This window comes from Rhinolophus sinicus, linkage group LG06, assembly GCF_036562045.2.
Source record: "Rhinolophus sinicus isolate RSC01 linkage group LG06, ASM3656204v1, whole genome shotgun sequence".
NCBI classification, from domain to species: domain Eukaryota; kingdom Metazoa; phylum Chordata; class Mammalia; order Chiroptera; family Rhinolophidae; genus Rhinolophus; species Rhinolophus sinicus.
In genome coordinates, this window is record NC_133756.1 from 70682629 (window position 1) to 70970986 (window position 288358).

Consider the following 288358-nt stretch of genomic DNA (forward strand, 5'->3'; position numbering starts at 1 on the left):
TCTGTGTAATACACGTATTCATGTTATAGGTGATGTGTCAGTGCTGCGTTTCCAACCCAAGTGGGTGTCCTGCACCACAATTCTGCCACCAGCTTCCTGGAGTTAACCTCACACTCCACAGGGGTAAGAGTTCAGTCTTACAAGACTGCTCGCACTTCAGACACCAGCCAAAAGCCTCAGGGCCACTCACATTTCTGACTGACTGACTATAAATTTAAGGATTCCCATGACCCTCTCAGGTTTGATAACTTGCTACAGTAACTCATAGAACTCAGGAAAGCACTGTACTTATGATTAGAATTTTATTACGATGGATGCATCATGACTAACCAAATAAGAGGAACACACAAGGCAAGGTCTAGGAAGGTTCTGGACACAGAGCTTCCATGTCTCCCTTTGTGGGTTCTGGGTGTGGAATCCCCCAGCACATCAATGTGTTCACCAACCAGGAAGCTTCATTGGTCCTCAGTGTCCAGAGTTTTTACTGTGGGTTCATGGCTACTTATGATTGATTAAATCATTGCCCCCCATGATTCAACTCAATCTCCAGTCACACTCCCTGGAGCTGGGCCTGGTCCAAAATTCCAACCCTCTAATCACGTGGTTGGTCTTTCTGGTGACCAGCCCCCATTCTGAAGCTATCTGGGGGCACACCATGAGTCATCTCATTAGTATAGCAAAGACACACCTGTCACTCTAGAAGTCCCAAGGGTTTTTGAAGCTCTGTGTCAAGAAGTGGAGACAAAGACCAAATATACATTGTCCATTATATCGCAGGATACAATCCAGATTTTGTGTAAGGTTTTTATTTGTGTCTAATGCGTACCTTTCTGCTGGCTTACTTACAGGCTGCTGCAGTCTCTGCAAAATGTCTTGCTGCCATCTGCAGTTCGGCAAATTCAAAATTACACTTAGCTTCATTCCCCCAAATTAGCTTGTCCTAAATTGTCCATAATGGTTCATAGAAACCACTATCCTCCTGGACATTAAAGCTCTAAATTTCAGAGGCATCCTTGATTTTTTCCTGTTATTAAGATTTGCTATAAATCTTGTCTGATCAGATTATTTAGATCACTTCCCAGCCTTTTTGAACCTAGGCCCCTGGATAATAAATGTTGAAAATCCAAAAGCAGTTAAAATCTAGTCCATGTTAAATTCACACATCTTCATTTTGTCCTTCCTCCCAGAGATTCCCTGTGTGTTCCCTCTGGTCGAGAATTTCTGGGCTCGATCCTAGTTGAGTCATAAATACGATTTGCGTCATCCTGAGTCCTTCTGAGTCAACGGATCATCAGTATTTCAAGGGAAGCTGCTCCCTGTGCCCTTGAACTCACTGTTACCAGATATCTTGCAAAGCAGGTTTGGGGATTTAAACCTGGGGTCGGGCTGGGTCGAATGAGCGTGGCAGGAGAACTGGCAGACAATAGCTGATTTCAGGTTGCAGACAAGCTAATCTCCTTTTTCCTTCTCTTTCCTTTTCCTTGATATTCTATTCTATACATCCCACAAATCAAAATTCTCTAACCCACTTCTTTAGTGTATCCATTCACTCACTTGACCCTTCATTTATTCATTCAATATCCTCGAGCACCTCCCCTAGGCCAGACACTGTTCCAACACCACCATAGAGCAGTGTTTAACAAAACACAATCCCTGCCCCCTGGGAGATCCCAGTCTAGTGGCAGGGGCGACAGATATACAGGAAAACTTCAGATTGTGATAAGTGCTATGAAAATAATATGGAAATAGACTAAGGTGACAGAGAGTGATGGGGTTAGTGTGTAGTTTAGGTTGGGTGGTGAGGGAAGGCCTTTCCTCAGAAACAGCATTTGAGCCAAAACCTGAACGATCAGAGTCTTGTCGCTCTCCTGTTTCCCAGAGGCAGCCAGAGGTTTCACCTCCATCCCCAGGTTAAGGGGAAGCGGAAGAGACGATTCTAGGACCACCCTGCATGGAGGAAGCTAGGGATATGTCGTAGCTGAGAGCATGGAATTTAGAGACAAATAGACCCGACTGAGGACTACAAAGGACTATTTGAACTTAATTCTGAAATTAGAGAAATTGGGCCAAAGTTTGTTCAGCTTGAGTCTGTTCTTAGTTCACATCAGGGAAACCCTCTCCTCTGAGAGAGCCCTAGCACCCTTTTCTGGAAGTTCAGTGTGATAAAGCCACATGATCACGTTGCTGTGTCCTCCTGCATTGCTTCCCTTACTGTCCCCAAAAGAGCCTCCAGGGGTCCAGATTGGTTTCCTGCTAAAGTGAGAGCTCAGGAATGAACCGCTCTGCTTCTGCTCTTTTAGATTCCACGGTTCCCTCTCTCTCCCTGTTCTCCCTCCTCTCTGTCCATAAATAAACCTTCCTTCTGTTTAGTTAGGGTAGTGAGTGAGTCTCTATTTTCAGGGTCACAGTAAGCCTAACGGCCCTCCTTCAGTGTCCTGCATTCAGGAGCGTGTGGCGGGGAGTGTACCTATAGGGATTAATGTGAACAGGCAGGGCAGTGACAGTGAAATGTGTAGCATGTTTGGGGGTTGGGGGCACTCAGCAGGCGTGTGTTGCCTTTTCATAGGCAAGCCGTCCTTAGGTGACTGAATGCCTTAAGTCATGCAGGGAGAAAAAAAAAATCACTTTTGGACTGAAACCAAACATGGGAACTTTCAACACCAAAGACACCTTTCTCAGAATATTTCATAAGGAGCTCTGTTTTAAGTTTCAAGTCAATATAATGTCGGGTTTAAAGATACACTTTTGTTGTAGTTCTTAATTGTAACTCGTTTGAGATACAGGTACACCAATTTCCAGGCATCTGCTTTGATTCATCAGAGCAATGAAACGTTTAATCCAAATTAATGTCATAGATTATAAAATACTTTTTGTACATATTTCTGTCTAGAAGGCCTAGAAATTCATTCTGGGTTCCTATTCTTTTCCCTCTACCCAACTCATGCTCACTCTGCTCTCACACCACACTGGGCCATCAGCCCGTATGGCCTGGTAAGAATATCCCTCGCTTCTCCCATCTGACTCTCTTTTTTGAGGAATACAAGTGGGGAAAAAAAAAAACAGAAGGGAAAAGAGCTTTCTCTCTGGTGTTGCCTCCAGATGAGCTGGGGTTCTTTTCAGATGTTTTACCTGCTAGCTACTGCTTACCTAAGGGCTCCACCCAGTGTGAATCCACTGAGAAACATAGAAAGTCAGCAGCACACTGCCTGAGCTGTACTACAACACTTTGTAAAGACATCATTAAATATCAGGAGTAGCCTGCTCATGGATAATTAAATTAAAGTGGCCCGCAGAGAGCATACTGCATGCAAGAGAATAGTCAGTATCAGTATAATAAGTGGAAGCAAACAAGCCAGCAATTCCCAAGGCCTCTCTATCAACAAACAGCACCTGAAGCCTCCGAGAACCGAGAACCGGGAGGCCCCTGGGGTTCGTTAGCTCCGGACGCACTGATCCAGTGGTGCACAGCTACTATGAGCCAGTCTTTCTTTCATTGAGCTGAAATCCCCCTTTACCCCCTGGGAATAGCTCTGCATTGAGTAGGGGCATACGGAGTCAGCCCAATTTTTCTTCTGATTGAAAACACCATCCTGTCTTATCTCTGGGTTACACCCATTGCTTTACGTGAATAATTTTCATAGGAAGCTTTTTCAGTCCCCTCACCAACCTGCTTTCTCTCCTCCTGAATTCTTTCTTATTAGTCTCTGTCTCTCTTGCACTGTTGTGGTTCCTTCAGTGCCTCTCACTTCTTGCTTTCATGTCCCTCTTCCCAATTCTTTTGGCCCCCTTTCCTCTGATGAAACACTGGGATGATATCCACTAGATGCTACCCCACTTGTTAAGTTTGGTTTTATGGCTCTACTCCTTTTAAAAATAACTACTTATATTCCTAAAAACACTGATGTATAGTGTGAATTCGAGTAGATATTCTTGGTGTAATTGGTAATTCCTATGCATCACTCTCCGTGTTTGTATCCCCAGGAAAAGCAGACTACAGGATAGTCTGTCCTTCCAGACAGAACTCATCCAGGTGACTCTGATACTCACAATAGCATTATGTATTTCTGTTGCATGCACTTGATAACAGCCACTGCTCTGAAAGCAGCTCATGGATATTCTCATCTAAATTAACCCTCACAAATTTGCAAGGTAGAGAAGGCTAAAGCTCAGAAGGAACCGCTTGCCCAAGGCTCCCCAGCTAGTGTGGCAGAGCCAGGATTAGAAACCCACTTTCATAGTCACTGTGATATCCTGCAGCCACCTCTGTGCCCTTTGCCATGGTGTCTAATACAAATACTTGTTGATTTCCTAATTATCAAATTAATCAAAAGCTAACCTGGCTTCCAATCTTTCCGATTTTGAGTGTTCTTCTGAACAGCGTTAAGCAAAGTGTTCTTGAAGTCAATTCCCTGGGTAAAGATCCAAGGATTTGGCTCCATGAGGACATGTCTTTATTTCTTCGTGCTTGTTCTCTTAACAAGGTTTACAGTGTAATTATCACAAAAACATCAAAATTGTGTAACTGTTTTTCCTACTAGATGAACTGTAACAGAGTGACTGCTTTTTGTGGTGTTTTTTTTTTAATAAAGTTTATTGGGGTATAATTAACATATAATAAACTGTGTACACTTAACCGTTTGAAGACTATTGACAACTATATAAATTTATGTTAACACCACCCCAGTCAAGGTACATAATATTTCCATTAAACCGTAAAGGCAACCAATAATTTAATATTATCACTAGATCTGATTTCTATCACTAGAATCATATACACATATGGGATCTTTTATAACTGGCTTTTTTCACTCAACCTACTGTTTTTGAGAGCCATTTATATTGGTCTGTGTGACAGTAGTTCATTTCTTTTTATCATTGACTAGCAATTTATGTATGAACATACTACGATGTTAATGCATTCACTCATTGATAGACATTTGAGTTGTTTCTACTTTTTGGCTAATATTAATAAAGTTGTATAGATATTCATAGACAGTCTTTTTTGGGCATATAATTTTATTTCCCTTTTGTAAAAACCTAGGTTACATATGAAGTGTATGTTTAATTGCCAAACTTCAAAAGTGGTTGTATTATTTTCTAATCCCACCAGCAGTATATGAGAATTTCAGTTTCTCCACATCTTTACCAACACTTGGTATTGGTAGATGTTTTATTTTTAGCCTTTCTAGGGGGTGGGTAATGGTATCTCTGTGGTTTTAGGTTGTGTTTCCCAGATGACTACAGATGCTGAATATCTTTTCATGTTATTTTTGGCCATTTTGGTAGGAAGTAGCTGTGCTTCAGTTTTAGCCCCCTCACCCTTTTTTGGTATTGTTTGTCTCATTAGTGAGTAGTAAGAGTTCTATATTTATTCTAGATATAAGTGCTTTGTCTGATTAATTTGTTACAAATGTTTTCTTCTGGTTTGTGGTTTGCCTTTTTATTTTCTCAACAATGTGTTTTTATTTCATTTTATTTTTGCATTAACATGTTTTTATTTGAATTGAAAAAAGTCATACTTTTCAAAGCAAAATAAGTCTTATTTGACATTTATTTTATTTTATTATTTTATTTTTTGATGAATAGGACTGACTCTGACAATTAAATTACGTGGTGGGCATTTTCCATAAATTGAGTAAACTTGTATCAGCAGCTGAAAAGGTCTTTTTCCAGCTTATTGAGATTTAACTGGCACATAACATGGTGTAAGTTTAAGGTGTACAAAGTGTTAATTTGATACATTTATAAATTGGGGAATGACCATCACTGTAGTATTAAGTACCACCTTCACCCCATCACATAGTAACCATTTGCTTTTTTATGATGAGAACATTTAAGATCTCTTCTCTTAGCAACATTGAGAGGTATATGATACAGTATTATTAGCTATAATCACTATGCTGTACATTAGATTCCCAAACTTGTTAATCTTATAACTAGAAATTTGTACCCTTTTGACCAATATCTCCCCATCTCTCCCAACCCCTAACCCTTGGTAACCACTACTCTGACTTTGTTTCTCTGACTTTGTCTTTGTTAGATTCCACATATAAGTGATATCATAGAGTATTTGTCTTTCTTTGTGTGACTTATTTAATTTAGCATAACGCCTTCAAGGTCTATTCAAGTTGTCGCAAATGGCAGGATTTCCTTCATTCTTGTGGCTGAATAATATTCCAGTGTATATCCAGTCATCCATACCTTGACTATTGCGAATAATGGTGCAATGAACATGGGAGTACAGATGTCTCTACGAGATCCTTATTTCAAATTCTTTGGCTCTATACCCAGAAATTAAATTCCTGGATCATAAAGTAGTGCTATTTTTAACTTTCTGAAGAACCTTCATTCTGTTTTCAATAGTGGCTGTACCAATTTGCATTCCCACCAACAGTCTTAGGGTTCCCTTTTTTTCACATTCTTGCCAACACTTGTTATCTCATGTCTTGTTGATGATAGCCATTCTAACAGGTGTGAAATGATCACTCACTGTGGTTTTGATTTGCATTTCCCTGATGATTAGTGATGTTGAGCCCTTGTTTGTGTACCTGTTGGCCATCTGTGTACCTACTTTGGAAAACTCTGTTCAGTTCCTCTTCCCATTATTTAATTGAGTGGTTACTATTTTTGCTGTTGAACTGTATGAGTGCTTTACATATTTTGGATATTCCCTTCTTATCAGATATATAATTTGCAATTATTTTCTCCCATTCCGTAGGCTGTCTTTTCATTTTGTTGATTATTTTTTGTGCTATGCAGAAGCACAAAAGCATTAGTTTGATGTAGTCCCACTTACTTATTTTTGCTTTTGCTGTCATATCCAGGAAATTGCTGCCAAGACCAATGTGAAGGAGCTTTTTCTCTGTGTTTTCTTCTAGGAATTTTACGGCTTCAGGTCTTAAATTTAAGTCTTTAATCCATTTTTTAGTTTATTTTTGTGAGGGATGTAAGCTAGGGCCTGAAGTATAATTGACATTAAATAAACTGCATGTGTTTAAAGTATACAATTTGATGAGTTTTGACATATATACGCCACTGAAACCATCAGCACAATTAAGATAATAAACATTTCCATCAGCTCCCCCAAAAGAATAGTTACTTTTGAAGAACAATATTTTTTTTAATTTTAAAGTTCAAATTTATCAAATTTTTCTCTTCTGATAAGTGATTTTTATGGGGTTTTTGTGTTTTATAAATCTGTGAAAATTTTTGCCTAAGAGAACAAAACTTTTCTCCTGTTTTCTTCTGAATATTTTGTATTTTCAGCCTGTACACTTAGTTCAAAGAACCATCTTAAACTAATTTTTGTGACTAGAGAAGTAGGATTCAAGTACGTTTTTTTTTTTTACCTACATGGATATCTAGTTCAAACACCATTTGTTGAAAATGCTGTCTTTCCCCACATTGAAGTGCCTTTGCGACTTTGTCAAAAATTGATCATATACATATATATATATATATATATATATATATATATATATATATATATGAATCTATTTCTGGACTCTCTATTTTATTCCATTGATCTACTTGTCTATCCTTATAGCAAATACCACACTGTCTTAATTACTGTGGTGTTAAACTAAGTCTCAAATCAGATAGTATAAGGTCTCCAATTTTTTCAAAATTATCTTAGCTCTTCTTTGTTTTTTTATTTCTATGTAAATTTTACAATTGGTTCATTAATTTCTCAGAAAAAAAAGTCTTCTAGAATTTTGGGGGGGATTGTGTTGACCCTATAGATCAATTTGGAAAGGATCTACATCATAACAATATTCTATGAGCGTGGTATATTTCTTTTACTTCAACCTTCTCATTTATTTATTTAAATCTTTTATTTCTCCTAGTAATAGTTTTTTGTGGGTCTTAGTGCAGAGATCTTGCATATCTTTTGTTAACTTTATTTATTCCTGTTTTATGGTTTTTTATGCTATTTTAAATGGTATTGTTTAAAAATTCACTTTCTAACTGTTTGTAGCTAGGGAGAGAATTCATTTTTGTACATTGACTTTGTATCCATGCTAAATTTACTTATTAGTTTTTCAGAATTGTTAGGATTTTAAAATTTTCATCATCTGCAAATACAGATAGTTTTACTTCTTCCTTTCCAATCTGCTTTTTATTTCTACTTTTTTGCCTTATTCAGTTGGCTAGGACCTCCTTTACAATATTGGAAAGAAGTAGTGAAAGCGGGCATGCTTACTTAGTTACTGATCTATGGAGAAATGTATTCCATATACCATTATTAAATATGATGATTTCTCTAGGTTTTTCATTGATGCATTTTGTAACAATGAGGCAGTTTCTTTAGGTTCTCATTTGCTTACTTTGTGTGTGTTGTTTTAATCATTAATGGATGTTGATTTTTGTAAATGCCTTTTCTGCATCTCTTGAGATCATATGATTTTTCTCCTTTATTCCATACTATGTTGAATTGCACTTACTGAGTTTTGAATGTAAAATCTTGCCTCCCTGGGAAAACCCTCACTTAGTCATAATGCATTACCCTTTTTATTTTATTATTTTTATTTTTTTTAAAGATTTTGTTGGGGAAGGGGAACAGGACTTTATTGGGGAACAGTATGTACTTCCAGGTCTTTTTCCAGGTCAAGTTGTTGTCCTTTCAGTCTTAGTTGTGGAGGGCGCAGCTCAGCTCCAGGTCCAGTTGCCGTTGTTAGTTGCAGGGGGCACAGCCCACCATCCCTTGGAGTTGAATCGGCAACCTTGTGGTTGAGAGCCCACCCTCCAACCAACTGAGCCATTCAGGAGCTCAGTAGCAGCTCAGCTCAAGGTGCCGTTTCAATCTTAGTTGCACTGGGCCGAACCTACCATCCCTTGCAGGAGTCGAGGAATTGAACCAGCAACCTTGTGCTTGAGAGCCCACTGGTCTAAGTGGGAATCGAACCAGCAGCCTTCAAAGTTAGGAGCACGGAGCTCCAACTGCCTAAGCCACCAGGCCTGCCCTGCATTACCCTTTTCATATACTTCTGGAATGATTTGTTAATGTTTTGTTAAGAATTTGTTCATCTATGTTTATGAGTGATATTTTGTTTTATAGTCCTTCTGTATTCTCCTTGTTTGAATTAGGAAACTTTTCTTCTTATATTTTCTGAAAAAAGTTTGTTGAAGTTTATTATTATTTCTCCCTTAAATGTTTGCCAGAATCCACCAGAAACATGTAGGCCTGGCATTGTCTTTATGGGAAGAAGAAGAAGAAGATGATGATGATGATGATTCCATTTCTTTACAGATATAGGATTATTTAGAGTTTCTACTTCTCTGTGAGTCAGTTTTAGTAAGTTTGTGTTGTTCAACTATATAACAGCTATTCACCAGTAAGTCTTGTGTAGTATGACCCAGTACATGTACAGGCTAGCCTTTAGCATAGTACTTGCAGGGAACTATCACTCAGATTTTTACCCACATACTTTCCCCAACTCCTGAGCAGCTCGCTCTTCTCTTGTGCCCTTCCCCCCATAGATTCCAGCAACTTTGACAGCTCTAAACTCTAAACTCTGTCTTCTCAGCTCAGGGGAACTACCATGCAATGTTTGGGCTCCAGCTCTCTGCACCATGATCAGGAAATTGTCCCTGAAAAACAGCCAGAGCAATCAAAGGACAACCCATGTATTTCTCTTCTTTCAGGGATTACAGTTTGTACTACCTTGTGTCCAATGCCAGAAAACATTTGTTTCCTATATTTTGCCCAGTTTTATAATTGTCTACAGTAAAAAGGCTAGTCTGATCCTAGGTACTCTATTATGGCCAGAGGTAGAAATCACTTTTTGTGTTTATAAAAATGAAAATTATTAGTGAGGATGTCCAAACTTCTATACATAGAATATGTGGCCTCTCATGACCCGGCTTGTCTACTCCGTCTATTCCTCTAATCTTTTCTCTTGCCACACTGCCAAGCACTTTATGCTTCAGAAAAACTACACTACTTAGTGTTATTTCTTTGCCAAACATACCCACAAATGAGGCTTGCTCCTCTGGGTTCTTGGGTATTTGGTATATTCTGTCATTATTTTATTCTAATTTTTTTGCCTCAAATATTCACTTCTAGTTATCTCATGCTTTTCCTTCAGAACTTGTGGTGACCCCTATGGCTGGATCACGTGGCCCTCTTCCTTTGCTTCTCTATGCTTACTCCCATCACAGTACTCAGTATAACAAATTAGATTTGTCTATTCATTCTTGTTTTTGCTTCTTCCACTTGTTGGTAGCAACTATTACTTATTTATCTATAAACAAATAAACACATAGAAGGTCCTTAATAAATACTTGCAGAATGGCTAATGTAATACCAGTAACAGGTACTTTAACTTAAGAAATATTTTTTAGTGTTTTCCTGTTTAAAATAATTAGCTTTATTAATCTATTTCAGTGTGCCAGACTATAGAAGTAAACTAGCGTCCTTCAAGCCCCGCTCCTGCCCTTCATCCTCAGGGAGGCAGCATCTTGAAGGAGTCGGGGAACAGGAGTAATGGTGATGTCCTGTAGACCAGACTCCATAGCAGCCTGGAGCAAGACATTTCATGACCTTTTACTTTTATGCTCTTGATTCATTTGACATTTTGACTCATGATCTTGGGGCAAGTTTTTCTTTGCTCTGACGGGTCACCTGAGAATGTGGCCGCAATGATACTTCTGCAGGACTGCTGGTGCCCCATGTCACAAGGCCGCCAGACACTGCCTCCTCCATTGCTTTAAGCTTTCTGAAGTGGCTGGTTTTCCTTGTTAGAGAGCAGGCATCTGGAATCTGAACATTGGGGTATAATAGTCTAGGCACATTAGGTTTTCAGGGTCTAGGAACGCCTTCTGTTTGCATTTAATTTTAGTGTCCCTAATTTTTCCTTGCTCTTCCATCTAAGAGGAGATGATTTCTTCCTTGGGTGACTTACTTTCTCATTTACATGAGCATTCTACAAAGGACATTTGTATGACATTCTGAAATATAGACTATGATACCGAGACTAAAGCTTTCTTAGGATTGTGACATCTCCCTGGAAAGAATGATGTATTGGTCCAAGCCTCTGCTTGCTGCGAGATCTTGACTCTCTAGAGCCTTAAAGTTGGGTACTATTACTTAACAGCAACTTTAACCAGCTGCTGCCTTTCTTCTAAGGACCATGATGCCTCCTTTTGTACCTTAAAACCACCAGCATTTATATGGGTGAACACAACTCTCTGGGGAAGAACCCACAGCTTCAACTAATACTTAAGACTAAACTTCATGGAAATTGAAGTTAATTCCATTAACAATATATAGATAAGTCTGTTTTTTTACTATCTATTTTACAATAATAAAATAATTTTATATTTGCTTTATAGACATGAATAAAAGCTTTCTATCTTCCTCTATATTCAGGAACTTTCTATACTAAAGAATTTTTTTTTTTTTTATGAGTTGGATAAAATTCACCAGTAGAAATATCAGAGCCTATTGGGAATATTCTTTGATGACTTTCTGAATTTCTTTCTTGATATTTAGTTTGTTTAAATTTTATTGCTTTGGATCACCATTTCTTTCAGAAATGTTTTCCATTTCAAATTTATTGAACATGTAAGCATGCAGTTATATAGACACTCCTCTTACAATTTTGGTGAATTTTCTTATTATTTTTAGAAATTGAGAAAAGATCAGGGAGTTGGTTTTTATGATTGCTTTAATATATTATTTGGATAGGAAACCTAGAAATCTCCAGCCAGTCCGCTTTTCTGAAGGATTTCCAAGGGAAATTTAAGAACAGGGAACAATAGCAAAGTAAAATAATGGAAAGCAAAGTTTTATTGCAGCTGGGACTTTACCTTGGCACCGCAGGGTCGAATGGCAACAGACTGGGCTGGGTCTGGATTGCACAGCCATCTTCTGGAAAATTGAGAATGGGTAGAATCAGAGCAAGTGTCTCATCAGCCCACTCTCATGATCCAGAAGGAAAGGAGATAGAAGACAAAGCAATTTGCCCCAGTGAGTACCACTGAGCTGGCCGAGGCTGTCTGCCCAGGGACATTTCTGACAGCCCAATAGTTTCTTGCCCAGTTGCCACAGTGGAGAAAAGATAGAGGAAAAGAAGAGAGGACCAGTACTTCCTGACACAGCTACAGAAAGTAGGGACTGGCGTATTGGAGGAGGGGGAGAGGACATTGAAAGAATGCACAAATAATAAATTGGGGGAAATGAGAATCCCTGAATTGTACATTTTGTTTTAGTATTGTCAATTAGTACAACTTTATTATTATACATTTTAGTGTTGACAAATTTTAATGATAACATTATAGTGGAAGCATAATCACTTCTCAGCCCTGTCAACTACTGGTTTGCTCCTGAGTCACTGTCATGCATATTTGTGTTACAAAATGGGCACTCACTGTCAAATGAGGCCAGCAAAGGGATAGAGATTTGGGGGTTACATCATTTTGCTCTAACACATTCTTCTTTTCTTCATTTTTTCATATTCTTTGTTATACGTTGTTCAAATATAATTTATCAATGGAGGGTATTATACATGATTTAGGTGTCTTTCCACCTACTGCAATTCTGAGGTAACAAAGTGGACATTCTGCTTTTCATTCTTCATAAGATGCGAAGAATTGCCAAATAAGATTTTCTCTTGACTTATGGTCTACATGGAATTTACATGAATGAATAAATTTTAAATATTATAAATATTGTACAACAAACAATGCTACAATAAATAGGCTTGTGATCTAATCTCCATTATTCTGCTTTATACTATTATTAAAAATTTTATAAAGTGGGTTGGCTGAAAAAAGGATCAGTGTTTTTCCTAAAGTTATGTACCTACTACACTTTCTTACACAACTGTTTCAATTGCCAGGCTTGTTCTTATTTAATTATTTGAGAGTTCTTTTATACTTGTACATAAATTGATAGTTTTCAGACATCATTCATTATAGCATTTGACTCTTGGATAGCAAGTATACATTTATACTTTAACTGTCCGATAGAATTTCAACCTGTAAAGTATATGAAAAGTATCATTAAGCGAGTATTCAGATATTAACAATACATTAGACTGGCCTGTCTTATTGTAAATTAGTGTCATGCTAATTAGAAATTGGGTCACATGGTCATTGATCATTCTCAAATTAAGGAAGACTAAAAATGAGTAGAATTCAGCTATCTGGCCTTCCCTACGCCCATAGGCAAAGCTGAAGCAGAATAGCAGATCTGTGCCACATTGAAAGCTGTAGCTGAAATTTGGTGCATCATAATATTTACTTACATTTTTTCTTATTTCTTTCTAAATAATTATAATTATGATGTTATATTCCATTTTACCATTTTATTTAGAAGAATGTTCTTTGGAATTTCTAAATAGTGGTTTTTTAACCAAAATTTTCTTACTACTTTTTTTTTTACTAGTTTCAGGTGTACAAAACAATGCAATAGTTAGACATTTCACCCCTCACAAAGTGATAACACCCCTTCCTCAATCTATTGCCCCTCTGACATCGTACATATCTATTACAATTCCATTGACTCTATGCCTTATGCTGTACTCCACATCCCGTGACTATATGTATATTAAATCATAGTTGACATTCAGTATTATTCAGCTTCAGCTTCAGGTGTACAGTGCTTTAATTTTATCACATATGATCAAATAATGCATACTTTTACCTATATGATCAATTTTTATATTTTGTGTATTTCTTATGGACTTGATCTGTTTTTCTTTTATAAATTGAGCGATCAAGGCTAATATAAGTATGTTAAAATGTCTTACAGCGATAGGTTTTGTCAGATTTTCCGTGTATTTTTTAAAACAATTTTCCTATGCATGTTTCGATACTGTGTTATTCATGTATAAAAAGTTTATCCGACTGTTTTCTATACCATGGCAAGTTGCTTGAATTCTCTGAGCTTCAGTTCCCTCTGTTATAACCTGGGGTGGTAAGACTCACTTTTCTGTAGTATGTATTGGATGATTAATTGAAATAATTTATGTTAAAAAAGTGCAGTTAGTAGTAATTACATCTTCTTTGTATATTATGCATTTTGTCAATGGAATTTTTTGTTTGATGAATTTTGAATTTACCTGCTGTCAAATTAGTATCATTGTCCCTGCTTTATTTTGGTTTAAAAGCACCTGAAGTATCATCCCCTATTGTTTTGTTTTGTTTTTTGTTTTTATTCTGGTAAGATATGTATAACATAAAAGTTACCATTTTAAACATTTTTAAGTGTATAAATCATTGGTATTAATACCTTCACATTGTTGTGCAACCATCACCACCATCCATTTCCAGAACTTTTCCATAATCCTAAACTGAAACTCTGTACCTCTTAAACGCTTAACTCCCCGTTCTCCTCTCCATCCAGCCCCTGGGAACCTTTATTCTATCTACTTTCTGTATTTATGAATTTGCCTTTTCTGGGTATCTCTTACGAGTGGAATCGTACGATATTTGTCTTTTTGTGTCTATTTCATTTAGCATAATGTTTTCAGGGGTCATCCATGATGTAGCATATATCAAAATTTCATTCCTTTTTATGGACGAATTATATTCTATTGTATGTATATTTATACTTTGTTTATCCATTCATCTGTCAATGTACACTTAGGTTGCTTTTACTTTTTGTCAATTGTGAATTATGCTATGAACATGGGTGTACAACTATCTGTTTGAGTCCCTGCTTTCAATTTTTGGGTTATATACCTAGAAATGGAATTGCTGGATCATATGGAACATATAAAGTTTTATGTTTAACTTTTCAGGGACCTGCCAAACTGTTTTCCACAGCGGCTGCTCCATCCTTTAATAGTTCTGTGTGGATCTGTTTTGGTTGTAAGTCTTATAAGTAGTATATAGTTGGCTTTTATTTTTTTTAACCCAAAACTTTCTTTGACTTTAACTATACCAGTAATTTGGCAGCTGTATACTCTTTATTTTATTAGGACTTGCTTTTAATGTTTTTTAAAAAATATTCTCCAATCTCTATTTTCTGACTCTAAAGTTAAAACATTTGACCTACCCTCCTGCCTACAACTTCTATGTAAGATCTGAAGTTTAAATTATTTTTGCTTCTTCATCGTTAGTCTGTGTACTTTCACCTCAAATCCCTTTAATATAATCAGGAGTTTGAAGCTGAGATTGTTGTTATTTATAGTTTTTATAAGTATATACGTGTTAATTTTCAAATGCTGTGTTTCACATTTGCCTTGAGTTTAGCAACCAAATTTCCGAGTGTGACTGTTTTCTACAACTCTATCTTTAACTGCCTTTAGTGCTTACAACTAATGTTTTTAGTCTCTAGTTTTCATCTTTTTGTTTGTTTATTTCATCTCTTAGCCAACTAAATGGACTATAGTTCCAAGTAATTGTTTCAAGAAGGAGTGAGTGCAATGCATCAAATCAGAGGTAGCTTTACCAGGACGCTCCAAAGTTTAAACTTCATGTCTTTTCATTGTAATGCCCCTGCCAATACCCCGTCCCTAAAGTTGAATTTGTAATGCTACATATACAAAAAAGTTCCTCAAATTGTTTTAGTTTTAGACTTCACAAAGCCTGGACCTGTCCCTGATTCTTATTCATTAATCTCTGAGAATATGCATCTGTTGTTTTCACATGGGAAAGACTTATAGAGTGAAAGTAAAAAAACAATCAGATTTTTAAATCTTTCTAGGGAACATCTTTTTCCTATATGGAACTCATGTGAGATTTTTTTTTTTTTTAATTCTTGTAATTCAGAAATGTTGCTAAACTATGTCACCTCCACCCACCACCAATCCCTGCCCTGGGTTTTTCTTCCAGTTGTTATTGTCTCTCAATGATGGTAGAAAGAGAGCAATGGGATGCGAATGGGGGACTTTATTCTGGTGTCTGAAGTAGAATAACCAAAGAGCATTTGGCCAGTTTTTAGAGTCCAGATTTCTGTTCCAGGTTTCAGACAGTGGAAAAGGGATGACATTCTGGCCTATCTTCTTCCAAATTTGGTAGACCTGCCATCATTTATAAGAAGCATGAATAATGTTTCTCAGTCCCATTCAACTAGGCTTGTAATTTGTTGCAGGATCAGCCAGACTATTTTCTAACAGTTTTATTGACATATAATTCATATACCATATGAATTTTTAGTGTAAAATTCAATGTTTTTTTGTATATTCACAGATATGTGCAACCATCACCACAATCAATTTTAGATCATTTTCGTTGCCTAAAAAGAAAAACTGTACCCACTAGTTATCACTCCCCCATCCATTCATACCTCCCATTTCTAAGCAACCACTTAGCTACTTTCTGTATCTATAGATTTGCCTACTTTGAACATTTTTTATAAATGATATCATATAACACGCACTCTTTTTTGACTACCTCCTTTCCTGTAGTGTAATGTTTTCAAGAGTCACCCATGTTGTAGCTTATATCAGTACTTCATTACTTTTTTGGTCAAATAACATTCTATTATATGAATATTACCACATTTTGTTTATTGATTCTTCAGTTGATGGACTTTTGGGTTGTTTGCACCTTTGGGCTATTATACATAATGCTGATATATGCATTTATGTAAATACTTTTGTGGACATATGTTTTCATTTCTCTTGGGTAGACTCCTAGGAATGGGATTTCTGAGTTTTATTCTAAATCTATTTTTAACCATTTGAGGACCTACCACACTATTTTCCAAAGTGACTGAACCATTTACATTTATACCATCAATTTAGAAATTTTCTGATTTCTCTACATCCTTGGCAACACTTGTTATTAGCTGGCTTTTATTTATGGAGATTCTTGTGAGTGTAAAGTAGTATCTCACTGTGCTTTTGGTTTACATTTCCCTGATGATTAGTGATGTTCAGCATCTTTATTTGTGTTTAGTAGCCATTAGTACATCTTTGGAGAAATGTCTATTCACATACTTTGCCCATTCTTAAACAGGATTATTTGTCTTTTTATTATTGAGTTGTAAGTGTTCTTTACATATGGCTGGTACTAGTCCCTTCCCAAATATGTGATTGGAAAATATTTTCTCCCACTCTGTGTGTCAGATTTATAATCTCTTGATATTGTCCTTTGAATGCTTTTTTATTTCGATGAAGTCCTATTTATCTTTTTTCTTTTGTTGCTTGTGCTCTTGGTGTCATATCTAAGAACTGTTGCCTAATTCAAGGTCAAGAAGATTTATGCCTATGCTTTCTTCTAAGAATTTTATAGTTTTACCTCATATATTTAGGTCTGATCCATTTTGCATTCATATTTTTATATGATGTGAAGTAAGGATCCAACCTCCTTCTTTTGCATGTGGAAATACAGCTGTCCTGGTACCATTTATTGAAAACACTAGTCTTTTCCTACTGAATTATCTTGGAACCCTTGTCAAAAATCAATTGACCTTAAATATAAGGGTGTTTCTAAATGCTCTATTCTGTTTAATTGATTCATATATATGATATTATGCCAGTACCACACAGTCTTAATTTCTGTAGCTTTGTAATATTTTTGGAATCAGGAAGTGTTAGCCTTCTAACTTTATTCTTCTTTTTCAAGATATTCTGGATATTTGGGGTCCCTTGCAATTTCATATGAGCTTAAGGATTAGCTTGTCTATTTCTGCAGAAAAGTCAGCTAAAATTTTAATAGGGATTACATTCAATTTGTAGATAATTTGAGGAGTATTGCCATTTTACCAATATTAAGATTTCTAATCCATTGAAATAGATGTCTTTCTGTGCATTTAGGTCTTTTTAAATTTCTTTCGGCAATATTTTGTAGTTCTCAGTGTATGAGTCTTATATTTCTCTTGTTAAGTTACTATTGTTACTATTTTATTCTTTTTTTGCTATTGTAAATGTAATCGTTTTCTTAATTTTATTTTCAGATTGGTCTTTGGCAGTATGGAAATACAATTGATTTTTGTATATTGATTGTGTATTCTGCAACCTTGTTAAATTTGTTAATAGAATCTTTTTAAAGATTCTTTAGCATTTTCTATATGCAAGATCATATAATATGCAAAGAGAGTTAATTTTACTTCTTCTTTTCTATCTGGATACCTATTATTTCTTTTCTTTGTCTAATCGCCATGGCTAGAACATCCAGTTCAATATTGAATACAAGTGGTGAGAGCAGACATCCTTTTCTTGTTCCTGATCTCAGGGAGGTTTTCAGTCTTTCACCATTAAGTGTGATGATTGCTGTGGGTTTTTCATAGATGCCCTTTATTGGATTTTTAGAAATTCCCATCTATTTTTAGTTTGTTGAATGTTATTATCATGAAAAGATGTTGGAATTTGTCAAATGATTTTTCTGGATCTATTGAGATGATTATGTGGTTTTGTTCTGTTAATATTTTGTTCTGTTAATATGGTGCATTACATTGATTTTCTATATTGAATCCATCTTTCATTACTGGGATAAATCTCACTTTGTCATGGTATATAATATAATTTATATGTTGCTGGATTTGGTATGCTATTTGGTATTTTCTTGAGTATTGTTGCATCCATAGTCATAAAAGATATTAGTCTATAGTTTTCTTTTCTTGTGGGATGTTTTTCTGGTTTTACAATCAGTGTAATACTGGCCTTTGAGAATCAACTGAGAAGTGTTCTCTCATCTTCTGTTTTTTAAAAGTGTTTGTGAAGGATTGATGTTAATTCTTTAGGGATTTGGCTGAATGCATCTGTGAAGACATATCATCCTGAGCTTTTCTTTGTGGGTAGTTTTTGATTACTAATTCAATCATTTTATTTGTTATAAGCCTATTCAAATTTTCTATTTTTTTTAGTCAGTTTCAATAGTTTGTCTTTCTAGGAATTTATGCATTTTACCTAGGCATACAATTGTTTATAGTATTCCATTATAATCCTTTTTATTTCTGTAAGCCCAGTACTAATGTCTCCTCTTTCATTTCTGATTTAATAATTTCAATCTTCTTACTCTTTTTTTCTTGGTCAGTCTTTCTAAAGGATTCTCAATTTAGTCGATCTTTACAATGAACCAATTTTTGGTTTTAAAAGTTCTTTCTGTTGTTTTTCTATTCTCTATTTCATTAATCTCTGCTTGTATTTTTATTATTTCCCTCCTACTAGTTGTCTTTGTTAGATTTCAATCCTTTTAAATTTATTGAGACTTGTCTTATTATGAATGTATTATTTATCACCGATAATGTTCCATGTGCACTTAAGAAGAATGTGTTTTCTGCTGTTATTATGTGGAGTATTCCACAGATATCTGTTAGGTTTAGTTGGTTAATATTGTTGTTCAAATCTTCTGTTTCCTTGTTGATCTTCTGTCTTGTTGTTTTATTTATCATTTAAAGGGTATTGAATTCTTCAACTATTAATTGTTGGAATGTCTATTTCTTTCTTCAGTTTTGTCAGGGTTTTTTTTTTCATGCATTTGGGTCTCTGTTATAAGGTACATACATTTTGATAATTATTATATCTTTTGGATACCTTGACCCATTTATCTTATTAAATGTCCTTCTTTGTCTCTGGTCTTACATCTATTTTGTGTGAATAGAATACCCACACCAGTTCTTTTGTGTTTACTACTTGCATAATAGATCTTTTTCCACCCTTTGGCTTTCAACAGATTTGTATCTTTCAGTCTAAAGGGTGTCTCTGTTAGACGGCATATATTTGTGTCATTTTTTAAAAATTTCTTATCTATTCTGTCAGTCTTTACATTTTGATTGAAGTGTTTAATCCATTTACATTTAATATTATTACTTGTTAGTTGAAACTTAGATATGCCATTTTCTATTTGTTTTTATATACTTTACATCATTTTTGTTTGTTTATTCCTCCATTACTACCTCCTTTTGTGTTAAATAGGTATTTTCTAGTTTACCATTTTCACTCCTTTAGCTTGTCTGTTATTATATATACATATATTTTAGTCATTTCCTTAGTTGTTGTTCTGGCTACAAGTTACATCTTAATTTATAACAACCTTATTCAAATTAATAACAATTGAATTTTTTTTTTAACAGGACTTTATTGGGGAGCAGTGTGTACTTCCAGGACTTTTTTCCAAGTCAAGTTGTTGTCCTTTCAATCTTAGTTGTGCAGGGTGCCATTCAGCTTCAAGTTGTTGTCCTTTCAGTCTTAGTTGTGGAGGGCACAGCTCAGCTCCAGGTCCAGTTGCCGTTGCTAGTTGCAAGGGTGCAGCCCACCATCCCCTGCGGGAGTCGAACCCAGCAACCTTGTGGTTGAGAGAATGCACTCCAACCAACTGAGCCATCCAGGAGGTCAGTGGCAGCTCAGCTCAAGGTGCCGGGTTCAATCTTAGTTGCAGGGAGCAGAGCCCACCATCCCTTGTGGGACTCAAAGAATTGAACCGGCAACCTTGTGGTTGAGAGCCCACTGACCCATGTGTGAATCGAACCGGCAGCCTTCGGAGTTAGGAGCATGGAGCTCTAACCACCTGAGCCACCGGGCTGACCCACCAATTGAATTTTAATAGTATTTCTTGTGGTATTATTTTTGGTTTTACAAAACTTTTCTCCTTCATAACTTCATTACTTCCTTCCTCCTTTGTGCTATTATTTTCATATACATTACATCTTTATACATTGTATGCCCATCCACACAGAGATATAATTACTGCTCTATTCAGTTATCTTTTAAATTAGATAGGAGAAAAAAGTGTTACAGAAATACATTTATACTGTCTTTTATATTTACCTATGTAGTTACCTTTACGGATACTCTTTATTTCTCCATATGCAACCAAGTTACTGTCTATTGTCCTTTCAGCCTGAAAGACTCCAATGTATTTATCTAATGTATTTCTTGTAGAGCAATTCTGCTAGTGACAATTGTCTCAGTTTTTGTTTATCTGGAAGTGTCTTAACTTCTCCTTCATTTTGAATGATAGTTTTGCTAGATACAGAATTCCTTAACAGTCTGTTTTTCTTCAGCCCATTGAAATGGCATCCCACTGCCTTCTGGTCTCCATAATTTCTGAAGAAAAATCAGCTCTTCATCTTATTGCGGATCACTTGTACATAATGACTCATTTCTTTCTCGGTACTTTCAAAAGTCTTTCTTTGGCTTTGATTTCAGCAGTTTGATTATGATGCTTGTCGGTGTTTATCCTACTTGCTCTTTGTTAAACTTCTTGGTTGTGTATATTAATGTTTTTTTCCATCAAATTTGGGAAGTTTGGGGATAATATTTCTTTAATTATTCTTTCTGCCACTTTCTCTCTCTCCTTTCCTTCTAGGAATCCCATTATGTATATATTGATGTATTTATGGTGTCCTAGAGGTCTCTGAGGTCTGTTTTTTTTCATTCTTTTTCCTTCTGTTGCTCAGACTGGAAAATATCAATTGATCTAACTTCAAGTTTACTAATTCTTTCTTCTGCTAGCTCAAATCTCCTTCTGAACACTTTAAACATTTTAAAATTTTAGTTAATGTACTATTCAGCTCCAGAATTTCTATTTGGTTCTGTCGCTCAGGGCGGCCTGCAGGGTCTCTGCTCCCGCTCCCACTTAAGAACGCAGGATGTGGCCAGGCCAAAAAGGAACATCCACGGAGCCATAAGTAGGGGAGTCATACCACCACAGTCTCACTGGAGGCTGGATTCACATGACGTGCAACCTGCTATCCGCTTTTCTGCCAACCGATCAATGACTCTCCTCGACTCCCTCTCAACTCACCAACCAGCACAGCCGCGGCAGCTATATCGGGGGCCAATTGTCTAACTGGCTACAGCAGACGGCCAACTAGCCACAACCGATCGCCATCTCCTACCCGAGTCAGCAACCCCCCCACGTGAGGCCAAGAGCTGGAAACTGCTTTCTGGGGCTCTGTCCCTACAGGTTCTTTTTATAATTTCTATGTTTTTATTGGTACTCTCCATTTGATGAGACAGTGAGACATAATTCTCATACTTTTGTTCAGTTTTTAGACATGATTTTCTTCTTTGAACATCTTTAAAAGAACTGACTTAAAGTCTTTGTCAGGTAAGTCCAAATCTAGGCTTCTTTAAAGACAGGTTCTATTGTTTGTTTGTTTTTCCGCCTGTCTATGGGTACTTTCTTGCTTCTTTTTATGTCTTATAATTTTTGTTTTAAAATGTGGCTCTTTAAATAGTATAATATTGCAACTTTGGAAAACCAGTTTTCCTCCTTTCCTTTAAAGACAGGTTCTATTGTTTGTTGTTGTTTATTTAGTGACTTTTCTGAACTAATTCTATAAAGTCTATATCCTTTGTTATGTGTGGTCGCTAAGTCTCTTTTCAGTTAGTTTAGTGGTCAACTCATAATTGGTCAGATATTTTCTTAAACATCTGAAACCAGTAAGTCTCTCATGCTTTGCTGAGAGTCTGTGTGAGTGTTGGGCATGCCTTCAACATTCAGCCTGGTAGTTGACAGTTCTGCCTTAGCCTTCATGTTTTGCTTCACAAGTCTTCAGAGTTATCCAGAGTGAGAGCTCAGTTCTTTTCTGAGCATGCACACAGTCTTCTAGAGTCCCAGGAATTTGTTGGAGATTTTCAAAACCTGCTCTGGACTTCTTATTCTCCAGCTTTTCATTCTTAAGTGTTTATGTCAACCTGCTTTCCCCCCCAACTGTTATCACCACCTGAAGCAGCTGTGATATTAAATAACAGCCACTGATTTTTCTTTTTTCAACAAATGCCCTCAGGGGAGAAAGCTGTTTCTACTTGGTGAGCTCTGAGTCAGAGTAATGAAGGCAAGTTCTCTGAGTGAGGTTTTCCAAGGAACTTCCAGGTAGGTCAAATAATGACCATTCTCTAAGAATGAGGCTTTGGAGGAGCTCCAACCCCACCTGTTTCCTCCAGTGACTGCAGGCTTCTGATTTTCACTGCGATTGTGGGGTTGTTCACTTACAAAGCCACTGCAGAGGCTGGTAGAGAGGGATGGGTATGTGGCAAGTTCACGTGCCTCAAAATTTACTATTATAGCCAAGAATTGAGATTTTTTTTGGGTCTTTTTCTTTAACAAATGTTGCCCAGATTGTTGCAAGCCTTTAGTTAACTTCCATAGTTTGGTAAAAATGGATTTGGACAAATTTGGGGTGTTCTCATTGATTTTATGGAGGAAAATGGTTTTCACTCCACCACTCCCACCCATGTCACCCCCTTTGAAATCTTTAATCAGATTATATCACAACCTCCTTAAAATCCTTCTAGAGGCTTCTCTTACAGTGAAAATGCCAATCCCTTAGCAGGGCCTATCAGGTTCTGCATGATTTTGCCTCTGATACCCCTCTCATCTCACAGCCTGTTGCTCTCACTTCTCTCACAATACAGCCTCGCGGTCAATTTCTCCATTCCTTGAATACACCCATCTGGTTCCTTGGTCATTCATGTCTCAGCTTATTGTCATTTTCTCACCGAGCTGATGCCTTCCCCACCCCACTCTCAGTCTCTTTATTACATTACCCTGCTTTATTTTATTTATAACACTTAGCACTATCTGAAAAGACGTTGTACTTTATTTTTTAATTATATATTAATTCTCTCCCTCACGAGACTATAAGCCCTAAGAGAGCCAAAGTTCTTGTCTTTCTTCTCTGCTACACCCCACTGCTTAGAAAACTTTTTAGCAGTATGTATTCATTGTTGAATAAATTAAAAGCTAAGTTTACAGTTTATATACAAGAAAAAGAGACCCACTGCACTTCTTAAAGAGGAATAGAATTTTGTTTTGTTTTTTTCTAAAATTTCTCAAATTTGTGTTCTGTCTGTTAAAATGAAGTTAATAAACTTTTTCTTTAAAGAAATTTTTTACAATTATTTTATGAAACTAGTTATAGTCACATTAATTATGCCCAATATACATCAATATGCATTCTTAATTCCTTTATACCTGCCCTCATATCTTAAGACCTCTGCTTATGTTAGAATTCAACATTGTATGTTATATAACCCCAAAGATCATTTTCCTTTCCTTAACACTAGAAGGGAAAAAAATCACAGGAAATTCTGAAGAATTTCAGTCCCTAAAGTGGAAGACCATAAGATATGAAAGGAAATTGAACTATAATAAGATATAAGACCTGTGGAAGTTTGGGTTGTAAATTAGGCTCTCCAGCATATGAATTTATTCTTCATGTTATGACTTAATAAACTTAATGCTAAGTTATTCCCACAGAGTAACAGAACCAAATCGGTATTTAATATAAGAAAACTTTCCAACTTTCCCTGCCATTCTTATGTTTAAGAACCATTTTTCCTCTTACGGAGCTCCTTGCAGAGATGAAATCTGTCAAATTATTGTGAGTCCTTTATTAGTGTCCTAGTGGTGAGTACACTGAGGTGTGGCCTGATGACTCATTCTGTGTAACTAACTCCACTCTACCCAGGAACTGAGCTGTAGCCATAAATGTGAGAGATCCAACACCAGATGTCAAAAAGTCAATGTTTATTTAGGAAAAGAAATATGTCATTGAGTAATTAACTCCTAGAAGCAATAATTAAACTTTTGAATCATCTGAATTTATTTTAAAGTGCCACTTTTCTTCTTTGTAATTGGGATTATTTACCAGACTTTTCAATAACAAAACAACATGGATACTGTTAATATCAAGAGTTTCCCTTTTATGGTTAGTCTGTTAAATTAGCTTCGGAAGTTCAGCGGTTAATAGTTTCCTGCTCCGAGAGGAGCTTTTGAACCTTACCAGGATTGTACCTGGGTGATTCAACTCAGGTATATATGTAGTCTGACAATTAAGTTCACGAACTCATCCTAAAACAAGTGCTGCATACCTCATTGGTGAATATCACTACAGTCACCTTCAAAGAACTCCCCTTGGGAAGCTGTGCACCGATGCCAGTGCCTAGTCCATGCTTCAAAGCAATTTTGGAACTCTTTTTCTGGAATGGCCATCAGAGCTGTCGTAGTATTACCCTTGATGTCCTGAATGTCATCAAAATGTCTTCCTTTCAATATTTCCTTTGTCTTCAGATAAAGAAAGAAGTCATTGGGGGCCAGATAGGGTGAGTAGGGAGGGTGTTCCAATACAGTTATTTGTTTACTGGCTAAAAACTCCCTCACAGACAGTGCTGTGTGAGCTGGTGCATTGTTGTGATGCAAGAGCCATGAATTGTTGGCGAAAAGTTCAGGTCATCTAACTTTTTGATGCAGCCTTTTCAGCACTTCCCAATAGTAAACTTGATAAATTGTTTGTCCAGTTGGTACAAATTCATAATGAATAATCCCTCTGATATCAAAAAAATGTTAGCAACATTGTTGCAACAAGTTCGCAAACTTAATTGTCAGACCTCATACTCCTGGAAGCAGGAAGTAGCCTGCACACATGGAAGTGTATTGGAAACCAGAACCACGTGGCAGTGAATGGCATAGACAGGTTATAAGAAAACTTTCATTGAAGGAACATGTGCCCCCGCCCCCAAATCTTTATTATTTATGAAGGAGAGCAAAAGGTAACCCTATCCTTCCACTGTAGATGAATTGCAGTGTGTCTCATTGACTTGGCACACACCAAGCTGAGAGGTCGTGATAGACTTGCTTGGTTGGTTATAGCATGATGCTAATAAGGTCCATGGATGCCACCTGATTCTTTTCAGGTAAGTTTCCTTGGTTCAGGGGAAGAGAGTCAAATCCAAAGCCACAGCATTACCTTTGGCCATTCACCTAAACCCAAACCATTTAAAATTCTGTTACACAATTATGTTCTTGATTCCATAGAAGGAGATAATAGTAAACAGCACATAAAAGTCACTTTCTAAATGCTATCCTCTTGGGTTGTCCAAGCTCCAGTTTATTTCTACAGAGAAATGTTTCTTAATGTGGATGAGAGTATATTGATAGTTGCATAAACGGCGAATTATAGAGACTGTATAAAACATATTTAAACATTTGTTAGCCTGTTCATTTAACCAATATAGAGTATGTGTTTGGGGTCAGGTTCTAAGACTACAAGAGCCAGTAAGAAATAATTCCTACCATCAAAAAACTTGCAATGTAATTAATACCCAGTTTTGTTATTTGGAATATACAAACTTTTTGGGAGGAAAACAATAATATGAGATCACATGAAAGTCATTTTGACACAGTTCTACACGTAAGATTTTTATTTTTTTCTTCTTATCAAAAATATCAAACCTACTTCTCTTGATGTTGCAAAATAAAGAGTAAATTTTTTAAAACTTTATTTCTGATAAACATAATCTATACACGTATATTATACATATCGCCACGCGGCGCATAACATTTCAGCCAATGATGGAGCACATATAAGATGGTGGTCCCATAAGATTATAATGAAACTGAAAAATTCCTATCATCTTGTGACATAGCCATCCTCACATCGTCGTGCAATGCATTACACACACGTTTGTTATGATGCTGGTGTAAACACACTTACCGCACTGCCAGTCCGATAAAAGTGTAGCACATCCGACTATGTACAGTACATGATACGTGATAATGATAATAAATGACTGTGTTACTGGTTTATGTATTTACTATGTTATACTTTTTATCGTTATTTTGGAGTGTAGTCTTTCTACTTATAAAAGGAAAATTTTGCTGTTAGTATGCCATGTTACGCTGGCAGTAGCTTACACATCTGTGTTTACTGCATGTCTTGATTGCATCATTTTCTCTTGTGCTTGATTTAATCTCATGTTGTTTTATGTAGTGCAGCCTAAGTGTGCAGTGTTTATAAGGTCTACAGCAGTGTGCAGTTATGTCCTAGTCTTCACATTCACTCCCCACTCACTCACTGACTCACCCAGAACAACTTCCAGTCCTGCAGGCTCCATTCGTGGTAAGTACCCTGCACGGGTGTGCCATTTTTTATCTTTTATTCCATATTCTTACTGCACATTTTCTGTTTAGTTATGTTTGAATACACAAATACACACTGTGTCACACTTGCCTGCAGTATTCAGTGCAGTAACATGCTGTACAGGCCTGCAGCCCAGGAGCAGCCGACTACACCATAAGCCTGGGTGTGGAGTGGGCTGTCCATTGAGGTTTGTGTAAGTGCCTCTATGATGCGTTCGCACAATGAGGAAATCACCAAAGGGTGCATTTCTCAAAAGAGTATCCCTATCATTAAGTGGCACATGGAGTTTATACAAATTAGTTCCAGGTACTTTTAAAAAGGAATTTAAATCGAGTACCCTATTTAAGAATGTAGTTGTGAGGAGCAGTAATTTTCATTAGTTTTTCATTCTTACATATTCATTGTAGAAAATTTAGAATACAGAAACCAGAAAGAAGAAAATAAGATTATCCATAATCCTATCACACAGATACCAGATACCACTCAGATATATGTTTCAGAATATGTATTTCAGTCTTTTATTATGTAGATAATAGCATTTATTGTGCATATAACAATAATTAAAATCTTAACATGCTGCTAAGCCTATCACATGCAGGACCTCATTGAATAAATGGGCTCGGTGTTTTGTGGCAGTTTTTAATTTAATGTATTATGTGATACTTTCCTTTTCACTAAATATTCTACTAAGGCATCATTTTAAGTGGCTGCATGGTGTTTTAACCATAGATGTATTTAATCAAAAATTTTAACTTTTTTGCTGTTGTAATAAATACTAGTGATGAACATGTATTATTTATAACAGCAAACAAAACCCACAAGGAAGAAAATATTTTGTAACCTCCAAGATTATTTCCTTAGGATGAATTCTTAGAAATGGTTCTGAAAATAAGTGCCTGAACAATTTTTAATAGATATTGCCAAGAGAATATTCTTTTTGCATTCAATATCTATATTTCCAGAACATTATGGACTTAGTGATGATCTGATATTTTTCCATAGTGTAAACAATCATTCATCTAAGACACAGAGAAAACTGTGTTACTCCTCCTGGGCTGTCCCTTCAGCAGCTGCAGGTTTGACTTACAAAATCTTGGGACACTTTATTGGGCTCATGGTACCTACTTACAACACTGGGAGAAGCGATGCAATTGCTTTTCAGCTCAAAGAAATGAATTCAAGTAAGTTTGTGTAAGTTTAAATGCCCAAATGAGGTTTTTATAGATTAAAACTTACACTGCAGCTTCGTTTTATAGCCCCCTCCTATCACTATAACGTCCAAGTTCTAAGACATGTGGCTGAGGAAATAGCAAAAAAGATTAGAAGGAGGGGTAAGTCTAGCTCTGCAATGTGGACATATTTGAACCTGGAGATTATGTCTGAGGATCTTACACCCTTCTAGGCTCTGCAGATTTGGGGATGTACAGCATCTACCATCAGCCCTGGAAAAGTCCCCAGAGATCTAAAAGCTCTCAGCATTGCCACCAAAGAGATTGCTTAGGGTCTCTATATGTCTTTGTCAGTGTCCTGCAACAATTGATAAGATAAATACAAAGATCACAGGTATGTGCATGTCAAATAGTGGGGACGTTAAGAGGTCAACTCTAATGTACCCTTAACGCAAAAGGAGAGTCTATTCATCATTTAAGACCAAAGAAAATGCCAGTCTTGGCTAAATTTTGGAGAACTGTGACAATTCCTTCTAGGGAGACAAAAAAAATAATAGTGGTCAAGGCAAATTTGACCCCAAACCTCTCCCCAACCTCACATGCTTTCCAGTACCCTCATTGGTTTGAATTTTATGCTGAAACTTTTTCTCTGTATCATTTGGTACTGTATCTGTGACTTCATTTTGTCCCTTAGAGGAAATGGTGTAATGTAATTGGAAACTTTAAAAAAACATTTTCTCGCATAGAAGTTAAAAAACAAAACAAAACCCTAATTATGTGTGTTTACCCCACCCCCCACCCCACACACCCAATAAACAATTAGACTCGTGTGTGGTTTCTACAAAAAGGAATTAACTGGTAAAGGACTGGTAACAGTAGTTCCTTCTTTGCAAAATCAAACTTTAAAAAAATAGTTAAATATTACCGGCATACCAGTGGGCATATCACTATTTTGAAATATTCAAACATATTTCCTTTGTTAGTTTAGAAGGTGGGGAAATAGTCACATATTTACTTTGGTCTGCTGTGGGTGCTAGTTGAGAGTTCTATTTTGTTCCACATTATATTACTTACAAGTCATTTATAATGGGTTTCCTGAGTTCATACTCTACCTACACATTTCAAAGAAGCAGAGTCAGTCCAGAGTAGTTTCTTAGGTAAAAGCATTTATAAGGCTAAAAAAAACCTTCTTGTGCCATCAATGGTACCTTCAATAAATGTCATTTGACAAGTGTGTGGTTTTAAAAAATGAATTTTTCACCTTGAGGTAGAAATAAAATCACGAATTTAATTTAAAGAAAGACACATTTGTGGTTTCTGTAGAGTTAGTGAGGCCCAGGGGAATATAATTCCCAGTATAATATTTTAAGCCTCAGTATTATACATTGAGTTATAAATATTGATGTTGCTTTTCAAGTAAGTTTTCCATTAAAAGTATGACTTTTTCTAATCTGCCTACTCCTTCACTATGATTTTTATTGCTTGCATTGTATCGTGTGTTGGAATATACCTTCAATTTTATAAGTAAAGTTAATGATGATAAAATAAGCATAAACTTATTTTCTCACTAACTTTCAAAAAAAGAGCTGTATTCCACAAAATGAGATGTGACTTATCTAATATGAAACCTATCAAAATGTAATGTAGGTTAAACGACTGTATTTCGTATTTAGCAATATCTTTTACTGGATTCAATGGTCTTAAACTTGTCATTTATAGCATGTATGTATATACACGTATGAGTGGGTAATACACACATATATCTCTATATATGCATATATAAAATTATTCTTAAAGTTGGGAACTTTTTAAAAAAACCTGACTCTTACATATTCAACAAGAACATTTATTACTCATGTAACAAACACTTACTATTTGCCACCTTCTTACAAATAATTGTTATCTGTTAGAAATGATTATAACTTTAAAAAAAGTCTTCATTATGCCCTTTCAAGGGCTATTAGCTTTGAACTATAAAATGACACTTAAAAAGTGGCTTTCATTATTTATGGATGCTTTCATTCTTTGAAACATCTTACTAACAGTTTTCATGATACATGGAAATGCTTAATATAGAATTTCCAAATTCTTAATGATGCCCTCTGATTATTTTGGCTCTGTGTGTGTGTGTGTGTGTGTGTGTGTGTGTGTGTGTGTGTGTCTTGCCTTTCCTTCAGTTCTTTCATTTCCCCCACAAGTTCCCATTGTGTAGCTGGATTGTGAGAAATTATATGCCTTTGAGTATACCCAGTGGTGTTGCAAAATGCTTCTTCATGACAGTTCTTCCTTCTCTGATGGATTTTCCTTTCAGAGTCACTCCGTAAAAGATGCCCATACTTGGCTATAGTACAACTAGGACTTCCCAGAAACATTTGGGTAATTGAAAGATAAGAACTTAAAAATGGAGGCGGGGTGATCAGTTTCCTGGAATCTGGCTCTCCCTTAAGTGTATCTCTTAAACGTTTGTAGCACTTTCGTGTGAAAGCTGCTCATTCTCCCCTGAGACATTCCACAGGCACAGGAGGTGGGGTGGGTGTCCTGCCTGCCCCTCAGTGCTGCTTCTCACAAGGAAAAGGATAAGCAAACTAGAAAGAGCGTTTTCACCATGCAAAAGCCCTTTTCTCCTTTGAAATGGGAGAAATGCCACCTTTGTCGTTAATTCACAAATCTCTATGAAGGGTACCAGAATTGTGAAATGAAGAAAATACAAACTATGACATCTCTTTGTAGGGAGGGAGATAGACAATCAACAGCTAACAATTGGTGAACACTCTCTGAGAAGTGTGAGAGGTAGCATGAGAGAACAGAGACGTTTCTGCTTGACTAGGAAGGGCAGAAAATCAAGGAATGTGTGTGGAGGGAGTCAACCTCTGAGTCTCACCGAAGGAGCTAGCCATACAAAAAGAGGGATTGTAGACACAGCACCCAGGCTGGGCAGAGACTGGAGAGAGAGAGAGAGAGAGCATCTGCCAGCGCTTCAGTTTCTCGGGAGTAAGGGTGTGAGGCTGGGAGTGATAAGAGATGACTAAAGCCGAGGTTGGAGATTAGAAATTGGGATTTTATCCTGGCAAAGTGGGAAGCCTTGATCAGTTTTTAGCAAGACTGATGCAACGCAGTTTGTATTTAAATTGGAAGGATTGGCAGTGAGCAAGACTCAATGGTGGGAGTTTGGTTAGAGGAAGCATGCAACCAGTAAAATCAAGCCAAAGAGGCTGAAGGGCCCCAGTAAGGTAATGGGTCCATAGCCTGGAGAAAAAAGAAGCAGCGATGAGCTGTAGTGAGGAGGTTGGATGGGTGAGCCCGGAGCTCACTGGGTGAGAGGGTTCACAGAGTTCTCTGCTGTGGAGTACTGGTGACTCCCCGAGTCAGACAGCCCTCCCTCCCTCTCTCAGTCGCACAGCTCAGGCCTCACAGACAGCTTCTCTACCCTCTTGCCCTTTTTCCTTCTCTCTGTTTCCCACATCCCAGAGTAAAGCCACGTGTTCTCTCAAAGTGGTTTCCAATCTAGAAACTTCAGAATGCTGCTTAACTTCTCCCTCTCCCTCAGCCCCACTCCCTCCTAGTCACAAACTGTGTTGATGATACTGACAGTTTCCCAAATCTGGCTCCTCTCTCTCAAGCCCCTGTCACTGCTCTGACTCAGGCCTTCGTTTAGTTCTTTAGACCTCCATTATTCCTACCCTCCACCATTGAAATCCTCATTTGCACTGATTAGTACTAAGAATGATTAGAGATGAGAGAAAGTAAAACTCATTCCACCTAGCTAATTTCAATTATTTGAAGATATGATTTAAGCAAAGGACTAATGACATTTGGGGAGACATTTTTTTAAATTCATTTTTAAATTATAGTTGAAAGGGGGAGATATTTTTTCAATAACAATTAAATCTGCCATTTTCATTTTAATAGTAGTGGATCAAATAACATAATTATAACAACTTTTTCTAAAACGCACTGAATTAGATAAACAGAAGGTCTTCCTCTAAAATTACAAATGAAGAAACTAAACTACCTGTCCCCCTTTTCCCCAAGAAAAAGTTAACATATTTCAATGAGTAACTAAAGATTTTTAAAAATTTACTCCCGTTGTATAGAAAAGTGATTATATATTCTGGGGAGAAAAAAAAAAAAGCAATGGCAAGTGATTACTCTTGATTATGGCAAATATCTAATTCAAATGCTCTATACCATTTCATTTATTCTAAAATGTGAAACAATTTCTTATGAGCACTATGACTAACTCTACTCTCCGTTGTTTTCCTGTTGTTAGGACAAGTTCCTTAAGAACTGATGCCAAGTAATGTGGCCTATTTAGAGCAGCCACTGATAGTTGATCTATTTAATAAGCACTAATAGCCATTTAACAGACTGCATTTGATACCAGATTAGGAAAATAAACTCTCGTCTTTCATTGGTAACCCTTTGTCCCTGAGAACCTTCTCTACTTGCCTCCAGGATGTTATGCTTAAAAATTTTTATTCAGAATCTCTCTAGAAATCTCCTTTGAATGAGAAAGGCTTTCTCCGTTGCTGAACAGATGTGTTTCTAGAATGGGAAGGCACAGACTAAGCCATAGAAGCCGTCCATGACAGAGAAAAAGAAAACCCATTCCTTCTTCTTACAGACAAACAAATAGACAGTACATGAAGTTATTTGTACTCCTTGTTGAAAGTTATGATACAAATATGATCATGGGAAACGTGATTTTAGAGGACTAAAAATGGTGAATTGCACACATTTATAAAAAAACAGTAGTAATTTTAGAGCAAATGAAATGGCAAATTAAGGAGCTGCTGTAGAGATAGGAGGGGACATTACTGCAATTGGTAAGTCTATGTTGTGATGTGCCACACAATTCCCAGGAATTTGTGAAGCTCCCAGGCTAAACCGGATCTGTGTGGGGAGATGGGGGGTGGTCCTCAGCAACCTGGGAGACAGCCTACCTTGTTCCAAGGAGACCCACTTTTAGATAAAAGCACATTTACCCACCCATGACCCCTGGCCCCGGACACGGTGTTAGGAATCCACACAGTGATGGAAACTGTGGTGATGGCAGAAAACACAAAGAACATTGACGGTCAGAACATTTGGTTTCCATTCTCATCTTTTCCACTTGTTGGCTCTCTATCACAAGCAACAAAAATCTTAATGTTCTTAAATTAACTCTGATGTTTCTCATCTCTACACATGGGATACGATATAATTTTCCTTCTATACCTCTAAGGGTGTGGTAAGGAAGGGTCAAAGGAGAAGGTGGAGGTGAGGACAGCTTGCCAGAGCACTTTAAAGACACGGTGCTGCTCTGTGCTCTGCTGTGGGCCTGTGGGGTTTCCAGAAGGCCGGGGAGTCCTGTGAAAAGAAAACTGACGTGAGAAGGGAAGACATTTAAGAGGTCTTTGGCTTTATCTCTATTGTTGGAATTTTAAGTAATGAGCTTGCATTAATAGGTTACTTGTAACATTTTAAAAACTGAAAGAGTACAGAAATAAACTATAGTGTTTATTAAAAGGAGTATTTTATTAGTTATAGAAATATAGTGTAAAAGAAGTATTTTTCTTTTTGAATATTGTCCAGAATCCTTCATTGTTCTAAAATTTAAAGCACTGAAAACAAAGAGTGTTTTACATAAGTGTTCACCAAATTTATTTGATGGTAAACTATAACCTGAACTAGTGTTAGGCTAGTCCTGATTGATTCCCTTTACGTTTTTGTCAATATACACACCGATAATGTGCAACATAATGCAAGAACCATTTTTAGTTTTGAAAATCTGAAAAATTCTGATATATCTTGACCCCAGAGGTTTCATATAGGAATGGTGTACTGAATTTGCATATTAAATTCATGAATAAAACAAATACTCAGGGCAGCCAGTTGACTCAGTGGTTAGAGCCCAGTGCTCCTAACACCAAGGTCGCAGGTTCGATTCCCACATAGGCCAGTGAGCTGTGCCCTCCAAAACTAGGTTGAAAACAATGACTTGACATGGAGCTGATGGGTCCTGGAAAAACACACTGTTCCCCAATAAAAATTTTTTAAAAATACTCTAGTGGCTCTTTCTAGAGATTTTTGTCAGTATAACCCCAAGTGCCTCAGATCTAGTAACTTTTTTGAGGGCATAATTCAATACAACAAATGTTTACTGAATCGGTACATTGAAGGGACTATCAAGATTAACAAGAGGTGATTGCTGCACCTAAGGAACTAGCATTATAGTGGGAAATGCACTTTCACTTAAATTTAACACAAATTACATTGAAATCAATGCTGTAACAGGATTATAATCAGAGAACAGAGATGGATGAGAGCCCAGGACCCCTGTGGGAGGCTATTTGGGGGAGGGTGAGAAAGAAGACTGTCTAAAGTCCTGATATTTTCATTCCTCTTTCTGTCCAAGTAATACTTTGTGCTGTTGACACCCTTTCTGTGAGACCTAAAGGGCCCTATGGAATCAGCTTTCCCAAAACGTTCCCCAGGGTTATGAGACACACTGAAAGGGTAAACACGGGGAAATAGCAAACGGGTCCTTTAAAATTATTATGAAAAGTATAGTCAAGAGTCTTCCTAACCAGAGGGGGCACTGTTGCAGAGTGCTGTCTCACCCAGATCTGGACTTGAGGAATTACAGTTGTCCTGAAAGAGCAATGTTAAAGCCTCACTTTTTTGATTGTTGGTATTGAAACACATTGATTGTAAAGCCCTCCAACGAGTAGTGGATAGTGAAGAAACTGATGATTAAAACATGACCAAAACATAATTTAAACCAGCTTTCCCACTAAATCCTCAATGTACAAGACCAAGCCCTGAGAGTGAGTAAATGAGAGACAGGGAGTTTTTTCCCCCCAAAGCCTCATTTGTATCAAGGGTGCCTTATGGTTTTGGTGCCATTTGTTCCTTTGAAATTGCCCCCTTTTCTTTCCACTTTTATGATTACCAGCATATGTAGTTCCCTAGTATGAATATAATAGCATATCCAAAATGACAGTGACACTAGAGCTGCAGATAGAAGCAGCTCTAGGTCGTGTAATGAAGGTGTGTCCTTTAATGGAAGAGAATTTAATCTCTTCCATCAAACACATCAGAGTAGCTTCAGGATGAGCAAGGAGGAAACACTGTCTTTCTGACCTATGACCACTTCAGCACCTCTGTGGCACGTACGAGCTCTGGTGGACGGACCAGAAAGTGTCAGTGACGAGCACCATAACAGGGAAAGTTTCAGAAGGACTAATAGCATATGTAGTCGTTTAAATCTCAACCTCCAGAGCCCCGAGCTGTGGAAGCTCTAATGGGAAAGGGCTCTAAAATGTACACATTTCCACGCAGAGGGAGCTGTTGATCATGGCTCTGGGGGAAAGGTAATGGCTTGTTGTTATGGTCATAATTTCATTGTAGTGGCGGTTGCCAAACCAAAAAAGAAAATGGAGAAGAGAAGAGTTTTTATGAAAATATTTTCTCTCAAACACACAAAACTTTTCAACTTACTTGGCGTTGTATTCCTCCCAGTGTATGCCATCTTCCGGGCTGTCAAACTCATAAGATTTGTGGGTGGCAAGATGATGTCATCTGTATTCAGCAGCTTGTAGTAATTTCCACTCCCAGCCCTGCTCAAAGGTGGGGATTATTGCAGTAAATGGGATCTGAGCTTACAGATGAAAGCCTCACTTTTCTTTTCCATTGAGATCACAATACTCTTTTTTTTAGCAGGATGACAATTGTGCTGTCACCAACATGACATCATGCTATCTCCCTTGAAATGGCATCATCTGAGCGTGTGAGCACAGCTGTGAAAACAAAACATATTTTACTGTGAGCTTTGTAAATCCTCAAGGCACATATTAATTAGTTTGCCTTTTTTAAATATCACAAATGTAATGTAAGAGGAGTGACAGCAGTGAGTGAGTCACGAGCAAGATTCAAGAGCTTAGAAGGCGCCGAGAGATCAGGCCTGGGCGCAGTGACTGGGACCGTTACATGGAGGCCCTGACATGGGCCTTCCTCATGCATGGAAGCCTGGGTTCCACTGCAAGTTTGGGAAACATGCTCCTGAACAGCCCAGCGGGAAACTGCCTATCTGCCCTGCTAATTCACCCCTAGACCACAAGATGGGGAGCCACTTACGTCACCAGATGATAACCAAACAGGAGACCATGTGATTATTTCATATTCTGGAGACATCTACCATACAGCTATTGAGATCTGAAAGGTTGAGTACCTTTCTCAACTAGTGATCCTAAATCTGGAGAAGCATCAACACATAAATGGAGCAAATGTACAACGATGGGATATTGTCACCCAGCAGTGCAAAGTGAAAAGCGTTCCTGGGGTTGGAAATAAACTTCCGCGGACAAGATGTTTATGTTGATGGATGGGAGAGGAGTATAAATGACTGGACGTGAATTGAAATGTGAACCAAAGGAAGGTTACTTCCTTTATTCCACAAATGGCAAAAACTGCCTAACTCACAGAAAATGCCTATCTCGTGCTTCCTAGCAACGTCTTCAGCTATACTTTCTGTAAGAAGTACCCTTCCTGAGAACCCCAGACACACACCCCTGCAGTCACAGATGGCACGGGTTGTGAGCAGTGTGGGGCTGCATGGTGTCCCCTGGAGCTTTCTCAGTAACTTTACTTGGTGTCTTGCTCATCGGTCCGGTCATCTTTTGCTATGTTAAAAAGTACAGAGAGGAAACTAAGAAAAGGAAGTCCCGCATAATGGCAGAGCAGGGATCCTCCTTCAGTGAGCTGTGTAAGGAAAGGCAGAGCTCTGTCATCAGCAGTCATCTATTTCTGGGACGCACACCTCCTTCCCAAATGGAAGGATATTCTGAGGCTCCGTCTCACCAAGTGAGTGGAAGACTTGGATTGTGTGTTACTTTGCTAGAGCTACCACAGGCTGGAGGGCTTACACAACAGAAATGTATATTCTGACAGTTCCGATTTTTGAAGTCCTAGATCAAGGTGCTGGCAGGATTGGTTCCTTCTGAGGCCTCTCTCCTGGGCTTGCAGGCGGCCGCCTTCTCCCTGTGTCTTCACATGGTCTTTCCTCTATGTGCGTCTGTGTCCTAATCTCATCTTCTTGTAAGGACACCAGTCTTGTTTGATTAGGGCCCAGCCCAATGACCTCATTTTAACTTAATTACCACTTTAAAGTTCTTATTAACTTAAATAGTCACATTCTGAGGTACTGGGGATTAGGACTTCAACATACGAGTTTTGGGGGGACACAATTCAGCTCATGGATAACAGCACCCTCTGAGTCTGCATCTCCCACCAGCTAACCCCAGGCATGCTTGCTGTCCTGATTGGATGGGATTGGAGTGGTGTAACTAGCAAGGACCTCTCAAGAACCTCAAAGATGGGACCCTTCGGACTTGGCTTTAGCTCTCTAGTGGAAAATTCCATCCCTAGCCCATTTTTGCATTTAAAAAACAGTTCTTATTGTCTTACACAAGAGGCAAAGTTTAGGTCTGCTGTGGGAACCTTTTTTTGGATTTCTTTCTTCACTTCTTCCAGAAGAAGTTTCCAGGGTGTAGGGCATTTCTTAAAATCTATTTGCGGTCCTCATTATTGTGTCTGTTTTGCAGACAAAACACTTTGCCAGGAAGTCTTTGGCACAGACAGCCACATAACTCAGAAATTCCAGACTCCTTAAGCCTCAGTGACACAGATGTAAGCAGTTACCACTGCCTAACTGCACGTAGCAACACTACACAGCTAAGAATGCCCTGGGTTTCTTCCTTTGATAGGAAAGGGAGGATGCCACTGCGTGTGTTGGGACTTGGCTAGAACAACAGGAATAACACCACTATGTTTATGAAAAATGCAGAGATTTTTAATGGAGCAGAAAAGTTAGTTACATCACTGGGGTTTGCCCATCATTAAATGCATTTAGTTTATTTTATATTTTGTCTGACCCACATGTGTGAGACCGTAGAGTCTTCCATGTTTAGTAAAACACTGAGCAAGAAGGCATAACTGACTAAATACTAGACATTCAAGACCTAATTTTTAATGTTGGTCAAAAAGTACATGCCTTCACAGTTCTTCCATTATTTGAAAACATGAAGACTGAAGGCCTGATTTTGTTGCCTTAATGCAATCAGTTATTAAAGTGTTTTAAACTTTGATCTTCTTTACACACATAGATTTCAAAACGAGGAAAAAATAGACTATAATAACATCTCCAGAAGAAATTAAAATTGGACTAAAATTCTTTAAAATGACATATTTATTTCTATGGAGATATAATTTACTAAAAATTTAAAAAGAGAGTAGGTGAAAATGTACATGTGTACTTTTTAGAAAACATTTCTCAAAGTTTGCCATAAGAGTCTCTGTTTATAAACAAATTTAAAATTAATTTTATTGCCTTAGATACCAGAAAATTTGACTCAAACATAGGAAATTTCAATATGCTCATTAAAATAGATATATTAAGTGAAGAATCATTCTTTGGAAATTAGGAGGACTAAACTGATATTTCTTTAGACACAAATATAGCAGCACTGAGTTTTGTTGTGTGTTTTTTTTTCACAGATGGCTGCTAATCCACTCTGAATTGGTGTACATGTAATAAGTGTTACAATATTACTAAATCAGCTGCTTATAAAATAAAATAGGGGCTCAAGAGTCTGTCATTGGAAGGTCAGGGCATTAACTTTCACTTTTCAAGTCAAAGCAAATTCATAACTAGATTCTCTTTAATTATGAAGGCAATGTTTAATTTAAAGTCTATTTAATCTACAATGCAAAAAGAGAATGCCAGTTCTAATTTTTCAAGTTTAAGATATACTATGTAAGAAAGGCCACGTTGTTTAAAAGCAAAGGAAGAGGAAGAAAATCCTGCTTTAATCACTACACCTATGATAATTATAATTTCATTCAAAAAAGTGTTCTGGAACTGCTACAGACTAAATATTCATATCCTCCCAAATTTCATTTGTTGAAATTCTACCCCCCAATATGATTGTGTTAGGAATGTGCCTTTGGAAGACGATTGTGTCATGAGGGTAGAGCCCTCATGAATGGGATTAGTGCTCTTATCAAAGAGACCCGAGACAGCTTCCTAGCCCCTTCTGCCATGTGAGGATACAGTGAGAAGACTGCCATCTGTGAACCGGGAATCAAGCTCTCACCAGAAACTGGATGTGCCAGCACCTTGATCTTGGAGTTCCTAGCATCCAGAAATGTGAGAAATAAATTTTTGTTGTTTAAGCTACTCGGTCTATGGTATTCTGTCACAGTAGCCTGGATGGACTAAGACAGAGACTTTCAGATAAAGAGGCTTGGCTTTTGCATGCAGTTTATTTCTAAACACTAATCCCCAACCAATTCCTAAATAAATAATCTAAGACATATAAAATTGGGAAAAGCATCCATTTACACAGAACGCTAAGAAAGCAAATCATCAAAATGGCAGAAATAAACCCATCCCCGAAGGCATGGCCTCCGGGGAAGTAAATAGGTGAAGTCTTGGCCCCCATGGAGTCTCTGGGCTTGAGGGTCTGCTGACTTCAGGAGAAAAGAGTGGGCTCTGAGGCTAACTAGAAAGTGTCCTGTGAAGTCTGGCTCGATGTGTGGGCTGTCGGCATCCCCCGTTAACAGTTTCAGCACAAGACTCAGAGATCCAGGCTGCTGTAATAAGTGAAGAACTGTGGTTTCATCTCTGGAGGGGAAGTTTCCCAAAGTGTAAAGGTGGGTGTACTTGGGATAAGCAGCCTGGTGAAATTGGGCTGGAGGCCCCAGAGAAGGGACCAGTTCCCTGAACAAAAGGCTGCTGGTGGTGGTGGGAGCAGCATCCCTGGATGGTGGCCAATCTTTCTTGACACAATAACAACTGTGTACGAAAGCTGGGCTGAAGAGGCAGATATTCATGTGCCAGGTCAGAGGCCGAGCCAGAAGCCTGGTGCCAGCAGAGTGGCTAGATCAAGGAGAAATTACAGAGACCAAATTCCCTAGTCAGCATAGCCTGTGGCTCTCTTTGCTACCTACCCTCAGACTGAATCACTGGATGATCAACAATCACTAAGAAAGAATCCAACTAATACAAACAAAAAAATTCTTTATTGTGAAATCCTACCAGTAAGATTCAGAGAAAGTGTATGTATGTGTATATATATATGTATGGTATGTATGTATGTATGTATGTATGTATGTATGTATGTATATATGTATATATTTAGTTTCAGGTGTACAAAACAATGTAATAGTTAGACATTTATCATTTATACCCCTCACACAGTGATAACCTTCCTCCCCCATCCACTACCCCTCTAACATCGCATACAGCCATTACATTTCCACTGTCTCTATTCCTAATGCTAATGCTGTACTCCACTTCTTGTAACTATATATATAAAATTATAGTTGACATTCATTATTGTCCAGCTTCAGCTTCAGGTGTACAGTGCAGTGATCAGGTATCTACATCATCCCTGAGGTGGTCTCCCTAGTGAGACAAGTGTCCATTGGATATTCTACAAAATCTTTACAACATTATTGATTACATTCCCCAAATTGACTTTCGTATCCCCGTGGCAATCTTGTGTATATTTTTTTAAAGTATTTGTGGCAAAATCAATGAATTTCCAACAACATCTGCTCTTTATTCTCAATAACATTCAAGAAAATATGCTCTCTATAACATTAAATGAACTGTAAGATGAGACGACATTGAGATGGAAGCAGAACCAGAGTTTCAAAATTCATTAGAAGCAGAAAAGAGCAAAATCAACATTACCAAAAATTGTTTCAGTAATACAGAAGCAGGCTAGGAAAAGGAAAAAAAAATACATATGCACATAATATATATAAATGTAAAAAATAATGCAAAGAGGAAAAAACGGGTATGTGGGATGTCATAGTCATACAATGGAGAGCCAATGTGTGGATAGCTGGTATTTCTGAAGAAGACCCCAGAAAAGCAATATTCAAATACATAAAAAACTTCCCAAAGATTGAAATCTCCCAATTAAAATAAGCACTGGGTACTAGGCAAAATAAAGAGTTTCAAACATTTAACATACCCTGGTGAAAGTTCTGAAATTTATGTAAAAATGAAGAACTCTATTAATACCCTGAAAGAAGGTTATATACAAAAGAAAAGAAAAGGGGAGGAGATTAAAAACTGGTCTCAGGATTGTTTTTTTTAAATAATATAGATGCTAAAATCAATGATGCCATCATTGTCTGTAGAGTTTGGAGGCGAGGCTTTGTGGCCCAAAGTTCCTTATGTAGCCAGGCTGTCTTTCACCTGTGAAGAACAGAAAAACATTTTCAGAGATTCAAGGATTCGTACATATACAATCCACATTCTCTTCATAGGGGGGTGGGACCGGGCAGGGGGTAAGGCGGGGTGAATTCTCAGAGAAGCAACCCCTTGCTACTCAAAGTGTGGTCCACAGTCCAGCAGCAGCATGTCAGCTGGTACCTTGTGGAGAATGCAGAATCTCACCTCAGGCCCTTCTTCAGAACTGCTGCATCAGTAACTGCATTTTAGCAAGATCTGCATGTATTTATATGCACATTAAAGTTTGAGAAATACTGCTCTAGTAAATCAAGTAATTAATCAAAATATAGATGCCTCCAAACAGTGGAGTAACACTTGAGGACTGCAATGAACATTTAAATGAAGTACCGTAGAATAAAATCTGAATAAAAGTATATTAAAAGTCAGCATATTCATTTATATAACATAAAACAATAACTTGAAAATAAATGTCTAAACTCTAACATAAATACAGAAGAAGGAGTAGGTGGCAGGAAATAAAATAAACCAACTGTGTCATTAGGTTCAGATACATTAAATAGAATCCTTAATTTTGGGATGTTTTATTCTTGGAATTGGTAGACAAATATGTATACGTTTATATAAGTTCTTGAAACTTTTAAAGACAAATGCCGCCCAAACTGTAAATAGTTATATAACAAACGATTTGAGATGGAAAAAATTCACATAATGTTAAAGAAAAGAAAAACAAAATAAAAACTGAACAAAATGGATCAGAACACATTCTTTGTGAAAATCAATGTAAATGGAATAAACTTCCCAACTCAAAGAAGTAGGCAGATTTTTGTCAATGAAAATAGTTTTTTTGCTTATCTTCAATTCAAAGAAAATAGAAGTACAAAGCGGAAACAAAACTCTCCTGAGCTCCTTTTATACAAAAATAATTATTATAAATGTTCTGATGATTATTTTTCCAGAGAAAAAAATCAATTCACTTTTTTACAAATGGAAACATACTATGCATAGAGTTATTAAACCTACCCATTAAACATGATGTGTCTAGATGTGTTTGTTGTTGTTTGTTTGGTTGGCATTTTCATGCTTGGGGTTTTCTGAGCTTCTTGGATCTGTGATTTGATGTATTTCATTAATTTTGAAAGCTTCGTTTTAGAAATTTTCTTTGTACATAGTTATCTCTCTTTTCTCCTTCTGGGATGCTAATTACCCATTATTATTTCACAGTTTTTGAATGATCTGTTGTTTTATTTCTTTCTCTATTTTTTTCTCATTGTTTTTCTGTTTGGGTAATTTCCATTAACCTATCTTCAAGACTATTGATTGTTTTCTCAGCTCTTTCATAGCTACTGAAGAGCCTATTGAAGGCATTTTTTTTCTACGTTAACATGGTTTTCTTCTCCCTGGTATTTCCATTTGACTTTCTCTTATAGTTCCCATCTCTCTGCTGAAGTTCCCCATCTCTTTATGCATGTTGTACATTTTTCCTGCTTGAGCATCTAATATACAAATTATAGTTATTTTCTTTTTTTTTAGGATTTTTATTAAAATATAGCTAACATACAATATTATATTAGTTTCAGGTATACACCATAGTTATTCAACATTTATACACCTAAAGAAGTGATCACCACGGTAAGTCCAGCAACCACCTGACACTGTACTACACTTTCACAATATTATTGACTATATTCCCTGTGCTGTACATTACATCCCCGTGACTTTTTTGTTTATACATGGAAATTTGGACCTCTTATTCCCCTTCACCTTTGATCTCCCCCCCCCTTTTTAAATTTTTCAATTACAGTTGACATTCAATATTAATTTATATTAATTTCAGGTGTACAGCATAGTGGTTAGACATTTGTATCACTTAAGAAGTGATCCTCCTGACTAGTACCCACATAGCACTATACACAGTAATTGCCGTTTATTGTCTATATTCTCTATGCTTTACTTTAAATCCCTTAGTTACTTTTGTAACTACCAATTTATATTTCTTAATCCCTTCATCTTTTTCACCCTGACCTCAACCCCCCTTCCATCTATCATCTTGATAAATCTAGATGCCATCTGACACCATAAATAGTTAGTACAATATTATTGACTATATTCCTTATGCTATACCCTACATCCTCATGACTACTAGGTAACAACAAATTTGTACTTCTGAATCCCATCACCTTTTTCAACCACCCCTAACTTCCCTTCCATCTGGCAACCATCAAAATGTTCTCTGTATCTATGAGTTTGTTCTTGTTTTGTTTGCTTGTCTATTTTGTTCTTTAGATTCCACATATAAGTGAAATCACATTACATCTATCTTTCTCTGTCAGATATACTCTACTCAGCACAATACCCTCCAGGTCCATCCATGTTGCCACAGAACCCATTCCCTTCCCTGGCTGAGCAATATTTCATTGTATATATGTACCAACTCCTCTTTATCTATTCTTCTATTGACAAACACCCAGGCTGCCTCCACATCGTGGCCAATGTAAACAATGCTTCAATGAACATATGGATGCAGGTGTCTCCTCAAAGTAGAGTTTTGGGCTTCTTTGGATAAATACTCAGACGTGGGTCCTTCATTGTATTTTCTTATAGCCTTTGTTTTAAAGTTTATTTTGTCTGGTATAAGTATTGCTACCCCCTTTTTTTTTTTTTCATTTCCATTTTCATGAAATATCTTTCTTCATCTCTTTATTTTCAGTCTGTGTGTGTCTTTCAATCTGAAGTGAGTCTCTTGTGGGCAGCATGTGTAAGAGTTTTGTTTTCTTATCCATTCAGCCACCCTGTGTCTTTCAATTGGAGCATTTAATCCATTTACATTGAAAGTAATTGTTCAGAGATATGTAGTTATTGCCATTTTATTATTCATACTTTTTATCTTTTCTTTCTTTCTTTTTTTTTTGTCTTAAAGAAGTCCCTTTAAGATTCCTTGTATTACTAGTTTGGTGGTGATGAACTCCTTTAGCTCTTTCCTGTCTAAGCTCTTTATCTGTCCTTTGATTTTAAATGATAGCCTTGGTGGGTAGAGTACTCTTGGTTGTAGGTCCTTGCTTTCATCACTTTGAATATTTTGTGCCAATCCCTTCTGCCTGCAAAGTTGCTGTTGAGAAATCGGCTGACAATCTTATGGGAGCTCCCTTATAAATAACTAGTTGCTGTTCTCTTTCTGTTTTTAGGATTCTCTCTTTATCTTTAACCTTTACCATTTTAATTATAATGTGTCTTTGTGTGGGTCTGTTTGGGTTCATCTTGTTTGGGACTCTGCTCTTCCTGAGCTTGCATGTCTACTTCCTTCTCCAGGTTACAAAAATTTTCAGTCATTATTTCTTCAAATAGGTTCTCAATCCTTTGCTTTCTCTCTTCTCCTTCTGGTACTCCTATGATGAGAATGATTTTACACTTGATGTTGTCCCAGAGGTCTCTTAAACTATCCTCATTTTGGGGGGGAGATTCTTTTTTTCTTTTTGCTGTTCCAGTTGGGTGTTTACTTTGTCTTCCAAACTGTTGATTCAGTCCTCTGCTTCTAGTCTGCTGGTGATTCCTTCTAGTGCATTCTTCATCTCAGTTATTGTATTCTCCACTTCTGACTGGTTCTTTTTTTATGGTTTTGATGTCCTTTTTTATACTTGCTCTCTCTTTGTTGAAGTTCTCACTAAGTCCCTTGAGCATCCTTATAACCATTGTTTTGAACTCTGTGTCTGGTAGGTTGCTTGCCTCCATTTTGTTTAGTTCTTTTTCTGGAGTTTTCTCCTGTTCTTTCATTTAGGCTGTTTTTCTTTGTTTCATCATTTTGCCTGCCTCTCTGTGTTTGTTTCTATGTATTAGGTAGATCTGCTATATTTCCAGTCTTGGTCAGGTGTCCTTATGTAGTAGGTGCCCTGTGGGGCCCAGTGGCATATTCTCCCTGGTCACCTGTGCTGGGTGCTCCAGGAGTGTCCCTTGTGTGGGTTGTGTGTGCCCTCCTATTATAATTGAGCCTTGATTGCTATTGGCACATCGGTGGGTGGGATTGACCCTCAGGCTGACTGGCTGTGGGGTTTGACCACATTCACAGCTTAGGGGCTTCTGTGCAAGGGGTCTTACCCCACTGAGCGAGATTCACCCAGTGGTCTCTGGTGCCTGTTCAGACCACTCTTTGGGTGTGCCATTTGTGGGGCTTTGTGTGGTGCTTTGCTGTGGCCTGAAGCCAACCTCCAAGTTTGTTTGTTCTAGAGCCTCCTGCAAGGGGCTCCTGTACAGGCCCAGGTCACCCACTGCCTGTGAACAGCTGGAGACTACCTGGTAGGAGCTACAAAGAGATCCATGGTTAGTCACTGCCTTTGCTAAACCTGGAGACATATGGGAGAGGCCATGCTGCAAACTGAGGATGGCTGCCACCAGTTCTGGGCCTGGGGTAGCATTGCAAAAAGCCAGGACACCCGAAGGCCTGCTGCCACCTGCCAGCTTCCATAAGGTTCAGCCACTGATACAGCATCGTGTGGTACACAAGTTGGGTGAGGCAGTGTCTCAGGAAGTCACCAAAGTGGAGTGAGTTGTGGTCACCAGGTTAATGTAGATTCTGGTTTCATGCCAGTGCTGATCCTGGAGCTACTCAACAAAAGTTTCAGAGCACACCAAGGCCAGTCGCCACCCGCCTGGGGCTCTTGGACCCCCAAGAATTTTACAAGAAAGAATCAATACGGGTGGGACTAGCTGCTTATGGAGAAAGTGCCTTGGGCATTGGTTGAGTTGGGTGGGGGAAGAGTCTCAGGGAGTAACCAGGGTGGAGTGAGCAGTTCACCAGGCCAATGCAGATTCAGATTTGGCCATGGGCATGGACGGAGGGCTTAACACAGGAAAGATGGTGTCCACCTGCCAGCTGTGTTGGAGATAGACCCTACATAGGGAAAATGGCAACTGTCCCTCTGGTCCTTGCTCTAAAGACACACAACGCAATCTCTCCCCGTATGTCTCTGACATCCCCTGTGTCACTGTTTCTCCACTGGAGGCCAGGGTGAGTGCCTTTGAGTGAGTCTGTGCACAGGCCCTGTAAGAGGACATCTGGGTTTCCTAACAGCCTTCTATCTCACCCTGATAGTCAGAATCCCAACTGTTTTTCACAGCTGATACTGTGGGGGCTCCTCTTCACAGCACCAGTACTCCAGGCCAGGGAGCCCAATATGGGGCTGGGGTCCCTTGCTCCTCCAGAGGGAACCTCCATGGCTGAGATATCACTCCTGATTCTCAACTGCGACACAGAGGTTTGGAGCCAGTCCATTGTGCATATATGTCCCTGCTACCAGTCTGGACGTAGCTTCTTTTTATCTTTAGTTATAAAACTTCTGTTCAGCTAGACTTCAAATAGTTCTCCAGGTTGGTTGTTCTAAATTTAGTTGTAATTTTAATTTGTTCAGAGGAAGAGGCAAGCACAGGGTTTATATTCTCTGCCATCTCGGATCTCTATTTAGTTTTTATACCCAAACTATAGGTATTTTAAAATCCTTGCTAATAGCTTCCAATATATGTGTTAAATCTGAATCTGGTTCTTTTGATTGATTTGTCTTTTGACTTTGGTTGTTTTTATCTTGTTTTGTGTGTCTTGTAATTTTTTATTGAATGTTTAAAATCATGTATAGAACAATCAACACCGAGGTAAATAGTATTTATACCTGTAGATGAACATGCCTCGTCTGTTAGGCCATTAGTGTTGGAGGTAGATCTACTCAGAGGTTCGGGTGGATTGGAGTTTTGTTGTTGTTATGGTTACCTTCACTACACCACTGGCTTCTGTTCTTCCAACATTACCTTGTGTTTAGGTTGGAGGCTGGGATTCCAGAGGATTTTCCTCAATGTTCCTTCTCCACCCACATCTTTCAGTCTTCCTTGTGTGCCAAAGAGAAGGAGGTCTCTATCCATGCTCTTGCCTCCTCCCCAGAAGTAAACTGTGCTTGCTTGTTATTTGGTGCTTGCTAGCCTGGTGGTGGGAAGAGAGAATGGGGGGTTCTCTGTTGTCCTGGTCCAGCTTTAGTCTTAGGCAGATTCACTCCAATTTTGCTCATCTCCTCACAGTTTAATATGTATAGCAGGTTGAGTTTTGAAAAGCAGGAAAGCATGGCATAAGCAAAGGAGGAAAAGAGTTGGAAATGGATATAACATCTGGCAAGGGCAATAAGGAAACAGGCGTGTCAAGCAGAATTAAACAATGTAAGAGACAAGTTTGCAAATGTAGAGGGAGTGACAAAAGCCAGGTAGAGGATTTGTGATGGGATAGGAAATATAGAGCTAGTTTTATCTGGGGGCAAGACAGTGACGTGATACACCTGTTGTCTCAATATGATTTTGCCCACAATAATTGCAGGTTATCTAAATGGGAACACATGGAGCCAGGAGTAATAGCCAAGATGCTGTGGAGATAATCCTGGCAGGAAGTGGTGAAGGCCTGAGCTAAACAAGTTATTAGAACTAGAGGGGAAGCCATAGAGCACTACTTCTCAAAAAAGTAATTGACAGATGACTCACTGGAAATTATTAACATATCAAACTGTGATGAACTTGTGTATTGTATGTATATAAGGCTGAGTGGTCTTACAACTTCTTAAGATAATCATTTTATTAATTTAGATAATCATTTTATTAATTTACCCTGCTTAAATTTCTGGGTCAACTACAATCATTTCCCACCTACATATAAGTACATGCTCACTCTGTTGCCTCTCTCTGCCTTTGCTATTTCACTTGGCTAAATCACAACCCTGGCTAAATCTAATTCTTTGTCTATTTTGTGGCTGCATCACACAGTGGAACATACCAGGAGAAAATCCAAGTATGTCACAGTGACTTCAAGTGGGCCCTCAAAGCCACCAGGCAATCATACCAAACTGCCCCGATGCATTCACGCTCTCCTTCTTTGCTAAACCACTATTTCAGACCTTTTCTTCCCTCCCCAAACCTCCAGTATTTCTTCCCCCATCTTCATTCTTAGGGAAGCAATATCATGAGCTTCGTTCTTAGCTCATGATTGCTTTCCATTACCATGAAAAAATGGAAGCAACCAAAAGAAAAGCACTGCAACCTCCCACCACCAACCACGTCTACCCCCTTCTCTGGATCTATGCTTACCCACTGTGCCCGCCCTTCTCTTATTACAGACAACTGCCTGTGCTCCATCCCCTCCTCCTATGCACCTAGCGACATCCCCCTACACTCACTCAGGGACATCGCCCCAGAAATTCTCTTTTCTCTCTCCTGCTACATCTACGTTTCCTTTTTCTCTGGTTCAGCCTCATCAGCCTAGAAATGTGCTGATTTTTTTAATATTAAAAAAACAAAACCCTCTTCGCCACACTCTCCCCTCTCATTACTGTTGCATTCCTTTATGAGAGAGTTCTTGAACATGTTGTTTATACTCATTGTTTCCAATTCCTCTCTTCCTGCCTTTCTTGAAGCCACTTTAATCAGATTTTTGCTGCCACCTCTCCACCCAAACTACCATGACTAAGGTCACCAGTGACCTATACATTGTTAAATCCAGAGGGAAGTGTTAATGCTCATCACACCTGACCTATCACTAGGATGACTTGTCAATGTATTGTCCACACTAGGACACATTTGAGAGTGAATGGGGTGCTAGTAACGATTAAACTAAGTCCATAGGTGTAAACTGGGATGGTCCAGGCCAAACCAAGACATATCAGCAGATTTGAAAGAGTTGCTCACTCCCTCCTCTTTGAAGCATGGCTACTCTTGGCCTTCGGGGCAACAGTTACCAGGTTGTCCTCCTCCCTTCCTGACTGCTCCTCAGTCTCTTTTTCCTGCTCCTTCTCATCTGCAGGTATTCTAAATAGTGAGGCTCAGCCCTCAAACCTCTTCTCTTCTCTACACTCACTCCCACAGTGATCTCATCCTGTCTACATGCTAATGACCCTCAAATTCATATCTGGACCAAATCTCTGCCCAGAACTCAAATATCCAACTGCCTACTCTCTGTATCTGCAGCCATCTCCAAGTTAATATGTTCAGCATTACAAGACTATTTCCTCCCAAAACCTGTTTCCCATCAAAGTTAATGACATCTCAATCCGTTGCTCTCGCTAAAAAACCTCAAAGCCATCCTTAACTCCTGTCTTGCTCTCACCACCCTCATCTGCACAACCAGCAAAGCCTGTTGGCATTTACACCAAAACAGATCTGGAATCTGACGACTTCTCATCACCCTACTGCCTCCAACCTGATGAGAGTCACCAGCTTCTCCAGCTGGGGTATGGTAATAGCTCGCTAACTGGTCTGTGGAGTTGTTCCCCTGCCCCTCTGTGTTCCTCAATACAGCTTTCAGAGCAATGCTGCAGAAATGGAAGTCAGAGTGTGTCATGTTCCTGTTGAAAACCCTCCATTAATTTCCCTTCTCATTCACAAAAACCAATGTTCTCACCTTGAACTGGCCTCCCTCTGTGCCCATTACCTCTTTGACCACATTTTCTAATTCTCACTCTCTCCCTCACCCATTGCTCTGAGTCCTTTGCAGTTGCTGTCCCTTCAGTTGGGATCCTCTTCCTCCAAATATTATGTATTGCTCCCTCACTTCCCTTCCATCTTTACTCAAAAAGTACCTCCCAATAAGCCCTTCCTACAATTTCAGTCCCATCTAAACCCTGACACTAAATATCCCCTTCCCTGCGTTGTTTTCTCCTTAGCATTTACCACTGACTAATACTACATTAATTAAAATACATCATCTGTATCCTGTTTATTGGCTCTTTATTCAGCTAGCATTGAAGTTCCATTATAGCAGGGTGTGGGGACAGAGCCCCAGAGAGCAGTGTCCAGGCTCTTGGCCTCACGTAGAAAGGTGCTGGCTCAGGTAGTAGATGGTCATCAGCTGTGACTAGTTGGCCATCGGTTGTTACAGGTTAGCCATTAGCCACTGATATAACTGCCGTGGCTACGCTAGCAGCAAATGGGGGCTAGCAAGAAGGTGGTATATTGGCGTGGCGTGGTGGAGTGTGGATTACGGATTGCAGAGAAGCAGACAGCAGGTTGCAGATCGTGTGGCTCCTGCTTCCTGTGTCTCCAACACGGCCACCAGTGAGACTATAGTGGTGTGACTCCCCCATCTATGGCTCCATGGGTGTTCCTTTTGGCCTCACCATATCCTGTGTTCTTATGTGGGGAGCGGGACCAGAGACCCCGCATGACACCTGGCATGACACTGGGGTTCTGTTTGTTTCTTTTGTCTATTTCAGTCACTGCGGAATCCCCACACCTAGCAATGTGCCTGACACGAACTGGACACTGACACGCATTTGAGTGAATGTCTTTGCAGCGAAGTACGCGCACTAGAGGAGGAGCTGCTGCCGCTGTAGAAGGTGAAACCAGACATTCCTCTCTCCACGTGAAATAGTCGCTAACCTTAATGAAGGCTTTCACAGAGAGGTCTTCAAAGCATGAATGACACAAGATATACCTCAAGCAAAAAGGAGTCCATAATCAGAAAAGTTTGGAAAATACCACATATGATGCTTTTAGAGATTCCTAGGGTACCTCACCTAGTAAAATCCATGAGACATCCTTTGGTAAATAAAGGTATCTTTTTCTTTCTCCCCCCATTCCCACTGTATCGGACCGTTCTTTTAGGCTGCCACACGTGCATGGTGCCAGTTCGGTCTGCCTATTTGTGGGGCTTCCCACCTCATACCCCAAGTTAGAACTAGGGTGCAGACCATTCAGTCTTAATGCAGTGAGATTTTCATTGGAAGCTAGTTTTTGAAGAGGCAGGTGTCCTGTAAAATCCACTCTTGCAAGGGTGGTGGCAGGGCAGAGATTGTTGAGATCACATCCAGTGTCCTGTAGCATAGGTGAGATGGGCCAAGTTTGCGCCCAAAGGTGGTAGCAGTGGTGCCTCCATCTGCGCAGTATTGTGGTGGTATAATTTGGGGCATTGTTCCTGGCTGTTTTGTCTCAGTTTAAACCCAGTGTTCTGCAAGCGTGTTTGAGTCTTAAGGGTCTTTTTTTAAGAAAACACCTGCTAACTCCCAGGGACACCAGCATTCCTTTGGTAGTTTGCTCCATTTGTGTGCTCTATGGGCCCACTAATACCCCTCTCCAGGTTATCAGGAGCAGAGCTCCTGACTGTGCACCATCTAATCCCAGCGCTTCTCAACTCTGGGATCCAGGCCAGGGCAGCAGTACTGTCTTCAAGCCCCAGCTGAATATAGCATGCAGTTGGAGTTGACAGCCACTCAGTCAGGGAAACCATTTTCCTGGATTCCGAATTTGCAAGTGTTCTGGGATTCAGGCAGTCATTATGAGGTGGCCTCTCAGCACCATGAGTGAAGTATGTCCCCACGCTCATAGGATCAACACAAACCATGGCCAAGGCCACCAGCACCAGTTAGCACAGCCAAGAGAAGAGTGGAACTGCTTAGTGAGTGGCCATCATACTCCGGGGAGGAGACTGCTCTCCTGTTCTCAGACTTGGGTGTTGATGGGCAAGCTTCTGCATCAGCATCCTGGCTCCATTCCCAGGGGGTCTGTGAGAGGACAGAAGAAGAGCTGCTATACCAGCATCCAGCAAACGAGGCACCTGGAGAAGGACGGGGTGACAAGGAGCAGGAGAGCCAATGTGGCCAAGGACTAAATGAGCCACACTAGAATGCTAGGGCCAGATATTCATGGACTTTGAGAAACAGCACAGTTCTTTCATCTTAGTGGCCACAATTCATTCAACAGAGGAACTCTAATTTTTTCCCTGGCATGGAGCCCACATGGATTTTGAAGATTTGTTTCCCCCAACTGAATCTTGTACGTTGTCATGTGCCTTCCTGTGCTTATTAATTGTTTAGGAGGAGGTGGGCCGTGTTGCCCAAGGAGGTTCTGTGGGTAATGAGGAAATAGCAAATTTCCATTAACCATTTTAAAATACTGGAAATAGTTCTACTGTCCTGGGTGACTCCAAGATGGGAAATTGCTTCAGTCTTTTTCTTTAGGCTTTCCCTGATGAAAGCAGTCCTCTAGTTTTGCCCTCTTTCTCAACCATCACATTTGAACAGTTACAAAACCTCATTGAGAAAAATATGGTTTCTCTTCTTTAGACACACTTTCCAGAATATTCTGACCAACAGAACAACAGGATGTAAATATTTTCAATACCTGCCTAAAAGTAGCATTTTTAGCCCCATAATAACTCAGGATGCACCTGTTAAAGTGGTTCAAATGGTGGCATTTCGGTTTCTGTATTAACAATGTTCTGTGGGGTCCTCTTGCCAAAGTGACAACACATTGGGGGTTCATTGTATCTTCAGGAGGTGGAAAACAAAAGCTGTAGTTTTTCTCGGTCAGTAGCAATTCCTCCTGTTTCAGTTATCGTTGGTTCCCTGGGATGAGGACAACTTTACAAACAAGAGGCTTTGCCACACACCTCTCCGGATGCTGTCAGGGATGAGGGTACAGTTCTTTGAAGGTGACAGGTTTACAATGAGGGGGCAGTGCAGCAACACTGTTTGGTAGTAGTCGTTATGCTGATCTCCATGCCTGTTGCCTTATTTGCTTGGGACCAGGCTGTGATGATCAGGCTTTTTTCTCAGGAAAGCCGGTATCTGAGGGTAAACAAATGTGACTTTTCATTCATTCCTTCATTCAACAAACATATATGCAGTGCCCATAGCAGACATCACATTCAGACCCCTCACCCTGTGGAGTCTAAAGGGGAAGCTTGACACAAAACAGAAATTTACACAAATACTATATTTTGCCGTGTATAATGTGCACTTGCTTGCCCAAATTTGTGAGGGAAAAATAAGGATGCACATTATACATGGGTAGTACTAATTCCATATCTACATAAATGTTTTAAATTCTTTTATTTATGCTTATGAGTTAAAAGTGTAACTCTAGAAATCAATAACAACATCCATATGCAAAATAATTCCCTGGAATATGATAATCAGTTTGGTTGAACTTACGATGAACTTGCAACGAGGAAGAGTTCTTGGCCTTCTATGATGTGTAAATATCGTAAATTTGTTACCAGTGCATAAAATTTCTTGTACCTTGTATCTGTTCTTGTGTTTTGTAATTATTTGTTACATAAAATTTCTTGTACCATAGTATATTAAAAAATAGATGCTACAATTCCTTCATTATACAAAAAACAAGTACCTAAATGTAAACAAATAAAAATTTGAATTAAGAAATTAAAAGATTGTTTCCCCTGAAAGTTTGGATGTACATTATACATGGGAGCACATTATACATGGCAAAATACAGTAATTACTGTTCTGTTCAGGTATGGCGAGAAAGGACAGGTACAACAGCATAGAGCGGTCAGGGGGATAACCTCTGCTGAGGGTCAGAAAAGTCTTTCCTGAGAAAGCTGTATTTACTTCATTGTTGTAAAAATTATGTATTGCTGTCTTCAGGCTTTGTTGAGCTGCAAGTCAGGCTGCCCAGAGGTGGGAATCTAAGCAGAGGCACTCATAGCTGCTGCCATAGAAAGCTGCAAGTACATCACTTGTGAGGGCTGGGGTTCAGAGGAAAGGTGAGCACCACCAGCTGGTGATGCTGAGTGGCTTTGGGGCTGGGGTGTTGATGGGTCACCCAGGAAACACAAGACTGTGATTGTCCCAGAAGAGGGGAAAAGCATTCCCGGCAAAGGGAACAGCTTAAAGTATGTTTGGCAAAGACTAAGTCACTTAGTCTTAGTAGAATCTGGGAAAGAGATTTGGGTAGAGATGGGCTCCTTCACCCAACATTTATTGAGCACTTATTATGTGCCAGGTACTTGGGCTCCAGGGAAAGAGTGGTGAACATGATAGGTATATCTGGCTTTTGTGGGGGCTTACTGATGGAGAAGGCCAATTAGCTAACGTAACATGTAAACCTGCAACAAAATGGCATCAAACTGTGGAAAGGGCCATCCAGTAACTAAACCATGCCATGATGGAGAACACGCAGTAGGCAGAGGGAGGCTGTTGCAGAGAGGTGCTTGGGGAAGGTGTCCCTGAGGAGGTGATGTGGGGGCCGTAGACCCGCGGGCAAAACAAGGCCAGTCACAGGGGAAGACTGGAGAGGGAACAAGCGTGGGGCTCTGTACAGGTGCGAATGAGGGAAACACTTGGCGGGTACTAGGAATCACCCCAAATGGCTAAAACCTAGGGGAGTGGAGGCATAGTGGCATGGAATGAGACTGCATCACCCTTGAAGACCCTTGAAAGCCAAGGCAAAGAGTTGGAATTGTATTCTGTGAAAAGGAAGGCACTGAAGGAAGTTAAGTGAAAGAAGTTGATGATTCAATTCTAGCTGCGGTATGAAGAACAGATTGGAGGGACTCAAGTCTGGTAACATAACCAGGAGACAATTTTGGGTGACAAGGTGAGAAGGGATATGGCAGTAGTGGAAAAGAATAAGTAGGTTGGAGCTGGATTTCAGAAATGGAAATGCTTGAGCTTGCTGATGTGAGGTGGGGACTGAGACATAACAATAAGGAAAGAGGGGAAAGGAGGATGTAGCCTGGGTTTCTGGTTTGTCCAAACAGCAGGGCAGTGCCATTTACAGAGGTGGGGAAACTGAAGGACAGGCAGATTGCTACGGGGAATCACAAGTTTGGCTTTAGCTATATCTGTTAAGATAAAGAAGGGCTGATACCAAGTAGGTAAGAGAGCTCGGAGAAAGGTCTCAGCTGGCAATATAAATTTTGGAGTCATTTGCATATAGACACTGTCTAAAGCCATGGCTATGAAAGAGATCAGCTAGGGAGTGAGTATAGAGAGGAAAAGTCAGTTGGAGACTAAGCTCTGAGAAACTAGCATCTAGAGTTTGGGTTGAGGAGTGAGGAGAAAGTAGGAGGCAAATCAGAGAAGCTGAGGCCAGTGTTGATCCAAATGCAGGTCCATCGCTGGCCAGTGCCGACTGCCAGGGAGCCCAATGGAAGGAGGGGAGCAATGCGTTCCTCTGACTTACCCATGTGGACATCTTCATTATGGTGTCTAGGGAAGCCAGTGTGGCATGGGCTAAAGAATTAATGGAAAGTCGAATGCAGATAATTCTTGAAAGATTTTGCTATGAAGGGGAACTGAAGTATGGGGATAGTAGCTGGAGGGTCATGAGGTTACGGGGCTTTACAAGTTTTTTCTAAGTTAGGACATACTAAAGTATGCTTGTACGTGGACAGCAATGATCCAACAGAGAGGGAGCGGCTAATGATTAATGTAGAGAGACAGTGACCACAGCTGAAGGAGCAAACTCCTTGAGCAGGTGAGCTGGGATGGTGTATCCATGTCCATGCCCCCTCTAACAAACTACCACAAAGTTGGGGGCCTGAAACAACACACGCTTATTCTCTTACAGTTCTGGAGGTCAGAAGTTCAAATTCAGTTTCACTGGACTAAAATGAAATTGTCAGTAGGGCCAGAGTTCCTTCTGGAAGCTCTAGGGGACAATCTGGTTCCTTGCTTTCCCAGCTTCTAAGAGTTGCAGTCCTTGGTTCATTGCCCGTTCCTCCATCTTCAAAGCAAGCAATGGAGTGTTGTCACATGATTCCTTGGTCTGGTCACATTGTCTACTCATCGACAGTCAAATTTCCCTCTGCCGTCTCTTCTAAGGCCACTTATGATTACATTTAGGGCCTACCCAGATATTCCAGCACAATCTCCCAACATCGAGATCTTTAATTTAATCACAGCTGCAAAGTCTGCTTTGTCCTGTAAGGTAACACTCAGAGGTTCCAGGGATTAGGACCCGGAAGGCATTATTCAGCCAGCCATCGATGGGCTCTAGAGCACCTGTGGAGGACTGGCCTGTGCCAGGAGGGGGGATGCTTTGATACTTTCTACCCCCTTGTAACCAGAGGAAGAAGGGGCAGGGGCTCATGCAGGGATGTCAAAATTTGGTGGTGAAAAGATGAGGGAGTTCATGCTTTCTGGCTTCAATTTTCTGAGAGAAGTATGAGGTCCAGTTGACAGAAGGGATGGTGGCTGAAGAACGGTAGAGAGGGGATTGCATTCAGTGGGGAAACAAACTACCTTTCAGGCCTTTCAGCATCACCGTGGGAGAGCATGGCAAGGCAGTAAGTATAAGGATAAGAGCCCATGGGATGTAATTTGGTCGGGAGGCAAGGGAAAACATAGCAGCAGTCTGGTGGATTGTGAGAAGACTGAGTGATGGCATCGGGAGCTCAGGGTCATGATGAGGTGATACTGAGGCAAGTGAACTGTAAGTACATGAGGTTTTGGACAAAAGGGGATGCCTTTAATTCACATTTTGAAAACAATGCAGATTCTGGTGATGCCAAGTTGTAGGGTTTCCCTTTGGGAGGGAGTCACTGAATGACAGATGGATGATCAACCACCTGGATGCTGAAAACACTAGGAATGAAGACAGGTAAGGGGTGGCCAGGAAGCAAAGTCTTCAGTGAATGAGGTTGGGAGGGGGCAGGACTTGGAAGAAGTTAGATGATGGAAGTGAGTGGATGACAGGAACTGGAAGAGCAGTGGATGCCATACCTAACTACCAATTAAATAAGAGCTGTGGTTTTGCCAGAGGAAGGGGGAGAAATGATCTGGAAGGAACAGTGGGGAGCAAGAAAGCCGCTGCTTTACTTCCTGGCTCTAAGGGCCTCAAGGTGTGAAAGAATAATTAATACTTAAGAGGCCTCCTATGTTTCTATGTTTGTACAAAGATAAGGAAAGACGTTGATGCAATAAGTGTGTATGCTAATCCTTTGTTGGAATTTCCCAATACCACAGTGGGAGGGGTTGGGAGGTATGAGGTTTTGGGGGGACTTCTAGTGGTCAGTGAGCTTCACAAGGTCACAAAGCACATGGAACCACATCACAGAGGGCCTTGAGTGGCACACTAAGGAATCTGTGTTTCACTCTGAGGTTGGGGGAGGGGAGGATGTCGAGCAGCAGACTATCATGGTCAGAAGCAAGCTTTAGGAACATTAATTTTCCAGCCATTGAACAAAAGAGATACTTAGAAAGCTACTGCAATAGGCCAGGATTAAGGTCTGATCAGGGTATGAATACTGAGAATGGTGGAAAGAAATGATAGTTCCAAGAAATGTGCTTGGTTTGCATGATAGGAGATAAGGGAAATGAGGAAGCGAGTGGGGAATGATTCCCATGTTTCAAGCATAAGTGTTTGGGAGAATAGGTTTTGAATGGAAATTGGTGGTTTGGGCATTTGGCAAACCATGGTTAAAGGTTCAGTGGTGGCTGAACCTAAGGCTGGAGCCCTGTAATGACAGGTGAATCGCTGGGCGCTTCCCGTTGCCAAGCTAGGATTCACTGCCTTCGGTTTCCCAGATTGAGGATAATCAAGGACCAGTCAAGATCCCAGGAAGCAGCCAGGGATTGTCCCTCATTTAGCTTCAGATCCCCAGGGCAGGGGCTGAACCTTCAGTCACCATATGCAATAAGACCTGTGTGCAGGTGTGAATTGTGAGGTGCCTAAGCCCAGGGGATACCTTTCAGCCCTTCCACAAGGGGCAAGTTCAGCCAGAGTAGGGATGTTGTCACTCATCTTTATAACTCTAATGCAACTTGACTTACGGCACAGTAGGACACACCAGCCAGCCTTGCAAGGAGCCCTCGCAAGAACTTGTCTAAAAGAGGCAGCTTTGACCTTTTCTCTTACTCCCAAGTTAAGGCAGGGCAAGGATAACTGGCAAGGGTTTCATTTGGAACTGCGTGTTTCACACACCTCTGAGCTCAGGCCCAGAATCACAGTTGAGGTCTGGCCAAGAGTTTGACTCATTCAGGTGCAAGCCCCACCCACTTTTGCTCAATTTCCTACGTTCTGCTGACAGCAGCTCTTTTCTTCCTTTTGCCAGAAAGGCCGGGGTCTCTGTGTATGTTAAGATTAACTAAGGCTAACATTCCCTTCTGTGGCTTTCCTGCCTGGCCTTTCCGACCCTCTAATATTCACCCTTGCTCTGAGCTGAGCGGGCACTGCCAGGGTTTGGGGAGGCGCACGGGCCCTGTGGGATTAACCTGAACCGCCCCGGTGAGTGCTGGAGGACTGGCACGCAAGGCTCTCCAGGGCCGGGACCCACTCCCTCCTTCCCCGCCCCGCCCGGCGCTCCGGGAGCGCGCGCTCTCAGCCTCCGCCGGGAGCGGGCGCGCGCCGGGCGGGGCGGGGCGAGGAAGGGGCGCGGCTTGTGCAGGGCGGGGCGCAGGGCGGGGGGCAGGGGGCGGGCGGCAGCGGGCCGGCGCAGCGGAGAGGTCCGGCCGCCGCGGCGAGAGCGCGCCAGCCCCGCTGCGATGCCCGCGCGCCCCGGACGCCTCCTCCCAGCGGCGCGCCGGCCGCTGGACCCGGCCGCGCTGCTACTGCTGCTGCTGCTGGGCCATGGCGGCGGCGGGCGCTGGGGCGCCCTGGCTCAGGAGCCGGGGGCGACGGAGGGGCCCCCTGCGGCCGACGGCGGGGACGGTGAGGATCCGCACGCCAAGCACCTGTACACCGCCGAGATGTTCACGCACGGGATCCAGAGCGCCGCTCACTTCATCATGTTCTTCGCGCCCTGGTAACTGGCCGCGCCGCCTCCTCGGGGCCCCGGCCGGCACAGGTCGGGCCCCCCATCTCCGCATTCGGAGCGCCGGGAGCGGCCCTGGGCCGGGGAACCGCGCTGGGCCGGGGACTGCCGGGCCGGAGGCTGGAGCGGCGCGGGCTCCGGGCCCGAGGTGGGGGCGGCGGGCTGGGGCTCTGGCGGCTGACGTGGCGGGAGACGGCCGGGGCGGTGCAGGAGGGGGCGGTCCCCAGGAGAGAGCCGGGAGTAGGCCGCCCCTCCCCCCCCCGTGCTCCCTCCTCCGGATCCCAGGACTGGGGGAGGGGATCAGGGGTCGTTGCCCTTTTGGGCTGCTGGGATTCTAGATCCCCTGTCCCTCTCCTCAAACTTACTGCGCCAGCTGGAGGCAGCGGACTGCGGGAGCGGCCGGGACCCGGTGGGCCACGTGTGGCGGCCGCTGGCAACCCGGGCCCCAGCCGCGGACACTTAGACGTAGGATTCCGTTCACTCCCCGCAGGGCAAATCCTCAGCATGAGGGTTTAATTGAAAAATAGGAACTCACGAAGGTGTGATATCTCACTTTGTGTGTTCCTGAGTTAAGGATGACCCAGGCAGAAGAAGGTACCTGTGCTACCTCGAGAAACTAGAGAAGTGCGAATAATGGAGACCTCTCCGCAGCTTGGAGTGGATGGTGAGCTGTGCTGTCAGTGGCAGGATCCCACAGGCCCTCACCTCAAGGCTGACCTCCGGCACTTCCTGCCCTCCAATCAGTTGAGACTTGCTCATCTGGAAAGTGAGGTGCAGAAATCACTACGTACCTCCTGCCATGGTTCTGGGGTAGGGGCTTTGGTATGGGCCTCCGGTCCAACCCCAGAGACCCCTACCCTGAGAGTTGTCCTAGTGAAGGACTTCCTGCCATTCACTCTAGCACAGGTAGTGCTTTCCTTCCAGGCCTAGATGCCCCAATGAAGGGAAGTTCTCATGGGACAGTAGAAAGCCAGTGTTAGGGCACCAGGCAGTTTGCAGGCTTATTGCAAAATTTGGCGTCCTTCCCTAGTGCCGGGGAGAGGCTCATTGAGATGTGGGGAAAGGCATGTAGGAAGGAATAGAGAGAAGCTGCCTAAGAAAACGGCCTATTCAGAAAACACGCTGGTGGACGTTGGAGTAACGTTTTTTCTTTCTCCCCATATTCAGACTATTACTGTATTTCAGTTCCTTTGGAGTTACATCAACTTTTTGAGCCTCTTCTGGGTCACGGCTATCATGTAATAACAATGTATGGGATACATTGTGTTTCCAGTTCCCAACAACCAACTAACTTGAATTTTTAGAACTACCAGTGGTATAGAAAATACTTTGTAGCATAAAATAATTATTTAATATTAATAGTTACCCTGGGAAGGAGTATTCTCAGAGTAACTATTCAATAGTGATTAAATACACTCTTTAATTGGAGCCTATTCCAGTGGAATAAATTTGTGGATTTTCTTTTTTCTTTTTCTTTTTTAAAGAACGACTGACATGTAAATGTAGTAAGTCCATGCAGCACCAGTGGAGTTTTAATTTTGGAGTCTCCGTACTACTCACCAGCTGGTCCTAGCTTGAGTGAGGGAGAAGACTGGCATACTTGAGCCCTTGGCATTAAGTTAATTCCTTTTTCATTGTATGTGACTTATGGACTTGTAGGTGGATGCTCCCAGGAAAAGTAACTTTTAAAGTTTTTATTTGTTTGCTTCTGAATAGTCTACTACAAAATATTTAAGTAGAGACGTGTGGGTTTCTCTGATGGCATTTAAAAGTTAGACTTTAACAGCAGAATGGAGCTCAGAATGTGCTGTGGGCTGCCCCCTCCCCCATCTTTTTCCGGTCTCTTGGGAATTTTGGAAGCCCCACATGTGATTTGGATGCAGGGCTATCATGTAACTAAAACATTGATCTATGTATTTTGGGGGTTGTCCTACTGCTGTAGATTTTGTGCCAACATCTCCATGGACAGTTTGCAGGTTCCACTGAACTTGGTGGTGACAGTGAGGTCAAGGTTAGGGCCGCCTCCTTGGGGGGACCAGGTATTTGCTCAATAGAGCAAGAGCTCCTCATGGCCACAGGCTGCCTTCTGAATGCGGCTGCTCTCTCAGAGGTTTGTGCTGTAACCATAAGGTTCCCAAAGCAGAAGTGCCGACAACATGGAACCTATGGATCCATCACTGAGAAATTGCCAAACACTCAATACATGCCAAGCATGTGCTAGATATTGGGGACACAGTTGTGAAAAGGACAGTGCTGTCTTCTTGGCCCTTGTGCCATATGGACTGAAATATAACCCTGGTGTTCGCTCAGAGTTATCTTCCAGAAAAGACGGAATCATACTACATTTGACTGAGTCTTTTAGGAAGCAGGGATTCTCTTAGCTGGCCAAGAAAGCATTGCTTAGGGAAGACATATTCGCTTGAGGCAGACTTTTTCAGTGCTACCTTTAGATGCTTATTATTGATGTCCTCTGTCAGGAAAGAAAAGAGGCAACGAGATTTCATTGAGAAATTATTTTGAAGATGAGCTCACATAAGTGTGGGGTGTTCTTATAAGCAAGCGTGTTAAAGGTCACTTTAAAAAGTAATACAGGAAGTAGTTACATTGTACACATCATGGATACACACCCAGCAGGTGAATGGGGAAAAAACACAACAGAAACAAAACCCCTGTCCCATAATATGTGACTGTATTTGAAGCTTGAGATCAAGTTTCCAGGGTTGGCTCATACAGAATTCAAATATGGCCCTGCAGACAGCTGATCGTTAAAGATAATGATCAGCTATATGAATCAGAAAGTAGATTTAGTTGATGGGAATCATACTGACGCTGTCAAGAAATGTGAGATGTAAGGAGTAGTAAGAAGCAGTAATTCTGATTTAACACACTATTTTTAATAATAGGTGATTTAAAAATATCTGTGTGTAGTTAAATTCATACAATGGCTATTATAAGTATACATTTGGTTATCTCAAATTTAGAAGTTTGAGTGGCCACAAACTTTTTTTAAGCTTCTCAATGGAGAAAATGCAGAATTAATTTAATTTTGAGGTTGGCTTGCATATGCAGATACTTGTTTATATGTATATTACAAGAGACCTGACTAAATAATAAAGGGACAGTTATAGCAAGAAGTGCTAAGCTGCTGCAGTAGAGGGGGAGCCGGATTGCTTTTCAGAAGAAAAGAGAATGGGCACCAAACAGCTTGGGGAGTCAGGGCTGACTCCTTGGAGGAAGTGACACCCAAACTAAACCTGAAGGACAAATAGGAATTAGCCATTTGGGCTTAGGGAAGAAGCATCAGAGAGAGTATGTACTGATTCCCAGGGCAAGCCAAGCTGTGGCCCTTTCAGAAAACCAAATATTGCAGTGTGGCTCACAGGAAGACTGCAAGGGAAGGAGGGCAGCTGGGGCATAGAGGTCAAGTGAGAGGTCACCAGGGGCCAGATCAGGGAGGACCTGGCACAATAGCTTGCTTGCTAATAAGTTTGGATTTCATGCTGAGAACAATGCAGGGGCTTTCTGGAGGTTGTAAGCAGGGCAGTGAGGTTCTGTAGTAATTGTGAGCTAATCCATCTGTGCTGTGGTGTAAAGAAAGAATCAGAGAGCCCTACTGCGCTATGGAAATGGCTGAGGAGGTGGGTCGGGCACTCACTATTGTTGTTCCTCTCACCTTGTTACAGGTGTGGGCACTGCCAGCGGCTGCAGCCTACTTGGAACAACCTGGGAGACAAGTACAACAGCATGGAAGATGCCAAGGTCTACGTGGCTAAAGTGGACTGCACGGCCGACGCCGGCGTGTGCTCTGCCCAGGGGGTGCGAGGATATCCCACGTAAGCGGGAAGGACACATGTCTCCCTTACCCTCCAGGTCTCCCACGAGTTTTTCCAGACAAAGTCCAAGTTACACTTTTGGTGACTTCTGTGTAGTGTGAGGAGTGAGGAGATGCTAAATGTAAGTGGCAGTCGCAGGTGTTAGGGGAAGGTTACATTGAACACTGTTAGATGTCTTTTTCTACCTTGTATAGAGAAACGCTTTAATTAATCAGTATGGGGTTTTCCTGTTTATACGAGCATGTGTTTGCAGGACAAAAATGGTGGTCTTCATGGGATCCTGTCACGTGTGCACAGCGAGCACACACTTTGTCATCAATTTTAGTACAAATAATTTTTGGTCACTGTTACTCCGAAGCATCCTTCCTCGAATAATTTCCAGGTGACTAGCACGCGGCTGTTTCTGTTGGACAGAAAGGTAACAAAATGGAGTACAGCAGTTCTGACAAGTGCTACTACTTACTCCCTTGACAGTTAAAAGAGTTTTGCTTCTAAGAAATTGAAACCGGCTTAACAAACAAAAGAGAGGACTCATTAGTAGGCTGTGGGAAAAGCTCTGAGACTCAGCTCCAACGGTTTCGGGGCCTGTTTTTACTGAGTCTCCCCTAAGAGGACTTCACTTCCTGGCTCTGAGTCTCTCTGTTGCCGTGGTAGATTGGGCCCCCCACCAGCTGGCCCAGCTTGGATGGACGGTCATTCCAGGAATAGTCCTTGTGGTCAGAGACGCAGGGTCTTATAGGAAGACAGCAGCCCCATTCAGACCACATGGCAAGTGCTGGAGTGAAGAGCCCTTCTCCTAAAAAGGGAAGATGCTGTTTCCAGAAGGATGGGGGAGGGGTTAGTCACTGCAATGCCTGAGATATTTGTCAGATTGATGAACTAAGTAAATTCTATACAAAACCTGAGCTTATCTTCAAGCCTGGGAGTCAGCATGGAAAAGTGGAAGGAACTCTGGGCTGGAACCTGGAAGCCAGGATGTGCACCCCAGCTCTAACATCTACTTACCGTGTAGCTCTGGCCACACTATTTAAGCTCTAAGTCTAAGGTAGGATGCTGATCGCTACCCCACCTTCCATAACATTGTTATATGAAAGAACGGTGCAAACACTGATTTGAGCATACCCAGTAAACGTTAGGTTTCCCCTAACATTTGGAAATTTGGTATTTCCATAAAGGACTCTGGAACTCTTGGTCTTTGGTGAATGCTTGCCAATCTAAGTGCCGTAATTGAAGTCTACATCGGGTCAGTATTATCAGGTCAATAGAGATAATATTTCCCACTCTATGTACCTGCCTAAAAGGCATTGCCGTCCTGTGCTTTGTAGCATTGTCTTCAAAGTGAACTCTGCTTGGATGGAGACTATCCCAAAGCAGCGGCCAGTGAGTGGGAGCAGGGCAGGAGATGGATGCTTACCTGTTGAGAGCCTGTTACTTCAAGGCACAGGGGCAACAAAGATGGTTGGGTGGTTGGCTGTGGTGTTTACTCTGGAACAGCTGGCCACCCGTGGCCATGTGGCTGCATACAACACCAACCACGCCACAGAGAAGGTGAAACAATAGACGCTGTAGTAGGGCTGAGAAGGCAGCTGTTGGGGCAACAGAGAGGGGAGTCGAGGGTTCTACCTGGACCTGACCAGATGAGCTATCTGGCTGCAACTCCATAGATGCTACTCACAGATGTGAAAAGATCCATGTTGGATCATGTGTCCTGATTTTTATTTAGAAGCTACGGTCTCCCAAGAAAACCATACACTGGTTTTATGTTGTAAAAACAACCACACTGAATGTGGTGTGGAGAGGAGCCTCCATGACCATGACGGCCCTGCACATGCCCAGCAAGAGGTTGTTTTCATAGAATTCAGGAAGCAGAATGTGCTGCAGGAAATAGTCACATTAGGGCTTTCATAGTTCCCTGTGTGAGCTTGTATTCACTCTAAAACAGTACCCGTCTTACAGAGACGTTGCAAGGCCTGAATCAGATAATGAATGTAAAATGCCTGAGCACAGGGTGTATGTCAGTATGTCCCCTTTTATGTCATTCTTCCCCAGGTGCCTTTACCTGGAGGAGAGGAGTGGGGAGGGAGAGCATTGGGGTTCCCATGCCCCTAGAGATGGTTGACTGCACAGGAAAATGTTTTGAGGTCTTCCCATTGAGCCAGAAAATGATCTTTATCATCTGGGAATGCGTGAGCAGGGGCAGGGCTGAAGGAGCTTTCCTAGGGCTGCCGTAACAAAGTGCCACAAACCGGCTGGCTGAAAAGAACAGAGATTTATTCTTACAGTTACAGTGGCCAGAAGCCCGAAATCAAGGCACCAGGAGGCCGTGCTCCCTCTGAAACCAGCGAGGCCTCCTTCTTTGCCTCTTCCCAGCTTTCTGTGGTCTGCTGACAGGCTTTGGTGTTCCTTGATTTGTAGGTCTTCACAGGGCCCTGCCGCTGTGTGCGTGTCTGTCCCTGTGTCTGAATTTCCCCTTTCTCTAAGGACACCAGTCATATTGACTGAGGGTCTACCCTGTGAACCTCATTTTAACTTGCTTATCTCTATAAAGATCCTGCTGCTAAGCAAGGTCACAGTCGTGGGTACTGTGGGTTAGGACTTCAGTAGAGCTGTTTTGAGGACACAGCTCAACCCATACCATCAGCTTATCTATTGTAGTAGAACTTTCATCACACTGTATTCCAGAGTGACCCATAAGTGGGGGTTTTCTCCCCTGCAGTCTCCTTGAGAAAGAAATAGATCACTTAGAAAACCCAAATGCCCGCCAATGTGGAGGTTTGGTAATAGCAGGAACGTTTGGAGCTGTACTTTGGCCTTCCTCACCTTCACCTCCATCTATAGTGAGAATTGAAGTCAGACGGAAAAGTCTGTGAAGGAAGCTCTGATTCTATCCCTAGGTTCCATGAACTTAAGGAAGAATCGTAGACTTGGGCAGATAGAAAGATTTTCAAGCCAATGAGAAGAGATTTTTAAAACTTATTTTTGTTTTGCTCAAAGCACACCAAATTAGAAAAAAAAAATGTCCCATGTTAGATTTTACTGATTTTTAAAGCTAGCAAAGGAATGGGGAATGAGTTTGACAATGCCTGGTCTTTTCTGATATTTTGAGGATCCGCCTGTTTTCCATCCTGAAGCTCTTTGGGGGAGGGAGACGCTTGAGAGAGCGAAGGGAAATAGAAAAGTATACTAAAGCACCTTCTAGTTCTCTGAGCAAAGCACACATTTCCAGAGCTTTGCAAGGTCCAGGGGTAGGTGCGGGCATTCATAACTGTGAGATCACACTTTGGAGTTGCTTAAAATGTTAAATTTCATGAAGTCACAGTTATAGTGGCCAAATCCAGTCAGAGTTTGGCTTTTTGTTGCGGTTATAAAAGTACAAGCTACTGAGGAAGTGTGACATCCGCGTATATTCTCTGTTGGAGGCACATAAGGACAGCAGCTAAGCCCATCACAGGATCTTAGCTTCTGGGTGAGGCCAGTAAGCCCATTTTAATTTAAGTGCCTGCTCCAGCTAATGTGCTGGTTTTCTCCTATAGCCATGAAACTTCATTTTAAGGCATTACGGGAGTTAGCTTTTCAAACCCCCAGTTCTGATTTCTGCATAGCTTGACTTTTACACTCTGACACTGCATATTGGGCCTCTATTAAGAAACTCCAGGAACATGCTATAGAAGTATTAGAGGTGTTTTGGATAAGTAGGCTTGCCAAAGAAACGCTTGTCTGTGTTTTTTTTCCTTCTGTCAGTAGCCGCATTTCCCCCATCCATCCTTGATACCTTCTGTCAAGTTTTATCACGAGCATGTTTTTCAATCATCAGTGGAATGATACAGGATCTGGAAGCATTACTTTCAGCCTCTGGCTATGTCATTTGCTCACCTTTAAAGGAATGCTCTGTATTCTATCTGTAGATATCTTCAGAGGCTAATACATGTAGAAAAAAAAAGATTCCTTCTCGGTAGGGAAGTGAATAGACTGTATTAACCAATGTCAAGGTCGTTATTAGAATTGAAGACTTGAATTCTCATACTACCTAGATATTCATGCTTTGTAAGAGTCCAATAGCTGACATGGTAGACTGAAAATACATTTATTGCAAAACAATGTTGTTTTTACTAGAGTTCCAATTAAAAACAAGAACATAAAAACTACTGAAGCCTGGGAAGGATGCTAGCAGGGAAAAGCTTCAGAGTTCTACACAACTAAACGCTTGGAGCTTGGGGTTTAAGTCATAGCGTTAGGCTTGATGTGTTCACCTCAGCTTTATTTTTCTTGAATAAAATATGAAATTTTTAAGTTTAGGATTAAGTGAATATGTTATCTCCTAGAATATTATTTTTCTTTCTTTCTCGACTTTTATTAGAGAACTGCAGATAGGTGCCTAGCTGGAGCCCACTGATAACTCATTTTCTGATTGCTTCACTAAATGAGTTTGCTCCCTGATAAGACAGTGCTCTTTACTCAGAGCCGTTAGAAGGGCTTTAAAAATATGCTCTGTCTAATCCTTTGTTACCCTTTCAGCTTGAAGTTTTTCAAGCCTGGCCAAGAAGCTGTGAAGTACCAAGGTCCCCGGGACTTCCAGGCCCTGGAAAACTGGATGCTACAGACGCTGAACGAGGAACCTGCCGTGAGTGCACAGAAAGCTGCCCTCCCTCTCTTTCTTCCTACATTTTTGGGTAATAAAGAGGCCAGTTAAGGTGAAAAATTAAGGCTACCATTTTAAGACTGCTTTTCACTTTTTTAAAACTCATTGATAACGTAAGTAAAGATTAACTTTTTTTTCTTCTCAGCTTTTTTATTGTGGTAAAATGACACATAAAATTTACCATTTTCACCATTTTTAAGTGTACAATTCGGTGGCATTAAATACATTCATGATGTCATGCATCCATCACCACCATCCATGTCCAGAACTCTTTTCATCTCTAAAGCTGAAACTCTGTCCCATTAAACACTAACTCCCCGCTCCTTCTTCCCCCGACGCCCCCCCGCCCCCTGCAACCACCATTCTACTTTCTCTGTCCATAAATTTAGCTACTCTGAGTACCTTATGTAAGTGGGAAAGGATGAACTTTTTATTACGGAAATATTCAAACATACACAAAAGTAGAAAGAAGAGTCTAATGAATGAAGTATGAGTGATGAGAAGGAGTACGATGTGGATGGTGCCATGTGCCCATCCCCCAGCTTCAACAATTATCCCCATTTGCCAACCTTGGTTTGTCTTACCTGCCTCCCTGTCCCTTGTTTGGCTGCAGCGTCAGTCCTTATGCAGTGTCATCTGTAAATATTGGAGTATACATCTCACAGATAAGCACATGGTACTTTTAAACATAACCTCTGTGCCTCTCTGACACGTAATACAATTAACAATCATTCCTTAGCATCAGACATTGACTCTCAGCCACCTGGGGTCAGGGCCAGGCCTAGGCCAGAGTATGCAGTCTGGCCAGCTGAAGCCCTTCCTCCCCATCTCTCACAGCTACCAGCTCGCTCTTGTTCCCGCTCACTATACCCATCGTGTGAATCTCCTTTTCTTCTCAGCCCTCAGTCCCTAAGACCCTAACTGGCTTTGCTGATAACATAACTTAATGCCCTTAAAATTTTAGTGTCTTAACGTTCCTCCCTGCACTAAGGATAATATCAGGAAATGGTGGAAACTGTGATTTCTGAGATATTTTTTAAAGACGTAGCTGTGTATAATGTTACTTACTAAAAATTTATAGTCCTCTCCCTCCCTATTTGACATTGGGAATATTTTCTTATAAACCGTTACGATCGTAAACCATTCATTAAGTGTCTGTCCGTGTGGTGCTTTCGGATTAACGCTGAGTGCTCAGGCCACAGAGCCTCGGTTGCACTTTGAAGGTCTGTGGTGTCGTCCTGGTGAGCGAGTGAAGATGGTCAGTGTTCCCATGCTCTGTGTTTGATGAAATATTAAGAGCATCTGAAGTCTGAATGCAATTTCAATTTAAACACTAAGACTACTTTCTTGTATCGGGTAGGTGTTCCCGGATTTGAAGGTTCTTTGTGCTCATGTGCAGTTGCAGCAGTCTTTTGGGGGCTCCCCTGCTATTGGTGTCATTTTCCAGGGTGTCTGTGTGACAACTCTCCCTCGAGATGTCACAGCTGATCAGAAATCCGGCTGCTTCCTGAGTGCTCCTATACTTCACATTTTAAAGTCTGTAAGGGCATGGTGAAGAATGTTGGAATATGGTGTTGAATAAGCATTGACAAGACTTATCTAATTTTAGATAACGGAAAAGCACAAACCTCTCAGTAAATTTGCATCTCTGTCATGGCAAGAGAGCTGGAGGAGCAGGTGTGACTTTCATACACACTTAAATTTCAGATTGTTTCCTTTGTGAAAATGTTCTCTGATGGGAGGAAGCTGACTTTAAAGAGGAGTTAATAGTCTCAAAAAAACTTCTCAAATAAACTTTCCACCAAAAGAGCCAGTCTTCTGTGATCACTTTATTCAAGAAACCAGCAGCCAGTATCAGGATGGCCAAGCAACTTCATTTCATGGGCCAGCTTCCCTTTAGGGAAGTGACAGCCCGAAGTGCAGGCTGGGAAGGACTGTGAGGCCAGGCCCAGGCTCAGCGCAGGCTTCCTGAGGGGCGGTGTCCTGTCCCTCTGTGTGGAGGGCCATGGCCACATGGACCCCACCCTTCACCACCAGAGAGCCAGTTACCCACCAGCTGTACCTTGGTGTCTTAGAGCAAAAGGTCTCGGATAATTGCTAGAAACAATGACCATGTGCCTTACTGTAGAAAAGTTCAGATATTCAAACTTTATATTGTGAACTGAGAATCCTTTTTAATTTGAACTTTGCTGTTTACTATAAGCAAAAACTTTTTAAAAAACTTCTTCATCTGTATTTATACCCAAATAACTGGATATATACATATTTATATTTAGACAGAATGAATTTAGATTTTTCCCCCTAGTGTTATGACAATATTAAAGAAACACAAAGAAAAGAAAATCTGCCATTTCTTACATTCTACCTCAATTTTTATATGTCTATGTTTGCTATATTTCTATGTTTGTATTTTTTCTTAAACAGTTATAATCATACAAACATAGTTCGATTTATTAATGATCTTTTTATACAGTTATATTGTCTTTATATTGATCTTTTATACCGTCATGTGGATTTGCTATAATTCAGCTTTTCTCTGTCAGTGGATATTTAATTGTTTATAATTATTCTGTCATCAGAAGTGCTATAAGGAACACGTTTATCTTTGTAAGGGACATTTTTACTACTTTTGAGTGACGTTTTTAAAATATATTCCCAGACTTAAAATTGCAAGGCAAAAAAAAAGAAGAAGAAACGTGACCACTTTTATGGCTCTTGAGCAGTACAGGCAGGTTGCTTTCTTAAGAATCTAGAGTGAACCCATTTCTGTGATATACTATGGTGTTCCTGTGATGGTGGGGGCCGCTGTGGTGTCTGCCGCAGAGCACAGGAAGTGAGAGTCCCCTAGGTGCCATAAATGAACATTCTGATACTGAAAGCTCTTTGAATGTCTTATAACACATACAGTGTTTTGTTTCACCTCACTGGAACTCATTGACCACTCACTCAGCCGACATTCTCGTGGGCATCCTTCTGTGGGGTGCTTTGCACTTTGGAAGTTTTGACAAGCCAGCAACAGAAAGGAAAAGCGTATGGTGCTTTATGATTACAACTATACAGCTTGAGCCGTCAGCACTTTTAAAGCTTTTAATGACTTAACTTGGATATGCTTTTTAATAGAAAAATGAACTGCCAGACAGCCGTTGAGTAATACCCGTGTGTGTGTAGCAAAATGGGAATTCAGTGATCTTTTCTTCACCCCAGCTGTACCGGCCTCAGAAATTGAGAAATTTAGAATTGTGTAGGAAGTAGTGGTAACTATAGAGTTATCCACATGGGTGTCTGCTCGGCCACTTGTCACCCCGTCATTGTGTGTTTCTGTCCCAAACTTAGTCATGTGACTTATGTTCGTCCTTAAAAGGACAGCTCATGTCTGCCCTGTTTGTTGCCTTTCATTCATCTGAATTTACCTTCTCATCACCTTCTTTTCTCTATTATCAGTCCTAACGAGTTTTACCTTCCTTCACAGTTTGTGGATTTTGTTTCTTTTTACCATTCGTGGAAATAAAGGATGCCAGGCCCCCCTGTTCTCTCTGGTGGTTTCTCGTTCTAAGTTGTGTACATTTTGCTCCCTCTGTGCCCTTAGGTACAGAGAGCCAAGCCATTAGGAATTTCAGTTCGAATTCTGTGTGAAATCTCAGAACGGGACAGAGTGCTAGTATGGGGTACACCTACCCTTCAGTTTGCTCTGTTTGGTTGAGTTCTGGGGCAGCAAAGGACAGTGAGCTGGGGATGGCTTTCACCTGCTTGCCTCAAATGTCAGTCCTGGAGTATTTGCTGAGGGGGAGGCTGGCAAATGGCTGCTTAGGAAGCATCCAGAAGACCTGACAGAGTCGATTCCTGCCCTGGCCTTCCTCAGCACACCAGCACTCCACACAGCTTCTGGAGAAGGTTCTAGATAGACACAGGTCACCTCCTTGACAGGTTTCACTATGTCTGCACAGACAAACCCAGTGCCTGTTCTTTTGTTTCTTCCTTTTAGACACCAGAGCCAGAAGTGGAACCGCCCAGAGCCCCTGAGCAGAAGCAGGGGCTGTATGAACTCTCAGCGAGCAACTTTGAGCTGCACGTCGCACAAGGTATGGCGATCACAGCGGCGTGCACACCTCTTAGAACCACACCGTTCGTGACTCCTGGGTTGGTTGGGTTTGTCCTTCTGGCCACCCGAGGGCTCGTAGATAATAGCGTCTGTGGCACTGATTATCGAGGGTTTCTCTCTTCAAGACCCATTAACATCACCGTTTAATGCTCCTCCTTTCAGAAATTATTCCTCGTTTTGTCTCTGTCCCTATAGAAATGCCGGTTTTAATGCTAAGTTAAACCTTAGGTGTGAGAATTTGGAGCTCACAAGTCATGAATGGGCACACTTACTTTGTACAGAGTGCATACTGTGTAGCTGTGCTGTGCACCCTTGGATAAGAAAGTGTTTATTTATATTAATGTTAATCATATGTTGTTGACCTGAGGCAGAAACAAAAGTTTCTCTTATCTGTTTAAACTAGAATTTAATGGGACTATTATGACATGTGAACCACAGTATGTGTTCGTTACACTTAAAATATTTTTTTAGACCATATCTCATCTTTTGAAAATGGTCTCCAAAATATCCAAATGATTTATGTACCGTTTCTGATGTTAATAATAAGTCCTCCTTTCTTCACACATTTCAGAAGTGTTGGCTCAGCAGTGAATAACTTGAAAGCAAATTCAGCTTCCTTGCTGACCGCCCATTCTCAGATGCTGCCATGGCGAGAAATCCTCCCATAAGACTGGGTTGGAAATGTTGTGAAAAAAGGCTTAATGTTGTATCTGGCCTTGTAACTTCATGCTGGGAGCCATGACCCCACCCCACTCAATGTCTAAATGAGGCTTCCCCTACCACACTTAAGGTCTAAAATTGTGATGCCTTCAACCATTTTCATTAAAGGTGGTTATTTAATTTGTACCAGTGCTGTGACAGTGGGACTTCAAGGGGTTTTCTCCTGCAGGGGAGTCACTTTAATTTGAGACTGGCTTGGGCTCCCTGCAGGATGTGCTACCGAAATCACCTTGTTATAGACCATTCCCCACAGGCCCAGCCTGGTCCCTCCCTAAGTCAGTCATCTCTGAAGGGCCGTCTTCTGGAGATGCTGCCTCAAAACGGCCCCCTGCCCTTAGAGCATCCCCTGGATACTCTGATGGGCTCCTGGATGTCCCTTCTCCGCCTCACCACACAAGGTTAGCCACAGAGCTGTCTGGAGAGACGTGGTGTCAGCTTTGCAGCTCAGTGGCTAATGTTTTGAAGCAAGTTTTCTGACATTTCCTTGAAACACGTCATTGCTATGGTGCTGAGGTGCCTGCTGTGAGCACTGGCTTGGCAGCGTTCTGCCCCAGCCCAAGTCCCATTTCGGTATCCATTGGCTAGTTCTCGCCCTGGCCACAGCCCGTTTTCAGTTTGGTCTCAGGCTGACATCTTTGAGGCCCCAGGCTCGTCAAGGTAGAACAGCCTAGAAAAAAATCTTTAATGTCCAAATAATGATGTTTGAAGGTTTGGGTTTTTTCCTCCTAGCCAAAAGAGTACTGTTCACTTTTTCAAACCTTTTATTTTATTGTGAAATAAAACACAGATACGGAAAGCAAACGCAGGGCTCAGTGAATTGTTATAAAGCGGTCACCGTGTAACCATTGTCCAGTTCAAGGAAAAAACTGCCAGCATCCCCTCACCCCATCCCAGCCACAGCCTCCGAAGGGGGCGCTGTCCGACTTTTGTGAAAACCACTCCTTGCTTTTCTTTATGGTTTCACCACTCAAGTATGAGTTCCTACACACTGTAGTTTAGTTTGGTCTTTTTTAAATCTCTCTCTCTTATGTCTGTTTTATTTACATGTACCCCCAGCATCTCTTTTCCTCCCTCACATTCTGTTTGCTGACCACGTAGGTTGTTTGACCTGTAGTTTTGCAGTGTGGACTTCGCTGGGTATATCCCCATGGTGTGGTTTCACATGTCCCTGGTTTTTCTCTTCGCTGTGAACTGAATTTGGTTTGAGAGACATTATCGGTTTTTGTTGGATGTTTTTGGGGGGTTTAGGCAAGACTTCATAGCTGTTGAAGTCTCCTTGTGATGCCAGCAGCCACAGCAGTCACTGCCTAGATCCGCTAATTCATTCAGGATGCCAAATGCTGCTATTCTAATTCAAGCATTTTTTTTAGCAAGAGTAACTTGCCCTCGTTTATCACTTGGTTATTCAGTGGTGCAGTTCCTATAGGAAAGACAGGATTAAATGCCTGATTCTTTCCCTTTATTGCCAGTTTTCCAAATAATGAGTTGGTTCCCTGTTGTCCTCCAAAGATGACACATTAGTTTTTGTTTTGGGGGTAGTTATGAACTCATGGATATAGACATTTCTGATGGAGAGTCACTGACCAGTTAAAGGGTTCATACTGAAAACAGCGTTGCAAGAGGACAAAAATCGATGCTTCCATTCACTCTCTAGTAGTTAGGTGTGATGCCAATTAGCCTCCGTTTCCCTCTTGTCTGCCTTGGTTTCCCACGGAAGGCGACCACTTTATCAAGTTCTTCGCTCCATGGTGTGGTCACTGCAAAGCTCTGGCTCCGACCTGGGAGCAGCTGGCTCTGGGCCTTGAACATTCCGGAACTGTCAAGATTGGCAAGGTAAGCGAAAGCCCTTATTAAACTGGAAATAGACTGCCTTTGGCTGGATTAATTAGCAGTGTAGCCCATTATTCATTCTGTGCGCAAAGTCGCAAACTTGATTTATTATTTCCATTTAGTGTGCCACTTGATAATTCATTTCACCTTCACAGATGGCAGCCTGGTTTTGAGTGTGCTGGCTTTTCCACAGCCTCGAGATAAATTATAGCTTTGGCTCCTTTGTTTATTTTGAAGCGATGGCCAATTCTGCATTGGCAGCCCCAGAGCCCTTTCTGCAAAGATAGGAGGCAGAGCCTTAGAGAACGTTCACTGGACATGCTTGGAGACTGTCCACATTTGATCTCACCCAGGAGCTCTTTCCTGAGGGACCCGGCTCCGTGCTCACACAGGCATACAGAAGACCCTCCCGTGGTGAGCTCCCGCTTGCCCTGCTGCCTGGAATTCTTTCCAGCTTTCCCCACTTTATGTAGAGAAGCTGGAAGTAATGTCTGACAACTCCATTGTAACTGGATTTTCTGGAAATATCCAGAGCAGCTTCTGGGCCATCAAACACTTAATCTCATCCATCCTCTGGAACCCACCAGATACCCCTGCCTGGGTGTCCTTTAATAACTATCTAATTTTCTACTTTGCCAGGGGGCTGATTTGTATACAGAGTAATGCCATGTGTCCAGGAACTCTAGCTAATAAGACGATCTGCCCAGCACAGTGAGATAGTCAAAGCATAAATTTGAGAGTCAGATAGACCTGGCTGGCCAACCCAGGGCCACTTCTCCACACCTTATTCTCCCCCTTTGTGAAACTGAGACAAGACCTAACTGGTGGTCAGAGGATAAAATGCTTAGCTCGGTGCTTTGCATGGAGCAAATGGCTAGTACATTGTAATGGTTGTTGTTAAATGGATTTTTCACTGTTGTCTGCTAAACACTTTCAGTGCTGTGTTCTAGTATATGTGTGTTATGGTTGTTAAGATTTTTTTATTTATTGAATATCTCATGGAAGTCATAAAATAATCTTGTCTCGTCTTCCTTACTTTATTTTTTAAACTTTGATGGGTGATTATTTTATTTATTTTTTTAATGCTTTCACCTCTTTAGTGATTTTTTTATATTTTATAAATTTTATTGGGGAATATTGGGGAACAGTGTGTTTTTCCAGGGCCCATCAACTCCCAGTCGTTGTCCTTCATTCTAGTTGTGGAGGGCGGAGCTCAGCTCCAAGTCCAGTCTCCATTTTCAATCTTTAGTTGCAGGAGGCACATCCCACCATCCCATGTGGGAATTGAACCGGCAACCTTGTTGTTAAGAGCTCGCCCTCTAATCAGCTGAGCCATTGGCTGCCCCTCCAGAAGCTCAGCAGAGGCTCATTGTCTTCAATCTAGTTGTGGAGGGCTCAGCTCAGCTCCAAGTCCAGTTGCCGTTTTCAATCTTTAGTTGCAGGGGGCGCAGCCCACCATCCTATGTGGGAATTGAACTGGCAACCCTGTTGTTCAGAGCTCGCGCTCTAACCAACTGAGCCATCAGGCCACCCCTATTTTATTTTTAATTTATGTCAATAGAGGCTTCTAGTAGAACCAGGGACGAGTGGACACAGTCTAAGTAAGTGCACTGTGGCCCTTCATCTCTGGACATCTCTGTGGCTGGGTTAGACTGGATCCTAAAAATGCCCCCCCAACCCCGAATTAGTTTGAGGCTTCCTATGCTTCAGTTTAACACTTGAACTGCTCTCTGACTTCAGGCTTATCTGTTAGAATAACATTTCATCCTATTTTGTTGACATAGTGAAAAATAACTTAGTCGCACATAGCTGATTTTAATACTAATTGAAAAACTCAAACAGGAAGAAGTGACTTAGGATAAAATGTTTCATGAACATGTTGAATAAGCAGAGTCTTATAAAGATTTGAAAGAAATAAAAAATCTGAAGAACTGTGATAGTTGGTAAATTGAATTTATAGAATTAAGACCATACTATAATCTTAATTTGACATCTTTTCAGTTTTCTCTTTATCATATACCAAGTCCTCCTATTTAAAATTGACTGTTTGCTCCTCCTTGATTTTAAAACTCCGTAAGCTTGAACATGAGAATACATTTCTAAGTGGGCATCATGACTGGAGTGGGTGCCCGTCACCCACAGCCAGGCCTGCCTTCTCCGGATTATCAGGCCACCCTTGCCTTCTCCACCTACCCTGATTCCCCGAAAATAAGACCTAGCCGGACCATCAGCTCTAATGTCTCTTTTGGAGCAAAAATTAATATAAGACCTGGTATTATATTATATTATATTATATTATTTTATTTTATTTTATGTTATTTTATATTATTTTATATTATATAAGACCCAGTCTTATATTAATTTTTGCTCCAAAAGACACATTAGAGCTGATGGTCCAGCTAGGTCTTATTTTCGGGGAAACAGTACATTGTTGCTGCTTAAAAATGGGCATGTTAAATGAGCGGAAAGAAATGTCTCTGAAGTAAATCTAGCCAACCTGCTCCCTCAGCTCAGGTGTATTTGGGAGTAGTAGCTTTTTTAGGAAAAGTCTGCAGAAACTGCAGCCTGCTGGCAGAGATACTATCAGGGGCTTCAGAAATTCTCTTTTTTAAAAAAACTACCGCGTGTCCAATAGTCCCTTTCTATCTGGAAGGCTCACAATGAAATGGGGAATGTGATCTTTCTTCATAGGTTGACTGTACACAGCACTATGAACTCTGTTCAGGAAACCAGGTCCGTGGCTATCCTACTCTCCTCTGGTTCCGAGATGGTAAAAAGGTACGTGTTTAGGTTTTAGTATTGAGACAAAATGTTTCTCTGAACCGCAGTGTGCTGAGTTGTCAAGTGGCTTAATAGCTGTGACAAATTGCCAGTATGGATTGTTTGGGCACTGGTTTAAAGGAATACCTATAATGGAACAAAAATATCTTTCTCTTAATTGATGAGACTTGGGTAGTTGAGAAAAATTGTCAAATTGAAACCTTTCATTTGGCTCAAGTTGTCACTAGAACAACCCAAATCTACTGTCCTGGGGTAACTGCTCTGATCACAACCTCTGAGAGAGGTTAATGCTTACTCTTGGTAAGGTTCTCACTCCCTCCCTTCCAGCCCTGGCCGGTGTTCAGCTTCTCAGAATAGCTGAGTCAGCACCCAGGCTTTTGTGACTTGTAGCTCTGCAGAAGGAAGGAGCTGTGAAGTTCTCTCACCAGAGCCAAAACATTCGGTTTGGAATCTCTGCCTTCCCGTTTAAATCTGAGCATGCACACGTTGCACAGATCTCACAACCACGCGGAGACATCTGATGAGTGATGTCTCCTCCTCACGGGAGGAGGTGTGAGTGATTCAGAAAACTTAAGCGTCCTAACTCAGCAGCCTTTCTGTGTGGCCTCTCTCTGGACAGACTGACCAGTACAAGGGAAAGCGGGATCTGGACTCGCTGAGAGAGTATGTGGAGTCGCAGCTGCAGAGTGCGGAGGACAGCACCCCGGAGCCGGCCCAGCCCTCGGAAGCCCCCGTGCTGGCTGCCGAGCCCGAGGCTGAGCAGGTGGGTGCCTGCTGCAGCCGCCCGTGGAACGCATTCTCCTCCAACATTTGGCTACAGCTGACTTTTCAGCACAAAACATTTCCTTCAACTACCTGTACATGCTTGGAAGGGGTAGATGTAAGCAAAAGCTTCCCCGAAATAGGGAAATAGGATGTGAGACAAATCCTCAAGAGTATTTGGTGTCAAAATCTCTGGAAGTTCTTCCCTTTGATTCAGTCAACACCTATACTTGAGGGTATGTGCTATGAAATCTTGTCTGCTGCCTCTTGGGCCCCCATTTCCGTTCCTTTCCGTAACGTGCTGCAATCTTTTTACTTTAACCTGTGGTAAAGACCCCAGAAAGATCTGTAGCAGGCAGGATGTGCACATTGGAACTGAAAGGCAGATGGCTGTGGAATATTTAATTGGCTTAGGCAGTCTCTGGCATACTGAGGTGTCGTCTTCATTCATTCAGTAGTATAAGGTTTTATTATAGGTTCATTTGTTCTGCGATTATCAAGCCCTTGTTATGTTTCAGGCACTGTCCTAGGCCACCAGGAAACAAAAATGAGACCGTTTTCCTGCCTGTGTAGAGTGCTGGGTCCAGTAGGGGAGACAGATGAGAATACCTGCATGCAGATGTCGCAGGGGCTGTGATAAAGAGTGCAGGGCTGGTCACTGTTGCTTAGAGAGGTGGGGGCAGATAGGCAGGAAGTGTCACTGAGGAGCTGGAAGATGAGGTGGTATTTGCTGGGGCGACACGGTGGGGAAGGCTTGCCCCATAGAGAAAGAGCATGAGCCGCTGCTTTTCGGTGCGAACCAGCCAGGCTTGTCCGGGGCAGGGCCAGCCGTCGGCGGGAGGGCATGGGGTGCAGTGCAGGATGCCAGAGAGAAGGAGAGCTGGGTTGTAGAGGACTTTGTCGGTCGCCAGTGGAGGGTTTCAGGCAGATTTGAATTTTAGAAAGATGAGTGGCAGCAGCATGTATGAAACAGATGGAAAACGGGTGTATTAGGTCGTAAAAGATGTTGAGACACCCAAACTAAGGCTGTGACCGTGGGAATGGAGAGAAGGAGAAAGCCAGCAAAGAAGCCCAACTCTATGAGACCAGTTCGGAGGGTGGGCACTGAGGTGGCTCAGATTTGGGGTATATCTGGTGGAGGACGGCACCGAACACGAGATTAGGGCCAGGGAGGTGGGAGGTGATGAGTTCAGTTTGCAAGATGTGGATTTTCATCTGTGGTGGATATTTAGGATTTAGGTGGAGATGTCCGATGGACAGTTAACTAGCAGTTTGCAGCGAAAGCAGGGTGTCCACACTGGATGAGTAGGTTTATGTGTCTGCAGCTTGAGGTGGAAGACAACGCTGAAGCCAGGGGTGAAAATGAGATTTGTATTAAAGTGGAGTCAAAATAATGTTTTCCCAGGAAAACAGTGCTTGGATTTCCTTTCTAAGAACCATAAGGCCTGTTTGTCAGCGTATTTCCAAAGCAGAATACTTACATTGCTGCTTCAGTTCACGCTACACTTCATAGCATGCCAGGTTCTCACCTGGGACACTGGGACATTGGGGGTACCAGGGCGGGCTGCCCCTGTTCCTCGGGGTGAGGGCAGAGAGCCAGGTGTGGCTGAATGCCTCCCAGTCACTCTCCCACCCGCAGCATTTACGGAAGAGGTCATGACTGCGGCAGCCATCACTCCTGGGCTTAGTTGTTTAGAATTGGAAGAACCAGCCAAGCCACCTACCCCATCCACCAGGGTGGGGGAGTAAGGGGTCTCCTCCCCCCACAGCCCATCCCTTAGTGGGACTCGCACAGGTTGGGGACTGCCTGGGTGTTAAAGTTGAAGTTTTGGTTTAAGAAGTAAACAAATGGTTGTGTAGTTGTTACGACCACATGTGTTAGAGGAGTGTGTGTCATGGTGGTTATGAAGGTCATCCCAAATTGAGTATAATTACATGCTATGGATGTTTCCATCAAACGCAGAACGGTTTCTATTTATAATAAGGTTTTCCACCATGAAGCGGGTCTTTCAGTGAGTGTGGCGTCATATTTCTGGACATAAAGAAAGATGGCAGTGTTCTACAATGGCCCCTCGGCACACTGCCTCCCACGCACTGACATACGTCACCTGATGCCAGACTCAGGTGGGGCAGCCCTGCTGTGCTCAGCCACATGATAAATCATCCCGATGCTTGCTCTCATGAGAATCGCAGATGCATTTTTGGAGAAGCACATAGACATAATTCTGTAAAGAACTATCAAGATAGAATCACTTTAGAGCAGACTGCCTGTGGCACCTTTCCCCTGCATTCTCCAGCCAGATCTGAGATGAGCGGTGTTTACATGTACTTTGAATTTAAAAATGGAAAGAAGCCTGTTGTATAGAACATACACATCATTCCCTCTGCTTTTGTAACATCTTGTAAGGTCCTTCTATGACAGAGAAGGTAATTTTTGTGAGTCCATAGGTGAGACTGGTAGTCAGTGAGAGGAGCCCCATACGTACAGACGTCAGGAGGGCCCGTGGTGGGTGTTTGGAGGCACCGGGCCTGGGAGTAGATTTAAGCGCTTCCGCCCACAGCTGTGGTCCACACTTCAGAGCCCTGAAGGTCAGCTGTGCCTGAGCCCCCACCTCCGGGGCAGAACACAGGACTGCATCCTGCCACCTCCTCACAGTATCTCCTGGGCCCAGCACTCATGGGGCCTGTGATGACTGTCTGCCCTTCAGAGGCCACTGCTCTGCCCTGTTGTGTAGCTTGTGAAGTGCAAGTTGTGTAGGTACTTTATGTGACCTGGGGGCATGCGCAACAGCATTTAAAACATTATTGATTCATATTTCTGCAGTCCCAAAGCATGGCCCCACCCACTCTGCTCTAAGTGATGTGTTTGAATTGTGGCTTTTCCCTCCCCTGAAGGGCACTGTGTTGGCACTCACGGAAAGTGACTTCGATGACACCATTGCAGAAGGAATAACTTTCATCAAGTTTTATGCTCCCTGGTAAGTGGCTCTTTAATTAGAAATTACTTTGTCCCAGTGTACTTTAGTCCCATCATATTTCTCAGCTCATTAGCCAAGCCTGCAGGCTCAAGGTTGGGCAGATACTACACTGACACATAGGTTATGTTGTAGGAAATAAGGAAATGTTAGCATTATGCTCACATTTAGATATGGTCAAGTTTGGTGGCATTAATAAACAGTTATAGAGAATGAGGTTAATTTGTTTTAAAGTTCAATCTGCTTTGGAGAAGACTGTGGAGGAGAATTATGATGGCCATGCAAAACTTAAGTTTTGTGATATCTGTGTACTTTTCTGAATAGATTGCCTTTTTGGTGAAACAAACCATGAGCATCATGATGGAGCTTTGCTCCCTAGTCTCATAGATGTTACAGAGAAATCCAGCCGAGCTCTGCTTTGTTAGAGCCCTTCCGTGTATTACCCAGTTACCTGCACCTCCTGCCATGTGGTCTTCAGGGCCCAGAGCAGAGACGGATTGGATGCACATGGTTTGAGACAAGGCAACCTGAAGTGGCAGGAAGACGAGAGGTCCGAGACTTCCCGTGAACTCCTGTAACTCTGGGTGTGCTTTAATTCCTTGGAACCTCTGTTTCCTCAGATGGAAAATTGAAGACCACTTTGTCTCCACAAATGAAACAATCCATTTGGGAAAGCAGAGTGCTGAGGACAGTGATAGATTCTGTTTCTAAATGTGAACAAGGAAGGTTACCACATGTCATTTTTGCTCTTTAATTTGTTGCATTTCAGATATTCCTGAGAAACCATAATAGCAGAGATAAAAAGTTAATGAGCACATGAGTTGTATGAGTTCTGCAGTTCCAATTCTTAAAGAACAGAAACACTAGTAAATAATGCCTTCAGAACTATTTTCTATTTTTATAAAATCCTAACACTGTATAGACCAAGTTTGAAGACAGAAGACCCCTTTTTACTGAAGGGGAGCCGTTCATGTAGTGGGGAGAGTCAGAAAAGGGACACAGTGCCGGGTGGAGGGGATGGTTTGAGTGAAACATAGTCACGGCTTCTTGTTCACACCAAATCACTGGAGCTTCAGGGGGGCTGAGAAATTGTTTTGAAATGTTGAGACCTTGAGCAAGCAGATCTAAAATGTTTCTGGCATTCAAGTGATTTTTTTTTAATGTTCAGTCGATCTGTTTCCTGTTCATGGTGCATTCATAAACCAGTTAGTTATCCCAATTTACCATATCGTGGAAATGGTTTCAAAATCCAAACCTGGTTTCAGACCCAGCTTGTTTCTCTCAGGTTATCTAGAGGGACTTCAGACTGACTTTGACTTCCTTATTTGGGATGGGCGAGGAAGAGAAGCAGGAAAAGTTAGTGCCCCCAGTGGGAGAATTTGATGTTTTAGAAATTTCTAGGCAATTGTTGACTCCTACAGAAAAACAAGACTTGGCAGCGAAATGTAGGTGAGTGAGCGCGGCCCAAGAGTTCAACAAAACTGTCATTGTTCTGTTTCTAGGTGTGGTCATTGTAAGAATCTGGCTCCCACATGGGAAGAACTCTCTAAAAAGGAATTCCCTGGTTTGGCAGAGGTCAAGATCGCTGAAGTGGACTGTACTGCTGAACGGAATATTTGCAGCAAGTACTCGGTGGGTACATGGGATGAAAACATGGGGACTCTAAGTGTTGGGAGCAGATCCGCAGTGAAACTGTAATTTGGCGTTGTGGACGCAACCAGGCTAACTCACACTGCCCTCAGCCCTCGACAAAGCACGTTTTGTGTCCTTTTGAGGTGTTGTGTTTTTTGTTTTGTGTCCTTTTGAGATGTTGTGTTTTTTGTTTTGTGTCCTTTTGAGATGTTGTGTTTTTTGTTTTGTGTCCCTTTGAGGTGTTGTGTTTTTTGTTTTGTGTCCTTTTGAGGTGGTGTGTTTTTTTGTTTTGTTTTTCATTTGAAAAGCGAAAGAGATGCTCTCAAAAAAAGTCTTTGTTCTTCTATCAGTATACACATTTCAGTGGGGGTTTTTAGGCCTTGCCATCTTGGTACAAGGCTGGGCAGTAACTGAGAGTCCCAGATGGAGAATGGGGTGCTACCTGCACGGACGTTCTCATTGACAGAACAGGTAGCTGGCTGTGGCCTTCATCATAGACACCTCGTGGCTTCCTTTTCAGACAGAAGCCAGCGTTCTAAAGTATGATGGCTGAATAAAGGAAACATTGGAACATCAACTTCCTCCTGAGGGGCCCCCCCAACCAGCCAATCTTATGCTCGGATTGTTCACTTAACTCTTGCCTTCTTTCCGTGCTGTTAGCACCATCGGATAACCTATAAGATGTATAATTTATATATTTCTTTTGTGTTATTTTCTTAAAACACTTTTGAGGCTTCTGAAGTTTATTACCTCATCAGATTGAGAGTATATGTAGCACAGATATTTTTTACTTATCATTTTTTTGTGTGTGTGCCTTAAAATTTCTCAAAAGAGAAAAGAGGTGAGTTGTAGCTGGAAAAGTTATCTCCGTGAGGATCTCGCTACTACTCAGTGGGCATCACCAGGGAGCTTGTGAGAAATGCAGAGTCTCAGGCCCCATACTGACCTGCTGAGCTGGAATATGCACCGTCACCAGAGCCCCACGGGGCCGTCTGTACAGGAACGATGAGAAGCTCTGCTTCTGGGTAGGGCATCCCTTGGACCCTAATCTTGAACGGAGTGTTGCGTTGAAAGGTGAATAGCCTCAAGGCTCTGCTTTCTGAACTACGGGGCACTTTTTAAATGCTCTTTGCATTTTAAAATTTTAACCATAGACTTTCCTGGCTGGAACTGTAGGAGTTTTTCTGGTTTTATTTAAGGAGCAATGTGTGTGTGATTCAGACCACTGGTTTTCAAATTTTGAATTTTTTTCTTTAAAGGTACGAGGCTATCCCACGCTGTTGCTTTTCCGCGGAGGGAAGAAAGTCAGTGAGCACAGTGGAGGCAGAGACCTTGAATCACTGCACCACTTCGTTCTGCGCCAGGCAAAGGACGAGCTGTGAAGACGCAGGTGGAGGCCTCCTGCCGGCCGCCTGGGCCCCACGTGCAGGAACCAAGTCCCGCGGGTGTGGCCGAGTGTTCAAGAAGCTGGATGTACTGAACTTGTGGTACCTTCTTGGTATGTGTGTCTTAAGCCAGCACACTCTACAGATTCTTCACTAAGTTTCTTTAAGTAAACATGACCCCTCTGCAAACTAAATATTTTCAGTGGCAATCTATCATCCCCTTTAACCTTCTCTTGATGAAATCTAAATGGTTTCCTTTGAGACTAAAATAGAGTTGAGGAAAATCAAATTGCTGGACTATTTTTGGCTCCTGAGTGATTTTGGTGAAAGCATCATCCAAAGCATAGTTTTTGAACTGCCCATGAGTACTGGAAAGGTGGCCTGTGGCAGTAACGATGTTCCTCTGACCCGAAGGTCACAATTGACTTGTTAATAACGTGGTTGGTCTGGAGCTTGGAGCAGTTTAAACCCCATACCTCTGGAAGATACCGTCATGGCCACCCCTGCATTTTCTGTTCCTGTTAATACTCCTCTCATCGGGAGGTTTGCCATAGAAAGCAGTGGGACTTCTGACACGTGCCTGAGTGAGAGAACACTGATGCCACAATCCTATGTGTGTGTTACTTGTCAAATCAGTTATTACTGTTAAGGGATACTTCTGTTTGTTTCTCATGGATGAAAGATTTCAGTAGTTATGATAACATGAAGTCAGGGTACATGTGAAGATTTTTAAGATTTAAAATCCAGGTTTAAGTCCATGTTTAAGATTTGATGTCTCCCACGGAAAATGTGGGCATGGAAATTTCTACAAGACTTGTCCTAACTATTGTATTGACTCATAGACAGATTCTGGTTGTATTTACCCCTGGGGGCAGGAGGCCTAGGTGAGCTTTCCCTGGTGGGTATGAGGGGCCAGCAGAACCCTGCAGCCCCACTTCGGGGCCCTGACTGGAAGCAGTTCCATGTTCTGCTCCCAGATACTCCTTTTAGAGGCTCACGGTACATCATCGGTCTTCGTGAAGGTTGGCCCTCTGCTGTATGAAGAGTGGGATTAACTTGATCGACCTAAAGACCAAAGAATGAAGTAGCAGGGCTGGATCAGGGCTGCAGTAGGCCATGCCACCATCAGTGCTAGTGGCGTTAGAATCCATGCCATCCTGATTACCAAACCTTTTTACCATCTCCCTTGGAAAGAAGCAACCGCAGGACTGGCTTCCTAAAGGCAGGCACCTGTCTTATGTATGTGCTTTGTCATCGAGTTCCTTCTCATAGTAACCCCTCGGTATCCAGCGCTCCTCATTCCTCCCCCTGTGCTCGGGGAATCTAGTCACTTGGTGGTAAGGACCTTAGAAACAAGACCACTTCTGCTGCCTGCCACAGATGACAACAGCAGGATCTCGACCAGCCTCTGCCTTAAAGGAAATCTTTATTAATCACGTATGGTTCACAGATGTTCTTTTAAAAATCCCAAGTTTCTGGAGAAGCACAATCCTCATGAGTGGCTTCAGCTTTGCATCATGAGTCTTGTCTTGAAAGGAAATCCAAGTGGTACAATTTGTTTACACTATGATACTTTCTAAATAAACTCTTTTTTTTTAAAAAAAAGTCTGGTCTTTCCTTAAATGTTACAGCAAAACAGATATAAAATAGACAATAAATTATAGTTTATATTTACAAGAAAGCTGTAAGTGCAAATAGTTATAGATCATAAATGCATTATTTAATCAGTTTAGTATGAAATTGGTTTCCTAGTACATGATTGTGAGAAAGACATTTTAAAAATATTCTAAGACTTAATCTGAGTCTCACTTTCTACAAGAGAAAACTGATTTCAGTTTATAAACAGCATGGCCATCCAAACCCCTTCCTAAAGGCTGGGAGCCCCTTCCTCATTTTGTTTCCTTGGTTGGTTCTCACCCTGCGACATGATATGCTATATAGTAAACGGGGAAGAACTGTTTTACTGAACTAGATGCAATTAGAGCCAGCGCTCTTGAAGTTAATGTGCTTTTCAGAGAGCCATTCCAAAAAAGAAGAGGCGCAGACTTGCTTTCACATGTTACATGGTTACAATGATGGCTATTAAAAATGCTTCTCGCCCCTTGCAGCCTCACCTCCCAGTATGGGCGGTCTACTTTTGGTCCTAGCAAAGAAAACAGCAAGTGGGGGAGGACGGAGGTGCAGAAGTCACACGGTTTCTTTTAACTGAAATGTATGTTCACACCAACAAGACGCCAGCACATACGCGTAACCGATTACTGAGACAGAAGGCACTTCCACATAGCCCTGCTTACGGCCCAGGCTGTTGCTCCTATATGAAACTGACCTTCCTGGGAATGAAATCTATGAATAGAGGTATTTTCACCCAATTTCTGTTATCTGTAAAATCTACCTTTGAGAAACTACTAAACCGGCTGATACTTTAGCCAAGAATACTTTTACTCCTTTAAGACTATTTTCCCTGTTTACTTAACTAACACCACACACAGCTTGATCTAAAGCGAAAACTAATTTTGGTAGGCTTTTGTGGAGGGGAAGGGGGAAACCCTTCAAAGTTACGTTTCTGCAGTTACTGGACTTCATACAATAGACATTCAAACAGCTTCCTACAGACCAACAACTACTCACGTTATTTACCACATGGGCAAATCATTAACGAGGTCCTTTAACGTCTTCCTTGGGCAATAAGGCACCGACCAGCATGAGATGGCTTTAGAGCATCATCTCAGTTTCACTGTGCTTCTGTGTGTATTAAGGCAGATGGAATCGAGGAATCCAAGGCAGTTTTCGTGTCCCCAGCAACTTGAGTTAGTGGCATCCACAAGCTCTTACAACCATATTCCTGTATTTTTTCAAGATGACATTGGAGTTGTCATCAAAGTAAAGAACCGAGATGGCGTTTAGTTTTGTTGGTGCACAGCATGGTTTGGGGACATACTCAGGATTCATAAGGTGAACCTGTTCCAAGACAGAAGGAGGAAAAGCTTCCATTAGAAGCTATACCTGCCCGTAGCTTATTCCTGCCTATAAAGTGACAGAAATCTCAGAGCTCACCAACGTCTGTACGATCGCGTGGTTTGTCGCATTCATGTGTGCATTGAGTGGGAAGGAGCATTCTCCGTCACAGTAATTGGCAGCATAGCCCTTGGGTGCGATGATCCAGTCCTTAATTTAAAGCAAAAAGAAGCAGTGAAAAGGTGATGAATACACACTTCACATCATCTGCGCTCTCAGTAATCCTGTGAGAAGGATTATGCACATGGACAGGTAAGGAGACAGGTGCAGGAAGGTCAAGTTCATGTGCAAGTGGCAAAGCTAGGGTGTGAACCTAGTTGGTCTGGCTCCTGAGCCCTCGTGCCGTCCACAGGCCCACATGGCGTGCAGGTGCTACCCGCTGCTGGTCTGGGAGCACTGGTTTTATGTACGTGGACCAAACGGAGCCTCTCGAGGAGCCCAATGTCTTCCCTGTCACCATACTGCCACGTGCATATGAAAACTCTATCTTCTATCACTTGTCACTTATAATTTGCTTCTTATAAACTAGTGGTGGCTCTCAGGTGGGGCAAAACATTTGTGCTCTTCTAGATAGTTTGGGTGAGCCAATTTATAGCCGTTGGAGAAGTTAACTAGTGATCCGTTTTTCCAACCCTTTCTCAAAACAATTAAAATGTGTTTAAATGCCCAAATACAAATATATGCCTTGCGGACTTTGAAAGAATGAGGGAAGAGTCCCGGGGAAGGCGGCTATTGATTTTGAGGTACACAGAGCTGGGGAACCCTGGAATCCCTGGAAAGGTGCTAGTGGGCACTGTGTGCCCAAGAAGGCAGGCCTTCTCCCACCTCACTCCAAAGAGCCTGGGCACTTGAAAGGGCTCCTAAGTACCTCCATGGAAGGAACCATCTCAATCCTAAAGGCTTTTGACGTTGGCTGTTGCCATTAAGATGAGAAGAGACTGAAAAGAAGCTGCAAAACTGCTACTCTCCTGAGCATTTGAGATCTTACTCCCCAGCATATGTCTCCGGTTTGGCTCAAATAAACTCATAAAATTAAAACAAATCAAAAAAATAAAAATAAAGAGAAGAGGCAAGAGACTACTGAGAAAAGAACTTTGTCCCCCTTGTTGTCCCGAGAACTCACCTGCCATCCCAGGTCTTGGAAACTCACATAAAGCTCATGTTTCCTACAGGCTGTTTTTAGTTCACTGCTGTTGTAATCTGTTGGAGGAGATCAAAAGAGGCACCCATTAACTCATTCATTCCCTCATGTAGGAACTCAGTGGAGAGTATGCCATCAGCCAGGCACTATACTAGGCTCAGGATAGCAGTGAACAAGGCCCCTACTAGACACAAATGTGGTCACCAAACAACTCCGTCAGGTTCCTGATTGCTTGGGTGTTTCACATACTCTGACGTCCACTTAGGGGTTAGTGCTGGGCACCCAGGCAAATGACACATACTTATTGACTTGAATGGACTCCTTTAAGCAACAGATGTTTGTTCTAAGCCCCTGTTGTGTGCAAGGCCTGTGGCGGGGGTGTGCCAAGATGCCCAAAACATCCCAGGCGCCTGACTTGGAAGACGTCACATTCACAGTAAAAGACGACTGTACCAGGCAAGGGTCGCTCTGTATAAAACAGGAATGGTCTTGAAGCTGCACAGGGGCTTTGAAGGCAGCTGCTGGGCCAGGAAAGCATCCTGAAGGAAGTGCAATGGAGCAGGGCCTAACCAGGAGGCCCAGGAGTTGGGGAGAGATGGAGACACTGCAGGAGGGGCCGTTCTCTCCTGCACGGTCCTCCAGCCTGGCTGCCAGGGTTGAGCCCTTTGACCTGCACTCAAGCAAAGACTCCTAAGCTAGTAGTGCCCCGTGAGAATCTGCTGAAGTGTATGTACCTGCTCTGGGCCATTCAGGAGCCACTAGCCTTGCTGAACCTAATCACTGGCAAAAGGAACGGCAGTACCCTGATTCATTTAGACCATTTGGAGCACCTCTTGGGTGACATGCCCTCTGCTAGGCACCATGGGAAATAGGAAAATACCGGTAGGTTACCCAAGGCTTTCATCCTCTAGGAACTTAGGGAATCAAAGGGGTGGTGTGAGACATGTATACAACTAACTCAAGTACAACACAGAATATGAATGCTATGGGCAGGGCCATAGGGAAATCTCACTGGGAGTATAGAGTGGGAGCAAGAGGAAAAGAGAGCAGTTCTTTTGGAATGACATGTAAAGAGGAGTCAGCTGAGAAAAAGTTGGAGAAATGGCTTAGAATACCAACCAAAATTATTTGGACTTTCTACCAGAGGTATTAAATAAGGCTTTGGAGGTTTTTGGCCAGAGGGTGACATATTCAGAGCTGGGATTCTAAAGAGCTGATCTGGTGGTGGTGTTTGAGAGTTCAAGAGAGGGAAGAGATGAAAGGTACGGAGAAGACTTTGGAGAAAGTGTCTTAATGTAAAATGGACTTTGATGGATATGAGAGTCTAAGCCCATTTGTATCCTTTTTAATCACATGAGCCAATAAGTTACCTGATTGCTTAAAGCCTCTTAGAGTTGGGTTTTCTGTTACTTGCACTCCGGAACCTCCTGGACCTGAAGCAGGACTGAACACGCAGATATGGGTGAGCCAATTTCTAGCCATTGGAGAAGTTAACTAGTGATTTTGTAAGAGAAAGAGACTAAAAGTATCAACTCAGCCCAGTGACCTATCCTGGGAGGAGAGACAGGCTACCTTTTTGAACTGGTTGCCAATTTTAAGTTTATTCATTCTCCCCACATGCCTTCCTCACCTTTCAGAACCACCCTTGCTATAACTTCAAGTACCTGGAAGAAATGAATGTAAAACCTCACTGGAGGGAAATTTTCACAATGCAGGGCACCACAGGTGCTCTCAGTAAAAGCAAACAAGCACCCACCAACACCACAAAACAAAACAAAACCTCCTGCTGAAAATAGCCCCTCAACAAAAAGTATCAACCACACAAAGAAATAAAGTATCCTGAGAAGAGAGTCTGAGTGCAAGACAAAGAAAATATAGGACCCCAGGGACTGCAGGCAAGAATAGTTTCCAAGTGAGGTTATAAAAAGGAATGTCTAAAATAATGGGAGAGAGAAAATAAGGAATATAAACCCTAAAGTAAGAACACTATGGGAAAAGAACATAAAAATGAACAGGTAAATTTGAAAAAGACCAAATAAAACTTTATAAAAACCATAATCATTGAAAATAACAACAAAATGGATGGGTTAAATATCAAATTAGATAGAACTGAAAAGAGAATTAACTGAACAATAGATTTGAAGAAACTTCCCAAAATATAACCCAGAGTAAAATGGCCAGAAACTATGACTATCTGTAAAGATATATGGAAGATAGGATGAAAAGTCCAATGTTATTTCTAATAGGAATCTCTGAAGAGACTAATGGGGGGAGCAGTAATAGTTGAAGACATAAATGCACATTTTCTAGAACTGAAGAAAATCTTTATATTGAAAAGGCACAATGAGTCCTAAGCAGAGTAAATAAATTCCTATCTAGCCATATCTGGTGAGAAACTCTAGTATTTGTAGCCACAGCTGGTGAAACTGTAGTATTATCAAACATATAGAGAAAATTCTTAAAAGCAACCCTGAGATGAAAAAAAAATTACCTCCAAATAAAACAAAGAAAATTGATAACAAACTTCTTAACAAGAAAAACACAAAACATAAAAAATACCAAAAACTTTTGCCATCAACATAGAATTCTATACCCAGCTGTAGCAGACATTTATTGTTTTCCAGGAATACTTCTCATTTGGAAGAATAGGAAGGAATCAAGGTCCCATTTCCCACAACAGATAGGTACTGTCTTTGTCCCCTGGCTGCTAGAATACAGGCTCATGACTTCATTAAAGCCAATCTGATACCCCCACCCTTGAGACAGTGACTCAAGGGGGGAACTAAGAATGGGTGGAATGGTAGCAAATGTTCAGGGTGATGGCCCCAGTGGTAACATTGAAACTACATTGTGCCCATGACCAGGTCTGAGCTAGGTCTTGATTCTGAGTTTAGTTCTCCAAACTTGTTGGTTGGGTCATTTGCCTGATACCCTTAAATTATTTTTCACTTTAAGTAATTAGTCTGCTTCTACTCCATGCAGTCAAGAGCCCTGAGTAGCTAAATTATTATTCAGTTAGAAGACAGGAAGCACAGGTAGAGTGGGTCACTATCTCATATACAGTTGGTAAGACCATTTCTCTGTTAAAGTATCTTCTAAGCATAGACTGAAGGAACTTTGGGAGCAAGGCGTGAGTCTGTCTGGGGGAAGAATAATCCATACAGTAGGAATGAAAAATGCAAAGGCCCTGGGGAAGTAATCTCCTTGGCACACTCTAGGAACAGTCTGATGGGGGCTGCTATGTGTTTATTAAAAACCCGTATCTGGGCACTGAGCTATCTGACATTTCCCACTGCAGTTAGGTGTGGCCACATGCTTGAGTTATGCCCATGAATGTGGGGAGACGGGAGGTGTGCTGCTCTTAGGCCTGGCCTTCCAGAACTCCCTGCAGCCCTGCACTTGTTCTTTCCTCTCCTGCCAGCTGCATGCAAGGGTCACCTTCTGAAAACTCCAAGGCCCTGGTCCCCTTGCACTCTTGAAGGAGTCCTGGGTTAGATAAGTTATATGATCCCCCTACTTATAGTCTCAGTCTGGAATTTTCCCTGCCCAACCTCATTTGGCCTGTGTCCCCCAAAGTAAACTTCCTCCAAAATTCCTTCTCTGTGCTGGGGACCAAGAGCTCCCCAAAATCAAACTTGGAGTTGTTGGCTATGTGAAAGGCAGAGATTTCTAGGACAGCTTTCCTTGCCAGGTTGGTGGACATGGCAGTGTGATATAATGACAAATACGTCTGGTCTTTGTCCTGGTCCTTGGCACAGAGCTACAAAAGCCATGGAATTCCCTAAATGAGAATTCCAACTTACAGTGGGTCCCTAGAAAGCTTCCAGATGGGGGCTGGTCACCAGAAAGACCAAGCATGTGATTAGACACTTGGAATTTGGGGCCAGCCTGACCTCCATGGAGGGAGACTTGAGATTGAGTCCAATCACATGGCCTATGATTTAATCAATCACGAATAGTAGTAGTAGTAACAGTAGTAACGAGACCCGTATGAGAACGGTGGACACTGAGGCTGAGTGAAACGTTTGGGTTGGCAAATGCATTGGTGTGCAAACTGCCCAGATTCCACGAGGAGAGGACATGGAAGCTCTGTGTCCACCCTGCCTCCCCCACCAGACTTTGCCCTATACATCTTTTCCAGGTGGCTGCTCCTCACCTGCATCCTTTATAATACAACTGTGATCCTAAGTATAGTGCCTTCCTGAGTTCTGTGAGCTGTTCTAGTGCATTATCAAACCTGAGAGGGGTCATGGGAACCCCTGAATTGGTAGCCAAGTCGCACATAACTGCAGGTGGGTTGGGGACCCCACTTGCAGCTGGCATCTGAAGTGAGAACAGTCTTGTTAAGGACTGTGCCCTTGAACTTGTGGGGTCTGTGCTAAATCCAGGTGATTAGTGTCAGGACCAAACTGCACTGTAGGACACCCAGTTGGTTTCAGAACACAGACAGGGACACCTTACATACTTAGACTTTCAGTTTCTTCTGCTGGAGGGAACCAAGGGGACAGAGTGAGGGACTTCACTTCTACCTTCACCAACAGTCCTCGTCTGCTTCAAACTTCCTGCTCATTTGACTCTCTCAATGCTTAACAAAGAAAACTTTCTCTGCAAGAACAACTATTTCTTGTAGAGCTAGACACTGGCATTTTTGTCGTTCAGTAAAGATCGGGACCAGAGAGAGGAAAGGGAGGTATTCGGCTCTCTTGTTTTTCTTCCTACAGACATTTTTAGGCCACACTTAAGTTTCCTTATAACTCCATGCTAAGTGCTGGCAAAGAATGTGTAAATATTTGTGAAGGTCAGTGCCCCTCAAAATATTTATGTCTGCTGCTCAGAGAGCTGGTACCCTGGGTTCTGCAGTGGAATTACACTGCCATGCATTGTTTTGTTTTGTTTTTTAGAGATTGACAGATTGCAGAAAAACATTCCCCCCACCTCCCGCCCAATATTTGTTTAGATGAATGGTCTGGATAGAGCCAGTGAAAATTTATACAGCTAAAATCCAACAGGCACATAACCACTCTGGTGGGAGAAAGGAAGGCAACACAGCTTTATCCAGATGGGTTCACCAGTCAAGGGCAGGGCAGAGAAAAGAAGCCACAGAGCTGAAGAGATGCAACAAACAAACAAAGCAGAGCAGCAGACCAGAAGCAGGCAAACCATCCTGTGGGCAGCAGTCCTTGGTTTCACTCATGGGCTCTCTGGACCTGCATTATAACCATCGGGGTGTTTGGGCCGCATCCCAGACCCATGAGTCTGAATGACCAGGAATGGGAGGTCTGCTGTCCAGGTGACTAGCCCTGAGATACTGCCCTTTAGATGAGACGATCACACACAGTTAATAGCATCACCCCCTTCACACACGTCTGTCTTCAGACACCAGCGCTGTCTGCACTTCCCCTTAACGCTATGGGGAAAGCCAGTCTTGTCTTGAGAGAAATTTTCAAGGGATCTGGCTTTTTTGATGTTGAACATAAAAAGTGAAATCTGGCTGTCTAATCATTCCATATGATTGTTTGGCCTAAGAGTGGAGAGCAGGGCAGGTGCCAGTAACCCCACTGGGATTCTGATCCAGCCAGACTAGGCCCAAGGTGGTCATCCAGAGGAAACTGGACAAGCAGGGCCCACATACAAGCAGGTGGGTTTGGGCAAAACACTGTTCAGTGATCAGGGGACAAAATATAAGAGTCATAAAACCCCCCAGGACTAAATTCTTCCATAGCCAGAAGAAGCTATCTCCCTAGTGTTCTCTTAAACAGGAGAGAAACATTCTTCTGATAACTTTCAAGTTATCAGAAGCATATTAATTGCTCTTGGCAACACTGCTTCCCATCCCCCACTTTTATAGACTGCTTCAGTAGAGAGACATTCAGACATGATTGGTTTTAAAAGCACCATTCCTTCCTCTCTTCCCCAAATAAACATTACAAACATTAAAACAGGGATTTTAAATGGAAATTTAAATTGGCTTCATCTTTCTGTGTGGGGCAAGTGGGGACCATCACACAGGAAGCGTCAGAGTCTCCAGCCTGGGGGAAGCGGAGGAACTTTAAAGATCCAAGACAGACCTGCCTGGTTGTCCCTAAGTGAAGATCCTTCAGCAGAAGCTCCATGCGCTGCGGAGGGGAAGGTACAGAGACTGCCGAGCAGAGGAAGGCACCATCCGTCTCGGAAAGTGGGGATAGGGGAACAGAGTTGGAGAGAGGTCCAGGCTGTGGTGCCCAAAGTGTGTTCCATAATAAGTCTTTATCCTTCTGGTACTTTGCCAAGGGAGGTTCGCATCTCATCCAGGCTTTCTGAGTGATTAACCCATGGTACAGAGACACACAAAAGTATCATGTCCACTGCCAATGGCCAAACTGGTGACCAGTACCTTCCATTTTCTCGTGGCTGGTGACAACAGGGGTCCAGTCAATCATTTCTGATGGAATGAAGTGTCAGCTTCACCGGTGGCTGTGGCATCACTCTCCCAAGTCCCAGATGTGTCTTTATTATTTGTGATTTGGGTTCTCTAGGGGCCGGGTACACCTGCGAGGTGTTAGGAGCCAGCGTGAAATGAGCTGTATGGAGGTGCATTTTCCTGGAGTCCAGCTGACGGCAGGAGGAGATGATGACCAGGCCTCTTGTCCTTGCTCAGACGTAACTTAATTCCCACATCTGAGAGTCCTACTTGGAGGGTGCGGATGGGGGCACCAGGCACGTCTGGGCGGACCAACAGGGGCCAAGGCTGCGGCTCCCACAACACAGAACTCTTTACTGACCCCATCTTCGTCCTTGTACTTCTCAGACCCCCTGTCCCTCTGTTTCATTTGTATGTTCCCCGCAGGCTAGGGCTGAACTCCAACCGTCGTCTCAGTTCTGGCTGGGAGGTCTTTCTTCTTGACCACTGGGCCATGACCCTAACACTCACTTTCATTGGTGACAGCCTCTACTCCCTGACCTTATGTTCTGCTCTTCCCTATGATGGGTGTTCCACCTACAGAAGAAAACTAAGGGGAGAAAGGGTCTGGGTGGGCCCACATGACAGTGGGAACCACCCCATGAGCCCCACTTGGCCCGAGGCTAACAGGGCCCTGCAGGGGGCATTTATTTAGTGCACAGAGGACAGCAGCTAGCTGGCCTGCCACCTCATCACGGCATCCCCGTCCCCAGGCAGCGACCATGTACACTGCACATTTCTTTCTCCCCAAACACGGGTCATATCCCACAGCCATCTGGAGGATATCTGGGTTAATTCCACCCAGCATTCCTTGTATCCTGTCCTCCTGAAAAGCCACATACACAGTAAAGCGCAAGGTAGCTGCTCATGGTTTATTTCTGAAGCCGAATTGCTATGTGCAGGGAAAGGCAGGCCTCCCTTGCAGAGCTTCTCAGGGGAATGAGGCCTGGGTGGGGAGGGAAGGGAAGGGCACGGCAATGACCCTGACTTGCAAGGAGTTCTGCTTGGCCAGCTTGAGGGGCACCAACCATCAGGCCTGAGTTGGGGCCACACAGCTAACCTGGGAGCCTCAGGGAGGGGGCTGCACATGAGTCATAGCAGCCCAGGCCCAGCCCACTTTCCTTTCCAACCCCAATAGAGGAGGAGGAGAGCAAAACAACAGTGAAGACATGGAGAAGGAAAAAGGCAGAAAAGAGACAAAGTCAGGGCAATCGTCCAAAACCAGGTGAGAGGGAAGGAGGGAGAGAAGTAGGCAGATGGTGCCCCCGGCTGGGGCTTCGGCAGAGGGGCTACTTGGGCCTGGTGGGCTGAGCCCACAGGCTGTGCCAGCTGCAGGCTGGTGTCCCTGCTCAGCAGGGCACACACTCAGCCAGGAAAATGCTGGCGCGGCAGGAGCTGGGAACAGAGTGGCATGTTCTACGCTGTATTTCCTGGTTGTTTGTGAGCTCAGGCTACAGAGTCTTCCCATAGCAAACTTGTTTTTTAGAGCGAACAATTCACTCCTCCTACTTCCCTTCTCTCCTAGAACGACGAGGGGGGGGATAACAAGCGGCTGTTAAAATGGCACCTCTGTCTTCAGTGGTCTGCCCAGCTCTCTCCGTATCTCCAGGACTTATCATCCCGTCTGATCTAAAACAAGTTTCTGGCTCCCACATACCCCACAGAATCAACACCGTCATTGAGAACACGCTGGAAGAAGCCCAGCTCCTGTGCCACTGACACTACAGGATGCAAGGGGACCACACGGGATCTTGATTTCTGGTGACAGTAATCTGATAAAGTGCTGGGGGTGGGGGCAACAGCTTAGTTTTCAGAGTCTAGATTTTGTTTATAACATGGATGGTTAGCACGAGAGGCAACAGATATTCTATCGTATTCTTCTGTCACCCCAGGAGTTCAAGACCTCACAAGGCTCCATTTAATCTGTGTGGGACTTTGGCCTTTTCTCAGGCTTTGTCTTGATTATAAAAGAATACGGAGCTCTGTACCTTGAAAATAGACAAAGGCTTCCCTTGAAGAATGAGCGTTAAGACCTCCTGTGCTCCAACATCTCTGTCCCCCTGTCACCTCCTTCACCGAGTCTCCTAGCCCCAGGACTTGTCAGGAGTTGGGTAGCTGGCATCGCTCAGGCATCTTGCAGCACCTGTTTATGCCTTGTTGTTATTGCTTTTTAGCATCACTGCCATTAGCACAGTCATAAGGGTGAACCTAGAGATGGGGCAGAAGGTAACTTTCCAGTCTGCTTCACTCCTTGGTAACTTTTATCTGAAAGGCACTAACAGCAAACGAGAGTCAAGTATTATAAATAGGGCATTTGAAATGATTCTAACCTTCGGATCACTAATACTATACCTGTCCTCAATAGCTGTGGAGAATTGTTTGGTTTCACATAGAAAGCCCTGAATAAGCCTCTGTTTCTTCACTGAGACATCTGAAAGCCAAGCTGCAGGCCATAAAATTTTAATTTAAGATCAAAATGACAAATTAAAATTCCCAGCTCCTTTGAAGAACTACCAACAGGCCGTTCTTCCCAAGCTTGGATGTCCATGGTGGGTCGCTCCCCTCAGCTTTGGCACGCCAACCCATGGAAGCAAATGGTGAACTAGTGGGGAACCTGCCGGGAACTAAACGGCCAAATACACAGTGATCTGTAAAAATAAGACCCCCTAGTCTGCGGACTGGAGTTCCCTGAAATCTGTAGCAAAAGATTCCATAGACATAATAAAGTCTCAAAACTGCTGTTTTGCAGGTAATGAAGTCTGGTTACTTTTCTTATCTGGAAGCGTCCTGACTGGTCCTGACTGGTCCTGTTGATGTGAACTATCAACAAGAAGGTAAACAGTATATGCGTGATCTGAAGGAACAGAGCCACATCCCCCACCACCCTGGGTCCTTGAAGATACATGTTTAGGTGGGTTGGAAAGAAAACCGACTAAGAAATGCTAAGGTATTAGGTTGGTGCAAACGCAATTGTGGTTTTTGCAATTATTTTAACCTTTTAGACCACAATTACTTTTGTACCAACCTAATAGCATTTGAAGAGCTCATTCCAAAGGACAAGACAGGGTCTTGAGAAGTTGCTGGTTTATAGATGGTTGGCAGAGCTGGGTGGTGGCAACATAAACATCAAGGATGAAAGGCCTAACGGGCATCTAACCCAATTTTACACGAATTGTTAAAAGTGGCAGAAAATGTCTCCAAACTAGCATCTGCCAAAAGAAACAGCAATTCTAAGTCACAGTATTGACAGCCAGCTGGTTGACATGGCAGAAAATGTCAGACTCACCAGCTGACTTGAAATCACATTAACTACCCTGTCTCCGAAGATGTCTTAGAAAGATCCTGGGACCTGAGCTAGATCGGTGCGAGAATGACCACATGGAAACATCCCTCAAGGCCATTTGTTCACAGCCCTTGTAATGGACTGTCCAGATGGTGTCATAATCTCCCAAAAGACAAAATAATGAATCCCAAGAGAAAGATACTATAAAAGAGGGTGAATGGGAGAAAGAGACTACCAAATGAGAGTTAAAAGTGCAAGGCAGGGTGTCCCAAGACCAGTAGGTTGGTAGACATGGAGGCTGAAAAAGAATTGCCAGGTTCACTGGAATCCCAGCGGGCTGCACAGCACGGCGTGGACCAGGACTAGTAAAGCATGTGTCAAAATGATCAGTGACACTGTCCAGATGATATCCTAGCCCACTGGAGAAGTACAACACAGCTAACACCCATCATTCATTTGGAGCAGACAACTGCAAAGAAGCAAGGGCAAGTGAAAACCATCCAGGGAAACTTCAATCCAAACCCACTGTTTGGTACATGTGCTTGGAAAGTCCAGCTTAAAGGCCAAGGACACATGTTAGAGCAGATTGGGGTGGGCGGTGGGGAGGGTGTGAACAGGGCGCTGGGCCTTTCCCTTGCTGTGGACTGGTCCTGCCGTCTCAGGCATCTGTAGCTCTGTTCCAAAAACAGTCACATACTTCCCTGCCATGTTTCACCCTGATGACAGGCAATTTCATGGATCATGTTAACTTCTTCACCCAGATGCAGGACAGTCTCTAGTGGGTTTCTCCTGGTGGTGGTTGTTTCAGTGGAGAAATTTTAATTCCCTGGGAACACGCTATGGAAGAAGGGGGGCAGCAGAGGCAAAGTAATTTCTTCCTTCAACCTTCCAAAAGATTTACAATGGGAAAGGCCTGCTGGAGTCACACCAGAGACCACAACTTTTTGTCTCTGCAGCATCTGCCTGGGTCACAAAGGCACAGAAACATCTGGCCCCACAGCGGCCTGGAGAGAAAGCACAAACCAGACGGCCCATTTCTTGGGGTAGAAAGCCATCTTTCTGGAAATCTTCTATCTAAGAGCAATCCTCCCTTGCATGTCCACTCCCACTAGCGGCAAGGATAAATAAGGAAGAAAGAGCCAACTATGTAACACAGCACTTCAATGGGACTCATATAAGCAATTTCTCAGACCAGCTTGAGAGGGTCTTTGAAGATAGTGAGAGGCAAGGAGGATCCTTTCTAGTAATACTTTCTTGGGGGCCTGGGCATTTACATAAGTGAGGCCAGAGGTATTTGTAATGAACACTTTTGTCTTAGTACTGCTGAAAAAAACAAAGCAAATTTGAAAGTACTGGAGGGGGGGAGGTTGGGGGTGGGGGGCGGTGGGAAGACCAAGAGAAAGCAAATATACTTGTGTCTAATTACAAATTAGATCAACTTTCATATTCACAATTAATTTATTCACCAAATTGAAAAAAAAAAGTTGAAAGGAACTTAGAAAAGAATAATTGGGTGATACTGCTAAAACCAAAATCAGAGACAACATGTTTTCTCAATTTAGAATAACTCCATGTGTGTGTTGGGGAGGGGAGGGAATGTTGAATAAATCAAGTGAAATTTTAATTTTAAAAGCAATCAACATTTCAAGAGCTGCCTTCATGTCTGAGGTCCCAGTACCAAACTGACCACAATTCGTTAATGAATTGAAGCCTACCACTGGCAGACCTCCCCCATATCGTGCCCTGAGGAAAACGCTGAGTGAGATTATTAACTCTATTCAGCAGGTTTCCTCCGAAGCAAATAAAGGAAAGCACTCATTTCTTCTTCTCCTTCTCCTCCTCCTCCTTCTCCTCTTCCTCCTTCTCCTCCTCCTTCTTCTTTTTTCTTTTCTTTTCTTTTTTTTTTTTTAGAAACAAAACAAAGCCAACCCTGACTATTTCTAGTGGTAAACCCAGGCGCACCCATGCTGTTTAATGCTTCCAAGAAACATCAGGGTGACAAAAAGCAAAATGTCACGTCACGCTGGGTCATGGATCCTCAGGTTTCACATCCAAGTTACTGGTAAAAGAAATGGTTTATTAGGTTAGAACCTAAACTCAAAACCCTTCCTCCCAAAGAAAAACTGGGGACTTTGGGAAGCAGTATGAACTCTTTCAGGCCATGTTTTGGCCTGAAGATGTCATTTTTAAACAGTCACTTGGCAGAATTAATGCATCTTCCAGAAGAAATTTATATGCTTTCCAAGGATTCTAACATACCCTGACAACCTACTTCCAACAACTGGATGCAACTCATTTTTGAGCACTATTATGAGCCAGATCACATGCTCAACGCTTAATACCAACAAATTTACTACGTACTCATCGTCCCCACTGAGCAGACGAGTAAACTGAAGTTGAAATAGATGAGGATTGTCCAAAGTCACAGAGTGACTGAAAATTCCACAATAAGTCTTGAACTTCATGCTAGATTCCCAGGCTATTTAAACAGTCAAAGAAAACCCAGAACTACACCTGGGTTTGAATTCAATACTTACTCTCTATGTGAGCCAGAACACCTCTTTTCACGAGTGACCTCCCATGCCACTTCCTCAAAAGGTGCAGCACAGGAGGGAAAAGTTCTGAACCACTGGATGGACACGCAAGCAGTGGGACCTGTTTCCTCTCTCTCATTCTTTGAACATGCCTGTTCAGGGCAGGATGGTGCTGACCCTATTGCCTACCGTGTTTCCCTGAAAGTAAGGTTGGGTCTTGTACCATATTTCCCGGAAAATAAGACCAGGTCTTATATGAATTTTTGCTCCAAAAGACGCATTAGGGCATATTTTCAGGGGATGTCTTATTTTTTCATGTACAACAATCTACATTTATTCAAATACCGTCATGTCATCTACTTCTGGAACACTGTCATAATGTACTGAAGGCATCCGTCTGGCTGATGATCTTTACTGAGGCTTTTTTGGGGGGGAAATGGTAGCTCCAGAGGTGAGCACAGGGCCCCAGTCTGGCTTTCTACTGAAGCTACCATGAAAGAGACAGTCTTTCTGAAGTTGCGGTTGCCAAGAGTGATAAAATCCTGGAACTGTTGGTTACCTTCCTTATCACCATATAGAGGTAGTCTGTCTGAGAATGCCACCAACCAAGGCAAATAGAAAAAGAGAGGGATTCTTAATATCATCCGAGCCTACGGAGGCAACTACGCCTAAAGCTAGAATCCCTGAACTTCCGAGTTAAAAAACCAATAAAATCTGTCATAGAGGGTTGTTTGAGTTGACTTTCCATCACTTCTAGCCAAGAGCACTGACAAATACAAGTCCATGATACAAATGTATGAAGTTTGTACATCCCAACCTCCGAGGCATAATACAACCAGAAGAAAATCAAGGTGCTCTCAGGATTTTTACGTGAATGAAAAAAAGAGTTGGAGAAATCTTACCAAACAGCAGGATACTTCTCTGGAAAACCAGACACTCAGGATGTCTGCAGCCTGCAGACCCCATCTTTGCATACCACTCTTCCCTGCTGATGGCCCCAGGAACCCATCTGATAATCAGTGACTATGAGGCACCTGCAGACCTGTGCATTTGCCGGGCAGAGGCTGTGCACCATCTGAAACCATCTGCACTCCCTTTGTTCTCACTGAGGCCTGAGCGCCAACAAGGCTTCCTGGAAAAACGGGCTTCACCCAAACCTACCTGAAGCACTGGAGACCCGGGACACGTCCTGGGACTGGGTAGAGCGATTGCGACTCTGCTGGCGGCGCCGACCAGTGGCCGACCTCGTGGTGCGTACGTGGACCTCACTCACTTTGAAGAAGGCCACCATGAATGGCTGCTTGTCATAAGGGCCATCTCTGCCCACCAGGCCTGCGGCTCGGGGGTTAATGCTGAGTCCTGGAATGTAACCCAAAGCACACCTCCCGTTACTCCACGGAAACCTATTCCTGCAGCCACCGTACATAACTCATCCCACCTGGCCTCATTAAGCTGAGCATGAGGGGAAAGCATCATGCCCTCTCAGGTCTCTGATGGCTCTCTTTGGATGGTCAAAAGTCAAACACTCCTTCCAAAGGTCTGTGAATCTAAACAAGGAGGGCTGGCTCTCAGGCTCTGCCATTTCTGCTAGTCTTTTTCTTTCATATTCATTCTTTCTTTCTGATCATATTCATCCCAACCAGCGAGGCAACTGCACAGAGTGTACCCAGTGTGGGGGCTCGTGAGGGGATATCAAGCTGCTGAGCCCTGATGCTGCAGGAGGAGAGGTGCTGGAGGGTTCCCTTGCAAATGTACTCAACAGTCAGAATTTAGACTATGCTCCCATCTTTCTCTTTATCTCAGCATCCCCCACCAGCTTCTGCCTCTGTGACCTGTCCTCCCATTGTTACTCTTGTAACCTTGACCAGCTAACTGTCTCCTAGTCCCTTCAGGAAAAGGTGTGCGTTTCAAACAGCAGTTATGAAGTCAGCCTGGAGCTGAGGATCGCCTGTAAAACCTAGTTCTCCCACACTGTTGTAAGCAAATGAATGACAATGATTGTTTGCCTGACTTTGGCAAACTTACCATCCCGAGTCACCACGCTCAGCTGAAGCCCCATGTTGTGCTGTGGGGTCACGACCCACAGATTGCTCGTGGCTGTGATGTCAAACTCCAGCCAGCCTTCTTCTGAGGCCCACACTATGCGGGTGTCCAATAAAAACAGGTCAGAGTCTCTGAAAGAAAGGAAAGATGGCACCATGAATAGCACGCTGTCCCCTCGGCTCCTTCTCACTCTGTCCAGCCCTTGGTGTTACAATCAAAGATGTCAAAATCAGATCAGATCCACCATAAAGTGCTGTGTACACTGACTTGCCACAGGCCAGGATGGTGTGATACCATGTGGGATACAATCTGGAGAGAAATTAATACATGCCAGGGCACTTCAGAGAAATCAACTTTCTCACAAACGTAGGAGGAACCCTCAGCTTCACCAGAAGCCTTGCTGTGATGTTTAGATCAAATCTTTTGGCATTAGTGTAAATGATAGATAGATAGATAAAGATAGATGATAGATAGACAGATGTCATATTGTTGCTTACTTTGTGGCTAATGACTTCTAAAAAGAGAGAAAGTGGGGGCAAAGAGGGAAAGGATTGAGAATATATTAAAATCAGGATCAACAGAAGGAATTACAAAGTTTTGCTCTGCTCATTTTTTAAATTAGAACCTGACAACCTTCGCATTGTTAGTTCCTGTGGAATAAGGAGAAATAAGAAGCCACATCATATTTCTGAGTAATCATCAGTTCTTTTCTTTTAATGAAGGTTGAATGGTCTATGGTGAGTGTCAAGTCCTTTCTCGTCTGGACTGTGTACCCGTGGGTGTATGGTGAGTGATTTTAAAGTTGATCCCAGTGCAGCTGTGAGCCAGGGCTGGGGTTCTCTGAGGCAAACTCATTGAGTCCATTCCTTCCACTGGGCTCCACAGGGAATATTTTTATATTTTTTTACAGTTTTCAATTAACATAACCCTAGGGGCTGTGAGCGAGGGTCTCTTCATGCTCACCCACACATCAGGGCAGACCAGTGCTAGGGGGTGTCACCTTCATGTTACAAGGACATTCTAAATCTGAGCTGACGTCCCAGGTTCACCGGCATGAAATGGCCTGAAATTCCTATGATAGGGAAGGGGGATATTTGGCCATGGAAAGATTCAAATACCCCAGTGCTGGAAATATTTTGCTGAAATATCTTACAGAATAGAAAAATTACTGGAATTAAATACTAAATTGAAGACTAGCATCTCAATACTAATAAAGTACATTTACATCAGTTATAAAGCTCTTTCCTATACCTTGCTTTACTTGGTCCTCATAACAATCCTGAAAACTCAGTACATCTTTATCCCCATTTTACAGCTGGAGAAACTGAGGCTCAGAAGTGAGGTTACGGTTGTGTGGTCAAGATCAAAAGCTAGAAAGTGAAATAATGAGCTAGTGAAAAGAAAGTAAGAGGATTCAGTTTTCTATAATGACATACTGCCTTTTGAGATTATTATGAAAGACAACCTGTGACAAATGAATACAATTTATCTCTATTCTATCAAATATCTGTGAAACCAGTGAAACATCTGAGTTAAGAATTTGAGATGTCTCAGAGGGGAAACAATTTTTCCTGTTGACATGGCTTAGAGTTAGAAGGAAACTCTATTGTCATCTTTTCCAAGCTTGAAACAGTAGGTACAGCTAAAAGTCGTTTACTCAGCTGCTGAACAGAGCCTGCGGGGGGCACATACAGGCCTGCCATCTTTAAAGCGCTCTCCCACACGTATGTGTCACACCCCCTGTTGACAAATCACCTCCCCGCCCTGTTACTGAGGTAACTGTGAGCAGGAAGACGGGGGTGTTCATGGAAAACAGCAAGAGGGGACTGCAAGTCCAAGGCTTTGAAGTTAAGATGCAAGAAGACATAAATTCTGTTCTGGAAGGTCGGCGAAGACCCTTATCCAGAAACAACACTGACACCACGCACGGTACTGTGGGAAAAGTAGCCCTGGTCCTGAAGGAAGCACAAGACATACGAGTAGTCATGTCAGGGGAGCGCCCTCTAGAACGAAGACACAGTGAGAATCCCAAGGCGTAATACTGTCCCTGAGGCCAAGAGGATCAGTGCATGGCGCTCCTGCCCAGGGTCCCTTTTCACTATTACAGAGCTTCCATGATACACATCAGTTTTAAGGTCTTGTAACAAGGGTGCAGAAAAATACAGTCTAAGATATGAGTGGAGCACAGCTGGTAGAAAGAACTAGAATACGCTCCATGTGAAAGAAATGAAATCTCTAGGGTTAGTGGGGATTAGTGGACATGAGGAGCCTGCCTTTCTATCTTGACTCTGCTCCTAAGTCAGGCTGGGCCCCCAGGAATTCATGTTGTTTCTCTGCCACACTTCCCTGACTCTAACATAAGGATAATTCTGGTCCTCACTGCTTAAGAGACCTGTGCAATACACAAACATGGTCTAACAGCTGAGCCTAGAAAGACGTCAGTGAGCCAGTCTCAAATTTAGACGTTTAAATCCAGGATGCTCAGGTCCCTTGGAAGGGAGATGAGGTATGGTATGGACTTAAAATAATGGACTAAATGGAGAGAGAAAAACAAATATTTACTGTGTGCTTTCAATATGCAGGCATGCTCCAAGAGCCTCTCCTTTATTCCCTGGAGAGGCAAGTGCTATTATTGTGTCTTTTCTATAGTTGATGTCACGGAGCCTAGAGAGTATAAGTGTATTATGGTCACTGGTATTAAGTGGGGTGACCAGAACTTAAAATCAGAGCCCAGGCTCTTAGCTACCACATTTCTAAGAAACAAAGTCAAGAAAAGTCCAGGGCACAGGTTGAAAATGCTGAGCAAGGCCTCAGAGTAAGACAAGGGATCAAAATCTACTGTACATAAATGCCAACATCAGGTGGATACAGAAAACACATTGAGATAGTCAGGGCGGCACAGGATCAGAAATCACAAGCGGATTCTCACATCAGGGTCAGGAGAGGAAGGGGTGAAAGGTTCATGCAGGAAGGGATCCAAGATGGACGGCCCAGTCTTGCCCTCTTCCTCATCCTAAGCAGAATGCTCTCTGTCTAGACTGAGACCACCACTGACACTCAGTCACACAGCCAGGTGAGGACCTTTAAGAATTACAGCTTTAAGGATCTACTTCATCGGTTCGCCCTTTATGGTAAGTCTCTAAAACGGCTCTGGTCTGACCCACATCTATTTACTTTTCTTCAGTAACACATGGCCTCCTTAGTCTATCGTCTTTGTAAAAGCATAGCTTCAAACAAGATGCATCTGAATTCACTGAAAAACAATTCTCTTCTAAATCTCACTGCAGCATGGTTGAGATCTGTTGTTCCCGTCTAAACTATGTGTCTCCACCAGATAAAAAATCCTAGGTTCTGGCCAAAATGGCCACCATGACTGGATTATTTGGACCCTCCTACTGAGATCACTGACACTCAACTGAGCATATAATGAAAAAAAATCCTGAAGCTAGAGAGAGAAAATTTTGAATGAATTTATTGCCTATTTTGTTCTCAACCAACTCATAGACCCATGTTTCATGATGAATACGCGTTCCATCTTCAAGGATAAAATAATGTTATTCTCCATGTTATCCCAACTCGAGGGCATGAGTTTCCTCACATTGTTATCATCGTGAGCCTTCATCGGCTTCTTAGACTTCAGGTGCAAAGCCATCTGCTCTCAAGAATTCTTGCTCCTCTTCCTAAACAGTGCAAAGCAAATGTAGGCTGCTCCACAAGTAAATGTTTGATTGTCTTATGGACTGGCCTTACCCTCAGGGAGTTATCAACCTAGACTAATAATTGGAATCACAGGTAAGACCACCGCCAAAGTAGCAGTATTATTAAAGGCTTGCTCCTACGTGTCCAAGACAGGAAGAGAGGGGAAGGTGGAAGATCACTTACTACAAATTTATGGCTACCTAACAAGCTGTCCTCTTTGGCCGCAGAAGCAAAATAATGTTCCCATACACTGGGATATACTCCAATGTGCCCTAAAGATCAAGTACAGATTAAACAAGAAGTTCTGCCACCTTTTATACATGTTGTGTGCAAATCTTATATGTTTTAGTTCCCATCACCAATCCTACGTTTCCATATCCTTGTCCAATACGGGGAAATAAAACCAAAAATATTGCTAATTTGTGATTTTAAAAAAAAAGATGTTTCACAAAATAATCTTAACCACTACCATATCCTGCCTCCCACAAAGTTGGACATCCTGGTAAGGAGATGAATGCATCACAGCAATCAGTTTCTGGGAATGAATAACACAGAAGACATGGTTTCCAGAAATAAAAACCTATTTCCCTTTCTCTTTCATGTTTACCAAGTAGATAAGCAGTTCCCAGAGAACAGTTTCCTCTGCCCAGCACACCCTGACTTCTCCTCTCCCCCAAATTGAGCATTCTTTTGAGTGTATGCGATTCTTTATGGTAATTTTAATTCCCTTCTGTAATATTCTTTTCTACGCTGTGCCTTTGCAAAGAACAGAACATAAATAGGCTGAGAAACAAGGTTGGGTATCTTCTTGAGCCTTTACTTTTTACAGTTTCAGGTAGATAATTCTAAGTATAAAGAATATGCACTTAACTAAAAAGATAAACAGAACTAGTTACATAACCTGAGCTGTGGGTAAGTTGTATTACCCCCTTTTCAGGGGCAAAGGATCAAATACTGAAAAGTTCAATGCTTGGCTGAGGCACACACTGAGTGTGCCAGAGATTATCAGGTCAGCAGTAAGATTTCAGGAGTCCCTGAGGATCATACCTGTGAAAGCCAGATACAGAAAGAGAAACAGGTGTGGCTGTGCACGGTGATAAGAGGCTTTGATTTTCTTCTACCAGACTATAATAGTGTCCTCCTATTCTGGCTTTCTCAAATTTGCCCTTCTCTTCAAAAAAGAAAATAGCCTCAGATATCTCACTTTTATCTCAGTGATAATAAAAGTTCACTTCAGCAGGCGGCACCGAAAATCCAACAGAATTCATAGAGCAATTAGTCTATTAAAAAAATGCTTTGCCAAGGAAACTGTCCTCTGAGGTCCTGGAACTGGATCAACTATTGGATTTAGGTCTTATCTCCAGAAGTATACCATTTGGTTAATGAATTAAATACCGACAATTGTGGGGATTCATTATAAAGATTTCCAAATAAAAATACAAAGCTTCTGGATGTATGCTTCTGGCTATGATGTATCAAACTAACAATCCCACTAAGACCAAGTTAAAAATAACAAACCTGCTTGAAGATATCTTAGAGCATCCAACACAGGCAACACTTGATGAGTCAAGATCTCAGAAAGAACTGACTCTGGGTGGTGAACACACAATGGGATTTATAGATGATGTAATACAGAATTGTACACCTGAAATCTATGTAACTTTACGAACAATTGTCACCCCAATAAACTTTAATTTAAAAAAAAAAAAGATCTCAGAATGAAGGGAAACGCATTGTGGTGAGCCCTGTATTTGCTGTTTCCTTTGCATCTCAAGGCATTTGTTAATTCCTTGAATGAGGTATAGATGCCAGGAAGAAAGGGGCAGCAGCCTAGAGCTCAGAGCAATATCACTGGCTGGGGCTCACTGGAGTTTAAGGCAGCTAGGACTTGAAGGGCTAAGGTCCCAGAGGAAAGGGGCTGCATAGAAGTGAGCTCATACAAGTGATCTCATAGAAGCTTGGGTTCACTTCCTCTAGGACCTTGGCTCTTCAAGTCCTGGCTGCCTTGAACTCCAGTATTTTGCCAAATATTAAACCCTGTACGCATGGAGTAAGAAGCTGAGAAAACAAGCAGAAAGAAATTGCTTAGAGGATAAAAAGCAAAGCAGACTTTTTGGCAGTCTCACAATGCTGGGGAGTTACAAATTGGAGTTCAGAGTCCAGGAAGATGGGCTCTGGTAAACATCCTAAACCTTCAGCTGAGACCCCTAAAGGGCTCAACTTTGGGAGAAAGGGAAAACCAGAAACAGATGGGCGTTAACACATCCTGAAACCCAGCCTCACTGGAAGATAAAGAACAAGGTAATCTGCCTGCATGTTGTCTGCTTTCTAGAAGAAAATGAAATCCAGTCTGGAAGAAGATAAGAGTGTCTAGAAGAGTTTTTCAAAAATAATGTCCTGAATTTAATTTTTAAAATTATCAGTCATTCCAGGAAATAAAACCAAGAGAGAAAAATCAAGGGAACAAATAGATAATGGAAATAGATCCATAGGTGATCTAGGTAATACGAGTTATCAGACATGATCTTTGAGTCTAGCCTTATACAAAGAGGATAATAAATCACAGGTTGGGTTTGTTTCAGGGATGTGAGGTTGGTTTAACCTTTTACAACCATTTAGTACATCACATTAACACTATAAAAAAGAAAAATCATATAATCATCCTCAAAATTTCAGGAAAAAAATTTGATAAAATTCCACACCAATTTCTAATTAAAAAACAAAAATCTTGTAGCAAACTAGGAATAGAAGAGAATTTTTTTAATCTAATAAAGAGTATCTACAAGAATATTTATAGCAAACATGACCTTTAATGGTAAATTATTAAATCTTTCCCCCCTTATTTTAGAAATCTGACAGGGATTTCTAAACTGAAGTTAGAAATCTGAATGGAATTCAACATTGTATTGAATGTCCAGCTAGCACAACAAAACAAGATGAAAAGAAACAAAAAATATAAGAATTAAAAAGGAAGAAATAAAACTGATATATATAGATGGCATGGTTATATTTATAGAATTTTAAAACTACTGCACAGAAAAAATATTAGAATTTGCAAGGTTGCTAGAGAAAATTTCAATGTACAAAAATCAATTGTATTTCTATATGTGAGCACAAAACAATTAGACACTGAAATTTGTAAAAGCTAATAAAACCATTTACAATATCATAAAAAACTTCAAGATCTGGAATAATTCTAATAAAAATACTCAAGACACAAAAAACTACAAAATATTATTGAGATAAAGAAAGCCTAAATAAATACTATATTCTTGGGTTGGAAAACTCAATATTGTTAAGAGTCAATTATTCCCAAATTGATTTCTAGGTTTAATGACATTCCAATCAGAAGGCCAGCAATTTTCTTTTGTGGAAATTGAAATGCCTACTTTACAAATTATATGGAAATGCAAAGATCCATAAAGAGCCAAGAAAATCTTGAAAAATAAAATTGGAGAACTTACACACCAGACACCAAGCCTTCTTATAAAACTAAGAGAATTAAGAATACACTATTGGTGGAAAAACAGAAAAATTAACCAATGGAACTGAATAAAGATCCCAGAAACAGATCCACACATATGTGATCACCTGATTTAGGACAAAGATGCCATTGGAGTAAACTGAAAATGGAAAATATTTTCAATAAATGGCACTGGGTTAATTAGGTTTTTCTATTCTTACACAGCTGGGATATTTAATCAACTTCAGTAGCTCACATATGATCTTAACTGTCTACTACTATACTTTAGTTCATTCTGCTGAGCTAAACACTTCCATAGCCCACAGCTTCCTGGGTATCCCTACCAGGACTCAAACATGTCCAAACCATCCCTATCTCTGTGAGTGGTTCAAGTAGCATATCAAACTAAAAATTCTAGAAAAATGTGTATTTGCCATTTGACAGTTATTTTCTGTCCTGGGACAATTATATTCTATCTGTAAAATAGGTCAGAATTGGTGAATTTTGTCAAAAATTGAGTTTAAGCAATAATTCCATCTGGGATTTTCCACCGAGGCCCCAATGGCATGGCTTCTGGGCTATCCCTAGGAAATCTTTCTGTTTTGAAAACCAACTCTGCAGCAGCATTGCCCTGTTTCCTTCATTCAGAGGTGCATTTCTTCACATTCTAAGGATTCTGAAGTTAGGATGAAACATATGAACCAAACTTTAAAAAACACACAAATGAAAAAAAAAAACTTTTCCTGTTTGTAAACAGAGGAATAAGTTGCAATAGTGCTTATATTAGGAAGAACTGAATTTTAAATTTGGTAATTATTTCTTACTTTAAATGTCTTCCAAAGGACTTCACCATGATAGAACACACAGAAGAAAAGTCATCATATATATAGAAGATAGGCGATCGCTGCCAGGCCATGCAATCACCAAAACATACAGAGTAGAACATAGAATTTCAAAACTAGCAGAGGCAAGTGTGGTTAATTCATGTACCAAACGGGACCGTCTTCCAGACACTGAGTATGTCCCTCTGTTAAAATTTCTGGCTGGCTTTCAGGAGATGTTCTTTGACTTCTAAGTATACAAAACCAAGTAAGACCAGTCAAAGTATGTCTTTAACCAAATAAGAAATGTAAATGGATGTGATATCCTTTAAAAGCCTCAAAATTGCAGTTAATGTAAATGTACTATAGAAGTATAAAGATCATGAGTACGTGTCATGAAAAGTAACATGCTACCATTATGCTACGATACATGAATATGAAAGGTCAAAAGTTATTCCGAGCAGCCTTTACCGTCCAAGTATGAAGACAACTTAGTGTGTTTGAGCTGCAGAAGAAAACAGTGAAGTAAATGGACAAATGAATAATACTGTGAGTAAGCACAAAACTTCTGTATGAATGTATTCTAGTCTTTCCTCCCCTTCATACCTCTGCTCTAGAAAAGCTGCCAATAGATTAATGTTTAAGCAATAGATCAACAAAGGTTTGCAAAGGTTTTCCATAGGGAGGCCTTGAAAGTCTACGCACCATGGCCTGAATTCTAACAGACACATTTCACCCCCACAGAGCTGTCTCACTTGCCATCCAAACAGAAGCATCCTTGGGATGTCCCCAACCAGTGTAAGGAGATGGTGATATGAGGCATGCCAGAAGGAGACTGCTTACCTCTTTTTGGCATTTCACCTTTATCTCGGGACTGTAGCCATGTCATTGGGGTGACTTTTGGGAAGCTTAACAGACAATAGTGTAGGCATAATTTGGAGTTGGCAACATGCATATGTGCCATGTTTCATTCTCTAACAGGTAATATGCCTCCTTGCTTATCTGATGGGGCCATGGCTAAATCCTAATGAGGGAATATATGAGAAGGTCTTTTCCAAACCCTAAGTACTCTATAAGTGCCAATTTTTACCAGTGTCATCATAAAAACATAATGATTTATAACACCAGATGTTAACACTAAATTCATCTTAAAATATAAACACCACACCATAGCGTAGAGCACATTTTAAAAATAAAGTGCAGAAGGCATGCTGTGCTATTCTGATTTAACTGTGCACACTGCTGGGTGGTTGTTCTACGAGCTGCTCCAGATCTTTTCAGGACTTAAGATTCTATCTCAGGGTTTATTCTCAGGTTTTGAATAAAGTATCAAATGTTTCTCTGTACTCAAAGCACCATCTATTCAAGTAGTGACTTTTCTTTTTTTTTTAACTTACCTGGTCCAGTGATTTCCTATCAGTCCGAGGAATGTGTTTCTGTAGAGTTCACAGCAACGGCCTATCTCCCAAGAATCTGTTTTTGACCCTCTATGGGTCGGGCTTCCCAGCTGCCCTTCATATGAGAAGGCCCCACACATAACTTCTTCTGCCTCAGCTGAGTATATGACAGCATTAAACAACCTGCACTTTTTTATTTGTTTGTTTTTCAAGGAGGCCAAGTATTTTGCAACACAAACATTTGTTAAATAAAGTTAATCCATTAAATACTACAAATTTCACTTAAACACAGATTAGACAAATAAGTTTCTTCACCAGTCTGGAGAATCGTTTTCAGCCAAGACACCCCAAGATAGTACAGATGGGGAGATCAGACCTTCCCCAGAAGTCCTGCAGTTAAATCTGGAGGCCTTTGGGAGGACATTAGGAGACACCAGGAGGCCTGGGCTCCTGGCCCACCGATAAGAAAAGCCCCTCCTGGCTAACCTGGGACCATTCAAAGCATGAAATTCTCCCAATTCTCCCAGGAGTTCCCCTTTCCTATGCACAAAACTTAAACCCATCTAATTGCCACATACTCCCATCCTAGAGGGCAGAGAAATTACAACTCTGCTTTGACAGTCATCAAAGGTTGGGACCGTTTGAGATTTTGTTTTCCAAACTCACTGCTGGCCTTGAGGAAGTATGACAGCACCATCTTAAGCTCAAGGCAGCTGTTCATTTTTGGCTGAAGTTCAACATAAACCTTACAGATGGTCTGCTAGCTCTCTCTTTAAAAAAAAGAAGAACTTGTTTTTTAAATGTATACTCACAAAACCCCCAATCCAGTGTTTTCACTATAAAGCTTCCCCCCACCCCCACCTCCACAGGACAGAGAAAACCATGTATTCTGAACAAAGCTCTGAGCCAAAATGGTGCCAGGAGGTTATATCCACCAGAGAAATATAATGGGACAAATAATTAGGCAGATTGAAAACTCAGTGGCTAAGCAGTTCCAAGGTCTCACCGAATACCAAGTCTCTCTGAAGTACTGAAAGATGAAAATTTAGCAACAAATAATGTGCTTTTCAAAAGAGGCCCTTAACAGTTAAGTCATTGAATATATACTTTCATTGAGGAGTGAAAACGAGACATCAGAAAACTTCCCGTTCATTCCAACATTTTGGTCTGTTATAAAGGTACCACGATGACTCTATTTTACTCACTACGTAACTATTCCAGCTAAGAAGTCACACACAAACCTCAGTGTGTATGTTCAATACCGTGATGTGTCCGCAAAGCCCGACAAGAGTCCTTCCTTCTTCCTTATTTTCCTCATTACAGATTTGAATTGGCATAAGGGCCAAATGTCGGTAGTGCTCGCAAAACTAAAATAAACCTTTTATGGGTCAAGTTAACGTTTGTTATTATTTTAGTGTGCATATTTGTGACAGACCCACACACAGATCCGTAACTTCAGGATAAAGGAAAGTCATTCGGAAATCTTTGGACATTCTTGGGAAGTCAACAGACTTCTAAGACCAAAAGCAAGAATTTGCACTTGGTTCATAAAATCAAAGCTGGCAAATCCCTTATAGAGTTTCTAAATGCGGGATTCCCTCCCGCTCTGCATTCTCTTTCTTTAATTTTATCTTCATATCTACCATCTAATTGCCAGGCTGTCATATCACCTGCTGAGTTTCCACCTCAGCACCCTGAGAACTATGCAACAATGCTAACCTACTACCATCAGGCGCTCCATTCTCCCCTAATTACTAAAGTGACCCTCAATAGTAAGCAAAATTCAAGGTTATTGGCTTGTTTCCTGTGTGCTACAGGTTTGAACGAACGGCTGTAATACTTCATCCTTCAGCCCTTCCTCCAAAAATCACTCCACGGAAGTTTTTCTTTATTGCTAGAAAGTCCCACGAATGCACTTCATTGCAGTTCTTTTCTAAAATGATCTGGCCTCATTTCAGGAAATAAGAATAATACAGACATGAAAAAAAAGCCTATTGTTCCCTTGTATCCAAATAATAAAAAATACATTCAACACACATACATATATATACACACTCACTCAAAGATATATCATATATAATATGTATAACATACGTATATTATATGTACAAATATATAGCCTTGTATTCACCTGAAATCATATCATTTGTAAGCATCCTTACATAATTTTCATGTGTGAATTTATTTTAGCTGCCTTCACTCATCATTCAAAGTAGGGACCAAACAATTGTGGGAAACATTTTGTCCCTAATAAGTCATATATTCTCTGATCGTAAAGGATGCTTAGTAAATACCGTCCACTGGCTTGCTTAGGAAAAGAAAACTATTTGAAAAATCTTCAACTTAACAGCAAAAACTCTTGCTGCTGGCAAACACTACAATTCAGAACACACCCCTCAGGTGCGGCCCTGAACTCCGAATCACCTTCCACAGACATACTTGGGGTTATGTGGTGACAGGGTGAGAAATGGGGGCCAGCCCCACCCTTTGGGGTTCCTTGAGCCCTCATACCTGTGCTGATGCTCCTGTAAGACTTGATAAATGCTGATAAGAAAAGTTTGGTTTTTAAAACTCCCCACAACACAGTCCTTGTAGATTCGGAATTCTGCAGCCGTCACCGCCTCACCCTCAGGAATCTGGGATAAGTTGAACTTGAACTCTTTGTGGTGTCGCTGGCGAGGGGAGAACTCCTTGTCGTACTCCACTATAAGATTAAACAAGAGAGAGTGACAACTATTGTTACTTGACTAAGTGCCACAGGCTCACCTCAAAAGAAAGTCTCCCCATTTTAATTCATAAGTGGATTACCGGTTACCAATGGCTTATTAGAAGGGTAGGATGGTGGGAAGAACACTGGCTAGGCTGTCAGACAGGCTGGGATTAAAATCCTTCGTTTTCCCCAAGATTAAATAAAACTTGGATTTTATTTCATTTAAATACTTAGTTTACTACGTTACATGAAATCAAGTTATTTAAACTCTTGGCTTCAGGTTTCCTCATCTGCAACAACAACAACAACAACAAAAATACAGGAATAGAGTGACTTCACAGGGAAGTTGTGTTTAAGAAAACAATAAGAATGCATGTGGTGATCCTGGCCCCCAGTAAGCCCTCCCAGTCCCCTGCCCTTCCTACTGCGTTGCCCCACCTCAGGTGGGTTCATCAGCAGCTGCCATGGCCAAGGGTAGCCCTGAGCCAACCTTTGGAAGTGCTGGTGGGGAAGGGTGTGAGCAGGGCATTTGGCCTCGGCCTGAAGCTCCCAATTTTGCCTGCTGTTCAGTGCAACTTTTTGTTGACAAGTTTAGGGTAAAGCTTCATAGAAAAGGTTGCTCTCACTAAAGTGTGCTGCCACCCCTCTGCTAGTGGAGCCTGGGGGCTGAAGGACTCTGAGGGGAGGGACCCGCTGCGCTGTGGAGCTGCTGGAGTCCCCATTTGATTTGTGCTTAGAACCCAAATGGAAGAACAGCGATGTGGAAGTAAATCACCAACGAAACTTGCTATTTTCTAATTTTTTTTTTAATTGGGAAAGGATTGAGTCTGAAACCTGGGGTTTTTAAATGAAATATTTTCCCTGCATGAAGACAAATTCTGAAAAACTACAGCTACCAATGATCAATTTTCAGAGTCAGGTTTCAGACGTCTACATAAGTTCTGTGTGAGAGAAATGAGTACCAGTCTCAGATGCTTAACTTATAATCATTGTACAAGAGAAAAAGGAGTGCTCTGCTTCCCACCATAAATCCTCGACTCTTTCCCCCAGAGTTCAGAAACACTTCTGCCCTGCTGTTCCTGTTAGTTTTTTTCTTAATGGCAACCACAGTGAAATCCCATGAGCAAATTAATCCTTTATGGCACAGTTTTCCCAGGGCTTGTGGGTAGAAAAAAAAAATCAAATTATTTGCCACCTCCAACTGCCCACTTTCTCCCACAAGTGTTGTTCTCCATAATCACCAGAGAAAAGCTTTGGAGATTTAGCTCCTTTTAAAAATAAAAAATAAAAATAAATAAAAAAAGCCAATAACTCTTTACAAGAAGCTAAGACCTCAGTGGCATTTGCAGAAACTAAGGAAAGTTAAGCCATCTATAGATATGAGGTTTTAAATAAAGAATTTGTGAAATTGCCATGTGACTATGCAACAAATCTTTTCAATTCAAGTTATCGCTCTTTATTTTATTTTCCATTTTATGGGTTAAAAAAGAACAAACTTTGACTTATGTAAGAGCTTGAATATAAGCAAAAAAAGGTCTAACCAGAAAGTAAACCAACAAGAGAGCAGGTTTTCTAATTAGAGGCTAAGCATGAAAAGCAATATTGTTGGGGAGTTCACCCAAGGCCACCCACACATGATGCTGTATCACTTTTCCCTAAAACTGATCTGCCTTTTACGTTTGATATGTTATCATCAGTAGTTAAAAAGTGAGTCAAATCTGATTTCCCAGAGACTTTCTACAAAATAGTCACATAGCTTTTTCTGTAGGGCCTTTTGTGTGCTTAAATTTTAATATCACTAAATGAAAATATATTCTTAAGATTCATTTCAGAGAATGCTTAAGTATTCAAAAAGTTTTTCAATTGCTCTTAATATAAATATAAATATAAATAATTAGAAAGAAAAAATACAGATGTGAAGCAAGATATAAGATAGTAACTTAAGATATTTCAGTTTTAAGGAGCAGAGAAAGGGACAGAAATTTCAATACATGAGAAATGTGGTAGCTAGTCTTTGGAGAGCTACACCACCCCCAATAAACCATACCTCCCGGTATTCACACCCTTGGGTGGTCTCCCTCCTCTGGGGCGGCTCTGGGCTGGTGCTGAGTGACTTTTGAGGCTAGGTCATAAGTTTTAAACTTCCTTCTACTTAGATTTCTTGGAATGTTTGTTGGGGGGAAAGATGGCTACAATGTAAGAAGTCCACCTACTCTGAAACCTCCATGCCGTGAGGAAGCTCAAGCTAACCATATAGAGAAGTGATGTGGTACATAGAGAGACAGAGGGAGGGAAAGAGGGAAGAAGGAAGGGAAGAGTCTAGTCAGTCCCCAACTGCCTCAGCTGAGGTACCAGACGTATTAATTACATGAGGACTTCAAGAGAGAACCACCAAGTTGAACCTAGTCATTTCACAAGACTCAAAGATAATAACACACTGTTGTTTTTAGGCCACCATGTTTTGGGTGATTTGTTATACAGTAATAGGCAACTGACACAAGAAGATAAGGGAGGACAGGAGAGGGTAAGAGAGGTAAATGAAGAGAAAAGGGAAGTCTGGCCTTGATAGGAAGGAGAGAAATTGCATGCAATTCTTAAGGATAAGGGTTTTGAAATGCTGGAAGGCAGTATGTATGACTAAGGAAGAATCCTGGCAAATGCTCACAGGCAGATGTGGAGAGATAAAGAATCTAAAAATTAGAAAACAGAAGCATCATTTAAAGCCTTCATTTTATTAGAATGTGAATTAGAACTCATTGTCTTATATGTGCATTTTCTCATTTCTCCTCTACCAAGACAACATTATCTTGAAGCACTCTGAACTTTCTTCTGCTATTCCTTTAGCCTTCTCTGGGGAGATTCATAGTCTCCTAAGCCCCACAAGTCTCTGACTGCTGTCCACCTGCTTTTAAGTTCTTTCATCCAAACCCTTTACTGTCTTCTGAACCTCTCCTTATGTCTCTTAGCTGGAAGCTGTACCACCTTCCTCACTCTCCTCATGATACCTCAGCCACCGGTCGCTGGAATTTGCTTGGAACTCCTTTCTTTCCCAATCTTTTGCCCCCAATTGAATTTGCACAATGCATTTTGCTAATGTCTCACAGGGATACAAGAAATAAACACAATTTGGTCACTGACTACACGTGAATTTGAAGACCACAATGGTAAAATAATAATGTTTCCAATGAGCTTAGCATTCCCCCTTGAAGCATTATGATTCTGAACACTTTAAATATAAGAGAGTTTAAGAAATATGAGAGAGGCTGAGTTCTAAATTCAGTGCTCAGTACCTATTTTGTAGCCCTAGCATTTGGCTTTTTCAGTGGTGGTGTCATGTGTGATATACAATTAAGTGGTATCTAACTGCTTAACTGGGTTTTGACACCAGCTCTCTTCTTCTTAACATACGTGATGCTAAGTAAGATATCAAAGTTCCAGTTATCAGATAAAAGGGAATGAGAGCATTTCTGTAGATTAAGTAAGACAATCTATACAAAGTACCATGTTTCCCCGAAAATAAGACCGGGTCTTATATTAAGGTCTGTTCCAAAAGATGCATTAGGGCTTATGTTCAGGGGATGCCAGCCTAAAAAAATCATTCTAGGGCTTATTTTCCAGTTAGGTCTTATTTTTGGGGAAACACGGTAGTCAATGGTAGAGTAAGTGCTTAATAAATGTTAGTTGTAATTATCACGAGCTGATATTTGAGAATGCCCCTCCTCTGGGGTTAGAGTATGTCATTGCTGAGAAATTCAAATTTACTCATGAGTTTTTAGATAGGGCTGATTAACATTTCCACTAAATTAACTTTTTAAATTAGAGAGATTCATTCTGTGAAAGGGGCAGTAAGTGAAATCGCCATATTGAGTATCATCAGCCGTGGTGATTGGCTACTGGATACAGTGCTGTGTTCTCCAAGACAATAATTCCTAGAATTTTCCACTTCAAGGACTAGTGAAAATATTTTTTTTAATGGTAATGACCTTACACAAGGTCATCTACTTTTTTCTGTTTGCCTTTTGTAAGAGCAATAAAACAAACAAGACAACAAACTGCATTCTTTTAACTCTATGATTTCATTGCTAAAGGTCCTTCTAACACTGAAAAAAATGACATACTTGAAGAATATATACAATCCTTGAAATTGAATAAATTTAGCTTTATAAAACTCACGCTACTCTCTTTTTGCTTCAGACCAGCACCAGACCTTTGGCCAACATATAGGGCCACAGCCCTAATGAATAAAAGTTACTGGTTTCAGATTTAAAATGTAAATTATGTAATATTATACAAACAAAAGGATACATATAATTTATAGAGGTAACAAAGCAGAATAATAAAGCACCAAGGAAACCAGCACCCAACTTAAATACCAGAATATGAGCGATACCGTGGTGTTCCCCCCTGATGCCGTCCCCACCTCTGCCCAAGTGGCACCTAGTATCATCAACAGTGTCTAGCAGTCACTTGCCTTTTAAAAATGAAGTTTTACTATATATGTTTCTATCATTAAATCATAGTGTTCAGTTTTTCATTTTTCCCTTAAAGTCTTCCTTTCAGACATGATAGAAGTTTTACATGTGGAAAACACAGGTCACAGTTAAAATTGACGGCAGCCTGGGCTCCTAGCTGCACTACCTCTCAGCTGGTGGGGAACTGAAATTCTATGGGTGGGACATGGCTGCTCTGCAGGCGATGGGTGACTAGTAACTCTTCACCTTCAGCTCTAACTCATATAGATCTATTAAAAACATGGGCATTTTCTCAACCTGTGTTGGTAAGGATGTAGAGAAAGTAGAACCCTTGTGCATTGCTGGTGGAAATGTAAAACGGTGCAGCCACTGTGGAAAACTATGGCGATTCCTCAAAAAATTAAACAGAATTACCATATGATTCAGCAATTCTACTTCTGGATGTTTACCCAAAAGACGTGAAAGCAGGGACTCAAACAGATATTTTCACCCCCATGTTCGTAGCAGCATTATTCACAATAGCCAAAGGTGGAAGCAACTCAAGTATCCATTGGCAGATGAATGGATAAACAAAATGTGATGTATACATACAACGGAATATTATTCAGCCTTAACAAGGAATGAAACTCTGACACATGCTACAACATGGATAAACCTTGAGAACATTATGCTAAGTGAAAAAGGCCATAGAGACAGCATGTAAAATGGTGGTTGCCAGGGGTTGGGAGAGGAAATGGGGAGTGCTTATTTAATGGGTACAGAGTTTCACTTTGGGAAGATGAAAAAGTTCTGGAGATAGGTAGTGGTGATGGTTTCACAACACTGTGAATGTCCTTAATGCGACAGAACTTCTGCACTTACAAATCGCTAAAGTGGTAAATTTTATTATGCAAATTTTACCACAATAAAATACTAACAAAAGATGGAAATTTTCTCACATGATCACAATGCATGATCACACCTAAGTTAAAATAATTATCCATTGTCCTCTAACACTCAATCAATAAACAAATTTCCTCAAATACCTCAAAAAACTGTCTTCCTCCATTTGGTTTATTGGAATCAAGAGCCAAACAGTGTTCATTCATTACATTTGGTTGCTCTGTCTCTTAAGTCTCTTCTAAACTACTAGCAAACTAGGAATAGAAAGAACTCCACTAACCTGATAATGAGTTTATATAAAAAACACCTACAGCTAACGATATTCTTAACGATGATACATTTGAACCACTTCCTTTAAAATCAGGAAGAGGGCGAGATGCCTTTTTTCAGTCTCATATTGGAGTGCAGTTCAGTACCGCTAAGATTAAGTAATAGGAAAGGAAGACACATTACCAATTGTTAGACCTAATAAGCAAGTGCTTCCTTGACTGTCTCAGTGAGTTCAGGTGCTATAACAAAAATACTACAGACTGGGTGGTTTAAACAACATTTTTTTCTCACACTTTTGAAGGTTGGAAGTCCTCTGGGATCAGCGTATTACCACGGTCAAGTTCTTGGTGAGGGCCCACTTCCTTGTTTTGTCCTCACATAGCCTTCCTTGGTGCATGCCCTGAGCTCGTAAATTCTAGTCTCCTTCTCTTCCTAGAAAGATGCTAATCCCACCATGGGAGCTCCACCCTCATGACCTCATCTGGACCTAATTACCTCCCAAAGGCCCCACCTCCTAATACCATGTCACTGGGGAGTAAATTTCCAACAATATGAATTATGGGAGGACACAAACACAGTCCATAACATTGGCCTTAAGGTGTCACAATATTTGTTCTGCTACCTTTCAAATTTATGTTTTGAAATTTTTGCATTTGTGTTTTAAGTGACACTAGTGATGGTCTCATCTCATACAGTGTTATTTGGTCTTAAGTTATACTTGCTCTTGGAATAAGTTGGAGAATGTTACCTCTGTTTCTTGTCTCTTTCTTTTCAAGAAACGATCTCTTTTTTGGAAGTTTGGCAAATTTATCTGTAAAATCATTTGATCCTGGTGTTTTCCTTTGGGGAAAATTTTTAATTATTCATTCATGTTCTGTTAAACATATAGAAATATTTAAGCTATTTCTTTTTAAGTCAGTATGTATTTTCTAGACGTTTGTCAATTTGGGTTAAATTTTCAAATTTATCACCATAAAGTTTTTCAGAGTATTCTCCTATTATTTAATCTCTGCTCTATGTTTTTTAATTCTAATATTGTTTATTTATAGATTCCCTTTTTCTTGATTTATATTACTGCAAGTTATTTTATTTTTTCCCTTTCTACTGCTTAATTTTATAATAAAGATATTTTAATAGAGGTATTTTCTGAACATCATCCCACTAAGTCTGTATTATTTCACTTAAAGTTGTCTAGAGAAAAATAAAGACACCATCTATTTCAACTGCAAATATAAGAGAGAAAAGAGAAAGGGGAGAGAGGGAGGAAAAGAATAGAATAATCTTTCTATTTAATACACTTAAGAGTAGTCACATATGCATTTTTTCCCACTGGACTCACTCAATAGTTAATTCAAATTCTACATTTTCCAAATGCTTCATGTTTCTACTTGCAGTTACACAACAAACTTGAAAAACTTGAAACTCTTTTTTTTTTTAAATTGCCATTCCATTGACTACTGTAAACAAGTTTTCATGCCATGGCACAAGTTTATTTAATTTTAAGCAACAAGGACAGTTCTGGCTAGTCTTCCAAGGGTTGTAACAACAACAGCCTTTCGACTTTTCTGTTGCAAGCATACAACCTTCAGTAGTCATAGAGATACCGAATTGAACTCTCCAACTCACTTTTTAACCACAGTGAGATGACAGACTTTGTCCTCCAGGATTCACCAAATATTTCTAAATGTTTGTGTTAATGTTCTTTGAGAATCACAAATATCAAGAAGAATCTATTTTCCTGGCTGCCATGTTCCAAGTGATTTTTTTCCTAAACTTTTTATTTTAAATAATTATAGACCTACAAGTAGGTCCCCAAATAGTGAAATTGATTAAAAAAATAGTAGAGAGAGCCCATGTAACATCTTACATAACTGCAGAACAATAGCAAAACCAGGAAATTGACATTGGCATTATACCTTAACCAGACTACAGACCCAACACCGATTTTACCAATTTTTACATGTCCTTTGGGGATGTATGTATATACTCCTATGACATTTTATGACATCTATAGATTCCTATAAGCACTACCACAATCCAGGTACAGAACTGTTCTGTCACCACAAAATAACTCCCTTGGCCTACCCTTTTATTCCAAATGGGTTTTTAAGACTAGACCCAGTACATACTCATATATCATAAAGAGCTTTAGGACCAACAATAAGTGTCTACATATCATTGTTAATAGTAACGGTCACCAAGTCATTTTTTTTTAAGAACTTATTTTAGAACCATGTTCACACCCAAATGCAGATGTTAACATCGCTTTAGGGTGGGAAGAAGCTCAACAGCTATAACTATCCACGTCTTACAATGGAAATAAGTCATAGACTGCAGCTAACATGAGAGAATACACTCAGGCACTTAAATCAATAAACATGTGTCACGAGGAATGACTTACACTGAATAACTGCAGCCTTGATAGACTTCCATTAATATCAAATAACCACATTTTGCCTACTTGTAAGGACTGCTATAAAGAAGCAGTCAGACCACATTTAGTAATAATTAGTATCTACAACATGTATTTTTTCACAATTAAGAAAAAGTTTAATATTTTCAGTCAAAACACATAGATGGGAGAGCCCAAAGAGAAAAAGAAAGACTCTCTCACACTCTGATTTCACCTGCATAGCAATCACGGGCAGAATACCCTCAGTGTGACTGAGACAAGAAATATAAGTCTGTATTCGTCATGGCAGACTAATCATTTCTTTTCAGATGACCTTGCTTCTCGCGTTGCTTTTATAATGCAATCGTCCTTCGTATGCTGGGGCTTCCCTGCAATATACCTAGCTGTTTGTGAGGAACGCTACCCTCACTTCCCTGTGAGGGCCCTGGCTTAATTTCGGGACCTTGGGGACAGCTCTCCCACCTTGCCCTGGACCCCAAGCTGGTCTCGTGGTCTGCAGTAGTGCTGGTATTTGCACTCACAGAAACCTGGCTTTTATGTTTGTTTGCTCACAGTAACACCCTCAGGGGAGTCCTCAAAGATGTCCCTGAGTCCCTGACATTCCCGCTGTAGACATATTTGCTCTTGTTTATCCTGGATCTAGTCATATGTTAGCAGGGGGCCTTACAGATGATCTAGTCTGCAATTCTTCCAGAATTTGAAGTCTTTATTTTATCTTGTGTGTTTGGAAAATAACATTTGGGACACATTCCTCTCACTCCTAAAGATATTATAAAACCCGCCGAATGTTTGAAGAGTTTACAAACAATTTCATACACATTATCTCATCTGTTTCTCCAAATAGTCGCAGAAGACAGGCAGAGGAAATATTATCACCATCATATCAATAGGAATCTGAGGCCAAAGGCAGTTAAGGGGCTTCCCTATGCCACTCACTTTTATGATTTCAACTATTATCTCTATGCCTCTCTCTTTCACAATTCCATCTCCAGTTCTTTGCTCTCCTTTAAGGGAAGTGTTTATGTTATTGCTGGGTACACGTCTTCATCCAGATGCCCCTTATGCACTTAAAGCCAACCTGTACAAAATGCAACTCACTATCTCCCCCTTCACTAACCCGCCCCTGTAGGTTTACCTCTGTCCATCTGGTTGCTCCAAACTGGACAATTAGTCAACCAACTCCCATTGATTTTACCCTCTAGAACGACACTATCCAACACAACAGCCACTAGCATGTGCAACTTTTAAATGTAAATTGATTTATATTAAAAATTTAGTTCCTCAGTCACACTAGCCACATTTAAAGTGTTCAGTGGCCACATGTGGCGGGTGGGTACTACATGGATACAATACTGTAAACGCCCATCATCACAGAAAGTTCTATTGGATAGCACTGTTCTGGAAGTTTCTCTAACCCACCTATTCTGCTCCCTCCACAACCACTGCCCTTGTGCAGACCTCTAGTCTGACCCTCATCCATCTGTCTCCACCTTGCAGCTAGTCCCACAGTCCCAACTCTGACCTTGTAACTTGCCTGCTCAGAGCCTTCAGTCTATTCCCCTGATCGCCTTCCAGCCTCAGGCCTCACCTCTCCGCTCTTTGAACGATGCTCTTGGGAGATATTAAACTGTTCTGTTTTTCCAGCCACACTCCCCAGGACCTCATGCCTTTCCCTTACTTATATAATCTCCTTGCCCTTTAAAAGATGTTTCCCTCCCTCACCTTCAGGATGAAGACTTTTCCAGGCCCCAAATTTGGAAAATGCTTTGGTGCTCCTATGTAATTCGAAGTAAAAACAATTTTTTGAAGCCATAAAACAAGGAGAGTACATCAAAGTTCTTATTTCCCCCATAATTATTAATGCTTTGGTGAAAAATATCAAACTGAAACTCTTTAAAATATGTTTCCACTCAGTTTTAAGTATTCCTCTTTTGCTAGAACTCTAACCATTACTTGAAATACTTAATGGGTAATGCAGCAAGATTTTAAATATTCTTCTAAGACTGAACCTCAGGAAGCCTTCCTTAACTGTCTTCCTCCACCCTACCCACCGCCAGTTGGTTTGGGGACCCTCAACTCTAGGTTCCCATAGTGTCCCATGGCAATCCCTATACTAAGATGATCAGTTGTTCATAAATCTACTGCATCTGCCAGACCATAAGGCCCTCAATGGCCGGGTCCATGTCAGGTTCACCTTCATACCCCACAACAGAGAGCTCAAGAATGTTTGCGGAATGAGAGCATGAGCCAGCACTGAGATCTGCTCCCTGCTCTCTCCGGGGCACCACAGGATTCCCAATGAGCAGAAGGAACTAGAATGGGTCAGGCTTCTGACTGCAGCCTCAGTGATGTTTCCTCAAGCCCTAGGGGCATTCTCCAGGACACAAACAGCTAACGGGGGGACTGACTCAATACATCTCTCTGGGTTCATTTATTGAAGCAGCCACCCCACAGGATCAGAATACCAATTTGCACATAGCTTTGCACTCGGAGCTCAGGATGCAAACTCCAAGCAGGTTAAATTTTTAAAAGCAAAGCAGAGAAATTAATCCATTCAAATTACTTCAATTATACTCAAGCCATATCACAAGGTTGTCACGCACAAGAAAGATGGAAAGGATTTTTAACTCCTATCCTGCATTCAGAGAAGCAGATCTCTGACTCTTTTTTTTTTTTTCAGGGTGAAGTGAAATTTACATATCAAAATTAACCAATTTAAAGTGAATGATTTATTGGCAGTTAGTACATTCACAATAGTGTACAACCACCACCTCTACCTGGTTCCAAAATACTTCCACCACCCCGAAAGAAAACCCCATACTCATTAAGCAGGAGTTCCCCGTGCCCCCCTCCACCTAGGTTCTGGAAACCACCAACCCATGTTCTATCTCTATGGATCTCATATCGCAGATATTTCATATACATGGAATCAGACAATCCTTTGTAACTTGTTTCTTTCACTTAGCATGTTTTCAAGGCTCATCAATAGCATTAGCACGTCTCAGTACTTCATTTCTTTTTATGGCTGTACGTTATTCCATTGTATGTATATCCCCCATTTTGTTTATCCATTCATCCACTGATGGACATTTAGACTGTTTCCACTTTTTGGCTATTGTGAATAGTGCTTCTGCAAACGTGTGTACATGTATGTCAGTGCCTGTTTCAGTTCATTGTGTGTATATTTCTTTCATTCTCTTTTGTTCCTCTTCTTCATCTCTCCTTCTCAGCCACTGATTCCCCAGAGTTAATGTTGGAGGGGTTAATAATTATGCATCAGAGCTTAATCACAGCCTGTCCCAAACACCAGGGCAATTAGCTAAGCACCCTCCTCGGGGCCAGGCTATGCAAGACATCTGAGTAGAAAGAGGCTGGAGAATGAATGAGTGTTGAGTGACTATACCTAGGACAGTCTCTGGCATGTAGCAGGTTTGCAATAAATGTTTGCTGAGTCCGATTACAAACACGGTTAATCCAGGGGAACTGGATTAAACTACCAAGGAGAAGTAAATGTTGTAGACTAATAGTCAAAAGAAGAAAAGAATACCTCAGAGGTCAGCATAGTGGAAGGGTGACAAGAGAGAATAAAACTCGAGCACTCATGAGAAAGATAGCTTCCCGACAGAAGTCCTGGGAAAGTTGAAAGGGTAGGAACCCTAATCAAATGGCTATTATTTCCTCTTTTGAAAGTCAGGAGTCTAGTATGCAGGAAAGAACATGGGACCAACAGGCTGAAGATGTGAGATCATGATGCAGCAATATGTCTTTTTAGCCTGGTCAAGTTACTTGTTTTCAGTCTCTTGAAGCATCTACAGAGTGGCCATAAAATCTGGAAACAAAGGAAATATTATTGTATCATGTATCAGAATGTGATATCAATAACCCGTTTATGCGGATTTTTGTGCCTGTGTTTACCGACTTGGTGATCACCCTCTATATGGGGGGGTAGGAACATATACCCACAGGCTAGTGTGAGATGCAGCCCAGAGCCTGGGCACCAAAACGCCCTGTAAACACCCAGCTGGGCCACCAAGGACTGGACGATACGTTCTTTTATTAAGAGCACTACTTGTCAAGCTCAGTACCATCAGGATTTTCTTCATATACACACTTCCATGGCCAGTAAATTGTACTGCTTCCATCAACACTTTTGCAGAGACACACAGTGAGAGCGAGAGCATGAAAGCGTCACAAAATGAAAATTCAGTCCTTAAATAATTGAGAATTGAACTATGTTGGGCAACAGTTTCTCTCTTTGGGTGGCAGCTTAAATAAACACTAAATCCTGTCTTTCTCCACAGTGGACTTTTGACCATGACAATGGAGCTATTTCGTTTACTGAAATGTTCAAGTTTTAAAAGTTGAAATTAACTGACAGGCCAATTCCCTGCTTTGGTTCCCAGGGTTACCGGGGTTTCATATTCCTATCAAGTTACACTGCATCAGATGACCTGTTATTATTCGCCACACAGCATTGAGTGTGCCAAACACGGGGACGTGAAGAGAGTCCTTTCTCATGATCCCTTCCAACCTCTCCTCCACGTGATTGGTGCAGGGTGCCCTGACCACTGGGCAGGCGGGGCCAGCACACATCTCTACTTAGGGGCATGTGCACATGGCCCTCCCTCTTCACCTCAACAATATACCAGCGGCCACAGAAAAAGCAAATGCAGGCACGTTACTGCTGAGGGCTGGAACTCCCCTCAAACACACACCACCAGGGCAGGAAATTTTGTCTTGTTCTCTTATTTGTCGTCCCAAGTGCCTAAAACAGTATCTGGCAGATAAGCTGGTGGTCAGTACTTGCTTGCTGAATGAGTAAATGATGGAGCCACATTTTTCAAGCACTAGCCAGCCTGGCCTGGCAGCAGCAAGGGACAGACACTTGAAACTTTCTTGGTCAAACTAAGACCTGCAGTTCTAAACCAAGATGTGATCATGGCTGCTGAGCAGCGGCTGGGACACGAGCTTATGCCCAGGGGTTCTAAACAAGAGAATGGAAAAACACCACCATGGGGTGCGAGACCACCTCCACAGCACAGCCGTGCGCCGTGAACACACAAACACAGAAAAGGGCCATTCCTTTCCTTTAATAGGCAAAACTTGGATCCCAACATCCTTACAAAAACACAACAAAATGCTTCTCCTAGGACTGTTCTCAGAGAATATCTTTCCTTTTCTAGGGCAACAAGCCCTCATCATCTCTTTTGAGCAATAATTATACCAGCATGTTTAGCCCCATCTGATTCAAAGTGTTTATAGACAAGGCTTCCTACACTAAACAACAACAAAATCAACAACAACACTCACCATTTGAATGTACGAGTTGACAAAACAAAACAGTAAATACCAAATACCTAACAAGAAGCTTAAAAGAATGATAAACATATGGCCTTATCACTCCCATCTTCCCATTCTTAAAAACAAACAAATAAATAAATCACCTAACTTCTGAGTTAACTGAATAATCTTCCCTGAACGATGTAATTTCTTAAGCAGTTTTATTCATAAGACTAATATTGACTCTCAACTATCCAGGTGTTTTGGGTGCTTACTCCTAGATGATGAGGATGAGGGATAGTATAAAGTGAGAAAGACAGAAAAAAGCTGGGAAACACTCAAGTGTGACAGATTTGTGGTATGCACTTATTTGTATTTTTCATTTGGTTCTGATTTACTAATTGACAAATGGGGCAAGAAAAACACATTTGGGTTGAGTTGGAAGCTTATGCTCTCACAGCTCCTCATCTCCAGCCTTCAGTGAAATAATAAACTTGGATTTGTTGCTCTGCAATAATTTCCACGTCTAACACGGCCTTGTCATTTCACTGAAAGACTGAGTTTAGGAAAAACTAGGCTAGAGAAGAGAATTTTTATCCAAGCATATATCTGAGGGAAGGAAGGGGGAGGCAAAGGAACAACAAAGTGACCAGCCAAAGATTTCTCAGTTACTCTCTCTCTCTCCCTCTTCTAATTCAAAACATTAGACTTTATTATTGGTGTAGCACCAAAGAGCACATTCTTTGCTCCGGTGATTCACTTCATTTTCCTGAGAACACAAGGGAGAGAGTATCTCAGTGTAAAGTTACTGATTTGCCTCCAGATTAAGTCCAAGCTAAACTGCTCACTTAACGTTTTGTTTTCCCTTAAGCCCAGCAGGTCCACATGGTGGGTGAGTCCACATGGCGGGTGGCTCTGCTCGCCAAGTCACAAGGTCTTGGTTCTTTCAGGATCTCAAATCACAGATGAGACCAGCAAACAGTCTTGGCAAAAATGGGCTTGGGAAAGAAACGAGGGAGCTGGAAAGTTGATGGGAAATCACCAAGGGCATTTGCCCTTGGTTTTTCAGATTGACACAGGGCTGTGATTTATTTAGACAAATATTCCCGCCTCATTAGGGTACTGAAATTAACGAAAGCCATGTTTCACAGGACACACACACAAAAAAGACAGGTGAGAGGAAAAAAGTGGAAAGGGGACTGCCTGGGGGTCCCAAGGAATACCCCACATAAATCAGGAAGCACGGTACTAACTGACAAAGGAATGGACCATGCAGCTGTGGAGACACTCATCTAGCTCCCAGTTAACAGGCAATTGCCCTAACACCCACGATACTGTCACACAGGTGGCTGTGTGGCCCGTGCACATTTGGTACAACCATGTGCCACATCTTGGTTCACCCACATCAGGCTTTCCCTTGACTTTCCTCTTCCTGTCTGGTATTGGCAACAATCAGACAAACCAAATCAAAAGAAAAGTGGTAATGAACAAAAGTCCCGAGTAATTATTCAAACTACCTTTGACCATTAGTGCCTTTCCCACAAATCCTCCACCAAAGTAGTTAGTAATCAGTTGCAAATAATGGTCTGAATTTTAATCTTTCACTTTTTATAGCCTTCAAATGCCCAGAAATTGGCAGTAAGGTGCCCAGTGCAAAATAAAGCATGAATGAAATAACCAACCCTCAGGTGGTACAAACCCAACCTGACAAAAGGCATTTCCATAGGCCTCTCCAGGTGTGGGATCACACGTCCTGAACTCTGCCGCATCCTGAAGATTAGAAAGTCACCTGGGAGATAAATGTATCACAGGTGTGTACCACACAGGAGAGTAAGAAGAACCAGAGAAAGTAAACATGAAAGCTACAACAGAAAGGATTTGACTGGGCTGGAAGTGACCTGCACATAAGAGAAAAAGAAACTGTTGCCATATCCCTTTTGAACCAAGGAAGCCCACCCAGACAGGCTTGAAAATAGATACTAATACAGCACAGCTACTACCAACCGGCCCCAAGCCTCCAGAAGGATCCGCAGCCACTGTGACGTGGTCTCAACACACAGGAGACCCGGAGTCCATTCCATCTCTGAGTCCCCCTCAGTCCTGCTCCCGGCTGGAGAACCTTGTGAGGGTGATCAGGTTGAGTCAAGACGGAAAGAGAAATACGAACTGTCACTACGGAATGAGAGCGCTGCGAGTATATGAGTCGGGAATGACTTTCTTTTTTGTGACCCTGCCTCAAACAAAATGCTGCTGAGGAAGCATGAGAAGACTGGAGAACGTTCTCTTGGACAGGCTGCCATTGGACTGTGGGACACGGAATCTGTGATACACACGTGGCTGGGAGAAGCGGTGCTTGGGAAAACACTGTCTCTTAATACCCCTCAAATTTTAAAAGTCACCAGATATGGCCAGATTTTATCATGACCTGATGATGTCAACAAAGGCTAGCTGAAGAACCTGGAAGGTGATTGGGTAAAGTACGCAGTGAGAGTGTGATCCCAAGACCAAATGCCTAGGATTCAGCCGCAAGACTCCCCCACATGTCCCATTTCCATCGAGGAGGAGCTAATGGTGTCACCTAGGGAAGCACCTCCAATTTTCATCTTCTCCCATCTCAGTGTCTTCATTGGCCAGGTACTGGAAATAACAACATGAATCCCACCTTCAAGGGAGGTGTGACTCTAATCACTGATAGTGGAAAGAGAATTAAAATATACGTGTTTCAGATGAAGCCAACATTCAATACTCAGCTGGAAAAAAAAAATCACTAAGTTCAACAAATATTTACTAAACATCTGTTATCTACAAGGCATGCTGATAAACCTTTGGGATTATCAGGTCATTTCTATATAGTTCACATTTGCACATTAAATAATTGTAAAGGTCATTAATGGGCTTTGAAAGATATTACCAATACACTAAATGCTATCTTGCTATTTAATTGGATATTCAGTTAAGGCTGTCCTCACCCCTCCATACCCTTGAAATAAATTAAAAGATTACACAACAATAACTTACTATTTTCTTCCCGCTACTGTTTATCACTCACAAAAGATCAATATATGTCTATGGTCAAAAGTGGTAGAGGGAGAAAGGGAATCTTGTATCACTTCTTAGAAGACCCACAAGGGCCACAAGGAAATTGCTCACTGACTCTTGTTCAAAGTGTTCTAGAAAAGGTGCCAGGAGACCAGCCCATCAGGAGGCCTGGACCTGCCTTCAGCTGACAACAGCATCAGTATTATGTCACTTCTTGAATTCTTCCTCTGAGCTTAGGGTCCTTCTTGAGTCCTCTCCTTCTCTCACACCCACCTCTAAGACACCAGCCAATCCTGCCTGCTCTGCCCTCAATACCGAGCAGAATCCATCGCTCACCACCTCCACAGCTACCACCTCTTATGTGAACTCCTGCAGTAGCCGCCTACCAAGTCTTTTTTATTCCACTTTGCTTTTCCAGCCTGCTTTCTACACAGTGGCCACAGTGACTCTTATCAAATATAAATCAGAAATGATGCCATCCCCAGTATAACTCTCTCATACCCTATCTCTCAGAGCAAAAACCTTTTCAGAATGTGACTCAAAACCCTCAGGGTGGGACACAGAGCCCTGGCTTGCTCTCTGCCCTCACTTCATGCCACTGAAGAAGTTTCTCATTAGGGCAATTCTGTAGATCCACAGCACCCTCCTGCCATGGACACCTTGCACTTGCTGCTTGCTCAGCGGGATACTCTGACCCCGATAGCCACAGAGCATTCCCTCTCACTGCTCATGTCTGCCTGCTCAAACGCCATCTCCTTGGAGAGGACTTCCCTGACCACCTAGCTAACAGCACATCCGGTTATTTTCTGTCCCCTCAAAACACGTCTTATTGATCTCCTCTGCATTCGTCACCACCTGACTTTATACTGAATTTATTAATGTATTGCCTTCCTCCTTCACGAGAATGCATGTTCCATCAGTGCAAGAAGTTTATGTTGTGCATTTTTATATCCCATATGCCTAGAGCTGTGCATGGCACACGGCTGATGGTAATTCCTTTGAATGAATGAGTAACCTTCTCAATTTTATTTTCTTCATTGGCAAACAGGAGGTAATAATAATTCCTCTGCCTCATAGAGCTGTTCAGTGCTTAAATGAGATAATATATTTGCGAGCATTTTGGAAAGTGTACAGTGCAATCCTCTGTAAGGGAATGGTATTACGCCTTTCATTTTGCCCAACTGCCCTGGAACAAAGCGGTGTCAACAATTCAGCCAGCATCGCCTCCTGCAAGCGAGCTGCACAGGTACTCAGGAAAACATAGTTAGTGGCAGGTCCTGGTGGCAACTGCAATCCCTCAACCTAACACTTTTTCTGTGAAAAAAGAAAATCAGGGAGCATGAAAGATAGAAGGAGTTAGGGTACTAAGGGTCCTAGAGAACGCTGGGCAGGCCTGCTGTGATATGCAAGTCCCGCATTGAGAAACCTTAAATCGAATCAAGGCCAGTAAAAAGGAGGAAGCCTATTCGCTGGAACGAACACACGCAGCACCAATCCCCACCGACGACGGACGTAGGGCTGAGGGCCCGCGACGGTTTCCAGGACTCAGCGGCCTGGGGAACGAGTTGCTCTGGCCTCGCTTTTGACAATGACACCATTCTTGACAATTTGTCCCGTTTTGCTTCGTTTTGTCCAGCTGCTCCCTAAGGACTGGTAACAATTAGGAGGGAGGATCTAAAAGGTGTGAGAAAGAACGTAGGGGTTGACAGCAGTGGAAGAAGAGGGAGGGGAGAACTGGGACCTCAGAATGGCGTGGGCCTGAGGGAGGGATGGACGGTGTTTCCACACATGCTCCCAGGATGAAAATAAATCCCACAAAAATAGGTCAGCGTGTAGCACCGGGAGCATGTGAGGCTGCAGGACCTGGGCTTCAGGTGCGGGGCGAGAAGGAGAGCTTCCAGGATCCGATGGAACACACCTAGTGAGCACTGCACAAAGCAGACAGAGGAAAGAAAGCACCACCTGTTTCAGCAGACTGCCCTCACCCCCATCATATCCAGGGTCCCCTTATAGTCCTTTCCACAGTCAGAACAACATGCAGTCAGTCCCTGCTTGCACAGGTGGAGGGAGTGTGGAGAGTTGAAGTCCATAACCTTAAGCCCTATGTTAGGTTAAATCTCATTCCAGCAACTCTTCCTCCTCAGATTCCAAACAGCCAAAGTCCCTTCACAGATCCCTTTTTAATGTACCAAGTGTAGAATATTCTTAGGATGTAGAGAATGTCCTGCTTAAATAAGAATATATTGAATATTGACTGTGTGCCAGATAGCTTGCAAAGCGACGTACATGTACTGTCTTATTTAATCTCCCTAATACCCACATTAGGTAGTCACCATTACTACAACCACTGCACATTTGGGGAAAGGACTCTCAAAGAGGAAAGTAACCTGTCCATGGTCACGTGATTGATCAGGGTAGAACTGAGACTTGACCCCCAATCATTACACCACAGTGCCACCAGGTAGCTATGGGGGAGGTTCTGAGAACACAGATGGAGAAGAGCTGACCCAAGGCTTAGCAGTCTTGATGGGCACAGTGCAAGAACCCTCGATCCAACCTTGAGGTCTCCGACTCAGACTAGAAGCCAAGCCTCAGGAGGGGATGGGGGTCAGAGCACAGGGCCCCAAACCTCCCAGATCATGGCTCCAACAGCCGGACGTGGACGCAGGAGCAAGGCGATGAGTTCCTGAATGCCTAGGCATCCCGTTCAGCTCAGGAAGGTTGAGGTTACCCTGGCAGAAAGGACCACCTGGAGAAACAGCCCACAACAGGCAGAATTACGTTCAATGGGACAAAGGTCCTGGGGAAAATTAAAGGTGAAGAATGAGCAATTTAATGACTCGAGCAATGGGATCTGGCTTCCCTCTTGGGCTATCTTACATGCCTCAGGGAACACGCACATGGGTCAGGTTCTGGCCACCTGTCCTCCACCCGATGCCCTACAAGAATGCAGGTATTCAAGATGCTTACAGTGAGCAGGCCACAAAGCAACCACAGAGTTGGAAAACTCCTACCAGTAGACACAGCTTCTTTGGGTGGGGAACAGAGAAGGGGCCACATCACAAGAGGCAAAAAGAGCCAAAGCATACAGTCGTCAGCAAGTCCTGGGACCCAAAAGGAACACGTTTCTGAGAGCTTCTGAGCTTCCAAACCCACTGCAACTCCACGTGGGTTTGAATTTATCATCTAGAGGTGAGAGCTTTGGTCCTGTATCAGTAAACACTGCAACACTCAAAGCAATCTTAACAAAGAAGAACAAACTTGTATGTTTGGATGTTGCTAAGAGAATAGATCTTAAAGTTCTCATCACAAGAAAAACATTTTTGTAACTATGTGTGGTGATGGATGTTAACTAGACTTATGGTGGTGATGATTTCACAATATACACACATATCAAATCATCATGTTGTACATCTGAAACCAATATAATGGTATGTCAATTATATCTCAAGTTTTAAAAATTAGAAAAGAATAAACCTTTAAAAAGTATCTATTTATAAAACTATGTATGGGATGATACCGTTTGTATGCACACATATACAGTAAAACGTACATACATACACTTTTATTAGGTTGGTGCAAAAGTAATTGTGGTTTTTGCAATTATTTTTAACCTTTTAAACTGCAATTACTTTTGCACCAAACTAATAAAGACTGAAAGGATATATAACAAAATTCTAGTTAGCTGAGATGATAAAAGGAATACGGATACTTTCTATTTCCTTATCTTTGGTTATTACTATTTTATAAATTATTCATTATAAATATATTCTATTTATAATAAAATCCATTACATAATTTAAAATAAAAAATTTTGAAGTACATCACTTAAGTGGACCACAACTCTTTAAGTGGACCAATTTCACCAACTCTTAACTTTATTTCTTGAAGAAGCTGTTAAATACTTTCAGTTAACTAGAAACATAGTTGGAATGCTTCTTTCCATCTGATAAAGAGATTACTCTCTGTAGTCCAATTAATGGTGACTCTGCTACTGAAAAAAAAAAAAAAAAAACAGCTTCTGTTTCTGGTTGCAAATCACAGTATTACCTCAACTCCAGCTGGGAGATGGAAAAACAACATTTAGGATTGAAAGACCATCTTCATTTACATGCTGAGTTTTGGATGACTATTGTAACTGGAAAAAAAATTAAACACAACTAGAAAGGATTTCCAGAACAGAGTCTTGTTTTGTTCTCACGGTTGGGCTCATTTTGGTAACGTTGCTGAGACCTTCTCAGCAGGACCTGGGGACCGACACCCCTTGTCCAGTCCTCTTCCTTCCTTTTTCTCACCTGCTTTACCTTTTTCACTTCTCATTCTGCCTATCTATTTAAGTTTGCCAAATTCAAGTTTAAAGAACTGCTAGATGTCTAGATCTGATGTAGATAATACTGTCTGTTAGGCATGCAATCCTTAAAACATTAGCACATACATTGACCTAGATGAACTCCAGCCAGCTAGCTGTGATCAATGAGACAACAAAATGCGGGTACAGTTATAGCAGGTTTGAATTTCATCCGGATCATTTTCACCAGCTGGGTCTTAAGGATGAATCTTTAATTAAGACGTACGGTGACCATCCATGCTAGTTTGCATAAGACCGATCAATTTCCCAGGACACGAGCCTTTCAGTGCTGAAATTGGAGAATCCCAGGCAAACTAGGACGAGTTGGTCACCCCACTGCCATAGAATATCTACTTCAATTAAACTTCAAACTCTAGAAGATGCCCAGATTAGAGATCACACATGTACACACGCATGCACACACACAGAATCACACACACACCTGCATATGTGCCTGGTTCCAGCTAGTCTTTCCCTCATTTTCTTCTCCCGCCAATTCTCACAATTCACCTTGTCATTGTGAATGATAGCTCTCCCTTTCCTTACTCATGTTCTCATGTCTTTCATCTGGTTGAACATGAGGTATCCCTCTCTGAAATCTGAGAAGAACATCTTGTCAAGTTTACATGTTTATGTTTTTATAAAATGTAATTATCAGCTCATTAAAAGGAACTCCTTTCCCCAGATCGTGATGGCCTTTTCCTTCTTTCAATGTTATTAACACATCTACAAATGACCGCTGGCCCAGGTGGACCCTGACAGTTGTAGGTGACATGGTCCTGCAGATCGTGCACAGCTGCATCCCAGGGCTCCAGGACCCCAAACCCTGGATGAGGCATCCTCATGTGAGGAGAGAGCCAGAGCCAGAGCTGGGTGACTGTGAGCAAGACAGCGAGAAGCACTTCCCTTTGGGGTCTGGTTGTGATTAGTGTTTAATTAGAGACAGTGTTTGTCTACATGAAAAGAAACCTCTTAAAGCACCAGGCAAGAGTAAGGAACTTGCTCTTGTGTACATTGACAGTGCGCAACGTACATAAAGATGTTAGTTACTGCCTACAGCTGCTGGCAAAAACCCTCCCCAAATCACAGTTAGAAGTGGTGAAACGTCCCACAAGTGGTGGTAGTGAGTTAAACAACATGATTCTGCAGGGAGTATTAAAGATTCCAAAGTCTGTTCTGTTTTTTTCTCCCAAATTCCCTTCAGCCGAATATACAATGTCTCAAAAGTATAAAGGGAACACGATGTTGCCACTCTGGTCTCACATACAAAAGAAACTTTTAGGAACGCTTTTTTAAACTTCTGTGGCAGTGAGATTAGGAAATCTGAAAGCTTCCCTGGCTCTAATTTGTATTTGCTTATTTTTGATCTACCGCAATTCTTTGTATTTTGGAAATTCTGAGAAAAATCAGCAGAACCAAAACAGTCTAAGACATGGATTTGGTCTATTTTACGCTTCAAAAAATTTTTTTCAAGGAAACAGTCCAATTATAAATGTGCTGAAAAGAAAAAAGAAAAACAATGTGTGGGCATGGAGACATGATCTCAATATATTCACCTGTTGGACCCAAAAACATGATTACCCAGAACAGATGGGGACGAGCTGGCCGAGTAATGCTAAGGAAACGGGCTGACATTTTAGACCTCCATTTCCTCACTTGGCAATGTGAGGTGGCTGTACACATGATTCCCCAGGCCCATCATTCCAGTACCACATTTCTATCGCTACAGGAGGTGTTTGGGATAATGCAACGTTCTAGCCAGCTGAAGGTTCAATACAATTTTAAAAAACACTTTTCATTCAGCTTTAAAACATGAGGCAGTTTTCTGCCTTAATAAGTATATAATGCATCGTTCCTTAATGATTGAGGCTCCTGCTGAATGTCACCATCAGTGTCCACTGAGAAAGAAGGGTCAGAAGAAAACGGTGTCTTGTAGTTGAAAGAACCTTGAAGACCGGAAGACCTAATGATGACAGCATAAGTCTATCACCCTCACCATAAACAAAACAAAACAAAAAGTAGGAATCAAAAGAGCTCATTAACACATATAAAGGCACTTGGCAAATTTTAAAGTTCAAAGGCAAGGCATCGTTTTCAAATTAGAGGCAATCCCTGCTTGGCCAAGGACCTACCTGAAAGTCCTTTTCTTCTTCTTCTTTCTCCTTTTTTTAAAAAATTAAAGTTATTGGGGTGACATTGGTTAGTAAAATTATATAGGTTTCAAGTGTACATTTCTATAATACATCATCTATATATTGCATTGTGTGTTCACCACCCAGAGTCAGTTCTCCTTCTATCACCATATATTTGACCCCCTTTAGTGAAAAGTTGGTTTCTCCAGAGTGAAAATGGTGATGGGGCTATGGGGGCCTAAATCTTGGCTCCCTTTGTTTTGGAGTTTGTCTCTTTGTTCTCTAAGTACAGTTCAGAATAATAGACAACCCTGGTTAACTGAAGGACCTGATCTTAGTAACTGAATTATTATCGTAATAAAAAGGACTATCAGCTAATGAGTGGTGTTAGACATAGTGGAACAATAATTTTTTGCTTATATAGCATTCTATAGTACTTTCCCTCAATGTCATAGTGGATTTTTTTTAACCTAATACTGTGTTTCCCCAAAAATAAGACCTAGCTGGACAATCAGCTCTAATGCGCCTTTTGGAGCAAAAATTAATGTAAGACCCGGTCTTATTTTAGTATAAGACCAGGTCTAATATAATATATAATATAAGACCTGGTCTTATATTAATTTTTGCTCCAAAAGATACATTAGAGCTGATTGTCCGGCTAGGTCTTATTTTCAGGAAACATGGTATATAACCCCTATAGGGAAACCCGACACTAATGGCAAAAAAGTAAAAACCAAACATAACCACCACCCAAACGAACTATATTCTGATGTGCTAATGCACTTTATTCAAGTTGAGCCAGTCCTCACAGTTTAGTCTAAAATAAAAGTCAGCATGAACAGAAAATATAATCATGAATGGAACTTCAACTGAGAGATGTTCCCCTGGGAGGGAGTCTCTCAAATTGTGTTTTAACTTTATTTCCCCCTTCAGAAGTACCAAGGCTGAATGTGTTAACACTTTCCTAATTATGAATTTTACTTTGGGCCAGAATCCGAAGTCATACCAGTGGAAGGAAAATGCATGGGTTTTGTGGTCAGACAGATCTGGGTTCGAATTACGCTGTATTACTTGTCAAATGGTGTGAGCTTTAAGAGCTATTTGACTTGCTTACTTACCTTTAAAATAGGGAGAACATCTATTCTCTGGATAGTTGAGAGGATTAAAGGTAAAAGAACCCAGGAGTTACACAAACATAAATGCTTTTCTCTACCCCCCATCTCTTCTGCTTACCATGTTTCCCTGAAAATAATACCTAGCCGGAAAATAATTTTGCGTCTTTTGGAGCAAAAATTAATATAAGACCCAGTCTTATTTTACTATAAGACCGGGTCTTTTAATATAATATAATATAATATAATATAATATAATATAATATAATATAATATAATATAATATAATATGATACTGGGTTTTATTTTACTATAAGACTGGGTATAATATAATAATACTGGGTCTTATAATAACTTTTGCTCCAAAAGATGCATTAGAGCTGATTGTCTGGCTAGGTCTTATTTTTGGGGAAACACGGCATTTCTCTCTTTTCCACCTCTTTCCTCTTCCTTTCTCAATATGTTTGTAAGGGGAACATACAGCACAAGCCTCTAGCAATTTTCCATCCTACTAATTGACGGCTTTGCAACCTAGAGGGCAGGATGTCCTTAATGGGAGACATTCTAACATAAAAGTACAACCCCATCCTGAAGTGTCACAAAATCACACTGTAACCATTTTGCCAGCAAGCACAGCTTAAGCCATATCGATACACAAATGGTAAGTAAAATGCCCCTGCCAAGTACTTGGTTTCAGGCCAGAACTACTATATCCAAGCTACTATGTTCTATTTCCTCTTGTTCTATTTTTGAACAAATGGTTTGTATTAGGAAGTCCAGCAACTGGAGACAAAGGAAACTGTTAATACTAAGCACATCTCTGCTGTTAAGTGTTCATTGTTAATTATAATAGGAATGAAGTAAGCTATTTTTCTCCATTCTTAAAGCCCTTATTATAGTGGATAACTATTTTTAAAATTTTAATATTAATTTATGATTCAACTATATGATCTTTCTATGATCACTTTAACCTCTAAAGTGTTTTCATCACAATGTATTTTTAACCAAGACTATGGCATTGCTATTGCCACCATTAATTCTTAGCAACAAAAGTAATAATAGCGACTAATAATTGAACACATTATGTGCCAAGCAGTACTAGGCTCTTTACAAACAATTCATTTTTTTTGCAACTCCCAATATTATCCAAATTTAGTGATGAGAAATTTGCCCCAATTCATAAAGCTTATTGGTGTCAGAGCCAGGATTCCAGCCAAGATATTTTTATTGCAAAGTACGTGTTCTTAACCATTCTGCTATTCCGCACACATACAGATAGCTGCCAAACATCCAGAAATATCTCCACATTCATTAACTCATCAGTGTTTCGGTGCCATAGCACTTGGTGGAGGTCTGCTTCCAGGAAGCATCTGAGTAAATTTCTTGGTGAGGGAAACCAAGGCTGAGCCCTTGAATAAATCCCAGGAGTCCTAGAGTTTATCATGAGAGACAGGACCCCAAAAGGGGAAGAACAGTCTTGCAACAGGGGACTTAGGAACTTGGCATCACATAATTTGAATGTTTTTAAAAAACATTTAGATAAGCTTATTATATACTGCAAACATGTTAATAGATATTTAGTAGTTATTGCCAGCTGAGAAACCAAGGCACTGAGGGATCAAGCACGTCCATCGTGTTTTAGGGACAGATTGGGCCTCCTGACCCTCAGACCACTATACTTCTCCCATGGCCTGAAGAAACAGTGAGATGCAGTGAGAGGCAGAGAACGGTGAAGAGAGAGACTCCCTGCAGCTGCTACTGAAGAATTCAGAGATGGTGATAAGGATAAGCTTAAGAGGACATGACACAAAAGAATACAAAATCATGAAATAAAACTAAAGAACGGCAGAAGCTAGTGAACAACAGAAAGACAGAAATGGGGAATACAATAAATACCACCTTAAGAGTGAAGGAAAGTTAAGAGTTTTTGACGTTTGGCTGTGGTAGGCAAATTCTTAAAATGATCCCTCAGACTTCTTGCCCTAATCCCTAGGATGAGCTATCCCGCCCTGATTATGTTATATTACTGGTAAAGAGGACACTGCAGATGTAATTAAGGCTACTAATCAATTGACCTTGAGTTCATCAAGGGGGAGATTATCCATGTGGGCCTAATCTAATCCCAGGAGCCCTTTAAAAGCAGAGTTTTCTCTGGCTGGGGCCAGAAAAAGGAAATCCAAGAGATTCCAGGCATCGTGTGTCACTGCTGGCTCTGAAGATGGAGGGAACGCCTGTTGAGGAATATGGAAAGTTTGTAGAATCTGCGGGCAGCCCAGACTGACAGCCAGCAAGAAAATGGGAACGTCAGTCCTACAACCACAAGGAACTGAATTCTTGCAAAATCCTGAATAAGCTTAAGGTGGATTCTTCTCCCAAGCTTTCAGATAAGAGGCCAGTTTGGCGGATATCTTGATTTCGGTCTTGTGAGACCCTTAGCAGACGACCCAGCCAAGCTCCCCCTTCCCGCCCCCCCCCACTGTCGTCCCCCCCCCCCCCCTGCGCGCTTCTCATCTACAGAACAGTGAGCTAACAAATGGATGTTATTTTAAGCCTTTAAGCTTGTGGTAATTTGGTATGTAGCAGTAAACAATTAATACACTGGCTGACCTGGATTCAAATCTTAGCTCTCTCATGTCATCCATTTGTGATTTTAGGCAAGTTACTTAATCTCTTCGTTTACCCATCTGTAAATGGAAATAATAACACACAGCTCAGAAAGTCTGTGAGAGGACTGATTTAGTTGTGCTGGTCCTGGCACCTAGAGGCTACCAGCTACTTGCCAGGAGAATCGGAATAGCTGGATTCCCCCAAACTGGCCAGCAGGTGGTGCCACCAAACAAGAACAGCTCGGTTTTCACTCTGAATCCCTGGGTGGAGCAGAGAAAAGGAAGCAACAGAGGGGCAGCAGGAATGAGGAGTCCATTCTCTAGCTGGCTACTTATACTGCGCCACGGTTTACAACACAGGTGTTCAGAATCAAGGAAATCCAAAGATAAATCACAGAGACACTATGGAATATCTGTAGGCATTTCAAGATATATTATTCAATATAATGATTTCCTTAAAACCCATGCCAGTTACACCATTCACAGAGAAAAGTGGTTCTGAAAAAGCCTAGACCTGAAAGAAAATTCTCATGTGGGTCCTCACCAATGGGATGCCACATCATGTCGTGAAAGAGAAGTTGTTGAAAATACACCACAGACATTTATAATTCTTTCTCGATGTTTTTCCCGTCTTTTACATATTTTTTTTTTTTACCTTCTGACTTGTCTTTACGTAGTTTAAATTCAATTTTAGTGGTTTTTTTTTTCTTCATGATGTGTATGGGTTTGTTGTACAATAACTTTTTGTTATATTTGCAACAATTATGCCACAGGGTTAATATCATGAATGTATTTTATATTTTGTTTAATTTTGGTTTACATTTTGACATGTGAGTTTAAAATTTTTATGTTTAATATATAGGTATATATTTCCATATATAGATATATATGATAGATATAGATATAAATGTACACATATCTACATTCTCCTACTACAGTCTCCTACTACTTTATAGCTAGAATGCATTTCTCCATCTGTAGACCACTTAAATAATCACCTTTATTTTCTTCCAATTTGTAATGGCTTAAATTTTGTTAAGTTTTAAGTTCTCTGTTGCCTAAACACTACTCAATTTTAAAATGCATCTGAGGTTCAGGCCATTGTTCAAAAATCTGGACTGGATAGTGTTCTTTAAGCAACTAAAAGGACATGTTTTCTAAGATTGAAAGTTCAAAATGGATATTTGTTATCTGGAATGAATTCACTATCAGTCCTGAGAACAAGCAAACAGATTCACTTATTATTTCCTTTCCCTAAAGTCCTTCCATTTTCTCAATCCAATTATAACAACTCTATCAAAGTATATAAAGTGTACCAAGCCTTGATCTAACTCAACCCTCACCCGAAACAACTAAATCAATGTTGAATTTGGAATCGCAGACTTAGGTTCGCTCCCCGCACCCTGTTTTCTCCATTTGAACACCTGCCCATGTTGACACAAAGCTCAAAGTAGAGCCACTACCCTGCTCTCTTATAACCATTTGCAAAGCAGTGATTTTCATACATACATTTTTCACTTAGTTAAGAATCCCAGTTTAAAAACAAAAACATAAATATTTTCATCACCAGGGGCTTTTACTGCCCAAAGAGAAAATGAGGTGCTGCCATTACAGAAGTTATCTGTACGAAGAGTTCTTAGCTCTGCAAGAGTTTAACTGGAAAAGTTTAACCAAGGGAAAAGAGAACCCATGTGAATTTAATAAAGGGGGGAAAAGATGTTAGAGAGACAATGATGAGGCCTGGAATCAATTAGGTCAAATTATACCCTGTGTTACATGTGCAAAACTCCTCCTGTTACAGTCAAATGGAACAGCAGAAAAGAATACTACCCTGAACTTAGACCCTGTTTCAGAACACAGAGTGCTTTATAAACAAAATCTCCTTAACCAAGTTGTTTCAGTTAGAGTGGGTCAGAAACTGCCAGCTGAAAAAGTTTCTCCCTAGGGGATATACATTTGCCTTAAAAGGGGGCCCACCCCCATGGCAACTAGTTACCAGACAACAGTTATGCCTACAAATCAGACCTCCCTCCCAAATATTCTTTCCCATTTCCTCGTCCACCATTGATTTCTTCCTCCTGTCATTTTATTCCTCAAGCAAGCGTTTCCCACTCCATGACCAGCCAGACATCCTGAATCTTGGCCCTTGTGAGTCTCTATAGCCCACTGACTCTTGCTCCTGGAACCCAACCCTCAGGATCCCCAGTTCATGCCTATGGAGGAGCCAGGAATGCTGAGCACCCAGGAGAGGATTGTGGGGACAGAGCCCCAGAAAGTAGTTTACAGCCTCTCGGCCTCACGTGGAGGGGTGCTGGCTCGGGTGGTGGATGGCCGTCAGCTGTGGCTGATTGGCCGTCGGCTGTGGCCGGTTAGCAGATTGGCCGCTGGTATAACTGCTGCGGCTACAGAGGAGAGCCGAGGACTGCCGAGGAGAGCCGAGGATTGCCAAAGAGCCGAGGAGAGCAGAAGAGAGGAGAGGAACAGAGTCGAGGTGAGTGGAGGAGAGTCGTCGGTCGGTTGGCGGAAAGGCGGACGGCAGGTCGCGCGTCCAGTGGGCCCAGCCTCCAGTGAGACCATAGTGGTATGACTCCCCTACCTATGGCTCCGTGGGTGTTCCTTTTCGGCCTCACCATATCCTGCATTCTTGTGTGGGGAGCGGGAACAGAGACCCCGCAGGCCGCCCCGCCTGAAAAATGGCGCAGCAAGCAGGTTCTCTCGCACGACAAATGGCGCAGTGAGCAGGGTATGGTACCGGTCGAAACTCAGCAAAGGATGGTCGAGCAGTTTATGCATACAAAAGTTCAGCTTCGGGAGGCCTGCGAGGAGCTACGCTGGGAGCGGGAGGCACGGTCTGCCTGGGAGACTCGAGCCTCCAGCTGGCACATCACCCTCTTGGCCATGGAGGGCGTTGTCCTCCTTTTCTTGATCTGCTTCTGCTGTAGGCTCTGAGGATTGTGGACATTATACACAGAGGCCACCACCCACTCAGACACCTGGCATGGTGAGCAAGATTGCGACCAGGTAGGAATGGAGTCTGACTCTGGGCAGGAGGACGTGTGGCCCCCACACAGTACATGGTGTTCTGTGGCCACTGTTCTTAGTAGTTGGACCCCCAAGGAAAGGTGGGAGGACATGGATGGCTCTCCAGCCAGTGTGGAGAGGGCCCTGCAGGCTCTGGCTGAGCGGTTGCCGGAGTAGGAGAAGGCTGCGGCCAGCCGCGTGGGCTGGATGTTCCTCACGGCCTTGAGTCTCAACACGGAAAATGGGCTTAATGACATGGCCCGGGTGCCGGACCAGGTGTCCTGGTTGGAAGCGCTGGAAGCCCGGGTCCGCCTGTTGGAACAGGGGCCCCACAGTGGAGACTCTGAGGCAGAGGCGGAGGAAACAAGTGGAGACAATGTAGCTCCCAACCCCCAAGCCCGGCCAATCTTGAAGCAAAGGGTAAAATGTGAGCAACCTTTGGGCCCCGGGGGCGTTGCTGCAGGTAACCCAGCTGTGACTGAGTTCACGACCTACACCCCATACACTCCCACTGAGTTGCAGGAGCTGGGGAGGCGGTACAGACAGCGCCCTGGAGAGCCAGTCTCGGCTTGGCTATTACGTTTATGGGATGAGGGAGCAGACAGCATTCTCTGCTCCCCAGGCGAGATGGGAAAGCTAGCCTTCGTGACAGTGCATCCATCCCTGCGACAAAGGTTACAAAACTGCCATAGATTGGCCAACAACCAGGGCAACCATTCTCTAATGCAGTGGCTCACTGCTACGGTACGCACAGTATGGGGACAGAGCCCCAGAAAGTAGTTTACAGGCTCTCGGCCTCACGTGGAGGGGTGCTGGCTCGGGTGGTGGATGGCCGACGGCTGTTCCTGATTGGCCGTTGGCTGTGGCCGGTTAGCAGATTGGCCGCTGGTATAACTGCTGCGGCTACAGAGGAGAGCCGAGGACTGCTGAGGAGAGCGGAGGAGAGCAGAAGAGAGTAGAGGAACAGAGTCGAGGAGAGTGGAGGAGGGTTGTCGGTGGGTCGGTTGGCGGAAAGGCGGACGGCAGGTCGCGCGTCCGGTGGGCCCAGCCTCCAGTGAGACCATAGTGGTATGACTCCCCTACCTATGGCTCCGTGGGTGTTCCTTTTCGGCCTCACCATATCCTGCATTCCTGTGTGGGGAGCGGGAGCAGAGACCCCACAGGCCGCCCCGCCTGAAAAATGGCGCGACGAGCAGGCCTCTGTGCACGACAAATGGCGCAGCGAGCAGGGTCTCCCGCACGACAGGATGTTTTGGATTTCTGGAGACAGGCATGGGTGGGGTGGATATGGGGGCAGATCTGTTCACTAAGGAATCATTGTTATAGTAACGGAGGATGTTGGCCTGGGAAGGTGACAAGAGCCTGTGATACGATGACAGGTGGGTGCCTTTTCAAGAAGATAGCAGTCATATTTACATACTGACTTTTGACTCCATTTAGCAGGAGCCTCATAAGTTTCTAAATGTGACTCTTTAGTCACCAAGTGTGAGCTGCACTGAGGTAATGGTGCACTTTTCAGGCTCCTGACATGGCATTTTGTAATCAGGGGAAACGATACATTAAAGTGGAGGGACACATTTCAGGCCCTGGGTTTCAAAGTATGGCTGTGGCTGGGTTAGAATTCCAGTTCCAGCAGACTCCATACATTGCTGTCCCCATGGGGGACACACAGGAAGGACGTTTCATCTCAAACCTTGTCCCCAAGAATCAAGCGCTGGCCCAGGTAGCAAAAGGCAAGACGAGAGCTGCATCTCTCATATACTTTGAGATTTCCCTTCTCTCAAGAATAAATGTATTTTAACATTTTATAAACACTTTGACTCAAATATGAGTGCAACTAATAAATTTAATGAATAGTTCAGAAAATAATCTTCCTAACTGATCCTCTGGTTAATGCTCACACTTCATAAGCTTCCAGTCTACAGCGTTCAAAGAAGAAAGACATAAGACATATACAAATACTGTGAGCTACTCAAGAAAAGGGACTTTCAATTTCCTTTACTTATTGTTTTAGTCATTGAATCCACTTCCAACGGCTGGAACCAAGGCAAGAGTTTGGTGCATGTGGAGATTGGAAGCCACATGGCGCCTGTGCTTGGCTATTCCGCCACTGCCTCTGTAGCCTTGGGACAGCAGCTTGAGAGAAGCTTATCGGGCCTCAAGATGCTTATCTGCAAATTTAGGATATTGAACTTGATTTTCTTGAATACGCCTTAGAGCTTTAAGAATCCCATGATGCTATGTAGCTGTTTTTTTAAACTTTGGGGGTCACACAACTTGAGTGGTATCATTTTGCTTTTTATGGATAAGATGAACTACTTGGCATGGAGAAAATGCTTAATTCTTATTCTTCACTGAGCCAAACAAACATACATATTTTATATATTTAAATATATATGTATATGTGTGTGTGTGTGTGTGTGTGTGTGTGTGTGTGTGTATATATATATATATTTTTTTTTTTTTTTTAATGACTTGAAAACTTTGGGCTACATTTTCTAGCTTTACACATAGTAAGTAGCCAACACATATTTTCTCAGTGAACAAATACACTAATAAGTGATCTCACAGTATAAAAGATTTTAGAGAAGTAATATAATCAATTTTCATGATCAGACTCAGTTTTTCTATCTTTGATAATGTTTTATTCCCCCAGAAGACTTACTGAGTACAATATAAATCCAGACACAAAGTCCACCCAGGGGGCTGTAAACCCTAGAAAACAACAAATAGCATTTGCAATAATAACCACGTCAGTCTGTTTTACAGAGAAGATTTCCACTGAATGGTGGTGGTGGAATGTGGTTAGTAGTCGGGAGTATCTCCTGGATTAAATGTTTTCTGGCATTTCTCAGAGGAGGAGAGCAGTTAATCTGCATTTAATTTTTAAACTGCATTTCATCCCCTTCCACCTCTGTATAGCCACACACAGGAAGAAAAAAAAAAAAAATCCCGTTGCTCATGCTACACATTCTTTTTCCAATTCTTCTGGGCTGTTCTTCCATTTCTGTTTAGAACAGCTAATCTTTCACAAACCTGGATTGAGTGCAAGAGGCACATCTTGCACACCCCTAATCACACACATAAATAAGGTTTGGACACCATTAACCCCTTGAACAACAGCTCTTTGCTGGCCATGGGCCCAAGGAAGGTTCCGGAAACATATGATATCCATTTCCCACTCATTCCAGTGAGTTTATTAGAGGTTGCAAAAAGCGATCAGAGTTCCACCTAAGTATACTGAAGTGAAAAGTTTTTAAAGGACGTTTAAGCCATCATTTTTAAATCTTTATCAACATAGACATTAAAAAGAATATATTTCTGTGCTATACATCCATTAGAAGAAGCAGGGCCCTTTCCAAAGCCCTGTATTGGAAAAAAAAAAAAAAAAAAAAAAAAAAAGCTCTAAATATTCCTTATGATCACAAGATCTCAGGAGTCTTAAGGCTCAGAAGTGCTAATGGAAGCTTCTGGTCACAGTAACCAAACATCTGTCTGGTCTTCTCTTTCAAGGTAAATACAATCTGACAAGTTTGGCACCTCTTGGAAAGGAAGACGGAAGGATTTTCAGGGACCATCTGAATCTTCTTTAGACCTTCCAAGCCCCAAGAAGAACGCAAAGTTTAAAGTGGACAATTCAGTTAATTGCAGCACAGAAATTCCAGGCAATTGGTTTTCATAAGGCAATTGGTTTGCAATGCCTGCTCCTCCACCCCGACCCTCCAGAGGCACTGAGCAGTTTCTCATCAATGAAATGTGCATGGTTAATAGATCTGTTTCAGAAATGCTTCCCTATCTATAAGTAAATGTTCAGATTTTACAGAAGTTTGTGTTCTACCAATCAAAAGCACAACTGACAATCCTTTAAATGCATACTGACTTTCTTCTATTTAGCATGGAAAGACTTTAGGTAAGTAACAGAAAAAAGAACTGCGATCATTCACAGATACGTGGGCACAGCACGGCTGCATTCCATGGTTGTCTTCAAGATGCACTTGGAGGGTGATGGAGGAAGAAGGCAGTCTGCTCTTCTTAGGGTGGTTTGAGTGTTCCTTTCCCTTTTGTGACTGCCTCTCCCCAACTTCCTACATAGCAGTCTTAGCACACATCAGAATCACCTGAGGATCGGTTAAAACACAAACTGCTGGGTCCCACCCCTAGAGTTTCTGGTTTAGTTGGTCCGGGGTGGGGTCCAAAATGTGCACATCTAACAAATTCCCAGAAGATGCTGACCTGCTGATTTGTAGCCCACACTTTGAGAACCACGGCTAGGTGTGTATGAAAAGGGTGAAGATGGAATAGGAGATGTAAGGTTTCTTGTGGGGTATTATTCTCTCCCCCAACTAGAATCATAAAGAGCATTTTATATATATGACCGCTGGTTTCTATTTGTAAGAGTAAGTGGAGAATTAGCCAACTGAAGCAAGAGATGTTGAGATCAGATGCTTAGAGAGTTGTTAAATATTGAAATGGGATGGCAGAGAGATGGGGAAATCCTCTTGTCAAGAACGTATTACATCTAGGGGCAACTTTTAATTCAATGGTATGATTTAAACTGAAGAGGAGAATGCTGACCCAATCGATCCCCTTCCTGTGATAGGTGAAGTTTTTCCTTTTCTACCTGTCGAGCCACACTAGGTTAATCAGCCCATTGATAAAACATGAAACGTTAATTCTAAGCTACAATTTTCTTTTTAAAGTAATCCAAGCACAGTTTAACAAGATGGGGTATTAAGTGGAAAATATTAATTTCATTAGGATGTAAAATATTTAGAGTTGTCTAACCCAAAGTTAGAAAGAGATAACTAAGGAAAGGCTATACTGAAAATTTTCTGTAGACTACTTTGATATACTCCCTTTATTTAAATCACTTTTACTTGTCAGCACCAGTAGAAATATGTGTTCCTTAGAATCAGAGAAAAATATCAAGAGCCAATGGAATGCATTTGTATAACCACTAAAGCCATACATTTATCTGCAAGTTAAAAATCTGGGTAGAGGAAGGAAAGAAATTAGCATTTACACATGAGAAAAGCTACATAAATGTTCACAATGAGACTGTAAAGGATTGTAAAGATGTTTGTACACAAGGAAAGCATCTAGTTAGCAATTCTAGAAATGGGACATAGGAAATGTAACTTCCGGGCTGCCCATCCACGCTAAGTTAGGAGTGAGCACTACAATGGAAATGAGTTTCATCGGCTGGGTTGAATACCAATGTATGTGTCCCCTTGTCCGAAGAGCCCGCTCCCTTGTGTGACGGGCAGATGGCGACGTCATCAGGGTGCTGGAAATCCAGAGAGCAGCCCTTGGCTCATGTTCCTGGGGCCTCTGGAAGGCTGGCAGCAAGTGGTTAACATGGTGCGTTAAGCAGGCTTTGTAGAAAATGCTCGATTTTAATCTAAGAAGCATTCAACCACACCGCTGACCCCACATCTCAGAATGCAGCAATCCTGTGTGGAAGACTGTATTCCTTCCAAGCAGAAACTTCCCACTTCAACAGTGATGAGTCTAAATGTCACTGTAGTCATGTGTCATTCCAACTGGAGACAAACAGACTCAAATGTACCTTCCATGATGACCTCAATTAGTGTGGGAAGCTTCATTGGGACATTTTTCACATCGTATAAGATTTCAATGGCCTTGTGACTTCTGTGCTAGAGTATTTTATGATCTCTACTGACCCTCAAAATATTCTTTGAGGGGTTTTACTCTGCCTTACATGGTCCTGCAAGTGCTCTTCTAAAATGGAGGAGCTCTTGAACCAATTATTGACACTGTTTTCTCCAATCATAATGAAATATGTGCTCATTGATTCACATTCATTCCTGTTACTTGAAACCTCTACAAAACTCTTAACGGGGATAGATCTGGTTTCCTTCCAGAGCATCTGATGCATCTATACAATTAAAATTCCATCCATTAAATTCCTAAACCATTAAAATAAGACAGCAGGACAGACTTAGTTCTTTAAATGAACCTGAAAGAGAACCACGAAGAATAGTCACATCTCAGTGTATTGAATTAAAAAGACACAAATTCATTCTACTTTCTAAGATGACTGCAACCAAGATAATAATGTTGTATGTGTTGAATAGATACAGATCACTTCACATACCTGTGTGTCAGTGCATAGCTTTGTAATCCAAAAGATAACATTTATGAACTCCACATCGTGTAAGGTATTGGCAGTGAGCTCGGGGATTATTCTGGCCCCACTGGAAGGATGACAGATGAGATGACCAACAAAGCTCTTTTACATGGGAAAGGCTTAGGTGGGAGTCCTGAGTCTCTGTGCTGCTCTTTGTCTACTAGGTCTAACGACTCTCTAGACTAAGGACAAAAAATTGAAATGGGCAAAGAACGTTTACAGCAGATTGATGACAGTATTATGTAAATACCATTATGTTTTGAACAATACAAGTGCTTCGAAATTAATAATAATTTGCTTTCTATGAACGATTTTATCACTCTGGTACGACACGGAAGTAAGTTTACAAGCAGTAGGATGGTGGAGACGGGGACAGTATTTCTGGGAAATGGCTGTTTTTTATACACTAAAAATCAGTCATAGAAAAAGATGGAAAATATTTTTTAAGTCACCTAGTCCAATCATGAAATCATCTAATTTAAACCAATGCAGTACAGATGGTTGCCCATGCATGTCTAATAACAGTCCTAAGTAATTAAATGGATTGTTGTACCACAATCTGGTTATTTTGAGCTAAACCCTGAGGTGTTCCTAGATCATAAGGATTTGCATTTGGGAAATATTTTTAAAACATTATAAGCAGATAATACAGAGGTCAAATGTGCCTTTACAAGTGTGTAAATTATGTTTTAAAATATTTTTAAATTTAAAATATCTGATTTAATTAATCAACACTTTCATCCATTTTGAGAGCATCTATAATTTATGTTCCTGCATTGTAATGGTTAAAAAAAATCACTGGCAAAAAGTCTCATAAATAGAGTGATCAACTGCCAACAGAAAATAAGAGATATCAATTATGGTACCATTGTTTGAAAAAAAACTAATAGTCCTAAGAATGCTCTTTCTCTCCCTGATAGTGTATAAATAACCTACTACCCAACTCTCTTTGTGTTTACAATAGAAGCTGTATGAAGGAAAGGGGCACACTTTTTTGTGTATTTTCTGAACCCAGCAGAGTAACTGGCATGCAGAGAACACTAGATGTTTGCTGGATGAATGAATTTTCCAATAATACAGAAAGAGAAGGAGACTTCCAGTATTGCCCATGTATCTTTGGATTCTAAAATATTTATCCCCACTGAAGTTCAGATTGAATATGAAATTAATAATTTAAATAAAGGACTGGGGTCACTGGTTACGATAGTCATAGAGCTGTCTGAAAATTCTGCCCTGACATTCACTATGTCTAAGACTAGGATTTCCACTGAGTAATAAAGACAAAAGCAAAAGAAAAAAGAAGTGTTGAAAACCAGTTTACATGCAAAGATAACTAGTAGCAAAAGGAGGTAGGTTTTTTAAAAATCCGCACAGCTTTAAGTGGGAGAATCATAAACAAAATGATCAGAAATGAGGGTTAAAAACCAAAAGAAAGTTAATAATAACCCCCCTTCTTTAGTTTTTTACTTCTTAAACTACGCTGCTTTAATTTCCTACCATAGTGGCTATTTTAGTTTGGGCTGCTATAACAAAAATACCGTAGATTCAGTGGCTTATGGACAACAGAAATTTATTTCTCACAATTTTGGAGGCCAAAATTCCAAGGCCAAAACACCAACAGATTTGGTATCTGGTGACAGCCTGCTTCCTGGTTCATATAAGACCATCTTTTTGCTGTGTCCTCAAATAGTGGAATGAGGAAACAAGCTCATTAGCAACTTTTTAAAGGGACTGATCCCATTCATGAGGGTTCCACCAACATGACCTCATCTAATCCTAATTACCTCCCAAAGATCCCACCCCCTAAAACCATCGCATTAGAGTATAAGGTTTCAATACACGAATTTTGTGAGGACACAAGCAGTCGGTCCATAACAATGACTTTGCATTGAACTTGTAGCCTGAGATAACCCTACAGAGGAGATGCCAGTGCTTTAGGTTGCTATTTGGACTCTCTACTAAACTGGGTACCTATCCCATTCTAGACACTTCCATCTCTTATAATGCTCTCACTTACTCCCTCAGATCTAACTAAAGTAAATTCTTTATTGTTTCCTGCACATTTTTCTCTCATTTATAATTTTAGATTTATTTTGGAGCATCAACTTTACATGTGAGAAAGTGTGCTTACCTTGGGATACAAAAAAGGGTACCATGTGGTCCCTCAGCTCAGAGCCCCCATTTCAGGAAGGGAAATGTAACTATATTGATTACAACATTTCTTGGTAGGCTGATTAACAAATTTCATCCCATCTAAGATGCCACTGATTGTAAGATGCAGTGTTCATTATACAACTGCTAAGAAAGTTAAAAGCACTGCCAACTAAACTATGACACACTATCAACTGCTAGGCACAATGTAACTTCAGAAGTTAAATGTGGAGAAAATATGCATCTTGAAATCAATGAAATATAGTGGTATTCATAAGTTACAAAGGGCTAGTGGAGAAGGGAGATCACATCTGGGCTGGGAAAACTGAAAAAAAGGCATCGTTAAGGGGACGCCATGTGAACTGAGTCTTGAAGGGTGGTCAGTTTTTTGGAGATGGAGATAATGGCATGGACAAAGGTTTGAGGTAGGAGAGTGAAGAGAATAGAGGTTGATGTTAGGGTGGGGCTTAATTTGCATGAAGGGAAGAAAAGGAAGACAAGCTGAAAGACACCATTAACCTTATAGTGGTATCTAGGATTACGTCACAACTATATTCAAATGCTTCAGTGGATTCTAGTTAGAAAAAAATCCAAGCGCTTTTTCAAGAAATCCAAAACCCCGAATGATCTGGCCACTGCCTCTCTCCACAGCCTAACCCACCTCACCCTCCAACCACACTCGAGCCAGCCATGGTCGCCCACCTTGAGGCGTTTGTACCTGCTGCTCCCTCTGCCTATGATGCTCTTCCTTGGCTCCTCACAAGGCAAATTCCCATCCTTTACTTCTCTACGCACCTCCTCAGATGGAGGGACCTGCCACGGTTAACCCCATCTAAAGTCTGTTCTTTTCCTATTCAACCCTTTATATGCCTCTTTCCTAGGACCCATCATAGCTTAAGGTGATTTCATTTATATTCTGTTCACTTGATTTTAGTTTGTTTCCTTCCTTAGAATAAAAGGGTTATCAGTGTAGGGGCTATGTCTTTCTCATCTTCTGTTGCACCCGAGCACCTAGCAGTGTCTAGCATGAATCAGGCACTCAATGTGTATCTGTTGATTGAATATGTGAATGCCTAGCCCTCTCCTCCCCTACAGTATATATGCTCTAAGCCACAATGCCAGATGGGTCCCAGGTCTACTCAGTCTCAAAATCTGGAAAGAGGACATTGCCTAAGACTGTCTACCCGGGAAGAAGAAACCACAATGATGCTTCATTATCAGATGATAATCTGAAAGAAAAATCTCAGTCCATTCAAGGCCATTGCCACCTCCCTCTCCTTTTAGCAATCTGCTCAGGAGAAGCATATGTTATCGATGGCTGCACCTTCTTTTTTGCTCAAGTGACTGCCAGGTCCCCCCTCCTTGATGGGGGTGTCTAACTCAAGTTCATCAAACAGTGTTTTTCTAACTCAGCCATGCCACAAATCCAGTGCCACGCTGAACATGGTGCCTATTCCATTCATTCTGAGCACCATATGAAAAGCCCCTTGTTTGGGGAATATTACCACCCCTGGAAACAAGGGTTCAGAAAAGATTAACTATCAGGGCTATCCTTCGTTTTCTGAACGATGTTTTGTCATATGAATCAATAGACTGCAGGAGGACAGGGACATATCTGTTTTATTCACCCCTGTATATAGCTAGTGGCAAGAACATAGACATACTCAGTTAATATTTATTGATTGAGTGAATGAAGACTTCCAATAAGACACTCTTCCCACTGAGCTTCACAATTTTCTTTAAATCCAAAGTATCTGTAAACAATGGAGCTTTTTCTTTAATAACTGATGATGATAAGAGATAAGGTAAGTTAGGTAGTAAATGAACTGGCTCACATAAAGTTCTCACTCAAGCTGAAGATCTCTTGGGCATTCCACCATCTAAGTGGCCTGTTGGCAGGCTCTCTGTTTTCAGGAAGCTGACTGGGAATTTACCCACAGGATTCCTGTCTGGTTGAGGGCACTTCATATCTCCTGACAGAAAGGGCCTTCTACAGATTTCTGGGCAGTACATACATCTCCCTGACCTAGATCAAGCTGCTCTTACTCATCAATTCTACTATAGAACCACCTGCTTCACGTCTTGCTAGATATCGGTCAGGTTGCTGCTTCTGCCAACCAGGACCACCGTCGGCTATGTCTGCTGTGGCTCCAGAGCCCACTAACTCATGGAAGGCATGCCCATGCCTAAGTTCTCCACAAATCTCGTGGAGATACAGAAGGCATCTGTAGTCACGCTGCACTCTGCAAGCCACTGGAGCTCTCCGCCCACCCAGTTTGGCACACATCTCCCAACTGGGAGGGAAATGTGGAGGGAAAACATTTCCTTCGCCACTGCTCTATTATCTGGACAGACCTCTTCAGTCCCTGAGCTCTTTTATGAAACCACCTGAGATCACAGGGGATGCCAAGCCTGTGAGCGAAGCATGACTTGGCAGCATCCCATTGTCCTGGGCCTGAGCATTTGATTCCTGTGCCTCTCAGAGCTCAGTGTTGACCAGAAGGAAATGATTTCCTGTTCACCTGGGTTTACTCTTCAGGATGTATTCAGATCCAACCTGGCAGAGTCTGGCCTGGGTGTCAGTCACTACAGGTGCTTCTCTATTGAGTTTCTCAGTGCGTCACTGCTCAACGATGAAGAGCTGGTTTAAGTCCAATGGTATCAGGTAATGCCAAAACTAAGAGGACTGGATTTCAAGATAACAATAAACAAAGCAGTCTGAAAATTCTGCAAGGAAGTTTTTCAGAGGATACAGTTTAAGTTGATAAGCGGTCTATTAAAAAGTTAATGCTAAGCCACCAGAATGAAGGAATACTATTTATTTGCACGGGAGGGATCATAAAAATTTAGAAATATGTTGCTTCATCATCTTTGCCTTCATTACTACATTCCAGAACAGAGACACATGTCCTCTTCCAAATTAAGTAGCCAAATGAGAACAATCTCAATTCTGAAAAGCTTATGTACAGCTAACCTGCAACCTGTGGCAAGCTGACCCTTGTTCCTGAAACTGAAATAACCATGGTTGGGATTGACCATTTCAAATGATCGGAGTCAAGGCCAAGGTCAAGGATTTGTGGCCCACCTTTGATTTGTTTTATTTTACGGTCAAATCCTGGACACCTAACCTGACCACTTCAGGTAAAGAATTACTGGCACTAGAAAATGTGGATTGAATATAATTTTTTAAACTAATAAAGTTTCACTGAATCAATTTGATAACTTGTTTGTAAAATAAAATCATTTCAATAAATACTTCCACTATGCTGATAAACATTGAAATAAAATGGAACAATAAAGAAACCACAGAATGAATAAACATATAAATTTACCCCCAAGCCCTAAAATAAAATAAAACTTTTTTTGTTAGTAGGGTGAGCTACCATCAGAGCCCTAGAACTTAGTATGAAGAGAACTAAGAGATCCCACCATCCAGATATGGTTAGAGCTGGCTTTCCAGAACTGGGGGGTGGGGGGGTGTAGCAAGGGGGAAGGGCAGAGGCAGAACTTTTTCAAGATATAAATGTTAAAGGTTTTGTGAGACATTTGGGCTCTGGAGGCAAAGGCCAATATGTGAGATCAAATGTAATGTTTTATGGGCATTATTACCTACAAAGTTTTCCACTGGGATTATTTGACTCTAAGAGATAATATTTTTAAGTCTGTATTTAAAATCTCTCTCCTTAGGGCTTAAAAGAATGTTCATATTTATTATCTCATTTGTCTGTACTACTTACTATGAGGTAGGAAAGATAAGGATTATCCCATCTTATAGCCTTTATCTGAGATAAAGGATAGCAGTCAATGTGACATGTTTGGAGGTGGTCATGTGGAAAGGGAGGAAATCATATGGTAACACACACACACACACACACACACACACACACACACACACCTTCCTTTACTGCATTAACACTCATCTGTTTGGAATAGGATAAGAGATACTGATGAAGATAATGTAAACAACAGAAAAACTCAAAAAGCATCATGCACTAGAACCTCATCAAATCAAGACTTCCTTAACTTGGAATGTCTACTTATTTGCTGGTACCTGACCTTTCACCATTTGCACTTATCAATAAGCGGTCAGTTCCTTAAACAAATGGAAATGACACCTATGTAAGAAAACAAGCTCAACTGTTAATGGGTGTTGGAATTAAAATCAAGTTTTAAAGATTCCAAGATTATATGCTTTGAGCCCTGTAGATTATATGTTTTTGACCCCTGTAGATAATGTTTCGTTTTTCACAAACACTATTACTATAATACAAGCCAGGAAAGGTAGGTTTTGGCTAGTGCCATTGTCAACTATAAATCACAACTAATGTAAGCTGATTGCTCAGAATGATTGACTAGCTCATTACCAGATACCACGGGTATTTTAAAGTAATGGGCCTATGCTTATGGGTGTTGGCACTGGAGGAGAACTTAACATTCATCTTGGTCTATCCTCCTTATTTACAGGGAAAATCTGAGGCCAGAAAAGTTAAATAACTTGCACAATGACATTCAGCTAGAATCAAATAGCCTTTCGTTAGGGAAAATAATCATAACTTTAATCTCTTCAATAATTTCAGCAGGCCTTCCCCTGAACTAATCCATGTTATCGGCAGTTTTCTGAATTCTCTTTATATATCATTACTGATGTAGCATCTGACCCTCACCCCCTGCTTTGATTGGCTGAGACTTGGTGACCATTGAAAATCCACAAGGTAAATAATCTTTGAAATGGATAATTGAGAACTGAGTGTAGTAATTTTAACAAATTAGCTTGGCACTCAGGCTTTAAAATGAGGTTATTCTGTTGAATAAGCTGCTCTCTCCTCTCTGCCTCCTTTGGAGTCCTTGCCAGATTTCACCATCCAAAACCTTGGAATTCACAGTAGCCGAAATTTTCATGCTCTATATTGGAAAGTTCGGGTAAGCTTGTTACTCTTAGGCTACTGACCAATTAAAATCAGTACATGATGTGTTAAGAGAAAGTGAGTGAGTGAGGTCAAGAGGTAATAATTAAAAATGATGTAATGAGATGATCCAATCTCCCTCGGCCTGCCAGAAAGCCCATTGGTGACCACGTTCCTCGTTTCCCTATATCACTCTGGCATCTAGCCGTGGAATCTGTGAAATAAAGCCACCTCTAATCCTAGCAGGGGTTTCTCTGGTTCCTGAGCTAAGGCTAGTTATTCTAACGTTTGAATCTAAGAAAATCAGTTTATATGTCATCCTCCTTAGGCCACATGTGGTGTGGGGGCCAAGGATAATTTAGCAATATTTTGTAGTAGCAGGTGTAGGATTTGTCCTTGCACCCCCACCCTTAGCCCAGTGGGAGGCACGCAGCCCCTCTCACTGCCTGGGTGTGGAAGGAATATCTGAGTCCTCACCCTCAAGATGAATGGGACTGACCAAATGTCACTGTCTTTGGGAGTAGGAAAACATACACTGTTAAGAACATGAGAACATGGAACGCGTGGAAGACAAACACTAAACTGGGGTGTTTTTGCTTGCTTCCCACAATAATATGGGACATGTGCTGAGATATCTGACACACGGTGCCAGGAGCAAACTGGACTGGAAGGTGGTCATCCAGGCCCAGTTCTAAGAGGCTGTGTGAACAGGGAGTTGATTTCCTTGGGCCTCCTCAGAGCTTCCTCTGTAAGGTGTAGAAATTGACTTAGATCATGTCTGCTATAGACTGAATGTTTGTGTCCCCTAAATTCATATTCCTGAAATCCTAAACCCCCCTGTGATAGGATGAGAAGGTGGGCCTTTGGGAGGAAGGGGCCCTCTTGAATAGGATCAGTGTCCTAATTTATAAAAAGAGACTCTAGAGAGATCCCTCACCCCTCCTGCTATGTGAGGGCTCAGCAAAATGATGGCTGTCTATGAACCGGGAAGCAGACTCTCACCAGACATCAAATATGCCGGTGACTTGATCTTGGACTTCCCAGCCTCCAGAACTGCAAGACATACATTTCTGTTGTTTATGAGCCACCCAGCCAATGGTATTCTGTTACAACAGCCCAAACAGACCAAGACAACCTCTGTGGTTCCTGCTGAGCCCAGAGTCCTCAGCCACCTGGTCGTACCACCAGTTCACCTAATGACTCATGGCAAGGACTTGGCAGACTTGCTCTAAAAGGTATAGCTTGTGGTCTTAAATATAAGAAAGCTAATCGACTCTACAGAGATAAATGTACCCTGTACATTTATGTACATATAGGGTGATTTCTGTCATTATTAAATCCAAGACCTGGTCTCCTTAATACTTCACTCAACCAAAGAGTCAACTAATTAAAACACCGAAATTAGACTACTAGAGAGTTTCTAGAGGCACGTTGAGCTTAAAGGAAAGGATGATAGAGAAGCACAAGTTCCACAATATAATGGCAGGCAGAAGCCACCCTGTCCCGGGAGAAAGATGGATCAACTGACATCTGATCTTTTTAATTATTAGTTTTCACATTTCCCAAAGCATCACAATGAAACAAATTATCACAGAGAAGTTCATTTAGTCAAAAAGAAATACACAAAGAACAAAAAAGTGGAGACTAAAAAACTTTTTTTTTCACTTTGGGGTTTGCTAAAGCTTGCGTCAATCCACTTTTTTGTTGCTGTTATTAATAAAGTTGAAGTCTAAGAGATGAACCAAACAATCTCTTGGCACATGGAACTTACTACTCATGCAGTTTGTACTCCAAGAAAGAGATTTACAGACCCAGTGAGAAAAATAAATCAAAGGTGCACTAGTGAATAATGTCCAATGAGAACAGTGGTGTGATGACATGTCGCCATTTGAAGTTTGATGGTTTATTACTCCCTCTCAACACCCACTCTTGTTTCTCACCTAAAACACAATTTCACATTGAAATAATTTATAAGCATCAATTTGCCAAGGTCGATTACTAACCTTAACTTTTCACTCAATGAATTCTTAGGTGCTTATTAGGATTAAAATACATCACCTCTTAGAATATTAGTCCCTTAGCTTTATATGCCAAGAGAAAGTTGAAGCAACTATACACTTCATTGCATGAGATTTGTAACAGCCCATGTTTTGTACGATGGATGAAAGAGGGGGTGCTGCCTGTGCTAGATTTATTTTGGAGACTGAGAACTTAGGGACACATTAAATAGAGCATACATTTAAAAATAAGCACCACCTGCAATTTCCAGTGTGTCATCTCCACAAAGAGTATGATGATGTATATTTGTTGTAGTTACTGCAAAGTTTCCTATTGCTTTACCAAATTGTCCACATTATTGGATTCGTTAGTCTACATTGAAGCTTATTATGAATCAGTAGTTTTTAATAAAGTATTATTTGAAGAAGATACATAGGTCCAGAATTTTATAATTTAAACTGATAAATAATAAAAAATAAGCCCAACTCACAAGACAAAAAAATTACTTGGAGTTCTGTTTATGACCTGACTGTGCTATTATCTGGAAAACAGGACCAATTATCCGAAAGAGTTGGAGAGCTATAAATTGAGAAAAAGATTTTATTGAATTATTTCACTAATTTATAAAATCTCAAAATTTGATTAAATTGTGAATCCAGCACCCTTTTTATATTAAAAAAATCTGCTATTAATTTGCTTATGGAGTAAATATCGTATTAAATGAAACTAAAATTCCATTATGTGCTGATTATACTAAGAGTAAAGCAGTAAAGAGAAAATATTATTTTGTAAGCAGTCATTTTTCTGGCAAAATAGCAACTTCTTCACTATCATTTTAGGCCCCATAAAATTTAAGACATTTGACACACACAGATTTTTTTTTTCTTTTCTCTAAACAGACTGTCCATGATATTACTAAGAATTCAGGAAAAATTAGCTAAGCTATTCTGGCATCATATTCCTACATATGAGGAAGGTAGAAATGTTGTTTAACATACCTTAATGCAACAATGTGGGGAACCAGGTGAAAATAACATTATTTTTCCACTAGGCACAGAAGAACTTTCCTGCAACAGAACCGAGGCCTTCACAGCCCTGGTGGCTGCAGTGTGGCTTCATCCTCAGTAATTCTGCCCAAACTTCCATCCCTGCAGGCACCAGTGAGCTCCCCAATAGTAACCCAGGTGGCACCCTTGTGTCTTTTTCTTTAAAGACCTCTGCAGACTGGGACGCTATGGATCCCACCATCCTCCTTCCTGACTGCTTGCCGCCTTTGCTTTTGGGATCCCATGCATTTCTGATTCTGTTTAGTGTCCTTCACAGAACCCAGGGTTCTTCTACCTGCATCCTAGTCTATCCCAGGAACCACTTTATCTTCACCCTAGATACTCTCCCTGGTCAAGCACGTCCATTCTATGGTGGTAAGTATTACTCCATGTTGTATTACTCCAAATCCAACACCTCTGCTCTTGACCTTTCTTAGAAATTACACATTTGATTCCAACTGCCTATTTGATATTTCCCAAGGGTACTCCAAACTCAACTTATTTCAAACTGAACTCCCCCAAACCTACTGCTCCTCGTCCTGATGGTTAATTGTATGTGTTGACTCAATTGGCTATGGTGTGCCCAGAGTAAACATTGCTTCTGTGTGTGTCTGTGATGGGCTTTCTGGATGAGATTAGCATTTGAATGACGGACTCAGTAAAGCAGATGGTCCTTCCCAATGTGAGTGGCCATCATCCAATCTGTTGAAGGCCTGAATAGAACAAAAAGCAGAGGAAGGGGAAATTCACCCCTTTTTTCTTGTCTCATTGCTTCAGCTGGGATTTATATCATTGGCTCTCCTGGTTCTCAGGAGAACTTATGATGAATTACGTATACCACCAGCCTTTCTGAGTCTCCAGCTTGCAGATCATGGGCTCTCTCAACCTCTATAATTGCATGAGCCAATTCTGCATAATAAATCTCCTTTCATTTATATATAAATTTATTATATATAATTTTGATATATAAACATATATGAATTTGTGTAAATATACAAACTCCAGGTGTGTGTGCGTGTGTGTGTGTAGAATATAAACTGAACCAATGGAGATATATGTTCAGTTTCCTTGGAGAACCCTGACTAATACACTCCTTATTTTCTCATTTAGAGGCATCACTCTCCTCCCACACACCCAACACGGGTGTCCGGAGTCATCTTCAGTATCTTCAATACCTCACTTCCCACCATCCCTTTCCCTTTCCAGTTAGTGCTAAGTCCCACCAGTCTGACTTCCCCAGTCCTTTGAATTTGTCTCCTGCTCTCCATCTGCACTGCTACTACCTCAGCCCAGGCCCTCAACTCTCTGCTGGACAATTTCATAACTTCCCATCTCCAAGTTCTCTCCCATCCACCCTCTCACTGCCTACCAGCAGTGCACCTAAAAGCACAAGTCTGGTCACACCACTCCTGATTAAATTCCTTCAATGGCATTTTATCACCTACAGGGTTGAATCTAAGTGGCTTCATGACAAACTGGCTCCTTGTGGCTGAGAACCTGCCACCCTGTCCAGCCACATCACTCTCTGTTGGAGTCTCTGAACTAACAGGACTGTTTCACAACCCCACAACCTCTTCCTCGGTCTTCTCAGCCTGGAAACCCCACCACCATCACCACAATCACCAATATCACATCCTCCAGATACCTTCCTGGGTCAACTCCTCCATCCTTAAGACTTGACTCCATTCTTGGGAAACCTGTACCAACCACTTCAGACTGGGCCAGGCCCTTCCTTGGGGCTTCTGCTGCCCCTTGTGCAAACCTCTTTCAAAATCCCAGACTGTATAAATGAAATTTTCCTGCCTCTATGTTTTTCCCTATGAAAGGTTCTCATTCCCATTGTATCCACAAACCCTCCAGTGTCTAGAAGAGAGATGTTCAATATGCTTCTTTTTCTTTAGCTGGGAAGCTGTTACATTATTTTTCAATTTAATAAACACTGAGAAAATATAATTGCTTCCTGAAAAGGACTCTGTTTCCGTGGACAGTACTGGCATTGTGAGGTCTAGAAACTTTTCTCCAGGAGTAGGAAGAGTTTACGACAAATAGTTCCTTTCACACCGTGTCAGGTGTCCCCTAGAAAATGATGGTTCCTCCATGGTCTCTTCTTAGAAACAGTAGGCATAGTAAAGTGGGACCACCCTTTGTCCAATCCCTTACCCTATCACTAATGACCTTGGGCAGGTGACAGCTCCTCAACTCTGCATCTCATTTCCTCTTCTGTACTCTGGAGTGAGGAAACTAGATCTTGGATGTATGTAAATGTAGCAGAATTTATGGTGCGAGTTCAACTAATAAATTATTTTCCCATGCCGCTTCCCATTCTCCCACCCTTTCCCATTTGGGATACTAGATTTTGGTTGACATAAACCAACCCGTTATTTCACTGAGAAATCATTACAGCAGAACAACAGAACAAACAGCCCAACATTTGGTTTTTCAATTTCAAAAGTCAAGATCCTTCCACTAACAGTAGTTTTGACAGCATATGTGCTGAACCATGTGTATCTCCTCCACTCTTTCCCAGACACCTGAAAGGAAATCTCCAGGTCATGGGACAGTTAAAGAGTAAGAAAGAAGAGTAAAAGGAGAGACACTGACATAGGCCACTGAGGACAAGCCTCACCCTTAGGCAGAGCTCAGGGATGAGAATGCTAGAACTTTCCCATGGGTCTGGAGATCCATCTGGAGCCCTGGGCTACAACCCCCATGGACTCCTCACAGCACCAGGGGCAGAGAGAGCGACCAACAGTGGCTGCATGGGTGACTGGGAGAGTCACAGAGGATTTCCTGGAGATCCCAGAGGGAGTAAGAGAATGGTACTATTTCCTCCCATGTGCTTTAGAATGGAATTAGCTGAGATGTAGCTGGCAGCTCTGAAAAGGCCTCACAGTGTGAGAGCAGCAAATGCTGGTCTGGGCTAAATGGCTGGGTTCAAGTGGAACCACAAACCTATCAGCAGACATCAAGGTGGAACGAGGACGGTGCTGAGGACAAGATGAGAAAACCTACCTCCCAGGGGATATTCCTGGAAAGATGGCGACTAAGACAAGATGTCCTCCCTTTACCTCTGTGAACACCCAACAAATGAGATGCAACCCCACAGAGAAGCACTACTAAGATTTAACCGAGAAAACTTCGAATTGATTGAGTTTTCCTGGCATTAATTCTACCAAGTTTCTGCCATTGGGCATAAGTGGGGAATGGAAGACAAACTAATTAATAGAAAAATAAAGAATTTATACTTTTTGAAACCCCAAAGCATGTGATCGGAAATGTATATTTGCCACATAATGAAAAATCATGTAACCATTTTTGAGCACAGGATATATGGTAGATAAAAATTAGTAGTTATTGTTATGAGTCTCTTGAGTATGAAAATATTTAGCTGCAAAGTGACTGATCTGTTCTTCATTTTGCTCTTTTGCAGTTTTATTGGCTACCAGGCCTAGGCTCTGATAAACCTTGAAATGTTGACAGTATAGCATATTGAAATGCTGTTCATTTCCTGGCAATTATCCACTGCCATCAAATGTCATTTGTTATTGGTACTGCATTGTTGGGATGTTGCTTCCCGTAGACCATCCATGAAAACAAAGAGACTGAGAAAACAAACATTCATTCCTCCATTCACTCCTACATATTTATGTATGAATGTGTGTATATGAGTATGTATCTATGTATTCTTATTTTATGCAAATTTATGTTGTCCATACAATGCCTGCCCACAGTCCAGCAGAGGAGTACACAGACCATTTTAACAACATGGGATATATGTCAGGAGACGTGTGCTACGGGAACAACCACCCAGAAGGAGAACTGTGATGGTTAGTTTTATGCGTCAACTCAGGTAAGCTATAGGACCCAGTTATTTAATCAAACACTAATCAAGGTGTTGCTGTGAAGGTATTTTGCAGATGAGGTCAATACCTACAATCAGCTTGATTTTAAGTAAAGGACATTACACTTGATGATATGGGTGGGGCTTATCCAGTCAGTTGAAGCCTTAAGAGTAAAAATAGGTTTTCTCAGGAAAGAAGAAATTCTGCCTCAAGACTATATATAGCCTCAACTTTTGTCTGAGTTTACAGCCTTCTGACCTGCTCTACAGATGTGGAATTGTCAGCCTTACAATTGCATGATGCAATTTCTTAAAATAAATTTCTATTCATCTATCCATATATCCATCCTTCCATCCATTCATCCATATATCCATCCGTCCATCCATCCATCCCACTGGTTCTGCTTCCCTGACTGATACAAGATCCTAACTTGTTCTTGTGAGATCCGGGAAGTCCTCCAGCGTATTGACGTCTAAGAGATGAAAGATAAAAATAAGTAGACAGCTACAGATGGGAAATATATTAAGGAGGTAGAATTGATATGATGTGGCCACTGAAATCGGTAGGCAGGGGACAAGGGAAAAGAAAACATCTGAGATAATGCCCTTTTTGCTGGCTTAGGAAGCTGAGCATATGGTAATGCCATTCACTGGACAGGGAACACAAAGAGTGGCAGGCTTGGGAGACATGATAGAGTAAGTTTTCTAAGTATTGAATTTCAGGGGCTCCTGGAACTTTCAAGTAGTGATTTTCAGAGAGCAGCTAGACAGGAAAGTCTGAAAAGAGAGAGAGAGAAAGAGGGGTGGGGATAGTTAGTTAGTTAGTTAGTTAGTTAGTTAGTTAGTTAGCTCATTCTGAGGTAAAAATACAGCCTCAACAGACAAATTGAAGCCCTGGGAGGAGGTGAGATTGCCACAGGTGCGAGGAGAGGCACAGAGGGCCAAGGGCAGAGCCTGACACCATTTTAGTGCTTGTAAATATGAGAGAGAGGCAGGGAGCCAGAAATTACAGAGGGAAACTACGAGTCGGGCAGCACAGAAGCCAGGGGAAGATGATGCTTCCCCAAGGAGAGGAGATGTAGCAAAAGGGACCTCATCAAGTAGTCACTGACGTGGTGGGAGTAAACGTAAATACACAGGGCAGATAATGTGTCTACCTCAGAACTGTCCGAAGTCGGTGAAATCAGTTAAAGAAACCTGTGGAACAAGGTGTGATTCTATTTGTGCTGGGATAGTGTATAAATCACAAAATTTTAATAGAGAAAATAAAAACGTTGCCACCCTCTCATGCAAATCAGCACTCCCCCTCCACCCTTGGGTGGGGGAAGCCAGGCAGCAGAAGGGGAGGTATGAAGGGAAGTATGAGTGTTGACAACACTTTCAGGAATTTTGTCTGGGCAGGGGAGGAGGGAGACAGAGTATGTGCTTAAGGAGGAGAAGGTCAAGGGAGTTTCCTGTGAAAGACAGACTGATACAAGTCTGTTGAAGTGCTCATGGGAGGAGCCTGCAGAAAGGGTGAATTTGAACCTGTGAAGAGGAAGGAAGATAGTGGGTTTGAGGAGGCAGGAAGAGCTGGAACTGGCAGGACAGGAGCTAGAGCTCTTCCATGTGACAAGAAGAGAAAAGGAAAGGATGCTTTTTTAGACAAGCTTAAAAGTGTGGTGGTGGGAAAACCTACAGGAAGAAGTATTTGGAAAGGCAGTGACATCTTACACGCATTGAGAGACAAACTTGGTAGTTTCTCTTTTATTCTGTCTTGTTTTTACTACGAGGGCCTCAAGGACCACGATGAACAATGACACACTCTACCAGCACTGTCGACTTCCACTCTCTGCCAGATGCTACAAAAATTCTCACAAAGTCAGAGGGGCCGGAGGAAGGGACCATGTGAAGAAAATACTTGAAAACAAACTTGAATAAACATACAAATGCACACACACCCAGTAAAAACAGCTGTGTGTGTGCACGTTCTTGAGCCAACATCAAAACAAGTGTCACAGGTTCAGAAAGCTGGCTGTGGCGATTGGTAAAATACAAGAGGCTTCTGGAACCCAGGGTATCTCTCAGGAGAACTGACAGAGGGAATGGCCCCAAGTGAAAACTGGACAAACACTGAGCAATACTGACCAGCACTGGCGACTGTGAGAAAGCAAGGAACTTGGGCCAGTGTTTCAGGATTCAGGACAAGGGCCAGCCCAGCAGCCCCCACTCTTGGAGCGGTCAGAGGGTGTGAAAAGCAGGGGTCTCCAGGTCCAGCAAGGCACACTGTAGATTGGCCAGGGTCATAAGAGATCACAGAGAACCTTCTTAATCTTGAAAAGATAGACGTGTCATTTTGAAAGGCCAGTTAGGGAGAGTCTCCAAAGAAATCTTACAAGCTGGGAAATGATTACCAGCCCAGAACACTTCCAGAAAGGAAGCTGTCAGGACACTGTGGAACTGGCCTCTTCGGAGCAAGTTACACGGTCACCATGAGACTCCTGGAGCATTTGCCGGCCTGTCTGTCTGTCTCCCGCTCTAACATTATCTACACATTTTCAATTCAAGAATCCATGTGAACTGCAATCTCATGGGGCACATTCTTCCTTGCATTTTTCTACCTATTTTTAAACTTCCATCAACTCTTCAGTTAATTTAATTTTTCACAGTTTCTTTGGAGAAGCTCTTTTTGATTTTTGCTTCTACAATAGGCCTGCTGAGAGTTACACGCTCACAATCAGTAATCTCCCAACTGAGGTCCACAAACCCATGGGGAGTGACAAAGATTTTCTGGAGGGGACATGAGCATGGATGGTTTTTAAAAGTAGATTACATCTGTAGAACCTCAGTTTCCATATGAATTCTTTCCTAAAACTGATTAGCCTGAGATTATGCTGGCTCTCCTTTCCTACCTCCCCTTACTTCTCTATCCTCCAGAATCTCAAAGCACATTGTCAGGGGGATATAAAACCCTCTGGGTGCCAAATACAAGAAGTAATTTGAGAATGCATTCCTGAGGGAGAGCCCTGGAGAGCAAAACACAGAAAACTTCTCTTTAAAACAAATAGAGATTGTCACCCAAAAAAACTTTAATTAAAAAAAACAAATAGAGATACGATATAATGGGGGGGGGGGGGCTTATTTCTACCAGGTGACAAAGTTTGAGTTTAGAAGTCAGATGGTTGTTTAGAGATGCTGGTTAACACATTTATTTAAAATGAGAAAACGCAGTGACCACTTCTGATTTGCTTGATTTGTTTTATAATGAGGACTGGCTCTGCCACCATTTGTTTTACACATAATGGTGGACATTTTCCAAATATGAAAATCCACAACTTCAACATTTTGATGAAAATATATTTTAAGCACATATACAGCATTACAAGACGATTGTACATTTAAAACTATTCAGATTTATAAAAAATCTTAACTATTGGCTTAAAAATGCATGAAGGGGTCAGTAGTTGTTTAGCATATACATGGAAGACAGTTTGGGGGCACGTGACTAATAGTTTATCCATTTTGTACCAGTATACACTAGTATACACTTGTGTTTCTTCTCTTAAATTCAAGTTATTCAGAGTATATGTGGCGTCTAGCTGGGAAGACTGATGTATGACCCCAGTTCTTTCCGTACTTCATGTAAATGATGCCTGTTCTTTCTCTAGCACCCTCACCTACCGGGCCTCTGCTCAAGAATACTTAGAGGTCTAAATTCCATTGATTGAGCTCTGTCAAAATGCTGCCAAGGACTCTTATCTTCTCCCATTGATTCAAGAAATATATTCCAGACTCGCCCAACGACTGCCCCAAAACAAGGGGCTGAACCATTCTTGTAACTAAACGTTAGTCATCAGTCTCCATTATTTCCAACAAGTCACATTTATCACATATGGTGTGAAGCTATACTTGAAACAGGCATCGCAGCCTGATATAATTTTATCAAAATGACTTTTGATTTTAAAAAAATCAGTAGACCCCAGTCAGCAATCCAAAAGGTGGACAAATTATGCTAAATATACATGTGAGCTTGCCAATCAGTAAAAAGGAAGGAGAACACTAGAGGGAAATGCCAAGACCAAGTGATTTATAGGATTCTGTGTAAGAAATCTTGTTATTACTATAATGAAAGCAATAAACATTCCATAGGAGTTGAGAAATACGAATTCCAGCAAAGTTCTACCAGTGTCTAATATTTACTAAATTGAGAGTCTTCATTCCAAACTAACACACAAATATGCCAGAGCCAAGCGTGGCCTTGACCCTTTCAGACGGAGCAGCCCTGGCTGAGAAAAAGCGGCCAGTGGTGCACCGCACAAAGCAAACGGCCCCTTGGTTTGCTAACATGGTTGTAAGCAAATAGATCCCTGCTCTGAGTGAGGAGTCTAACAGATTTCTTCTAGAGCTCTTTCGCAGCCTGCAACAATTCATCTGTCAAAAAAGTGCATGAATGGGAAAAATCCAGCGTTCGAGCCAAGGACTGTGTTGCAAGTGTCTAAGATTTTTGAGAGCTGGCCAAACACGCCTTTATGGATTGTTTTCACTCTCTTGGCGCTGCAGCACCTCATCTCTAAACACTTGATAACTGTTTTAGAGGTAGAACTCCATTTCAGACAGTGACTCACTTCGGCTCTTTCAGAGAAACCATGCACATTTTTTCGGCACAGATGGTGTATCTGCATATGTACAACTGGCAAAAGGACAAATAAACACTTTTTCCTTTTTCTAAGAGCTGATCCACACTTAGCTATTCAGGGACTGATCTCCCAAACTCCTTACTTCTCTCTCCTCCCCAGTGCTGCCCACTTCCATTGGACTTTTCCTTCTACCCAGTATCTTTATCTGAGGATTAGTGAAAAGGAAACGAAAGCAGACTGAACTCAAAGTAGGCAGCCTCGTTCCATACGGCTGCTCTAGGGAAAAGGATCATGGGACGAGGATGTGAAAACGATGACCAAGATTTGGGGATGGTCTGTGAATCTTAGCAACTCCTGTTCTTCCTACCTGGAAAGAACAGGCGTGATAAACAGCTGGCTGCTGATGAAGTGGGACAGACTGTCAAATTGGTACTCCCTCAAGGACATCCTTCTCTTTGACCCTTGAACTTGGTCAACTGCATGGAGCTTTTCTACCTGAAGCACTGATTAAACATTATAAATTATAAACCACTGCTTTTATTTCTGCTTTCTGGGTCATCTCAGAAAAGGGTAGGTAGGGCTAGCTTGTCCTTGAGGGCTGTCTTTTCGAGGCTGATTAAATATACAGAGTTTTAATACACATATACAAAATTACCTCTAACTCACAGAACAGCAACCTGCTAAATCGATGGCCTGCCTATTGTAACAGGTGCTGGTTGGGAGCATGGCATGGGATGGAATGTGAGGGCTTTCTCTAAGGCAGCATTGCCAGGGATGTGAGCTGAAAGGTTTCCAGAGGGATTTTATTTAAAAAAAAAAAAGGAAAAACAGACTAAAGAAGGGGAAAGCAGCTGTTTGGAAATAAACTGTAAAACATCTGTAGCACACGACCAGAATTGTCTTAAGTATGAGCATGAAATTTTAAAGGGACCTCATTTTTCAGAAACAACACTCCAACGACATAGTGGACTCCAAAGGCAATCATTGCTTTGAAGTGTTCCTAGTCGGGAAGAAAAGGTGTGCCAGAGGTGCTATCTTGGGGGAAGTCCAGTTTTCCTGGCAGCCTCTGAGCACAACTGGCCTCTACCACACCAAGCCACAAAGAAGGGAACATTCAGAGGAAACTTAGGAAACTTAAGGAAGTTAAGAAAACTTAACTTACAGAGTTTAAAGAAACAAACGCACGTGGACCTGCTCTCCCTCTACTGGGAAGCCTCGGCTTCTGCTTCATGAGTGTTCAGGACTCTTTGGGGTATATTAGTTAATACAAGGGCAAAGAACTTTCGGCACAGTTTCTCTGGCTTCATGTGCATCACTGCAATAGAATTCAGAAATCTTTTTTTAAAATCAAGGTTCAAGGGTCTAAATAGCTCAATTTATTTTTCAGTAACTAAGTTACCAGAAACTTGTAGCGTGGCTGTATTTATTTTCTGGAGGAGGCTCCAAGTTGGCAAAAGGGTCCGTGGAAGGACATATTTCTTCACGTTCTCTTGATCTCAGTGTGTGGAGATTCGCTTAACAGCTGTTTTATGTACAAGTATTTTTTCAGCCACGTCCTCCCTCTCCATAAACAGACTTTATTGAGGCAAGAGAGGTCTGCAAGACACAACAAAATCCTAGGCTACTCCTCATGCTGCTCCCAGCATCAGACATAGTATGAATTTAGGAAGAGCACCATGTTGCATGCCTCCATTATTCCTCTAATAGCTTAAGATGAAATAGTTTAAGATAAAATGAAACAACGATGCTCCATATTGTGTCAGCAAAAAAGGCCCTTTTTCCAGCTTATCGCACCACTCAAAAAGGCAATCTTGATGGAAAACCATAATAAACCACCAGTTTTACTAAGTGTCTGACAATTCTGAATTTCAAACACCAAAGAACCCTTTTCTCACTTCCTGAGAAAGCTAATAACAAGCAAAGTCATGACACATAACAAGAAATGAAGAGAAACCAGCAAATTAACCATCACTCTTTCAAGTATATATTTATTAACTAGCACATTTATTTCTTGATTTTTTTTTTTTTTAACATCAGTTACTTAAAGAGTGCCAAGCTCAGTAAACCTGTTATCTTCTTTCCCTCTATAGCACTGGTGAGTAGGAGACAAGCACTGTTTTTATAAATACCAAAAGTGGATCATCGCAAAAAGCTATCTGGTATACCATCCCATTCTTAAATGTTGGCAGCCCTCCTCTAGCTGCCTAGGACAGGTGTCTGGGGGGAAATCTGTTTTCTCTAGAATTCATCTATACTTCCTCATCTCCATGATTACTCTTCTTGGTTGGCCACTGAAGTATTAGTCATCCCTAATAGTTAAGTAGGTGGCAGATGGTTCTAGGGACTTCCCCTTCCTGGACTGAAAAGTCCACCTCAGACTGTAATAAATACAAAATCCTTCTTCACTTCCTCAGCACACTCTGGAGCCACAGGAAGGAGAAAGCGGCTGTGTGACTGGAAATCTAAGGTAAGAGGCAGCCAATCACTCTGGGGGCAACTGGTCCCTCCTTCCCTCAGTTGCTCCTATAAGCTCAGGGTTAGCATCCTACTGAGAAGTAAGATGAGTTCTTAACACTCTTCTTCCAAGATCAACTTACTACACTACACTTCCTTCTCTTTTGTGTTTGATCGTCCCCCATGGTCGTATCAAATACTATCTTCTAAAGTTCAAAGGATTTTGTAAGAAAAATTGAATTTCACCAAATGTGTTAATTTTAAAAAATAAAGGAACTCTGGAAAAATATATTGGAGTTGAGGCATAAATTTCAAAAAATTTATCCTAGCAGAGAAAAGCTTTATTTTGCAATAACACTAGTGATAACATTCTGAATATTTTACTATCACATGATTTGAACATACACTCAAATAAATATACACAGACCATCAAGATGGCCACCTTGAAGATGGCCATTTTAAAAGAGACTGGCACTAAAGATTACTAACTTTTATATTTCACAAAATAAATAAATAAATTTAGATAACCATGGGGAGGTGCAAGAAGATGAGTCATAAATTTAATGATTAAATGCAAAAACAAAATGTCAACAATCACAAAAGGAAACTAGGAAGAAGGAAACATTGTAGGATTCTATGTGTATTAAGCAGTATAAAGGTTAGAAATCAAGGCATCTTAAATTTTTATATGATGTATAAAATGATTCCCCCAAATTGCTAAATAATGTTTATATCAACTGGCCATATAACAAAAAAATATTGAACTTAAGAAAAAAGATGAGCGAGAATGAAAATCGAAAGAAATCATTTTTCTATGCAAAAGAAATAAGTGGTAACAAGGAATAAAAATAATTAAGACTTTTCAGACCAGAAAGATGGAATATTAGAAAGAATCCAATAAAAATATACATCAAAGAGAATGGAAACATCAACTGTTCAGAGAATTTCATGTGTTATCTCAGTTAATTTTCATAATAATCTTCTGGGAATGATATCTACATTCTACATTCTCAATCATCTATTCTCTCTCATACAGTTAACCATTGCCTTCAACTAACTCATTCCAAGGATAAGTTAACCATGCTCAAATCTCTTCCTACTGTAACCACACAAATTCCCTTTTGTCCTTCTATCATCTCCAGTGTGTATCTTTTCTCTCTCTTTCCCTTCACAGCCAGATTTCATGAAGGTTGTCTAGGTCCTACATCTTCATTTCCTTACCTCTTATTCTTACCCTCACCCATCCCAATTTGACTTTTGCTGGATCTCTGCATCAAAAGAATTTCAGTAATCAAAGACCTCCATGTTGCAAAAATCAATGGACAATTTTCTGTTCTCATACTACTCCTATTACTGATCTCTCAGCAGTATTTGAAACTGTTAATCACTCCCTCCGTCTTGACATATCCTCTCCTCAATGCTCCTGGTTTTTCTCCTGCCTCCCTGGGCTGTTCCTTCTCAGTTTCTTTTGAAGGCTCCATCCTGGGCCTTTTTCTCACTTACTCTATCCTCTTTCCCTGGCCAAGTTCATCTATGCCCATTGCTCCAGTTACTTTGCACACACCGACAGCATCAAGTTCTATCTACCACACAACACTTCTTCAGACTCCAGAACTCCATGAACCAATGTCTACTCAACAAGTCCCCTGATGCCTCAAAGACACCTCAAACTCAACATGATCATGACCAAAATTAAAATCTACTCCCCTCCAGCTTCCAGAGTTCCCTATCTCAATGAGTGACACACTCTCTACCCAGATCTGCAAGCCAGAAACCTGTGCATCATCCTCTATACCTGTCACTCACTCCTCTGTGTCCCATTCATCACCAGGTCCTGCCCATTTACCTCCTAAATCTCTCTCAAATCCATCCACTTCTCTTCATTTCTTCCACCATTCAACTCACAATTTCTTAACCTAGCTACTAAGATAGCTTCCTAAATGAGCTCCCCAGTCACTGCACCCTCTCCATTCTGTCTGTTCTCTATACCAACCACAGTGATTTTGTTTTCAAATGCGTATTTGATCAAGTTAGTCCCCATTACCAGTCTCTAAAAACCTGTTAATGGTTTTATTGTATTGCTCTTGAGATAAAGGTTAAAATCCCAAATATACCCTGCAAGACCTTGCACATACCACCCCACCTTTAAGTTCTTCAAAAGTTCCGTACTCCCTGCCAATGCAGGCTTTGACCAAGCACCATTTATTCCAAGATATCTTCCCAGACCTCCCAGACTTGGTTAACAGCATTGCTCCTTCAGAGCACTTGCCTCAGTTTATCATTATATCAGCACTGTAATTACTTGATTGATACTCATGTCTGTTTTTCATTTAATTGTATCCCATGCATAGTTCCTAGCACTTGATAGGTACTCAATAGACTGTTATTAAATGAACAAATAAATGAATGAGCGATTCAGTTAAATAACATGCTAAGGCAGAGGGTGACAGAACCAATATTTGGAGCCAGGCCTATCAAATACAAGGCCATGTTCTTACCGCTGCACCACACTGCCTCTCACTGCAAATATTCACTGTATGCTTGTTGAATCTGAATCTGTATGGAGTAACAGCAAACCAGCTCCCACTGTCTTGGTCTGCATCACCAAGGAGCATGCCTGGAAGCTGCCAGAGATGGCATATGAGTTTTACCACTTATTGGCCAGTGCATGAAGTTCAGCACAATACTTAACCTTTCTGTGCCTCAGTTTCCTCATCTGTAAAGTGATAATAAGAGTAACGAGAATACTTACTTCATAGACATTTGGTAAGGATTAAATAGAATGCAAATAGTCTCTTGATTACTGAATACTAAGCTTTCAATTAGAAGAGGCTAGAAGTAGTGGAAGTATCTTTAGTGATAGTGTCAGGGCAAATAAAAGCTGTGTTATCACACAATGCATTATGCTGTTTGGATTAGAAAGTTGCTAAGAGATACAGGTTAAAAATATAATTGTCTCACTCACATTTCACAAATATATATTGATCCCTTACTAAGTACGAGCTGTTTTGGAACATAAAAGATGGATTTGGATTAATTCAAGGATTAAGGAAAACTAAGAGTTTGAAGTGTCTTTCTCATTTTTTAAAAAGAATTAAGAATGCTATTGTGGTGAGTAGACAGTCTGGTACCAGCAGTACACATCAGGAGATGCAGAGTTAAATTGGTCACAGAAACACAACACAAGGGCGAGAGCATCTTGCTTTTCCAGAATTAGCCATGACACACTGGCACTCCAGTTAAGTAGAAGCAGCACAGAAATAAATTACTGGGTGTGTGCACTATCTACATTCTACTCAATGCAACCACGCACAGTCTATGGAGGGAGGGAGAATGAGGTGAACCAGAGCTGCAAATTCGTTTCCCAAAGGCAGCCTGTGGTTTCAGGGAGGAAAGACCTTACACGCCCACTCTCACCAGACACCACGAAAAGACCCAGGGAGCACCAAGGACGTACCAGTAAAAGGCTGTTCTCATCCATCCCGCCTTGACCCCAGATGGCACCTCTTTGCTATTTAAGTATCCTCCCCGCGTTGGTGTCTCCATTTCTAAAATAGGAATAATGGCCTCATGAGAACACCTTGCAGATGAAGTGAAACAGTGCACCTGAGAACACTTTGGAACATATACAGCTCTATGCAGGAGCAATGACACCTTTATTATCATTTTAATAAGTACACTATTTGCAAACTGAAAGCTCATCGGAGAGTAAATCCACCCAGGGGAGGAGCGGAGATAATGACCTGAGCATCGCCCAGAGGGCACCCTGGTCAGTAGGCACTTGGGACATCACACTTGAATGCAGTGCCTGGTTACATGGGTGCCCATCACAAACACCTGCTGGGTTGTCACGTGGGTCCTGGCACAGCATTGTGTCCTGGTGCTCAGCTCCTAGGGAGACTCACGGGGATCCAGAGCTGCCTCGATAATGCCCCCAGTAGCACCCAAGTCAGGAAATGCTACTCCCCAAGAAGCACAGTTGTGTGGTGTGCCTAATGTTACCTTAAAATCACAAATATTTGAATACCTACATGGTTTGAAGCACTGGACTATGTACTTCGGGAAAAACAAAAAGTGGGACAGTACCTGCCCTCAATGTTTATAATCTTATTGGAGAAATAACACACCAATAGATAAAAAGACAATCAGCAAGGCATGATGACTAAATCCCAAATGGACGACAGAGATAATAAAAGAATAAAGCCCCCCTTGAGTGGGCAGGAGCAAGGCCAAAATGGAATAAAGGAGAAGAGTCTGGCATCCCAGACTCAAGACAAACTCTGCCACTGTCTCGTTCAGTGAATTTGGGAATCACTCTGTAGAACCAGACTCCAGTAAAAGGGTAATGGGCTAAGATAAGATCATCTCAAACTCTTTCCTAGGTCTGACGTGACTAAGACTGGAACATCAGTTCTGATTTCTCTTCTTTCAAGTTTTTCCTGTCCCTCATTTTGGGAAACTTGTAAATGTACAACCACAGGAAGGCGTCTAGGACACAGCGCCGTGTTGGCGCATTTATAGAGACGCAGAATCCTCCAGGGGTCAAGGGATGGGATCAGAGTCAGACACACGTGGACTCTGCTGTCGCTGCCTGTGTGACCTTGAGCAAGGCGCTCAGCTTGCAAACCTTAGCCTACTTATCTCTAAAATGGGGACAACATCAATTACCAGAGGGTTGTTGTGGAAATGAAATCAGGTAACACACTTAACGAATAGAATACACTGTTTGGTGCATAGCCAGTACTCAATATATGTTAGCTATTAATAATGTTTGTGTTTTGAGGTTACACAGACACACACACACACACAGACACACACACACACACACACATTTATTTCCCTATAATGTGTATTTATCATCTGTGTATTCCACTGCTTTCAAATGAGGATGCCTAAAAGACATGTCACATCTTCTGTAGCACCCTTCTCCCCACAAAGTCTCATATTGTGCTCTGAAAGCCGGCCGACCATCAGTAAACAGTTATTTAAAATAATTTCCAAATGGCACACTTGCTCACTCTGAGGAGATGCATCTCTGAACAGGAGTATGTGTGCAACCAGACTTCTGAACTGACAGGTAATGCTCCTTATATAAAAGTGATTAGCACTCATTTTGGGAAAGGAAGGAAAACAGAACGGCAAAGCCATCACTATTTAATGTTCTGTGAGCCAAAGAAAACACTAAGGCATACAGCCGTGCCTCGGGCGGGGGCCCAAGCAAGCCACCTCTGAGGAGGTCACTCCCGGAGTAGTTCCAGCTCTAAATATAAAGGTGTGTTTGCATAGAGTACTAATTTGGTAGCTCTGATGTGTTTACTAGGGTTTTATGCTGTACTTTCAGCTGTTTATTAAAAAAGAAATGATGCCAGAAAAGATACAGGTCTTCATTAGGTGTCTGTGTTTGTTTTGTTTTATTTGAATAGTGGCCTAAGTTCCCTCCCTCTCTTCCCAGCTTCTCTCTCCCACCTCCCTTCCCAAACCTGCAAAGGCCAGAAGTCTGCTAAGAAACAAGGCACTTCCTACCCATGCAACTGGCCTCAAGGGAGCTCAATTTACGCTGTGTATCTCCCATTTTCCATTACATGTACTAGAGTGAGAGAGGGGACGTTTCATTTAACACAAAGTCACTCTGGGGGAGCTTTAGAATGTTTTAAAGAACATGGTCTTATAAAGCAAGTATTCATGTATTACTTGTATAATTTTTTAAAATGCAATGTGTGAAAATGTATCCAGTCCACTTTCTCAACTTGATAGCTGCCTGTCTGAAGCGTGTGTGTGTATACATGCATGTGCATGTACACATTTGTGCAGTGTACACACAGGATAGATGTTAATGGTCTGATGGCTGAAGTGCACTCGGGGCTACCTGCCAGCACCCAGGGCTCATCTGGCCAAGTCAGCCAATGTCCGTCCTCCTCACCTCACCAGGTACCCTGACCTGGAAGACACAGGCCAGGTCAGAGGACAACCTTCTCAGGGGGAAGATCTCCTTCCTCTATCAGGTACATAGCAAATGCTGCACTTCCCTGCTGGAAACCTCAGGTGAGGCTGTCAGAAAGCTTAGATCCACTCCCACCTAGCTTTCCAGCAGTTTCTGATTATGACCTCCTCATATTGTGGTAATGTGGGTGCTTGACCCGCTAAGAAAAAGTTTGGAACTAGATATTCGAGTCATGACCAGATTATAGCCCTGAGAACTTGAGTCTCACCCTACTATATGTCTCTTGGTTGTAATATCTTCTCCCCTTTTCTTCACTCCTACTACCATAAGGTAAACTAGGGTACAGTCCTAAGGGGCTTCCCATGTCAATAAAAATACATCATCTCAATATATTGTACTTAATACACTTTTAATTTGACAATAACCAATAGTAAAGTTGGAGAATGAAACATAAGAACAAATTTTGGGAGCAGATCACTCTGAAGAAACAACCCTAGTGAATATATGTTTGACACTGACTGTGAGGTTTTTCCTCCTGAAAGACTGGAAATGGTCAGGGGACTCACTGTCTAAATAAAACGGAGAGATTCCTTGGGCACCATCCTGTTTCCTGGGGACCCAAGAAAGCAAGATATACAGAGGGTGCCAAAAAAAGTATACACATTTTAAGAAAGGAAAACTGTATTAAAATTGTAATACTCAACATATACCAATAACAAATGATGAATACAAGTCACATTTGACTTCTGCAATTACAAGAGGTGCTCAGAGTGGTTACCATCAGCATCCAGACACTTCTGATTATGGCGAACTACTGCTTGAGCAACGTGGACCAAAGTGTCCACTTGTATACATTTTTTGGGACCCCCAGTATGTATCTATATATGACAGAGAACCTAGCTTCATGTCATTTTCTCTGCTAATATATCTTGTATTATATCAAAGTCTCTAAAATAGTCACTTTTAAATCTTCCAGCTCCAGCTAGTTAGAGCTCTTAGGCCAAAGTGAACCAACGGGGAAGGCAGTATGAGAAGTTCTGTCAGTGCTTTCATGTATAACTCAGGCAACCATTTCAATAACTAAATTCCTTATATCAGCTCTGAATTTTGCTTAATCAACTTGGGTAGCCTTCCCTCAAAAGTAAAACAGTTCAGTTCCAAGCATTATAAAACTTACCTTTTAGTCCCTCCCTTGGTTATGTAACAAATTAGGGGCATTGTCTAATGTTTTAATTAATACTTTTTAATTAAAGAAAATATAGGAAGTCTTATATTTGAAGTGCTATTTCATCCTAATGTGAGGAGAATGGGTGGAAAGTAAGTTACCAAAAATAATTTCTTCTCATGAGGTGATGTAGAACGATGCCTCCTTTACTACCCCAAATGTTTAGTTTTAGAATCATGGAGGAGAGATTATAAATACTGAGCTAAGTTATTGGAATTGATGAAGAACATTAGCAAATTCATCTCCAATAATGACAAAAACCTAACCTGACCTGAAAGGTGAAGCAAAGAAAGTCATCTTTGATTTAGGAAGCAAAGTAGTAGGAAGGTGACACAATCAGAGAGCTGACCTTGCCACATTCCTCCCACTGGAGGACAGAAGTCCCAGGTCCCTTGAGTCTCTGCCAACTGGGTAGTCAGTTTCATAGGCTAAGGATACATCTCCTTCCTGGAGAGTCCATTTTACTCATTAAGAGATCATTTAAAACATTATTTTGCATTAAAAATAAACAAGGTGTGTTATGGACAGAGAGAAAAATTTGCATGATTTTTCAAGAGAATGTAAAAAATGTGGGAAAAAAAATTATAGACTCTTGGTGGTGGCTGTGGGTGCTCCAGACCTTTCCAGAATCCAAACTGGGTCTCCACAGCCACGGAGGCTGCTTCAGCAGCCCTGTGATTCTCAAAATTTCCCACCAAGGTCATCATTGGAGCAGAGGAGAGATAAGTTTTACGACCCAGATACCTCCAGCTTAGCTAAAGGTCCACCGTTTCTTTAACAGTTCATGCCTTATTTTAAACATTCATGTGAATTGCCAATATGTTCCACAACATACCCATGTGTGTTTTCATACAGAAATACTGTCTTAAAGTGTTTATCACTGAGGAAAACTGAGGGTCCAGGAAGACATGTTATATTAATCCCTTATATCTTAGGACTCCTCCAAGGATATATTCTCCAATAAAGCAGCTGGTGGAAAGAACCCTAGACAAGAAGTTGGAAGACCTGGGCTCTATGCCAGGTCCTAACACAAGGCAGCTGTGGGACCCTAGGCCAGTCACTACCTCTTTGAACCAGATAAGCTCTGTGGTGGCTGACTTGATGTGTCAACTTGACTGAACCACGGGGTGCCCAGATATTCAGTCAAACATTATTCTGGCTATTCAGAGTGTATTTGGATGAGATTCATATTTGGATCGGAAGACTGAGGAAAGCAGATTGCACTCCCTAATGTGGGCGGGCCTCATCCAACCAGTTGAAGGCTTGAATAGAACGAAAGTCTGACTTTCCCCCCAAGTAAGGGAGAAATCTTCTGCCTGATGTCTTCATACTGAAACATCAGCTCTTTCTGCCTGATAAGCGGGGATATTGGTTGTTCTGCAGCAGTTTCTAGCCTTTAAATATGAATTGGGACATTGTTTCTGCAGATTTTGGACTTGCCAACCTCCATAATCACATGAGTCGATTCCTTATAATAATTTATACACACACACCCTATCGGTTCTATTTCTTTGGAGAACCACGATTAATACAAGCTCTAAATCTCCACCACCTCCAAAGTATTATCATTGGAATCAAAATGCATTCAGTGCTTTTTACTGCTCTTCTCCCCCACTCAAATTCTAAAAGTAACTGGCACTTACTTATGGGACATACTTTGCTCCTGGGCCTTCTGATTTAGATTGCCCTAGAGTTAGTATTAATGGGGTGGGAGGAAACTCCATGATGAGAAAAAGATACATTTCTTAGAATTTCACAATGCAGCTTAATGTGAAAAGGCTTTAAATATTGTAGTAAATAAATATTGTAGTAAATAAATCTTTTAAACTGCTTGGAATCCTTTTTTTCTTTTTTTTTAAGAAAACATAATGTCTCTTAACACTACCACAATAGTTCAGCACACCTTTTAGAAAATGGCAAATTAGAATAACTGTTCAGGTCCCATACATGCCTTTCTCCCCACCTGCTGCCCTAGTAATGCAGACTCTAGGTAACTAAGTTGTGATTCAATCAGGTGGCCATACCACAGGGAAGTAGGTGGCTCAACTCTTACTGAGAAAAGTGTTATGAACTTCCTATCTTAGAATTATCCCTGGTACTCTCTCTGTTACCAAGGCAGTGACAGGGGAGGAACTGCTCCTCACTGCAGTACCTTCCAGTTGCCCTTGATTTTCAGTTGATTCTAAATTCACCTATACTATCCAAGATACTTTATCCTTGACCCACACACTATTAGTATGTGCCTACTGGTCAGGGCTGATATTTATCCTTTATCTTGTCCTCTGGCCTAGGAACCAAAAGCTTTGTCCATCCAGTATCCCCTCGCACATAAAAAGCACCCAATAAATACCGGTAGAATAGGTAAATGAATGAATTAAAGTGCAAAGCAGCACTTGAAATATTAGAACTTCCCCATAGTATGAACTTAAATCTGACAGGCTTCTGGCAATTATGGTGAGAACTCAGTATAGAGCCCATTTCTCTCCATGGATCCCAAACTCTTGGTTCATGACAAAAATAAGGAATGAATAGCCTCCTGGGCTCCAGGGAATGCATGAAGCATACACTGTACAGTATACTGTGAGGGCAACAGTGGATTTGGGCCAAATTTCAACACTTGTAAGCTACAGCTTGAACTGAAATAAGTCAGGACTCTTCTTGTCCTCAGAGCAGGGCTGGGAGAGACATCAGACTCCAAATCTGAGCTCAGCAGGCACAGGGGGACATCACACCTATTGTGTGCAATGGATCTGCCCCTCAACTGCCCAAGAATAAATCAGGCTACCAACACTAGTGTTTCCCCAAAAATAAGGCCTAGCCGGACCATCAGCTCTAATGTGTCTTTCGGAGCAAAAATTAATATAAGACCTGGTATTATATCATATTATATCATATTTATCATATTATATTATATTTTAAAGACCCGGTCTTATATTATATTATCTTATGTTATGTTATGCTATGCTATGCTATGCTATGCTATGCTATGTTATGTTATGTTATGTTATGTTATATTACATATGACCGGGTCTTATATTATAGTAAAAGAAGACCAGGTCTTATATTAATTTTTGCTCCAAAAAACGCATTAGAGCTGATGGTCTGGCTAGGTCTTATTTTCAGGGAAACACGGTGGCAACTATGGGGGCCAGTAATACATTACAGATTGAGACATTTAAAGCCAGAAAGAACTCCAGAACGGTCCATTCAACCCCTATCATTCTACAGATAAGAAAACAAGGCCAAGAGTTTCTAAACAACTCAACCAAAGTTTAAGATTTCAGAGCTAGGATTTAAACCCAGACCTTCTGGTTTGAAGTCCAGTGTTTCCTATAACACCACTCTGCTGGGGCCTCGCTCAAGCATTAGGCTTGTCACTGAAGCTTTTAACACAAATGTTTTGAAATTGTTTTCAGAAATTCTTGGAAACATCTACTTACATTCTTTTAAGTTGTCAGAGGATCCGGAACAGAACAGCAGAACCCATGTGCAACTCACTCGACCACACGCACAAGGTTACTGATTCCTCATGTCCTGTTTCAATTACTCATCTCTATCAGGACATCAGATCCGATATTGCTAAATGATAACATCAGCAGCTAACTCATCCCAGTCTGCATATACAGTTATTACAAAGATACGTTGTTACTAAAAACAGTTTTTCACTCATGGGATGTGGGAGAGGCGAGGTAGCAGGAGTGTAAACCAAGGGCACATTCCTGCTCCTCCTACTACATGCTCATCAGGCAGCATATACATACACTGAGCAAGACACCAGCCCAGGGTTCCATAAGTGGATTTTATTTCTTGCCTCAGTACTTCAGAACCACTTTTCTTTTGGTGGGAAGGGATGGAAAGGAAGATATATGAGGTGTGATCGAAAAATGTGAATGTTGAAGTTAAAAAGAAATTTTGTTACAGTAAAAGACACACTGCCATTAATTCCCCTCAAAATACTCCCCCTCACTTTGAATACACTTATCCCATGGTTCTTGCCACTTTCTGAGACAGCTCTGGAAGTCCTCTTTCATGAGTGTCTTCACTTCATCCTCCATTAAGACAATGCTCCATGTCACACATCGCTTCTGGTACAGCAATTTCTGTCAAATAAAAACATTATGGTGTGTCCTCATCCACCTTATTCACTGGATCTGGTACCATGTGACTTCTGGCCCTTCCCCAAAGTCAAAATGACTATGAAAAGAAAACATTTTCAATCAATGCAGGACATTGAGGCAGCTACGACAGCACAACTAAAGACACTCACAAAAGAGGACTTCTAGAACTGCTTCAGAAAGTGGCAAGAACAATGGGATAAGTGTGTTCGAAACAAGGGGGAGTATTTTGAAGGGGATTAATGGCAATGTGTCTTTTATTGTAATACATTTTTTTATTTAAACATTTGCCATATTTTTTTTATCACACCTCATATGTTTCGAGTTTTTTGTTTTGTTTTGTTTTTTTTTATAAATTATATTGAGGGACAGTGTATTTCTCCAGGGCCCATTAACTCCAAGCCGTTGTCCCCTAGTTGTGGAGGGTGAAGCTCAACTCCAAGTCCAGTTGTTGTTTTCAATATTTAGTTGCAGGGGACACAGCCCACCATCCCTTGAGGGAACTGAACCGGCAACCTTGTTGCTGAGAGCTCAGGCTCAAACCAACTGAGCCATCCGGCCACTCCTCCAGCAGCTCAGCGGCAGCTCATTTTCTTCAATTTAGTTGTGGAGGGTGCAGCTCACTGGCGCATGTGGGTATCAAACTGGCAACCCTGTTGTTCAGAGCTTGCGCTCTAACCAACTGAGCCATCCAGCTGCCCCTGTTTCAGGTTTTGCAGTTGCAAACATGTATGTTGCTATAAAATCTTTCCTCCAATTCATTCAAACCATTTAACAGACATGACTTCACAGATTTTCTGTAAGTCTAAACTTACTTCAAAGTTAAAAAGTTAAAAAAGAATAGTATTTTTTTTAAAAAGGATGGACAAAGGCAGGAAGAAAGGAGGGGAGAAAAGGAAGAGAGAAGGTAGAAATACTCCCATGAGCACAAGGCCTGGCTTGCTTTGCCATCTGAGCAGGGTGAGTACTTGTGTGCCACTATGCAGTGACTCACCCAGGCAGTAAAGGTTCAGTTGCAGATAACAAAAACCAACTGAGCCATTTGAAGCAGAAAGGATCTTAATTCAGGCAATTTGGTGTAAAAGCTGGAGGCACAGGTTCTGGGCTGGGCCTCCAAAATTGAGGCCTAGAACACTCCAGAACTGGCCTGCCAGAAGTGCTATCAGTGGTCAGTCGGAAAGCCACTTCCCCATGCTGGCCCCAGGACCACACACCATGTCGGACACCACCAGAGACACAGGAAGCTGCTGCAGGACCTGCTGGCCCTAGAGGAAAGAGGGGCCTCAGGCACCTGACTCCCACCCTCTCAATTGGTTCCACTTCAGTCCTCTCTGGTATATCTGACTGGGGGAACGTAAGTCATACCTTGAACTCGCCCTGGCTGGCACTGGGTCTGGGAAATGGTACATTTAGCATCCCAGCTTCTGAGGTACAGCAAGGCACACCAGGAGGGTGCAGCAGATGCTGGCCCCACCCACAAACTATACATCTTACATCTACCTGCCAGCCAGAGGAAGCTCTCCTTCTAGGGAGCAGATACCTTAGCAGGCGGGGAGCTGGACGCTCCTCCTCACTCTGAATCATCCCCCTTCTGGTCATCAGGGAAAGGCAAGTCAAAACCCCACGGAGATATCACCTCCCAACTTTTAGAGTGACTATTGTTTTTTAAAGACAAGAAATAACAAGTACTGGCAAAGATGTGGGAAAAAGGGAACCCTTATGCACTGTTGGTGAGATTGCAAATTGGTGCAGCCGCTATGGAAACCACTATGGAGAGTTCTCAAAATTAAAAACAGAACAACCAGAAAAATGCCTTGCAAGAGGTTGAGCTGCTTGTACAACATTGGAAATGAATGAGCTGTCCAAGCTGTATGAAGAGTAACAACCTGCAGATGGATGTGATGCCTGGCGAGAGTGACCTTCCACAGATGGAGGTAGGCAGGGAGCCGGGAGCCATCCCTAAACCCCTCCTGCAACCGTGCCCCACCACAGCTCCAGGAAGAAGGCCCAATGGAGCAGGAGGTGGCCCAGCCAATGGCAGAGCCAGAAGGGGAACAAGGCCTTGCTAATGGGCCCAGCCCTGGGGGGCAGCCAGGCCAGATCGCAGGCCCTGACTTCCAGAGTGAGGACAAGGGCGAGGAATTTGATGCCTGGAAGGACGACTACAACTATTGCATCCGGAAAAGGAGCAACTGAGTGGTGCAGGCCAGAGTATCCACAGGCCTTGAAGAAGCCAACAAGATGTTTCTGAGAACATCCACAGCAAGAGAAGTAGTCCTGGAGGGTGGTTTTCAGATGTATTACGAGAAGACCCCGTTTGATCAGTTGGCTTTTATCAAAGAGCTATTTTCACTTATGGTTATCAACCGCCTGACCAAAGAACTCGGCTGTGATGAGATTATTGACAGAGAGTAGTTAAATGCAGTTACCAGGGGAGGAAACTACTTGAGGAGAGACCCAACATTCCACTGTCTCTTGGGTTTATTCCAAATAGTTCTGTGCCAATGAAAAACTTGATGTTCAAAAAAAATTTTTTTTTTTGGTTTTGTTTTGCAGAATAGAATAGGGCAGTGACTGCACAGTGTAAAAAAGAAAAAAGAAAACAAAGAAAAAGGATCTCAGGTCTGCCCAAACCTGTTTCCAAGAATGTCCTGAGGCACGTATGGCTTTGACTTTGTTATTGATCCAGATTATTTTCTTTGCATTGGGGGAAATTATTTTCTTATTTCACTGTACAAGATGGTTTTGCAAGAATAAATCATGACCAAGACAAACTGCCAGTACAAGAGCCCACTGATACTAATTACATAAGAAAAAGTAACATATCCAACTTAGCAAATGAGATGTCTTTGAGTTATTTGGACTAAAAGACGTTAAGAAAACTTCGAAGATTCCACTTTGTGATCTATCAAAAGCTAACTTTTCAGTGTCCGATAAATTAAGTCTTCTTAGTATCCCAGAAGGATAAGCAAACCCAAAAAGAAATATGTGTCACACGTGCTGTATCTTAAAATGTTTCCAAGACCATCTGAAATGTTGTTTGTACATGTATCTTCATCATTTATAAAGCTACTGTGATCTATAATTCAAGAAAATTATTGTCTTGACCATTTTTAAAAGTCAAAAATAAAAAGTCCTTAATGTCTAAATTTTCAGATTTAGACATTAAAATGTATGTGAAAGTACAAAGAAAAACTTTTTAACACCTTTATATACTAGAGAAATTTCTGTTTTACTCATTCTCTGGTTTTCATTTAACTTTATAGGCAAGACTGGTTGAACTTCATAACGTAAGAACTGTTTAGTGAAAATTGTCAAGTAAAAGGAAAGCTCTACATCTAAAACAAGACTTCATGAACATTTATGCCATCAACCTTTAAAGATTTTATACCTGTCCAGAATTCCACCTGAAGTTTCCATCTGTCTCCTCCTCTAATTAAGCTTATTGGTTATGCACCAACATTTAAGATAATAAAATTTCTTGTTCTGTGTAAAAACAAACAAACAAAAACGGAACGACCATATGACCCAGTAATTCTACTTCTGGATATATATATATGTACATATATTTTTTTCTCCCTTCTTCCGCCCCCCCCACTCTGGTTCAAGCCGTTGTTTCTCAGTCTAGTTGTGCAAGACACAGCTCCCTGGCCCATGCTGGTATTATGAGCCTTGTGCTTCCCCGGCTCAAGGCAGTCGGTCGCCAGTCGGCAGTCGGCCGCTCACAGCCGCTCCCGGCAGCTCTTGCTGGCTGCCAGCCGCTCATGATGGCTGCCCGTCGCTCAGGCTGGCCACCAGCCACTCATGACAGCACACCAGTACACAGTAGCCCACGGCAGCACACGGCAGCACACAGCAGCCTGCAGCAGCCCATGGCAGCTCACACCGACCTTGGGCTGCTCACGGCAGACCAGCTCCAGGGAGAGCCATTATTCACAATCTTAGCTGTAGAGGGTGCAGCTCACTGGCCCATGTGGGAATCGAACCGGCGACCTCAGTGTTAGGAGCACAGCGCTCCAACCACCTGAGCCACCGGGCCGGCCCTGGATATAAGTTTGAAAGAAAAAAAACACTATCTTGAAAAGATATCTGTACCCCATGTTCACTGCAGCATTATTTACAATAGCCTAGATATGAAAACAACCTAAGTATCCATCAATGGACAAATGGCTATAGAAAATGTGATGTTTTATGTACACACACACACACACACACACATACACACACACAAATGGGGTATTATTCAGCCACAAAAAAAGGAAAGCCTGCCATTTGCAACAATATCGATGGACCTTGAGGGTATTATGCTAAGTGAAATAAGTCAGAAAGAGAAAGACAAGGAGCGTGTGATCTCACTTATATGTAGAATCTAAAAAAAAAAAAAACCTAAAAACTAAATTCACAGACACAGAGAACATATTGGTGATTGCCAGAGGCAGGTGGGAGTGTGGGGGCATGGGGAATGGGTGACAGGGGTCAAAAGATACAAACTTCCAGTTATAAGTAAGTCTTGGGGATGTAATATACAGCATAGTGACCCCCCCCCCAAAAAAAAAAAAAAAAACAATATGCACAAGGCAGCCTTGCTGGAGTCAGCTGGGGACCGAATCCAGGGGTGCCGATCCACACCAGCCTAAGCCACTTTCTGCCCAGGAGAAGCTGACGTCCACTGTCGGCAGATGCCCTCATTAGGCCTTCTCTCCATGCCCACTCCCTTCTGGACACTGAGATGCTTCTGTGTTGCTTTTGAGACTCGATTCCTGCTGTACTCCCCGCTTCCAGAATTCCTGGAACCACTGTTCTTCCCTGACCCCATTTACATTAGCTGGATTCCTGCTACCTGCCCCCAAGTAAGCAGGCAGCTCTGATGTGATAGAAAGAACAAAAGAAATGGGTTTAAATCCAGGCTCTGTCACTGACAGCTGAGTGAACCTAAACAAGGTACTGCAACTCACTGAGCCTGAGTTTTCCAATGTGTAAAATAATGAGTGTAGTACCACTCAGAGGCGGTAAACGATGAAATGAGACAAGACTTTATCCTAAAGTGCCTGGTTGGCCAGGTCCATCGTAAGCACTCAAAATCATCCTTCATTCTTTCATGGGGTTTTGTTTGCTGCCCATGGCTTTTCCCCACCCTCTTGCCCCCATGTGCTTCAGGATGACCAGTGCACACCTGACATCAACTGCCCACCTCTCTGGACTTCCTCTGACTGCCTGCTGAGCGACATCCGGGTCTGAAGCTCTGTCCTGGGGCCGCTTTTGAGCCTGGTGGTTTTCAACCACATTGAGTCATAACCACATGTAATAGAATACCAAAGTCTGCAAAAAAGTCACATTTTTTATAAATGAGATCTATTCAGGGCTGTCCCCAATCTCACTCACCTCCTTGCATTTTGATATGCTCTCTTGGGTGGAAAGGAAAGAGTCGGAATGGAAGCTAGCAAGTTGAGAATTATCTCTGCCGCAGACCTCAAGGAGCCACCCAAATCCTGGAGTGCCCTGTGCACCATGTGTAGCTCTTCATTAAAATACAATTCCTTTAGGGAACCTTATTCTAGCCTGTAAGACCCTTCAGCGAAATCCAGGTTCCACCACTAATTGCCATCCACGCCTCAAATTTGGCCCACGACTAGCCCTTCCTGAGCCAGCAAGGCTGGAATGACGTAGGCCCCTCTGGAAATAACAGAGGTGATGGTCAAAGACATTCAGGGCTGCTGGCCCTTCCATCTGCTCCCAAGAAATCACTGCAAACTGGTGAAGATGCCATTACCCAAAAATTCTAAGTAAGCTCAAGAAAGGGTCTCTCCCAGGAGAAGGAGAAATGGAGGGAGAGAATATGTCCCATTAAATCTAGCCTGAGTATGAAGACCAAACGTAGGAAAGCAAATACATGGAAATTCCAAATGATCTACTCAGCAGCCTCAGAAAACGTCACCTGCACATGGATTAATGAAACTGGAAGACTCAGCTTAGAATTACCTAATATTTAAAAATTGTAAGTCCTATGCTTAAGTATGCCCATTGTTCACATTTCTCTTGATCCTTATTCCTTTTAAAACCTGTGGCTTTAGGATGATGCTCTTTTGAAAGTCTACAAATGCACATACATATTAATAGAAATAGAATGAGGGTACACATTCTGAATTCATTTTGGGTAATTTACATATTCATTAGGAGCCAATGTTTATGCATAGTGCAGGCCTGTGGCAAAGTTTGGCTTACCTATCCTTTCCCAGTTCCTGCTCTTGTCTACAGGATACTCTCCACAGTGACCTCTGCTTTTCTGTTACTCCCTAAAGTAACCACATTCTGCCCAACCACATTCACTAGGAAAATGCATTGTGATGAATGAACACGATTAACAGCAGATGTTCTCTGTTCTCCCGTTCCTTCCCTAATTCCCTTTGGAATAAGGGAACTCATCTGGCTTTGCCAAAAATGCCATAAACAACAGTAAAACTAGGTCTATCAGGCTGCAAACATGTGTGTAAAAGGAGATGAAGGGCAGAGGGAGGTTCCCCTGGGTTTTCTGTGCACCACCTGAGAACATGTGTAAGTGGCAACTACAGAAGCAGTACCAGACATTAGGTGTGCAGCATTCCATGAAAATAGAGAATCTTGGCTCTTCTGAGTGTCTTTCTTATGTCATTTTCCTGACTGTGAACAGCATACAAGGGTTATAGTGAGGAATCCCCTCCAAGAATCTGAAAACGAGAGCAAACTGTCCTTGGAAAATGAAATTTTAAAATCACCCCATAAAGAACCCAATTAAGCCACCATAAAGAGAAAGATTGACTCCCAAGCTTGCGAGGCATGAGAGTAATCAGAACAAATGTTCTAAAGAAAAAATGTAAGAACGTGCTGTTAATGAGCGGGAAGCATGGGGAGAGGTGCTGTCACTACACCTCACAAAAGAAAGGTCCACACATTAAGACAGACAGGTTGTACCCAAGTGCTGTCCAGAGGTAGGGGAGCCTTAGCCTCGGGATTCGGAGCAGAATCCTGATGTTAGCAGTCTGATTCACTGCATTCTAGTGCTGGTTTTGCCTAACCAAGTCCTGGTGTAGGGACAGAGCCAGGAGTGCAGTTTCCAGGCTCTCGCCCTCACGTGGAAAGGTGCTCACTCGGGTAGTAAAGGGCCATCAACTGTGACTGGATGGCCATCAGCTGTGGCTAGTTGGCTGTCAGCTGTAACCAGTGAGCCATTGGCCACTAATATAACTGCTGTGGCTACACTAGCAGCAAATGGGGGCCTAGCAAGAAGATGGTGGCTGAGCTAGAAAGTGCGATTGCAGTTAGCACGGTGGATTGCAGCTAATAAGTGAGGTTGGTTGGCAGAGAGAAGCAGACAGTGGATTGCGGATAGTGTGGCTCCTGCTTCCTGTGTCTCCAACCCAGTCGCCAGAGAGAATTTAGTGGTATGACTCCCCTATCTATGGCTCCATGGGTGTTCCTTTTGGCCTCACCATATCCTGCGTTCTTATGTGGGGAGCGGGAGCTGAGACCCCTCATGAGATCGGGTTACAATTTGACTGTGGCATTAGCCCTCCAGGACAGAACATACTGGCAGGAGGACACAAGTACTTGGTCTCACTGGCAGTTACCATTCTCACTGTAAATCAATGAACTGGCATCATGTTTGGAATCTGGCTTGTTACAGCCCGTCTACAGGGTGAGAATGATTTGCTCTTTGATATATTTGTCTAGCCCTCAGTAGTTATAATCTCATCACAAATCAATAAATTCATTATTGACAGAATGGGTTGTGGGCCTTTACAACTATGGGACAGGATCTAAATTTCCCAAGGAAAAGAATCCCCAGCAGGAGTGATTCTGCACATGAAAGAGTGAGGAAAATGACACACGGAAACATATCTTTGCAATGAATGACAATAAAATGGAGGGTGTCTCCATTAACTGGAGGCCTCTCTGTGGGCTTAGGACCTGGACAGTTACACAAGGTGAGAGCAGGAGTGTTCTGTAAAGCAGATGAAGAAGAATGTGGAGTTCCCAGGGGTGACCCTGAGAGGGAAGGAAGGGAGGTGACTAATGGCACTGCTGGAGATGCAGACCAAGTGACTTCTAATAAAAGGAGTGACTGATGTGCAGTTGCAGGTTTGCGCCATGCAGTCTGCGAAGCCACCTCTCCCTGTGACACCCCTTTCAGCCCCCCATCCAAAGTCTTCAGTAATACCTACCACTGAGAGGCCAAGTGGTATGACTATAGAAAGCATCAAAACAGACTCTGGAGCTAGATGCCTGGGCTCCATGTCTGGCTCCCCCACTTACTTATTGCAGGATCCCAGAAAATGTTACATAATCTCTCTGCCTCAGCTTCCTCATCTGAAAAGTGGGGATAATGATAACAACTACCTATCTATGCATGTATGGCACTATTATGAGGGACGGTTGATTTCAAATCTGGCTCAACTCAGTGCAGAACAAAACCTCTAGGCACAGAAGCAGACACCCAGAGGCTGTGGCCAACAGAACCACACAAACACCAAGGCAGCAGGATGCTTGAGGAGGACATAGAGTAGAGACTCAATGCCATCAGGCTGAGAGCTTAAGGAGCTGGATGAGCCCAGATGACATCTAGATTCTACCAACAGTCATGAGCATTTATTGAACATCGGGTGCTCATCTGTTTCTCTGCAGAGGTTTCACTTGACTGACCAGTATGATTTTAAAAAGAATTATAAATCAATGAGATAGGAGGAGGGAAAGAAAATCAGAGCAGAAAGAAGGTCTCAGTCTTATTTCTGTTATGCAAATACACAGAATCTACCGTGTTTCCCCGAAAATAAGACCTAACCGGAAAATAAGCCCTAGCATGATTTTTCAGGATGACATCCCCTGAACATAAGCCCTAATGCATCTTTTGGAGCAAAAATTAATATAAGACCTGGTCTTATTTTTGGGAAAACACGGTACTCTGTTATACCCAGTCTTGATTCCCCAACAAGTCAAGGAATCTGCAATGATCTCAAAGAATTCCACTCAGTTCCCCAGAAGCTGAAGGTCAATGACTCTCAGTGCTAGTGTTGAACATTTAAAAAATACAGATGCCTAGGCCCCATCCCCAGAGATGGGCTCCCTTGACGAGTGAAGCCTGATTATAAGAACTTTTTTTTAAATTAAAGTTTATTGGGTTGACAATTGTTACTAAAGTCACAAAAGTTTCAGGTGTACAATTCGGTATTACATCATCTATATATCACATTGTGTGTTCACCACCCAGAGTCAGTTCTCCTTCCATCACCATATATTTGATCCCCTACTACCCTCATCTACCACCCCCCCACCCCCTTACCCTCTGGTAACAACTAAAATATTGTCTGTGTCTATGGGTTTTTGTTTCTTAATTTGTTTGTCTTGTTCCTTTGTTGTTTTTAGTTTTACATCCCATATATCAGTGATATCATATGGTTCTCGATTTTTTCTGTTTGGCTTATTTTGCTTAGCATAATAATCTCAAGATCCATTCACGTTGTTGCAAATGGCACTTTTTCATCTTTTCTTAAGGCAGAATAGTATTCCACTGTGTATATATACCACAACTTCTTTATCTAATCATCCATTGAATGGCACTTTGGTTGTTTCCATGTCTTGGCCACTGTAAATAAAGCTGCAATGAACATCGGAGCACATATATCTTTATGGATCAATGTTTTCAGATTTTTTGGTTAGATACCCAGGAGAGTGATTGCTGGGTCATGTGGTAATTCTTTTTTAAATTTTTTGAGGAACCTCCACACTGCCTTCCATAACGGCTGCACCAGTCTGCATTCCCACTAACAGTGTATGAGGGTTCTTTTTCTCCACAGCCTCTCCAACGTTTGTTATTATTTGTCTTGTTAATGATAATTATAAGAACTTTTAAAGCCCCCTGGTTGATTCTAATGTGTAGTCAATGTTGAGACCCATTGCTGTAATGAATTTTAATCTATTTCCACATAGGTTGTTCCCCAAACTTTCCTAATAATAGAGATCACCTGGGACAACTTTCAACTGTATAGATTCCCCAGGTCCCTTCCCTAGGATTTCTGAGTTAGTAAATCTGGGATGGGACCAGAAACCTGCATGCTTACAAGGCACCCCTTACAAGAACAAGGTAGTGTATACAGTCAGGGAGGTTTGAAAACAGGGTGCACTCTTAGAAAAGGATGTGGGCGATATCATAAAATCAACAAGGAAGGTTGAGAATAACGACTCTAAGTATACATATTTATATCCATGAATCCAGAATCCCTCCCTGTGGAGTTTGGATCCAGCCCCAATCTGTGTCCAGGATTTAGCCAACAGACAAAACGTGAAAAAAACTCCCCTTTCTGCAGACACCTGAACTTTACTCCACAGGCCAGAGGATCAGAGAAAGGAGAACCAACTGTTACATGTCGTTCCTGTCCTTCCTTAAGAGATCTTTTTTCCCCCACTATTATTTGAACCAATTTAACAATGATGTAAGCTATACACCCATCACTGAATAAGCACTTAGATATCAATTCACTTGAAAATATGTTCAACTGCTTAAAAACAGGATGTGGCTTATTTTTTTTTAAGTTTCATACCGTATTATTTAAACTGTTCCAAGCATTTTTCCAAACAAGGCAAAAGACTTTCAAGTTCATTCCTTAAGTACACAATATAAGTGACTATATACCCACTGTGGGGACAGAGTCCCAGAGTTCCAATGAGCTCTCAACCTCACGTGGAAAGGTGCTGGCTTGGGTAGTAGATGGCAGTCAGCTGTGGCTAGTTGACTGTCAGCTGTAACCAGTTAGCCAATTAGCCACTGATATAACTGCCGTGGCTGCGTTGGTTGGTCAGTCGGTTGGTTGGCAGGCAGAGAAGCGGACAGCAGGTTGCAGGTTATGTGGATCCAGCCTCCAGTGAGACTATAGTGCCTCCAGGGAGACTATAGTGGTATGACTCCCCTATCTATGGCTCCATGGGTGTTCCTTTTTGGCCTAGCTATATCCTGCGTTCTTATGTGGGGAGCGGGACTAGAGGCCCCACAGGCCGCCTCGCACGACAAATGGCGCAGCGAGCAGGGTCTCCTGCATGACACCCACTTATAAGTAGACAAGGATAGAAAAAAAATGAAAATGCATAGCAATCTCATTTGACTGTATCTGAAGATCTGAAAATAGTAGTCTATTAAAATAATTATATATAATAAGGGTTTATTCCAGGATGCAAGAACGATTCAACATTAAAAAATCTGTTTACATAAGTCACTACTCTGAAGGATACCGATTGTTGCTATTATTATATACTTTATAATAATAAAATTATTTTTAGAACCTCCCAGAGATCTTAGATAATGAAAGATGAGAAAAAGATGGAACATTGGAAGAAAAATATAAATTTATCTTTGTTTGCAGACGCTATGATGATCTACCTCAAAAATCCAAAAAAATCGACCTCTTTACATTGCATTTTTGTTTGACTTTTTTTTTAATTAAAATGTACTGGGGTGATAATGATTAGTAAAATTACATAGGTTTCAAGTGTACTATTCTGTAATACATCATCTATAAATCCCATTGTGTGTTCACCACCCAGAGTCAGTTCTCCTTCCATCACCATATATTTGATCCCTTTACCCTCTTCTACCACCCCTCTCCCCCCTTACCCTCTGGTAACCATTAAACTATTGTCTGTGTCTATGAGTTTTTGTTTCTTTATTTGTTTGTTCCTTTGTTGCTTTCAGTTTTATATCCCACATATCAGTAACTTTAAAAAAATAATTGTAATTATAAATTACAATTTACAAATTATAAGAATACTTTTCCAAATATGTTTTTTCCCCTGACATTCCCAAACTCTATGGACGGCAGGCAACTACCTTAAGTATTTTCCCATGCTTGACTTGTTTGTGATCCTACCAGATAAGTCTTTCAGGTTTTAAATTCAAAGACCAGAAAAATGCAGAAAAACAAAAACTCTGCAGAGGTCGTGTTAACCAGGATGTGAAGATCACATACACCTGTGCTGAATTTGACCCCTACTCTGCACAGCTGTGGCTCTCAAAGTCTTCTGCACATTGGAATCAGCTGGGGTATCTTTAAGAGTCTGATGCCCAGCTCCCATCCCCAGACACCATGATTGAATTAGGATTGGATACAACCTGGGCATCAGGTTTATACAAGCTCTCTAGGTGATTCAAATGCAGAACAAAGTTTGGGAACTGCTTGCTTAAGTAAGTTGCTTGTCATTTGGGCAAATCTGGGCTGCAATGAGCTGGTCAGCAGAGTTTGCTTTGTCCTTTCCGACAGCTAGCTCAGTTCCCTTTACCTGCCACTGGTCTCTCTTCTAGTTCAGAAATTACCTGTGACATTTGAGTACCTTGTTTGCTCATTTTGTTTTTCCTATCTGCATCACTGTACTAACACATTATGTACTTACTAAATCAGTTTGGTTTGGGGGGAAAGTGCCCCTTTACAACTCCTTTACAACCGCTTTATCTAGTCAGTATAATAATGCTTCCATCATATTTATTGACCACCTACTGTGCTGGTGTTGTGGGGGGACAGCAATGAATAGGCCCTCTGGTGTTCACGGTTTACAATGTGGTAGAAAAAGAACACAAATCACCACAACACACGACAGGTCATAGTGAGCTGTAATGAGGACAATAAAGGCACAAATAAAACATTATGGGAACTCAAGGAAGAAAGAAATATTCCTTTGCCCCACAAAAATGATGAGAAGAAAAGGTAGCCAATCCTAGAGGGTTGTTAGAATATGAAAGAGAAAACTCGTAGGCCCCTGAGCAGGATGGAGAGGTGTGATAAGGTGATGCCAGAGTGTGGGGTGACTACTTCTCAGAGGAGCCACAGCGATCAGCAAGAACAGGAGGAAAAAAATGGAATTGGTGAGCACATGTGGCAAGGAAGCCAAGGTGAGGCCTCACAGGGGCTGGAGATATAGGTTCAGAAGCTGGTAGTCAAGACCAGAAGACAGCCTGGAGAAGCAGGTGCAAAAGGAGCTGAGGTCAGGATGTCTGGAAAAGCCCAGAGGACCCAGTTCTGACTATGGTAGGGTACCAAATGCAAGAGAAACAAGAAATTTTCACTTCTGGTTTCCGGTTTGGCATGTGAGGATCTTGGAAGTCACCAGACCATCCTAACAACAAGTAAAAACCAAAACAAATTGAAAATCAACAACTCTTCTTAGATTCATCAGAGAAGTGAGGTCACAGGGAAAGCCAACTCCCCACAAATTGGAGAGGCAGATAGGCAGAAACAGAGAATTGTAAGTGACCAGAGCAGAAACCTCTCTGGAAAATAGTCCAAGGGAAGGAAAGCCTGAACTGTAAGGGATGAATTGCTGGAGCCTCAGTGTGGACAAGTCTGAGAATTAAAAACTCCAGGAAGGCCCCATACTTTTGTGAGTTTTACTTTCTTCAGAAATTCAACCAGGTTCTCACAGTGAAAAATTCCCTCGTGCATCCGACAGGAGGGGGGAAAAGTAGCCATTTTGAAGTATACCAGAGTATTTTGTCCTTCTTAGCAAGGCCTGTACTCATGAGAAATTATTTCACTAGAGCCTAACGAACCTGTGAGGGGAAGCAAATACCCAACTCCAGCCTCCTCTAGCCATCCTGTCCCACCTAAGTGGGGGAAAACTGAGAAGCACTGATGAAGTTCCCCCAGGGGCACAGGCTCACTGAAGCCTAAGCCCGAATCATAGGATCTAGAATGCTCCCCTTCCCTCATATCTCACCACCACATGACTAAGGGCTTATTTACTGAAGTTCCTTTCACACAGTGCACCATGTCTGTCTCTCAACAACAAAATTACAAGGCATACTAAAAGACAAAAACCAAAAACAAAATACAGTTTACAGAGACAGAGCAAGGATCAGAACCAGATTCAGATATGGCAGGCATGTTGGAATTATGAGATCAGGAAATTAAAATAACTACCATTGTCAGGCGCAAAAGATTTGCCAGCTGGTACCTGAAAGGATTATCTCTGGCTTGAATATACCACCAGTATTAAATTTTCACCTACGATAACAAATAAAAACTACAGCTTGGTAGCTGGGAGAAAAACAGCGCCCCCCAACCTACTGAATCATATCCTCAAGGCAGGATTCAGAACTCTACACTTTGCAAACGGACCACGACACCCTGGTGATCAGGCAGTTTGGGAATAACTGTTCTGTGCCAAAAAGAAACCAACCCAGAAGCTCCCCAAATAGAAGTGAATGACTTAGTTGGAAGTTGACTGCCTTCTATAATAAGCACAATAAGCATAAAAACATCTTCAAAATATTATGCTATTTATACACCCTTTGGTTTGGTCTTTACTGGGGCATTTCTAATTGCCTGAGGTATTTAATTCTTTTTTTGCTCTTGTTTGACTTAAAAAAAAAAAAAAAAAAGTCTTCAAAGTGGGGCTGTAAGTTCATCAGTAGGCTAGGGATGGTCTCTAAAACACATGTCATTCTGCAAAGTCTCCTGCATACAGGACATGCCTTCAAAATATATATTAATTTTATTCAATTGTATACGTTATTCTAAAGACAGCAAGTCCACATTTAAGCACAGGAAGTAGTCCACCATCCCATACCTTCTAATTAATAGTTTCTAATAATCCATTTTATTTAGCTCATCATTAGAGGTACATTACAAATCTACTCCAAAAGTCTGCAGATGAGGTACAACCCTCAAAACTCTGCACAGGATCTTCCTTCCTTCTGCTAGAAGACCAACTGGAAGCGTACACTAAATGCAGAAAGAATCTCCCACTTAAAAATTGTTAAGTTGTTGTCAAGACATCAAACTTACTGTGGTGGGCAGAATATCTCCCCCCAATGGTGACCACGTCCTACTCCCTGGAACCAGGGAGTATGTTACCTTATATGGCCAAAGGGATTTTGCAGGTGTGATTAAGTTAAAGATTTTGAGATGGGGAGATAATCCTGACTTATCCAGTTAGGCTCAATGTAACCACAAGGGCTCTTACAAGAGAGGCTGGAGAGTCAGAAAGGGAGAGGTGATGAAGAGGGCTGAGAGGTAGAGAGAAATTGGAAGATGCTACACTGCTGGATTTGAACATGGAGAAAGGGGCCATGAGTCAAGGAATGCAGTAGCCTCTAAAAGCTGGAAAAGACCAGGAAACGTATTTTCCCCTAGAGTCTCCTGAAGAAATGCAGCCTGGTGAACACCTTGAAGTTAACCCAGTGAGACCCATGTCAGACCGCTGATCCTCAGAACTGTAAGAAAATAAGTGTATGTTGTTGTAAGCCACCAGCCTTGGTGGTAATTTGTTACCGCAGCAACAGGAAACACACTTGGCATCTATCAGCATGCACTGAAAGGGTGTCAGGTTAGTGAGTTAATGGCAGAACATGGATCAGGGTCCCTAACTCGGGAGGTACTGATACAGATGAGGTGAAGAAGGTACTTTGGTTACCATGTGCTTTGGTGCCGTTTCTTGTTAAGGTTAGGTGGAATCATAGGACAGAGTTAACCTAACTGAACCAAGCAAAGGTTGACCAACCAAGCTGTTTGTTTTTTGGGAGGGGAGGAGGATTCTTTCTCTCTGAACCTGTAATGGTGACAGTTGATGCAATTTTCCCCTGTCCTTCCTACAATCCTGAGAAGCAGGTAGAACAACAAGTCTGGTTGAATGAATTGGGGTTTCCCCTCTCTGGGAAACCAGGTTGGGCTTTCTGAAAAATAAATCCACAACTCCAGACACCCCTGTGCCAGCCAATCAACTTAACAAAGTTGGAGGGAGATGTTTAAACCAATCACCAGGAAATTCAAGGTTCTAAAGTCTTAAGACATGTCCATTCCAGGAACACTTAATATGCCACCATTTGTTAGAAGAACAAAGTTTTATAATGAAAAGGAATGAGCTACATCCCATTGTGTAAAACAGAGCATTGTATGAGTGTATTTGATCAAACCTTCATCATGAAGATGGAGCACCAGGTGAAAGAGCCACTCCCTGTCCTCGGAGCTCACAGCATTTCCCTTTTGAGTGGTCCAGCTGACCCCTGCAGTGTGCACTCAATGTCGGTCTCCGCAAAACCAGTCACGAAACAACCAGTGATCAGTCTTAACAATTCTAGGGAACTGTTAAGGAATAAGACTGGATTTGCATTCTGGAGGGGACTCAAGTTATTCAAGTCAAACGTTTTAAAAGTTCAATCTCTGATCTCTTTAAAACCAAGAGCCGAGGACAGTGACTCATTGAAAATGACATTGCAAATAGGGAGAGGAGAGGAAGACTCCTGGGAATGAGACAAAATTCAAACTTATCACAAGTCTCCCACTACTGACAGAAGACCGGGCCTTAAAGTCAACTAATTTCCTGCACACAGTAAGTATTTAATAAATGTCTATTAAGTGAATGAAGGCATGACGACAACCCCTCAAGCTGTCAATTGCCAAGGTGACAAGATCTCCATGCACAAAATAAATCCCTTGTTGGTTTCACTGTCCTGGTCTCCCCTGGACCTCCCTACTGTGTGGATACTGCTGAGGACTCTAGTTCCAGCAACGAGAATGTGGGGGCACCAGGCCCAGAGTTCACCAGGAGGCAGAAATCTGACCTCCACATAACGTCTTGGAACAGACAACTGACTTGCAAAGGACTGTCCCATCATAACAGCAGGTTCTCTGTACGCTGCACATATACTATAAATCTACGTTTTGCGGAACTATGAATCCACATTTTGCAGTAAAGAGGAGAGAAACAGGACTGTGGTCCAAGACTTATTGTTAGTTGGAAGCGCTATAAATACAGGCTGCTGGGTCCATGAATTTCTAATGCCTTTGTCTTAAGTTGCAGATTATTTTAAAACAAGAATAAGTGGAGAGAGATAAAAGTTCCCTTCCCTCACTCCCAGAAAAGGAAAGCTAAGGGCTTGTATATTAAACAGAGGTTTAATTTGAGGAAAGCAGATGAAATTTCAGACTCCTTTCCCCCCAAAGCCGTCCCACACCAATCATTCTAAATACTTGAACTGCCTCAGCTGAAAATACAGAATCGCCTCCCATCACACCCAGCTTATCCTGGAATACACAGCAGATCTCGGGTCCCAGCCCTGCAAAGGGCTGCCTGCTCCTCCAAAGCCCTGTCACATAACTTCTCTCCCCTGCTGTGGTCTCTCTGGCAGGGCACCACTGTTTTTTTTTCACCATTTCTGAGGACAGATCCTTCACTCAACAGCTGTGTTTGTTTACAGGACTAGAAATGAACGCAGGATACACACGCTTGATCCAGCAGAGTTTTTCTTTTGGCATCCCCTCCTCCAGACTACACAATATATTCAACCTTGTCGTCCAATTATAATTTGCCATCAGTGTGAGCCAAAAGGGTGGGTAGAGAGACAGTCGCCAAGCACAGGAACCTTGTATTATCGGCTCCACATTCTATAGACAGACAGATTTTTCCTTTAAGCAAGGCCAAGAGGCTGCACCTGCACGTCCATCTGAACCTGCCACTTCTTTACAACAGAGGGATGGGGTCCCCACTTTTCAGACACAAGAGGATGGATGGCCCAGTAAGTAGCCCTGTGCATCCATCAGAGGTTCTGCCCAAGTGTGAGAGAGCCAACTTGGCTGTCAAAAACCGCAAACCACACTTTCATATCTGGCAAATGGTCCCCTGTAGCAAATAGCTTTTTGGATGAAACCCACTAGCCTCTTTTTTAAGTAGTGTTTTAAAGGGATGAGGGTAAAGTCTGGGACATAAAAGAAAATGCAGATGTTTTCTTGAAACTTTTCCTGTTCAGAAAAATACTTTTTGTTTTTGGTGTGTTTTTTTTATTCCCACAAGAGTGTTCCCTCTACTTCCTAAAATAAAATCATCTAGAAGAGGATCATTATTCTCTGTGAAATTACAGAACGTAATTAACATTGTTCTTTTTTTGAAATGAATACTTAACAGCCCTCTTGTTTCAAAGAAAAGGGGTGTCTTGTGCTTTCATTGCTTTGAGATCTCTTTTACATTACTCCTCCCCTGGGGTTGGCTGCAGAGAGTAGAGGCTGAAAACATTGGCAAACTTTTTCCAAGTTCTAAATTCACTTCTGAGATGAGATGTATGCTTTGGATTTCAAAACACAGGTTTCTAAAGGCTAACCTATTTTATTCAAGACTTCTGGTATCCACAGGAGGACCTGCAAAGCAGAGTGTGGGGTGCAAACATGCACAGCAGTGTAGAGGTCAAACGGAAATCACGGCCACATTCTATGGGCTGTGGCTACATCTCACAGTTGTTAAAAGGCCTCTCTTCTAGACTCCCAGGATACCATAATTGCAAAACAGACTTCAGCTGGTGGCACATTTGTGTTGCCAGACAGCTTACACGCCAAGCCAACTATCAGGATTCCCTCTGCCATCTACCCCCCTAAAAGAGAAATGTGAGAACATGAATGCACAGGCAGTGTTCTGGTAGGTCCATTGGAAAAACATTTACAATGTGTGGACACACACTCAGACGTGCATACCGAGTGGTATCCTTCTATTAAGTCAGAATATAAGTTTTGTTATAGATACTATAATGTTCACAGCTAGAAAGAATGTTTGGTAAACCATGGGTTAAGATTAACTTTACATTTCTATAGTATTTATTAAGTTCTACTAATTAGCATATAGAACATACTTATGTCATACCTTTTTCTTACGTATTTCTCTTATCTCCCCTGATACATTGTGAACTCCAAGAGGGTAAGAACTTCTGCATAAGGGTTTGAGTCCCCACACAGTGTCTTAGCAAGAGTAGGTACCCAGTAACACTGAGAAAGACAACTCATAATTAAAGCAAATCTGATAGTCTGAATGAAATGTCAACCCAGGAAGTCACTGGCCAGGCCAGGACATGTCCTTTGAAAAATAACACATAACATTTCATTAACACATGGCTCCTCACATCTTAATGAAGACAAAACCTCTTTCCTATAACAAATCCAAGGTGAGTGAGACACGTCGTTGTCTTTAAGGAGGTTACAGACATATAGTGGCAGTAAAGAGTTAACAAATGACAACTGAGCCATCAGGAAGTGCAAATAAATGCTGTGAAGACTTCAAGGTAAGGGAGTTAAGTCTACTCAGAAGCGGTCAGTGAAGAGACTGCAGTTTGAGATGGGTCTTGGAGGTTGGCTAAGACACCCATGTCAGTGGGCACCCAAGATGGTGAGAGCTGAGGGAGGACATACAGACTATGCTCCTGGCTCACCACTTCAGTGGCGATGGCTGAGTCTTGTTTTCTGGCCCCATCCATGCTTCCATCCCTGCTGCCTGCACTAAACAGCAACCATGGCTAGGCTTGGTTATCCCTCAGCTGAACTGGAATTTTCTATGCTACTAACTGATCACACTGAGTCTATTACAGAATATCAGATGTCCTTCTCAATCTTACAAAAAGAGAAATGCACTTGGAATTCTATGTTAAAATAATATACTGTGCTCCTTCTGTCTACTGCCCAATTATATTATGTTGGAACACTCTACTGGAAAACTTACTATAATGACCAGCCAAGTGCTGAAGGGCATAATGTTTTGATTGTCAAACAGGTTGTACATGATGCAAATATATGACTTAAGAAGTGATTTCACAAACATTTTGGTAACAGTAATCTGACTCATAAGCTCCAACGTAGTCTCATAAAACAGCTGTGTGTATAAGTAATCCAAAGATGGTCCTTCAGAAATGTTACAGAGAAAAGCATAAAGTGAGAGGAAAAAGTTTGACTCTTGAATACCGTTTTGCATTGTAACTTTAATATTCACTATAAAACAAGGGCCAAATCGACCGCAAACAAAACGTGCCACTTGCGCTCACATCTGCTGGCATTGCTGATCTAGGGAGAAAGAATACATATATAGGCTTATATTATTTTAGAAAATTAACTGGAGACTTTCCACCCATTCATTACAGCACTAGGCAAAGAAAACTCACTTGGGAGGCCCCGTAAGATAATGCTGATTTCACAGAGAATTATTTGATTCATTCAAGACCTTTACTTTGATTTTTCCATTTTATTCACCGGGCCTGTTTTTACACGTTAAAGCACTATGGTCCAGGAGAGTTAAGTGACTTGCCCAAAGCCACCCAGTGGCCAAGTCAGGGTGGGAAAACAGTGCTCCTCACTAACACTCTGATTCACTTTCTTTAATCCACTCGCAAACTGACAAAGATACTCAGGAAAAGGGCCAAATAAATTATAATTCTGCATTTTCTGTTTCTCCTTCACTAGTCTCAGTTTATCATACCGGCTCAAAAAATTCTGGAATTCTGGTTTCTTAAAACTAAGAATGGAATTAGCAGGTGTTTAAAATTTACTTCTTTGTTCTTTTACTTCACTCAAACTTGTGAAATCTGATTTCCCATATAACGAATCCTTTGTTTAAAATTCAAAGCAAGTTCAAGGCAAGAGTTTAGTGTTAGAAAGGCCTTGACAAGCATGTGTGTTACTGACAAGGCAACTGAGATCCAGAAACATTAAGTGACTCCTAAGTCACCAGCTAGTTAGTGACAGAACCAAGACTAGAAACAAAGTGCTTTGGATTTCAGCATGCTCAGTGGTGGCTGAGGGCCTCAGAAAAAAAGCGAGTTCTAACTGCATATTGCTTGCATTTTTTTTCACCCATGCTCTGACATGTCCCCTCTACCTCGAGCTGCCCAAGGAAACATCTGGCAAAACTCACATCTGATGGAATTATTCTGTGGCAATATATGACCTTCCTAGGAGCGCTGTTAAGTGTCCCGGTAAGACTGACGCTATTACTAGTGTTGAGAACACTTCCGTGGTCATGAAGGACTTAAAGAACATATAACTTTAAGGAATAGCTCCCAAGGCCCAAAATCAGCAGTGAGAATGATATTCTGCAAAAGGGAAGGCTTCCTTGTACTATTTAACCATTCAGAAGTTCATTCTATGGCTAGCATGTGCCAGGCTCTGCTTGAAGATACACAGGAATACAAGACCTATTCTTAGAGTGCTGGTCTAGGGGAAACACAGATGGGTGAACAGGTCACTCGTGTTGGTCTTACAAGAGCCACTGCTGCACCATCGCCACATGGCCTCCCCCCCAAAACCACAGATGCACTTGTGTACAAGGTGAGCAAGCAGAGAAGGGAACATTGGCTCCACTTCCTGTTGTGCACGCGAGCACGCAGAACGTAGCTGGAGAGAGGGTGAGGGGGTTTGTGGTTAGGTCAAAGCAAAACTGGTAGGCACAGCCTGACCTAAAGGCTGTATTTTTCTAATGTGTCAGGTTTGGCAACTGGCCTTCGGGGAACAATCTCTCTAAAGCATCCTAATGCTTCACCTGTTCATGACTACCACCACAGCTATTCAAAACAAGTCAAAACTGACACACAACGCTCACAAGGCACTGTAGAGAAGACAGAGCTTTTTTTGTTCCGCTTGTTTTAAACAGGCTTGGTTGCAAACCATAGTTGTAGGTATGGCCATTTTCCAAAATACAAATCTAGTAAGACCCTACAAGGACCTCATAGAAACCCAGATAAATGTCTTAGTCTTTAAATAATGTCCGGTGGTGAACATTTAGCCCAAATTCACTATTGCTGATTCTGCCAGTGATTTCTAGCTTTGAGTGAGAATCTTTGTTTCTTTACTCAGCTCCCTGTCTGGATAGCAAGCATATCGTTTATCTAAGTGTGGTGGCTATTCAACTTGCATTCACAATCTCATTATGAATTCAAAAAGAAGCTGGCATCTCTACAGTTTACCATTTTTCCAGAAAGAAGCTGAGCTATAACTCTGTAAAGCAATATGTGAAGTGTTTGTGGAAAACGTGATATATTTGGTTTGTGTTTTCCCCATGCATGAGCGTTCTTCTCTGACCAGAAAGAATAATTTGCCATGATTCTGTTTCTCATCTCCAGAACTTTGATCTAGAAAAGGAGCCACTTCTAGGGGAAATGTGTCACAAAGGGAACTTATGAAGATAATCTGAGGCAGGATTCTAAAATATATGAACTTTCAGACAGTAGCCATTTTAGCAGGGTGGCCACTTGAGCAGGGTACTGGGTGGTAACCAGCAGTTATGACTGAGGGCTAAGGAGAGAACGAAGAGAAATGCTAAATGGGATTTCCTCTCTGTTCTGCAATGCAGTGAGCTTTCAAAGGGAGGGAGTGCAAGAATATCTTTGAAGATGGAGCTTTAGGTACCTTGTATAACTATAAAAGAACACCAATGGATTGCTGGGTGGGGTGGGAGACATAAGGGGAAAGGCCTGGAAATGAAGCAGGAGCATCTCTGAAACTACTCTTGTATCAGCAAAAAGAATTCCTTATCAAGAGTGAGAACTGCTGTAAGTTCCTTTTTCTCTGAGGGAGAATGAAAGAATTAGAAACACTGCAGAGCTTCAAGGGATCAAAGGAAATTTGGAGGTGCACACTTGCCATATATATTGGGTTGGATAATATCCACCCCCCAAATTCATCTCTTTCCCAGACCTCAGAATGTGACTTTATTTGAAAATAGAGTCCTTGCTGATATAATTAGCTGAGATGAGGTCATACTGGAGTAGGGTGGGCCCTTAATCCAATATGATTAATGTCCTTATAAGATGTGAAGAGACACAAAAACAGACATAGAGAGAATGCTATGTGATGACAGAGGCAGAGATTGGAGTGCTTCTACAAGTCAAGGAATGCCAAGGACTGCCAGTAACACCAGAAACTAAGAGAAGAGCATGGAACAGATTCTCTCCTAGAAACTTCAGAGAGAACACAACCCTGCTGATACCTTGATCTCAGACTTTTAGCCTCCTGAACTGTGAGAGAATAAATTTCTGCTGTTTAAAGCCACCCAGTTTGTGCTACTTTGTTATGGAAGCCCTAGGATATCAATACGCCATACTATGTATTTTGCAAATGAAACAATATAACTAGTATAGTCTTTAATTTTACTTCGTCATACCACACAATGGGACTTTCCCTTCTGTCCCTGAAGGATTAACTGCTATGGAATTATCCTCCCACCATAAAACAAATAGAAAACTGGATAAAAGTTATGAAACAAATAATGCGAGCCCTACAATTGCCCCAGATCACTGCTAAGAATATAGAGCAGACTATCTCCTAGAGCCTTCACTGAGATCACACACACACACACAATGACCAGAGCTCACACAAGGTTGGGAAGGGTTGTGTGCCCAAGAACCAGAGTATAGAGACTTCATAATATATGGAGTATTGGGTAAAAAAACGTGCCTCAATAGTGGGATAAATTATTCCTAAATTCAAGGCAGATCTGGATACACTATAACAAAGCTTAAAAAGATCCTCAAACAGATCTGCAAGTTACTTAAGTGCATATCAGAGTAAAATCTAAATTTCCTTGCAGGAATATAACAAAATCCAGCACACAGCACCAAATCAAAAATTGGTGGGCATACAAAGACACAGGAAAATACAACTCACAACCAATTGAAAAATCAATCAATGGAAGCAGACACAGAAATGAAAGATAGAATAGAGTTAGTAGGCAAGGACATTAAATAGCTATCATAATCCTAAAAAAAAATATGCTGAAGGAGCCAAAGAAAAACATCAGCATGAGGAGAAAATAAATGAAAGCTATAAAAAATGCAAATAAAACTTCTAGAAATCAGATAAAAAGTACACTAGATGAGATTAACAGAAGGTTACATACTGAACAAGAAAATATTGTGAAGTTAAAGGCATAGCAATAGAAACTATGCCAAATGCAATAGCACAGAGAGGGAAAAAGACTGAAAATAAATGAACAGGATTTGGTGAACTGTGGGATAATATAAAGGAGTCTGGCATTTTTGTAACTTGAGTCCCAGAAGGAGGGGAAGAAAAGAGGAAGACTTAAAAGTGATTTGAAAAAATAATAGCCAAATTTTTTCTGAATTTGAAGAAAACTGTAAACTCACAGATCCAAGAAACTCAAAGAACTCCAAATAAAAGAAACATAAAATAACCCCATGGCACATGATAATAAAATTGCTGAAAAACCGTGATAAAGTGAAAATTTTAAAAATCAGCCAGATAAAAGAAGATACATTATGTACACAGGAACAAAGATTAAAATGACAGCAGACTTCTCATCAGACCATTCAGGGTAGAAGTCAATAGAATGCTATCTTTAAAGTGGAGAAAGAAAAAATATGCTGTCAACCTAGAATTATAATTTGAAAGAATTAAAAATTTAAAGTGAAAATCTTTCAAAAATGGAGACAGAGACTTTTTCAGACAAATAAAAGCTCAGATAATTTATCATCAATAAACCTGTATTATAGGAAAAGTTTTAGAAAAAGTTCTTCAAGCAGAATAAAAATAATTATAAATGGAAATTTAGATTGACACAAAGGGATAAACAACACAAGAAATGGTAAATATGTATATAAATATAAAAGGCTTTTCTCATTTTTCAATTTCTTTAAAACATAATTGACTGCTCCAAACAAACAAAAAATAGCAACATAGCATTAAGGGGTTTGTAATATATTAAAAAGTAAAGCGTATGACAACAATAGTACAAAGGACAGAAAAGGAAAATTGAAGTATACTTCATAAAATTCTTACATAATATGTGAAGTGGTAAAACATTATTTAAAGTAGACTGTGATGAATTCAATATGTATACTGTAAAACCTACAGCAAGTACTTAAAAAAATAAAGGTATAAACCGATAATGGAGATAAAATAAAATCATAAAAATTACACAATTAAAAAGAAGGGAAAGAAAAAAGGAACAGATGGGACAAATAATACAAGTAGAAATATAGTAGATTTAAACTCAGCAATGTCAACAATCACACTAAATATAAATGATCTAAACACTCCAATTAAATGGAAGAGATTGCCAGATCATTTTAAAAAACAAACAAGATCTAAATATATGCTACCGTGTTTCCCCGAAAATAAGACCTAGCCGGACAATCAGCTCTAATGCGTCCTTTGGTGCAAAAATTAATATAAGACTCAGTATTACATTATATATTATATTTTATTACATTACATTACATTATATTATAAAAACCCGGTCTTATATTATACTAAAATAAGACCCAGTTTTATATTAATTTTTGCTCCAAAATACGCATTAGAGCTGATGGTCTGGCTAGGTCTTATTTTCGGGGACACATGGTATTTACAAGAAATCCACTTTACATATAGACACAGATATGTTAAAAGTAAAAGGTTGGAAAATCTATACCATTTAATGCTTATTTAGAAAAGAAGAAAGTTCCATATACCAGAGTGATGACAGTACTTACTTATAATTTTGGCATTCAGAATATTTTTATTTTGTAGATATCCTGGCAAAGTCTCAATACTATTGGCAGCATGACTTCTCTCCCCAACCTGCTCTCCCAAAAAGAAACTCAAGCTCATTGTAAACACGAGCATAGCTGAAACAAAGATAGCCCTGCTAAGCTACCTCTGTGAAGAAGGAAACCTGTGAACTAGATCAGAATTTTAATTTGCTATAAATCACCTAGGGGTCTTTTAAAAATGAGATTCTGTATTAAAAGATAAAGGGTTAGGCCTGAGAAGATGGATTTGTAACCAGCTCCCTGGTGTGACAAACCATACTTTCAGTAGCAGGGAATGAGAACCTTCTCCCCCCAACAATACATAAGACTCATTTTAACCAGAAACGATTTCTCCCACCAAATCTGATTTTTCACTTCCTTTTGTATCTTCGCCTCCTCTCTGGAGAAAATTCTGGAAAAAGGTCAATGGGTGATTGAGGCAAAGTTACTTAATATGGAAGAGACAAGGCTTACCAGTGACCATTTGATCAATTAAGTAGCAGGTGTTTGACTGAGATCAGGACTGGCTTTAATAACCATTATTTAAAATGTTCTGAAACTTTTTTTAATGCCTAAAATTACTTTGGACTCAGACCAGTATTTTTTTTTTTTTAACAACAGCAGTGCTCTTACCATAATAATGTGAAATCTTAAAAATGAGGCTGAATCTGTGCTTAATAATACCTGCTTCTGCAGTGCGACAGACTACAACTCCTGGCTGACCCCATTCTTGATCCCCTGAGCTAGGTGTAGGTGTTCATTATTCCCGGCACATAATACTCTGGCCCTACCATGGCACTAGAGAAGAGGCTAATCAGTAAGGAGAAAATTACAAAGGGCAAGAGGGAAGGGGGAAAACCATGTGAGCAATGCTTCATGTGTCTATTCTGTGCCTCCAACTAAATCACAGCCCATAACTCTGAAAGGATGGTTGTATTCAGAAACGGAAAAAGATTCTGCACTTTGGAGGTAAAGATTTTTGTTCACTTGTATCGTCCTCATCTCCAAATGGCAGCTTCCAGCCACAAAAGCTCAATGGCAGAGCAATAAAAGCACTTTCTTGAAGTTATTGCTTCCTGGCATGAAAAATTATATAGTATAAAAATTTCACCCTTTAACAATAGAGGAAAAACTATCTTGGATTTCATATTATTCACATTTAGAACAGCAGATAATTCCAGTTACAAATTCATTTCTATTAGGACTTAAAGACTTTTGTCAGATTTATGGAATGACTTTAGATAGACTTTCCTAATTAAGTAATCAAGCAGGAGAGGTGGAGAGTAAAGGCCACTATATACGCTGGGCAACCAGCCTGGAATTAAAAGTTTGAGTAATTCATATTCAGGACCTAGATTATATAGCTCTAGAACAGAAGCCAGAAAACTACAGCCCACTAGCCAGCCCCCTAGTTTTGTAAATGATGTTTAATTTAAATACAGCTACTCCCATTTGTTGAAGGACTGCTTCTGCACAAGTGCAGCAGACTGAGTAGTTGTGACAAAGACCGTGCCTGCAAAGCCAAAAACATTTACTCTCTGGCCCTTTAAGAAAACGTTTTCCAACCCGTGCTCTAGAACAGGAAAGGACCAAGAAGTTTTAAGGGGGTAGAAAATTATTTTACTGAGCAGAACGGTATCAACCGTCACAGTACAAAATCTAAGTGAAGTATCTTTGTGAAGTAGTGAGTTTCCTGTAACTAGGAGGGTCTAAGCAACTTTTAGGTGTCTACCACCTTAGAACTGTGGGGTAGGGGATGTATGTATCACTCAAAGAGTTGGTTTCTTAAATCACTTCTGAGATTCCGCATCATTTTATGCTATCAATTGCACAGAGGTCCACATTAGATTTCTTGAAATATAGTCTCATTTGACTCACAAAGAAAAATATCTTACCTTACAGCTAAGAAAATCTAAAAAACAAAAAAAGCACATGCACCTTGAAAAGGAGAGCTCTGGGTATCTTCAGGTGGCCAGTTTGTCTGTAATTGGCCCACAGAAGTGACTCTGCTGGACAGAAGCCATGTCTAATTCTGCGACCATTACAGCTCTTAACATGCTGTGATTGTTCCGCAGAGATCTGTATGTATAATTTAATGACATCTCTGTGTAATCTAGATTGCCAGATCTTTCTGCAATCTTACTCTTAGGCAGAGAATGCATGTGTTGACGCAATTATATACTTTGAAGTATCTGCTGCACCATTGGGTTCTTGTACAGTACCAACAGTAACAACAGTAAGTATTGTTTTCTAGAGACCAAGGAAGGTGGGCTAATGGAGAAATAAGGTAAGACTTAAAACGTCAAAGATTCATCATTGTTTTTTTCATTTCTTAGCTAAATTGCTTTAATAATATCGCAAATTAAGAGGGGTTTTTTTTGTTGTTGTTGTTGTTTTTTAAGTTTCCAACTAAAGTGTTTGACGTATCTACTACATTTTAGTTAGGGAGCCTCATGAGATTGATCTGGGCTCCATTCCTCTGCCAGAGGAACACACTTTGCAATTCTCAGGCCAATTCTTTCTTTGACCAATTTGGCAGTGTGACTGGCTGGGCTTGCAGGTAGGAGAGCGAGCACTCTCAGTAAAACGTTCATTTTTATGGTGTTGGCTTTCACCTACATATCAGCGGGAGGCAATACCACTTGGTCCAGTCTGCCATTCAGCTACATCAAAGGCGCTGAGCTTAATGTGGCTGAGTACAGAGGAATCCAACAACATTCAGAGCTTTGGGTTCTAGCCAAGGACAAGTAGGTTAAGAATTTTCGCTCTAGCTCTAGATTAAGAGTGACTTAAGCAGCATCCTGAGATGGATCCATCCACCATCATAGCTAACACAGTTCAAGTAGACACTCAAGGTGACGAGATTTAGAGCTCAGACATCACAGAACTAGGGCAGAAGTGTAGCTGAGTAAGGAGGTTACCTGACATTTAACCTCAAAGTGTTTGAAACCATGGAAACCAGGCTTAAAAAGAAATAAATAGTAGCCAAGTTATTAAAAAAAAAAATCCTAGCATTTATTAAGTCTCTCTTTCAAATACAGAATGTTCACTTTGTTTTTAAAGAATAGAGAATTTAAAATTCAAAGAAGTTTTGATTTTTTTTTTTAATTTCAAATTCCAAAACCAGCTGGAAAAATCTCAAGCTACACCTAGTAGAGGTCCCTATATTTATATAGGTCATTTAATTAAGCATCAAAAAGACAGGTAGGCTATAAGCAAGCCATCCAATAAAAATAATGAGTTATTGTAAAAGTCACTGTGGGAAATCTCAGGCTAAATCACTGCATTGTACAACTTCAGAAACTCAAAAGAAGAAAACATCTGCTCAACTTTCAGTTTCAGAATCCCTCTGCTTCCTCGTCCAGCCCTTATCATTCCCTAGTTGATATACCCCAAATATATTTCTATCACAGTGCCTGCGACACTCCAAAAGTCCTGTGTATATACACTCCAGCCTCATCCTTCTAAAAATCTGCTGCTAAAAGAATATGATCTATATATTTTGGTATCCTTGGCACTTGGCAAAGCAGTTGGCACAAAATAGGCAGTCCAATGATTAAATGGATGGAAATACAAATGGAACTGACAGTAGGAAAAGCACCCTCAACGTACATGGTATCCATCCTTTAGCCTTCCTGTCTGGCACCCATTTTTGCGATTATCATAATTTGTGCCTTTGCTTCCACTAGTTCTATTACCTAGAATGTACAACCCATTGCCTCTTTAAATCCTAGCCACCCTTTAACGCAGGGCTTCTCAAAGTCTGGTCCATGGACCACTTGATTAAAAACCATTTAGGATGCTTCTTACAATGTAGATTCTTTGGTCCCATACCAGACATATTGAATGAAAACCTCTGGAAAGGAAGCCAGGCATTATGAATTTTAAACAAGCTCCTCAAATGATTCTGATGCCCGTTATCCACAGACCACACTCTAAGTTTAATGTCAAGTCAAACTTGCCTTGAGAGTTAATAAACCAGGAAATGTCACATCGTCCCATCTACACTGGGAATTGTGTATGACATATAACTACTTGGCAAAAGATTCCAGCCCTACATGCATGGTGACATAATATAGGGTATAGGCCATCTCTTTAGAAAAGAGTCGCAAAGGCATGGCCATCGAGGAGGGGGTGGTACCTACTGGCTCCCATAACAAGAGGCAACGGTTTCCTTGACAATTTATTGTTGATCTTGAGTGGTAATATATTTCTCCCCTGCCCCATTCTGAAATAGATCTGAGACAATTTAAAGAAATAACAGTGCTACAGAATAAACAGTAAGCAGATGTGGAATTAGGAATGAAAGGAAAACAGGGCCAGAAAATAACGAGGTTAATATAAAAAAACAAATACCATACAATAAATAGAAAGAATTCTGAGTTTCCTAGTGACAAATGAAAATGGAAACCTGATTGTTTACAATATTTTCAATATTCATAACATAAAACAAAAGTTGGTTAGAAAAAAGTCCTGAGTCTCTCTGATACTGGAAATTTGAGTTAAGCAGTTTCATGTTCTGACAAGCATTATCAATAACATGGAATACCGATGCCCACACCTCCCCATTGGAGGTTGCTTTGTAGAGGAAACACATAGTAAACAATGAATATCTACAAGAAAGTTCTAAGCACTTATCCTGGAGGACAGAAAACCAGTGGCATTGATGTGAGAGCTCAAAATGGCAGTACTGAAAAATGTTTCTATTTTACTAGGATACCTGGTTTGGCTAAATGATATAGGAACTTCCAAAAATTTTTTGACAGGTTTATCCCCTACTGATTCCAGGAATAGAACGTCATCATAACACAACAGTACACTTGCAATCCTAGAAACTAGGCCATCACAGGATGCATGAAAATTATAGGACTATGGAAATTATGGGACTATGGAATTCCAAAATTATAAGCCTATGGAATTGGAATGCTTCTCAGTACGATGATTATTTGGACATTGACAATGAACCTTGGATCGTTCAGCTTGAGAAGGCTTAATAATGACAAACGTCTCTACCCAGTCAAAGCTGGCCGTAGACACTGAACTTATTCACAGGGTATTATTTGTGGTTCCCACAACTGGTGTGGCCCCCAAACATCCTACTTTATCCTTAAGTTGACATAGTGCTTCAGCTTTATAAAAGTCTCTCATAAACATTATCTCCTCAAGTTCCAGAGCGTATGCAATATATAAGTGTGTTCCAAAATAACTTAATAAATAGGCACTGCATGAGTTTTTCAGTTTTCTTTTTTGATGGTTTCCTATCCCCAGCATAAGATGACACATTAAATAGTACGACAGGCAAAGAACATGGAGGGTTTTTAAAATGGCTCCTTACTGCAAACAAGTCCAACAATAGTTTGTAACTACTGAGGACTTAAGATGTACCAGGTACCGTGCTAAGCTCGTTACATGTGGTGCCTCAACCCTCACAACCACGCTAACTAAATGCAACTCATATTTCCTATTTTTACAGGTGACAGAACTGGGGCACAGAGAGGACACATGACCTAACACCACACAAGTAAGGGGTAAAGCCCCTCTTCAAACCCAGGCCATCTGCCTCCAGCACCTGTGGCTCTAACCCTGCCAGAATGCCACTATTCAGATCGCTCTAATTCAGAGGAGTCCAAGGGAGCAAGAGTAGTATCAAAGCCCTGTACAAATAACATTATATTCATTTTTTACTGCTGCCTTAACAAATTATCACTCATTTAGCGGCTTAGAACGGCACAAATTTGTTATCTCACAGTTCTGTAGGTCAGAAGTCCACCAGGGGTCTCACTGGGCTCAAATCAAGGTGTGGAAAGAACTGCTTTCCTTTCTGGAGGCTCTGGGGACAATCTGTTTCTCTGCTCATTGGCGTTGTTGGCAGAATTCAGTTCCTTGCGGTTGTGGAACCGGTGTCCCTATTTCCTTGCTGGCTGTCGGCTGAGGTCTGTTCCCAGTTTCTAGAGCCCACTGTCGTCGTTGGCTTGAGGCTCCTTCCTTCATCTTCAAAGACAGCAACAGCCGGTTAAGTCCCTGCCACCCTTTGGCTCTCTCTGCCTCTTCTTCCATTGAATGAATCTCTCCGGCTCTTCTGCCTTCCTCTTCTGTTTCTAAGGACGCATGTGAATAATCATCCAGATTCATCTCCCTATTTTAAGGCCAGCCATCTAGCAACCTTAATTCCCTTTTGCCATGTAAGGTAACATACTCACAGGGTTGCAGGGGGCAAATACTGTGGGAGCCAGAATCCCGCCTTCTGCAGATGCCGACACTGAATGTCTACATGTGTAAACCATCTCTCTCTCATACACATGGTTGTCCTGGTTTATGTGGCCCAAGGTAATGACGTTTTTTGACCCGCACATTGTAAACAAAACTTTCTTAGGAGTGGGTCCTTATATAATAGTTGGGGAGGTAGAAAGGAGAACAGTATGCCAACAGCTTGAATCGGCACTGGCTAATTCCAGCCCCAGGAGATGACACCTCTCTCTCACACTACCTGTTACAGGTGTGGGTTGGCCAAGCGGAATCTCAATCTGGTCATTTCAGTTGGGTTGAGTCGCCTGTGAATGAGGCTTAGGTCACTTGCCGCAGGCTCCTCCTGAGCCAATTAATTTCAGAGACAAGAACGTTCTCTGCACCTTGACCACAAGTGTAAGCACACAAATGGCTGTTTTTAATCGTAAGGAGAAATGAGGGAGAGAGTTCCAGGAAGGCCAGGTTGAGTCTATTTAAATGTCTATTTAAATCACAACCTTTCAGATTTTAGTTACTGGAAGTAGCACTTTTTCCACAAGTTAAAATCTCTTAGGTGCTATTCATGAATTTGTCACCTAATTTCCCCTCTTTATTAAACATTCTAAACTTAATTGGAGGAAAGGAAAAATGCAAAATACTTTTAAAATTTCAAAGAGACCCTCAAATGCTCAGATACAGATTAAATGGGGGTTTTACCTAGATAACAGCAAAAATGTCCTAGCTGGTCTCCCCACGTCCAGCCTCTGTTCCTGGCCTCCTCTGCACTGCTACCAAAATGTCTTCCTAGCACACGTCAGTCATTCCATAGTCTTAATGAAAAGTTGTGAATAGTTCCTCCCAGCCTATAAAATAAAGTCCAAATTCCTTAGAATCGGTTCAGTATCCTTCCCAATCTGGTCTTAGCCTGTCTTCCCAACCTCCTCCCTGCCTGAGTCCCATACCACCCCCCAGGACCCACTCACCCATGCACCTAGCACTCCTGACCTCTCCCTATGCCTCAAACCCCACCACTGTTTACCTCCTGCGTCCCTCAGTCAGGACGGCCTGTGCCTTCCAGTCCAACAGCAGACATCCAGCTCTCCTGTCTACACTCAGCCTGAATGCCGTGGCCCTCATAAATTCATCACATCCTCCGTGGTGCTCCCATAATATCCTGTTTTGACCTCTATCATAAACAATACCATACACCGTTCAGGGTCAAGGTCAGGTGTCCATGCATCTGTCTTCTCTGGAGTCAGTAACTACATCTCTCCCCTCCCTACTGTAGTCAGCACTAAGCCTGGTGCCTTAAAAAAGGCTCCATAAACACTGGACAACCACATGAAATCCGCCATTTCTAACTGGAAGACACTCCTGAGTTTAAGGAACCTTTTTTTCAGGGTGCATTACCCAGTGTCTAGGATTTCATTTGGTGAAAGGCACGCTGCCACCTTATCTTCTAGAATGTAAAATGATGTGACAATAGAACTTACATACTTTTATCTTCATATGCTACATGTAATCCTTTTATAAACAGATCTTTTTTGCATGCTGTGGAAGGTATACAGATATTCACTGTAAAAAAATATTTTCATCTTTCTTTATGTTGAAAATTTTCACAATAAACATTGGCAAAAATTAAAAGATGAACTGCACCTTGGAATTTGCTTCCTCAGAAAGGTGTGGACGTCAATCACAATATTTGCAGGAATCAACATGGAGGCAGCCAAGAATTCATTGTGGAATTGTAAACAAAAAGCACTTAGGTAAGAGTTTGGTAAAACATGTTTGCTGCCCAGTAGGAAAAAGCATGTACCGTAGTTGACCTTAGGGACTCATGGAAATAAATTCCTCATTCCAGTGAAATGTTCTGGTGACATATTTTATTTTTGTAGTGTTAATAGGGCTATCCCAGTTGTCTCTGTGGTTTTAGTGATGCAAGGTGGCACTTCAGATGTTTCAATTCTGAGCTCAGCTTCCTATGAGCCAGGCCCCAAGCACCAGAAGGACCACGAAAATATAATTCCCAATGAGATAGACGGAGAGAGATCAAGGGCATGTGAATGAGCAAGCATTTTTACTGCCCTGAAAACAAAGGATGACCCATTTGCTTCAGAAAAGAGTGTCATCCAACACTGAGAGGGGAGTAGAAGGGCTGTGGTTAGATGCCATCCTACAGACACAAGATAAATTGTGATTCTAACAAGATCCAGATAAATGGAAACAAAATAATACCAAGGAAGGGATAGATATTACAATAGCCAAGACACCTTAACCTTATGAGTCCTGAATAATGCAACAGTATACACTATTAGTTGTTCATAAATGTAGCCAAAAAATAAAAATAAAAGAGTAAATTACCCAAGACGTGGAAATAACCTAATTGTTTACCATTGATGGATGAATGGATAAAGAAAATGTGGTGTGTGTGTGCGTGTACATACACACATAATGGAATATTATTATTATTCAGTCTTAACAAAGAAAGAAATCCTGCCATTAACGACAACATGGATGAAACTGATGGGCGTTATGCTAAATGAGATAAGCCAGACACAGAAAGACAAATACTGTATGATGTCACTTATACGTAGAAACTAAAGTAGTCAAATTCGAAAAAGCAACAAGTAGAGTGGTGGTTGCAAGGGCTGGGGAGTGGGGAAGGGAGAAATGGGAAAATGTTGGTCAAAAGGTACAAGGTTTCAGTCTGCAAGATGAATGAGTTCTGGAGATCTAATACACAGCAAGGTAAATATAATTAACAATACTGTATTGTATACTTGAAATTTGCTAACAGGGTAGATCTTCAGTGTCCTCAACACAGAAAAGAAAGGAAAAAGAAAAAGAAAGGAAGGAAGGAAGGAAGGAAGGAAGGAAGGAAGGAAGGAAGGAAGGAAGAAAATAACTATGTGAGGTGATAGATATGGTAATTAGCTTGAATGTGGATATTTCACAATACATCAAATCGTAATGATGTACATATTACATATATACAATTTCTATTTGTCAATTACACCTGAATAAAGCTGAAAGAAATAACAATAAATTACTTATTTGGGATTTGGGTCATAAAGGGAGTGTATACTGTAATATACCTTCATCTGTATCTACATATATTCAAAAAGTATAAAATACAAAAAATTATCACTTGATGGGATTTACAAATACGAGTCTCAAATTATTTTCATATTTCCCTTGGCTACAGCCTTGAAATTCATGAAATAAAATGTGAGAGAGAACTAGATTTGCTACTTCTGTGGCCTGTATCAACTCCATCTCTCTCCCTTCCCTGCATGCTAAGGCTTATATCCTGGAAATGAAAGTGTTTATGTCTTGCATACTCTGGTAGAGAGCAAAATTTAAGCGGGATAAGGGGCTGAGAAAAGCTCTCTGTTCCAGGACCTACCTGTCTCATTATACATAATTTAAGTACTGAAGAGTTGTTTAATTTTAAACAACTTTTTATAACAGTCTATAAAAAGAGAAACATCACATCTTGTATGTGCTTACTCTCAGTTGACATTTTTTCCAACCTATTTGGACACACTTGTGCCTACTTAAGGAGTCTCTCTGGATTGGCTGTTCAGAGTTTAATTCTGCCTGATTCATTTCACCAATGGTCTGGAAATACAGTGAGGCAATAATGCACGTCTGTTCCGGGCAACTAACCAAGAGACCACCCCCTCCCTGGCCAGACCGCTCTGCTCCTGGGTAGGGGTATCTCAACCCTGCCCATGGCTTTGATCTGTTTTCGGTTTTTAAATGCTCCCTGTTGCCTAGTGGGGAACTAAGTGACTTTGCTTCAATAGACATTATGTCACCCCCTCAGCCCTTATATAAACAGAATGTCTAACACCTTCACCATGTAAGCCAAGCCAGCCGGCCTGAAGCAGAAGCTGACAAGATAAGTATTTTGCGACGATACCTGTAGGAGGAATCGTACCTCCTCGCATGCGAGCTTGCTAGGCATGACCAGGACATTTAAATTTAGACTCAATGGCACTTCTTTCTGACTCCTAGTAATATTTCTTAAAGTCGTGACATCAGGTAGAGGGAAAATAATATGTCTTCTTCCCGAGGCCTTTTTTCCTAAACCATCTAGAGAGTCACAGAACATGAACCCTGAAAGAAGAAGGCAACATCTTTTTATAACTACTGCTGCGAATGGAAATTAGTAAGCATTTCTCCTATCTGCACAGTTTCACAGCTTATAATTCTCTCACTGAAATGTTTAATGTTATTAGTGATGAAAGAAAGAAAGACAGCACACACCAACTTTATTTTCTTATTTTAGAGAAACTGAGCATCAGCTAAGTAGCACACCATGCTATGCACTTGGTGGGGAGAGGAAGCATCAAGATAAATAAAGCATTATATGATAAAGAATCAAGACAAGTTGGTGTTGATGTGCCCAATTCCACACAGGTGTTGGGTGGCAGAGCCAACTGAGTGGACTCAAGGCTCCCAACTCTTTCCTCTAAGCCACACCGAGCTTGTCTGCTAACACACATCTGAAATTAGAATGCCACTCTGTGGGGTTCAGCACTAGGGAAAGTCACAAATTTCAGAAAGTCTTCCTTAATAAGACGGCACTTGAGCTGGGGTTTAAAGAACAGATAGAACTGAGAATATGGAACCCCCTCCTCCTGTGTTTGCCCTCTCTTTTACTAACCCACGTATTCTAAGTGTGTCCTGTGCCAGAATCAGATGTTGAGTGCAGTGCTTCCAAACTGGCTTGAACCACTTATGCAAGAACCACTTTGGTGTGTTTTTTTTCAATTTTAATTTCTGTGGACCTATACTTTTGTAAAATTCACTAAAAATGAATTACTAGAAAAGTGAAATGGGAAAAACCCAAAACACACATGAAATCAACACTCAATTTTAATTATTCGAATCCATTAATGTAAAATGGTCAGTGAAACTGCTGTCAAAGTGTGTAGGTAGTCTCCATTTCCGTACTTACCTCCCTGCAGGCCAGTCACAAAGAGTTTGTGGGATCAACACAGACCTGGCCTATTTACTCACATGCAGCTTATTGGACCCTCCCCGACTCAGGGGATCTGGTGTGAGGATCTACGTTTTAACAAACTCACGTGGAGATGAGAGTGGTGACTAACGTCTGGGAACCAGCTACGTCGTTACTCAGGCTCAGCCTCTGCCCTCACTCCCTACATCCAATCAATTTCCAGACTTACTGTTTCTGCTTCTAAACTGTCTCACTCCCATCTGCCAATCTTTTCTCTCCACTCTCTCCCTAAGTTCCCTAGATGGGGGCTTTAAGATCTTGGGCTTGACTTCTCTGCTGGTCTCCTCCAATGCCAGTCTATCCTTGCATCATCCCCAGCTCAGTTTTCCTGTAGCACAGATGTGATCTGTTATCCCTCCCGTCACCTTCATTGGATCCTTATGGTCTACTGAATACAGCCATCTGACTTCTACTCCCTTTCAATTGCAGCTCCTCCACTCATCTCTGCATACATATCTTTCAGCCAACTAACTCTGCTGCATGATTGCCTTCTTCTGGCTTTTCCCCACGATTTCTCCCATTTACATGGTGCCATTGCCCACTTCCATATTCTCAGTTCTATTTTTGGGTTTCTCGTTTGGGGTTTTTCTCATTTCACTTTTCTAGTAATTCATTTTTAGTGAATTTTACAAAAGTATAGGTCCACAGAAATTAAAATTAAAAAAACAACAACACCAAAGTGGTTCTTGCATAAGTGGTTCAAGCCAGTTTGGAAGCACTGCACTCAACATATGATTCTGGCGCAGGACACACTTAGAATACATGGGTTAGTAAAAGAGAGGGCAAACACAGAAGGAGTGGTTCAGAATGGAGACCTCTCTGTAGCTGACATGTGGCCTTTTGAATACACCAGCTGCTGGGTTCCCCATCACCGTGGTTCTCTCTCCCACCAGGCCACTCAGCCTCCACAGTGGTTCACCTGGAAGCCTGGCACCTGCCCGTCATCATGCCCTTTGGCCGCATACTATCTCCTCACTCCTGAGGCTGGAAGTGCTCCCTCCACCCCAAACCACAGCTATCTCAGCCCCACAGGTAGGTCTAGTGCCACATGGCAACCCTTCCAAACCTTTTGCTTCCTTCAGGAAATGTCCCAAAACACAGCAGCGGTCTGTGGGATAGAAAAAGAACTAAAAGTAAACAAGCAGCGTTACAGAAGCCAAGGAGAGAATTTCTGAGAAGGACTGTACAGCATGGGAAAAGGTGTCAACGTGATAAAGGCTCGCAGAAAGAAGGCTGAAGACTCCAGACTGAGTCATGCGTTGCCTCTCATAGAAGAATTTCAGCAGTGTGATGGGGACGGAAATCAGACTGCAAGGGGAGAGGAGAAAGTGGGTGGGAAGGAAAGAGCAGCTTCCCTGAATGCGGGGGCAGGGGGTAAATAATTTCATAAAACTGTTGTATTACGTGATTGGGTGTTATTCAGAATCTTAACGCTATGCTAAATAATAATTTTCTCCAAATCCTCCCCTATCTTACTATCTACTAATGGTTAATGTAAATTTACAACTATAAAAATCTCAGCTTTTGCCTTGCTGATAACAGAACACATGACATCAGTCATTCTTTAAGGCAAAGGGCCATACAGACAGATATACAATACTTATGTTTTCTTGCAAAAAAAAATGCAATTTCTATTTAAGCTTACAGAACATTTGGAGAAGGATAAGCATAGCAGGTAAAGTGGAGGGTAAGTTGGAGTCTACTTTCATAAATTTCTTGAGTTTGTGTCCTACCTAAATTGCCAGAATTTAAAACAGAAACACGGGAAGCATCTCTGATTTTTCCAGGAGGATCAAATCTTTTAAACTGGAGTATTTAGAAGCAAGATGCCAATAGGATCTTTAACAACCCCAAAGTGCTCTAGATGCTTGATCTCAAAATTAGAAAAGATATCTGCCCATTTTTATTATTTCTTAAAATAAATATGGAAGTAAGATATAGGACACAGGCCAGTCACAACTGCTAAGAGCCGGCTTGAACCCACAGTTCTCTGATCCAAGAAAACCATTCACAAACATCTTCAGCATATTCTTAAGGCTGGTCAAAGCCTATAAAAGCACGAAGAACAATGGCATCAGTGAAAGATGGGAATTCTCACTGCAGCTCCTGTGTGTTAGGACTGATTATTTCATTCCCTGACTTAGGCAACTGTTTAAAAGAATAGGTCTGGATATGTTCACTAACTTGACTGTGGTGATGGTTTCACAGGTACACATATCTATCAATGTTTATCTTATTGCACACTTTAAATAAGCAGCTTATTGTATGTCAATTATACCTCAAAAAAAAAAAAAGCTGTTGAAAAAAATAATCACTCAGACATACACAACAGGGAACGCTCCTAGAATTGATTTCTGAGTACCATCCAGTCTGGGGTTTCCCTACTTTATTCCAGGGAATTAAGAGGCCGTAACAATCGGGGTCCCACCAGAGAAACAGAACCCCTGCAAGTGTTCACAGCGGAGGGAATTCAATGCGGGGAGCTAGCTGGTGGCAGCGCAGAGGGAGAGCTAAGCAGCCAAGCCGGTCACAGTGAGACAACACACGGACTAGCAATTCCAGCCCCAGGAAGGAGGGGAGAACCTGGGGCCAGAAGATGGAAGAAGGCGGCCCTTCCAGAGAGAGCTGGGGCCTGCATTTCTAGCTGCTAGGGTCCTGCCCCTACCCTACACAGAAGACCAGGGGAAGGGTCGGGAGTGGATCTGGGGGCAGAGAGGTCCGGGTCTGACACAGGGTGTTTCAGAAAAAAGGGGTTACTGGGCAAAAGGAAGTTCAAAAAACTACATAATAGACTTGACACCACTGGGCTTGTCAGGGCTTTCATGTGCTAATAGACTTGTAAATCTCAAACAGAGGAATATGACATAAAGTGCTTCTATGATGTTCTTTTACAGAACATATTGGAAAATTACTGTTTCACGAAACACTATTTGGAAAATGGTCACTTAGCCCAATACTCACATTTTACAGACAAGAAGAGACATTTGGTTAAGTGGTTTGAACAAGATATTATAAAAAGGGATAATACTAAGACTAGAGGGTAGATTCAAGCTTCCTGAATCTTAGTCAAGGGCTCTTTCCTCAACTCTGTATGGAACAGGCCTTAGCACTTCCTAGCACCAGCTACGTACCCACGGTAGTGAATGGGCAATGAGTCATTTTGAGGGAAGAAACGACTGGGGTCCATGGAAATGAATCCAGCCCACTCTGCTAGGTTAAGGGTAACTGAAGTCACTAACACTGCGGGAAAAGAACAGACATAATTGACATAAATGCAATGGAGTTGCCAAATTCATTAAAGGGAAGGGAAAAAAAGAGAAGAAAGGAGGGAAAAGCAAGACAGAAAGACGGAAACTAACTTCCACTGGAGACTACACATGCATGCGTGTGTAACAATAGGGTCAAACAACCTCAGTTAAGGAGATGAAATAGCCAAGGTGCCAGATTTGTGGGACTCATTCCCAAAGCTGGTGTTAAAGGATTTTGCTCTAAATAGACCCCCATAAAAATGCAAAGGCCTGTGCCATGGCCCCCTGGGAGAAACACAACACTCCAAATATCTTCAGCTGAAGGCACCTGTGTCCTCTTCAGTATTATTCACCAGAAGTCTTAGCACTACCCTTTGGCATCATTTAATTTCTGGCTCAGGTAAACATCTGTCCTAGCAGAGAGGTAGCTAAACCACAGCACATACTAAGTCAGATGTGATGGAACAAAGCTGAATTTCTCAAGCCCACTGACACTGCCATGGCCCCAAGCTCTTCCCTCTTTTTGAGAGGTTTCATCTCTGGGAGCAGGGGTGGGAAGAGCGAGGATAAGAAGTGGGTGATTTAACTAGAATTCAGTAAGAAAATGGAGAGTTGACGTGAGGAGAACTGGGGAGAATTCATGAAATGTCTCACCTGTACAATATGTGTAAAGAAGTGCTCACAAGTTCCCAAAACATCTCAAATGAATTGCTATTTGTTCAACAGCACTCTTTAGAGTTACGAGGTCTGACAATTAAGTTCGCGAACTCATCCTAGAAAAAGTGCTACATCCCTCATTGCTGAATATCACTACAGTCATCTTTGAAGCACTCCCCTTGGGAAGCTATGCACCAATGCCAGTGCCTAGTTCACCCTTCAAAGCAATTTTGGAACTCTTTTTCTGGAAAGGCCATCAGAGCTGTCATCGTATTACCTTTGATGTCCTGAATGTCATCAAAATGTCATCCTTTCAATATTTCCTTTATCTTCCGGTAAAGAAAGAACTCATTGGGGATCAGATCAGGTGAGTAGGGAGGGTGTTCCAATACAGTTATTTGTTTACTGGCTAAAAACTCCCTCACAGACAGTGCCTTGTGAGTTGGTGCATTGTCGTGATGCAAGAGCCGTGAATTGTTGGCGAAAAGTTCAGGTCATCTAACTTTTTCATGCAGCCTTTTCAGCATTTCCAAACAGTAAACTTGGTTAACTGTTTGTCCAGTTGGTACAAATTCATAATGAATAATCCCTCTGATATCAAAAAATGTTAGCAATATTGTTGTAACAAGTTTTTGAACTTAATTATCAGATCTCGTATGTTGCTAATTTATATTACAGTATTTTCTCATTTATTTACCATTAATCTGTGTAGCCTTTTCTCAGAGAAAACAGTTCAAAGTAAATGAGCTTAATCTACATATCACTTACAAAGACCATTGGATTTATGGAGTCTCTATTAATTTAGTTTTAATCTCCTCTAAACAGTCTCTCCTAATAAAACCTTTGAAAGTCCCCTGATCCTGCCTCTAGGGCCCGTAAAAGATATTTTTATAAGTTTCTCAATCCAAAGTCACACTAAGTTTTAATATACATTTTCATAAAGTAAGGAAAACTATTTAAGCCCTCCCTTAACAACCCCCCAAATTTCAATAATTTACAAGCACAGAATTCCTATAATTCTTGTTCATTCTTCAGGCTTCTTTCTTTTACTCCCCCAAATCCTGCGGAGCATGGATCAAACAGGGCACAAGGCAGGAAGAAATTTAATAGCTCATATCTCTGCCTGAGGGATTGTCTAGGTACTATGGTGACAGACACCTCACTGAAAGTATGTGGAAGAAAAAAGATTTTTAAACTCCTAGACAAGAGGGACAGAGGGAGAGAGAGGGAGAGACAGAGAAACAGAGAGAGAAAAATTTCTAACGGACTTGGTGTCAACACACAGGTAGAAACTAAGGCCCACATAGTCAATCAAAATTACTTATTTATGCACCAATGTGGTAAAACACCAGAAACAAAATGTTACTCGACAAAGGCATTTTATTTCTAGTCTCCCAAATTGTATATTTTGATTTTTAAGATTTTTAGTGATTTGGTTTTCTGGTGAAATATACAGCTTTTCCACAGAGGATTTTTAGGACAGTGAAACTACTCTGTATACTGTAATGATGGGTACATGTCATTATACATTTGTCCAAACCTATAGAATGTCCCACACCAAGAGCGAATGTAACGTAAACTATGGATTTGGGGTGATAACAATGTATTAAAGTAGGTTCATCAATAGTAACAAATGTACCAGTCAGCTCAAGGATGTTGAAATCTCTGTACCTTCCATTCAATTTTGCTGTAGACCTAAAACTTCTCTAAAAAAATAAAGTCTGTTACCAAAAAAAATGTCCAGTTTCTCTGTTGTTAACTTATTGTGATATGGATGTTCAAATCACATCTGGAAAAGAACAGTCAAGTGAACCTTTTAGTGCTTAATTTTTCAGTTTACAATGCTCTGTCTTTAGAATTTTTAAATGTAATTCACAGATTTAAAAGAGGGGAGAGAAAATAACTGCTCTCAGAGATCAAGCCGGGCCCATTAAAAACCCTCCCGGCCTGACCCGCACAGCACAGGAAGCCGCTCACACCAACCATGCGGTGAGTTGACACTCGGCTCTGCTGATACACGAACCAGAACTTTTTGCCAGCCCGTGTCATGTACAGGAAGCCAACAAGACTATAAACACAGGAACAACGATCAACAAACGCAGATGTTTAAGGTGGAAGTCACATTCTGGACAAGGTGAAAAGGGTAAGTGGCAGGAGAGTCCTAATTAGGAGCCCGGCTGATATCCAAGTTCAGGGTGGCGAGGCCCCAGCGGGGCTCCAGCGGGGGCGCTGTTTGCTGCCCGCTGTGAAGCTTCTACTCCACTCCTCCCCCCAGCAGCGCTCTCTGATGATGAGAAAACAATCCCAGCAGAAAATCAGCCCCGTGGAGCAAGGATGTTTCAAGCCTAGGACAATCCCAACCTGTGTAGCAGGATTCGTCATCAAGGGCGTATGTCCAGGAACCTGGAAGTCCGGAAGGCTCTCCCACTGAGAGCCAGAACCTCATTCTGCAAAAATGTTTGAAGGGGAGTCTTCGCCCCAGTCCTCTGGGACAGGGTTAAAGATAACAAGACCATAGGGACCTATCAAGGAATTACCTGATGTAATTTAGATATCATCTCTATTATGGACCCAATCTCTTTAATAATAGATGTGGGAAGGGCAGGAAGAGGATTGGTGCCTGCAGGCATCAGAGAAACAATGTGGCTCAGAGCAACGTGGTTTTCAACTCACTTTCGGAGCAGAAAACAATTCTTTGGGGTCAACAGTCCTTCCACATACTAAACAAGTGGATATTTATAGATGTGCATAGCTTTTTCTTTTCTAAAAGCAGAGTTCTAGGAGAGAATGCTGTCCACGAGGAGAAAACAAAGAATTCCAGATTTGGGCAAACCCACCCCTGGCCCGAGGCTGTGCTCTTGCATGCTTTTATAACTTCCCCTTAATTGTCCACTCAGGCCTGACCCGCAACCCTAGAGCCCTATTGCCTGTGCTTTAGGATCTCTGTGGTTCTGTTGGTGGTCCCTCAACCTTAAGATGCAACAACAGCGAAGGGGAAATGATCCTGGATAAATCTAACACATTTAACTGCAAACATGAGACTAGATGATATGCAAGAATCTTCAAAGCTCTAAATTCTATGATCTATGGATAATACAAATTTTACCAATAATCCCAAACTTTCTATTGATGATAGAGAACACCCTATATAAAAATGGGTTGCCTGTGCTGGGCATGTTTCCCCAGAAAAACAATGTTATGAAAGGTAGCTGTGAGCGTAGCCAGCTCCAGAGTCTACTTTATCCATATAGGAGCTGAAATACTATATATTTACAGTGGGGGAAAAAGGTGGAGAACAATATTTTCAATACATTAGTAACTGAACCAAATAATCCAACCAACTTCAGTGAACTACAATATAATTTATGTCTAATGCTTGTGCTGGAAGATTAGCAGGTATAATTCTGAGGTTCTGAGAATTTCTGGCATTATCAGAAACTTCGGAGGTTGATGGCCCTGGTTCTTTTCTAACTCTAACTTTCATTAAACCAAGAATAGTTTTCCTGTTCCTTGATACAATTGTCATCACTTCCATATATTGAGAATGGGGGCATTTTCTGGCTCACAAGTTTCCAGAGGGCGAAAGTAGAGAGATGGGAGCCAGGGTGTTGAAGAGGGGAGGGGATTATGAGAGGAGAAATGTGTTTGAATAAAAGCAACTTCGCTGTCATGATGAAAACAGAGAAAGAAGTACAACAGAAAGCACTAGATCTTTGTGGGGAACACAAAAGACGAAAGGACACTAGCTGTCCCCCATACCAGCCCCATGTTGCCCAGCTCGTGGCTGGGTTGAACAATGAATGGTCTCAGGGAGGGTGAGATAAACAGTTAATGTGTAATATCATGTTTCCCGGAAAATAAGACCGAGCCGGACAATTAGCTCTAATGCGTCTTTTGGAGCAAAAATTAATATAAGACCCGGTATTATATTACATATGATATGATATGATATGATATGATATGATATTATATTATATTATATATTATTATATTAGATCCGGTCTTACATTATAGTAATAAAAATAAAACTGGGTCTTACATTAATTTTTGCTCCAAAAGATGCATTAGAGCTGATGGTCCTGCTAGGTCTTATTTTCGGGGAAACACGGTAGCTGTTTATATGCATGGGAACTCTGCAAACTGTTTCTGTCTTAGGGAGTTTTTACATTGATTTCTACTCCTTTTACTCTGATACTTATGGAAGCTTCTAGTCAGAAACACAATTATCTGATTTAAAATATTGCCTACTTTCCTTCCCACTGCTGGAAGCAGCAAAGGTAAGATGACTAAAATGCAGACAAGAGGATGGGGTGGAGGGAACACAATAAGCAACAAAATAGAAAAATTAAAAGAAAACTGTAATGGCTTTATATTAAGAAAAAAATACACATTAAATACAGGATGGGAAGCAGAGAGTGGGATTGACTTGTGAAAAAGTTACAGAAAGCTGGTTAATTATCCAAGATATTTTACCCTCTTCAATTTCCTTTTCTAACTCAGCTCTTAAACAGATGAGGGGGAGGCAAAGATAACAGAGCTGTTATCTTTAAGAGTTTGCTGTGCTACCTTTGATATCCAGTATTCACCCACCTACCCACTCCCCCCATATTCAAGTAAAATATTAATTTGAAAGCCAATATTTAAAGTAGCTGTGAAGACACGGTGATGAAACATAATTATTTCATGCTGAAAAAAGTGCTGAACATTGAGGTTTTTTTTTTCACTTACTCAGTTTGTTATATCACTGGGAATCCTTCCTCCATGCTAATCAGAGGTAAGCGCTTAAGTAGAGGAACTAAGCATGATTCAGCATATTTAAAAAAGGATTTATACCCATTCTTAGAAGGACAACCAGAGGAAACACCATCTGAGGTCTAAACAATGATATCTGCTTGCCCTTTGATCTGAGTTTAAGAACACTTTGTACAACTTTTTGTTGAAATACCACTGAATTTCACATTTACTATTTTGAATCTCTTTAGGAGAAAATCTATTGCTTCTTTGAACCACTCTCCAAACTATTTTTGCTGTGAGTAGATTGCCAGCATGGATTTGTTTTCTGCTAACAAAAATCTACACAAGTACAGTCAGCTTAAATGAAAAATAGTATAAGTGATCCTGTGTTTACGAGAAAAAGTACAGTGTACCTGGTTGCAAATACAAGTAGAAAATAATTCCATTTTCCTTCTAATTTATGATTCCCGAGAGTAATTTTGTCATAAGATTGCCAGTATTTTTAGTACAAGTTTCTTATATCTTGTACTAATACATACTGATTCCCTTTTCTAAATATAATTTGGGTTTGTTTCATTTTTATTCTAGCACCTGGAGATCAACACATCATTAATTCAAAATATTTAAATGAAGTCTGAAATGCAGAGATTTAAAGAAACCTTTGAACTCGTCTCAAATGTGATGCATATTACAAATTAATAAGCGTATGGGTAACTGATACAAAAGAGGTTTGTTAACAAAGCATTATGATATACATCAAATACCACGATCCCTCCATGTCCTAAATATCCTCACTTCCTTACTTACAGGTATACCATTTCTCAAAGATCACCAGATCAGTGAAACATAAATTTTAAATGAGGGATATGTCTATAATTTCATTAATTCAATTTTTATTGAGCACCTTCTATGTGCTCAGAATTATGTTAGGGACTCAGGTTACAACAGTAGATCAGCCTGGTTGCCTTTTGAGGTTGAGATCCCAGAGGGGTGACAAATAAATGAGTAAGCACATTGACAAAGAAAAAAATATACTTGTGATAAGTGCAACTAAGGAAATAAACAGGGTGGTGTGATGGTAAAGAAGTGGGTGGGGGTGGGGGCAAGCGCTGATTTCCGTCCAGTGGTTAGAGAAGGCTTCTCTAAGAAGGTGAATTTTAAGCTAAGACCTGAAGGATATTTCGGGATACTTCTCCAAGGTCACCAAATTGGCAGGCTTGCTTATTAGGCTGCCAAGACATTTTTAGCATTAGAAAACAAATAGAAAATGGCATCTATGGCCCTGATTGAATGCAGGTTCATAAGTACAGCAACTTCCCTGGGGCATTCTGCACACCAGCCAGTTAGCACTTAGGAGGTAACACACCCCCAGCCTATTCACCCAGAGGGAGTTTAAAACAGTCAGCAAAAACAACAGTGAGCTGGTCCAATGACCAGCATTTGGGATATGCGAGAGAAATTTATCCTGTTGATTCATACTTCCTGATAGCCACTCTGGCTGACAAGGCTCAGGGTTTCTAAATGTATTTCGTGAGTAAATTATTCCCCAGTCCCAAGGAAAAATGATGTTTACAACTATGGAACACTTTCCCTTATACTTTGCTTATAACTTAATCTAACTCAGTGGATGTAAGAGTACTTTATAACACAATACTACAACATGTATCTTTCTGTAGGTTCTTTAATAGTTGAGTCATGTAATGCAACAGCTAACATGCCATTCACATGGATTAGGAAATCTGTGGAATTCTCCCAGCATTCTTATTTAGAGAATCCACATTGCTAAGCAATTACTTTCTTCAAATGAACTGTCCTGCTCAGAGCCATTTTAGCCTTATTATGAAATCCTCCTCTCCTACTGCTAAATGGATTAAGAGAATTATTTGACTGGCAGGTAGCATGGCTTTGTGACTTGATTCTACTTATCTGGAAAGGGTTTTCTCCTCCAAAGTACCCACGTGGAATCCAGGACTGGACCTACAGATTAATAGCTGTAACCTGTAGTCAGAAAGTCCAGTGGTTTGATAGGAGGGGCTTGAGGCACAGTTTCCTAATCAGGAATCTCTTTCAGTTCCTCCTCAGGCTGTCCCAGGCCTGACATTAAGACTAGTATTGTTGAATTCTCTTGAAATGGTTCAGTGGTGTTTGTTGGTTGATTGGTTGGTTTGTTGATCTTTAACAATCCTTTATGAAAAGAGAAAATATCCCTAGGGAGATACTATGTTAAACCATCACTTTAGCAGGATTAGTTGACAACCAGCTTCAAGCAGTGTGACTCAGAAGCAGTGTGTACCTGTAGACCAGGAAAGGTCAGAGAAGTAAGGACTGAGAATTTGGAGGTCATTAAACACAGCAAATGTCACCATACTTGACAAACTTGCCTCAAATCAACTCTGACCATTTCAAATACCATCTAAGGCAGGGGTTCTCCAACACTGGACTCACCTGGGGATCTTTAAAAATACCGATACCTGGCTTCCACCCTACACATTCAGATTTAATTACTACGGGTACCACCTGGACATCTGGATTTTTACAAGCCCCAGGTAATTCTAATGTGCACAATGTTGGGAGCCACGACAAAGAAGCATTGCTCTTAATCTCTTACCAGGATGATTTTTTGATTTTCTTCAAACATCAGGATGTCCTGTGCCAGTGCATCTTAACCTTTGGTGGTACATTAGAAAAACCTAAGGCACTTAAAAAAAAGGAGTGAGAGACCACCCTCAAAGATTCTGACTTAACTGCTCTGGGGAGAAGTCCCAGCGTCCCTTAGTCCTTTAAGTGTTCTGTCGTGATGCTAGTGGGCAGCCAAGGGGGAGAATCTTGGTCCAAGCCCCAGGAACTCTTTTCCCAGAGACTTTAATGTGATTCTCTGTGAAGGAGCCAGAGGTGAAACTACCCCTAAGGTGAAACTACCCCCAAGAGGTAATAAAACATTTCGCCACAGCTGTCAGGGAACTTGGGTGGGGGTGGTGAGGGAGAGGGCAAGAGGTGGAATTTCCTAAGCCAGAAGCAGCAGAGATGTCAGAATAAGGAATAGCGCTGGTCCTCTGCACCCTCCTCCCCAACTTTATTGACTGGCAGGAGAATTTCCTTAGAATGCTTCCTGGAAGTAGCTCAACGTTGGATTTGGTTCCAATAAATTGTGAAAATTCTTGTCCAATCAGAAACCCTGGCACTGCAAGTAGCAAGATTGGCAGGCCTTGAGCCTCCACTCCCTGTGAGATTCGGTTTCATGAATTTCCCAGGAGGATTTCTGCGCCACTTGGATGCCAATCGTTCTACTCCACATCCGCCCCCATTCGCCCCACTCCTCCTTTCTTCCCCCAAAACTCAGCGGAGTTAGGAATCCTCCCATAGATATACTTGTAAAGAACGCGCCAAAATATTTCACATGGGAGTCATTCAAGTAAATAGTGTCCTGAACGGACGGACGGAGGTCTTTGACGTGGCTTGGCGACATGCGTGCTACTTTGGCAAGTGTCTGCCAACCCACTTTAGGGCCTGGGCAGACCCACGCGTCCCACGGGTAAGTTAGTCTGCGGAGACGCACCCCACAACGCTGCTGCACCCACTCCGGGCGTGGCTACTTCACCCCCATTGCTCCCGGCCAAGAACAGGTCCCCAACATCCCTTTGTGTACGCTGAGTCAGTTTATGAATGAAGAGTAGAACTAATCCGCGGCACCACCACCACCACAACAAAAAAAGGCCTTCCTCACACTGTTCTCATTTACAGATGAGAAAACTCGGGGCGGGGTTGGGGGGGGGGAAGACTATGTGACTGCGTCGGGGTTTGCCACAGAACATTTGTGGCGGAGCCCGATTTAGCCCGCCCTTGAATTTCCATTCTGTTGCCTAGCAACAGGTTCAGACCAGCTCAGCGCCCAACCCCGGCCCCTAACCCGCACCCTTTCTCTGCCCATAAACCTTGGGCGGCACTGATCAGAAGTTCAGCCTTTGGGGAAACTAGCAAAAGGCATGTGAGCCCGAGTGCGGGACTGATTACTCCAGTTGGGTTCGGGTTCCAGCCCCAAACCCGCGCGAGCCCCGCCAGGCCGGGACTAGCGCGCCTTCCGCGGTCCTTTAGGCACCTTCCTCTGCAACCCTCCTCCCCCAGTTCCATGGATACCACTTAACACAGTCACGTCAAGTTTCCAAATTTCTCAGCTACTGTCGGATTCCCTAAAAGTCCCGGTGGGAAAACTGACATTCAGCGCGTTAAGGGTGCAAAAGAAAACAATTAGGAGGAGAAAGTGTGGTGGAGCCTTCTCCTTCCCAGCTGGCTACATACACTCAAGCCGGACTTTTCTGCCACAGTCGAGTTAACTCGGCCGGAGCGGGGCACTCTTGAGGAAAGCGCTGAACATGCGCCGGGCGCAAAGACGCGCCTGCCGGGCGCTGCATTTCGGACCCTGAGGTCTCTGCCGGTCCGCCGCCTCCGCTGCCGCAGCTCGCAGCCGGGCCCGCGGCACCGAATACCGCACGTGCTGCCCACGGCCGCGCAGGTGGCGGGAGCGCAGCCCGCCTATCCATGAGTCCCCGCCTTGCCAGCCAGGGCTCGCGCTCCAAGGGCTCCACCCTCTCACCCTGCACCGTACCTGGCCCGGGAAACTGGAATGGGGGTAATGTTCTGGTCGTTACGCTACCCCAAATTCTTACCCAGGTTCACAAAGCTCATGACCATGTCCGCGTCGTTGAGGAAGGCGCTGTCCTGAGCGCTGGTCAGTGGGGACGCTCCGCTGCTGCCAGATCCGGGGGCAAGGAGGCTCTTGCGGTTGAGGGGGTTCGCAGCTCCGGGGGGCGGCTGCCGAAACTGGGACGCGGTGGCCCCTCCACGGGGCCCGGACTGCCTCCTCTCCTCGTCCAACGCCGGGTCCACGTCGTCGTCGTTGGACAGGGCGTTGTACAGATCCAGCATGAAGAGGGGTGCGGACTTCAGCCGCCCGGGAGGAGGCTCACCGCGAGGTTGCTGGTGCGGGAGCGCAGGGGGCTGCGGCTGTTGGAGGCCGTGCAAGGGCCGGGGCCGGTGCGGGAGCCCCAGCACGGAGAGGATCTCCTTCTGCATCTCCCGCTTCTCGTGCGTCTTGAGCCGGCGGTAGAGGAAGCCGGAGGAGGAGGACGGCGGCGGCTGCTCCGCGTGGCCCGGGCTCCCGCCGTCCCCCAGTAGCGCCCCCCCGCCAGCGGCGGCGGCGGCCGGCAGGGGCGGACGCAGCGGCGGGGGCCCGCAGCAGCTACACAGCAGCCCCCACCACCAGCACAGCCACTGCGCCCTCCGCCCCAGCCCCGGCATCCCCGCCCGTCCGGGCTGGCCCCGTGGACCCCGCGAGGCGTGGAGCAGCGGAGCGAGGCCGGAGCGCGGCCGCTGTGGCCCTTGGCGTGAACAGCCCCCGCCACCTCTCGGGGGGCTCGCTTCCCCTTCCTGGACCTCAGTCCTTATCTCTCATGGTCCACTGGGGCGCCCCCAACTGCCCAGGCTGCAGGGGAGGAGAAGGGGCCGATCAGCCGGAAAACGACTTGGAGGAGAGGACAGAGAGCCCCACACTCCCGCGCAGATCTCTAGAAGCGCAAGGTCCAGGCCAGGTGCGCCGGAGTCTGGGCTGCGCTGCAGCTTGCGCCCTCGCTCCTGGTCAGGTCACCGCACGGTCGCTCTGCGGCCTTGCTGCTCACGCACGTGCGCTGCCCCGCGCCCTCCCAGGCGGCTGAGTGGGACCCGGGGCGGCTGGAGAGCCGGGCCGCTCACCAGCTGCGGGGGACGCCAGGCAGCATCCCTACGCACGCCTCTCCGAGGCTCGCACCGCCGCTGGGAAGTTTACCCCGCGGTAGGGTTCAGGCTGTGGCGACAAGAAGTCCCGAGATGCCAGTCTTCTCCGCGAAGCTTAATTCCCTTCGCTCACGAACTCCGCGCCCCTCGGCCCTCGGGCACCGTCGCTCCCCCTCAAAATCGCCGCGCGCTGCTCGACTCCCCAAGCGGAGGCGGCAAGGATCTTCCTTTACGTTCAGTGCTCTTTCGGCTACCCTGCCAACCCCGCTCGCAGAAGGGATGAGAAAGAAAGGGACCGGTGCGCGGAGCAGTGGCAGCGGCGTCGGCGCCAGAATTCGCAGTCTCCCGCCTCCCAGCGCTGCGCTACCCGCAGCAGCCAACGTGGGCTTTCTGGTGCGCCTCTCGCTCAGGTACCGCACTCCAGCCCCTGGGACTTCCCGCCCTCCCGGGTAACGGACAGGCCGGCAGCCAATGGAGAGGCCGGTCTCTCCTATATTTAAATAGGCCCGCCCCCTTCTTTCACCCTCCCTTTCCCTGGAGGCGTCGCCTGGGCGGCGCGTCGGTTTCAAGTACACAGAGAATTCTTGGAGGCACCCAAGTTGCTGCGAGGTAGCAAAGGCAAAGAAGTCATCACTTGTAAGAATGATCTAATCAACAACCCAATGTCAACCGAACACATGAAACTCTTCGACTGACGCTTTAACTAGATGAAAGCAAAATCCAGTTAAATCAAGGCTGCCTGGATTGAGGAAGAACAGAAAAGTGATAATTTTCCCATTCCTTCCTTCGTTTCTCTTATTGATGTAATATAGGCATTTAGCGGACACGTGGCTTTCAAAGACAGCTGCTGCAAGTTAGGACACACCCTCCCAGAAGCTGCTCACATTTGGCCCGCAGAGGGGGCCAAATATAAGTCAGACCCGTCGTCCTGAGTGTGGGGGCCAAATATTTTCACGCATCTCTTCATTTGGGCTTTGGTTTGCTTCTTAAGTTTGTGCCCTAAAGAAAGAGGGTGTAATCAGGTAATATAATAGAAAAGCCATCCCCTACCTTCTTGGAAATGTTTCAATGCTTCTCCAGTTTGTTTGTTATCATTGTATATATAATGTATTGAAACAATAGATGCAAGATACATGATGCAAGATAAATGAAACTTGAGGCAAGCAGTAAAGCTAATTCCAGTTAGGGTAGGGGCTTAGCATGTTCCCATTCAGGATAGCAGACAGGGCCCTGAAACAGATTGTTGTGAGCATTAGACAAGATGAAGCAGGTAAAATGTATCTTCCACTTTCATGGCAGGAACATTTCTCCAAGGCACTGCCCCCTTTACCAAACACCACCACCGCCACCGTCTGCCTTTCAGGATGCAAATATATTTGGCTTACACCATCCAAGAATGCCCAGTAATCTATGGATCCTGGGCAAAATCACTTAAAATTTTAGGACCTTTTCCCTGGGTAAAGTGTGTGGATTAGAAAACAAAACTGTAGTTTCCTGAACCTGACAGCCTTAGTTCATATAGTCCAGGTCATTTGAGAGCCAGAGAATGGGATTTGTGGACTGATAAGATCATGGGGTTTCTGCTGATCCAAAGCTTATACGCATTTTCATCTTATTTCAAAGAATATGTTTTGATTGGGTGAGGGGGTTCCCAGCATCCCATCATCTACTGAATCACTCTTTCTTACTAGTTCCATCTTGGCCCAGACACAGTGGTCACATAGGACAGTTTTTGATTCTATAAATGTCCCAAAGCCATTGATCTCAAGCAAGACAATTTCAGCAAAACTGGAGGCCAGTCTTTCACCCTCTGCAGGGATTCTATTCACCTGAAATGAAAAGACGTCACTATTTGGTCTAGGATGCCAGGATCCTTAGAATTCAAGAGCCTCCATCACATCTTTCTCTGTATGGGACTCGTTACAAGCATAAAGTTTTTGCAGTGCATAAAATCACAGCAGCCAAGAACACTGATTAGAAGATCTGAAATCTCAGCAAGTACATGTAAGCTTCCTGCCAAGGTGCTCCTTTCTCAAACCAATAACATCTTCTTAAGACTTCTAGTGAGACACAAGCGGAGTAAAAGCAGTTGCAACCTATTAAGAGCAGTGGGAAAAGCACTAGGAAACTGTAAAAACCTTGAGCTTAGACAAGGGTACCTAGGTCGGGCTATGCCATTTAAAACACAAAAGCAGGTTGGGACCCATCTATTGTATTATATATGTACCTCTTATAAATGCATATATGATCCAGTGGACACACACACACACACACACACACACACACACACGTACACCACACCCCATCTTTCTCTTTTCTTAGATACTTGGTAAGAGGTAGATGGACTTGTATGACATGGGTACAAAATGATACTTAGTGATTAATTATCAATTAAACACCTGAGCAGCAACCCTGATTCAGGTCTGCCTTCGGCTCCCCATCTCCACCAAGATGGCCTCTCTGTTTCTATTGTGTAGTGCTAGTAAAGGGGGACACTGAAGTTACCTCCAGATGATGAAAACAAGAGCACATAACTCTCTTAAGAGCCAGGGGAAAAAATATGTGAAGTGAGTTATAACGATGACCATAGGACAGTAACATTCAAGAGAGGGCCACAAAAGAGGATGTGCTGTTCTCATAGCCCCACCAGTCCTAGCATGTACACATGACTATCAGAAAACACTCAGAAAAGCCTTTGGTTCCAGTAGGGGCAAACCGTTCTAAAATGTTAATAACCTGAAAATTGGAACCACTGTTTTTCCAAGCCAATAGGAACTCCAAGTAGATGAGGAACCCCTACCCTCTACCTCACCCACTCCCTGCTTCTCTGACCCAACCCCATTGCCCCCCCCCCACACACACACACACACACACTCTCCAGAAGTCTTAGGACAGGGAGCTGGGCAAAGTCCAGATGTGATTCAGGAGGGATGGCAGAAAGGGACAGGAGTAGGTCTGGCTTTGGAGTTTGCTGGAACGTGTGAACAGACTGGAGAAAAATCAGAGGTAACTTCGCCCCCTGCAGGACACCAAAATATTGCCGCCCCTTCCTCTGGTCACTGGACAAGCTTCATAAAGTTCTCTGTACGTGTCTCCAAAACATCTGGGTAGAAAGAGGAGGAATTCGGTCAAGAAGCCGGATGTGGGAGCCAATCCATATCAAACATCTGGTTGCTTGGCTGACATTTCACACAGATGGCCCTCAGTTTTCTGGAAATAGGTTGCCTGTCCCACTCCTGCCTTCTGAATGAAGGAGTGAGAAACCCTCAGCATAAAGCACAGGTTTGTCCCATGCCTTTGGTGATACTAGGATGGGGTGAGAACCCCGTACTCAAGCGTTCATTGGTGCACAGGGTAATTCGCACAACAAGTTCATTGCAGCAGCAGTTATCCTTATTCCTTTTGTATCATGAGGATTTCTATTATACATTTATAACACACATGACCAAGTAATTTCTATTTTTTAAAGATGCTGTTTATTAATTGGTATGTTAAATATTCTATGCTCTATACTTTCCTTTGAATTACACTATTAGCAATAAACTGCAATTGCAGTCTTTGATTTTATACTAAAAACATACCTTGGCCCATTTCAATTGACTTTCTTGAAGATGTAGGCAACTGCTTTTAGAATTAATTTAACATATAACTGTTAATAAGCTATGCTGCTCTTGTGTTGAAAAGCCTAAGGTCTGGTCATCTTGAATCCTTGGGAAACTCCACTTAAAATTACTGCATTTTTATCTTTAATATTAATGTAAGGGGTTGAGTATTTCTTAATATTAATTTCTAAATATAATTTACTAAAATTTTTAAAATATCAATTTGGAGTCGAGTGAAAAGGAAATATGTTAAGTAAATGTTTGTAGAGTATGAGAAATGAAAATCTGAGAGTTAAACAAATATTGCTTCTGAAAGCTACACCTGTAAGGCAGCCTTCAAAATATGTGTCTCATCCAAAAGCCTGTGGTAACATTTACATTCACTCACACTTTCCTTTCACTGTCAACTGTTCAAAAATGCTGGGCATTCACACTTCAAAATATCATTCAAGCCATCATATTTTCCTACTCATGAAGGACATCTGGTGGCAAAGTGAAAAACTAATACATAAATCTGTTTCCAGAGATTTTTTTCCACACTGTAACCCAAATGGCAAATCTGTTACTTGTGTGTGCTTCAAACTTTTTGCACAAACTCAGATCTTTATCATCCTAGGACTGAGCTGTCTACAGAATATTAAGCAATGGAGTCTTTAGAAACATCCAGATGATTAGTTTCTAAAATTTTCATGGGATAATTGACATGTGCAGACTAAATCTTATTATTATTATCATTATTATTATTATTTTTACTAAGCAAAACAATGCTTAACCCATTTCCATGACTAGCTCTACTATCCCTGAAAAGTTTTATTCCAAGAACTCACTGGATGCTTAGCTGCACTGGGCAGTGCCTGAAGCTTCATAGCCTGTGCTAGCCTCTGAGTGTTGCTCCAATCTGGGGCCCCCCTCTGTATCCCATGTCCTGGATGTGTCTCTTGTGTACCCACTAGGAGGTGCCATATAACGTTACCATGCTGCCAATCCCTTAACTAACAGAGCTGTAACCAGTGAGGGTGGGGGAAACTCCACCGAATGGATAAAATCGGGTTAAAATAAAAGTCAAGACCACCTTTTAAAGAGGAAGAGAAAGTCTGGGATGTTTATCAAAGGGAAGTCAGATGTTGATACTCATTGCCCAGTATGCATTCATTCATTCATTCAACAAATATTTGAATGCCTACTATGTGCCAGGCAGTGTTCTAGGTTTTGGGATACCAGAAAGTCACAGATTCCAGCTCTCATAGATTCTAGAAGGAGAAGACTGACAATAAACAAAATAAGTAACAAAATATATTGTGGTAGACAGAATATTGTTCCCCATGATTTTTGCCCTCTGCCCCGTGTTACACCTGTGAATATGTTACATTACATTGCAAAAGGGACTTTTGCTGATGGAGTTGTTTGCTAAACAGGTGACCTTAAAATAGGAAGATTATCTTGGATTATCCGAGTGGGCCCAGTGTAATCACATGGGTCCTTAAAAGCAGAAGAGGAAGGCAGATGAGATGTGGCGGCCTGTGAAGGACTCAACCTGCCTTTGCTGGCTTTGAAGGTGAAGGGGCCACAAGCCAGGCAATGCAGGTGGTCGCTAGAAGCTGACAGCAAACCTCAGCCAACAGCCAAAAAGAAAACAGTGACCTCAGTCTTAACTCTGAATTCTGTCAACAACCTGAATGAGCCTGGAAGCAGATTCGCACTCAAAAACTCCAGATAAGAGACTCCCCAGACAGCTGACAGCTTGATTTCAGCCTGGGGGAGAATCAAAGCAGAGAAAGCAGCCAAGCCTACTGGACTTCCAACCCACATAACTGTGAGATCATGTTTGTGTTGTTTAAGCCACTAAAAGCATGGTATTGTGTTTTGCAACAACAGGAAAGTAATATGTACATAGTGTGGTGATAAGTGCTGTGGAGAAAAATCAAATGAGGAAAAGGGGATAGGGAGTGTGGGGCTGGTCTGGTAAGGCTCACAAGGAAGGCAACACTTGAGTGCATACCTGACAGACTAAAGAGAACTGGTCATGAGGATATCTGGGGAATGAGACTTCTAGGCAGTGGAAAACAGTTAGTGCAAAGGCACTGAGGCAGGGCCATGCCTGGTGAGTTAGAGGAAGAGCAAGCAGGCCAGTGAGACTACAGCGGAGGACATGAGAGAGGCTAATAGCAGGAAATTATATCAGAATGCCACAGAGGGTGGGAATTGGGAGCCTACGTGGCATAAGGCCCTGGGTGTCCTAAGGACTTCAGCTTTTAAAAAGCATAACATGGCACAACAGCATGGATAAAACTCACAAACATAATGTGGAAAAGGCACCAGACACGAAAGAACACAATCTGTCACTCCATTGATATAAAATGCAAAACCAGACGAATCTAGAAGTCAGGTTAGTGGTTACTTGTGTAAAGAAGAGTAGGAGTCACAATTGGATGTAACCAAGGGGGTTTCCCAACAGTTCCTATTTTATTACCTGGAGGGTGGTTATACAGGAGTGGTCAGTGAGCGGTCCACATATGATTCATACACTTTTGTGCATGTACGTTACAGTGCAATAAAAATTTGATTTAAAAACAAGTAAAGGACTGCCATTACCAACAACAAAAAGCATGAGATGGGAGGATCATTGGATGGTGTTGAGCAGAGCGACGTGGGCTGACTTAAATTTTAAAAGAATCTCTCAGGCCACTGTGTTGAGAACAGACTATAGAGCTGCCAGGGCAGAAGCAGGGAAACCAGTTAAGAAACTCTTGTTAATGTTCAGGTTGGAGATGACGATGACTGATAGGCTCAGACGGAAGCAGCAGAAAGAGAAAAGTGGTTAGATTCTGGACACATTTTGAAGGCAGACCCTATGCCAAGAGAATGTACTAATTGCACATAAAAACAAGTCATGCCAACAACTTCTCTCCCTGTACAGGGCCAATAAAGCATGGTTTCCAGGTTGCACAAGGCCTGGTGTAGCAGTGTGGATTTGCTGTGGATTGAGGAAAACATGTCCTAGTGATTATGGATTAAAACACTGAGAAGGGGTAGCCTGAGGGGTGTTAGCCAACCCATAATCTCCACCAGCATCCGTACTATAAAAGCTGCTCAAAATCAGCAGAGTACTTGCTACCCAAGAACAGCTCCAAGACAAGTCCCCTGATAGCCTTCCAACAAGATTCCCTATGTAATAATATAATAGCTCCATCTCTGAACATAAAATATCTTCCAAGATATGAAGTTTGGCCATTAAGACTTAATTTTAAAAGGACTTCTGTAAATATGGTATCCTGGATGGAATATTGGAGCAGAAAAAAAGGACATTAGGCAAAAGCTAATGGAATCTGAATAAAGCATGGAGTTTAGTAAATGCATCAATATTGGTTCATTAGTTGTGACAAATGTACCATAATAATGTATGATGTTAACAATTGGAGACACTGGGTATAGGATATACAGGAACTTTCTGTACTATCTTTGCAACTTTTCTGTAGATTTTAAATTATGCTAAAATAAAAGGTTTATTTTTTTTAAATACTCCTATAGCTTTAATCTTAGAATATAATAATTAAAGCTTGGCTACCTCCTCTACTGTAGGAAGTAATATTTTTATTCCAGTTAGATTTATAATAGCTGATGGTTCTGATTATTTTTTTTCAGTCTATTTTCTCTCTGTTTTTCAGATTGGATGAATTCTATTGAGGTATCCTGAAGTTCACAGAATCTATCATTTGTCATTTCTACTCTGCGAGAGCCCATCCAGAAAGATTTTTATTTATGTAATTGTATTATTTCTGTTCTAAAACTTCTATTTGATTCTTTTACTTTTTTTCATAACTTGTATTTATTTTCTGAGATTTTCTACTTCTTCATTTGTTTCCAGAGAATTTGTAATTGATTGTTGAAGCATATTTACGACAGCTGCTTTGTAAATCCTTGACGATTTGGATAATGTGGGAAAATTCAATACCTGATTGATCTTGGTATTACATCTCAGTTGACTGTCTTTTCTCATTCAAGTTTGGTGTGACACGTGATTTTTTTTTCTTCTTTCTTGTATCCTGGGCATTATATCTATTATATGAGGAGTCTCTGGGGCCTATTTAAATCTTTTATTTTATCAGGTGGTCACCCTGCTTAGTTTTAGCATGCAGGTCCTGGTCTACTTTTGTGGCCCATGGTTCCAATGGCAACTTAATTTTTGGAGACGTTGTGGTGTTATTTTGGTTCATCTGGTGATGAGGGGTGCCCTTCATCCCTGCTGGTGCTATCTGACAGGACGGAAGGGTCTTCCCCAGTCCAGGCCACCAGATGTCCCTTGGTGGAACAGCAGAAGTCTTTGGGGAAGAGGAGGCTTTCTTGGAGCCCACTTGAAACACCCACATGTTGATTATCTAATGTAAATTGTTAGTTCCAGACGGCTTTCTCTAATGACTGCAACAAGTGTGGTCACTCCTCCCTGCTGATGAGTACATGTGATCGCTTCTGGGACTTTTGGCTAAGATCAAAGATACACTGATCTCTCCTTTTACCTGGGGAAGCCAAATCTACTCCAATAACATTCATATGGTATATTTCAGAAATTAGTATAAACTGCTACTTGGGGTTTTATATGGCATTGTTTCCCAAATTCCATATGGAGACTAGTGAATTTACTCTAGGAACAAGTGAACTGGGAAAGTGGGCAGAACAGGCAACAAGTAGCTCTCTTGTAAGTCACTCTCCAGATATGCAGTCTGATTTGTGCAGGTGAGAATCTACTATCCCTCATTTCACCTAGCCAAAAATCTAGACTGTAAGCCCACTACACCCCAGCACATGGCACAGTGCCTGGCACATAGGAAGGTACTAAATAAACATTTGTTTAACGATAGAATTTTATTGCTTAAGGACTTGGATGGGGAAAGAGAACACATAGAATGCCTTTCTGATCACATACTTTCTCTACCGTGAAGAGACCACAAAGCATAGAAAATTATGTGCATTTGTAATAGTTAAACTAAATTGGAGCCAGTGATAATAAATATTAAATTATTCACTAAACATAACCAAAATGTCAGAGCATTAAAACTATATTATTCTCTTCCTACATACATGTTAGCATGGGATAACAGAAACTAATTTAACAGTCACCTCAACTACTTAAATGTATATAAATCACATTCCTAAAAATGAGACTTTCATAAAGAAATAAAACTGAAATTTGCCAATACACCTCAGAGTAAAATATTATTCAAGGATTAGTAAAACATTTATTTTCCTAGCATGTGAATAGGACACTTGTTCTCATAACTTTCCTTCACTTCTTTCACCAGAACTGAATCTTCTGGCATCTGGAACAGATTCTTTTGAATGCACACATACACCTGTTTCAAATTCAGACTCCCCAGAATCAGTAAAAGAAAGCTCTTCCAGATGACATCAGTAGAACGGGGCTCCTGTCACTTTGCTAACGAAAGAAAGGGACCTGTCCCTGTCATTAGAAATGAGCTAAAGGGAAATAAAAATGCTACTTGTATTAAATTAATAAAATGATGCTATGATCACTTCCAATTTTAGGAAAGTGTGTGTTTTGTGTTAAGCATTTTATCATAATTACCTTTGCTCTATGTCATGTTCTCTTACCTTTCGGTGGAGGAACTCAAGAAACATTCTTTTCAAGATTGCTGTGTTCTAGTTACACAAGGTCTGGAGATCTGTGCAATGAAGAGCCTATGGTCAACAATACTACATTGTGCAGTTAAATCGTGTTGAAAGGGGACAGCTCATGTTAAGTTCTTACAAAAAAAGGAGGGGGAACATAAGGACACTTTGGGAGGTGATGGCTATGTCTATTTCCTTGATTGTGGTGATGGTTCCATGGGTGAATGCATGGCTGAACTCATTGAATTGTATACATTAAGTCTGTGCAGCTTTTTGCATAGCAATTATATTTCAATAAAGGTGATGTTTTTAAAAAAGACTGCTATGTTCTTTGCTTTTCTACTCTAAGTATGTTTCACTCAGCAAAATCTCAAGGCCTCCGAGGGGCACTTCCGGAGAAGCTCAGACCGTCAATACTGCAGGTTCCAGGGGGGTCAGCTGGCAGAGCGGCTGAGAGCCTGGCTTTTGTCCCTGAGCCCGGAAAAGAGCTTCCTTCTTCTCACCCATGAGCAAGAGTAGGTTGTTGTCAAGGACCCTCAGCACAGCATTTGGCAAACATGTGTCAAGCACAGGGTGGAGAGCAGGCACTGTAGAGAGGGCACTGGGTTTTAGTGATGAAAAGACAAGGTTCCCGCCCTCAAGGAGCTTTCAGTCTATGTGGAGATGGACATGCAAAGAACTTTCAATACATCATGGCAAATGCTACAGTGACAGTATGTCAAATTTATATATAGGGGAAGAAATCCCAGGGGCAGCCTGAAGGAATCTGGAAAGACTCCAGGGGCTGGGAACGTTGTTAGGAGGCAGTCTTTGAGGTGAGATTTGGAGCATGACTGTGAGATTTTTCATTTGCTCAAATATTTACTAAGTACTTACAAAGTGCTTGGTGTTGGGTATACAAGTGAACGAAGCAGACATGGTCTTTGTTTGTCCCTATGGAGCTTAGAGTCTAACAAGGTAGGCAATAAATAAAGGAATAAATCTATAATTACGAGTTTTGACAAATGCACAAAACAACAATGGAGGAAAAGTAAAGACAAGCATTTTAGGCTGAAGGAACAGCATGCACGAAGGCATGGAAATAAACAACTCAGTGTGCTTAGGAAATGACGAAAGCCAATGCAGCCGACCCATAGTAAGTACAGGGTGAATTCAATGATCTGAGTTTTAAAAGATAAGCAAGAGACATGTCATATAGGATCCTGAGAAATTTAGATCTTTCCAAGGACAGCATCAAAACATTTTAACCAAGGGAGACAGTCTGATACAGTATTTTAAACTACTTAATTGGCTGCTTTGCAGCGCGTAAGAGCAGGAAGGCCTGTAGGGGACAATTACAGTAAGCCAGGTGACAGAAGACAGTGGCTCAGAGTAGGGTAGAGACAGTGGAGAAGTGGATGGATTGGACATATATTTGGAGATAGCGAAATTACAGGACTTGGTAATAGATTAAAATGGGGCACTGAGGAAGAAGAGGAATCAAGGATTTATACTTGCAGCAAGTGGCTAGTGTCTCCATTTATTACGGTGGAGAAGTCTGGAGAGAAATAAGTTAGGGACAGGAGAGTTGGAAAACAGAAGTTCAATTATAAATGTTAAATTTGAGGTCCCTCTGAGAATTCCAAATGGAGTTACCAAGAAAACAGAGAAACCGTTCTTACAGTTCAGAGAAAGCATTAGCTGAATAAATTAACCTTGGGTTCATCTACATATAAGTGATATTTAAAACGCCGGAAATGGATGAGGTCAGTTATGGAAAGAGGAAGAGAAGGAAGACACAGAACTGAGCTCTGGGAAACACCAACATTTAAAGTGTGGATAGAAGAGAAGTAACAAAGGAGACTGAAAAGTTGTGACCAGACTGATTGGAAAATATACGTCATTATGAATGTGTGGTGTCGTGGAGATCAAGAAAGAAGGAGGGAATGGTCAACTGTGCTGAATGTAGTCCAGGACAGAGAAATGCTCCCAGGATGAAGCAACATAGAAATCATTGGTGACTTTGACAAAAATCATTTCAGTGAAGTGATAGGGGCAGAAGCATGATTCATTAATTGGGATTGGGATGTGGAGAAACTATTAAAACACCTTGTTCAAAAGTCTTTGTACAAGGGAACAGATAATGAGATGACAGCTCTAGGAGGACAAGGAGCCTAGAGACATTTTTAGTTGTGATTAGGGATGGCAGGAAGGCAATTCATCATTGAAAACAAGAGGAAAGAAGAAGAAATGGCTGGAGATGAAGGTGTGAGACTTAGCTGCAAGAAGATAAAAGACAATTTGTCAACTACTTTCTTAAAGAGTAGGCAGACAGGTCATCAGATGCAAATGGGAGTTGTACAGGGCAGATCATAGAGAGTAGGGTGGCTGTGCGGAGAGATGATTTGGTAGGAAGCCACTATGATGGCCACCAATGATCCTCACCTCGTGCTATTCATGAACTTGTCTAATCTCCTCCCCTTGAGTGTGACTGGACTTAACTTCTAATGATTAGAAAATGGCAGAAGTGAGAGGATGTCCCTTCTGAGATTAGTTATGACAAGAATGTTGCTTCCCTCTCGGACACTCACTCACTCACTTGTTATGAAGGAAACCAGCTGCCTTGTTGTGAGCTGCCCTGTGGAGAAGCCCACCTGCCAAGGAACAGAGGGAGGCCTCTGGACAACTGCCAGCATGGAACTGAGGCCCTCAGCCCAACAGCCCAGAAGCATCTGAATCCTGCCCACAACTACATGAGTGAGCCTGGAAGGGGTCCTCCTTCACCTGAGCCTTCAGATAAAACTACAGCTCAAGCTGACAGTTTGATTACAAACTTACGAGAGGCCTTAAGTCTGAGATGCTCAGGTAACCTATCCACAGATTCCTGACCCATGGAAACCATAAAATAATAAATGTTTGTTGTTTACAGCTGCTAAACTTGGGGGTGATTTGTTCCACAACAATAGAAATCAAAGATAGAGAAGAAAGCCAGAAAAAGAAACCTTGAACAGTAAGAAAGCAAGTTACCTAGAGAACTATGGTTAGGATGGATGGTGTTAAATAACCAGTTTACTAAGAAGTCTCACTTCAGTGGGGTCAAAATATAAAACATTTTGTATTTTTCTCTAATCTAACATGTTCCACTGTACTCTCTCATATTCCCATTCCCCATTCCTTAACACAGCTGGGGAAGATTTCATAACTTTGTCACTTACTTTCAATTTAAAAGACCATGCAGTTTAACACTCCAATGACATCACTAAAATGTCTAAGATTTTGAAGCACCACCCCTAACCAATTGTTTGGTCCACAGCTTGAATAACCTTGCTCTAAACCTTAGACGAGTAACATTTCACACAGGGTATTCCACAGAACACTACAGCTCCTTAGTATTTTCTTCACAGTATGCCAAAATAAAATAAGCATATGCTCTCTTAATTTTCCCTAGAATTCATTTCAAGTATAATAAACTACAAGAAAACTCTGTGACTGCATTACAAAGTTGTGTTTCTTTATTGTTGATAATCTGCCTTTAAAAAATGGTGTGCCCAAGCGGAGAATGCTGGGAATTGTTGGTTGTGATTGCTTCATGCGTGGCTTCAGTCTGCTTACTGATGGATATGAACGTTTCTTAATTTTTACTACCTTGATGTACATCTTAATTCGATGACCATTGATTTATTTTAGCTATCTTCTTTAAAATTTCAACTTTTTTGATATTGTGTTCTTTTTCCTTGAATATCTCTAATGTTTAAATGGATATGAATATATTTGGAATGGTTTTCTTAAAGGGATTAATTCATCAATGAGACAATACATTAGTCCAAGTTTGCAAAGTATCTCATGTGCCCCTGCTAGTGTTGTCAATTTTATGATGTAAACATGTTCAGTATTTAAGAAAACCTGGGATAAGCTGACCTATAGGAACACTGAAGCACTGGAAGTACTGTTTTTATTTCCAAATATATTTCCCTGACTACTAAAACTGTGTGTGTGTGTGTGTGTGTGTGTGTGTGTGTGTGTGTGTGTACACAATTTAAAGCTATTCTTCTCCCTTGAAGGTCCCTTATGCCAGCACCTTGAATTGGATAGAAAGGTGTGGTCTGGTTCTGAGACACCTCTTCCCACTCTGTCTCCTTGGGCTAACTCCTCCACAGATGAGGGCTTGTAGAAACAAGCAAGAAAACAGAGGTTATCCTAAGCAACTGATTCTCTACTGGTGGTGGTGATGGGAGCATCTTGGATCCACTCTAGTTCATCGGAGGCCAGTGCCCTCTGTGGATATGGTGGCTTCTCTTTACCCAGGATGTATGGTTTTGGGGGTTGTGTTCAGGTTCACCCTTGCCTTCTCCATCACTGAGAATCCCTTCAGAAACAGGTACCAGGAGTGTCTTTGGCTCCAACAGTGGTCTGTGCCCTCAACCATCTCCTCAGGTTGGGCATTCCCTTGCTGGCCTAGAGGCCTCCTTTCTGCCTCTCGCCTAACTTTTGTGCTCTTTTATACTGAGCCATGTAAGCCACTAAAATCCTTCCCATGTCCCCTGAAGGCCAGAGAGAACTACAATGAAGCCCACCAACATCCATCTTCTTCAACCAAAGCATATTAAACTATGGCCTTTATTTACCCTGCTGGCAAGGGTTAGGAAGCCTCTCACTTTAGAAATTGCAGGCAGAGGAGGCACTTGTTTCTATGGATATGTATGCTCCTAAACTCCAGGGGACACATGCCAAGCTCCCCCTCAAATCCCTTCACCATACTTTCCTCTGCTCCTATAGCAGCATCAGAGTGGAAACAGGTTTCCAGTTTCACGAGCATCAAGCCAAGAGGTGAGACACCATCCTTCCTTTCTTGTGTTTCACTCATCTCTATAAGTGATTCTCTTGCTACTCCACATGTTTGCTTGGCTTGGTGGGAAACAGACACCCGCCTCCATGGTGAGGATATGACAAAGCCATGCATTTCCCCACCAGGCCCGGACTCCTGACTCCACTGATTCCCCTCTTCTGGGAATGTGGGATAGACATCATGGCTGAGGGTGGTAGGGAAGTTTCTGCGGACTCTTTTAATAGTCACCGATGGAGTGTCTGGCCCTACATGTGGGCAGTTGCTGGTACTCACAGCTTCTCTGCCCTCCATTTTGGGCCCCCAATTTCTGAGCCAGGAAAATAGTAAATGCCTCACTTTATGTGGAAAAGAATCATTGAAGGATATTCTAGAAAAAGAGAACAAGAGGCCAAGAGGCACAAAAGATCACAGTTACTGATAAGTAGATCCATATGCTTGATTTGCAAGGGCTCTGAGACCTGAGTCAAAGGCTGAGGGTAAAGAAACAAAAAGAGACCCAATTATGAAGAGACCTGTGTGCCCCTCTAAAGAGTAAAATGATATATTATACGTAATACACAGACATTGAAGAATTTTTTGCAAAAGAGTGACAAGACTCAATTTGAATATTAGAAAGATGGCTCTGCTGGCAGTGTGGTAGGGAGATTCTAGATGTGCAGATGCATCTAGAAACAGGAGGAAAGGAAAGAAGGGTGTTGCCATTCCTCAGGAAGAGGGGGCAAAAGGGCTTGAATTAGAGTGATGGCAACTGTGATATATGAAGTAAACAGAGGCAAAAGGTATTTAGATACAGGTCAGACTGGTTTTTGCGATTAATCAGATTAATCAGAAGGAGGGAGAAGGAGACATTTACAATGGTCCATTGGTTTCTGACCGGAGGACCCTGACACATAGCAATGATATTTGCAAAGACAGAGAGTTCAGCAGAAGATGATGAGTTCCACTTTGGACATACTGAGTGTGAGGCCTTGACAGGCCATCCACAAGGAGCCGCCTAGTTGGATGCACAGGAATGTCCCTCAGTACCAGCCTGGCTGGAGACTTGGATTTGGAAGTTGGAGCCACCAGTGTGAGGGGGTTAAGTACAGAGTGACAAGAGGACTCAGGAAAACTAGGAGAGAATAGTGCCATAGAACTCACTAAGGAGGAGATTCTACAGTGAAAATGCTACAGGAGAGGTCAAGGAAGATGGTATTTAAAGAGTTGCCACTGAACATAACCACCAGCATGTTATTTGAGATCTTGGGAGGTGAATAGCAGAGGGTTGGAAGCTGGTGTATTGACGGCTGAAGAGTTCATGGAAAGGGAAGAAGCGGAGAGAGCAGAAAGAGAAGAAGGTCCACCATGAAAAAAAATAATAGAGAGAAAATAAAATCGGGAGAAAGGATGCAGGGCCAAGAAAGGATGGTGTGTGGGGGTAACAGGGCTTGCTAGTGGTTTAGCCTTAATTCAGAGAAGGGACAAGAGAGTCACTTTGAGGGCTTACTGAAATTGTGTATGCTGAGATAACCTAGAGTTCTAGAGAAGCATACTTTTAGAGATGCAAACTAATGATGGGACTTACTAAACTTTATTTACCAGCCTTATGAAGTATGTAATACTCCAGTAGAATTTAGGAGCCAGAAACTAAATTTCCAACTTCTAAATTTCAATTATTTGCCTAAATCTCTGTTTATACTCCCAACAGAAGAAATACGCAAGCCAAGAGTACTATGCCAGTGCCACTGAAGACCTGTGAATTCAGTCAATTGCTCTTACACCATTATATTCACACCTAGTATTTTGATAGAAGTCATAAGCATCTTTGAAAGTATACCTAACTATAAATTGTTAATAATCTGAATCAACCAATAACTCTTCCAATATTCTCCCAAACCTAAATGAGCCCCAAACACTGCTGGGAAAAAAAAACAAAACAACACCCCAGTATGGACTGGTTTCAAGATCATACCAGTTTCCCAAGGATACTGCCCAGGTAGCTTCCTTTCCATTTCCACTCAATGCCAAGTTCATACCTCCTCAATCTGCTCCAATTCTAACTTTCCTTTGTCCTTCACTATGACCTTGCTTCATGCCTCATAAAGGGGGCAGGAGAATCTATAAGAATGAAATGTCTTCATCTTCCCACACCAAATCTATAAACCAAACTCTTCCTTCCCTTCTCGTCACAACAAAGGACGTATCTCTTCCTCTCCCAGGAACAGTGTAAAATAGTACAATATACTCCTATGCACTCTAGTCACATGGCCTTGTGACTTCCCAAGGACTTTGCTCATTTGATTAGCCAACAGTGTGTGTCTGTCTGACATTTTCTCTCTCACACACACACCATCATCACCATCAATTTTCCCCCCGATGATAGATGACTTTCCTTATTGTGCCCATTAAATGCTTTAGTATGTTCCACTTTCAAGACCTTCCCTTCAATCTTCGCCCAACACACACCCCCTCCAGCCCCTTCTTCATCGTTCCTCTTCCCTTGATAGCTAGGTTCCTATGAAGTGCAGTCTCATTTCAACCCACCCCAAGCTGGCTTCCATGATGGGTCACTATTGGCTTCCATGTTATCAAGTCCAAGAGCTACTTTAGAAACTTCTCACAGCAATCAACTTGACCTGTACCTTGTTCTTAAACTACTTTCATCTCTCAGTTTTTATAAAACTGTCCTCCCCTGGCTCTGTCCTACCTTCCCTCCAATCTATTCTCCTTGCATCAGTATTGATGATCTTAAATGTAAACTGTATCCCTGCTCAAATTTTCCAATGGCTTCCAAAAGTCCTGCCAACCTCTCCAGCATCAGTATCATGCCCCTCTCTTCAATGCTTACTGCCCTCCCGTCACACCTGGACTCCTTTTATTTCCAAGTCCTCAGGGTCTTGGCACATTTTGTTCTCTCTGTCCCTTTTCTTCCCAACCCCAACTCTTCACCTAGCTCAATCCTTATTTAATACTTAAATGTCACTTCCTCAAAGAAGCCTACCCAGTCTAGATTTATTTCTCTTGTAATAATCTCTCATAGCACTCTCTAGATTTTCTTTGTAATATTTTTCATATTTTTAAACTACTTATCTATTTATGCATGAATATTTCATGTGTGTCTTGTTGACACACACTATCACCTCCAAGAAAATAAGGCCCATGTGTATTTTCCTCCCAGAACCCAGCATTGTTTTGGCTCTCAGGAGACACTCAACAAATATCTGTTGAATAAAATGAATTATTATTTTGGAATAGCTTTGTCCAATTTGAAAGTAATAATTCCCTCAGTATATCAATTATATTATATCATATCATCTGCAAACAAAAATTTTTTAAAAAATCCCTCCATTTCTGGTCACAAGATGGGATGGTGTCATGGAAAGTCTATAACCCAGCTAAGGACACAGGGATACAGCCCTGGCTCTGATCTCTGAGTCACAGTTTTCTCATTTGTAAAACAAGAGTAAGAGTCATTCCTAACTAGTACTAGTAGAATTGTTGTGAGGATTGAATAAGGGAAACAATAGGAAAAGTGCTTTGTAAACTGTAAAGTGCCAAATAAACATTAATATGATGCTGCTGCTATGTTTCATTCTTTAGAGAAGGCTTATTTCCTTATTAAGTTTCCCTTACCAAAAAAATAGCCCCATTAATTGCTTAAGTATTGCAAAACTATGTAGCTGTCACCTGGTTCTAGTTTCATCTATTTTTTCAATTCACCTAGAACTACAAACCACACATTCTGTTAAGGAAAAATCATGGAAAGTCTTTATTCACACACACACACAAAAAAATGATGTATTAATTGCATTAGTTTTTTGAGACCAACATGTTACGATGTGCATTCATTCACCTACAGTTTAACTTAGTTGGTAAAAGCAAGAAACATGGCCATGTGAAGTTGAATGAACAAAGATCTTAAACAAAAGAATGCCTTTCTTATACCTAAAGTAACAGGATACCAGCTTCAAAGTACATGGCGTTTGGGAGAAGCAGGAGGGCCTGTGTCCTTGCGGGAGTCTTGAAATTGTACACTTCTTAAATTCTAAAAGATGGCTACAGAAATACACATCATCCTCTCTTGGAGAAGAGCTTATACATCAAACTGGTAAAAATCCTAAGTAAATGAACTTTTAGTTCAACAAATAACAACCACAAGATAGTTACATGTGAAAAAGTCATGCACATCCTTTTACCCATGATCCCTGCGTCTTTTCCCTTAAGTGCCTCACAGGATAGCCTTGCTTCAACCAAAGAGGGGGCACTTGGAATTAATATGTCTAACATATTCTTTCTAAAATGGGTATTTATTTAGATGTGACTTTTCAAAACTAATTTAAAAAGATTATCCTTCAACACTATATATTTAGTCAATTGTGCTAAAAGTGCTTTCATAAAGCTGACAAAGAAATTCAATAGACCAGCATAATGGTTTCTTTTTGCTGAAATTTTTTTCAATTTCACAAGACCATGGATATATAAGCCCTACCAACATCTGCATGTATCATCCTGCTGTCTAAAACATGTGTTTGTAACTGCCAAATATGTGATAAAACTGTCAAAACTCTATGGAGGCAGCTGCATAAATTTCGAAACCAAAGTCAACGTTCTATTTATCCTGTGACAGTGTAAGAGTTGCAAATTTTACAGCATTATGAAAAATAAAACCCTCATTCCAACTTCTGTTTGCTTTTTTGTTTTGTTTTGTTATGTTTTAACTCATGCTGTTGGGATTTCTTCCGAGCACTTAGCATTTATTAACTTGTTCTATTCATAAGATAAAATGTTATACATATTTTTTAAAGTTTTTATTCAAGTATAATATATATTCAGAAAAGTGCATATGTTGTAATACACAATTTGCTGAGTTTTTACAAACTGAGCCCTTGTTATAACCAGCACCCAGATCAAGAAACAACACAATCAGCCCTTCACACCCCTTCCACCAACTACCCGAACCTAGGATAACCACAATCTTGGCTTCTAACAGTTGAAGTAGCTTTGCCTGTTTTTGACTTCATATAAATGAAATCATACAGTATGCTGATTTGTTTCTGGCTTGTTTTGCTCAACACTGTTTTATACACCTTACTAGTGTGTCTATAGTCGTACGCTAACCTCCACTGCACTGCAATTCTTCTTCAATCATTCAGCAAATATTTGTTGAACTCCTAATGTGTGCCAGGAACAAATGAATCTTCATTTCTATAGATAACATTTCAGTGTTCATTTGTTTACAGAAAGTCAGTATATAAAACTTTAGTTTACTAACTTGTCTTTCAAAGTTAATCGCTTTGCCAAACTGAATTTCAACAACTTAAAAAATAATCTAAAAATCATTATACGCATAAGGGTACAGGAGACGCTTTATTTGTCTTTAAAAAGTCACAACTTCCATTTGTATTAATATTCTCAATGTTTTCTCTCATGACGTTTGTGATCTAAATAATTTGTTTTAAGATTTATGAATCCAAGTTCTTGGGAGCAGTGTGTTCTTTGGCCAAGTTTGTTCTCTACAGCAGGTGGTGTGGTTCTAGGTCACACTGGACCTGGCTGTGAATCATAGTTTTGCCACATATTAGCGTGTAACGTTAGCCCCTTAACCTCTCTGTGCTACTTTCGACATCTGTAAATAAAATGGGAAACCTACATGATTTTTGCAGTCTCTCCTAGTTCAAAAATTCTATTAGCCTCTGTTAAATCTCCTCGTTCAAAAAATTCTATTAATCTCTGTTAAAAATAAGAACTATTTTCTAGATCACTTTAATGTTCCTAGCTTTCAAGTATATGTAAGAACCTGTTAAAAACAAGCGAACCAGGCCAAAGAAAGCAGAAGCTCCATCAGTTTAAATTAAAGAGGAATCGCTGCTGCCATGTACTGAACCAGTCCTGGACTAGTCTCAGATGAGACGCTCACTTGGTAAAGCATCTCCTGCTTTCCCTGCTCCATCAATGATTGAAGACAGCACCCAAGGGGGTTATAGAGGTGGCTCCCTACCACATCTAAAGGGTATCATAGTAATATAATTTCTTTTAGGCTAACACCTTGCTGTTGGAAGGAAAGCTCTAAAATTGTGTTTCCACATTTTCAGCTTACATTTAAGTAGCCAAGTGAAGAGCTGAGTCTGGTCTCAGTGGAAGCATTTTCTATGAACAACATTTTCTAAGTGGCAAGCCTAAGCAATGAGCCCAACTATACAACGAAATCTAGATTTATTTTCCCAAAGAAAAAAATCAACTGGATGTGTTGTTGCCTTTTCCCTCGGTTCTATGAAACATTTGATTAATGATCTAATCTAGCAAATAATTACAAAAAATAACACCTTGACCCTTTAGTTCTTAGAATTCTCAAGTCACCCACAAAGCTTAAAAAATAATACTTAAGGGATAAGTTTCATCATTTCTTCTAGATCCCCCTTTCCTATGCAGCTTCAAATGGGAGAACTGGACTGTTCTTCAAGTTTAAGTGATAATTAATAAAACCCAAAGTTTAAAGGATGTTGATAAATATACTCATATCTTATCTACTGGAATTCATGCCTGTTTTCTAGTTGGTGACCTCTAAGCTCACAGTTTCATTTAATTCGTATAGATTAAGTAAAAAGCAAAAACAAAAAACAGAACCAACTGATATGGGCTTTCCGTCATCTTCAAACAGGGAACTATTAATGCTTAAACCAAACCCCAGTCCTATTTTTGGTTTATTTGAAGGAGAAATATATCAACAGAGATTTTTTTTTTTTTTTTTTTTACCTCTAAAATGTAAGTCACTACTTACGTAAAACAAACACCCCAGAAAGGAAAGCTTCATCATCCTTAGCCTGCAGTGGGATTTGGGGAAGTGTGCTGACGCAACTCAGGATTTCATTTGCCAAACAACAACTGAGCTCATCTGTATGGAGTTGGTAAATTTGAAAAGGTAAACTACAAGAAATGTTGCGTAATGACACCATAAGAAAAAAAAAGTCATTTCTGAGTTTGCTGTTCTTTAAACTCTTTGAATTCTTGCTTCAGTGGCTCTGTTGAGTCACAGCTGTGATCCATGTTGGCATGAACCAAAAATAACATGGCTAGCTGCAAAGGTTACAGGGTTTGGGCCAGCTTTTTATGGCCACACAGCAGTACCTTTCTGTTGAGTGGAAATGTAACATTTAGCTTGTAAGGGAAATCTTTCTCAAGCAGGTTCTTATTCAAAGTTGCCTCAGGTCTGCCCAAAGTGTTGTTTCTGCCATGCTGAAAGCTCGAGAGAGCAGACGGCTAAGGTATAAAATATTCAGAATTAAAAGGACACACTTATCTTCAAGGGAATTTCTCTGAACATTCTATGCTAGACAAGACCACTGGTGGAGAAAACAAGGCATATTACTTAAGCAACATAAAATCAGTTCTACTACATCTGACTTTGATTAGAAAACATAAACCCTTTTCAGAATCTTTTCCCCTTCTTCTCCCTCCTCTCCCCAAAATGGCACTACAGACTGCTTCACTTTTTCCAATCATACAGTGATATTTGGAAAGTTCCATTTGCTTCCATTAAGAAAAATACAGAGAAGGAAAAAATACATAATAGCCATCTATCATTTTGTATGTGAGGCTTAATTATGGGACTCTAAAAAAATCCCAACTGTGTGTGACATGAATAATTTAGGTATCATAGTGATAAGCCAATTTTACTTCAAAGAAATGACTTGTGTGTTAAGTAATGCTTTGTTTTGTTTTCTAATCTCTCAGCAAGACTGTTTTGCCTTATTCTTCCTTTTTTTCATTTTTGTCATTTATTCAACATGTACTTATCAAACACCTATCATACTCTAGGCATCAAGATACAATAGTGAGCAGTATCAGCCCTCGTGAGAGGGAATCGAGAACGAAAAACTGACATGAGTCAAAGAATCACAAAATAAGTTTGGCAAAACAATTGCGATAAGAACATCACATTTGACAGAGCACAGTGTCAAGAGAGCTAAACCTGATCCGGGAAGTCAAGAGAGGCATCTCTAAGTAGACAACAGACCCAAAGGGTGAGCAGAAACCTAAAGGGTGAGACAGTTCCCTGGGAGTGAAGAGTAAGCAGAGAGCCATCCAGTTGGGGGACTGTTGTTTCCTAATGCAAACGCTCAGTGCAGGGGAGCCTGTGGTACCCCTAAACAGCCAGCAGAGCCCCAGAAGGGGTGGGCATACGGGGGTGAGGATGGTGACTGAGCAGAACCAAGACCACACAGGAACCACTTGCCCCTGACAAACATTTCAGTCTTTCTTTTGAGATGAGCAGGGAGCCATTAAGGTGTGGGAGTGAGTAAGTAGTGGACGACTTCATAGACTTCAGTTTGTATTTGTCACACGAGCTAATGGGTAACAACAAAACAAAACTCCTGGAGACCCCAAAATGAATTATTGCCTTAATTATTAATTATTGCTAGGAATATCCCCAGCAACACATATAAAGAATAAATGTGGCATATGTTAGTTTTCTAGCAAGGACAGACAATGATTCTTCTATTCGTGGTCATGGAAGGTGGACCCAAACCCTGGTACCCTTTGCCATTAGTCATGTCAGTTTTGGCCAATCCCAACTCACCTGTTTCCAACCAAGGGGGAGGTGCTCGGGCAAGACAGATCCAATGGCCCCAACAGGCCAGTGAACCCAAGTGGCCTCAGTCCTTGGGCTTCTCCAAACGCAAAGGAAAATGCAAAGACAAGGGGCAAATTGAAGAGCCCAGAGTAGTGACTGCTTGTCAGGATGTTAGAGCATTAGCTGCAGCTATCCTTGCACAGGCATTTTTGTGTCTGAGTTTGCTTGATGTGAAAGAGCCTTCAGAGTTCCTGAAGCTAGAGAGCGGTTCTGTTGCCATGCCCTTCTAAGCCCTACCTTCCCAATGGATTTCTGCAGGAACCTCCACGACCAACCCCTTGCGGGTTCCATTACCCAGGTAGGTCCACAACTTAGAAACCTGTTTCCTGTGCCTTGCTTTCTCTTCCTCGCCTACCGCCAGCTAGCTGAAGCCTACCCAGGTTCACAGCCACAAGACCTCCTGCATCGACAACAAGAAGTGGGGGCAAAGTTCCCTCAAGGGGAAAACTTTTTTAAGACTGTAAAACATATTTTCAAGAATGAAGAGGGTAGGATTATAATGCCTAGGCAAGGTCCTCCTGCCCGCCACCTCACACAAGTCAGTCCTTGCAGAATAGCCCAATGCAGCTGTGAAAATGATGTGGACACATAAAAATAGCAGGCCCTCAATAGGTAATGAATGGAATGCTGTAATGAATGGAAGGTGGACGGAAGGAGCACAATGTCACATGTCACATAGCACATGGTGGAATTAGGTCGAAGACCCAGGCAAGGATTTGCCTTCCAGTAAAATAGCATAATCAGGGACAAACTATGACTCTTATGGGCCCTAGGCATTTTTGCCATCCTGGCCCATTCCTCTATTACATATAAAATATACAATTATTATATGTATCATATATTGCATGTATATATACTGTATCAGTATAAGACAAATATATCAGTATTATATATTAAGACAAATTCTTAGACCTGAAAGTTAATTTCTTCCTTCTGACTTTATAAGAAATTAAAATATCTTCATGGACCCCCAAAGGTACTGTGGGTCCTCGGCACTGAGCCCACTGTGCCCACGGGCTGGGCAGGCCCTGACTGTAACAACTCAGCCGCACGGAAACACATGGATGCTCAGTGTGCAGGTGGTCCAGGCACACAGGACACTCCTGTCACAGCACTTACTGGGAATATTGCTGTCTCATCTCCCCATTAGTATGTGAGCTCTTTGAACACACAAACACATTTTGTGCACGTTTTCTTCCTTATCACTTAGCAGAGTGCCTAGCATTTGAAAGGGACCGGATACATGTTTGTTAAATAAGTAAATTTAATGAGCTGGAGTTAGGGCTTGGCTGACAAGATAAGCAGAGCTGTACTGGCTGCGGTAGGAAGACTGGTCAGCCTGGATTAGAGGCCCAGCAGTGATCCTGTGCGGACGTCACTTGGCGGACTGCCGAAGAATGCAGGCTCCGGGGTGAGACCGCCTGTGCGGGAACTTAGGCTGCAACACTTCACAGCTGTGCAGCTTTGGGCAAACATCCCAGCCTCTCCAAGCCTCGGTTTCTCGAGCTTTACAATGGAGAAGCCTGGGACTGTAGTAAGAATCAAAGAGATAATAGTGCAGGGAACTTAATGCAGAGCCTGACCCATGTAAGGAACTAGTACGTGTTAAATATTATTGTCATTTAACCTGAATCTCTTCATCTGTGTAACAGAAATGAATCGATCTGTGTGACTACATCATTGTGAAAATCAAGTGAGATAATAAAGGCTGAAATGCTTTCCTAATTGTGATAGAGTGAGAAAGTATGAAGACAGCATAATTCATTAGAAGATCTGAATCTGTATCCCAGCTCCAAAACTTACCAGGTAGGAGACTTTCAGCGAGGTGCTTACCTTACCGAGCCTCACCTTATTCATCCACAAAATGGGTAGAATGCCTACTTTGGAATGTGGCTTTGGGGGATGAAATGATATCATGACTGTGAAAAAGGAGCTTTAGAAAGTCCAGGATGCTATAAAAAAAAAAAAGAAAAAAAGTTACTGCCCAGCTCTTGTTATTGTTAATAAGTATCCAAACCAAAAAATTCAGTTTAGGTTTAACAATGGCAGTCACTTATCTTATCCTCTTTCCTTTTCTTTCAGGTCTCCCATTTTTCCCTCCTCTGCTGTCAGACTCCTGTGGGTTTTAGCATTGCTTCCTTAATGAGAGCTACCTTGGAGTTTATTCATGTTCTTAACCCTTCAACTTCTGCTCCCTTCCCCTATGTACTCATTACTAGCCCAAGGTCCCTCAAAATGATCTCTTTCCTGTGGGAAGTTTGAAATCACTTGGGGTGAAACCCTCTTGAAATTTCTCACTTCTCAAATCTGTATTAAATGAGATAACATAAAAGGCACCAACTGCTCTATTTACTTCCCTTTCCCTCCTGCCTGTACTAGGTTTAGGAGGAAGTTGTAAAACAGTAAAACAGACAAAAGCTCTCTGATAGATGTTTTCCTCAAAGGTAAGTTCAAAATGACCCCTCACTACAATTGACAATTTTAAGCCCCCAACAGAGTCATGTCTGACTTTGCTCTCAGACTTCAGACATTGCCACCCTCACAGGTGACTCACCTCCCAGAGGAAAGGGTGGGGCTGCCAAAAGTAAACAGAGAGCAAGACACCTAAGTCTGAGAACCTTGGGAACATACTATCTTGGGGACCCAGCTCTGGTAGGTCATTAGTATGGAGATTCGGGCTTGAAAGAGATCGTTGTGGACCAGCTCTCATTAACATGGTCAATTTTTAGTTTCAAACACCAGAAAAGGTTACCTGTGATTTACCAATATATCTCCTTCTGGTTTTTATGGCTGCAAAGTAGAATTTTCTCAAATTTCTGAGACTATTTAGAAGCCAGAATTTTCCTTTCTTACCCATGGTATCTGCTTCTTTCCCTCCCAACACCTCTTCTTCCGCACTCTAGACCTGAGAATTCTGGAGGAGTAGAAGTGACTCCCTGGCAAAGGATATCTCCCTCACATAGGCATTTCACCATCTACTCTTCCCCAGGACCAGGAGCTCTTTGGAAAACAAACATTATCCTTCTCCTGGGGCCTTCCTTCCAAGATGCTCCTTTTGCTCGGCTTCCCTAAGAACCGCTGCCCACCAGATACGCGATCTCAACCCACGCCACACAGGTAGGTCGCAGCAGCCTTGTCTGGGCAGATGTCTGAGCTTACCTTGCCATGAGCAGATTCTCCCAGGAATGAGGATTTCCACACAGAGACTGCAGTCAGTCTGTGTCTATGTGCTGAAGGTGGATCAATGTGAATATCCAGGAGTTGAGAGATAGTCACCTCCTGCCACCTGCACTGAAGCCCGAGGCCTGATGGTCTATAGAGAAACAACAAAACCCTGTGATGAGGTGGGGGTGGGGTGGGGTGGAGAAAGCAGAGGACGTGACCATATTGGTGTCTGATGGCTCTCAGGTTCTTGACTCCCCTTTTGCTTCCCTGTCCTTGAGTTCCATGAGACATACCTGTATCCGTGTAATTAATCCCCGCCCTTTATTTAAGCTAGCTCAGGTTGATTTCTGATATTTGTAACTGTAGTAGACACTGGAGTTACCTCCTTACACATATTTTCCCTTTCTTAGCAACTACCTTGATTTTCACTGTGTTATCCACATTTCCTCAGTGCCAGCACATGCTTTAGGAGAATGTGATTTCAGAACAATATATATGACTGAGACGTAATTGGCAGAACCTGACCCCTAACCACAGTTGCAGGTTCAGAAAAGGACCCATCAGCCATTAAGGCCAATGACATGTGAGGAGAGTTTCATGCCGTCTCCTGGGAGCTTCTAGAATAAACCCCTCACTCACTTCTTGGATCCTGATACAGAAGCATACAGACCAGGGAGGTGTTGAATAGCCATATTGTAACACAAAAAGATGACACCACGGAATAGAAAGCTGGAAAAGAAGCCTTGTCTTAGAAGACATCATTAAGCTGCCAAATCAAGCCATTCCTAAAGTCCACCCTCTCTCAGACTATCCATTTACATGGTCTAATAAATCCCTTTAACTAAATATCTTAACTAAAATTCCTGAGACACTACTCCAATGTACATGCTTCCACTGCAATAGTCTCACCCTACCTTAGTATATTCTGGGAGAAAAAAAGAAAAACAGAAAAAGAGTGCTTGATTGAAAAGTCAGAGGTTTCCAAGATACTAGCCCTCCTCTGCCACTAATTACCAATGGAACTTAGGCCGATCGTGTACCTTCTTGAGCCAAGTAACTCATTTGCAGAATGAAAAAAAATTAGACTTCTAACATTTTATGATTTTAATTATAGTCCCTTAGTGCCAACTTTTATTTAGTCCTATGGAAGTCGTTTATAATTACATGAGTGAATTGTGTCATGTTCTCAAACTCATTTTATTTGCGTTAAAACTCTCACCATGAGACAAGAAACCCAAGGTTAGAATTCTAAGAAGAGGCAGAGAGAGGAAAGGAGGGGATGTAATTGAAGAGTCTGCGGCTGAGCCCTATTCACAAAGGCCAGTTTTTGGAGCATTTTTAGTTACTATAGCCAAGGTATCCATAGTTTGGTGGCCTTGCTGGTCACACCCAGCCGGGGGACACCCTTCACTTGAGCTGTGTGGTTGTGGTTGACTCCAACAATGGGGAGAGCAGTTGGTCCGTCAGGCTTGGTGAAAAGGATCTAAGGCTATACTATTTAATTTAGGCTTTGGGTTAGTTGGAGAATGCATTGAACTCTTAAAAAGTTAGTATTTGTTATTGATGTCATTTTTCAAGACATTTTTTTAATTGTCAGAGATTGTTCTGGTTTTCCCTTTTGTGGCTTGGTTACTGCTAAGAAAATAAAACCTGCCCCAACCCAGAAACTCAGAACTGATACTCCAGCTTCTCTCACTGGAAAGAATAACAAAAACAAAAACCAGCATAATTGACTTCCACAACAAAGGACACACACACACACACACACACGCACACGCATTCACACAAATTCATAAAGGATCTTGGACCCAATCATGCAGGAATCAAGCTGGGACCAGACCTGCCATATGGATTTACTTTCCCAAATATTTAAGTTTAGAGCAGACTTCAGAACAATATTTTTCAAGAAGTCGCTTCTCTCCACAGCTTTAAATATAGTTGAGCAAAAGTCAAGCATGATCTCAAAAGAACAAAGCAGGAAAAATTCATAGATCATCATTTGGTCAAGTACCGAGGATGTATCATATGACAGGATCAGTATATCAGGCCAATTTTAAGACTGATGTCTACCCATACCAGGGAAAATAATACTGGAGAAAAATATAATTCTGGAGATCATAAAGAAACAGTACAGTATGATTTCCCAAATCATTGCCTTTAGATTAGCTTGGGGGAAAAAAAAAAAAGATGGTTAGTTTGGTTAGCCAAAAATGCATTTCAAACAAAAAAATATTTTATAATTTTGTTGATTCACCGACTCCCAAGTTGAGACCTAGAAGAAATCATAGTGATTACCAGTCCAATCTTTTCATTGTTACTTGGCTTATCTATACATAATTGTATAGAAAACTAGCTTAAAATATAACTATGCCTCTTAAGAGGAGTGCAATATTCAATACTGTATGATTTTATTTATATGAAATTCAAAAACAGGCAAAACTAATCTGTGGTGTTAAAAGTCAGAATATTGGTTCCTTCTGGGAAGGAAGAAGGGGATAGAAAAGGGGCCTCTGGTGATGTTCTATCTCTTGATCTGGGTGGTGATTAGCTCAGCATATGAAAGTTGTGACATTTATAATCTGTGCACTTTTATATGTACGTTAGATATCAATCTAAAAGAAGTTTATTTCCAAAACAAGAGACAAATAACCAAGTCTAAGTCAAAACAATCATATAGTTTGTTTTCAATCCAATATTTAATTTAGAAACACATTAGCTTTTTATTCACTTTTTCAATTTACATACAGTCAAATTCACTGTTTTTAGAGTACACTTTAATGAGTCAGACCACCATCGTGAAAATACAGAACAGTTCCCTCACCCCCAAAGCTTTCCTCGAGCTGTCTCTTTGTAGTCAACCCCACCCTGTACATTCAGCGCCTGGCAAGCACTGGTCTGGTACCATAATTTTGCATTTTCCAGAATGTCATATAAATGGAATCATACAAAATGTAGTCTTTTGAGTCTGGCTTTTTTCACTTAACATAAGGCATTTGAGATTCATCCATGTTCTTATGTGAACCAGTAATTTGTTCCCTTTTATTTCATTCTGAATAGTATTCCAGTATTTGGATGTGCCACGGTTTGTTTATCCATTAACCAGTTGAAGGTTATTTGGGTTGTTTCCAGTTTTTGGCATTTATGTACAAGTTTTTATGTAAAGGAAAGTTTCCAATTCTCTTGGCTTAATACCTAGGAGTAGGAGCGCTGGATTATATGGTAAGTATATGTTTTATAAGAAACTGCCAAATTTTTTTCCAAAGTGGCTGTACCATTTACATGCCCACCAGCAATGAATGAGAATTCCAGTTACTCTGCATCCTCACCAGCACTTAATATTGTCTTTTTTAAAAAAGCCATCCTAACTGGTGAAGAGATTGTTTTCAAAGAAAACATTTGCCAAATATTCTGTAAAAGGTACACATAATGAGTTTAAAATTAAGGAAGAGATAGTATACATTAATATAATTCTGCAGGCCAATTGAAAGTATTCAACTTCCTTAAAAATAATGAACTTTCTTAACATACGTTCTTTTCTGAAGCTCCTTAATAATTGATTTTGAGTACCTTATATTCATTGGCCATTTGTATTTCTTTCTGTGAATGGCCTGTTTGGACACTGCCCATTTTTCTATTAGTAATCTGAAAGAGCTCTTTATATTTTATGGAAATAAGACTGTCAATTGTCATTATGTTCTAAATAAGTTTATTTGTGTTTTTTCTTTGCTTATGAAGTTTTCTGCTACAAAGAGATTTTCTTAAGTTTATAATCAAATTCCTGATTATTTTCCTTTTTAGTTCCTGTGTTTAGTATTATGATTAGAAAGCCCTTCCCCCTTAAAAGATTATCAAAAAAATTTCACCAATGTTTTCTATTATCTTTTACTTCACTTTCTTCTGTGTAAACACTAATCTATCTGGAATTAATTTTGGGGTGACTATTAAGGAAACTATCTCAACCTACTGAGATTAAAATTAAGTAAGAAAAATTAAAATTTGCAGATAAAGATGGAAAATGTCTTAGGACTAATAAACTTCTTTCCAAAAGTGACTTTTTAAATTTAACTTCTTTAGTCACTTTTATTTCATGCCACACTCCAGCTTTACTATCTTTTGAAATTTTTACTTTTTTCAGCTTTAATTAAAACTGAACATAATAGAAACTTCTTGGGGAAATGTGGTATCAAGTTTTGCTCTTAACTTAAATATTTGGAATGTAAATATAAATTTAATGATATAATTTGATCTTGAATAGCTAAACAGTATACCCAACACCATTTATTTTTAAAAAACCCCTTGGGTTTTTTAAAAAATGTAAATTCAAATGGCAATAGTTTGATACCAGTAAATGTAAATTCAAATATGTAGTGTTATCCAACATAGATAAGAATAAATTCATCACCATGTGTGAAGCAATTCATAGTTCCTCTCCACTGACTTGAAATGCCACATTTATTGTATACTAAATCCCCACTTGTTCTTGGGTTTACTTCTAGATTCTCCATGATTTTTGCTTAATCAGTCTTGGAAATGTACACTTTTAGTTTCATCATATTAAGTTTTTAAACATGAAAAAGTCTAACCTTCATTTTTTTTTTTTTTTGGTATTTTTGTTGTGAAAATTAACATAGATACAGGAAAGCGCATAAAATATGTAGGAACATTTAAACAAATAGCTATAAAGGGAACACTTGGGTAAGTAATTACCCACGTCTAAAAGTAGAACTGAAATTTATTTTTTTAAGTTGTTTTCCACAAACTTCCTATTTAAAATAATAGTTATCAGCTAGTGCTGATGTTTAGGAAGTCACATTTTCAGTCATTTAGTAAAAGTTTGGATATAACTGATAATGGAAGTACCAAAGCTCCAGTAAACGCAAAGTACTCGGTGAATCTTGTTATTTTTAATGAATAAATGGGGTTCAAACTTCCTTATAATTCCGTATTATACAAATGCAATGCAATAAGCATCCTTTATTATACAAAACAATGTCTAAGTAAATTGATATTGTAAAAAAAGAACATTTAAACTTGAAAAGGACCCCTTTTCAGAAGTTCAGAAGCATTTGTTTATATAGAAATGGTTAGGCCCACACTGTCTAATATGGCAACTACTAGCCATAGGTGGCGTTTAAACTTAAGTTTAAGTTAATTAAAAATTAAATCAAATTAAAAATTCAGTTCCTCAGCTGCACTAGCCACATTGCATTGTTCAAGAGCCGCGTGTGGCTAGAGGCTACGACTGGTGTTCAGCACAGATACAGAACTTTTCCATTGTTGCAGAAAGTTCTATTGAACAACACTGGTTTAGACCCTCCTTGGCTTCCACAAATGATTTGGAGTGTCTCAAAACACACAAATTTGAGATGTCTTTAAAACATATAAGATATACAGTTAAAATAAACATTGGAAGGAGAGATCAGAAATTATAGAGAAAGAAATGTGTTAGGAATTGGTGATATACAATTAAGCACTAAATCTCACTTTAACCTTGTTTAGCCAAAGCTAAACAAATAAATAAAACATTCAATGAATCACGTAATTCTCGTTAGGCAGAAGGAAACATATCCTTTTATTTGGCAATACATGCTGTTTCCTGACAATAATATTTGGAGAGAAAATATTTTGGGGAAACTTTTATCAGTGTAACCAATGGGTGGCTGAACCATTTAGGTGGCCTATCTTACCCTGCACAACTTGAAATTGGCTCATCATTTCATCACATCAAAAAAACAAAAAGCAAAAATCATTGGGAAAAAAAAAAAAAGAAATAAAAAATCAGTGGCAAGTGGTGTTGATATTCCTGAATGTGTTGCGAGGAGATGAAGGAAAGGCTCATGTCTCACAGAACTTGGCAGAACCTCATCTAATTTGGTGTTAGCTATCTCTGTCCTTGTCTGTCCCAAGGCCTCTTCTCCAGTCCCTCTTCGGCTAGCTTTTCTTTCCCACCCTCTCTCCCATTCCCCTACTCCTCACCCGCAGGCTCTAAAAATCCTCTTCATCTGATCCAAGCAATTCAGCCTGGTGCCCTTCACCTTCATACATACCTTACTCAGCAAAGCAAAAGCTCAGTAGGGAGCCGAATAACAACCAACAGTAAACCCTCCAGTCTATTCACAGGAAGTTTTAGTTTATCTGCCATATAAGAAATACTCCCTCAAAAAAATTACGAATAGAATTACCATATGACCCAGCAATCCCTCTCCTGGGTATCTACCCAAAATATCTGAAAACATTTGTTCATAAAGACAAGTGTGCTCCAATGTTCACTGCAGCTTTATTTACGGTGGCGAAGACACGGAAACAACCAAAGTGTCGTTCAATAGATGAATGGATAAAGAAGTTGTGGTATATATACTCAATGGAATACTATTCAGCAGTAAGAAAAGATGAAATAGGACCATTTATGACAACATGGATGGATCTTGAGATTATAATGCTAAGTGAAATAAGTCAGACAGAAAAAGTAGAGAACCATATGATTTCACTGATATGTGGTATATAAACCAAAAACAGCAAAAGAACAACACAAGCAAATGAGAAACAAAAACTCATAGACACAGACGATAGTTTAGTGGTTACCAGAGGGTAAGGGGGGGAGATGAGGGTAAAGGGGATCAAATATATGGTAATGGAAAGAGAACTGACTCTGGGTGGTGAACACACAATGTGATTTATAGAGGATATAATACGGAATTGTACACCTGAAATTTATGTAACCTTACTAACAATTGCCACCCCAATAAACTTTAATTTAAAAAAAGACAAGTTGGAACACGAAAATGGTTAAAACTAAAAAAAAATAAGAAATAAAAAAGAATTAAAAAAAAGAAATACTGAGCAACCATTTTGAAAAAAGCTTTAATTGCAATTCTGAAGACAGCACATATTTTTGAAAATCTGACATGACATTAAATTATAATTAATTTAAGCAATTCTTTAGAGAATTAAGCTAATTTGGTCCAGGTATTTTACTTTCTGGTAAACTTTCTAGCACTCAAGGCAAAACAGAAAACAAATAGACATACATACAGTGGATGATATGCTTCACCTCGGCACAGGAAAGCATACAAGTTCTTATGGGAGGGCATTCATTCGCTTTTCTAGCTCTACAGCTGGTGACATCCGGGACTTGGGGGAGATAAGTAACAGATCTGAGATTCCAGAATGTGTCTGTCTGAACAACTCCATTATACCATCCTACATCCCTTGTTGACCACAAGGAGAGAACAAGAGAAACAAAAGTTGACTATGGTAGCTTCTAAATCTGGCTCCTTCTTTGAGTTCAGTTAAACAATATTGGTCACCAAAATGAATTCCCCCAGAGTGGCAGTGCTTTGTTGACACTACACATTTCAGAAGAAGGAGCATAAAACACATGGTCCCCATGCTTCCCACCCTTCTTTGCAGATGAAAATTCATTAGAAGTCTATTTAGACATTGAAATCATGGGATCGTAGAACTGGGAAAAACTCCAGGTCTCATCCTCTACAGCATTCTGCTCCATTTTATAGATGAGCTCACTGGGGTCCAGAGAAGTTAGGTGATTTGTCTAAAATCACCAGCAAATGAGGGGGAAAACCAGAACAGGAACCCAAGGCTGCCTGCAGCTCTAAGTATTTAGATCAGAGGCCACAAATCATTGGCCCACACTATGTTTTTAATTTTTTAATTGCTTGCTAAAATTTAGGGTTGGGAAATGTCACTCCCACAAGTCTATATTTTTCACTTTAAAAAAGATCAGAAGGTTTGCTAACACAGAATCATGGTTGCCTCCATCAGGTGAGCTATGAATCCTGTTGTTATCACAGTTGCCAAACATTCCCTATTTATTCTGCCTACTGGCTTCATCACTTACATGGCCAGCTTGTCCCCCAGAACCCTGGGAGTTTGCAAGCTCTGCTTGAGACACCTGCTACATTCAGGCACAAGCTCCTGTGCTCTGGAATCCTGTCTGGTGTATTTTTTGGAACTCCAGTAGCAGTGTCTAGCATATGATTGGTACTTAAAGCACATTGAATTTTGAATGAGTGTCGAATGGATGATGGATTGACATTTGGTTATAGAGGGCAATGAGAAGAGTCAGTCTTTCTCTGGTTTGTGGTTCTGCTCTCTATCCTGAGCTGCTAGCTTGCTGAGTGACATTGACATCCATGCAGAACACCTAGCAGCCTGCCCAACTCATTGGTCCCTGACGGCCTCAGCTCCAGCAACCGACACTGCCCACGGTCACATACAGAACCTGGGAAGGATGAAATGGCATGTTCTCTCTCAGACCAATGTTCCCTTCTTGTTAGCTCTGTCACCCACTTGCTTCCACCATCCCCACTCTTTAAACATGCAGGGACAAACCAGTTCTCGGTCACACGGTTGTCTCGCAGCCTATCGTCAGGGCTCCCAAATGCACTTCCTTCTTGGGCCAGCTCAGAGTCATGCGCCACATCACAAAATCTCAAAACATGTTTTGGGCTGCAAAGGATTATTACACTCTAATAATTTCAGACCACTTTTCACAAACATTTTTAGGGTCCAAAATGCATAATTTAGCAACTTTAAACAAATGTACTACTTTGAGAAGGTTTTTGCTCTGCCTTTTTTCTTTGTTTTCCTTCCTTTCGTGCACTGTACTTTTTTCTTTGTTGAGCATAAGGTTTGCATTGCAGTGTGTGTGTATGTGTGAGTTTTAGTTGTTCACCAGATAAAGCAAGATAACCTTACTGAAAACCTTGGGTACATCACTTCTAGGGCAACTGTTTGGAAGAATATAACTACCACGAACTGAGTTTTCCTGCCCACTGTGGAAGCATCACATTCGAACATGCTGAAAACTTAGAAAGTCAGCTTCAGAGGCTAAGATATCAACCACAAGGGAATAACATATAATTCTACTCTGTAGTGAATATTATATTTCTAAATAAGTAAAATGCCACAAGCAGGAAAGAGTGAGAGCTGAAAAAATCCAAATTTCATTAAAATAGTGGTTGCAAACAAAGTTGAATTAACTTTGACAGTCATACTTGCATGAAAACATCTGTTCTTACATGTGTGTCAAGATAGCCAGCCATCTAAAACTCAAGAACGAATGATCCATTGTTTAATCTGCAAAAAGGCCAGATCGTGTAAATGAAAATACAATAGGAAAAAAAGGTATGAAATAAATTCCAAGAGAAACCTGGTAAAAACTCAAACACATACACAGAGATTTCGCTAAAGACAGGCAAGAGAACAAAAATCCCCAGGAAGAAAGCAGCAAAACGAGAAAAGGTCATTCAGTGGCTCAATAGCCTGAAACAAAATTAGAAAACAGGAGGGGGTGAGTTAGCAGATGAACTTGAGAGGGAGGGAGGCCTGCCGGAGTGAGCTGGCCGACTGCAGCCTTCCATCACCTCCCTCAGTTTCCTAGCAGGGCCACTCCCAAATATAATAAATACCCCGTGAGACACGAAGCAAGTCCCCCAGCCCCTTTATCCAGGATTGTTGTCCTACACCCTTTTTGTGTGAAATTTCTGGGGCTGCCACTTCAAAGAGGCATACAAGATGCTGGGAGTTGCTTGAACAAACAGAATAGGCAGGTTAAAAAGAAGTAAAGAAAACGAGATGAAATGCCTTGAAACATGATCCTCCTGGTATAACAATGATCATTTAATTATTATGATTATGATGAATAACTAAGAATAAACATTTCAACCTCATTTGTTTTGCCATCTATGCTAGCCAAAAAATTGAAAAGTAACTAAGTCAACAATTAAAGCCAGAGGGACTCCTGGTTCTCCCATTTTCAGCATGGCCTTATATGTGGTGTATCCTTATATGTGGTTTATCCTTGTAGAGAAGAAAGGGATCACCGATAGGCGTGCCCTTCAAAGCCACCTCATCCAGACATGTACCCAGCCACCGCTGAACAGCCAAAAAAACTGGCGATGGGAGATGAACCAGGAGGAAAGCTAAATTCCCCACCATGGACGGTGTCAGTAGCAGGCTTAGAAAGCTACTTCCAGGGGAGACTCTAACAAAACTAGCAAGCACCTTCAGAAGCACTAAATCTTAGCACCACAACCACATTCCTTCACCATAGGCCATTTTTGCAACAAGCTCTCCTTGCTGAACCTGGGCAAGAGTAAGCAAGATATCCTATTGCCATCTATCCCCAAGATCTTACTTACTAAATGAATATGCCCCCACCTCTGCTCTCTGTTTTGATTCATCTGTCACATGACATCCTCTCGTGTCCTTCCACAGAAATATTTAGAGTCAATTAAGTCTCTGGGTTCTGCATTCAAGGCCCTCTGCAAATTGCCAACATTTACCATCTCACCTTCCTTGTTCGTCTGTACACACCTTTAATCCTGCTCAAGAGGAATACTTGCTCTTTCCCGAACACGTGCTGAGTTTTGCTCCTCCACGAAGCTCTCCTCCATCTCTGGCGATATGTGAAGTCACTTCCCTTTGGGCCTCCACTCTACTTCTCTTCTTTCAGCACACAGCTCCTCCCCCACTTCTAAGCACATCACCATCCCAATATGAAGGGTACAAGGCTTCCCTCAAGGGGTTCTGGAACTTTCTGGTACTTACTTCACGCCACACCTTCTACCCTGTCTGAGTTTGCTCTGCTGTCAAGGGCAGGCCTTCATAGTCACATACCTCATGTAGCTAAGGTAGTGTCTTGCTCATACTGGTACAGTCAGCCTCCCTGTCCACATCCAGAGATTCAACCAACCGGAGATGGAAAATGGTGTTTTTTAAAAAGTTACGTTGTTGCTGACGTGTACTGTATAGTGAGGCCTACGAAGGTTGTGTCTATACTGAACACATACACACTTTTCCTTCTTGTAATTATTCCCTAAACAATACAACTATTTACATATCACTTACATTGTATTAGGTATTAAAAGTTGTCTAGAGAAATTTAAAGTATACCGGAGGATACGTGTAAGTTATATGCAAATGCTACACCATTTTAAATAAGGGACTTGCGCATGCGCGGATTTGGGTATCAACGAGGGGTCCTGGAACCAATCCTGCATGGATACTGAGGGATGACTGTACTTAATAAATATTTGAATATTTATGGTTGAACTGGATAGAATTATAAAATAAGGTTTATGTGAAGCTAGTTTCATAGAATCATAGGATTTTAATGCCAGAGAGAATTTAAGGACCATCTAGTTGAACCTACAGATGAGGAAACTGAGGCCTGGAACGACTATTGACTTACCTGACGACACACAATCAGAAACGAAAACCCAAAATTGAGAACAAGTTCTCCAGCATTTAATTTGGACAATCCTACGGAATATTATGGCACAGTATTGATATGTTAATTTTAGAATATCTCTTGAGGAAATTGATTTCTTAGCCATATAGAGAGAGCCTGCTGTGTCCCAGGCACTGTACTAAATGTTCAGGGGTAAAGACCATCACCTTACAAGTATGTAAATTAAAATAGTTGTTATTGTCACTAGAAAAGCAGAAAGTAGACTGTCATTCCACCAAGGTCCCACACGGTAGGGCTGCATGAAACCAGATAGCTCTTTACTCCTAGTTCAGTAATACTGGGTATTTTTAACTAACCATGTTTCCTCTGTGCGTGCAAATTTCATTTCTGCTCCCGCAGTTGTTCTCATCTGTGCCTTCTGAAATAGAAGTCTTAGCTTTAAATCCATACCTGTATTGCTATCTGCTTTTACTTTTAACTCCTCAAATATCATTTCTCGCTACAGCTGCAAATGCTATCACTTTAGTTTTCAATGTGAATGATAAATAAGATTCAAATTTCTGACATTATGAGGTTTATGATGGGTCATTTTAATCTAGGAGATCCATACCACCTCCTCAGCTTCCAAAGAAGGAAAGAAAAAGAGAGTACATGAGAAGGATTAGAATGATTTGAACTCCTAACTGGCCCCTCCTTTCCCCTTCCTTCCTTTTGAATCTTTTCAAATTCACTGTCTTCTAAGGAAAAGAATGAGATGCTTCCTAAAACGTATCCTGGATTAGATATCCGTAAATTAACCTCTGCTGTGTGTAATTCTTCACGGCTTCTTACTTTGTTTCATTTTAATTCCTTCAACAGACATGAAAGCTTTCTGACGTGCCCTAAGGATGACTACAAGAGCAGCATTGTTACTTCTCTACAGGACTGAGGTCCTTCTATGTGCATTATTTAGGAGGCAAGATCTCCCACAATACAAATCACCTTCATAAAGCTGACATTTTATTCTTTTTGTGACCCTTCTTGTTCAAATACCCAACCATTTTCCAAACATGGAACATCACAGAGTGTCAGAACTCCAGCCAAGCCTGGGCGGAGAGGGGCAGGTCAGAGACAGTCTCAGTCATATTTTAAATTTTCATTTCTTCCATTGGCTTGTGTCCTACATGCTATTTAATAGTAGTTAGTGCCAATTTCCTTTGTTTCTGGGAATGTATCTAATGTGTACTTAACATGAATTTAACTCCTTATCATAGTTGAAATAAGAGTTTGCAGAAAGTATGAACAATCCTTTCCAGAGACTGAAGAGTGAAGAGTCCTGGATTTATTGCTGGATTATGGGTTCTCCTACCTAAGAGTGTTTTGGCTGCTCTGCCCTCAAGCCCAGAATGCAGAAATGGGACACATCATAAAAGATTTATAGAAAACAGGAGAAGCCTGAAGACAGCCAAAGATAAGCCAATAAGAAATATCAGATTCCCTAATCAGCTGGGTTGGTATCTCTCAAAGAACATTTTGTAGGTGTGTAGAGTCTAAACAATTTAGATGAAAATTAGGAAAAATTGTCTGTTTTCCTTTGCTCAGAAAATGCGTTTGTATTAGTTAAGTTTCTCTAAAGAACAGAACCGATAGGATATGTGTATACCTACATATACAGAGAGAGAAAGAGAGAGAGAGAGAGAAATAAGGAATTGGCTCATGCAATTCTGACATTTGTAGGGCAGGTCAGCAGGCTGGAGACTCAGGGAAGAGTTAACATTGCAGCTCAAATTTCAAGACAGAATTTCTTCCTCCTCAGTGAATCAGTCTTTTTCTCTTAAGGCCTTCAATTGATTGGATGAGGCCCCTCCACATTAGGAGAGTAATCTGCTTTATTCAACATCTACTGGTTTAAATGTTCATCTCATCTAAAAAATACCTTCACAGCAACATCTAGACTGGTGTGACCAAATATCTGGGTACCATTGCCTGGCCAAGGTTCAATCTGAGGTTCTCTAAGAGGAAATTAAAACATTATCACCTTTTGTGCAGTATCTTACAGTTTTCAAAACTTTATTTTGACCTTTAAGACATTATGACATGAAAATTTTACAATTGGAACCACTTGAAAATTGGAAAGAATGGGTCTCTTTTCAAAAGTTTAAGTCCTTTGCCTGGAATTTATAATATAGTAATTGCAGTAACCAATGTAATAAATGGTTCGATTTCACCTACTTAATCTATCATATGCCTGAAAAGTGTGTAGGACGGGTGGTTCTCTTTCAGACACACCTAATCATTGTTGGTAACATTGTGTCTGTGGGGAAATACAATCACAACACCAGTGGTATCTTGCTTATGCTGCTTCCCCAGAAATTAGTTATGACTGTGGGGACCCCAGATGAACAGAAACAGGAAGAGTGATTATGTTCTTGGCCTCCAGTAACTCGTTTTCTTCTCTGCATTTCTGTAACCATAAAAAACAATCACTCTACATTTGTATTAGCTGATATTCTCTAACTCAGACCCTGGCACCCAATGAACAAAGGAAAAGTGTTCTAGAGAGAGTCCCTTCTGCTATGCTTATTTCCATATAAAGGCTGTTTATCAAGCAAGGGTTGCCCTGTCTGGGTGGAAATAGAGGAGTCATTTTAAATGTTAGAATAACAGCATTCAGCTGTGATGTGAAAGTTGGACTTAATTTTTTTATCTTAGAATATATAAAAGTATGGGAACAAAAAAGAGAAATCTAAACTGTGTAATGGAAAAGGAGGCCTGTAAATCCCAACCATGTGCTAACACAGTTACTCTGTTACTGGGACGGAGCCATAAATAAAAGCTCCCAAGCTGATAAGGGCGGCAGATACAATGCTATGCATTTACCAGATCCCCTCTGATTCTCCTTCTCCTGGCCCACATTTCCCAGTCCCCGAGCAGTCAGGGAAGCGTGACCAGGTACTACACTAGAAGAGCTGTCGGAAGTTATATAAGCCACTCTCAGACTCAGCCAAAGACTCACCTTGCCCCCACCAGCAGGATCGTCCACAATCTCTTCCCTTCTCTTGGCAGTCTCGTGGACCACACACTTAAGATTGCAATGTACAAGATGAAAGGACCCTGGAGCCCCAAGACACTGCTTGATAAAGAGCCACCAAGGAAAACCATCTGACCAGAATGACATGATCAGAAAAATCCTTTGTGGGAAAAATAATAAATAATCCTTTGTGGTGTTAAGCCACTAAAATCTGTACTTTATTTATTAGACGCCATAACTTAACCTATCCCAGTGGAAAACATTACTTAATTCTCATTATCTGATAATAGAAGACAACATTTCTTAAAGCAAGTAGTATAATCTAAAGATTTGTCACGTGGAACATTATTCAAAGAACAAATAACATAATAGATTATGTAGACTGCCCACAGCAGCTTTATTACGCATTTCGAAGCTTCCTTCAGTCAGCTGTTTCTTGTACTGACCAAACTTCTAGCACGGCATTAATTCCCTCCATGGTCTAGCCATTTCCTTCCTTTCTTCCTTTCTTCTCCCTGTATCTCTTTTCATTTCTGGAAATACGAAGCTGCCTGTGGTTCTCTGCATATACCCCACCATTTCATGACTATGCTCATTCTTTTTCTCCTGCATGGACGATTTTTTCCCTGACATCTTTAACTGATCTGCCTGTCAAGTTCTGACCAGAGAAGTAGAACCATGGCAGTGATATGGAACAAGCGGGTTGTTACAGGGATTTGGTCCTACACAGCAGTGGGAGCTGGTTAAACGGTCTATGCATAACTGTTGTTTCTGCATCTGGTGCTGAGCCTGAAGTCAGGGCAGGCAGTCGGGAAGGAAAGATGGACGTGAAGTGGGGAGAGCAAGGGCAAATGAGAACGCACATGGATAAGCTGGGAGCCCAGAAGGATGAGGGAGCCTGGGTTGGTCCCTCACACCTCTAACTTCAGTGATACTGGAGAGAAAGCTGGCATCTTTCATCACAGAGCTAAACACACACCTGGCCCAGCAGTCAGAGAAGTTGAAGGAGGAGTCCGGTGGGAACAGAAGTCCCTGCAGGCCCAGTTGCTGTCCCATCCTAACAAGGTAAGGCAACAGATCTGCAACCATAAGTATGAACTACAGCTGGCCATGCATTGCCATTCTGGACATAAGCATGGCTGCTGCTTCTCTTCTACCTTCCAGGCCTCATATAAATGTCTCTTGCGGTCAATCATTAGTCCAGAACCATATAGGTAAGGGAATTCTGGGGAATGTAGTTCCAACTTAATCAAATTGACAAGTGCTAGGTCACTGCACTGGCTCACTTCTACTCATTTTTTGAGACTCAACTAAGGCAACATTTTCTTCAGGAAACTATATTCAGCTCCCAGATCATGCCCAGAAGGGTCTGAGAGTCTGTATGCTTTCTCAGCACTCTACACATACTATTGTCATAGCAATTAGCGCACAATGCTTAACTTATTCAGTGTGTCTACCTCTTCAGATAGAATGGCAAGTCCCTGAGGTCAGGGGCCGCGTGCTGTTCATTTTTCTACCCCAAGCACGGTGTCTGGCACATCATTGGTCTTCAGTAAACATGGAACAGACCAGGTGACATCCATGCTTTCATTCACTTATCAGTACCCCTCCTCAAACCAGGGTCATACTTAGCAACACAGGAGAAGAAGGACTCAAGTCTGAACACAAATGTACCCCACCTCCAGCTGACCCGAAAGGGTCACAATGTGGAGCACCCCCCTGACTGGGGGACTGAGGATGGGTGAGTTTAGAACAGGACCTAACAGTCAATGAATATTGCTTAGGTAACAGGCAATTCTTCTAAATACCTCATGTTTGGACTCATTTTGATCCTCACAGGAGTTGTATAAGGCCGGTATTTTTACCCCCAAGGAGGATACAAGGCTGTTAAGTAATCTGCCCTCAGAGGGTCCAAATCACAGCTGGATTTGTCTGACTCCCTCCCAGCCCCACTTTGGGGGCTGCAGGTGGCTGGAATGGCACAGTGACTCAGACGGGCATTAACCTGGAAGAGAAGGAAGTGGCGCCATCAGCTGGTGCTGTAAAAGGCCTGAGGTGCTTATAAACAGTCTTCCCTTGAGGGACCCCGCCCTCCTCCCACGGAGGCCTGGCAGCGAGAGCTGAGGTGCAGAACACCATCCCCTCCCTCCCCCATTCCTGTCTTCCACATCCTGGGGCTGCTCTAGCCCTCTTGGACATCCCCTCCCCTTTAGCTTCTTTCTTCCACCCACGTCTTTTCCTAAGGCTGGTGTTCTTAGTGGTTCCACTGCTGAAGCCTGCCCTAGATAATCATGTTCAAAATAGAAGCCTCCAGTGAAGTAAGGGAGTGGATCATAGGCTGGGATTTTCCGGAAATCCCCAACACCCCTCAGGCTGGCCTGATTTCTATTCCTAGGCTCTGGGACTCTATGGTACTTCAGATGGCTGGGCTTTAGAAACAAAGCATGAGCCCTTCGGGAAGCTCACGAAGGGCAGCATGGGGCGTGGCCTTTGAACTCTGCCTAGTCCAAGTGTGAATCCTAGTCATGTCATTCAGTGCATGACCTCAGGCCGACTGCTTAACCGTCCTGGGCCACACTTTCCTCCTCTCCAAACTGACCACAGTGCCCATTCTTGGGTGGGTGGGTGGGTGGGAAGGTGAATGGAATGGAGCCACGGGGCCTGGCTACAGCAGTTGCTGTTGTAGAGATACTGTGCACCCTTGCAAATAGCACTAACCAATTGAGAGAAGTGGAAGGAAGTGACTGGTCTTAGAGCGAGTTCATGGTTCTTGTAGTGCTCAGGTGCTCAGCACCCGGGGGACTCAGAACAATGCAGCTAAAATAAAACCACACCCATTTCTCACCATAAAAAAAAAACAGATACTGCTTCTCCTTGATCAAACGGGATTCAGTCATTCGCTTGAATACCTACTGTGTGCCAACACCATGTCCCACACTGGGTGTGGGGAGATATCTAAAGATACCAAAGATATAGTTCCTGGCTTCAAGGAGCTATCAATCTAAGGGTTTCTGGAAAGACAGGCATTTGGATCGCGTGAATAAGGGGTTAACAGCAGCTCTTTCTGCCTGTATGCAGTTGCTACTTAACAGCAGTAAATTCTCATCTGAACTGCAATTGACCCTGTGCACACAATCATGTTATTCATATTCTTATAAACAGAGGGTACAGTATGTATAATTTCCTAGATGTCTGGGAGGGGATGTATCATAACTAAACTCTAACTTTTCCTTTGGAGAACCAGTCCCATTTGTTTCTGGTTAGCTCAAAGCACAAACTAATTTTTTCCTTTTATGTGTCAGTAACTTGAGTGAAATTTGTCACTTGTTTTTATGAAAACTTCTTTTGCCATTGCCTTCATTGCTTGAAAAAAAAAAAACCCGTAACAACTCACACTTCCTACATGGCACAAGGCACTTGAAGTGCAATGACAGAGTGGTGGTGTCATTCTAGTCATGGAAATGAACAAGCGTCCCACAGAATGGTCTGGGCCCGTCTGTCTGACAAGAATCTATTTTCAAGTGCCTACTATGAGAGCAAGACCACTGGTGACATCTTGTTCCAATTTAAACAAGGTTGAGCTGTGGGCCAGCTCCTTCAAATCATAACCAGCATAGAAATTACCTCCTACCAAAAAACCACAAGGGTTAGACTCTGTAAGAATAAGTCCCGGAAAAGTTGGAACTCTCAGATCCCAGCATATTTCTGAAGCGATCCAGTCAAGAACAGCGTTTTCATTTTCTTCAGTTGGGGGATTTCTTGTTTGTCCTGGGATGAAGTATAAGGGGGTTTGGGAAGGATGAAGAGCAGCTTTATTTTGCCTTAAAAAGAACCAACAACTCTTGCACCATTTCACTTTGAGCCAGAGCTATTTAGAAAATATTCAACCTATTTTTACCTTTCTATATACATATTTAATAGCGATACCGTGTCATTAGCAAATTGCCACAGAACATGAGCTGACACACTCTCTCAGAAATGCCTCAGAGTAAACAGGATGTCTCTCTAGGAGCACAGCTATTCCTAGGCATGCCTTAGTTCACCCAAAGGACTGTGAAGGTGGGGACACTTTAGGGAGGTTCCCTGTCTATGTCCCAAGCCCCAAACACTATTATATACACTGTGGCTTTGAACCCTCAGTTTCCCTAACCTCTCTAAGTTCAAGTGACCAATGAGCAAGGAAAGAAAGAGGAGTGGCCTTGAGATGATTCAAATACGTTGGGTACACCCAGGATAAATGAGGAGTGGTCAATTCACGTTTAGGACCCAGGAGTATAATGTCTGTGTCACTAAGGGGATGACATAAAGGATTAAGGAGGGAGGGGGAGTACTGAGGACAGTGGTCAGCAGTGGCCACCTGACTGCTTTTGTAGTGCAGATGGAGAAAATTGGTTGTAGGCAACCCTGGCCCTCCAACCCATCTGAGATGGTCACTAGTGTTATGGCCCGAATTGTGTCCCTCTGCCCCCCACTCCAAAAAGTCATTTGTTTTAAGTCCTAACCCCTAGTACCTCAGGATGGGGCTGTATTTAACTAAAAGAGGTCATTGAGTTAAAATGAGGTCATCAGGGCGGACCCTATTATAATTGGCAGGTGTCCTTATAAAAAGAGATTAAGACACAGATATGCACAGGGAGAAGATGGGCATCTGCCAGCCAAGGAGAGAGGCCTGGGACAGATCTTTCTCCCTCATGTATCTGAGCAAAGTGGCATTTATTATATGGCACTACACAATGGAGAATGGGCAGCTTGCACTGGAAAAACCCCAACTCCCAGATCCAGGGTTCGAGGTGGGGAGTTTTATGGGTTTTGGGGAAATAGGTGTCTGGAAGCACTCGTGGGGGACCTTGGAGCTTGGCCATTCATGATAAGAAGCGTCAGCACCGGATCTTCTTGGAAAACAGACCCTTTGCTTCTGAAAGGGTTCTGGTGTTCAAGATCCTTTTCTTTTGGTTCCCTGGTGGTGGGGGATGTGGGAGGGTGCGGGGTGGGGGGCGGTGGCGGGAGGGATAAGACTTTAGTCCGGGTGCAGCTGAAGGTCAACGTTCTCTCCTCTGCTCATGCTTCAGCTGCATCATGACTTGTGGTTTTGGTTCGTTGTCTTTGAAAAGCAACTCAGTATCTTGTTAAACAGGGTAGGACCACTTGGAGCTGGTTCTGCAGTTATATTCACAACCCTCAGAAAGAACGAGTCCTGCCAACACCTTGATCTTGGACTTCTAGCTCCAGAGACAATACGTTTCTGTTGTTTAAGCCACCTAGTTTGATATTTTGTTCCAGAAAGAACAGCCGCCATAGCAAATTAATAGGACTCTCTACTAGGATTTGCAAAGTCAAAGTATTCTGGAATTGTCACCAAACTTCATGTGTTTTCAAAAATATCTTAAATTGAGAAAAGTCATTTTTTAGGATTTTAAAATTAGGAAAAATGATAGCATTTGAGAAGCTTTTACCACCACAGCCCCTAATCTATTTCTATTTTCCTCAATCCTTTTATTGCCAAATGCTGGGCCTCCACCACTCTCTCCCTGGGCCCTTTGTACCCCTCCATCACCTGGCTTCATCTTCTTGCCACACCACTGAACGTGCCCACAAATCACCAATAGCGTCTGGAAGCCACTTCTAAATGCTTTCCCAATGACCATCTTTATCTCCATAGCATTTGATGTGGTCATCACCCCCAACGTTTTCCCCTCATTTTTAATAGAAGCAATACTGCTTTCTGTGAAAATTTTACACATTACAAAAGCATATGGTGATAAAAGTGAACACCCACCCCTGTTCCCCAACCTCAGGTTCCTTAAAACAGTGGTGCTCAACCAGGGGCAACTCTGCCCTCAAAATTTGGCAATGTCTGGAGACATTGTTGATTGTTACAACTGGGGTTGGGAGGGTGTGACATGCTTCTGGCATCGAGTGGATAGAGGCTAGAGATGCTGCTAAACATCCTAAATGCTCAGGACAGCCCCACAATGAAGGATGACCTGGCCCCAAATGACAATGGTCGAAATACTGAGAAAAGCTGCCAGGGGTAGCATAAAAAGTGCCCATCTCGTCCAGTGCCACGTTTCACGATGCTGCACTGGTATTTTCTTTCTCTGTTTTCTGCTGTTGGCACATTCATTCGTTCATTAAAAAAAAAAAAGTGTACTGAGCACCTACTCTGTGCCAGGCATTGTGCTAAGTGCTGGGAATGAAGCAAACAGATACGGTAAAAACAAAACAAAACAAACTATGGTTCCTGTCCTCAGGGGCTTAGAGTTCAGTGGAGAAGACTGACAAGTGCACACTCAAATAAATATGAAAAAGTGTCCTGTGTAAAAATATGAAGACAAAGAGCAGTATTCCGTGAGAAAATAGCTAAAAAGATCTAATCTAGGTTGGGGCAGTTAGGGTGGGTCCCCCTGGAGAGGCAACATCTGAGCTGAGACTAAAATAGGAAAAGAATGTTTGAATAGGTGTGACAGGAAAAGAGTGAGAACATCTAGACAGAGAAAACAGCACATGTTAAGGCCCTGAGGCAGGAGATTGAAGAAAAAGGCCATGTGGATGGAGCTAGTAAGCAATGGGCAAGAATACCATGAATGACATCAGACAGTGCAGGGACATGCTCATGTTCTTATATGAGGGACACCTGTGTAACCATTATGTGGAATGAGCAGGTAGAAGCTGAACTGTTAAAACTTTCACCAGAGGTGAACTTCGATGGTACACCATATAAGGACAACAGAATTGGATGGTTATTGCCAAGCTTAAGTGAGCCCTGGAGGGAAAAAATGAAAAGTTGAGAATGATTACAATCAGCAATTAAAAGCTAAGTGTGAACAAGGTAATTAAATAGGAAAAGAATGTGTTTTTTTCCAACAATTGGTGCTGGGACAACTGGAAATCTACATGCAAAAGAATGAAGTTGAACTCCTACCCCTCATAATACATAAAAATTAATTCAAAATGAATCACAGACCTAAAACTATAAAATTCGTAAAAGAAAACAAAAATATATCTTTGTAAACTTGACTTAAGCAGTAGTTTCTTAGGTATGACACCAAAAGTACGAGTGAAAAGAGAAAAAACATAAATTTGCTACATTAAAATTAAAAACTTTTATGATACAAGTGATACCATCAATAAAATGAAAAGACAGCACACGGAATGGGAAAAAATATTTACTGATCATGTATGTGTTAAGGGACTCGTATCTAGAATACATAAAGAACTTTTACAACTCAACAATAAAAAGACAAATAGCCCAAATTTAAAAGTAGGCAAAGGATTAAATTTCTCCAAAGTGGATATATACATGGCAAATAAGCACATAAAAATATGTTCAACATTGATAGTTAGCAGGAAAATATAAATCAAAACCACAATGAGATACCACTTCACACTTATGAGGATGGCCATAATTAAAAAGACAGTAACAAGTGTTGGCAAAGATATGGAGAGATTGGAGCCCTCATGCTTGCTGGTGGGAATGTAAAATAGGGCAGTTGCTTTGGAAAGCATTTTGGCAGTTCTTTAAAATTCTAAACATGGAGTGACCATCTGATTCAGCAATTCCACTCGTTGGTATTTACCAAAGAGAAATGAACATATGTCCTCACAAACACGTGTACATAAATGTTCATAGCAGCATTATTTACTTATAGCCAAAAAGTGGAAACAAATGTCCATCAACTGATGAAGCGATAAACAAAAATCTAGTACAGCTATACAATGGAATGTCACTTGGCAATAAAAATAAATGAAGTATTGATTCATGCTACAACATGGATGAACCTTGAAAGAATCATGCTAAATTAAAGAAGCCAGTTACAAAGGACCACATATTGTATGATTCGATGTATGTAAAATGTCCAGAATAGGCAAATTTACAGGGTAGAAAGTAGCTTGGTGGTTGCCAGGGGCTAGAGAAAGAGGAAAATTGGGAGTGACTGCTAATAGGGGATTTCCTTTATAGGAGAAAAAATATTGCTAAATTAGAATGTAGTGATCGTTGCACAACTCAATGAATATACTGAAAAAAATTTAAATTGTACACTTTAAATAGGTGGATTCTATGGTTTGTGAATCGTATCAGACTAAAGCTGTTAAAAACAGTTAAGCGTGAAAGCCAGAGGGCCTCCTCGGTAGCATGCAGAGATCCTCATCTCCTGCAGTGAGAGGGCAGAGGAGGCTGAGAACAAGCTCAAGAGTTTAAATTCTAAAAGTAAGATTTAAGTCCTGAAACTAGTTCAGCTCAAAAGAAGTTTAAGCCAACCAAGGTAGGTCATCTCTACCAAGGTCAGGATCCTTTTTGAGAAACAACAAGACCCTGACCCATGAAATGAGGACATCTAGGTTGATGCATCCAGAAGTCTTGAATTCCCAGATTTCCCTAAACCCTCTGAGCCTGCAGAAGTGACCTGCCCTTCTCTTTAAGGGCTAGAAGTCCTCCTTGCTTGAAAACAATGCAAAGGCTTCTTGCACAGGATGCTTTCCTCCCCTTCCCTGCTCAACCTGTCCCACCCCCAGCTTCTTTCCACCAGGCCAACAACCAGGGTTAAGTCACAGCATTGGTCCTCAGGGTGCTTTATCAAGGGAGCCGTAGGGAGGGTTGGGTGAGGGTTTGTTGGTTTGGGAGCATCTTCCTGGAATACAGGATCTAACACCTTGGCAAGGCCTCAGGAGATGGTGCAAACACATCCTGGAAGTGTGGAAAAAACAATGGTTCTCAGTAAGTGAGGTATAAATGCCAGAACTGCCATGGCAGATGGTGGATGAAGAAAATGAAAAGCTCAGAGAATCGGGCATGCTGGAGCAGACAATATAACAGGGGAAGCCCGAGGGTGCCTTGTTTCCCAAGGCACTAAGGAAGGTGCTGGTGAGAGGGGCTCCAGTGGCACTCAGAGGTTCAGTGGTGGTTCTGCAGGACATACTGCCACAGAACTGGGCTCACTGACAAGAAAGGGGATAGGAAATCGCACCAAATTATAGAGGCCAGGTGCCAATATAGGTGGCATATTGCAGTCAGAAGCCAGGTGGAGACAATTATCACAGTGAGTGTCTGGGTCAAAGGGGCAGCCAGGGGGTCTGACCCATAGGGAGTTGGGAAAGAATTAATAGAACACAGTGCCCCTCAAGGCAAAATAGATGGGCTGCCACACGGGCACAACTTAATCTGTATAATCAAAGCAAATCAAGGATGGGTGAGCTAGAGGCTGAGGTGGTTGCCCCAGTAGTCATCATCACTTTCTTTGTTTCTAGACCAAAGGCAGTTTTTAGACTCAGAACCCACTGATTAAAGGAGATCCTGGGCCCCAGGAAAAACAACCCTGAAATACCTCAGAAAATGTACATGGTAATGAGTCTCCCAGTCTTCCCTGACCTACAGGCATTAACTTAGGTAGCTGGACACTAAAGAAAGGGAAATGCTCAAACGTCAAACGTTTCAAGACTCTTTGTTACATTGTCCAAGCTGACATTGATGCCCAATGACCCAAAGTGGCATTATGCCTTTATTAGAGTGGACACATATAGCTCGCTGTGGATCCGGTGGTTCCATAGACCCACCCAGTGGTCATTTCCCCAGTCTCTAAATGTATAATTGCCATAGATGTACTTGGTAGTCTCTTCCGTTGATTTCTTTGCCTGTGGGGTAAGACCTCTTCCAGTAGGAAAGACAAAGTAGAAGCTTCTGAAACTGTCCCTCCCCAGCCAAGCCTATATTATATCTCACGGAGAATGGCTGAGATTATTGCCAGCCTGAAAGACCCAAAGGGTGAAAGGGTGGAGAGCCTCATCATATCTGCATCCAGATGCTGGAGGATGTATCCAGATGCTGGAGGATATATCCAGATGCTGGAGGATGACTGTGGATGGTGGCAGACCGGACTGAGGAGGAGCCCAATTACACCCACTGTGCCTGATGTGGTGTCTTTCCTCGTGCAGATTAGCATGGCTTCAAGCACATGGTATGTAGCCATTGATCTGGCAAATGCATTCTCTTCTATTCCTACCAAAAAACAACCAAGCTTAGAAACAGACATTCACTGGAAAGAGACAACCATATTACACATAGGCCTTGGCTCAAGGCTATGTGATTCTCCCACCCTCTGTCACAATACAGTCTGAGAAGACCAGGACCAGCTGGACATCCTGCAGAACATCACACTGGCCCACTGTATCAATGATATCATCTTCACTGAGCTAGATAAGCAAGAAGTCGCCAGTATATTGCAGGCCCTGATAAGATACATGCACTCCAGAGGGTGGCAATAATCCTACAAAGATTAGGAGCCTATTTTACATTGGCAAAACCTATTAAATATCCCATGGTCTAGAGCACGCCAGGACACCTGCTCCAAAATGAAGGAGAAATTATTGCACCTGGCACCTTGCATCTTGTACCTCTCACCATGAAGGAGGAATTACAAAGTTTTGTAGGCCTTTTTAGGTTCTAGAAGCAGCATGTTCCACAGCTGGGAATACTGTTCTGGCCTATATGCTGTGATCTGAAGAGCTGCCCATTGTGAGGGAGTTCCAGAGCAGGAAAGGATGCTGCAGTGGGTTCAGGCTGCAGAACAAGAGGCCCTGCCCCTTGGCCGTACAACCTAACAGTCCCTAGGACATGAGAGGTATTAGAGGTAGAAAAAGATGCCATGTAGAGTTTATGGCATACATTATAACACAGATCTTAGGGTTCTAGAGCAGGGTTGGGTCAGCAAACTTTTTCTATGAAGTGTCAGATAGTAAATATTTTAGGATTAACGGGCCAGATACTCTCTGTTGGAACTACTCAGCTTGGCCATTCAGCACAAAAACAGCCATAGATAACACATAAATGAATAAGCATGACTATGTTTCAATAAACCTTTATTTATGAACACTGAAATTGAATTTTATACGATTTTCACGTCACAAAATATTATTTTTCACCCATTTAAAAATGGGTGAAATAAAAAATGAAAAATGTAAACACAATTCTTAGCTCAAAAACAGGCAGTGAGCTAGATTTTTCTCACAGGCCGTAGTTTGCCAACCCCATTCTAGACCAAGGCCATGGTATCTGCAACAGACTGTAATACCTTTCCAAAAATGAAAAAAATAAATTAAAAAGCTCCTGATATACTACATGGCCCTAATAAAGACAGACCACTTGATCACAGACACCACTGCTTGTCATAAGCTGGTTCTGTCAGATATACCAAGTTATAAGGTCAGGCAGGTCCAGCAATAACCTATCACAAAATGGAAGTGTTTCACCAAAGACTGAGAAAGAGCAGGACAGGAAGGCCCAAGCAAGCTGCATAAGAAGGTAACTGAGACCCCACCCCCCTTTGTCACCTATCACTACTGTGCCAGCCCCTCTCCCTCCACTCATATCTATGGCTATGTAGGGGGTTCCTTATGACCAACTGACAGGAGTAAAAAACGCCTGAGTTTGATCATGGATGGGTCAGCTCTGTTTGTGGGTTCAACCAAAAGTGGGTGGCAGCTGTACTCCAGCACCACTCAGGGTGGCCTTGAAAGAGGGTAGTAAGGAGAAACCTCCCAATGGCAGAGCCTCCAGTGGTGCACCAGGTCATCCACTTTATGTGGAAAGAGAAGTGACTGGAGGTTAGAATATACATGGACTCATGAGTAGATGGAGAAAGATTGAAAGCTCAGAGACAAGGAGGCCTGGGGACAAGGCATGTGGATAGATATACGAGAGTGAGCAGAAGCGAGGATATTTGCATCACGTGTTAGTGCCACCAGAGAGCATCTCCCATGGTAGAGGCACTGAACAACCATATAGAAATGGTCCAGCCGTAGACATCAGCCAGACTCTATCACCAGCCAAATAGTGCTCATGAAAACAGGCACATGAACAGAGAATCAAAAGTTGCAAGGATGGAGGCTAAGCATGTGTGCAAAAGTATAGGCCTCCACATGTCAACGTAAGAAACATCCAAACCTCTACTGAAGTGTAATGAGTTTATTTGAGCCAAGTTGACAATTGCCGGGAAGCAAAATCCAAAGGGATTAAGAAAATGCTCCAGAAAATGGCAGTTTTCGCAGCTTATTTTATATATTAGAATAAAAAGGAGGAGATATAAGGAAGGTTACATGAAATCCATTGGTGGTAGTAGATTAAGGGCATGGGAGAAAGCAAAGCAGGGGAATCTCTGGGATTGGATAAAAAGTAAAATGGAGACACATACTTCTTGGACATTGATGGGCACAGGCTAATTAACATTTTATAGCTCATAGAGATGGTATTCGGGGAACAAGATAACAATGAGGGGTTCTGTAGTCTGGTGCTCTGGTGCAGTGGATTGTGCCCTGAGGGGTCTGGAAAGAGATTACTCTGACATTCCAAGGGTACATTATCTTAGATGCAAAAACACAATAGACAGTCTCACTTACGGTAAAGATTGACCTTTGTCAAGGAAGCTACAGGCCTAGGATGTGACTACCGACCATGACCCGCTTTTAGTTGGGAATTTTTATGTTCAGACCACTGTATGTGGTTAATTTCTGTCTCTGAATTTGCAAGGCCTGCCACACTGGCCTCACCTGAGCTTGTCAGGTTTAGCATGTGGCCCCTTTTTCATCCACACACGTATCAAGGGAGCTCTAACTACTGCCACTACTGAATGTCAAAACTGACAGCAGCAGAGACAGATGCTGAGGGCCTAGTGTGTCACTGTCCCTCGAGAAAACCAACCAGCCACTTGGTAGTGATCCCTTCTTGGATCCCTTCAATCCAAGAAGGGACAGTGATTCATTTTGACAAGAATACACACACATTATGAATATGAAATTGCCTTTTCTGCTCATAAGCCCTCAGCCAGCACCACTCTCCAGGAGCTCACAGTGCAGTGCAGGAGTCCACATCGCATCATATCAGAAAAGGAGGTCCACTGAATAGCAAAGGAGACGTGAGCCTGAGTACATGGCTGTGGAGCCACTGGCCATATTACAAACTGCCCAACCCAGAGGCTGCGGGTCGGAGTGAATGATGGAAAGCAAAAGCGAAGTGCCAGCTGGGATGTAATATCTAATGAGGATGAGAGGCATCCTCTAGGAGGCAGTGTGTACTTTAAATAAATGACCTTCCTATGGCACTGTATTCTTATTTGGAAGAATACATGACCCAGGAATCAAACGGCAGAAGCAGGAGTGGCCCTGCTTACCGTCACTTCCAGGAACCCGCTTGGGGAATCGGTTCTTCATATTTCTGCACCTCTGGGCTCTGCAAGTTTAGAGAATCTCAAAGAGGGAACCCTTCTGCCAGGAGACACAGCAGGAGTCCCATTAAACTTCAAGCTATGACTGCGAATTGGGCACTTCAGACTTCTTCTGCCAAAAGACCAGCAAGCACAAAGAGGAGTCACCATCTTGGCAGAAGAAATCGAACCTAACTGTCAAGAGGAGGTTCAGCTGCTGTTCTACAGGAGGATCAGGAAGTACTGTGTTTTGCCGTGTATAATGCGCAGCCACGTTTTTGGCCCAAACTTTCAGGGAAAAAAGTCTTCCATTTTAATTCTTTTTTTCTAGTTTAAGCTTCTTTTCATTTTGTTTTGTTTTGTTTTTTATTTTTTATTTTTTTTATTAGTTTCAGTTGCACAAGACAAAGTAATACTTAGACGTTTATCATTTATGTCCCTCACACTGTGTGAACCCCTCTCCCCCCATCCACTATCCCTCTGACATCGCACAGAGCCATTACATTACCACTGTCTCTATTCCTAATGCTGTACTCCACTTCTTGTAAGTATATACATACATATATATACATATACACATATATATATATATAAAATTATAGTTGGCATTCATTATTGTTCAGCTTCAGGTGTACAGTGCAGTGATCAGGCATCTACATCATCCCTGAGGTGGTCTCCCAAATGGGAGACGTGTCCATCGGATACCCTACAAAAGCTTTACGACATTATTGATTACGTTCCCCAAATTAATTTTCAAAACCCCGTGGCCATCTTGTAGTTACCGACTGTTTTCTAATTCCCTCACCTTCCCCCTTATCCCCACCCCCCCGCCCATCTAGCAACCCTGTTTTTCCTCTATGTCTCCAAAACTGTTTCTGATTAGTTCATTCACTTATTCTTTTCTTTAGATTCCACATATAAGTGAGATCATATGGTATTTGTCTTTCTCTGTCTGACTTATTTCACTTAACATAATGTTCTCTAGGTCCATCCATGTTGTTGCAAATGGTAAGATTTCTTTCTTCTTTATGGCTGCGTAATACTCCATTGTATAAATGTACCACAGTTTCTTAATCCAGTCATCTACCGATGGGCATTTCGGTTGTTTCCATGTCTTGGCTATTGTGTATAGTGCTGCAATAAACATAGGAGTGCATAAAGATTTTTGAATTGGAGTTTTGGATTTCTCCGGATAGATACCAAGCAATGGAATTGGTGGATCATAAGGTAGTTCCATTTTCAGGTTTTTGAGATACCTCCATACTGTTTTCCATAGTGGCTGCACCAATCTGCAATCCCACCAACAGTGCACAAGCGTTCCCTTTTCTCCACATCTGCGCCAGCACTTGTTGTTTGTTGATTTATTGATGATAGCCATTTTGACGGGTGAGGTGGTATCTCATTGTGGTTTTTATTTGCATTTCTCTGATGGTTAGTGAGGTTGAGCATTTCTTCATATGTCTGTTTGCCATCTGTATGTCCTTTTTAGAAAAATGTCTCTTCATATCCTCTGCCCATTTTTTAATTGGGTTGTTTTTTTTGGAGTTGAGTTGAGTGAGTTTTTTGTAAATTTGTGATATGAAGCCCTTATCAGATATATCATTGGCAAATATCTTTTCCCATTCAGTAAGATCCCTTTTTGTTTTACTGATGGTTTCCTTTGCTGTGAAAAAACTTTTTAGTTTGATATAATCCCACATGTTTATTTTTTTCTCTTACTTCCCTCGCACGAGGGGATATATCAATAAAAATCTCACTCCTGGTAATGTCTGTGAAGTTTCTTCCTATATTTTCTTCTAGGAATTTTATGGTTTCAGGTCTTACATTTAAGTCTTTAAGCCATTTTAAATTTGTTTTTGTATATGGTGTAAGGAGGTGGTACAGCTTCATTTTTTTTGCATGTGTCTGTCCAGGTTTCCCAGCACCATTTATTGAATAGACTCTCTTTACCTCACCGTACATTCTTGCTTCCATTGTCATAGATTAAATGGTCATATAGGCATGGATTTATTTCTGGACTCTCTATTCTCTTCCATTGATCTATGTGTCTGTTTTTATGCCCGTACCATGCTGTTTTGATTACTGTAGCCTTGTAGTATAATTTGATGTCAGGTATTGTTATACCTCCCACTTTGTTCTTATTTCTCAAGATTGCTGAGGCAATCTGGGGTCTTTTATGGTCCCATATAAATTTTAGGATTATATGTTCCATTTCTGTGAAAAACATCGTTGGTAGTTTGATAGGAATTGCGTTAA

General features: G+C 41.6%; 2 protein-coding genes and 2 pseudogenes across 2 annotated transcripts; 3 read left to right on the forward strand and 1 right to left on the reverse strand.

Annotated features, from left to right (window-relative positions):
* LOC141572326 (copper transport protein ATOX1 pseudogene) overlaps positions 1 to 7409 on the forward strand; it is a 12919-nt pseudogene extending 5510 nt beyond the window's left edge.
* A 50938-nt stretch (positions 7410 to 58347) lies between these two features.
* On the forward strand, positions 58348 to 84952 carry TXNDC5 (thioredoxin domain containing 5). The gene is made up of 10 exons (XM_074335258.1): positions 58348 to 58682; positions 62375 to 62524; positions 67040 to 67145; positions 71146 to 71242; positions 73700 to 73815; positions 76504 to 76590; positions 77213 to 77356; positions 80251 to 80333; positions 81833 to 81962; positions 83222 to 84952. The coding sequence occupies exons 1-10, from the start codon at positions 58423 to 58425 to the stop codon at positions 83342 to 83344; spliced, it is 1296 nt and encodes a 431-aa protein (XP_074191359.1). The 5' UTR covers positions 58348 to 58422; the 3' UTR covers positions 83345 to 84952.
* BMP6 (bone morphogenetic protein 6) lies at positions 84754 to 233261 on the reverse strand. Its single transcript, XM_019745410.2, has 7 exons — positions 231755 to 233261; positions 113694 to 113886; positions 101785 to 101933; positions 100921 to 101118; positions 87486 to 87562; positions 86402 to 86512; positions 84754 to 86305 (listed from the first exon to the last, which is right to left on the reverse strand). The coding sequence occupies exons 1-7, from the start codon at positions 232383 to 232385 to the stop codon at positions 86156 to 86158; spliced, it is 1509 nt and encodes a 502-aa protein (XP_019600969.2). The 5' UTR covers positions 232386 to 233261; the 3' UTR covers positions 84754 to 86155.
* LOC109454621 (EP300-interacting inhibitor of differentiation 1) lies at positions 183759 to 184324 on the forward strand (annotated as a pseudogene).
* Positions 233262 to 288358: the final 55097 nt, after the last annotated feature.

Bases quoted from the DNA above. Each gene is read 5' to 3' on its own strand.
- TXNDC5 (XM_074335258.1), top strand. From the start codon at position 58,423: ATGCCCGCGCGCCCCGGACGCCTCCTCCCAGCGGCGCGCCGGCCGCTG. The intron at 76,591-77,212 runs GTACGTGTTTAG...CTCTCTGGACAG, and splicing joins GGTTCCGAGATGGTAAAAAG to ACTGACCAGTACAAGGGAAA. The intron at 80,334-81,832 runs GTAAGTGGCTCT...TTCTGTTTCTAG, and splicing joins ATCAAGTTTTATGCTCCCTG to GTGTGGTCATTGTAAGAATC.
- BMP6 (XM_019745410.2), bottom strand. From the start codon at position 232,385: ATGCCGGGGCTGGGGCGGAGGGCGCAGTGGCTGTGCTGGTGGTGGGGG. The intron at 87,563-100,920 runs GTAGGTTTGGGT...CTCCTCCAACAG, and splicing joins CCGGGTCTCCAGTGCTTCAG to ATTACAACAGCAGTGAACTA. The intron at 86,513-87,485 runs GTGAGTTCTCGG...CTTTAAATTAAG, and splicing joins TCCAAGACCTGGGATGGCAG to GACTGGATCATCGCACCCAA.